General features: G+C 44.8%; 1 protein-coding gene across 1 annotated transcript; it reads right to left on the bottom strand.

Annotated features, from left to right (window-relative positions):
• Positions 1-53,965: 53,965 nt before the first annotated feature.
• LOC138259834 (cytochrome P450 2C18-like) lies at positions 53,966-263,675 on the bottom strand. The gene is made up of 9 exons (XM_069207730.1): positions 263,433-263,675; positions 224,757-224,919; positions 148,117-148,266; positions 112,621-112,781; positions 110,136-110,312; positions 107,764-107,905; positions 99,624-99,811; positions 94,699-94,840; positions 53,966-54,363 (listed from the first exon to the last, which is right to left on the bottom strand). The coding sequence occupies exons 1-9, from the start codon at positions 263,628-263,630 to the stop codon at positions 54,179-54,181; spliced, it is 1,506 nt and encodes a 501-aa protein (XP_069063831.1). The 5' UTR covers positions 263,631-263,675; the 3' UTR covers positions 53,966-54,178.
• Between the last annotated feature and the right edge of the window lie 22,882 nt (positions 263,676-286,557).

Below are 286,557 nucleotides of genomic sequence, written 5' to 3'. Positions count from 1 at the left end.
CCAACTTCCCACACAGCATTCTGTGCATGGATTTCAGTCCTTGTTCTGCCAACTTCACCTCTCAAGGGCCCAGGGACTGGATGGGGATTGGCAGGGCAGGAATCTCAGCAGAGTCTCCAGGTGCTGGCAGAGGAAGTCTTTGATGGCCCTGAGACTTCAAAATATGAGCCAATCTCACTTCAAGCCCTTGGAGATTATTCTCAAGCAGGAATGCACAACAAAGTCCAGTCTTTGACCCCTTTCACGGGCAGAAGCAGCAGCTGCAGGATAGCCCAACAAAGCACCGTCACAGGCAGGGGCAGCACTTCTCCTCAGCTCTTCTCCTTGGCAGAGGTTCCTCTTGGTTCTAGAAGTAATAAAAAAATCTGGGGTTTTTGCTAAGCATTTCTCTTGTGCTCAGGAGGAGGGGGCAGGCAGAGACATCAAAAGAAAGGAAAAGCTTTTCCTTTCTTTTGATGTCATTCTGAGCATTTCCGCAGCCCCGATCACAGAAATGCCCACTAGACACCAGGGATTTTTTTTTTTTGGGTGGTGGGGAGGGCAAATAAGTACTAGGCATTTTCTGCACCCCTGGGGGCAGATTGGCCTATATTGATTAGGCCGATCTGCCCCCCGGGAGGGTGCAAAACCTGCCAGACACCAGGCATTGTTTTTTTTGTTTGTTTTGTGTTATAAGGGGAGCGACCCCTTAAGCAAAGGTCACTCCCCGGGGGCAATACTTTTATTAGGCATATTCTGTCCCCCCCCGGTGGCAGATCAGCCTATATTAGCAATTTTTTTTATTAGACCTTTTCTGTCCAATCCCCCCGAGGGGAAGATCGGCCTATATTGATTAGCCACTAGACACCAGGGATTTCTTTAAATTTTTTGTTAACATTGATAAACAGCTTTACTTACAGATGTATTTTTAAATTGTGAGTTCAGAGAACCCAAACTCCTTATTTCTATCTGCTCTCAAAGGGCTACTGCACTTTTAACCCCTTGGGTGCTTTGGACGAGCCGGACCATGGGGGACCGTTCAGGGATGGAAGGGAAATCTCTTCCCCTTTCACCCCCAATTTCCCCCGCACCCCCCCCCTCCCCCCACTCCACCCCCCTGGTGACGTCTGATGGCAATCACGTGCTGACCTCATTAGAGGTTAACTCCCATCGCACAGGAAGCATGCTTCCAGCGCGATGTGGAAGAGAAATGTTAAGCATTTCTATTCTGCTTGGGAGGAGGGGGCAGGCAGAGACCTCAAAAGAAAGGAAAGGCTTTTCCTTTCTTTTGATGTCATTGATGTCATTATGAGCATTGCCATTGGGCTGCAGAAATGCCCACTAGACACCAGGGATTTTTTGTGTATGTGTGTAACTACATAAGGGGAGCGGCCCCTTGGGCAAGGGGCGCTCCCAAGGGGGGCAAATAATTATTAGGCCTTTTCGACCTATTTTGATTAGGCCGATCTGGCCCCCAGGGGAAGCAGAAGCCACTAGACACAAGGGATTTTTTTTTCTTTAATGAAATTGGCATAAGGCGAGGGACCCCTTAGGTAAGGATTGCTCCCCTGGGGGGATGGGGGAATTGTTTTTAGGCCATTTCTGCCCCCCTTGGAGGCAGCTCGGCCTTTTTTTATTAGGCCAAGCTGTCCCCAAGGGGGTCAGAAACCACTAGACACTAGGGATTTATTATTATTTTTGCGCCAATTTCCCGCAAGGGGGTGACCCCATAGGCAAGGGTCGCTCCTTTGGGGCAAATTTATTTTAGGCCATTTCAGCCCCCCTTGGGCAGATTGGCCTATTTTTGTAAGGCTCATCTTCCCCCGAGGGGGGCAGAAAATTCACCAGACACAAGAGAATATTTTTTTTCAAAAAAAGACGATGGGGGTATGGCCATACCCCCACCCCAAATAAATGGGGACAAAGTTGTTCTGCCTACCGGTAGGCAGATGGGGAATTACCCCCGATCCACTCCCCGGGGCGGGGGGGAGGTGGGCAGAAAGCCTCCTAAATGCCAGGGAATAAAAAATAAAAAACATAGGGGGTTATTCTAACTTTGGAGGAGTGTTAATCCGTCCCAAAAGTGACGGTAAAGTGACGGATATACCACCAGCCGTATTACGAGTTCCATAGGATATAATGGACTCGTAATACGGCTGGTGGTAAATCCGTCACTTTTGGGACGGATTAACACCTCCTCCAAAGTTAGAATAACCCCCATAGTGTGCTGGTGGCTACCAAGCAGTATGGGCATGGTTATGCCCCCCACCCCAACTGAAGGGGGTAACAGCCTTTCAGCTCTCCCCTGTACACTAAAAACATGTTATCCCACAGCAAGCAAGAGGACATTTGATTATTTTGGGTTTGGGTTTTACATGTGGGCCATGAGAGCTTGGCTATCTCAAAATCATCCCACTTGGAATGGAGAGGGCTGCACTTTTTGGACTTTGGGATGCTGCCATGTAGGAAAATCCACAAGACCTAGACACATCTAAAACTAAACATCTGGGTGAGTCCAGGGTGGTGTGCTTCCCATGCACCGCGCACCATTTTCTTTCCCACAATGACCTGCAAACCTCCAATGTTGCTGGAAATCACTAATTTGTACCACATTTTTGTAATGGAACCTTCCGGAATCTGCATAAATCCACAAAATTCCTACCACCCAGCATTGTCACATCTATACCGATAAAAATTCTGCCCCACTTGTCAGGCTAAAAATATTTTTTTTCAAACTGCTCTTTTGGATCCGTTTTGGTTCCCCCTCAATTTCAACATGTTTTTGGCTCTTACCCATCACAGGCACTTGGCCCACCTACACAAGTGATGTATCGTTTTTACCAGGAGACGGGGGGGAACGTTAGGTGGTAGGAAATTTGTCTCAGTGCAGTGATCGCACACAGAAATGTGGGAGAAATGTGATTTGTTTTCCTAAATTTGAGCTTTGCTCAGGATTCTGGGTAAGAAAACACTGGGGGATCCACGCAAGTCACACCTCCCTGAACTCCTTCGGTGTCTAGTTTTCAGAAATGTTTGGGATTGGTAGGTTTCCCTAAATGGCTGCTGAGCCCAGGACCAAAAACACAGGTGCCCCCCCCCCCCCCCCCCCCCCACGCAAAAACAGGTATTTTTGTACTTGATAATTTTGATGTGTCCAGATAGTGTTTTGTGTCATTTCCTTTTGGGGGCACTAGGCCTACCCACAAAAGTGAGGTACCATTTTTATTGGGAGACTTTGGGGGGTGGGGACGCTGGGTGGAAGCAAATTTGTGGCTCCTCTCAGATTCCAGATCTTTCTGTCACCGAAATTTGAGGAAAAAGCATTTTTTTGGGCCAAATTTTGAGGTTTGCAAAGGTTTCTGGGTAACAGAACTGTGAGAGCCCCACAAGTCACCCCATCTTGGGTTCCCTTTGGTGTCTAGTTTTAAAAAATGCACAGGTTTGGTAGGTTTCCCTAGGTGCCGGCTGAGATAGAGGCCAAAATCCACAGCTAGGCACTTTGCAAAAAAACAGCTCTTTTCTTTGGGAAAATATGATGTGTCCACGTTGTGTTTTGGGGCATTTCCTGTCATGGACACTAGTCCTACCCACACAAGTGAGGTACCATTTTTATCTGGGGACTTGGAGGAACCATGAGTGGAAGGAAATTTGTGGCTCCTCTCAGATTCCAGAACTTTCTGTCACCGAAATGTGAGGAAAAAGCATTTTTTTGGCCAAATTATGAGGTTTGCAAAGGTTTCTGGGTAACAGAACCTGGTGAGAGCCCCACAGGTCACACCATTTTGGGTTCCCCTAGGTGTCTAGTTTTAAAAAATGCACAGGTTTGGTAGGTTTCCCTAGGTGCCGGCTGAGCTAGAGATCAAAATCCACAGCTAGGAAATTTCCAAAAAACATGTCCTTTTTCAATGTAAAAATGTGATGTGTCCATGTTGCATTTCCTGTCGCGGGCATTAGGCCTACCCACGCAGGTGAGGTACCATTTTTTTGGGAGACTTGGGGGAACAAAAAATAGCAAAACAAGTGTTATTGCCCCTTGTCTTTCTCTACATTTTTTCCTTCCAAATGTAAGACAGTGTGTAAAAAAAGACATCTATTTGAGAAATGCCCTGTAATTCAGTTTAAAAGTGCACACACAGACACTGCAGTAGCAGGTCTGAGCCATGGTTTCAGGGCTACTAATGTGAGTGGCACAACCAGTGCTGCAGGCCCACTAGTAGCATTTTATTTACAGGCCTTGGGCACCTCTAGTGACTAGGGACTTACTAGTACATCAGATATGTCAATAGTGGACAAGCCAATTACACATACACTGTACACACGAGCACTTGCACTTTAGCACTGGTCAGCAGTGGTAAAGTGCCCATAGTACCAAAAACAGCAAAAGCTGAGTCCAGCACTCAGTTAAAACATGGGAAGCAGATGCAAAAAAGACAAGAGGGGCCATGCCAAGGATGTCCCATCTAACAAACGCAATATAACTCAGTCCTTATACCTGCCAGTCAACCTAAGCACACAAGACAGATTACCATTTTTACATCTCCCCACTGCTCTTCTACACTTCATGTTGATATACCCCAGCAGTATTGACCCATTGCAGACCCCAGGATGCTCTGATTAGGAGTGGGAGGTTGTTTCACATGTTAAGAGCGTTGAAAGAGAACACTCGTCCTCTGAGCTGGTTCTTTGTATGCTTGGTGTTTGTGCAAGTAGGAGTCCGGCATAGCAGAGGTATCTGTGTGGTTGGTGGAAGGAAGTGTGACTGTTCAGATATGTGGTGCATAAGTTGTGCAGTGCCTTGATTGTGTGTGTGTGAGGAGTTTGAAATGAGCCTGTTGTGTATTGGTAGCTAGTGGATCTCCTTTAGGTGTGGTGTGGTGTGATGTGAGTCCTGTGTGGTAGGTTGAGGATGAGTCTGACTGACAAGTTCTGGATGGGTGCTTGGGCATCCCGGCATAGAGAGTGTTCCTGTAGTCCAGCTTGCTAGTGATGGTTTTACGAGTGTTGTTTGGGAGCCATTCGAAGATCTTAAGTAGCATGTTCAAGGTGTGGAAGCAGAGTGCAGTGATAGCTTTGACTTGTGCGGTCATGTCCAGTTTGCTGTTGAGAATGATTTCAAGGTCCAATGTTGAGGTATTATTGCTGAACATTACTACTTCTGTTTTGTCAGTGTTGAGCTTGAGACAGTTTGCTTTCGTCCAGTTAGCAGCTTCCTTCATGCAGGGAGTGAATGTGTTTTTTGTGCTGGGATTCTTGTTTAAATGCGAGAATATGAATTGGCTGGTGTATGCATAGTAGAGGGTGTTGATGTGGGCATGGGTGACATTGACCAGAGGGATCAGGTATGCGTTGAAGAGGTTGGGGCTGAGCGTTGAACCTTGAGGTACTCTACAGCTTGTTTTCTATACACTAAAAAGGAGCAAATCCAGCGGAGAGTGAGTCTTTGGATGCCAATCTTGTGCAGGACCCCTATGAGGATGGAGTGAGAGACTGTCAGTGGCTGCAAAGTGGACCAGGAGAATTAGGGCTGTTGTTTCTTCTCTGTCAAGGATCATGCATATGTCATCTGTGGTAGCAATTAGTGTTTTTTCTGTATTGTGGTTGTGCTTGAATCTGGACTATGTGGAATTGGTGGTTGTTGAGATGGTCAGTGAGGCGTCAGTTAATTAGTTTCTCTTAAGATCTTTGCTGGGTATAGTAGGAGGCACTAAATCTATAGCTGGAAAGCTTGGCTGGGTCAGAGGATGTTTTATTGATAGTTCTTTGGTGAAAGGATGGGGGGGCAAGGGTTAGATGGGGCCCCTGTGTAGGAAAGTACCATCTTGCCTGGCATGTTACCCCCAATTCCACTGTATGTATGTTTATTTTAGCCCTTGTGTCACTGGGATCCTGCTAGGCAGGACCCCAGTGCTCATAATATGTGTCCCCTGTGTGGTGCCTAACTGTATCACTGAGGCTCTGCTAACCAGAACCTCAGTGTTTATGCTGTCTCTGCTTTCTACATTTGTCACGGCAGGTTAGTGACTACATTTACCAATTCTCATTGGCACACTGGTACACCCATATAATTCCCTTGTAAATGGTACTTAGGTACCCAGGGTATTGGGGTTCCAGGAGATTCCTATGGCTGCAGCATTTCTTTTGCCACCCATAGGGAGCTCTGACAATTCTCACACAGGCCTGCCACTGCAGCCTGAGTGAAATAACGTCCACGTTATTTCACAGCCATTTTTCACTGCCATAAGTAACTTATAAGTCACCTATATGTCTAACCCTCACTTGGTGAAGGTTGGGTGCCAAGGTATAGTGTGTGGGCACCCTGGCACTAGCCAAGGTGCCCTCACATAGTTCAGGGCAATTTCCCCGGACTTTGTGAGTGCGGGGACACCATTACACGCGTGAACTATACGTAGGTTACTACCGATGTATAGCGTCACAATGGTAACTCCGAACATGGCCATGTAACATGTCTAAGATCATGGAATTGTCACCCCAATACCATTCTGGTATTGGAGTGGCAATTCCATGATCCCCCGGTCTCTAGCACAGAACCCGGGTACTGCCAAACTGCCTTTCCGGGGTTTCCACTGCAGCTGCTGCTGCTGCTGCTGCCAACCCCTCAGACAGGATTCTGCCCTCAGGGGGTCTGGGCAGCCCCGGCCCAGAAAGGCAGAACAAAGGATTTCCTCTGAGAGAGGGTATTACACCCTCTCCCTTTGGAAATAGGTGTGAAGGGCTTGGGAGGAGTAGCCTCCCCCAGCCTCTAGGAATGCTTTGATGGGCACAGATGGTGCCCATCTCTGCATAAGCCAGTCTACACCGGTTCAGGGATCCCCCAGCCCTGCTCTGGTGCGAAACTGGACAAAGGAAAGGGGAGTGACCACTTCCCTGACCGGTACCTCCCAGGGGAGGTGCCCAGAGCTCCTCCAGTGTGTCCCAGACCTCTGCATCTTGGAAACAGAGGTGTTGGGTGCACACTGGACTGCTCTGAACGGCCATTGCCAGCAGGTGACGTCAAAGACCCCCTTTGATAGGCTCTTACCTTTCTTGGTAGCCAATCTTCCTTTCTTGGTAGCCAAACCTTCTTTTCTGGCTATTTAGGGTCTCTCCTCTGGGGTATTCTTCAGATAACGAATGCAAGAGCTCACCAGAGTTCCTCTGCACTTCCCTCTTTGACTTCTGCCAAGGATCGACTGCTGACTGCTCCAGGACGCCTGCAAAACCGCAACAAAGTAGCAAGACGACTACCAGCAACATTCTAGCGCCTAATCCTGCCGGCTTTCTTGACTGCTTCCTGGTGGTGCATGCTCTAAGGGCTGTCTGCCTTCACCCTGCACTGGAAATCTCAAAGAAATCTCCTGTGGGTTGACTGAGTCTTCCCCCTGCTAACGCAGGCACCAAACGTCTGCATCACCAGTCCTCTGGGTCCCCTCTCATCTCGACGAGCATGGTCCCTGGAACACAGGAGCTATATCCAAGTGACTCCCGCAGTCCAGTGATCCTTCAGTCCAAGTTTGGTGGAGGTAAGTCCTTGCCTCCCCACGCTAGACTGCAAACCTGTGTACTGTGTGATTTGCAGCTGCTCTGGCTTCTGTGCACTTCTCCAAGGATTCCTTTGTGCACTGCCTAGCCTTGGTCCCCAGCACTCCGTCCTGCAGTGCTCAACCCTCTGAGTTGGACTCCGACGTTGTGGGATCCTCCTTTGTGACTCTAAGCCAGCTCCGGTTCACAAATCTTCTAAGTGCCTGCTCCGGTACTTCTGCGGGTGCTGCCTGCTTCTGTGGGGGCTCTCTGAGTTACTGAGCGCCCCCTCTGTCTCCTCCTCCAAGGGGTGACATCCTGGTCCCCAGCAGCACCCAAAAACCTCTACCGCGACCCTTGCAGCTAGCAAGGCTTATTTCTGCGTGGAAACACTTCTGCAACCTCCAGCACGCCATGGGACATCTTCTTTCCAAAGGAGAAGCTCCTAGCTCTCTTCATTGTTGCAGAATCCTAGGCTTCTTCCATCCGGAGGCAGCCTTCTTGCACCTTCATCCGGGGTTTCCTGGGCTCCTGCCCCCCCCCCCCCCCCCCCCACCCCTCGCGGCACTATCTCGACTCTTGGACTTGGTCCCCTTCACCTTGCAGGTCGTCAGGTCCAGGAATCCATCTTCAGTGCTTTGCTGGTGTTTGTGGTTCTTGCAGAATCCCCCTATCACGACTATTGTGTCCTATAGAGGTTAGTAGGGGTACTTTACTCCTACTTTTCAGGGTCTTGGGGTGGGGTATCTTGGACACCCTGACTGTTTTCTTACAGTCCCAGCGACCCTCTACAAGCTCCCATAGGTCTGGGGTACATTCGTGATTCGCATTCCACTTTTGGAGTATATGGTTTGTGTTGCCCCTAGACCTATGTTCACCTATTGTAATTCTACACTGTTTGCATTACTTTTCTTACTATTACTTTCCTGTTTTGGGTTGGTGTACATATAACTTGTGTATATTACTTACCTTCTTACTGAGGGTACTCACTGAGCTACTTGTGGCATATTGTCTTAAAAATAAAGTACCTTTTATTTTTAGTAATTCTGAGTATTGTGTTTTCTTATAATATTGTGCTATATGATATAAGTGGTATAGTAGGAGCTTTGCATGTCTCCTAGTTCAGCCTAAGCTGCTTTGCCATAGCTACCTTCTATCAGCGTAAGCTGCTAGAAACACCTCTATTCTACTAATAAGGGATAACTGGACCTGGCACAGTGTGTAAGTACCACAAGGTACCCACTATAAGCCAGGCCAGCCTCCTACACCCTGAGTGGATGGTCTTCCCAGTAGCAGTAGTTTGGAGGGTGGTGGCAGGGGACCTTGAGGTCAGTGTTCGTTCTTCAGTTAAGTTGCAATAGCAAAGGTGATATCCAGTTGAGGATCAAAGTTGTAGTACATTGATGTTATTTTGAAGAACAGAAATATTCCAAAAGCTTCTTGTATAGGGCTTGCAAAGGGGTAAGCGGCAGAAGGTGTGCTGAAATCTTTAATGATGGTGAAGATTTCCTAGCTACTGTTAGTGCTGGTGTCAATGCGATTTGCAAGAGCTGTGTGCTTGGTCTTCCATAGACTATCTGTGTTTCATGCAGCTTGACCTTTTAAAGTGGTGTTATTTTTAGCTGTGAAAGGGTGCTATTCCCCCTCTAGGTTGTGGCACAAGACTGCATAAAAGCCCTCCCCCCACCCCTCTTTTCTAAGTAAAAAAGCTACATACATCTTTCAGAGTGTGTTTAAGAGACTGCTTAATCTCTGATTGAAATTGTGTTTAGAAACTGTCTGCGTCCCCTGTTTTTTGCCTTAAAAAAGCCACATTTCAGAGAGCGCGACAAGCAGTATTTCAGTGTTTTTTTTTGTTTTTTTTTTTCAAACAATCTCTCTCTTACCTGGAAAGTAGACTCTGCTAGCTTGGAAGTGTGGATTCAGCCTGTCTGTATCCAAGGAGATTCTGAATAGAGCAGCAGCTGCCCCCTCCCTTATCACATGGGCTGGGCTTCAGTTAACTTGCCCCTTATATAAGTTCCTATTGAGTGTTGCATATGGTGTTGTGATAGGTTGTTGGGGGCTGGTCTTTCTATTGGTTTAGGGGTTAGAGTTGGGCTTGTGATTGGTAGTAGGGCTGAGATTCTCATTGGTTCCAGGTTTTTATGGCTGGGGTTGTGATTGGTTGTCAGGATTAGGGGTATGATTGGTGATTAGGGCTGGGTCTCCCATTGGTTGTTGGAATTAGGGTTACAAATCTGATTGGTTGGGGTTAGGACTAGGGTTCTATTGGCCAGTAGGGCTATTTAAGCCTAGCGCTCTGGGCGTTTCAGCCCGGGCGTCGAGACTAAGGGCGGAGAGGACAAGGGCAGTTGCCTGTTTTGGCCTGTTCGGGACTGGTAGGGCCTAGGACCAGAAATGCTGCCCAATTTCCTATTTATCAGATAGGACTTTACATCCTACATATCCATCAACATGCAAACACATTATCTGCTAAGACATCCAACTCCTGCATCACAAACCGACCGCAGACAGATTGAAATGTCCCATCATCCGACAAGATACCCCTTATACAACACATATACACATATCTTCCACAACAGTCAAACACTACTCTGTCCACTCCCACTAACATAACCTGTCATCACCCACACAACAAAAAACCACACTATACTTTCAGCCTTCCAGATACACATTGTTCATACAAACCAACAACACTATCCTCTATTTGCTCCACACAGACCACCTTTCATCATAACAATTCCCAAACCCAGCCTTCCAACACATCATCTCCAAACGCCTTCAGAATGCTAAATCTGCAACCAAATAGTTTTATAAAATTCTCAATGAATTTCGAAAACCTACATGTATGGAAGGAAGTCATTCCACTACTCAAGATTTCACAAACAAACTGGCAACTCAGTACACAACCAAGGCAGACACATTGGACTCCTATTTAAAACAGAAAAAAAACATCAGCACCAACCCCTTTCCTATAATGCCCTCTAAGAATAAAGCAACCCAGCCTCTACAATCCTTCAAACAAATATCCCAAGGTGAATTTATTGATTTGGTCAAAGCAAGCAGACCTTCCGGTTGCCCTTCTGACCCTTGTCCACCACACATCTTCAAGAACATTATTTTCTCTACTTCTGCTTCCACACCTGTAAGAAGAATCAACAACTCTTTAACTACAGGAACTTTTCCTGTAGACCTGAAAAAGGCATGCATACAACCGTTATTAAAGACAACAAACCTAGACCCACAAGACCCCAACAACTACAGACCAATCACAAATGGACCTTTCCTGGGCAAACTGATAGAAAGAGCAGCATTCGCCCAGATGTCACAATTCATTGAAGACATTTCTATACTTTCAGACTTTCAAACTGGATTCTGCCCAGGAGCACGCACTGAATTGGCACTCATAGCAATCTGGGATGATCTTGAAAACACAGTCCACCACAATGCACTACTTCTCTTGGACCTCTCGTATGTCTTTGATACGGTTGACACAACACCCTAATTCAAAGAATCCGTGAAGCCAGCATAGAAGGGACTGCTCTCGACTGGATTACATCCTACCTTAAAAAAAGATCTAATATCATCTATTCTCCCCCCTTCTCATCCAAACCCTACCACACAAAAACCAGGGTCCCCCAAGGATCAATCATCTCGCCCTTGCTTTTCAACATCTACATGATATCATTACCAGAACTGATCAATGATTTTCATCTCCCATGCTGCAACTATGCAGATGACACACAAATAGTACTTAAATGAGAATTCCCCAAAAACATTGAAAACTCACAAATCTTCAGTTGCCTCAGAGCCGTTGATCAGAGGATGACCTGGAGCCATCTCAAACTAAATGCCTCCAAAACAGAAGTACTCATATGTGGTGGCTGGAAAAGGTATGACCCACTGTGCGCCTGGCCTGATGATCACGGACCACCTCCTCAATTATCCAATAAAGTTTAAAAACCCTGGAATCACCATGGACTCCAAGTTAATCTATGAATGCCCAAGTGGACCAATTAGCACTGACAAGCTTCATCACTTTGAAGACTCTACGACGCATCTTCCCCCACCTCGGATTTCCACACAAGGTGCAAGCTACTATCTCGCTTGTACTATCCAAACTGGATTATGCCAATGGCCTCTACCATGGATCATTATCTATCGATTATGAAAAAACTACAACGTATTCAGAACTCCGCAGCCAGGCTACTATTACATGTAAAGTCACAAGCCCACACCTCCCCTGCCTTGAGAGCACTACACTGGTTACCAGTTGCCAGAAGATGCACCTTCAAGCTGCTTTGTATCAACCACAAAGCTATACATGGAACAGGACAGCTTTTTATCAGAAACAAAATAACCAAATACATTCAACAAAGAAACCTCCGCTCAAGATTGGCACCCCGCCTTAGAACACCACCATACAAGAAAAAGACTATAGGTGGTACATCCTTCTCCGTTCAAGCAGCCAAACTATGGAATTCATTACCCCCAACTATAAGAGCCACAGATAACTATCTTGTTTTCAGAAAACTACTAAAAGAGATGGCTCTTTCCTTCATAACCACCATATTCAAACAGCTATGGAATGCATATGCCAATGTTGATAAAACATTTTTATCTGATTATGTGTATATTCTAGTTATAGTTCTTTAGAAAATGTGTGTCGCTACTATGTCATAACAATAAACTACACACACACACTCTTTAAACCTGTTTAATGGATATTTACTCATGGTTTAAATATGTATATGTATGTGCATATATGTGTGCATAAGTGTGTGTATTCATGTGTGTGTGTATATATATATATATGTTCGATGGCATGTGTAGCTGCAGATACACATGCTGTGCACATCCCGCCATCTGGTGTTGGGCTCGGAGTGTTACAAGTTGTTTTTCTTCGAAGAAGTCTTTTCGAGTCACGAGACCGAGGGACTCCTCCCATTTTGACTCCATTGCGCATGGGCGTCGACTCCATCTTAGATTGTTTTATTTTTCCGCCATCGGGTTCGGACGTGTTCCTTTTCGCTCCGGGTTTCGGGTCGGAAAGTTAGTTAGAATCTCAGAAAAATCGTCGGTATTGTTTGCGTTTGGTATCGGGTTAGTTACAACAGATCGACACCGAATTAAGAAGAGCTCCGGTGGCCCTTCGGGTTTTTTGTCGATCCCCGTCGGGGCCTGGTCGGCCCGGCCACGTGTCTCTTCAAGGCTGATGGAACGGACCCCATTCCGCTTCTGTCCAAAATGCCATAACAAGTATCCATATACAGATCAACACCTGGTCTGTAACTTGTGTTTGTCACCAGAACACAAGGAGGATACTTGTGAGGCCTGTCGAGCGTTTTGGTCCAGGAAGACACTCAGGGACCGAAGAGCCAGAAGACTACAGATGGCGTCGGCGCAGACAGGACAAGGGCGTTTCGAAGAGGAGGAAGAAACATTCTCCACCCAGGAATCGGACTCGGAGGAGGTCGATCCCGAGGAAACGCCGAAAACCGTGAGTAAGACGTCGAAGCAGAAAACTCACGAGAAGACCGCTAAAGCCCAGGGGACGCCACCGCCAACAGGCCATGGCTTAACCCGAAAATTAGGTGACCGTCCATCTGCACCGAAAAAGGGCGAGCTGGTGTCTAAGTCATCCGACTCCGGTCGAGATACCGGCACACAGCGCTCTCTGGTCCGAGATAGTTGGTCCGAGAAGATTCGGCATCGAGACAGCGGCACCGAAATGGCTCGGCATCGAGAAGGCACGACGCCGAAAATAAAAAAGGTTTCGTCCGAGCCGAAAAAGACTGTCAAAGGTTTCGGTACCGAAACATCCGGCCTCGGAACCGAAAAGTAGTTCCTATTCAGAGGAACAAGGACTGTCCTCACAAATGAAGACACACCGATTTCAACAAGAATTAGAGATAATAGAGCCAGATCACACACAAAGAAGGCTCTTTATTCAAAAAGATATGGGGAAGATCAGCACTCTTCCTCCGATCAAGATGAAACGTAAACTTGCCTTCCAAGACAAGGGCAAACAGCCACACGCGAAGGTGGCTAAACAAGTGACACCACCACCATCCCCACATCACTCTCCACCACCATCACCTGTAGCCACTCCACCAATGATGCAATCACCAACTCATATGGGAATGAGTCAAGATGACCCTGACGCATGGGACCTTTATGACGCACCACTGTCCGATAATAGCCCTGAATGCTATCCAGCAAGGCCATCGCCACCAGAGGATAGTACAGGCTACGCTCAAGTGGTATCAAGAGCTGCAGCATTTCACAATGTCAGCCTTCATTCAGAACCCATTGAAGACGACTTTCTTTTTAATACACTGTCGTCTACACACAGTCAATATCAAAGTCTTCCGATGTTACCTGGAATGCTCAAACACTCCAAACAAGTGTTTGAAGAACCTGTCAAGGGGAGAGCCATTACTCCAAGAGTAGATAAAAAATATAAAGCGCCACCAACAGACCCAGTGTACGTCACACAACAGCTAACACCAGATTCTGTTGTAGTGGGAGCAGCGCGCAAAAGAGCCAACTCACATTCTTCTGGAGATGCACCGCCTCCAGATAAAGAAAGTAGAAAATTTGATGCAGCAGGCAAAAGGGTGGTGACACAGGCAGCAAACCAGTGGCGCATTGCAAATTCCCAAGCTTTGTTAGCCAGATATGATTGGGCCCATTGGGATTAGATGCAACACTTTATTGAGCATTTACCAAAAGAGTTCCAAAAAAGAGCGCAGCAAGTGGTAGAAGAGGGACAGAGTATCTCTAATAATCAGATACGGTCAGCAATGGATGCTGCAGACACAGCTGCTAGGACTGTCAACACAGCAGTAACAATAAGGAGACATGCATGGCTGCGTACATCAGGATTTAAACCAGAGATACAGCAAGCTGTGCTAAATATGCCATTCAACGGCCAGCAGTTGTTTGGGCCGGAGGTGGACACTGCCATAGAAAAACTTAAAAAAGACACTGAGACGGCCAAAGCCATGGGCGCACTCTACTCCCCGCAGGGCAGAGGCACATTTTGAAAGACACAATTTCGAGGGGGGTTTCGAGGGCAGACCACAGAAGCCACAACCTCACAAACAAAGCCCACTTACCAGAGCCAGTATCAGCGGGGAGGTTTTCGGGGACAATATAGAGGAGGACAATTTCAAAGGAATAGGGGAAAATTCCAAAGTCCCAAAACTCCTCCAAATAAACAGTGACTCCAAGATCACAAAACCCCAACACATAACACCTGTGGGGGGGGAGACTAACCAAGTTTTACACACATTGGGAGGAAATAACAACAGACACTTGGGTCTTAGCAATTATCCAGCATGGTTATTGCATAGAATTTCTCAAATTCCCTCCAAACGTCCCACCGAAAACACACAGTATGTCGAAACAACATATAGAGCTTCTAGGACTAGAAGTTCAAGCATTGCTACAAAAAGAAGCAATAGAATTAGTACCAAAACAAGAATTAAACACAGGAGTTTACTCACTGTACTTTCTGATACCCAAAAAAGACAAAACACTCAGACCTATACTAGATCTCAGAACGTTAAATACCTACATCAAATCAGACCACTTTCACATGGTTACTTTACAAGATGTAATCCCACTGCTCAAACAACAAGACTACATGACAACACTAGACTTAAAGGATGCATATTTCCATATACCAATACATCCTTCACACAGAAAGTACCTAAGGTTTGTATTCCAAGGGATACATTACCAATTCAAAGTGTTGCCATTCGGAATTACAACTGCGCCAAGAGTTTTTACAAAATGCCTGGCAGTAGTAGCTGCACATATCAGAAGGCAGCAAATACATGTGTTCCCGTACCTGGACGATTGGTTAATCAAAACCAACACGTAAAAACGGTGTTCACACCACACAAAATATGTCATAGAAATCCTACACAAACTAGGTTTCTCAATCAACTACGCAAAATCACACCTTCTGCCGTGTCAAACACAGCAATACTTGGGAGCAACAATCAACACAGCAAAAGGGATTGCCACTCCAAGTCCACAAAGAGTTCAAACATTTCACAATGTAATACAAGCCATGTATCCAAAACAAAGGATACAAGTCAAAATAGTAATGAAACTACTAGGCATGATGTCTTCATGCATAGCCATTGTCCCAAATGCAAGGTTGCACATGCGGCCCTTACAACAGTACCTAGCATCACAATGGTCACAAGCACAGGGTCAGCTTCTAGATCTGGTGTTGATAGACCGCCAAACATACATCTCGCTTCAATGGTGGAACAGTATAAATTTAAACCAAGGGTGGCCTTTCCAAGACCCAGTGCCACAATACGTGATAACGACAGATGCTTCCATGACAGGGTGGGGAGCACACCTCAATCAGCACAGCATCCAAGGACAATGGGACATACAGCAAGGACAGTTTCACATAAATCACTTAGAACTGTTAGCGGTATTTCTAGCGCTGAAAGCATTTCAACCCATAATAACCCACAAATACATTCTTGTCAAAACAGACAACATGACAACAATGTATTACCTAAACAAACAGGGCGGGACACACTCGACACAGTTGTGTCTCCTGACACAGAAAATATGGCATTGGGCGATTCACAACCACATTCGCCTAATAGCACAATTTATTCCAGGAATTCAGAATCAGTTAGCAGACAATCTCTCTCGAGATCACCAACAGATCCACGAATGGGAAATTCACCCCCAAATACTGAACACTTACTTTCAAATGTGGGGAACACCACAAATAGATCTATTTGCAACAAAGGAAAACTCAAAATGTCAAAACTTCGCATCCAGGTACCCACAACATCAGTCTCAGGGCAATGCGCTATGGATGAACTGGTCAGGGATATTTGCATACGCTTTTCCCCCTCTCCTTCCATATCTAGTAAACAAGTTGAGTCAAAACAAACTCAAACTCATACTAATAGCACCAACATGGGCAAGACAACCTTGGTACACAACACTACTGGACCTCTCAGTAGTACCTCATGTCAAACTACCAAACAGACCAGATCTGTTAACACAACACAAACAACAAATCAGGCATCCAAATCCAGCATCGATGAATCTAGCAATTTGGCTCCTGAAATCCTAGAATTCGGACACTTACACCTCACACAAGAATGTATGGAGGTCATAAGACAAGCTAGGAGGCCTACCACTAGACACTGCTATGCAAATAAGTGGAAAAGATTTGTTTATTACTGCCATAATAATCAAATTCAACCCTTACACGCATCCGCAAAAGATATAGTAGGATACTTACTACACTTGCAGAAGTCAAAACTAGCTTTCTCTTCCATAGAAATACATCTTACTGCAATTTCAGCTTACCTGCAAATTACGCACTCAACTTAATTATTTAGGATACCAGTCATAAAAGCATTTATGGAAGGCCTAAAGAGAATTATACCACCAAGAACACCACCAGTGCCTTCATGGAACCTCAACATTGTATTAACACGACTCATGGGTCCACCTTTTGAGCCCATGCACTCTTGTGAAATGCAATACTTAACGTGGAAAGTTGCATTTTTAATTGCCATCACATCTCTAAGAAGAGTGAGTGAAATTCAAGCATTTACCATACAAGAACCATTTATTCAAATACATAAAAATAAAGTAGTTCTACGGACAAATCCTAAATTTTTGCCAAAAGTAATATCACCGTTCCACTTGAATCAAACGGTAGAATTACCAGTGTTCTTCCCACAGCCAGATTCTGTAGCTGAAAGAGCACTACATACATTAGACATCAAAAGAGCACTAATGTACTACATTGACAGAACAAAACTAATTAGAAAAACAAAACAACTATTTATTGCCTTTCAAAAACCTCATACAGGAAATCCAATTTCAAAACAAGGCATTGCTAGATGGATAGTTAAGTGCATTCAAACCTGCTATCTTAAAGCTAAAAGAGAGCTGCCTTTTACACCAAAGGCACACTCAACCAGAAAGAAAGGTGCTACCATGGCCTTTCTAGGAAATATTCCAATGAACGAAATATGTAAGGCAGCAACATGGTCTACGCCTCATACATTTACCAAGCACTACTGTGTAGATGTGTTAACTTCACAACAAGCCACAATAGGTCAAGCGGTACTACGAACATTATTTCAAACAACTTCAACTCCTACAGGCTGAACCACCGCTTTTGGGGAGATAACTGCTTACTAGTCTATGCACAGCATGTGTATCTGCAGCTACACATGCCATCGAACGGAAAATGTCACTTACCCAGTGTACATCTGTTCGTGGCATTAGTCGCTGCAGATTCACATGCGCCCACCCACCTCCCCGGGAGCCTGTAGCCGTTTAGAAGTTGATCTTGAACATTTGTAAATTTGTAAATATATTACTTTAAACTTCATTATGTACATACGTATTCACTCCATTGCATGGGCACTATTACTAGCATACACAACTCCTACCTCACCCTCTGCGGGGGAAAACAATCTAAGATGGAGTCGACGCCCATGTGCAATGGAGTCAAAATGGGAGGAGTCCCTCGGTCTCGTGACTCGAAAAGACTTCTTCGAAGAAAAACAACTTGTAACACTCCGAGCCCAACACCAGATGGTGGGATGTGCACAGCATGTGAATCTGCAGCGACTAATGCCACGAACAGATGTACACTAGGTAAGTGACATTTTCCATATATATATATATATATATATGTGTGTGTGTGTGTGTGTATGTTACATGCTCATAGGTCATTGCATAAGTCCTAGATATGTTGTCATACTAGATACTTATGAATCTCTGCTCTCATCTTATATCACACTTGTCTACCCATCACCATATTATTTCTCTATCAATCTATCCTCCATTCCCACTCTGACTCATCCCAAATCTATTCTACTACTTTCATCTCCTAAAAAACCCTGCCTAAGCTCTTCCCTCCTCTTCCACATCTAACTCACCCAAACCTCACTTTACTACCATGATTCTCCCAAAGAACCCTACTATATTCTCCCTCATTTATCTCAACCTGCTACAATGATCTCCCTAACCCTTTCCACAGACTCTTCCCTCCTCCATCCCCCCTTTACTTATCCCAAGCCTAAATCCTATTACCATGAACTCCCAATTAACACTTCCGGATTCTTCCCTCCTCCATTACTCCAGTTAATCTAACTAACAAACTCACATATCCGAGGCTCAAATTAACTCATAATGATATTAGAACTGTACTTATATTTCCCTATACTAATCCACCACTAATTCCTTTTGGTTTCCGGAGTAGCGTGCTACTCGCCGAAAAGCGCTTCGACACCTCGTCAGGGGTAGTAAGTGCTATATAAATACTATTACAATGCAATACAATATCTGCTGGTGGTAGGTCTTGGGGCGGATTTTAAGAAACCTTTATCCATGGTGTCTTGACTTGTTCTTCATTTGCTCTCCACTTGCTTGCTGTGGCATTTCATTAGGCTGCGTTCCTCTGTATACCAGCTGATCTGATGTTGGGCTCTTGCTGTTGAGCTGCACTTGAAGGAAGCCAGGGTGTGTGTGCATGAGGTTCAGCTGCTGAGGTTCTTGCTGGCTTTTGGCAAGATGCTGGTGTGCCTGCGGTGGTGTGCGGAGAGGGCAGAAACTGCTCCCCTTTTGTGAAGCTTTTCCAGCTGCTGTGGGTTGGTCCGATGGTAGTGGTTTTGTGGTGCTGTGGAATGGGTATGCTGAACCTGAGAGGATGTGGTCTGTCCAGGTCATAGTTGTTCGGTTGTCGACTGTGATCTTGTTGATTGAGAAGAAACCAGGGTTCCATATGTGTCTGGTGGTGCGGGTGGGTTTGGTAACATCCATCATTTTTCTAGGAGAACCGTAGAGTTTGGGTCAGTGCAGTCTTCTAGGTGAAAGTTAAGGTGTCTAACAAGAATAAAGGTACTGACGATGATGAGGGGTGAGATGAAGTCCATGATGTTGGTGGTGAAATTGGTGCAGACACCTGCTGTCCTGTATACAAGGGTTCCGCTGAGAGAGAAGTTGGCTGTGATGCATATCTGGAACGTGAGGTGTTCTGTGTATCTGGGGTCAGGGGTGCCCATGTAGATGGTGCCGCTGATGGTCTCTTTGAATATGGTGGCGACTCTGTCTCCGCGATTGTGCTGACTGTCTTTTCTGGTACCTTGTAGCGGTGTGTATCTCTAGTGCATAGGTTGGGTTTAGTCATGTTTCCGTGAGAAAGAACAGGCCCGGAGCATAGTCGTGCAGTAGGTCCCATATCTCTGTGGTGTGTTTGGTGTGCGAGCCGGTGTTAAGTCCTGTTGCCTGGTTTCTACTTTTAAAGACTGTTTTGGTGAGAAAACAGAGATGTCCCCTCCTGTGCAGATGAATGGCATGAAATCACATTCACCTGTAAACTTCATTGGGTGAAGTAAATCATCTTTCACTGATACACCCCCAGGAACAACTTATGTTGTTCACCCTCCCCACCTCTGAATCTATTCACCCATGCTAATTCAGACATTCCTGTATTCGCTATGAAACATTGTTATCCATGCATTATCACATTCTATCAGCTGGGATCGTGTCTAAATTACCTTTAAGCCCATTGGACCTGCATGCCTTGTACTTCTCTGTGTGTGTATTTTAATAAGCTCGCCTCTCGACAAGGCTTGATCTTCAATGGATAGTTTATCTGCCTCTTGGACGCTTCGGAGACGCTTCCTGATGAATTACATCATGTTCTGCCACTTCAGACTGCTCTTTCACCAACATCCATGTTGCTCTCCAGATCATCATAATCAAAACAAGTTACTGCACTCTCGCCTTCACATTTGCCCTCAATCCTTTCTTTTATATCTTCCCATTTAAATTGCAGTAACCCTTTCTCCTCTGCACTAGCAACATTAAACAAATGTGTATCTATTTGTAAATGAAATGTTCTGTCCCTCATATACGCATGGAAATAATCTGCCTCTGTTCCCCAGATATCCGCTTATGCTTTGTGCTCAGTTATATAGTACTTACAGAATTAATGACAATTCCACAAATGTCCTGTATTCTTTGGTGTCTCTGACCTTCAAAAATCACTGTCCCTTTCTGTAGGATCAGCCTTTCTAATTTTCTTCTTGTTTACAGAAGATGTGTTTTGTTTCAGCTTAGCGCACTAAGTGCGCAGTGTTTCACTGTTTCAACATTTTTGCACTGAAATGAATTAATCTTAATTAACATTTTTAAAGAGTCAGTCTTGTATGTAAAAATATGTACAAATTTTGCAAAGTCCTCAACCATGTCCAGGATTGGCCCTAATTTTCCATTGTTTGTGCCAACCATACAGCACTTACTGAATTTGCGTTCGGTTTGAAATCGTGTATCCCAAGCACTGGGTTTCTTTGAGCTCTTACTTGCATTTGCCCCTTCTCAATGTTGTCTGCCCCAATAGTCATCCAAAGCTTTATGTAACACAGCATTATAATATTCTCAAGTGAGACCATAGACTAATATATCGTTCTGAAAGAACCTGTTACTTTGATTGCAGAGTTAATGTATCATACTTTGAAAGACACTTGCCTGAGAAGTCAAACCCGAAAGGTAATTTGGCAAAGTGGAAAATACCTGTCGTGATTAAAACGTTTATTCTTTTGATTTAAGGCGATTAATAATGTTGTGCTACACCAGCCTTCCAATCTGGCACCATTGAACAAAAATATTAATTTTCCTTATATCGGATAATCTTAAACTGTCCAAACCTCATTGTTAGACATGCTAGGTCGATACTAAATCTCAACCTGCTTTTTACCTTGTGAGTAACATCTCCTTTCGAAAAAGTATTTTTTGCACATAACCGCCTAAGAATGCCGACCCTAACTTTGGAAAGCCTCAATGAGCACTCTCAAAACGCCAGCACATCTCATCTAATACAAGTCCTGATGTGCAGCCCTTAGAGACAGATTTTTAAAAATGTTTTTATTGCAATTTTCACATTAGACAACTGAATTCAAGAACATACTCCTTTTCAGTTACACTTAGTCATTGTGATATACAGGGCACTGTCGTATACCACATCTACGTTAGCAGTTCTATTGCTCATTGCATAATGTACTCCTTATATTCCTGTTTCATATGGATCGAACGTTGAATCCAAATGACATATGACAAACACCTGGCTCAAAGGAAGCCACAGTTACTTTAGGATGTTATGGACCTGAAAGACATCCTATTTTAAGGTATTGGATACATTTTATGACACCTCTTTTCTCCATTTTACGGACCAGCGAAAGGGCCTAGGCACAGGTCAGGGCACACTCCCTCCCATTCGTAATACTTACTCATCAAATAAAACATGTTCATACAAGGCCACTGTTTATGGGGATAGGCCAATTATCCTCTAAGGGTTCTGAAGAGTTCCCCTTATTGTTTCATATGTTAAAGACCTGCCAATAATTCACTAAATTCACGATTCTGCACTCCTGATAACTATCTCGTAGGTCATTGTAAATGAGCGGCTAAATAATAGGGCTTAGTTATCTGGCGCTCCTAACCCACACTCGTCAAGGTGTCTCTTCAGTATTCTCAACACAACTCCTCTTCTCAAACTAACATCTTAGCAATCCCTATATTGCCCTTTAGTGATAGATGGGGACTGCACCAGAATGTCATTGATTGCCACGCCCCATTAGGACATGCCCAACATCACCCGACATTAAACACATATTGTCCTGATAGATCCAGACTCCCAGATATTTGAATGTATTCGTCTTCCACCCCAACAGGAAATGTCATGCCTATAACCATGCAGGTCTGGCTGTTGGTACAAGTGGAAATCAGCAGTTCTTATTCCAGTTTATTTAGAGTCCCGTAATTGACCTAAACTCATTTAGCAGTGCAGTCAGGGAGAGAGTGTTCGGGGTTATGCCCACATAATAAGGAATCCTCTGTGTATAAGGGGCTATATATCACCTGTATGGTAGTCTGGTTCCCTAATCGTACTCTTTGGCTTGGGGCAAGAATGGCAACAGCTCAATGGGCAGGGTAAACAACAGCAGGGATAATGGGCACCCATGCCTCATGCCTTGCCAGATAGACCACTGAGCAGCCCGTTCACACCCAAGCCAATGGTAGCATGTAGGGCAACCTAATCCACAAGAATATTTGAGCCCCACCCTATTTATTCCAAAACCGCAAACATATAAGGCCAGAGTAGCATTTTGATCGCCTGCTCAATGTCAGTAGAGAGTGTGACTGGCATCCTGTCAGTCCTAGGAGCTTGATGAAGTATATGAAGCAAGCGCCACACGTTAAAAGCCATATTCCACCCTCTGATGGACCACATTGATCCTTGTGGATAAAATCCTCCATCACACCTTGTACTTGGTTGGACAGAAATTTACCCAAAACATTACCATCTGTATTAATAAGTGAGAGCGCTCTATGTGACTCCCATCTGGACTATTTCGGCCGTGCTTTGGCAGAATCATTATAACACCTTCTCTGATTGACCGAGGCAGGAACTCGTTACTGTATGCATCAGTACACATAGCCATCATTTTCAGCACCAGGCTCAAACCGTATGTAGCACAAAATTCAGAAGGTAGACCATCAGGGTTCAATGCCTTGCATGTCATCATCTGCCTAATCACTGTTTCTACCTCCTCCACCATGATCGGTGTCCATGTCGCTGCCCGGTTATCAGTCAGATGCAGCAGGATTACCCTCTGTAAGAACCTCTTTGTATCACTCCTTCATCTCTGTCCTTGGGAAGCGTATAGAGGTCCGTCTAGTGATCTGCAAACAACTCAGTTATTTCATACTGGAAATGAACGAGGTCCCCTCCCTGATCATGCATATCATTTAAGTTGTAGTTACTTCGTAGCATCGCAGCTACATCAACAGGCACCCAGCTCTATTACCAAGAGGCGTGTCCTTTGACTTATATCGTGGACAAATCTCCACTCGCAATTTCGGACTTGAGGTTCAAAAATCCAAGATCATGTTCTTTGATGTAAAAAAAAAAATGTATGAATCATATTGTTAAGCCCACCCCCTAATTAGTTGGCCTTTCTTTGGCAACATATACTTTTGGTTCAGTACTCTTTCTCTAAAAATATGTCCTGCTCCACAAATTGCTCAAAATATTAACTTTCATAATCTCCTTGGAAAATGTGTAGTTGAAGTAGCTCGTTCAGCCTTTAGTCTATGACCCAGCCATTTTGTAGGTTTGCTCCTGTAGACAACTGACCTTTGTTGCAGTTACCCCCTCCACTTTTTGCCTGAAATTGATGCTGACTTGACTGAGAGGTGTGCTGGGATCCTCCTAACCAGGTCCCAGCACCAGTGTTCTTTTCCTAAAAATGTAACATTGTTTCCACAATTGGCTCACCTCTGGCACACAGATAAGTCCCTTGTAAAAGGTACCAGTGGTACCAAGGGCCCTGTGGCCAGGGAGGGTCCCTAAGGGCTGCAGCATGTGTTGTGCCACCCTAAGGGACTCTTCACGAAGCACATGCAGACTGCCATTGCAAACTGTGTGTGTTGGTAGGAAGAAAAAGGCAAAGTTGACACAGAATCCCCCTCAGGGTGCCATGCCCACAAAACACTGCCTGTAGCATAGTTAAGTCACCCCTCTAGCAGGCCTTACAGCCCTAAGTCAGGGTGCACTATACCACAGGTGAGGGCATAACTGCATGAGCTATGCCCCTACAGTGCCTAAGTCTATTCTTAGATGTAAGTGCAGTGTGGCCTTATTAAGTATATGGTCTGGGAGTTTGACATTTCGAACTCCACAGCTCCATTATGGCTTCACGGAATGCTGGGAAGTTTGATATCAAAATTCCCAGCACAATAAACCCACACTGATGCCAGTGTTAGATTTATTCTAAAAAGCACACACAGGGCATCTTAGAGATGCCCCTTGTATTTTACCCAATCCTCTAGTGGAAGACTGACTGGTCTGTGCCAGTGTGCCACTAGCAGACAAGTTTCTGACCCCATGGAGTGAGGGCCTTTGTGTTCTCTGAGACCAGAAACAAAGCCTGCTTTGGGTGGAAGTGCTTCACACCCCTCCCCCTGCAGGAAATGTAACACCTGGTGGTGAGACAAAAAGGCTCAGGCCTCATGTTACAGTGACCCAGGGCACTCAAGCTAGTGGAGATGCCCACCCCCCCAGACAAAGCCCCGCTTCTTCCACTGATGCAATTTCTTTATCATATTTTTGAACTTTTGAGAAAATCTTCCTTGGATCCTATCATGCCTATTTGGTACAAGACAAATTATATTAACTATTTGGTAAAGAACCAAAAATGGATTCTCAAACTGAAATTGAATTTCTTCAGTTAAGGCAAAGATCAGTCTTATCAAAATGAACATTATCTCAAGAATTATCTACTTAATTTGAAATCTCTATTGATCTTGTAATATGGAAATGAAAGGAGTGCCAAAAAATTGTTTTATCTAGTTTGTTTGTTCTGGGAAAAGATCTCTTGGAAAACTGAAAAATCCTCTTTTCAAAAACAAGGGTTTCAGTCAACAGGCTATGATACAAACAAAACCTAGACTTGTACTTTCAGGATACCAGGGAGAGACGAGAAAGTGGTAGGGCTAAAAAAGCTTGCTTCAGATAGGGGGACTGGCGGTCCCAGACTTTGAAGACTATTACCTGGCTGGCCAGCTTCAATGGCTGGCTAGGTGGGTGGCTGCCCGTACGACACCTGAAAGTGAAATCCTATCCTTCACTCCTGAATTGAACGCAATGGCAGGAGTAATATTGAACCTCGCTGGCCCAAGACCTGGTGGTTTTCGAGCCCTAGAGGTCATTCATAGATGCTGGAGAAGATATCTGCGCAAAGCGCAATGCCCCAGAACCTACTCACCAGAAATGCTGTTACGATGTTTATTAACATTCCCACATAATGGAAACTGGGCAGCAATCAGAAGATGGGGGGACGCGGGGAGCCACTACACTAGGCACACCACTACACTAGGCACACTTTATAAGGCGGACTCCTTACTGTCATTCACAGACTTTCGTGACAAATACCGACTGCCACCAGGAGGTTTCTTAACGCACAGAGCAATCACAAACACAATCAGGAAGCACTGGTGTACGGGAAACATCGTACCCCCCCACATCCACAGTAGTGCAATACCTAGTTAGTACGACAGAAACAACCAGAGCAGTTACAACTCTCTACAGGAAAATTTGCGCAAGCGAGACCAGACCACTATCGGATCTTAAACTAAAGTGGGAGGTAGACCTAGGAGAAACATTAGAAGACAACACGTGGGAACAAATCCCAGCCTGGACCACGAGAGCTTCCAGAAATGCCTGCTTTAAATTGATACACACATGCTTCTTACATCGAGCATATCTTACGCCAGGAAGAATAAAGAGACATTACGGAGCCTTGGAGCCTTGCTGCCCCAGATGCAAAGAGGAAGGGGCCGAATTCATACACATGTTCTGGACTTGCCCAACTGCCCGTGCCTACTGGCACAAAGTAATACGATTGATATCTGACCACATAGAGGCAAGATACCGGACGACCCTGGCTACTGCCTTCTAGGAAACTATAGACGTCAGCCCCAGCATAAATACACTAATCAATTTCAAGACCAGGCCCTCGTATTAGCCAAAAGAGAAATAGCAATCACATCGAAAGCATTATCAGGACCTATATCACAAATATGGGTGAGGGAGGTTCTCAAATGATCCAAAGCTGAGGAAGCGATCAGACATAGAGAGGCTCAAAGGGGCCAAGACCCAATTGCCAGAGCGGAAACCTGGAGCACCCTAGTAGATGAATGGGAGCAGCTCATAAAAGAATGACAGACCATCTGACCTCCAAAAAAGGCCCTCGGCGAATGGACACAGACATCCCCCGGTACATTACATAACCCATAGACTATAATTAAACACATTTCTGGATGTACCTAAGCCACACTTTACAGAATAAATACACCTACCAACCCCCTATGAGGGACCTAGCTCACACACTCATTAATTAATACACTCAATCAGCCTAGTACTAGACCGTTAGTTTGAAAAAGCGGGAGGGAGGAGGGTGGGTAGATCCCCTCGGGTAAAAGTGTACATACTGATAAGCGATCAACAAGTCACTATGTTACTGTGCAACACTTGCCTGTTCACCAAAATAATGAAGAAGCAGAGAATAAATGTAAATGATAACAGTGGACCAGTGCCCAATCAACGCAAAGTCCAAAGTTAGAAAAGTACGACGCATGTTGAAATTATCATACCTACCGAACATCGAATTCTACCACTCTGCTTCAGGGAAGGGTTAGGCAAGTTACAATGTTTGTACTAATATATGTACTCAAACCAATAAAATGTTTAAAAAAAAAAAAAAGCTTTCCTCAGATAATTTTTCTTTATACATAGCCCATATATTAATGTACAGCTGAACGTTAGGTTTGGTTGTTATGGCATCTACTAAAGCTACATGTTTAGTGTTGAAGCAGGTGAAAATTCCTACAAGCTAACTTTGCTGTGCCATCTAGAGAATCACGCAACTATTTAGAGCCTGATTACGACCTTGGTGGATGGGATACTCCATCACAAACGTGACGGATATCCTGCCCGCCATTTTACACATTCCATAGGATAGAATGGAATTTGTAATACGGCGGACGAGATATCAGTCACCTTTCTGATGGAGTGACCCATCCACCAAGGTCGTAATCAGGCCCTTCATTTTAAGAAAGTTTAGACAAGGTCAACTTGAGGATCTCTGACTTTTTCAGTCGTGTGTGGTTATTATTTAGCCATAGGAAAAGAAGAGTTTAGACAGTCATCTGGCGTCTGTGTTGTATAAACATGTCTTAGATGAGAATTGGAGCTTGTGGCAAAAGACATCGATTGGACCCATAAGAGGAACTGAATGATACAATAACAGATGGGAAATGGGAGAAATGTTTTGGAAGAATTTATAACAACTTTGGCAAAGCCAATTCTTCGGGGAAGCAGTGGTAGTAGATGGGCAACTTTATGTGTGCTGCCTCCAGCTGACATAATAATAAAATCACAGAATGAGGCATGTTTTTTTTCTACAGAAATATGGAGCCCTTTTGCTGAATAGACTCAATCAACAGTCTTAAACTGTACCCTCTAGGGAAAGTATTTTAAAAAGATGCAAGCAGAAGAATGTGGTGCATGTAGTGAGCTAAAATATACACAACAAAATAGTGCACTGTTTATGCATTTTACAAAGGACTAGAATTTTTAGCTGCATCTTTAAGAATGCTTTTATCCACACACGTCTGTACGTTGTGAAAAAACAAAGGTCTATATCTAATATCTTATAAATATGCAAGGGCAACTAATGAATGGCACTGTCTTAATGAGAGGGGACGGCATGCAAACAGCAACCACGGCAAAATCCTGCAGCACACATACAAAGCATCAAATGCTAACCTTGTTTGTCCATGTGTAGGAAGGCTTCCATTATGGTATAAAAACAATTGTGACCACAGTGCAGACACACCTGCACCATAGTGCAAGGGTGTCTAGGTTAGCACATGGCAGCCCATTGTGTGCAAGCGCAGGGGAAAAGAACAGAAATGCACCATACCTTAAAGATATGGCGCATTCCTGCCCTTTTCTTTTGATGCGGGGCAGTGTAGCAAGAAGGCTTACGGAGCTGCCCTGTGCCAAAAACTTGGAAATATGCACCATAATTTAGAAGTTTGAGAGAAGTGTCTGCTCTTTGCCTAACTATCAATGGCTCACTACGGTCATGGCATTGGCACCCACAAGTTAGACAAATTAGTAAATTTAACACACAGACCAGTACACTTGTATGTGTATTACAGTGTCAGTCATAACAAAAATGAATGTGTGTGTATGTCAAACAATGTCAATACACCTCCCGTACTGTTTGAAAAGTGATTGAGTCATTCTGGACATGAAACAGTATGTAAAGGAATGTGGGCACAGCAGCCATTATGAGCATTGTCTGATTGTTTCCCTCCTGTCTTTACAGCTGACTAAGGATATGGTCTGCAGCAATGAGTCATGACCAATATATACATCCCCAGATGGAGGAACAGTGCAACTACAATCATGCCCTCAGCAGTACCCGGTGCATTGTTGAGCTGACTTTCGGACTACTCAAATCACGCTTTCACTGCCTTGATTTGTTTGGGGGTCGATTGCTCTACACCCCACTCTACTCCTCCCATGATCTGTAAAATAGTCCTTGTCTGCTGCATTTTGCATATCTGTGCCTGCAACAATGTTTCATGGGATGAGGAAAGTGTGGCCCATGAAGGCCCTGCTGAGGATGCAGAGGAACATGAGGACCAACATCCAAATGTCACAACAATTGCTGGGACATGCTGGAGAGACCAAATAATTAAGCATTTCTTCTCAGGGACACGGTGGAGAGACCAAATAGTTTAACATTTCTTCTTAGATGCATGAGACTATTCAAGCCAATAATAGATGTATGGACTACCAGACAAGAGGGTAATACAACCTCAAATAGTTTGGAACACTAACAATGTGTAAGCAATCTTAATTCCAAGTTACTGTAAACAACAAAAACATCAATTCATTTCTGCTGGTCTTCAGCACACAGCAAAGGTATGTAGCAATGTGTAACAAACAGGGATGGACAACATATTATAATCCAAAATTTGTGTCCATGCTAATGACCTATTGCAAATGGAGGTCTGTTGGGAATATAGGCCACAAACAACGATTGCAATATGCCACAGTTTGTACAGCTGATGTGTTCTGTTGCAGTGTAATTAACTTCAGACAACAAAACACTTTAAAAAAATATGTGTAAACCTAAATATTGTCCATATAGTATGGGACTTATTTACAAGTCCCTCCGTGCTGCCAGAACCTGAATTTTAGTGACAGTCCAGTGGCACACACTGCAGGGCCATATTTACAAGGTCCCGTAAAGCCTTCCTGCGTGGCTTTTCATGGCCTTGTAACTATGGATTGAGGCAACACAGCGTAAGTTGCACCGTTGCTCCCCTGCAACAGGTAGGCGTGCCATGGGCATTATGGTGGGTGTTTCCACATAATACCCATGGCATTTGATACATTCCCAGATTTATGAGATCAACAGGAGAGGCATAAGGGAGGCGCAAAGGAGAAATACCTTTATTCCTCCTCGTTTTCCTTTTTCTATGTGTGCTGCATTCTGTAGCACATGTAGAAAGAGGAAAATACCTCTTGTGATTGTTTTTATGCAGAAAGTTACCTCTTCCTGCACAAAAACAATTATCCCTGCAACACAGACACCCTTCCAACATAGTGCAAGGATTCGTGTGTTGGCGCATGGCAGTCCAGTGTGTGCCTGTGCTAGGGAAAAGGACAGCAATGTCCTGTACCTAATCGATACAATGCATTCCTGCCCTTTTCTTTTGATACAGGGCAGCACAGCAAGAAGGTTTGTGCCCCTGCCCTGCACCACAAACTTGTAAATATGTCCCTATGTGTGTGTTCTTCAGCTACCCCTGATGCACAGCACTATACTTATGAAGGATAGTAAAGTTAACTCAATCTGTGGCCTGTCAGCTGAGGCACATAGTATGTGCATGGGAACCCAGCCCAACCCATATAGACTACATATGCACCATAAATGTGTGCATTAATATATAAAAAACATTGTGACATATCACAGTATGCACATAACTGCAAAATACACAACTCTGGCAGTACAAGATTGACTACCTACTATGAAAGCTGCCACCCTTGGCGCACAAGGCCCATGTGCAAGTAGACCAAGCAGGGACATCTCATACCATGTTCCTGTGTTGCACTCATATATTGTAATTGCAATTGTATTTATATAGTGCTTACTACCCCTAACAAGGTGTCAAATTGTTTTCAGGGAGTAGCACGCTTTCTCGGAGCCCAAAAGGATTACTATAGGGAAATATGAGTTTAGTATTAGTATAGGCAGGTATGAGTTAATTTGAGAGGAGGACATGTTGTTCACTAATCATCTTGCTGTCAACCCCAATTTAGCTCTGTCTTAGTCCTAGCAAAGGCAATAGCAGTACATCTGATCTGAGGGCAGGTCTTTGTGTGGCCGTCTGGGTCCAAGAAGACTGCAATTCATGACACAGGCCTATGTTATGACACTAACTCAATAGCTGTATCCCCTTTTGATGATACAAGATTTGTAATCCCCCCAACTATGCACTTATACTCTCAGGTCAGGGGTACACTATTCTAACCATGAAGAGGTTAGTTCTTATCCAACACCCTCCGTTGCACCATGTTCAATGAGATATTGTTTTTACACATACATTTGTATGTGATTTTCTAGAGGGACACTTCACACTTTTGCCATTTCTGTATTCTTCAGGTGATGTGATGTTTCAAGAACATCCCCGTTGTATTACTTTTCTGGGTAATGCCACACATTGCAAGGTCTTCTGTTCACAGTGTTGTGTTACTGGCCTTTTGTCCTCATAGCATTGCTGAACAATGCATGGAAAATGTGTGAATTGTCAACTCTAGCCTGATGTGGTATAGATGACAATCTGCCCAGGAATGTAGTCAAATGTGTAGTGGTTTGAGGATTGCCACACATGCTTGTATTCCTTCTTTACAAGTGACATGTTTACATGTTCACATGATAATTGGCCTCTGTCCATGACAACTGTCATTCATGGTCTGTGATGGTATCTGCAACACCATTTGTTCCTGCAAGGTGCTGCCATTCTGCATGCTAATGCATTAATCAGACACACAACCATGAGGGGTTTGTCTAAGGTATGGACATATAGAGTGGTTTGTGTTCTGACACTCACCATGTACCATATGAAACACACTTTGCTGCTGCAGTACACAGCACAACTGCTAGCTGTGCAGCATTGCTCTGCTCAAGTGCGTGACAATTTAGATGTGGATATGTGGCAAGCCTGGCTGGTCCCTGCAGCCAGTTCACTGCATCACACTGCAATGCTGCATTGGGGAGTAAATATTTGGAGCCAAGGCCCCATGTTGCTCAAGGTTCTGAATGCATGATTATTACATGTTGAGCCATACTTCTAGCTGAGCAGATGTGAGTGACTAGAAGTTTACAAGGACTGTGACAAAAAACAACATGAGTGAGTTCAAACACTCATTCCGAGGTTGAACATATCAGACAACTGCAGCAAATTTGTCCATCTGGTCAGATAATTTACAAAAAGAAATTTGCCACAATCTGGGTGCACTGGCACCCACCACCCCTTGTGTGGTGGATCTCACCTCCATCATCCTCCCCCTCCATTGGCTCAGTGTCATCAGGCTCGGAGTCCCACAGGACATTGGTTCTCACACATATTTTACAAACCATAGCTGGCGAGTATAACAATCATACCCCTGACATGTCCAGGCATCAGAACATGGACTTTAGTACACCAAATGTCTATTCTAACACATTCCTGGTCTTGATAAGTGCCTGGTTGTACTGTCTTTATTTATAGCTCCGTCTGGGATGAAAAATTGGGGTCATGACCCATTACTGCAAACCACATCCTTGATCAGCTGAAGGTAGAAACATTAATACTGTTAATGATTATGCACATTTTTACAGAGACACACCTGCCCATGTGTGTTATGTGTACCGAGTAACTCATACACATTTCATACAGTATTTAACAAAATATGTTATATATACAGAGGACCATTGGTTTACACATGTATTTTCCATTTCTCTGTATCATTGCAAATGTTGACCCTGCCCTGATAGTTTGGACACTTCAAAATGCTGACTTTCATGTTTAGGCAATAGATTACTGTGATAGGTATTTTGAAATGTTCTTGTGCTCTCTATGTTATGTGCACTCACTGCATGTGCAAAGTGACAAGGTAGTGATCAGATTTTCTGTCATATATTCATCTCTAGGTAGGTTGTGACAGTGCCAACATGTTTGACACTCACACATACATATGTCCTTTTGAAAACTCTGATGTTGCTTGCCTCCATGACATTGACACAACCTTTAAATTATTCACTTACTTTAGCATGGGAATTAGCTGTGTACATGTGGTGCATTTCCAACATGTGACATGGATAGATAGATATACAATTTGTTGTCAGCTTCAACTAAAGCTTTTTGTCAGACATCATGTCACTCTGCACTTAGATTGACACATAAGTATTGCAAAGTGGGCCATCTTTATGTAAAACACACTGTTGTTGTTATAAGTGGCTTTCTACTATGGACTTGCACACAATATTTTAGGTTTTCACATGTATGTGTAAGATTCTAACTTGTAGGAGACTCTATACTTCTGAGCCATGATTCTGTCATCATTGATGTGGCTAGAGAATGTTGAGATTGAGATCCTGAGTATACTGTGATATGTTTTCCACGTTGCACAGTGTATGTAAGTTACTGATATATGACATGTTTGACAGCATGGTGTTTGACTTTGTGAGTTTAACACTGAAGGATTCATATGCAGGAAATTTTGGCCAACTTACACTACAAAATTGGTAATTGATCAGATTGGTTACATATGTCATTGTGGCTTGATACCTATGTGTATGTGTGTACCTAGACTGTTGGTATGGCAGAGGCATGTGCGTGATTTATACTGTCCATATCACATTGTTACCCAAAATTGATATTTACACACAAATGGGGCCTACACTCATATTGTTGACAGAAATTGACTTCACAACTTCTTCTTCCAATGTTTCTCCAGAAACTTTGGTCAACATACAGGTATACTGTTATACATGACGCACTTAGTTTTGAAGATAGGATTTGTTCCTACACCATTGATTGCGTGGAACTTTAACTGATACCGGGACTAGGTATGCCATTGAGAAGACACTCATCTCACACTTAGCTATTATGTACCATTTGTACCACATGTTTGTTTTCTTGAATCCTCAACCAGTGCAGATTATATGGTTCCGTCCATTCACACACAAAACTACACACAGATGTTCAGTTGCTACTGTCATTGCAAGATTAGTGAGGGAATGGCATAATGGGAAATCATTGTCTATATCTTGCAGTAAGTTGCTCCCACTATGTGCACATGATACAAGAGGCCAGATATTTGGCAACGTGGCACAGTGCAACACAGCAAGTCACCTTGCTGTGCTGCACTGTGTCACTGGGAAAGGAAATTAATGCACAGTATTTAAGACATATGGTACATTTTTGTCTTTTCACCCTGCAGTGGCACATAATGGGCTGCCTAGCACAAACACAGGTATCCTTGCATCAGGTGCAAGTGTGCCTGCGTTGAATGCAGGATTATTTTGGTGCAGGAATGGGCACCTTTCTGCACATAAACAATCTTTAGAAGCATATTCCTTTATCTATGTGTGCCACAGAATGCACCACCCATAGGAAGCGGAAGTGACTTGGATGTAATTTGTCCTCGTTATGCATCACCTGGGGAAGAATATTTATTTTGTGCACTCCCAGGTTTACCATGTTTGGTACACATGACGTGCCGTAAACCATGGGAGTTGCAGGGATACACCCACACAATGCCCATGAATCCCCTTCCTTGCCCACAGTAACGATTTTGCGCTGTGTTGCATTACTCCATTTGTTTGATGCTATTCAAAGCCATGCAAAGTGGCTTTGCATGTTCTCCAGTATCTGACTTAGGAGTTTGCTTCAGACATGTACCACAATGCATGGTGCAAGTATGAGGCCCCCCTCTTGTACACATGCCCAAGCGCCATTGACAGACACAGAGATGGCTATTATGTCCTACATTTCTACATTTTTGTTGGAATGTTGTGTACTTCATATTTCCTTATCAACAGGTATACCATTCCCATCTCAGCCATTCTAGAAGCAGTATTTGATGATACTATGCCAAAAGATGTAGGTATCATGCACACCTTCAGGGTATTTGGCCAGCACATTGGTGAACATCCCCAAATGTTCCATGATGGCCTGGACATTGATAAAGTAGGCATGCTTCTGGTTCCTATACAGATAGGATGTTTCGGCAGGGGGAACCAATTGCACATGTGTGCAATCCATGGCACCTAACACATAGAGAAATCCTGCAATGGCATAAAAGCCTTGCTTGGTGTCCAGCTGTTGTTGTTGGGTCTTGGGAAATAGGAGGCACTGGTGTGTGAGCCTGATGATGGCATCCAGGACAGAGGGTAGGAAGGCAGAAAATGATGGCTGTGGTGTTCCTGCCACTCTGGCTGTTGTGACCTGGAAGGAACCAGGTGCCAGCATGTAGAGCACTGCCATCAGTTTGACCTGTGGAGGAATGTTATTGGGCCTGGTAATTGGTGTCTAGAGACTTGGTCCAATCTTATGGAGCAATTCAATGAAGGACTCCATCCTTTGATTACCTCATCCCCCCTGAGGTCAATGAGGGCTATTCGCTGTTGGAAGACACATTCTCTCTTCCTTCACTGCGTTTGTGGTGGTGGTCTCCTTGCAACTCCCAGCTGCAAAATGATGACTGGCTTGTGTAGTTGAGCTTGCCAAATTGTTTAGTTTGGTTTGTGTTTTCATACCACAACCACTGTGTCATTTCCTATGCCTGGTTTGCTGATGTGCTGATTTGTTGGTGTATTTCAGGCTTTGCATGCCTCATACCAGTGATGCATCACTTATTGGCAAACCCATAAATATCACTGCATTAGATTTGCATGTGTTTTGCGGGGGAACACCTACCTTGCATATTTTAATTTGTGCGTGGCGCAGCTGGTTTAGGGACAGCTTTTGCCCGCTGCAAGCCTTCCAAATCGACGTATTTTGACAAATGTGTCTTAAAAATATGGAGTAATGCTGGTGCTGCCATTGCATCAAAATTCATGGTGCAATGCCAGTGCAAGCCTCTTATAAATACGCCCCATAGTGCATTCGGCCTGTCTCTGAATACATGTCAGGGTGGGCAGCAGCTGCTCTCGTGCATTCTCTCCAGACAGCCACACACAAAGGGACCTTAGGTTTGACTGAGTGGCCATCTGCATGTTGATCACCCATCCTTGGCATGATGGGATGGAGGAGCTGACATTTACACCCGCGTGGGCTGGTTCCTGATCTCTCACAAAGCGCTACATAACCCCATGTAGTGTGTCCGGGGCCAGGGTAAGAAGGTCAGGGACTTTGTGCTCTTCAAAGGCCTCTCTTTGAAGTTTTCCTCAACTTCCAAGGCACCACTGGTATAAAAACTGGACTTCGGACCCTACCAAATGGGTACCTTTCTGGACCTGAGAACATTCTGTCAGGAAGAAGGACTGCTGTACTACTAAAGGGACTGTCACTCTGCTGAACTCAGCTGGACTTTGCTGGACTCCTGCTCTGCTGTGCCTGCCCTGCTTCCTACTGCCTCCTTGCCTGGGAGTGAGGATGACTGGACCTTCGTCTCTACATCCCCAGAACCACAGTGACTCCAAGGGCTTGCTGGTTTGCCTCCTGAGGTCTCAGTGACATCAAAGACTTCACTCAACTCTGCTAAGCTTCTGGGCTCTGTCAACTGTGAGTCCTCCCCTGCCAAGTGGTGTCGATCCAGTCCTGGGCCCTTGGAAGTAAGTTCTGCAGCTGTCTCTACAGAAGCTCGCCCATCCTCGACACTGCGCTGATTACAACTGCTGCATCGCTCCTCGAAGCCAGTGCATCGCTGCCGAGGACAAAGATATCCCAGCATCAACTGTGCAGCTCAATGATGACGCACCGCCTTCATCACACAGGGTTCAATGCTGCACCCCTGCTCGAGGACATTGCATCGATGACTGCGTAGCTCGATGCTGACGGATCCCTGACTGCGCGGATTGGAACCAACACATCATCTTTGCATCGTTCCCTCTGCTCCTTGCATCAAGATCTTTTATGTTGACGCAAGCCTCCACACCAGGTACTTTTTCAGTGAGTCAAGGTTGGTCCCTATAGCCGGCCTGTGCTCCATCATGGCCAGCCTGAACTTTTGGACTTACCCTGGTCTAGTGTGACCTGATAGCATCAGTTGGCACTTTAAAGGCCAGATGTAGCAAAGGGTTTTACCCATTCTGTCCTTATGGGAAAATGTGTTCGTACATATGGCCCTAAGATTCTAAGCACTAAATGTGCAGTTATTCTTTAAAAATTAATATCTTGACTTATACTTATTGGATTTTTGTCGTTTAGTCCCTTTTTTGTTCATTAAATTAGGGTCTATTTTTCTAACTTGGAGTGGAATATTTTTGTGTGGTGTTGTCAGTGTTCAACTGTTTCAAGTGTTGCACAAATACTTTACACATTGCCTCCTAAGTTAAGCCTGCCTGCTCTGTACCAAGCTACCAGAGGGTGAGCACAGGTGAATTTATGGTATGTATCTGACTTATCCTGACTAGGATTGTGGATCCTGCTTGAACAGGGTGCATACCTCTGCCAACCAGAAACTCAATTTCCGGCATGAATGTATAGCATAATCTTCGGGAAACTGATCTAGCACTAATCATTACCAAATCTACAAGCTAATAGTGGACTTCACTGTTGAGAGTTTTGCCTGAGAGTGAATAGCAGTTCACAATTATTATTTTTGTACCATGCTTAGTAAATGAAATAACCAAATATCCTATGCAAGAGAGTACCACTAACCCTGTGATACATTCATTTAGTTTATGTGTACAGACTTTACAGATTATTAAGATACACATACTTTAAAAGTGTGCAGTGAGTAACTACTGGGTGCTTGTTTATACCAATTTGTAAATCAGTAAAACACCTCATGGATGCACCAGTGGAGCCTTGGTTCAATGTTCAATTTTTGCCACATGCCCTAATTTGAAATCTTTACATTTCATTTGTGTGCCTGAATGCAGATTTGATACAGGGAGAATCTGTTACTGTAGCTAACTCCTAAAACCTTCCCTGAAGGGTGAAAGAAAATGTGGAGGATGATGTTTCCTGTGTACAGTTCAACTCACACTGACCCCAGCATTGGTGAGTTGATACATTACAAATATGTCAGTTAGTGCAGGGAGCCGTGATTTCATCAGTCACACTAAGATCAAAATTGTGTCATATGAACTGTGAATCAAATTTACTCTTGTTGTCTCAGAACAAATTAAATAATTTTAATTTTGTGTGACATCAACAACATTACAACCAGAAAAAGTCTAGGAAATACATGGTTATTCTTACATCTTTTGATTAGGTGGTCATCCTAGATTGTATACATAAAGGTGCAGTAAACTCACGCCATTTAGGATCATCATGTTCAAGCACTTCACCCACAGCATAATGAATGTTTCTATAAAACAAAGCACAAACTAGCTTATAACTGTTCAATGTAACCAAGATTGTTTTATGCCATGAACAGGTGAACATTGTGTTGCAGCGAAGAGTGGAACAATAAGGTAAATATTAAGCTCAGCAGGAGTTTATTTCCCGATTTATCTTCAGTCATAACAAAGCCACCTTTGTAGTCTTAGCTAGATGCGTTCAACTGACAATCAGTGAAACACCTCCAGAGCGAGCCTCAGCAGTGGAACCAAACCACAGACATTCTACAGAAAAGAGTGTTCTACATGCTCAAAACCTGGATTTAGAACATAACCTAATATCTCCTTTTTTTTTCAAAAGCGAACACAAAGTTAATCCCTGTAGAATTATAATCTAACACAACCTGAAAAATAAAACAGGAAACTAATATATATATATATACTAGTCCTGAAACATTCCAAGAAAAATATTAGCATAATATACTTGAACTTTCTCATGGGTACAACTTTATCCAAATACCATTCTAAGTATCAGCATTACGTACATGAACCTACCCATGAACAAAACATTATCTCAACTTCCATGGTACACATTTTTCATGAGAAGAGCTGCACAATTCTAGGTCAGTGGAATCCCTTTCAGGAACTGATGTAGTGACTTCCATCTCAAACACCTGACCAGATGACATACCTGTCTTCTCCTCCAATCCATCGAGAGCATCATCCTGTATTGTCACAATTTGACCAACATTCCACCAATGTCCACCCTCCACCATCACTACATTGCCACATTTTGTTTTCACCATTACTGGTTCATCATAATTGGCATCCCCTTTCTCAACTCTTAACACACACTACGTCACCAGGTGAAATACTAGCTGTTTGGCTGACTTTTAGACATCATACCTGTCTTTCATTTTACTCTGTTCCTTTTCCACCCTACTAAACATGGCTCTCTCCGATCCACATTTCTTGTAGCTTTATTTTGTACAGCTTTAGATAACCAGGTAGGAAAAAGTATTGAAGTGGATTAGCGTCTCCTAAGCAACACAAATGGGGAAACCTTTGTGAGCGAATGTGGTGTAGTACAATAAAACCACAACAAAGATTACATGGCTTCTTTAGTGCCATAACCATTGCTCTTGGCCCATTTTATACACTCAACCACAACTCTATTTATTCTCTCCACCAAACCATTGGTTTGTGGATGATAAAACAAGCTTCTTAGATGTTTCAAACCAGACTCTTCCAAGAAGCTTTTCCTATATTGATTCACAAATTGTACTTCACTGTCGCAGATGATGGATTCCGGGAAACCCTCCCTCATGAAAATGTATTTTAGAAATCGTACTGCATTACTAGCCGTGGGAGTGGAAACAAAACTAACCCCAGGCTACTTCCCATGGTAGTCCGTCAGCACAAAAGCGTAGTGTAAATGATACGGAACAAAACTGCATAGTCCTACTATATCAATGCTCATTTTCATCCAGCATCTTTCAGGTAAGGATATAGGTGGTAAAGTTGGCGTTGCAACCTTGAACCCTTTTTCAGCTCTGCTACCCACCACGTACTCTTTCACCACCACATCTAGATCCCTGTCCATTAAGGCCCACCAATAATGGGCTCTGACCCTTCTCTTTGTCATGGCTGACCCAAAAAGAACTTCAGCACAATCGGTGTCAGGTGGCACACATTTATCACATCTCATTAGTACACCATTTTCTATGGAAGGTTCTTCCGCAACCTTACAAAATGTATGAATTTCAGAACAAATGCTTCTATCCTTAGGCCATCCTTTTACAATACATTCTTTGACCTTCCTCGAATCTTCATCACTAGCCGTTTACCAGTCAATCTCAGCACATGCTTTAATATCGACTGCATCCATAAGTACAATAACGCAACCATCCCTGTCATCCTCAGGATCTCCTGTATCCTGATCACTGACAGGTAATTTTGGCAGAAAACCTGCTGTGATGTCCTCTTTACCTTGAATATACTTGACTTCAAAGTCATACTGAAGCAATTTGGTGGTGAAATGAGCTTGCAAAAGGTGGTGTATTTGAGTTTGTCACCACTCAAGATGTACATAAATGGCTTGTGATCAGTCTGTATCTAATGCCCTCTACCCCACACATAACTTCTGAATTGTTCAATCACCCAATAGCATGTTGGCAATTCTTTTTCAATTACAACATAATTTAACTCTGGGTCACAAAGTATTCTTGATGCATAGCAAATGGTAACCTCACCCACAATGGTATGTTGGATCAGTACCTTACCCAATCTATACTTACCGGCATCCCAGTGATAGTGCAAGGTATACTCAGATCATATGCACACAATGCTTTGGCATTCGTCATTTCCAACGTAACCATGTTAACCATATCTTGACATACATTATCCCAAATGAATGTAACCTTGGTTTTCAACATGTTAGGGCTTTCATTTTTGTGGTACACCCAGGGATAAACCTGGCATAAAACTTGCAAAGCCCAATGAATGATCGCAGGTACACTCTACAACAGCCTTAGCCAACCCTGCCTTGGACAAAATCCATTACTCAATATACTGTGGTCCGAAACTTTGATGTTTCTCTTCCAAAACTCACATTTCTCTTCTTTTGCCACCACCACATGTTTTCTCAAAAATGTGAAGTACTGATCTAACTATCTTGGCATGATCCTCTAAATGTTTGGCGAAAATCAACACATTGTCCTGAAATACAAGGACGGACTCCCTGAACATTCTCTAAAAGTTATTGTATGATGTGCTGAAAAACTGAGGCGACAGACGGCAGGACAAACAGCATCCTGCAGAATTGGAATATACCAAATGGTTAGCTGAAAGCAGTGTAATGGCAAGACGTATCCTCCAACACCCCATAATGGCACGCAGATGCCAAATCAATCTTGGAGAACCATTCAACACCCCTAAGATCCTCCAAAAGATCACTAATCCTGGGTAGAGGGAGGGAGTAAACCCAGATCTCCTTATCGAGGCTCTTCAAATCAATGCACAAATGCATATCACTATTGCATTTGCAGGTCACACTGAGAAGGGAGAACCATAGACTAGAGTTATTAGTAAGTTACTCAGCTCTCAGTTGAGGTCCTCCCTAAAGCTTTATGATTGAGAGGTGTTTTACTTTAATTTTATGTTTGAAACCAACAATCTTTTCCAAGGTGGTAGAAAAAACATTAGGGTACTCATCTTCAAAACAGAATGATGACGGTAAGTCTTTGATAACCAGGACCTGTCCACTAGCCCCTGGCTTAAGTACCACCCCTCTTGGTGGTGCCACCTCAAAATGTTCAAGCCTCTTACAGCCGCATAGGTTTTTCATTAGATTTTGTGGCCTTTAAAGTCTAAAACATCCTGAACAGAGCCCTCCAACTAAATTTTCCTGCCTTCGTATGACACCAGAACTATATCTGGAGGAAACAATGCTCTGTCACTCCAAGTCTGCGAAACATCTAAGATGTAACCTTTATTATGAATACCCCTGAATCACCCAACAGATGCATATTTGTGCTACCAACCTCAATATCAACATATGGGTCTACAAAATCACTCGGGTCTCCGCTGGCAATGTTGTCCTCAGTGACAACCACAAACATGTCCTTTTTAGGGTTGAGCCTGCGTTGCATGCGCTCGCGCATGCGTATCTCAGCAAGAAGCTTTAGTTACTAGAAAAGGGCTCGGAGCCCTGTCGATGTCACGTCAGTGTGTTTCATTGGTTCGTGGGCTTGCCTAGTAAAATCTGCTTGCTTTCATTAGTGGAAGGCATGCACACGTCATGCCTTTTCCGATGGTTAGCCCTTCTCCAGCGCAGCGACCAAGTACAGAAAACATGCGAGGCTCGCTGTTTTCGGTCGGATCGTGGACTACTTTTTCTCTATTTTCCTAGCGCGATTTCGCTTGGCAGAAGTCGAGCGCTTTACACAGTTAATTTCACTTTTTCGGGTTACGTACATAAAAGCACTTTTGCTGATAGATGAAAAGTTGGGTTAGGAGTTTACAACGCAATCAGCTCTAACATGAGCAAACGCGAGACCCGTTGCATTGCAAATGCTTGTTTCTTTTGTTATGCTTTGGTTTCTAGCTTCATCATCATCCACCACACTGCTACCTTTCGGTGCTCTATTTAGTCTGCCCTTACACACCTTTTCAAACTGTCCAACTTTGCCACACTTTCGACACAACACATTTGTGGTTGAACACCCTTTGCTCTCGCCACTATGTGTGTATTGCCATACCTGCAACGTATATTAGTGCATTTGAAAAAACGTTTTTCCATTCTTCTCAGCTCCAGATTGGCACCTCGCCTCAAAATCCTTCCATACATGAAAAAAAACACATAGGTGGTACATCTTTCTCTGTTCAAGCAGCCAAACTGTGGAATTCATTATCCTCAAACATAAGATCCTCAGATAACTGGTTTATCTACTACTCAAGAGTTGGCTCTTTTCTACATAACCTCCATACACGAACACTCTTCTACGACATATCCCTTTGTATATAAACATTTATAATTTGATTATACGTATTTATCTAGATATGTGTATTTCCTTATATAAATATGTGTAATAATTATGGTTTTTAAAATGTATTGAAAATCTTTAGGTCTGCTTAGCAAATGTATATATTACTTATAGTTAAAATAGATATATGAACAAGGCCAATGTTGTGGCTGAAACATCTCATGGCAGAAAATAGTGTGACATAAAATACACAGTGTGATTCCAGTTACAGTCTGCACCTGCATTCTTTATCGATGGATCAATGGGAATCAAGGTTTTATATAAATATATTTATATGCTGAACATGCACTGGAATCTGGCTTTCAGGAGGCCGAATGTCCTCTCAATAATCATCCTAGGTCGCCCATGTGCCTCATAGTAACGTTCCTCTGCCCTTGTCCTGGGATTCCTCACTGGAGTCAGTAGCCATGGCAGGTTGGGGTAACCAGAGTCACCTGCAAATATCGAGGGACAATTGTGAGACACACCCTAACCCTTAGGGACAACCCCATACCCAGACACCTACTCATACTGTGTGGGGACCTTGGGCTCACCTATTAGCCACACCCGGGGCCTCTGGAGTTGGCACATCACATAGGGGATGCTGCTATTGCACAAGATATAGGCGTCATGCACAGAGCCAGGATACTTGGCATTTACATGGGAGATGTACTGGTCCGCTAAACACACCATTTGCACATTCATCGAATGGTAGCTTTTTCTATTCCTGTACACCTGTTGATTTCTGTGGGGGGGGGACAAATGCCACATGTGTACCATCAATGGCACCAATGATGTTGGGGATATGTCCCAGGGCATAGAAGTCAGCTTTCACTGTGGCCAAATCCTCCACCTGGGGGAACATGATGTAGCTGCGCATATGTTTCAGCAGGGCAGACAACACCCTGCTCAACACGTTTGAGAACATTGGCTGAGACATCCCTGATGCCATGGCCACTGTAGTTTGGAAGGAGCCACTTGCCAGGAAATGGAGCACTGACAGGACCTGCACTATAGGGGGTATCCCTGTGGGCTGGCGGATAGCTGACATCAGGTCTGGCTCCAATTGGGCACACAGTTCTTGGATTGTGGCACGATCAAGTCTGTATGTGATTATAATTTGTCTGTCCTCCATTGTCGAAAGGTCCACCAGGGTTCTCTACACCAGTGGATGCCGCCATCTCATCATCTGCCTCAGCGGTTGTAGCCTATGGAGGAGAACGGTGAGCAGAAGGTCCTTTACCACATTGATAGCACAACTGTGTCTGAATAAATGTTACAGAAGCAGTGTGTGAAATCGTGAGTCAGTATATGTGCCAACATGTGCTGTGACGCAGTTAGGTGCCATGTGCCTCCCTGAAATGATGGCTGCCTAACCTGTGAGGAGGGACAAGGGGAAATGAGGTAACTGCGCTGGCGTTGTGCAGTGTCACGGTAGGCGGTTGAAGACCGCTGCGCAACTCCACATTGGTTATCATTGGGCCCTATGGGTTCCAGGAGCCAATGGCGATGTACGCCAGCGGTGACGGTACGCACCGCCACGGACGTCACCGCCATTTTCCACCCATTCACTCACTTGATACCTGACCATCAACAGGAGAGGATCTGCACTGCAAATGGTCTGTGACCTGAGTCTGGAAGCGACAATGGCTAGAGTGTCTGGGGAGAAGGCCCCTGCCTTTACTGCGGAGCAGTTGGAGAAGCTCGTGGATGGGGTCCTCCCCCAGTACACGCTACTCTACGGTTCTCCAGACAAACAGGTGAGTACACTGTGAGCATCATGCGTGGGCAATGCCTGTTTGGAGTGGTGTGGATGTAAGGCACATGTTGGGGGTGCTAAGGTATCCTGGCCTGAGTGCTGCTTGAGAGGTGGTCAGTGTATGTGCATCAGGGAATGGGTGGGAACTGGTGGGCAATGAGTATGATGGTCTGGAAGGGTGAGTAATTACATATTTCGCTGTCTTTACCCTCTAGCTCAGTGCCAACCAGAAGAAGGATATTTGGCGTGCCATCGCCAGGGAGGTACGGACCCTGGGGGTCTATCACAGGCGGAGCACCCACTGCCGCAAGAGATGGGAGGACCTGCGCTGCTGGACCAAGAAGACGAGGGATGCCCAGCTGGGGCTGGCCTCCCAACGTGGAAGGGGTGCCCGTCACACCATGACCTCCCTGATGTTCCGCATCCTGGCGGTGGCCTATCTGGAGTTGGATGGCGCTTGAGGGCATCACAGCAGCCACAAAGGGATGAGTACAGTTTCAGAAAGCTGACTTTGCGTGCTTTAGGAATTACAAGGCTGGGGGATGTGGGCTGTGGGTGCCCCTAGGCCAGGGCGATCATGACAGGGTAGGTCCCTTGTTTGCAGGCTCTGAAGCACCCCTACCCAAATGGTACAAGTGGGCAACTACTAGTGTGCAGGATCCTGTGGGTGTCAGGTGTGCAGGTGCTGGTGTTAGGCATTGTAACCCATGGGCTGGTGACTACCTTAGTGAGTGGTTGGGCAAGGCCTAGTGCATAGGGCAGCTCAGTGTGTGTTGTGTCCACCAACTGTAGTGGTGTTGCTGGCATTGACCATGTGTGTCCTCTGTCTCCCCCCTTCTTGTTTTGTCACCCTGTCTTTGTGTGCATTAGCATCATCTGGCGGAGGAGCTGAGGCATCGGCGACGGAGGGAGCTGCATCCTGCATGGCCCATGAGGGTGAATCCACAGAGGGTGAAGCCACCAGTGGGACAGAGGGCGAGGGGAGCTCCACGACGGGGACAGAAGGGGATACCAGTGACAGCGACTCCTTCTCTGATTGAAGCTCCCTGGCGGTGGCGGACACCTCTGTGCCCACCCCAACAACAGGAACAGCCGCCACGCCGTCTACCAGCACCGCCCTCCCAGCAGCCCCTCAGCGTGTTTCCTGTGCCCGCTCACCCAGGAGGGTGGGCATCTCCTTTGCCCCAGGCACCTCAGGCCCTGCCCCAGTCAGCCCTGCTGCCCTCAGTGAGGAGGCTGTTGACCTCCTGAGATCCCTCACTATTGGGCAGTCAACCATTCCGAATGCCATCCAGGGTGTCGAGAGGCATTTGCAACAAACAAATGCATACTTGTAGGGCATTCATTCTGGCGTGGAGGCCCAACAGAGAGCATTTCAGGCTCTGGCCTCAGCACTGATGGCAGCCATTGTCCCTGTGTCCAACCTCCCCTACCCCGACCCAATCCCCTCTACCTCAGCCTAGCCCAAGCACACCTTCAGACCAGCATGCACACACATCAACACACAAAAGTGGCTCAGGAAAACTTAAGCACCGTACATCATCACACAGGCACTCACACAAGCACCATCCCCATGCACACATACCAACATCCACTGCCTCCACTGTCTCCCCTCCTCCTCATCCTCCACCTCCCTCCCAGTATTGTCTCCACTCACACCTGCATGCACTACATGATAAGCCACTGCCTCCATCACCAGCACGCCCACCACAACACACCGCTCGTGAGCAATCACCACCCCCACAACCATTCGCACGTCCCCTGTGTCCTCTCCCAGTGTGTCTGTGAGCCCTCCTCCCAAAGTACACAAACGCAGGCACACACCCACTCAACAACCATCCCCCTCACAACAGCCTCCAGCCCATGCACCTTCTCCCAAACTCAGCAGACGTACACCTCCTACAACCACTACCTCTTCCTCCACTCCCACACCCCCTCCATTTTCCCATCCCAGTGTGTTTAAAAAACTTTTCCTAAGTAACATTGATCTCTTCCCTACACCTCCCCCCGTCCTTCCCCTAGGGCCAGGATGTCTAGATCCCAGGCCAGCACCTCAGCCACCAAATCGGCGTCCGCTGTGGTCCCTGCAAGTCCGGGAGGATCAAAGGGGGCACCCATCAGGGCTGCCAGTGTGCCACCTACAGATGGGAAGGACCACCCAATTCCGCCACCTGCTAAGGTTAAGAAAGGGCCGACATGCAGCAGGGGAAAGTCGCACTACCCACCCAGCAAGGCCTCATCCAAACCCAAAGAGGATAGTGCCAAGGTCCCAGCAGCGACTACCAAGGTGGGGAAGGGACACAAGAGCAAGGGCAAGTCACCTCAGGGCATGAAGCATCCTGGTGAGGGGCTGGTGACCACCATTTCCTCAGGCAGGCCAGCAACCTGTACCACGATCAGCAAAGCCGCTACGACTGCCACCTGCACCACCACCTGCACTGCCGCTGCCACAATGTCGGTCACCAGCATCCTCCCAAGTGTTTAGCCGTCTGAGGCTGCCGAAGACGGTCTGGTGTCTCTCTCCACTACTACAGACACCTGCACCACGGGCAGCACCGGCAGCATCTCCGCCGCAGACACCGCTGCAACCACCGCCACCTCCACAGCCATCTGCACCACCACATACCCAGCCGGTGCCACTACATCGGACATCAGCAGCATCCCCAGTGGGCAGCCGTCCGAAGCTGCAGGTGACGTCCTGGACCCTGCACACACCACATGAGGCACTACCACCAGCACTGGCACTACCAGCAGTTTGCAGCCTAAGTCACTGCAGGATGGAGTGTGGCTCTGCCTCCATGGACTATCATGCTACCTGTTCCCTGCACATCTCGTGGCTCAGCCACCCAGGTGGGAGAATGGGAACTGCCACACCCCAGGTGCAGCATCACTGGGCACAATGCCCCCTCCAGAACCAGTGGAGAGATGCATCCAATCCTTGGCAGGATGAAGCACTGGGCACAATGCCCCCTCCAGAACGAGTGGAGATATGCATTCACTCACCCAGTCCTTGGCAGGATGAAGCATACTGGGCACAATGCTCCCTCCAGAACCAGTGGAGAGATGCATCCACTCAACCAATCCTTGGCAGGATGAAGCACACTGGGCACAAAGCCCCCTCCAGAACCAGCAGAGATATGCATCCACTCCCCCAATCCTTGGCAGGATGAAGCACACTGGGCACAAAGTCCCCTCCAGAATCATGGGAGAGATGCATCCACTCACCCAATCCTTGGCAGGATGATGCACACTGGGAACAAAGCCCCCTCCAGAACCAGTGGAACACAACATCCACTAGAGAGACTGTGGCTTTGAACTCCCCAGGAGCAAGCAGTGGGCAAACAACCCACTTGAGAGACTGTGGCTTTGCACTCCCCAGGAGCAAGCAGTGGGCAAACTACCCACTCGAGAGACTGTGGCTTTGCACTCCCCAGGACCAAGCAGTGGGCAAACCACCCACTTGACAGACAGTGGCTTTGCACTCCTCAGGACCAAGCAGTGGGCAAACCACCCACTTGAGAGACTGTGGCTTTGCACTCCCCAGGACCAAGCAGTGGGCATGGAGCGTCCTCGAGGAGCAGTGGCGTAGTAACATCTTCCGGCTGAGGTGCAACCCCTCCCCTTCCCCCTGAGGTGCCTGTGTTTTTTCTACCTGAGGCCCCTGCAGTGTTCTCTCCATTTTGAGGCAGGTTTCATGTGTGGGCTTCGCCCATGATTTTTGGGACCACTGGTCCACGGACATTTATAAGGGACAGTGTACGGCCTTCTGTACATAATGTAAGTATTTGTATATACTGATTTATTTTTATTTGATTGCTATATCTGATTGTTCAAAATATCATTGGTTAAACTCAATTCCTTTTGTCCTTGCGTTCTTCCAGGGGATAACGGGGTGTATCTGTAATGTTGTTGGATGTGTTAGTGTGTATGGTGTTTGGGGAGGGTGGGGGTTAGGGGGGTTGCGTGCCACGTGTGTGTGTAACTGTCTTTTACCTCCCCCCCTCCCCTGTGTGCTAGGTGCAGTACTCACCGTCGTCATCACCGCCACCTTCTTTCTACCCCCTGGTATATTAGTAGATACACCAACATGGGGAGGACCTGCAGTTTGGGCTCCACGGTGTCCTGGTTCTTTGTGGAGTGTCGGAAGGTGAGTGGTTCCCCTTCAGTGTACTGTTTTCGCCGTGCTTTTGATGTTGTTGGTACCGCAGGAACAGCTGGCAGATTGGCCTCTCATGATAGGTTGGGTGGTACATTGTCTTCCGCCTGGCTGTTGGCGGTGTCTGCTGCGGTGTTTGTTGCTACCGCCCTGGCGGTCGGAGTGTTAAAGTGGCTTGTATATGTTGGCGGTTTCCACCATGATCGTAATCCCATTGTTTTTACCGCCGGCCTGTTGCCGGTGTTACCAACGCTTTAACACCGACCGCCAGGGTTGTAATGAGGGCCATAGTCTCCTAAATTATTTTTGTCTTATATTTTGCCCACATGTGTTTGTCACCACACATGCATGTCTTATTTTGGTTACCTGTAGGGACAACCTATGTCAAGACCAAAATTTGCATACTCCGCTTAAATGAATATGATTAATGTTGATACAGCCTAACGCCACATTAGCATACAAAATGACTAATTTGGCGCTAGAACTTCTTAAATCTGGACCTTGATGTGGTATGCATGACACCGATGAGGCTTGTGTGCACGCAGGAATCAACAACATAGATCACGGCCTTAAACAATGCTGTTCCAGCACGTCTTCGCACCAGAGATGAAAATACACTGCATCGCTGACCTATGTTATCCGACATAGGCAAAAGTGCAATAAAATGGCTGCTAGATGTTGAGTCTATTGCTGCAAGATGGCGGCTAGTAGGACGTGTAGTACATTATTCCTAGAGACTAGATGCAAAACAATGGAGCTGTAAGATGGTGGTTTGCATGCCATATTCTGCATGCTTCCTAGAGCCAAGGTGCTGCATAAGTACTAGTAAGATGGTGGCAAGTATTATGCATATTACATTCCAGAATGCTCAGTCTAATGTACAGTGTCCCCTCCAAGAAAGACCCAGCGCTGACAAAATTAAGTCAACTATCCGCCCTACTGTACCAGGAAATCCAACCGTGCCCCAAACTCCCTTCAGGAAACTGCAGCAGTGCTTACCTTGTACGGCTTGTAGCGGACAATAGCCAGACGGATGATAGGAACTTCGGCAGGCAGCATGGGCTCTAAGCAGTGGCTCTTGCTAATCTCAGTGCCAAATTTATGTTGCGGCAAAGAATGGAACAAGAAGGTAAGTATTAAACTCTACATGAATTTACTTCACAATTTATCTTCAGTCATAACGAAGCCACCGCTGTAGTCTCGGCCGGACGCACTCCAACTGACTATTAGTGGAACGCCTCTGTAGTGTTGGGGGCCCTAGGCTCTCATACTACTAAATGCATGACACAAACACATGGTTATACTTTGTACAACTGGCCCAGGGCAAGTGAGCCCGGCCCCTTTTATTAGCACGGTCACCTGACTGGTGACGCCTGTGATGGATGGGTGTGGGGTCAATGTGAGTGTGGAAGCCAGCCCTCAGCAGAGTGGCTAGTGGAAACACTAGAATGTGTCCATAGGACACTACATCCCTCCCAAGCAATATTGAAAATGGACATGTGAGTCAAACTGTAGGAGAGAAATGAGCCAACAAAATGCCACCTAGGCCCATATTTATGGGAAAATTATGGAGCGCGACGCTGTGCCAAAATTGGCAGCACTGCGCTCCCTCATTTTCACAACGCAGGGATGCGCCGTATTTATGTGAATACGGTGAACCCCTGTGTTGTCTCCTGCGCTGGCTCTAGATTTAGCTGCCAGCGCCAATGCAGGCATCCTTGCACCATCGTGCAAGGATATCTGATTTGAGAGGTGTGATTGTTTATGTGCAGGAAGGTGTCCCTTCCAGCACATAAACAATCACTAATGGCACTCTGGCACTTCAGTGTGTGCTGCAGTCTCCACGCTACCACTGGGTGCACGTGCACTGGAGCTGTGGATGGGGACTGAGGGTGGGGCAACTCTTCTCCGCACAGTACTCTTTATGAAGGACGTTGTGGCCCGATGTCCAGTACTTTTGCTTGAGGGGGGGAGGGGTCCGGTATTCAGCACACTGTCAGCGACTGGTTCTTCGGGGGCAGTGCTGGTGCCGTGGGCCCGTCATATGAGGCCGACTGCTCCCCATGTACTTACACGGTGTTGGCAGGGGCATTAGGGGTGGTGTGCTTTCTTTCTGTAACGGCTTCCCCTCTTCCTCACCGATGTCTAGTTTAACAGGGTAAACTCTTCACGGGGTACTTCTCCCACCATTTACTGCCGGGCCCAGATGCAGCATGCAGGGCGGCAGATGGGCTTCTTCACTTCTGGGGGGGCTGCAGTCTCAAGGAGGCAGGACTACCTATGTTTTCTCCCCAAGTGCAGGTGGGGCTGGGGTTGCTCTGGCCAGTGCTTTGGCCTGGCACAGGGGTGGCAGCAGGATGCTCTGTGCCAGCCTTGTTTCAGAGCCTTGCCTCACCTTGAGGGGGTTTGGGATGTATTCCATTCTTGCATCCTCCTTCTCTTTGTCACCACTTGTTGCGCTGGCTGCCGGTTCACACAGTCACTCAGAAGACTGATGGCAGCGGTGGCATCAGACTGTTGCTGGCGGACAGTCTCTTCTCTCCCGTCTTTCCTAGGAAGGAGATGATTCCCCTTCTCTTCATAGGCGACTGTGGGGCGCCTCATGCTCTGAAAACTCTTCCTCCCATGAGGAAAAGCGAAGTAGTGGGAAGCATGCATGTGGGGGTCAGACCCACTCATCGCCACTGTAGTGTTGGGGGCCCTACGCCCTCATGCTACTAAATGCATGACACGGACACATGGTTATGCTTGGTACAACTGGCCCAGGGCATTTGCGCCTTGCCCCTTTTATTAGCAGGGTCACCTGACTGGTGACACCTGTGAAGGATGAGTGTGAGGTGAGTGTGGAAGCCATCCCTCAGCAGAGTGACTGGTGGAAACACTAGAATATGTCCAGCAGGACACTACAGCCTCCAGAGCGAGCCTCAGCAGAGGAACCAAACCACCAACCTTCTACCAAAGAGAGAGTTCTACATTCTCAAGACCTGGCTGTAGAACACAACACAGTACTCATACATTACATAGTGAAAGAAGAGCATCATTTGCCTGCTGTGTAAAGCCTATATGCTATGTACAGTATTTAGGGTTGTTTAAAGAAAGACCATGACAAGTCTATTACGAAAAAACTGCATCACTTTTTGCTGTATTGGAATACCACCTTTCCAAATTATTCTTTAAAGGATAAACAAAAAAATAGTAACTTTTCAAGTAGCCACCATAGGCCATTTTTGCCTTAGCCTTATAGGATGGGAGCGCTAGTATCTTAGAATGATCAGACACAGGAGTATTCTCAAGCAGAGAGCAAATGTGAACACAAAACAACTATAAAACAGTATCTCCAATAAGGTAGAGGAGTTAAAATGCCAGAGTCTACGAATCTACAAAACAGAAAGGTCTGGTGTGTACATTTAGTTTCATGTGCCATCTTTAAAGTCTATGGTACCGCTAATCTCAGAATAGGGATGTGCTCTGGCTTGCGTGACCTCATGTGTTTATTGCTATGTTTTAACTTTTGACAGTGTGAAGTGTGCAGTGCGGCTAGAAGTGTGTTGCTAAACGGTCTAGGTTATGCCTCGCTAGTCGTGCACTTGTACCTTCAATTTAGTATCAGTCAATAAACCATTTTGAACATTTACCCCATTCACAGGTTCCTAGAGATAAAGTTTGCAGAGCAGGTCACATAATTAGATAGATAAATAAATAAATAAATAAATAAGAGAACAAATTATCCCAAACTCTATATTATATTATTCTACACAGACTACTGTGTGAGATTCAACCAGGACTCCGCTAACGCTACTCAATCCCAGGAGAACCTCAATTTGACCTGGGGAGTTTGTCCATTTCTATTCTTTTTTTAGAATTAAGGAAAGCCGATTTGCGTGCACTCAGTAGAAAATACTTATTCCTAATGACTGATATATTATCTGTCATTAAGTCCCAGTCCCCCATTGCCATCCTCTCTAGTGTCTCCAGTACCTCTCTTCTGTGAAGTTACGGCTCCCTAAGAAAGGTTTCCCATGGGACTTTGTGCGATGCAGTATACAATGTGTGCACTGTGTACGGATACATAATACGCTATGGGCCTGAATTAAGAGGAGCAAGCGCCACCTTAGTGCCGCCATAGCATCATTTTGTTTACGCCAAGGCGGAGCTAAAGTGGCTTTTTACACACACCATGTTTACAAAGTGGTCAATGAATGCATTGTGCCACTTTGTAAACCCTTGCACACCCCATTATACCTGCACTGGGCATAATGTATTCAAGGGGGGGCGTTCCCCCGTTAGGTGGGCCGAAAAAATGGCGCAAGGAAATCTAAGACATTTCGTTGAGCCATTATATTCGGCACTTTTAAATAGGGGCGGCTCCTCCGTTAAGGCGGAGGAGTGACCCTGCCAGCAGCAGCCGCTAACAAACTTCTACAATACAACAATCATAACCTATGTTTATTATCGTATTGGAGAAAGTGCGGGGCCATGGGCCATAACAAGCATAGAGGGGGAGTGCTCAGCACTCCCTCCAGTACGCATGTATGTTTGGCTGGTCGTTTCAGGCTGGCCAAACATACATGCGCACTAAGCTCTGTCCAACCTGGCAACGCTGTGCAAGGTTGGAGAGAGAGGGAAGACTACCAGTCTGCCTGGAAGCGCCCTGGCTGGGTGATCTGACCAATCCGAACACTGCTGTCATGCTGCCAGCAGCATGACAACAGGATTCAGATTGGCTGCGGGGCAGGCTAGGTGCCTGTGCCTGCGGCAAAGGAAACAGGAACCGCATGGTGGTGGTGGTGCATTCAGGTAAAAAAAAAAAAATTAATAATTTTTCTTCACCCCCCCTTGCCCCCGCCACGTGCCTCTCCTGCTTTTAACGTAACGCCTGCCTAGAACAGGTGTTAAAAGGGGGCATGCCATCTAATACAATAGGCCCCTACATACTCTGCAGGACTAGTGCTAAAATGGTGGTGCTACTCCTGCTGAGTACATCAATAGCATCTGACGCTATTGCCCCTTACCCTGCGCCATAGTGCGCATATTTTAGAAAAAAAACACCCAGATGGTGGCAGTAGGGGGGTATAGCGGCGCAAGGAAATTGGCGTTGCACTGGTTGCAGCGCCACTTTTCTTAAATCAGACCCTATATGTTATGAATTCTACTTTCCCAGTTCATTTAACAGAAGGACTAGCAGTGGCAATGACCCACTTAGCCAACAAGAATGCTTGCAAAGTTGACCGCTCACTGCTGACATCTGTGTGTGGCCTGCAGTTTATTAGTTATGTTCCCAGACAGGCTAACTCAACCTTTCGTCCTTACAAGGTTCGTAAATTAGTGTATAGCTCGTCTATGCATATCTCTTCGTATTTGTCTTTATTCTTACTTGGAATGCTGGGAGGTTTCATTTCCTTCTGGATAAGCATCCTGCAGGTGACACTTGTCTCTGATCAGTTCCGGGTGAACAGGGTAACTGGTGTGTGAAAGGTCGACACTTTTCTTCTATGGACTAATGTGGGGTCGAGAGAGCAGACAATCCTCTGGGGTGTCAGATATGTAGTACTGGACCCACAATTGGATAGGGATGTGCGAGATATGTGGTAGGTTGCTGATCAGTCTGAAGGAATCCGCATGAGGGATTTGTCTCCTAGAGGATCCAGGAAATGAAAGACTTTGATCACAGTTGAAGAATGGGACGCAAGAAAGGAAATAAGTCAGTCTATTTGGAATAGAGGCATGTTTGTTTGTCGTGGGCTCAGGTTGGCCGTCAAGATCGGTGGTCAATGTGTGTGTGTTGGGGAGATGCTTATGGGGAGAAAATGATAAGAGCATAGCCTATTGTGTCAGGACTCGGAGTCTTATGGAAGAAAACTGATATTGCCCATTTTATAGAAACATGTTTTTAATAAATGCTATTTTATTATAAAATATTTTCAACATCAAAATAGTCTGCTCTGCTTTTCTCACCACCAATTACTATAGGGGATAAAAATGGGGTAGATGATTTTAAAGGGGTATGCAGACAAATGTCACCAGTACGGGTAAATACATCTCTGGCAGCAAACCACAGTGTTTAGCGGAACAATAATCTGGTGTTCTACAGCCGATTGTCGAGGCTTAGCTGGTACAGCGGTGGTAGCTTGGTAAAGGTTTTGAAAACTGGTGTTACGTCTATATCTTTGTGGTCGATGGATGACCGCAGCTTGAAGTTCTGAAGGATTGTGGTGAAAAACAGGAACAGCTCCATTCGAGCTAGCCCTTCTCCAATGCACATCCGTTTCCCTGAAAAGAACATACAATCTGGTAAATATTTTTAAAGAAACATATGCCACTTAATTTTAACAACTAATTCACCAAGCTCATAAATTCTCCTTGCCTTCAAAGTGTGGAAGGAGTTACCCACTTCTAGTCACAATTTTCTGATGGAAAGTGTCAGATCCCTCGTTTCCTGAAACATTCCTTTTCTGAAAGGAAGTAAAATGTGGGTGTGGGCAGAAATGCATTTACATAAGCAGGTTAACACTACCAGTATACCAAGTTTCTTCTCCTCATTGCTCCTACTCTTGGTTTTCTTAAGAATTTCTATGAAATGTGTAGGACACCGGGAGTAGATGACATGCTTCGGCATTGTGTTTGTCCCTGCTGGAGGGATGGTATGTTTCCATGATAGATTTTATTTTGTTATGTGGGTAAAATAAAGATGGATTTATTTTTATATTCCTATTGTGTTTGAAACTGTTTTTGAATACCTCATTAAAAAGAACTGGGACTGTCACTGTAAAAACATGTGATATATTGATTCAAGTATTTTTATAGCGCTGACCTAGCTGCAAGGGCAGCAGAGTGCTTTACATGGCACCTATTAAGAAAACAAACAACATGAATTTAGCAGATTAGGAAGAGAATTGGAATGTTGTAGTCTTCCAGTGCTTCGTGTGTCTTTTAGTTTCAATGCCCTTGTCAAGCCCACCATAACGGCTGCCTCATCTACATGAACAGCAAGATGAACAGCAAGATGAACAGCTTAGGCGTAGCCGATTGGTCTTGGCAATGGGAGTGCTTAATTAGAGCTATGCAAGAAGCACCTTATTATTGACACTACTTGAATTTGTTTGGGGTTTTTAGAGTTCTCACACAGTTTGCGTATGTCTTCTTTCCTGGAAGAGCAGGGTAAGAGACTGCGCGGGACCTGGTGCAGAGGAGCGCACCGAGGAGCCTGGGGAGATGTATGGACAGTGGGCACAGCAATGGGGGTATTCGGAAGGCGTGGTTTGCAGAGAGCCCTTGCTCGGGTTTTAGGCCCGAGGGTTGTGCCTTCTCGGATACAGACACCCGGCCTCCTCCATGGGATGCTGTGTCCATGAGGTCGGAATGGGAAGCACATTTCCTGGGGCTGCTTTAGACGCACACTGAACGGATTGTCAATGAGGCTCTGGGGTTGGTTTCTCTATCCCTAGAGTTGCACGTCGCTGGAGCTTGCAAAAATCTGCATTGCGTAGGTTTTGCACAGGATCTCCATTCTCTGGGGTTTGCAAGAGTTCTCCGTCCTCGGCACGACACATTCCCTGATTTTGCCAGGTAGCTGTATTATTTGGTGCTTGCATGGGAGTTATATCCTTTACATGAGGGTGAGTGCACGGGGCTGGTTATCTAGGGTGGGTACGGGTGCACATACCCTGGGGCATATTTATACTCCGTTTGCGCCGAATTAGCGTCGTTTTTTTCGACGCAAATTCGGCGCAAAACTAACGCCATATTTATACTTTGGCGTTAGACGCGTCTAGCGCCAAAGTATGGGCAAATAGCGTCATTTTTTTGCGTGAACGCCTTCCTTGCGTTAATGAGATGCAAGGAAGGCGTTCCCGTCTAAAAAAATGACGGCGACGCAAATGCGTCGTATTTATACTCCCGGGCAAAAATCACGCCCGGGAGTTGTCGGGTCAAAAAACCCCGCATTTGCGCCACTTTTTAACGCCTGGGTCAGGGTAGGCGTTAAGGGGCCTGTGGGCTCAAAATGAGCCCACAGGTGCCCTCCCATGCCCCCAGGGACCCCCCTGCCACCCTTGCCCACCCTAGGAGGACACCCAAGGCTGGAGGGACCCACCCCAGGGACATTCAGGTAAGTTCAGGTAAGTATAATTTTTTTTTTTTTTATATATTTTTTTTTGGCATAGGGGGGCCTGATTTGTGCCCCCCTACATGCCACAATGCCCAATGACCATGCCCAGGGGACAGAAGTCCCCTGGGCATGGCCATTGGGCAAGGGGGCATGACTCCTGTCTTTACTAAGACAGGAGTCATGTAAATGGCGTCTGGGCGTCGTTAAAAATGGCGCAAATCGGGTTAAGACGATTTTTAGCGTCAACCTGACTTGCGCCATTTTAAGACGCCCTAACGCCATTTTTCCCAACGCCGGCGCTGCCTGGTGTACGTGGTTTTTTTCCACGCACACCAGGCAGCGCCGGTCTGCTTGCGCCGGCTAACGCCATTCAATAAATACGGCGCCCGCATGGTGCTTCAGAATGGCGGTAGCCGGCGCAAAATTTTTTGACGCTAAACTGCGTTAGCGCAATTTAGCGTCAAAAAATATAAATACGGGCACCTGTGTTTTAGCTACGTTGCACGTGGTTGGGTCGGCGAGGTCTGCAACATCTGCACAGTTTTCACGTTGTTCGTGGCGAGCACGACATCAGAGGTCTGTATTGGAGGATGCGTTTATTTGGGTATTTCCGGTCAGAAAACTGAACCATGCGCGGTCCAGCACTCTCTGCCCTTACCCTCAACCTCAACAGCAAACTTTGCTGCCCGCACTTACCTGAAAACAGAAAGCAAATCCCTAGAGCGGCTGGCACAGGAGGAGGAAGCGGTGGCATGTAGCATGATGAAACACTTGAAAGCAATACTCCTGCTGCTCTAAATTCTGCCAATCGTTCCCCACATACTTGCATATGATTTACTAGTCTCCGTTTTGATGTTTGTCAAAACATTGTTAAAAGATTGTTTCACTCATTGGTTTTGTTCTCCTAATCATAGCGAAAAACATGCCACCTCATAAATAAAAACATTATCTACCTGTAAGCATGTATAGCTGATACTCTTTTGAATAACATAAAATACAATGTTGGAACTACCAACTCAACCGTTTCCATGAACAATATATATTTTCTGGCCAGTAATTGGAACATTGTGAAAAACGTCTCTACATCCCACCTCGAGCTGTACATTGCCTTTGGTGGTCTCTTGAGTCTTCTCTTGATTCTAATACTTTTCATTTCTTTGCAATCTCAAAGATCACTGCATGTCAAACTAACTTCCTTCAGTGAATGTAAAACCGCTGATCGGGAACAGATTATTTTTTCCATATGACAAACACTACATAAACCAGTTTACCAATATTAGGCATCAGCTTTCAAGAGCTGTACACTACTTACTAATCACTGATACACTCAAACACCCACACTTCCCATGTACCTTTATTCATTTTCCTAGTACATGGTGTCCAAGTTCTCTAAGCAAACCTGCAGCCCTCTCAAAGGCCTTCAAACTCTCTCGATATATTGATGTCTTCCAAACATGTAGGTTCAACACATTAATTTCCACGAAAGAATGTTCCTTTCTTGTAAATTGTAAAAGTCCATTCTTTGCTGGAATTAAATAGGGCTCCTATATAGCATTTCCAACAATACCTAAAACTAGGATAGGAATTCCCAAATTCTGCTGCATTTCCTTACATATCTTGTCATTCAGCAGTCATTCACTGTATTTCCTTAGATAACAAACTTCAATTTACTGCTTAAGGTTCTTTTCTTTCTAAATACAATGCTGTGTGTCCTATCTTGTACTCTAGACAATCCCCAATAGCCCCCTGGATAGATGTGACAAGGATTTATTGTACTGCACTGGTGTCACTTTGTCTATCCTCTCAACATTAGCGGACAACCTTCTATCTTATTCTGAAAAGTTTGCAATGCTCCAAAACTTGCTTTTAATTTCAATCTATTTTTTATGCATGGCCTTTCCACCCTAAATTCATCTGCCCCATCACCATCTGTCCTAATGTGGCTCCCTGACCAAGACGGCTTGCATGAACTCCGAGATCATTCTGAAAATTGCTTTGCTGTCCCAAACCTCTACATTTGCTATCCACCAAGAAAGTTCCTCTCTTTCATCCTGCATTAACTGAACCTTGTCTGCCTATCACAATCCCAGGCAAAACCCTCTCTCTTTCAAACTTGGCAAAGCCCTGTAATGCGGGACCCCGTAAACACTGTGAAAATTAATGATTACAATAGACCTATCACCTTTGCGAAACTCTTCAAACACACTTCTTTTTCATCAAAAGCGTAATTTCCAAATTTACCTTCTGCACCATCTCAATGGGTAACTTTAACAAAGCACATTCTGTTTGCACATGAAACCCCAAAAACTCTATCTTCTCCAATATTCAAGACCAAAGTCTCCTAATTTATGCAAAACCCCAATTTCGCCAAAGACTCCTCAAATTTTGAACTAGCCTGTCCTGACTCTGGACACAATTAAGATGTCCAGATAAACTATCATGCCCACTCCCCTTGCTCTAAATAAGCCGTTACCAGCCTTAGTATTTTCATAAAAACACCACGGTGCTAAGGATAGTTGAAAAGGCATGCTCACAACTTGGTATAACTGGACCATCCACCCGAAATGCAAATTACTATGTCTCACCTCTACCATAGCAATAGTGAAGTATGTATCTTTCATATCAGTTTCACTAATCAATCTTGCTCCTGTAAAACGTCTAAAGCTATGGAAGTAAACAAACATGTCCTAATAAACTTCAACATACATTCACCATGTGATAAACCTTTTGTTTGAATAGACACTTGTTAGCCATATTTCCTCATCTATGATTTATACCCGCTGATACTGCCTTGTGATACTCTGCCATCAAAGCTACATTGGCATTATCTGGTAAACAAATTGCCTTAGGCTCACACTGCTTTAATGATCTCTCTGACCTTCTAAATGTGAGTAAAAAAGTTATCTCAGGGTCTAGGTTTGCAGTTAAATTTTACACTCAATGTTCAGTCTTCAGCATTCCTGTCTGCTCTTTCCTCTCTGTCCTGAAATCTCCAAATCCTCTGCTTCATATAATTAGCCATTTAATGAAATTAGCCATATGTTCTAATATACACCACTCTGCACCACGTGGAAGGCGAATAGCAGCACTTTTGAATACGTTATTTCCTTTTGATCCCTTATGACCTCCTGTTAAATGCTGTTGTCATCTTCTTCTGGAAACTCATTTTTAATACCAAACTTTTAATCATAAATGTATTCATCAAATGCAACCGTCTTGTTTTCTGTTTACTTCATCATTGACCATTCATCCTCCCCAAAGGGATTATTCCGCTTCTCCTTTTTGCCGCTTTGGGCACCAGGCCTTCTAGTACCAGATGGGGCACATCTTTCTCTCTCACAGGGTGCTTTGACCATTCACCTTCTCAAAGCTATAACTTCCCTTCACAAATTCTTCACCATTCCCCTACATTTGTCTTCCTTATATTCCAAATCATCTTCTTCATCCTCAGATTTTATCCAAAACGTATCCTCTGAGTTGTTTCATCTTTTCCTTTTACCCATGGCTGTTTTCACAGCCCCTCTGTCTCAAAGTCTGCTCTTGCACCTTTTCACCTAATACAATATTGCCTTGACCCTTACACTATACCACCATTCATTTTCTACTTAGTGTCCTTCCACCAAACGTTTCATTATTTTCAAAAGATCCCCTTATCCTTTTTAATATTTCTTCCTCAAACCTTTACTCACACACAAGGCTTACCCTTTTGACTCACAACCATCGACAAGTGTTGTCAAGGCCAACAGCTTTGCCTTGTTTTAAGTATCTGTGTTTGTTGTTCTGTGGCATGCTTGATGCAATAACAGAACATTTAAAAAGGTGCCCAAATACTGGTTATCTGTGTGAAGCACAGGATTTAAATCCACATATTTGAAGACACTTGCTTAATTACATAGGCCACACCTCTAGAAAAAATTCCTGTTAGACCTGGCCCTTTTTGCAGGGTCATGCCCAAACTTTTAGCCTCCTTCCGCCTATTTTCTTCTGACCAGTTTTTGTTGGCTTTATGGCTCTGGGCACTTTACGACTGCTAACCAGTGCTAAAGTGCATATTCTCTCTGTGTAAATTGTATTGGTGATTGATTTATCTCTGAATGGAATGTTTGATTTACTAGTAAGACCCTAGTGAAGTGCACTAGAGGTGCCCACGCCTGTAAATCAAATGCTACTAGTGGGCCTGCAGCACTGATTGTGCCACCCACATGAGTAGCCCTGTAAACATGGCTCAGACCTGCCACTGCAGTGTCTGTGTGTGCAGTTTTAACCTGCCAATTCGACCTGGCAAGTGTACCCACTTGCCAGGCCCAAAGCTTTCCTTTTTTATACATGTAAGGCACCCCTGAGGTAGGCCCTAGGTAGCCCCATGGGCAGGGTGCAGTGTATGTTAAAGGTTGGACATGCACTGATGTGTTTTACATTTCATAACAGTGAAATACCTCCAAATTAGTTTTTCACTCTCTCATAGGTTAACATGGGGTCTGCCTTTAAAATATCTTTTAAAAGGAAAAGTTTGACGCACCACCTGCAAAGCGGATGTAAAACAGATGCCCCACCCGCCTCGCAGCTGAAATCGATGCACTACCAGCATCACAGCTGTGAAATCGATGCATCACCAGCATCACGGCTGGAGAAACAACACAACACATGCTTGCGGCTGCTGAAAACGACACAAACCCCACACAGCGCAGTCTTCCATCACCATGCGGCTAGACTTCTCACACATCATTGCCAGGCGTCCAAAATCATCATGAACCTGCACAGACCCGAGGTGCCCCGTCTAGAAAATGCCACACGGCCTCACTTGTGAGTGTCAAAATGACGCATTGCTGAATTTTTCGGCGCACGCTCGCCCAGGCGGCTTTATTTTTTATGCAAACCAGGTAATTTGTGTAACAACAACGTTTCCATTGTTTTCTATGGAGTAAGACTTTTTTTCTTTGAAAATTCATAACTTTATTTGTGCATGTTGGATTTTTGTCATTTTGGTCTTGTTTGGTTTATATAAATATTGGTTATTTTTCTAAACTGGTGTGGTGTTCATTTTGTACGGTTTTCACTGTATTTCTGTGTGTTTGGGTACAAATACTTTACACATTGCCTTTGAGATAAGCCTGACTGCTTGTGCCAAACTACCAAGGGGGTGAGCAGGGGTTGTCTTAGGAGTATAACTCCCTTGCCCTGACTAGAGTGAGGGTCGCTGCTTGGAGAGAGTGCACACTGACTGCCAACCAGAGACCCCACTTCTAACAATTCCTATCTGTGCCATGCCCCTTTTAGAGACCCTTCACCTTCTCTGTCCAACTTAAAGCACTGCTCCACACAATTGCACCCCCGTAGCTCTTAACTTTCGGAAGACCCTGACAAAATTACTTCCAGGTACACTCTTTACCAACAGCAACAGCGAAGGCTACTCATTTCTCAACATTTGCTTATTGGTTGGAGTTCCCTGTGATCTCTTGATGGTGGCAGTTCTTTGGATAGTTCTGTGATTGAGAAGTCTGGAGCTCTGCTGTGGTTACCCAATGTATATGGGAAAAATTCAGGGATCTGCCCACATAACCCCACCAAAACTGGGCCATAGATACATATGCATATACACCAAAACACATGATAGTGGGGACCAATAATCAAGAATTCATTGCCAAACCAGAGAAGGGCGTAGGGAAAAATGGGGGTTGTGCGTCAAAAAATGGTGCAAGTCAGGTTAGAGTAAAAAATGATGGCTCCAACCGGACTTGCACCATTTTTTGACGCACAACCCCCACTGAAATAACTCCTGTCTTAGCAAAGACAGGAGTCATGCCCCCTTGCCCAATGGCCATGCCCAGGGGACTTCTGTCCCCCTGGGCATGGCCATTGGGCACAGTGGCATGTAAGGGGGCCCAAGTAAGGCCCCCCCATGCCACTATAAAAAAATAAAAAATTATACTTACCTCTACTTACCTGTACTTACCTGTGATGAGTTCCCCCATCCATGGGTGTCCTCCAGGGGTGGGGAGGGTGTCAGGGGGTGTCCCTGGGGGCAGGGAAGGGCACCTCTGGACTGTTTCCATGGTCAGAGACCATGGAAGTGAGCCCACAGGCCCCTTAACGCCTGCTCTCACCCAGGCGTTAAAAAACAACGCACATCAGGCTGTGCGCCATTTTTTTAAGGCCCATCCCCTCCAGTGTGTCAAAATGACCCATGAGTATAAATGAGGCGCACAGGCCTTAAAGTCATTTTTTGGACAGGAACGCCTACCTTGCATGTCATTAACGCAAGGCGGTTTCCCGCATCCAGAAAATGACGCACACAGAGGAATTCTGACATTCGCGGGGTTGGGCGTCATTGTATAAACATATTGTTAGGTTTGCGCCAAATTTGCGTCAACATTTTTCACGCAAATTCGGCACAGACAGAGTCTAAATATGCCCCTCTATTTCTCAGGAATGGGGCACACTCCTCAGACAATTAATTCAACAGAAGACTCCAGACGATCCTTCTTCCTGAGGCCCATACCAACACGCACTGAACCTGCACCCTCTCATGCGCGCACCAGCCCTACACATCGCCGTCACCTGTACCTGCTGCCAAAACGTCTTGTATCTCCTCCCCGCTCTCATTAATAAAAGTGTGCACTGACCTAGATACTCAGACCCGACATCTCTGTTCCTTGAATGCTGCCTGCAGTTTTATACTTACACTGTATTGCGATGTCTACCCCCCCCACCCCACAGCTACCACCTGCACCCCCCTTCTCCCAGTTACAACTGTTTAATATAGCAGTATTAAGGTTGTATGGCTCTCAATGTGGGATCACAGCATATACTACTACTGTACCGATTGCATATCTTGCGTTACCCATGAAATGTTCATGTATCACTGTTATACCAAAGACATCTGATCTGTGAATTCCCTGAACAGGGATTCGTGTGACACCCCATATTGTTTGTATATTGGTAAAAGCCTGCAATAAAAACATTTTTAAAAAAACATAATTAATGCTACCGTAGATAGCATTTCGAAGCATGCCCCGTTGATCACTGATTTGAACTTGATTCCTTCTTAACCTCATTCGAATAGATGGCGATTGCATTATTCTTCATTAAGTGACGTGCACTTTTCCTCTTCCTTTCTTTCATTTCCCTCGGAATTATTTAGGAGTAATGAGGGTCCAGGTATCTCACAACAACTTTTCTGGGATTCTTTTAAAGCAACGGCACGCAGATTTATTATCAATTTTGTATCAAAGAAAAAGAAATACAATGGTAAAACATAAGGCTTTGCCCTTGTCTATTAAAATATTAGAGCATCAATTTCACTCTTCTAAATCGGAGGTTGAGCTCATAAACCGAGTCCATTAACATTTTATGAAACCTCCGCAGATGATGCCTCCACTGCCAAGTCATACTTTCTTTTTTCCCCTTTTTTTGTCATACTTTATTCAGTTGTGTTCACAACCCTAAAAGTGCACATGCAATATATAAGAATAAAACAGTGTGTAATAAAAACAGTTGATATATATACAAAACAGCAGTGAAATCATTACGTTAAAACTAATAAATAATAATGTCAACCTTACGTATCCCCGCTATCAATCTCTTCCTAGTACGCAGACAACATATAATGAAATTTATCACAGCATGACACAACTAAGGAGTACCTAATTGCTGTATGCGAGAAAAAGCCTCCTTATGAGATCTATTAGAATGACAGCATAAAAGGGTTCTAAGAAAAACATTCCTATGGGTTGTATGGAATCCAGAGAAAAGGATAAAGTGCAACATGCTCTGGTTACGTTTACCATCATATGGACATGCGGGGAGAGACAAAAACCATGATCCTTGAGTGGGGAACACCATTAAAAAATGAACAAGATTAAAATGCAGTTGTGTAAGACGAAACCTATGCAATTCTTTTGAGATAATTTGGAAGTAAACCTCTGGGGCAGAGCTCACAGTTGTACTCCAGCAAAGTACTCCTGAATCCCTCTTCTGCAGTTCAGCCCCATGCACATTAAAACGATTTTTTACAAAACAAGCCTTTAGCCAGATCAGGAGCTAGGTGGCAAGAACTCTCGGGTGTGAGTATAGCAATGAAACCCCTAACTCAGTAAAGGACTCAATATAGGTCAACCATGGTATTCTAAGAACATTATCTAAGGCAAGACAACCTAATAAAATTGCTTCAGTGCAGTGGAGTGCAGTGCAGTTTTCCTCCAAGCTCTTAACTGTGTTAGAATGAGTTGCAGTTTAAAGTAATCTTCAACAAAGCCCAACCCCACCTCAGCATGGCAATGGGCGGTGGACGAGGATTGTGGAACTGCCATGAGCCTTCCTATGAATCTATTCTCAGTCTTTTGTATGTGGCTGACATCTGTGTCCCCTCCCCCCAAACTCCTGCAGCAAAAGTACCACCCAATAAACATTTGCTTTTATATATGTGGACTATTTCCTACACTGTTCTGTGCCCAAGCCTCCTACTAAAACAGAAGAACTTAATCAATAGATCTTTGGAATTGAAGTGATCTAATTTTCAACGAAAATCTCCAGTTGAAAGTTGCATCCAGCAGAATTTATAGCAAAATGAAATTAGGGATTTTAGCCACCTCTACACCCGAGATTGTAAATTTCCTGGATTTAAAAAAATGGGACCACATTTCATGATAAAAGATTTGGAGAGGTTTGTCTTCAGACCCAGAGCAACCATAAAAGAGTTGAAAGCATTCATAGGTATCTGCTGCCCGTTAGCAGTTCTAGCCAAAAGGCCAACATTGTTTGCATACAAAAGGAGAGGGGCAAGGTGGGTACCTATTTTAACCAAACCTCTGCCTTTTTAAAAAATACATTTTATTGGGTTTTGACAAAATGAGGGACCCTGGACGGCCCATGATGCAATCATTGAAAGGGGAAGTACCCCAAAACAACAAAGAAACATACATTAAACATTGCACTGTGATTTAATACCCACCCCCCTCCAGTCCATCCCGCACCCCAAAATATTTCCATGTACAAACATGCGAGCACCAATAAATCTCTCCCGCCGTAATATCGTACAGTTGATTTCGTTATCTAGGTGAGTCTCTGCTATACATATCAGAGCCAAAACCATCCCCCGACAGTCAGCCCTGCACTGCCTTATCTTCTGGTGTTTCTGCGGGCAGCCCCGAGCCTGGAATACTGCAATCTCAAGGCCCATACAATGGTCAATCCCCTTTTTCCATGTTCCCACCAATGGTGGAGAGCCAGCTTTCCACAATTTAGCGATATCTTGCTTTGCCACGGTGAGTCTTAGAAACAGCAGTTGATGTTTATAGTGATTTTCCCCAGCCTGTCATGTCTGCCTTTTTTAAACAGGAAGTCTATATATATAAAGTAAAATAAAAAGTGCTAAGACACAGCTTTTCCATACCCCAACAGAAGCATTCAATTTTGGCGGTAAATCTCTTTCTGTACTATATTGAATCTTGGCTGGTGGAGCAGGTCTACAATAGCCCTTATATCCCACAGCATAGGCCACTGCACAGAATTAAAGGTACAGGTGAGGTCCATAAATGCTAGATGCATAGTTTCTATATTGGCACTAACATATTATAGCGTGATAAGGTAGAGGTTAAGACTCTGATCCACTGTGCCAACTCTGTGATGAAACCCGAACTGCACATCAGACAAAACCTTATTCTCATGAGTCCATTCTTCAAGTTTCGACAATACCGCCCTTTCCAAGATTTTAAAAATGCTATCCAGCAGTAAGATATGGCAATACCAATTGGGCTGGGCTTGTTCCCCTTTTTAAAAATGGGGACAACTATTGCTTTCTGCCATGACGGAACCAATTGGCCTACTATAGCTGCTTTAAAGACATTTGTAGTGATAGGGACAATACTATTTTCAATGGCCAGTTTGATATCATTAATATCAATTGACTGACTCACGATGGCAGCAGGTTCATGATCATAAGTAGGTGCCTCATGGGGGCAGAACTCCGATTCTGACTATTGCATGGGTCGAAGATTTTAGAGAAATGCTTGACCCAGGCAGAAACTGGGGTGACATTGCCAATCTGTGGTCTATTGCCACTGCAAATAAAGGATGACTACCCTCCAAAAAGCACTAGAGTCCTTTAACTTTCCTGCAGTCACCAGATCTTCCCATGTCCTGGCCCTTACCTCTGTTATCCTGACCATGATGGCTGCCTAATAGGTCTTCCTAGCTGGATTCACTTTTATCATCGTCGGTGGACTCTTCTCTAAAGCTAATTTAAGACTTTTATGGGCAGAGGAGCATAAGAGATTAAACCAACCTGCTTTATCTGGGCAGGAACGCTTTTTCATTGGGAGTCTTTGCATAATATAAGCACCAAGAGACATGAATGCATCAATAATGGCCCCTGGGTCGCCCTTCTGTGTTAAACTGTGTTGGATTAATGCTTGGTTATTCTCCATGAGTTTCTTCATAACTTGAACCGTATCCACCTGATGCCACTTAATACGGACCCCCTGTTTTTAGTAAAACCTATGGCTCTGCACAAAGTGCAGGTATCTGCGGTGTTAAGAATCAAATACAGATATAAAGTAAGGGTTTATGATCACTAATACAAAAGGTGACTACCTCATAGTTCAGAAAAAGGGGGACCAAGCTAGAGGAAATAAAATATGATCAATAAAAGTGCATTATCTTGAGCCATGGAAAGTCGGAGGAGAATCAGTAGTAGGAGACTTAAAATCCTCAGTGAAAATTAGATCATAAGATAAAATTATTCTATTTGAAGCATACCCGTAAGGAGCGTGTTTAAAGGTGTGTACAGGTTGAATCCTGGTCATCATACAGCCCACAGACTACAGCAGATTCTGGGTTACAGGTACGGATGTTGAACTCCCCCACCCACAAGACCATGGTATTACTTTTCTGCAGGGATTCCACTCTTAACAGATGGTCTTCTAAATCGTCAACATCCTTAGTCACAGTGGTGTCAAAGATGTTGTGCTAAAACTTTATTAAAAATGTCAAAGATTGAGGAAGCTTGAATACCAATATTTGATAATAAGGGGTATACAACAACTCCTTAACAGACAATTTTGTGAGTTTGACAGAAACAATAGTGCAAGACCACCATTAGCAGAAGATGAAATGATTGGGAAATAGAATGCAGAATACCCATTTAAATGCCCTGGTTCACAAGCCTATGTCTTCTGACAGCCGATGATATCATGCAGGTTAATAAATTGCAGTCAGTCTGGATTAGTTAGCTAGACCTGTAAACTTGCCACATTGCAAGAAATTATTTGAAGGCCCAAGGTGACTGCCAGGACTGTTGTGCAAATGGTTAAAGGAACCCTCTCCAGAAAGCAATACCCAACATCATCAGTGGGAATCAAGGCAGAACAAGTGAGTCAATCTGAAGGGATGGCTCCTTCGTAATAGCGAAGGAGCGTCTCCCCCCTGGCTAAGCCAGGAGCTAAAAATAAAACGATATTTCTTTATTGTTTTATCTTCCAGCTGCTGGCTCAGCCAGCAGCATGTGAAGGGAGGAGTGGAGTTCGGCCACGGGAGAAGGGTTGGGGAGGGGGAGGAGGAGCGAGTGCAACTAAGTGTGCATGTGTGTTTGGCCACCCATCTTAGGAAGGCCCAACACACATGCGCACTTAGATTTCTCCAGCCTGGCTATGTTGAACAGCCAGGTTGGAGAAACTACACAGACCCCAGGGCAGTGTCTGAGCGCCATTCCAAGCTGCTCAGATCAATCCTGATGCTGCTCTCATGCTAGCTTTAGCATGAAAGCAGTGCCAGGATTGCTGGGGAACCTGTGTTGGTGTCCCAGTGAATGCTGGGACACTAGAAGAAGAGCAGCGAGGTGGCAGGAGGCAGTGGCAACGGGAAGAGGTACGTTTTTTTAAATTATTTTTTTATTCCCCTCCCCACTGAACCACCCACCCCTCCCCATGAGATTTGCGGCTGCCGCTGCATTCCATCTGAAGCAGAGACGAAAAAGGTGAAAACCTATTGCTCGGCAGCGACAGACTATGGGAATTCACGCTGGGGCCAGTGTTCAATACTAAGAGCCGAAGACCCAGTACATCTAGAGGCATTAGTGGATAGACAATAAAAGAAACCAAGTGGGTGGCTGCCTTTTGAATATATTAATGAGTGAAGACAATGTAACATTGCTCTGGTAAAAGAAGGATTTCATTTTCAAAATGAATTATAATACAGTCCCCTTTAGACATTTTCACCTTTGTCCCTAACCAAGAAACTAATAGTGAGTATCTCGGAAAACAAATTGCTGGTCCACCCAGAATGTTTCCTGGGCCAGTACACACTACCTTCTTCAGGAGAGAAGCAGGAGTTTCTAAACGGTGATTTGCAAGTACAGGAACATTTTCTAAAATAATAATATAAGGACTACATTGTGACGGGAGCTGTGGACAGATGTCAGTACCATCATTCTGAATAAAAGTAGGAACGCTTTGTGAGTACGGAGCCTCACTCTGGGTCCCAAGAACTTCAGCACTGTCCCTTAATACCCCATCCCTCCGTAAATCTTTATGTTACTTCCAATTCAGCTGGCCCTCAACTGAATCATTGCCCCCCCTTGACACCGAATCGGTATGATGATTAGTGGGAATTGGGCGGGCTTGAGGCAAAAACTGTGGCTGGCTGCAGAGTGCACTGAGTTGATTTCTGGCAAATAAAAGCTGGACACTCTCCGGTGCTTTATATAGAGCCTCTAATTTATCATCAATGTCTTTTAGCTTGGTCAGAATTGTAAAACGAGAATTATTAACCAAAACATCCAGTTAATCAAATTTGCCAAGACACCTACCACAATAGTCTTTAGGTTTACTTTCAAGAAAAGTCACAGTCAAGGCTGGTCATGTCTTCCTGCCTGGTGGACTGGAGGGCCTTTTTCTTTGAACTTTTACAAAAGGTGAGCAGGATTGGTGTGAGAGAGAGGTATAACATTCTGACTCTTAGAACTCGAAGTTGCCTTTTTTGTTCTTTTCACAGGCCAGTCTCATCCGGCCGCAGATGGGCCCAGTCTTCACCTGGCACTCACAGGCACGACCACACTGTGGTGCTCCCTTGTGCCTCAAATAGCTCCTGGCTGGCATGAGTTCTGTAGGCCCCCCTCCTGCAAGGAAAGTGACTTATGAGGCTTGACGTCCGTCCGCAAGTCCTGTCTTCACCACGCCACAGTGCTCCCTGGTCCCTCAAATAGTGCCTGGCTGGTGCACGTTCTGTAGGCCCTGCCTCCTGCGGTGAAGGTGCCTTCCGGGACTTGAGGCCTGTCCTCAGGTCCTGTCTTTAGTGCATCCTGCACCACGGTGCTCCATGGTGCCTCAAATAATGCCTGGCTAGCGCACGTTCTGTAGGCCGAGCCTCCTGAATGGAAGGTGCCTTAAGGGGATTGAGGTCTGCCCCCAGGTCCTGTCTTCAGCGTCTTTCGCAAGATTTAACAGTTTGTTTCTCCACCTGGACCACCTTCTCTGCAGCTACTACATTTGTTCGGGGCTCCTTCTTATTATGTCCTGATTTTGTGCAGAGTGAGGAGATGGGATGTACACCTCTGAAGCTCTGTGCATCTAGGTGCAGATTCTTGCCTCTCAGATGCAGCAGTGAGGCTGCAATTTTTTATTTCTTACTTAAAAGTAGAGCTCATTATTATGGAGGACATAATAAAATTGGGAAACTGTTGTCTAATTGTCTCAATGTTAGAAAACAAAGATTAAAATTGATTCCTTGCTTACTCCTCAGGGTGTTTCTATATTTAAGAATAAGGATATACTGGAAGAATCTGACAAAGTAATAGTGATACCCATACAATACAGCAATACAGTACAACACAGCAGTCTCAGATTGATTTCTAATTACAACATATTACTAAACATATTGTGTATAATCTTGACTTCTCTAGAGAGTGATATATCCTTGTCACAAACATCTCATGCACTTGAATTGTTGAAGAAAGGGAAGACGCCCCACCCAGATGGCTTTACTGTCGATTTTTTTTCTTCAGTTTTCTAGCATACGTCTTCCACAACTATTGTGAGTACTTACATTTTTCCCTACCTCTGAGATGACGGAGAGTACATTTCAAGAAGCCACAATTTGCCTTATTAATAAAGAGGGCAAAGATCCCACCCATTGTAGAAAAAAAAGATAGACCCATTCCTCTTGTTTACATTGATTATGAGGTTTTTGCAAAACTTTTAGTGATACAATTAGATTCCTTTTAACTCACATTTGGGAAAGAGAAATGTAGCTTTATCAAAAGGCAGATTAATTTCCGATTATTTTTCTAATGGCTTGCACAAGTCCTCATTCATTAAATAGCCACTTGCAGCTGCTACTATTGATGCTGAAAAAGCTTTTGATCAATTGGGATTTTATGTTGAAATCCCTAGCACAACATGGTTTTGGTTCTAAGATGATTTCTTTAGTTTTGCTCTTATATCACTCTCCAAAGCTTCAGTATGGACGGCAGAATTTCTCTATACTTTAATCTTCATAGAGGTGTTTGTCAGGGATGTCCCTTATCCCCATAATTATTTGTCGGATTACTTATCCCCATAATTATTTGTCGGAGTACTTGAACCTTGTCTGTCTGGTATTCAGAATAATTAATCAATATCCGGTTTCTGTTATGGTGATCATCAACTGAAACTAGCAACTTATGCTGAAGTCATTCATCTCTCTTTTGAGCCCACAAGATTCCCTATTGGCGTTGCCTGACAACCTTTCTTTTTTTTTAGAACCCCTTCCCCGCCAAGGACGTAATGGTTATGTCTGGTGGTGCAGCGCTGAGGCGCCACGGACGTACCCATTACGTCTTGGGACTGGCCCAGGAGGGCTGTTAGCGCTCCCCCCAGTGAAGGGATGGAAGGGGAATTGCTTCCCCTTTCACCCCCAACCTTCCCAAGTGTCGTCTGATGATGTCAGCGTGTGATCGTGTGCTGACCTCATCCGAGGCCACCCCCATCATGCTGGAAGGTGAGCTTCCAGCGAGATCGGAAGAGAAATGAAAGCATTTCTCTTCCGTTCGGGGGGTGGGGGCGGGCAGAGATACATGAAAGGAAAGGAAAGGCCTTTCCCTTCCTTTCATGTCTTTCTGAGCATTTCTGCAGCCTGATCGTAAAGCAATTTTTATGACAATTTCACTGAAGGGGAGCGGGCCCTTAGGCAAGGGTCGCTCTCTGGTGGGCAATTTTACTTTAGGCCATTTCTGTCCACCTTGTGGGCAGGTTGACCTACTTTTCTTAGGCCAATTTTCTCCCAAGAGGGGCAGAAACCACTGGACACCTGGGATTTTTTTTGCGCCAATTTCACGCAAGGGAAGAGACCCCTTAGGCAAGAGTCACTCCCCTGGGGAAGAAATCTATTTTAGGCCTTGGGGGCAGATCAGACTATTTTAATTAGGCCAATCTGGGGCAGAAACCACTAGGCACCAGGATTTTTTTTTTTTACAGAGGGGGAGAAACCCCTTAGGCAAGGGTCGCTCCCCTTGGGGGCAAATTTATTTTAGGCCATTTCTGCCAGATCAGCCTATTTCTATTTGGCCGATCTGCCCCCAGGGGGGGCAGAAGCCACTTAGGCACCAGGGATAGGTGTGCGTTTTGTTTGGGGGGGGGGGGCAGTCCATTGGGTAAGGGTCGCTCACCATGGGGGCACATTACTGTTGGCCATTTCTGCCCCACTTGGGGGCAGATCAGCCTATTTTTGTAAGGCCCATCTGCCCCCAAGGGGAGCAGAAAGCACACCAGACACAAGGGAAGATTGTTTTTAAAAAAAGAGGGTGGGGGTATGGCCATACCCCCACCCCAAATAAATGGGACAAAGTTGTTCTATGGGGCAATTACCCATGATCCAATCCCCGGGGCGGGGGCAGAAAGCCTACTGGTTGGCAGGGAATTAAAATATATATATAGTCAGGTGGTGGCTACCAACCAGTAAGAGCATGGTTATGCCCCCACCCCGACTGAAGGGGGTAACAGTCTTTCAGCTCTCCCCCGCACACTAAAAGATCTTATCCCAACGGCAAGCAAGAGGACATTTGATTATTTTGTGTTTTGGTTTTACATTTGGGCCATGAGAGTTTGTATAACTCTCAAAATCGTCCCACTTGGAATACTGAGGACTGCACTTTTTGGGCTTTGGGTCGCTGCCATGTAGAAAAATCTACGAGACCTAGACACATCTGAAAACTAACCATCTAAGTCAGTCCAGGGTGGTGTGCTTCACATGCACCCTGCACCATTTTCTTACGCACAATGCCCTGCAAACCTCCAACTTTGCTTGAAATCACACACTTTCCCCACATTTTTGTGATGGAACCTTCCAGAATCTGCAGGAATCCACAATATTCCTACCACCCAGATTTGTTGCATCTATACCAATAAAATTCTGCCCCACTTGTCAGCCTAAAAACTTTTTTTTTCAAACTGCCCTTTTGGACCCGCTTTGGTTCCCCTTCAATTTCAACATGTTTTTGTCTCTTCCTTGTCACAGGCACTTGCCCCACCTACACAAGTTAGGTATCATTTTTATCGGCAGACTGAGGGGAACGTTGGGTGGTAGGAAATTTGTGCTGGTGCGATGATCCCACACAAATATGTGGGAAAAATGTGATTTTTATTTTGTAGCTACATTTGAGGTTTGCTGAGGATTCTGGGTAAGAAAACACTGGGGGATAATGCAAGTCACACCTCCCTGGACTCCCTCAGGTGTCTAGTTTTCAGAACTGTCTGGGTTTGGTAGGTTTCCCTAGATGGCTGCCGAGCACAGGACCAAAAACACAGGTGTCCCCCCGCAAAAACAGGTAGTTTTGTAATTGATCATTTTGATATGTCCACATAGTGTTTTGGGGTATTTCCTGTTGTGGGCACTAGGCCTACCCACACAATTGAGGTACCATTTTTATCAGGAGACGTGGCGAACGCTGGGTAGAAGGAAGTTTGTGGCTCCCCTCAGATTCCAGAACTTTGCATTACCGAAATGTGAGGAAAAATAGTTTTTTTTGGCTAATTCTTTAGGTTTGCTAAGGATTCTGGGTAACAGAACCTGGTGAGAGCGCCACAAGTTACCCCATCCTGGGTTCCCCCAAGTGTCTAGTTTTCAGAAATGTCCAAGTTTGCTAGGTTTTCCTAGGTGCCAGATGAGCTAGAGAAGTGGTTCTGACTTCTGTGGACCCACAATTTCTCATTACTGGAACCCGGGGACCCTCACTGAATCAATATTGGTATCCGGAGACCCCCTATTGAGTATTTACTGAAAGCTGAGGACCTAACCTGTTAATATTTTCTAGGCAGTCGCGGACCCCCTGACGAGGCCTCGCAGACCTCTAGGGGTCTCCGGACCACAGGTTAGGAACCACTGAGCTAGAGGCCAAAATACACAGCTAGGCACTTTGCAAAAAACAGGTCATTTTTCTTTGGGAAAATGTGGTGTGTCCATGATGTGTTTTGGGGCATTTCCTGTTGCGGGCACTCGGGCTACTCACAAAAGGGAGGTACTATTTTTATTGGGACACTTGGGGAATGCTGGGTGGAAGGAAATTTGTGGCTCCTCTCAGATTCCAGAACTTTCAATCACCGAAATGGTAGGAAAAGTGTTTTTTTGCCAAATTTTGAGGTTTGCAAAGGATTCTGGGTAACACAGCCTGTCGAGAGCCCCACAAGTTACCCCATCCTGGGTTCCTCTAGGTTTCTAGTTTTAAAATATGCACAGGTTTGGTAGGTTTTCCTAGGTGCCGACTGAGCTAGAGACTAAATCCACAGCTAGGCACTTTCCAAAAAAACACGTCAGTTGTCAATGTAAAAATTTGATGTGTCCAGGTTGTGTTTTGGGGTGTTTCCTGTCGCGGGCACTAGGCCTAACAACACAAGTGAGGTACCACTATTATCGGGAGACTTGAAGGAATGAAGGAAATTTGTGGCTCGTCTCAGATTCCAGAACTTTCTATCACCGAAATGTGAGGAAAAAGTGTTTTTTTGCCAAATTTTGAGGTTTGCTAAGGATTCTGGGTAACATAACCTGGTGAGAGCCCCACACGTCACACCATTCTGAATTCCCCTAGGTGTCTAGGGTTAAAAAATGCACAGGTTTGCTAGGTTTCCCTAGGTGCTGGCTGAGCTAGAGGCCAAAATCCACAGCTAGGCACTTTCCAAAAAAACACGTCAGTTGTCAATGTAAAAATTTGATGTGTCCAGGTTGCGTTTTGGGGCGTTTCCTGTTGTGAGCACTAGGCCTACCAACACAAGTGAGGAACCATTATTATCGGGAGACTTGGGGGATTGAAGGAAATTTGTGGCCCCTCTCAGATTCCAGAACTTTCTATCACCGAAATGTGAGGAAAAAGTGTTTTTTGCCAAATGTTGAGGTTTGCAAAGGATTCTGGGTAACAGAACCTGGTAAGAGCCCCACAAGTCACCCCATTCTGAATTTCCCTAGTTGTCTAGTTTTCAGAAATGCACATGTGTGCTAGGTTTCCCTAGGTGCTGGCTGAGCTAGAGGCCAAAATCCACAGCTAGGCACTTTCCAAAAAACATATCAGATTTCAATGTAAAAATGTGATGTGTCCATGTTGCGCTTCCTGTCGCAGGCATTAGGCCTACCCACAGAAGTGAGATACAATTTTTATTGTTAGACTAGGGGGAACACAGAATAGAAGAACAAGTGTTTTTGCCCCTTGTCTTTCTCTACATTTTCTTCTTCCAGATGTAAGACAGTGTGTAAGAAAGACATGTATTTGAGAAATGCCCTGTAATTCACATGCTAGTATGGGGACCCTGGAAATCAGAGATGTGCAAATAACCACTGCTTCTCAACACCTTATCTTGTGCCTATTTTGGAAATACAAAGGTTTCCTTGATTCCTATTTTTCACTCTTTATATTTCACCAAATAAATTGCTGTATACCTGGGATACAATGAAAACCCATTGCAAGGGGCAGCTTTTTTACTGGCTCTGGTTACCAAGGATTCTTGATGAACCTACAAGCCCTATATAACTCTGCAACCAGAAGAGTCCATCAGACATAACGGTATATTGCTTTAAAAAAACTGTCATAGCTGGAAAAAGTTATAAAAGAAAACGTGGACAGAAATGGCTCTTTTTTCACCTCAATTTCAATATTCTTTTATTTTAGCTGTTACTTTCTGTGGGAAAACCTTGAAGGATCTACACAAATGACCCCTTGCTGAATTTGGAATTGTATCTACTTTTTAGAAATGTTTACCTGTCCAGGATCCAGCATTGGTTTCACACCCATTTCTGTCACTAATTGGAAGGAGGCTGAAAGCACAAAAAAAGTAAAAATAGGGTATGTCCCAGTAAAATGACAAAGTTGTGTTGGAAAATGTGGTTTTCTGATTCAAGTCTGCCTGTTCCGGAAAGCTGGGAAGATGGTGATTTTAGCACTGTAAACTTTTTGTTGATGCCATTTTCAGGGAAAAAAACACAAGCTTTCTTCTGCAGCCCTGTTTTCCCATTTAAAAAAACAAAAAACAAAATTGTAGCTGCGTTTTGGCTAATGTTTTGGTCTCCTCCAAGAGAACCCACAAACTCTGGGTACCTCTAGAATCCCTAGGATGTTGGAAAAAAGGATGCAAATTTGGCGTGGATAGCTTATGTGGACAAAAAGTTATGAGGGACTAAGCACGAACTACCCCATTTAGCCAAAAAATGGCTTGGCACAGGAGGTAGGAAAAGGCCTGGCAGCGAAGAGGTTAATGTTTCAGGTATAAAATAAACGATGACAAAACTGAAATTCTCCCATAAAATAAATTTTGTGTCAAACACTCTTTTGTTTTCTCCGGCTTTTAATGGAATCTGTCTAAAATGAGGTATCTGGGTATGTATTTTACAAATTCAGTGAATCGCGTTTCAACCTAGATGGACCTCATCAGGCATTGTCAACTGTTGAGTCTCATGGTTGGTATCTTGGTGATTTACCAGGTATTCTTATTTGCATACAGGATCATTTTCACCCCATAGGCAGTTACAGGTTGGATCAACCCTTGTGCCACATACTCGCAGAAACTCTTGGACAACAAGGACTAATGAGACTCGATCCTGAAGTAGTTCTCAAGCTGTAATAATAAAGTGTAAAGCAATGCCACTTTTCTCCATTTCATGGTCCTATTTGATTCCCCATACCCTAGCGTGTGCGCACAGGTGATAATCATATCTACCATGATATAAATGTGACTGAATTACTTTAAAGACTAAGGCCCTCATTACAATCCTGACGGTCGGTGATAAAGCGGCGGTAATACCACCAACAGGCCAGCGGTAATAAATGTGAAAATATGACCACGGCGGAACCCACTCAGACAGACTGCCACTTTAACACACCAACCGCCAGGGCGAAATCAACAGGTAACGGCAGTAACCGCCAACAGCCAGGCGGAAGACAATGTTCCGCCCACTGTATTATGAGACACCAATCCGCCACCTTTTCCGGGGCAGTACTAACAACATCAAAAGTCTGGCAGAAACACTGCACAGAAGGTAAATGACTCACCTCTGGACACTCAAGGAAGAACACTCAAGCAAGAACCACGCTGCCATGGAGCCCGAGTTGCATGTGTTCCCCATGCTACCTTCTGCTCCACTACGGACACAAACGCCGGTGAAGACGGCCATGGTGAGTACTGCCACCTAGCACACAGGGGAGGGGGAAGAGAGTGACACACACATGCAACACCCCCACCCCCAACACCATACACACAAGCAGATGCAATAACATTACATATTCAACCTGTACCCGTCAGGAATAATGAAAGGACAACAGGAATTGATTAAAGTGAGTGTAATAAGATAAGATACTATAAATACGTGCATCCAAATCAACAAGTATATACATATTTACAAATGTAGGGGCACTGCCCTGTCCTCAATGTCCGTGGGCCACAGGGCCACATCACATAGTCCAAGGCCCCACCTCACTCCTGCAACAACACAGAGAGAACACTGCAGGGGCATCAGGTCGAAAATAGCCAGGCACCTCAGGGGGATGTGGAATGGGGGGGGCACCTCAGCCGGAAGATGGTATAATGGCACTGGTCCTGGAGAGGGCAACATGCCCTGTGCTTGATCCTGGGGAGTGCAAGGCCACAGTCTCTCAAGTGGGTGACTTGCCCACTGCCTCTGAACAGGGCAACATGCCCTGTGCTTCGCCCTGGGAAGTGCAAGGCCACAGTCTCTCAAGTGGTTGACTTGCCCACTGGTTCTGGAGGTGGCATTGTGCCCAGTGAGCTTCATCCTGTGTAGGATGGGGTGAGTGGATGGCTTCACCACTGGTTCTGGAGGGGGCATTGTGCCCAGTGAGCTTGATCCTGGGGAGGATGGGGTGAGTGGATGGCTTCTCAACTGGTTCTGGAGGGGGCATTGTGCCCAGTGAGCTTCATCCTGGGGAGGATGGAGTGGGTGGATGGCTTCTCCACTGGTTCTGGAGTGGACATTGTGCCCAGTAGGCTTCATCCTGTGGAGAATGGGGTGAGTGGATGGCTTCTCCACTGGTTCTGGAGGGGGTATTGTGCCCAGTGAGCTTCATCCTGTGGAGGATGGGGTGAGTGGATGGCTTCTGCACTGGTTCTGGAGGGGGCATTGTGCCCTGTGATGCAGATCTTTGGGAGTGCAAGATCACAGTCTCCCAGCTGGGTGTCAGACCCACAGGATTTGCTGGGGCCTGGCCGCACCACAGCCCATGGACGCAGGACTACACTCTGTCCACCTGCGGCGACGGCTGCTCAGAGGTGGTAGTGGTGGTGCTGCTGATGGAGCTGGCAGTGGTGGGGGAGGCTCCAGCCCATCCCCTGCAGCATCGGACGGCTGCCCACTGAGGCTGCTGCTGCTGGTGGCGGTGCTGGCAGTGGTAGAGGGAGGCTTCAGCCCATCTTCTGCAGCCTCGGACAGCTGCCCACTGGGGCTGCTGCTGCTGGTGGTGGTGCTGGCAGTGGTGGGGGGAGGCTCCAGCACATCCCCTGCCGCCTCGGACGGCTGCCCACTGGGGCTGCTGCTGCTGGTGGCGATGCTGGCAGTGGTGGGGGGAGGCTCCAGCCCATCTCCTGCGCTTCAGATGGTTGCACCACCGTGGTTGGTGGTGGGGGCTCCGACTGAGTCCCTGCACTAGGCCCCTTGTCTCTACTGCCTGCTGTTTCAGGCCCCTTGCCCTTCCGTCCTGCAGCTGGTGCTGCCTCCTTGCTCTTCCATCCTGCAGCTGGGGCTGCCTCCTTGCCCTTCCTCAACGTACTTGGGGCTGGCACCCTATCCGTCTGCCTGGCTGGTGGCCGGGATCCTTTCCCACCTGGAGTAGTTGGGGACACTACTGTGCCCGTGGACTGGGTGGCTGAGGTGCTTGCCTGGGTTTTGAAAGCCCTGGCCTGACGTTAGGGATGGGGGGAAAGGGGGAGGGAAGAGGTTAATGGTGGAGAGGAAAAGCTTCTTAGGGACATTGGGGCGGGAAGAGGGAGATGGTTTGGGAGTGGAGGAAGAGGGAGTGGTGATAGCAGGTGTCTGTCTGCTGTGTTTGGGTGCAGGTGCATGGGCTGGATGCTGTTGTGAGGTGGATGGCTGTTGGGTGTCTGAGTGCTTGCGTTTGTGTACTTTGGAAGGAGGGGGCACAGACACAGGGGATGTGTGCATGGAAGTGAGGGTGGTGACTGCCAGTGAGTGGTGTGTGATGTTAGGTGTGCTGGTGATGGGGGGAGTGGATGAGGATGTAGTGCATGCAGGTATGAGTGGAAACGAAACTGGGAGGGAGGTGGACGAGGAGGGGGAGGGGGCCACAGTGGATGTTGGTGTGTCTGCTTCTGGATGGTGTTTGTGTGAGTGCCTCTGGGATGCAGTGTGGTGCTTGTGTTTGCCATGCCCACTCTTGTGTGTTGACCTGGGTGCATGCTGGTCTGACTGTGTGCTTGGGATAGGTTGGGGTTGAGGAGAATGGGATTGGGAAGAGGAAGTTGGAGGGGGAGGGTGGAAACAGGGACAATGGCTACCATCAGAAAGGAGGCCAGAGCCTGGATTGATCTATGATGGGCCGACAAGCCAGAGTGAATGCCCTCCAGGAATGCATTTGTCTGTTGCATTTGGGCTGCCAGCCACTGGATGGCATTCACAATGGCTGACTGCCCAACAGTGATGGATCACAGGAGGTCAATAGTCTCCTCACTCAGGGCAGCAGGGCTAACTGGGGCAGGGCCTGAGGTGCCTGGGGCGAAGGAGATGCCCACCCTCCTGGGTGAGCGGGCACGGGAAACTCGCTGAGGGGCTACTGGGAGGGCGGTGCTGGTACGGGTGTGGTGGCTGTACCTGTAGCTGGGGTGGTTCCAGAAGTGTCCGCTACCACCAAGGAGCTCCCATCGGAGGAGGTATCCGTGCCCAAACTGTCCCCTCCTGTCTCTGCCGTGCTGCTCCCCTCGCCCTCCATCCCACTGATGCCAACCGTCTGTGGTTTCAGCCTCCTAGGTACTATGGGATGCAGCTCCCACCGTCGCCGGTGCCTCTGCTCCTTCTCCAGATGATGCTAATGCACATAAGGACAGGGTGACAAAACAAAAAGTGTGAGGGGGAGACACAAAGGATTCACTTTGTCAATGACGCCAACAACACCACTGTTGGCGTACACAACACACTCACACACAGGGAACAGCCCTACGCACTAGGCAATGCACTACCAGTCACAATGCTAGTCAGCTGGCCATAGATAGGGACACCTAACCCCAATTGCAGCATACCTGAGACCCACAGACCCCTGCCCAGTAGTGGATGCCTACTAGCTTGGTTGGAGTACTTTCACATCAGAACCCTGCCCAACATGGGACCTACCCTGCAATGCCAGGCCTCGCCTAGGGGCACCCACAGGGCCCACACGCCCCACCTGGATACCACCCCACCAGGAGCAAGTTGTATATTGGGGCACTGTACTCACCCCCTTGTGGCTGCTGTGATGCCCCCAAGCGCACATCCAGCTCCGGATAGACCACCGCCAGTATGTGGGCCATCAGGGGGGTCAGGATTCGATGGGCACCCCTTCCTCGTTGGGAGGCCATCCCCAGCTGGGCCTCTGCGGTCTTCTGTGACCAGCGTCTCAGGTCCTCCCACCGTTTCCGACAATGGGTGCTCTGCCTGCTGTACACCCCCAGGGTCCACACGTCCTTGGAGATGGCACGCCATATACCCTTCTTTTGATGGGCGCTGACCTGCAGGGAAATAGACACAGAGAAAGGTATTAGTCCGACCGTCCTGCCTGTTACACTCATGGCCTACCATGCCCCTTCCCATCCCCATTAGCACAGACATGACCGACCATACATGCTGAATGCTGCCCAGGGCCCATCCACCCCCACCCCCTATATCAGGCCTTCACACACAGCACTCCATGCATTCACGCACCATGCATCGTACTCACGGTGTACTCACCTGTTGGTCTGGAGGCCCATACAGCATTCGGTACTGGGGTAGGACCCCATCCACCAGTCGCTCCAACTCCGCTGAGGTGAAAGCAGGGGCCCTTTTTCCAGTCACATGAGCCATGGTCAGTTCCAGACACAGGTCACAGCAGCACATGCAGTGTAGGTCCTCTCCTATTGAAGGTCAGGTAGCAAATGAGGAATTAGATAGAAAGTGGCGGTGACGTCTGCGGCGGTGCATACCGTCACCGCCGGTGTACATCACCATTGGCCACTGTACCCCATAGGGCCCAATGTTAATCAATGAGGAATTGCACAGCGGTTCTCAACCGCCTCCCGCAGCGACGCACAAAGTCAGCGGAATTACCTCATTTCCACCTGTTCCTTGATACAGGGCAGGCGGATGCAATTTCAGGGTAGGGGGTCAGGCCATGGATCCTAACTGCATCACAGTACACAAATGCACCATTTGGACATCTCCAACAAAATACTGTTACAATCACAACATGCAATGAACTGTAATGGTTGGAATTAAGAGATAATGAACAGCTGCTCACTCTTTTACCCCATAGTTTGCAACTGCTGCGGATGAATAGGAGATGGAAACATCCCCCGTGTTCAGACCCCGGTGGACTTGACAACAATGGAGGACAGGCACATTATCCTCACCTATAGACTTGACAGGGCCACAATCACGGAGCTGTGTGCCCAATTGGAGCCTGACCTATTCTCTGCTATGCGTCACCCCACTGGGATCCCCCCTCTTGTGCAAGTGCTATCAGCGCTCCATTTCCTGGCAACTGGTTCCTTCCAAGTGACAGTGGGCTTAGCAGCAGGAATGTCTCAGCCAATGTTCTCAATAGTGCTGACCAGAGTGTTGTCTGCCCTGATTAAACACATGAGCAGCTACATAGTTTTCCCCCAGGTGGAGGATTTGGCCACAGTGAAAGCTGATTTCTATGCAATGAGACATATCCCCAAAATTATTGGGGCTATTGGTGGAACACATATTGCATTTGTCCCGCCCCGGCGAAATGAACAGGTGTTCAGAAATTGAAAGAGCTTTCACTCCATGAATGTGCAGATGGTGTGCCAGGCGGACCAGTACATCTCCCATGTCAATGCTAAGTATCCTGGGTCTGTGCATGATGCCTTTATCCTGAGGAATAGCAGCATCCCAAATGTGATGGCTTAACTCCAGAGGCACAGGGTGTGGCTAATAGGTGAGCCCTGGTTCCCACCCAGAATATGTTGGTGTATGGGTATGGTGTGGGCCCTGAGGGTTAGTGTGTGGCTAACAGTTGTCCCTCAATATTTGCAGGTAACTCTGGTTACCCCAACCTATCATGGCTACTGACCCCTGTGAGGAATCCCAGGACAAGGGCAGAGGAACGTTACAATGAGGCACAATGGCGAACAAGAAGATTTATAGAGAGGACCTTTGGCCTCCTGAAGGCCAGGTTTCGTTGCCTCCATATTACAGGTGGATCCCTGTGCTACTCACCCAAGAAAGTCTGCCAACTCATCGTGGCATGCTGTATGTTGCACAACCTTGCCTTGCGTCACCAGGTGCCTTTTCTGCAGGAGGAGGAGGCTGGAAATGGCCTTGTGGCAGCAGTGGACCCTGTGGACAGTGAAGATGAGGAGGCAGAGGATGAGGATGGGGACAACAGAAGTGAAATTATTCGTCAATACTTCCAATGACACACAGGTAAGACAGTGTAACTTCATATTTAATTGACAGTTTTGTGTTTGAGATTGTCACTGCCAGGCTGTTTTACCCACTTCTATGGCCACTCACTGTACCCTTAGGCATCTCTATTTGCAGATATTGGTGCCCCACTATCACTCCTGGTGTGTTGACTGCAGCCAACTACAGGTCTTTCCTATGTATACATTACTGTACAGTTGAATTGCAATGTTTAAACCTTGTTAAACAAATACATACTTAAATCATTTGACATACTCCATATTTTTTCACAGGGTGTTTATTTAAGTGCTAAGAAGTAGAGGGGGTAGTGGAACGGGCTGGGGTGATAGTGGAGGAAAGTCCAGGATAGAGTCCAGTCTATTTGTATCACAGGTACATTGTCCAGGGGGGCACAGAAAGGGGAGCAATGGCAGTTCAAGGTGGACAGGTTGACAGAGTGGGACACAAGGGTGACAATCAGGAGAGTCTTGTTTCCTGGCGGGGGTCTTGGCAATAGTCTCTGGTTTCTGTCTGGATTGCAGGGAACGTTTGCGGGTGGTTCTCCTTCTGCAGGGGGAGGGGTGCTGGTGACCTGTTGGTTCTGTGGCGGGGCCACCTGCCCACTAGAGGCAGCGGAGGTGGAGGGCTGTTCATCGGTTTGGCTAGTGTCATGGGCCTGGTGGTGTGCCACTGCCTCCCTCATAGTGTTGGCCATGTCTGCCAGCACCCCTGCAATGGAGACCCCGGTGATTTTGTTGTCCTTCGAGTCCTCCCTGATTCCCAGGTACTGTCCCTCCTGCAGCCGCATGTTCTCCTGCAACTTGTCCAATATCTGGCCCAGCGTATCTTGGGAATGTTGGTATGCTCCCTAGATCTTGGTGAGTGCCTCCAGGAGAGTCGGTTCCCCGGGCCTGTACTCCCCCTGTTGCACAGCAAGCTTACCTGTTGTCCTGTGCCTCTGTCCCCTGAACTGTGTGCCCACTGCCACTGACCCCAGGTCCCTGATCGTCCTGTGTTTGTGGGGTGGCCTGGGGTCCCAGTAGTGGTGGACACACTGCTGATTGACGTGTCCTGGGGACAGAGGTATGGGCCAGCTGGGTGGGTGCTGCTGTGGTGTTTCCTGAGGGGGAGGCTCTGTGGTGGTGTGAGAGTGTGCCTGGGTAACCAACTGTCCGGAGGTCCCTGATGGGCCAGGTTGGTAATCCAGATCCAGGCGACCAGAGCTGCTGTCATCACTGTGGGCCTGTTCTGTGGGGGGACTGGATGTTGCTGGCACCTCTTCTCCGGTGACATTGGCTGGGATACCTGAGGGGATGTAATTGTGCTGTTATTGTTTCTACGTGGGACATATTGTGCATGGGTGTGTTGCCCTCTATGGTTGTTGTTGCCCTGGCAGATTTGCCTTTGTGTGAGTTGTTATTTGGTGGGCCAGGTGATTCTCTCCAGTGTGCATACAGTAGTGATATGCGTCCATGCAGGTCTGTGTGGGGTGTCCATGCATTGGTGTTGCATGCAGGGCTTGGTATTGGGATGAGTGGGTTGTGATGGTGGGGTGTGTGGGAGGTGGTGGCGTGATGTGAGTGAGGGTGGGGGTTTGTGATGCCATGCAGGTGGGGCTGATAGTAATAGACAGTTGACTTATTAGAGTCCAGTCCTCCTCCTACTCCTGCCAGGCCCTCAGGATGCATGATTGCCAACACTTGCTCCTCCCATGTTGGACGTTGTGGGGGACGTGGGGGGTCCACCGCCAGTCCTCTGTACTGAGAGCTGATGTCTTGCTGCCACGGAACGCACCTTCCCCTGTAGGTCGTTCCACCTCTTCCTGATGTCATCCTTCGTTCTGGGGGGCTGTCCCACAGCACTGACCCTGTCCATGATTCTCCACCATAGCTCCATCTTCCTAGCAATGGATGTCTGCTGCACCTGTGCTCCAAGTAGCTGTGGCTCTACCCAGATGATTTCCTCCAGCATGACCCTTCACTCCTCTTCTGAGAACCTGGGGTGTCATTGTGGTGCCATGGGTGTAGTGTGAGTGGTGTGGGTGTGTGGGGTGATGTGTTGGGGTGTGTGATGTAAGGTGTGTGGATGGTGTATAGGTGAAGGTGTTATGTGGCTCTGGTTGTGTGGGTGCTCTTGCTGTATCTCTCTCTGGTGGCAATGGTTTGTAGTCGTAAAGGGTTGTGGGTAGTGTAGGTGTGTGTTTTATAGTGGTGTGGGTGTGTGGGTGTGGTGTGTGTATGGGTGTCAGGTGTGTGTAGTCCAAATTGTCCAATTTGGTGCTGTTTTGTTAGTGAGTGTGTATTTTGAGCGCGGCAGTATGTACCGCCAATGGTTTACCGCCATTGAATGTCCACCGCGGTGATTCATGGGTCATAATGTGATGGGCGTAATTCTGTTGGTGTAAGGGTGTGGGTTTGGATACCGCCAGTTTATCACTGACCTTTGGGCTGGCAGACTTGTGTGTGTGGCTATATAGTGACAGATTGGTATGTGTGTGTCATAATATGGTTGGCGGTTATCCGCTTCAGTCGTCATGGTGGTAAGTGGGATTTACCGCCAATGTCACAATGAGGGCCCAGTTCTCAAACTACTTCTAAGCATTCCCTCTAAGTTGGAGTTATTATTGCAAGAGGAATGGTTTCTGAGACGTGGAAGCAAGGGGGGTTGAGTGCATTCTAGTCACTTTTGGCTAATAACACTACTGCAGCTGTTTAGGGCCAATGCTGCTCTGCTTTTGGATTCCGTGAATGAAACGGCTGGTTTTAATTGTAACAAATTTTAAAGAAGACACAGGTAAAGTAGAAACTTGACTCGCTTCTCAGAATCCCTTTTTCTGTCTTGGTGGGGTCCCCTGGACTTGATAAAAATGATGATCTCCCCTCTTTTATTATATATAAATTTCATGATTCCAGTAAAAATTCCAACTTGCCTTTTCAAGAAAATTGATTCTAGGTTCTCTACATTTTTATGGGGGAAAAAGAAATCTAGGTTTTCATTGTCTAAACTTCAGAAATCTAAACAAGAAGGAGGGGTTAACTTCAATGATTTTCGTCCATATAAAAAGCATTTTGTTTCCTTCAAGCCTCTTTGTGGTTAAATAAGATTGTTTCTCCCTTTTCACCAAAATGGCTTGATCTTGAGAAAACACTTCTTCAGTCCTTTTTGTCACAAAGAGTTATATTCTGTTCTCTTCTGATTCCTCTTTTACAGCTTCTCCCCTCTTTAAACATACTTGTTCACTATTACAACATTTTCCCCTGGAGGCAATACCTGGTGCGACTTTCTTGAGGATGACTTAATGGTATAAGAAGTGTGTCAAAGTTCATAGTAAACCACAATTTTTGCAAGTCTTGGAAAGAAAGAGGTATTTTTTGGGTTGCGCAATTATTTGAAAAGGATGCTCCCATTTCATTTCTGACAAACATTTAATTGTCCCCAATCATTCCAAACTTGTTTTCTCTTCTTTTAAATATAACTGTGGATGTTCTATATTCAGTAGGGGACTTTTCATCCATGCCTTCTACTACTTCTGACTTATCCCAGACTCTTCTGTTATTCACTCACATGCCAAGTCCAAGGTAGACGTTCTATGGGAAACTGATTTGGGGGTTACCTGGTCTGTTACTCTTTGAAATAAGATATGTTAAAACATTTCACAAAAGCTCTAGAAAGGCCAATACAATTCAAATGTTATTTTTTATTTGTATTTTTTAAAACATAGGTTTTATTAAGCAAACTTTTCCAAAGACAAAAGTATTAAATGTTGGTCATGTGATTTTCCTAAAAGCGAAATTATGCATACGTTATTTTGGTGCCTTTCTAATTTTAGTACTATTTCAAGCTCACCTCCCCTTTAAAATAATAAACCTTTTTTAGGTACATTAACTGGTGAAGATACCTTATTATTTCTTAACAGTAAGTTATTAGATTTATTATTAGGAATAGCTTTTCAGGAAATTACTATTAACTGGAAATGTTCTTCAAATAATTAATATAAAGCTTGGTGGTATAATGTACACCATCATAGACTGGACACTGCTTGTATCTCTCCCTATACCTTCAAAGTAAATAAATACTTACTCTGGTTACCATTAACCACTTTTCTTGATACTAATAGTAAGCATGTATCCTCCACTCTGTGTGCAATGTCTTAGAATTTTCACCTGCCATAAGCGACTTTTCTCTAGCCTTAGTGTATGAAAATGTATTTTCCCACCCCAAACTTCTTTGTTACTGCTTCGTTCCAATATTATGTATTTTTTAAAACGGTCCTTACTTTTCTTTAATTTAGTTGCACCTTCATTTTGTCTTCTTGATATTACCCACTTTTCATCCCCCTTCCTCCTTGTAAATATGCTTATAAAAAGCTTTCTTTATTTTTACCTCAATTGTTTACGTAGTCTATGCCTTATAATTGTATCTACATGTAAAGTGACAGAGACACTGTTTATTATTTTGTTTGTCGACCTTTGAGTGCAACAGTAGCTCTCTAAACCGGAAACAAAGGGAAATCAGGAGCACCTCTGGGAACAGAATCACTGTGCACCATGGCACCCCTGCTGTACGTTCGCTGGTATAGTGAGCATGATCTGCTCCGCCGCCAGCAAAGGAGCTGCTGCCATTCTGCCTTTGAAATATTCACCAACAAAGACGCTGGGCAAGTTATGTATTAAAATTCCCCCAAACAAACGTTTTTCAGTGTACTATGACTGTTCCAAACAAACCATGCAGCTTCCATTCTGGGGGCGCCCATATAAGCTGCCTGGATACATGACCATGTTATATTGCAATAACTGACCAAGAAGCTTCGGTAAAATGACCCAAACTGCATCAAATCAAAAGCGTTCTCTCATCCTCAAATACTAGCTAAAAATGGAAGCTGCTGAGCGGCCACTGCTTGTTTGTGCCTGTCTCTCTGTCGCAGTTTTCCCACTTGTTGCGGAAGCATCGTCGGAGCACTTCCTGTTTCAGGTAAGTATGCGAGCGGTGATATGCGTCGGCACAGGTTCTGGGCGGTTGAAGTTCCTTCTCCTGGCGCTCTTTTCCTACTTTGAATTTCCGAAACAATGCGGAGATCTGGCACTCCTCTTCCAGCTGCCGTTCTATCATCTGGCATACATGCAGGGCTTAGTATGTTTGTTTTAGTTCCAGTGTGCTCTGAATCCCTAGCACTGTAAACAAAGCCACTTACATTCTCAAAGGGTTGCTGGAAGACCTCTCACCTAGATGCCTCTACGTTTGACCAGGTTTAATATTAGTGTCCGGAGGGTCACTGATCAGAGGCTGGCGGGTATGGCCCAGACACTACTGCTCGGCTCCCTCCCCGCGACCAAGCTCCGTAAGAACAAAAAAATTATCCAGGGATTGTTGGCCTTTCCAGGTATGCTTAACGAAGACCATAGGTGGGCTACAAATAGAAAGAATAAAATAATTCCCTTGAGCAATGTTCGTTTTGTGTAAAACAGTAAAAATAAAATACACCTGCAACAGCTCCAGAAAGCAGTCTTTCCAAGGAAGTGCACACCTTCTTCCCAATCTAATTGTGTAAACATTGCTCCTCACCTCCGATTGTCCCCATCACCCTGTGCATGTGCTCTCCATTCTGTCAATATTCTCACCACAGTGCACATCTGCTCAATGTCTTCCCGCCACGCTCTCTGCTTGTCATACTCGGCATGCACCCTCCATATCTGCTCCCACAACCAGCACATTTGCTTTCTGGGACATCCCCTCTCTGCATCCAGTTTCTAAGCTGTTCATACATATTCCAAAGTCCATTTACACTCCCGCCCTCTGTTTGCCATTCTGTACATCTTCTATCTTCTAATATGCCCTACCTAGTAGAGATGCTTTCCCCCGCCATATAAGTTCTGCTTCCTCCTACATAGTGCATATCTGCTCTCTGTAGTACAAACCCACTCTCCCCATCTTTTCCAGACACCACCTCAACATTTCCGCTGTCTACCACATCATCACAATGTACATCCACTCTGCATAACCTCTTAAAACACTACATGCCCTCTCTACTTTCTATTTGTTCTCACCACCGAGCACATCTGCTCCCCACACTGGAAATGTGCTTTCACCCTCTACATGCGCTTTCTGCCTTTATCCCCTGCTTCTGCATCTGTCATCCGTCATCCAATCTCTACAATAACACTTCATGTATGCTCCTCATCATGTACACCCACACTCTACATTGTACATCTACCTTCCACATCCTCTCTCAAAGCTGTGCATGTACTCTCCATCCTCTGTTTTTGCTCTCCAACCTCCAGAGTCTGCATTGTCTCTGCATTCGCCACTCCTCCTGTCCACACTCTACATTTGATTTCCATCCTGCACATGTGCCCTCTCTGCCCACATTGCATACGCTGTGCCTCTTCTCATAACCTCTCGCCGTTTCGCACATACTTCCACACTCCGCCATCCACATTAGTTCTTTGTGTGTGGTCTACGCACTATACCTGTGTGTTCCACAACCAACCTCTACACTGTATATCTGCTCGCTATTGTGTACATGTGCCCGCTATCCCCTCTATGCAAGCTTACCACTGTACGTCCCCTCTCACCCCCTACATCTAATTTTCCCACTGGACATGCAATTTCCACCCTATTTTTCTGGCCTGCACTTGCATTTTGTACCCTTTACATGTGTTCTCCAACCTGTACTTCTGCCATCCATTTTGTACATGGATCATGCATATACACTCTCCACCTTCCATGTGCTTTCTCCGCTTCCGATGTGAACTTTGTCTTCCACATAGGATCTTGACTTTATACCTTCATTCTACACTTCCTCTCTAAGCTCTGCATCCAGTCCAACCTCTACTTGCACCCACTCCCATTTTATCTGCTTGCCATCCTGTGTATGTGGTCGCCTCCAGATACACTCCCTCTTCATCAGATATGCTGTCCTTCGTCTAGGGGCACACCCCATCATCCACATGCTCTTCAATGTATACAAACACTCTCCATGTTCCACACATTCACTCCTTATAAGTTCTCCACACCATCTATCCACATCTTCAGTGTTTGACCTACATCCACGTCTTCACCCTGTACATCCTAAATGCATGGTCTATACTCACTTTCCAAATCCCCTACTACATTATATATCTAATCTTTATCCTGATCATCTACTCTCTGAATCTCCCTTTCCATGCTCCAAATCTGACCTCACATGCCTTCTGTGCCCTTCATTTAATCCCTCTGACCTATATTTGCCACATTAACCCTGTACATCAGCTGTGCTTCCTGTCCCTCTTTTCTTCACCCTGGCCACCCTCTTTCTATGCTATACACATGCCCCTGCAGTAAACTTGCGCTCTCTGCCCTGTCCAATATCCCCATTTGCTCGCAACCCTCTATGGCCACTCTCCATATTCACTCTTGAAAGTGTACTTGTACTCTCCATCCACTGTTGTGCTCTCCATCCTTTATATTTTCATTGCCACCCTGTACGTCAGTTCACCCCCAGATGCACTCTTCACATTCCAGATGTGCTTCCCTCTTCATATTCCAGATACATTTCTACTCTTTACATGTTTCCCACCCTGTACATACACTCTACTCCATGTATGCCAGCACTCTCCACACTACATATGATGTCCAGACACTATTCGTACACTCTCCAAATTCACTCTCCATGATGTACATGCATACTCCACATCTCTTCTTCCATCTGGACATCCACTCTCCAAATCTAGTTTCCACACTCTTCATGTGCTATTCACGAAATACATGCAGTCTACAGGATTCTGCATCAGTTAAACCACTCTTCACAACTGCATCATGTGCATCCAGTCTGCAAATTCACTCTCCACCCTCTACATTCCCACTCCACATCTGTGTTCCAACCAGTACATGTACTGTCTAACCTCCACCTGCCAACTCCATCAGGGACATTCTTTCTCCACAGTCCATATCCAGTTTGCATATGCATTTGACATGCCTCCTTTCCACTCTCTAAATTTGCTTTCCATCCTACACATCTGCAGTGCACACTATACATGTGTTCTCCATGCACCCATTACATCTGCTGTGCCTCTTCACATGACCTCTCCACCATACACATCAGTGGTTTGTGTGTGCACTGCCCACATACAATCTTTACACTTCGTCTGCTCTCCATTGTCTACTTGATCTCCATGCCGTACACAGGCTCTACACTCTATGGGTGCCCTCTACATTTGACTTTACACTTGAGGTACACCTTCCACCCTCTATTTCTGCACTCCTCTTGGCTCTCTACACCCTTGCTATAAACATATGCTCACCAACCTGTACTTCCATGTTCACATTCTGTCCACCTACCACATGCTTTCTCCTCTTTTGACATGAGCTTGAGCTTCTGCGTGTGATCTTCACTTTGTATGTCTACTTTCCTCCTCCTCTCTAATCTGTACATGCACACTCCAACCTCTGCTTATGTTCTCTCCCATTTTATCTGCTTGCCATCCTGTAAATGTGGTCACCTTCAGATACACTGTCTTCACAGGATAAGCTTTTCTTCCTCCTAATGCACACTCTACCATCCACATGCTCTCCAACTTGTATAAACGCTCCCTTTTCAAGTCCTACACTCCATATACATGTTCCCCGCACCACCTATGCACTCTTTACCCAATAAATGTGTTGTCCACATCCACGGCTACTCCATGCACCTTCTACATGTACTCTCCACATTCAACATGCAATTTCCATCCTCTACATCTTCCCTCCACTTGCACCTTTTCACTCTGTTCTTCACATGTGTTCCCCAAACTGCACTACTTGAGTCAACCATCTACGCCCTATGTGGTAAATTGACCTTGCTCATGCGCTTTTCCACCTGCACATATGCTCGCCACTTTACACATCCACTCCCCAGACCCTCTAAAGTAGAACATATACACTTCATTCTCCACTGTTGCTACCACCCTTTACATCTGTGTGTAGTCCAGCAATTTGCTCAACTGTAGATGCATGTTACACACTCTCAATGTGCTCTCTCCCCAACAGCTATTCTGTACTTCCTCCAGATATACTCTTTACCGTCCACATGCTCTCCATTGTGCATATCCACTCGCAATATATTCTCCACACCAACTCACTGCAACTTCAGTGCATGCTCTACATTCACTCTCTTGTTTACTCTAAATATTTACTCGCCGAGTTCTACATCTACTCTACATCCTGTACATCAACACTCCACATCTACTGTTTACACATTCTCTTCACACATGCTGTGCTCCACTCTCAAAATTCCCGCTCTACCAAACATCTACATCTGCAAATCACCCTACCTGCTCTTTCACTTTCAACCCACTACATTGTCTCCACCCTTTTATCCCCCATAACTTAAGCTGCTGACCCTCTCCATCTGCTCTGTTTGATCCATGGCTCATCTTTTCATTCTCCGCATCATCTGTATCCACTCTTCACCTATAATGAGGCTCTCCATACCCACAAACAGCCTCTGGCATTCTACATTTGCCCTCCTCCAGCCTTCACAAACATTCTACTTTTCAACTCCTGTCACAGCTATCCACTTTCTACCTCCCCTCCCAAGATGAGCTCTTCACATGAGCTTTCCATTTCCATTCTCAACATCCACTTGCATTCCCCACATTTACTCCCCATACAACACTTCTTATATTAAATACATAATCTACTGCCCATTGCTGCACTGTTCCACTATCCATAGGCACTACTTGAGTCAGCTCTCTACATTAAGGGCCATATGTAGCAAAGGGTTTTCCCCATTCTGTGTCAATGGGAAAATGTTTTCGTACATAAGGCCCTTAGTCTTAACATACTCTACTGTTCCAAGCTCTTTTGTTACATAGTCCACAACTCCAGGTAATTGCTGCTCCGCCCGGCACCATGTTTTCCGCATACTATTACTACATTTAGTCAGTCTCTCAACATTCAAACTCTACACCACCCACTTGAATTTAAAAACGTTTCTCACAGATTTACAGCATTTATACCATTTACCTGTTGCCACCTGGAACATTGCTTGGCTGGCTAAAGGCCACTTACATAACACTTTCAGCACTTATAGCTGCTCTTTCCATCACTCACAACTCTTACCCACTTACAGTACACATTATTGTGTAGCCACTGAAAACCCAATGCAGCACCACTCACTGAAAACGTCTCATAATATGCCACCCACCAACAGGTGCATACAATGCCCTCTTCCACTGAGAGTACTATTCACTCTCAGTGCTAAAAAAACATGAAGTTCACGCCTAAATCTTACAACATCCTTTCACCCATAACTCCTCAGAATGTTCATCTCCCATAGTTGTTACCACTTAACTATCACCCCTCATACAAGGCCAGCAAGAGCCACAAAGAATGGACGGTTATTGCGAGTAGGGTAAATGGGTTGAGGTCAGGGTGGTAGTTCTCTGTGTCCACTTTACAAATAGTTAAAAGTGCAAATACCCATGATGAATATGCTGTAAGTTGAAATCCGCACAGTTTTCTTATGTAGAAAACTGGCATCACTTCATTAAGAAATGTGGAAATGCCACTTCAAGGCACTGGAAGCTGACACTAATTCTGCACCTTTAAATGGAACACAACATATGAAACAGTTTCCAGACATTCCTTTTTGTGTCTGGATTTGTAGCAATCAAAGTTATTCGTACTGTGACATGCTCTTAATTCAGGGCCTTAACACACACAAAAGACTAACAGACTGGAAGGGAAGTGCATTAACCACTGAAAAATACTTTCATGAAGCCATCACAATGGAATTGTACTGTAGCAACAAATACCTATCCAGAAGTCCTCAAAGTCATTGTGAACAAACACACCCTGACAAAATCATAATGAAGTAATATAAACACATCTGGAAGTCATCCTGAAGTAGTACAATAAATTCTCCCATAATCATAAAGTCATCTGCTTGTATTCCCAAGTTGTCCTGGAGTCATCCTGGAGTAGTTAAAGCTATTCACACATTTTTAAAGGAAGTCATCAGGATACCATCCTGGAGTAGTTTCTGTGATGACTCTGGAGTCATCTCATTTAAATATTTCGCCCTATACACATACTTCAGGATGGTTTCTGATGACTTCTCCAGCTAATTACAGGAATGGCCCAGTTGAAGTCATCAGATTACTTCAGAATGACTCTAGGATGATCTTCCTTTTTGACTTGGGTGGGTGAATCTAAAGGCCCTTTCTCCCGGTGGTGTTCACAATATTGTCTGGTGCCAGCTGCGCTTGCCAAGCCAGACAATAAAAAGCTGTTACTAGTCATTTGAATAGGTGCCCTGTTGGTTCATTGCCTTCTTTATCATATTTGCAATCCTTATTTGTCTTTTCCTCCATAACCTCCACCTCATGCGCAGTGGGATTTCCAGCGAGGGTGATGACATCAAGGACGCTCATCTGCTCTGCTTCCATCTTGTGCCTCTGCCTGTAACGGATTCACTGTCTGCAAGGCAGATAGTGGTGTTGCTCATCTGCACGTAGCGGGTAGGCCTTGTACCCAACTCACAGACCTAGTTAAACCAACCTACTTGTGCCTGGCACCATCTGACAGATCTGTTCAGTTAATGATTCTTTTTAAAAGCTACTCACAATACAACAGTACCCATCTGCTTTCATACAAGAGTAACCAACATCCCTACTACTTTCATGGAGTGGAAAGTTTCTAATATGAAACATCTGTAAGTCCACATATATATTCAACATTAACAACATAACCTAGTTCTGCTATTAGCCTCTCAATGTACAACACAATAAATCTTAGCTCAACCAACTATCAAGCATATAAAGGATAAGAGTAGCACTTAGGTTTCAATGAGCAGCATTCAATAGAGGTAAACAGTTGATGAAATGAAGAATTGATAGATTTGAACATTCTAGAATTAGAAGCTTTGTGTTTGTTTTTTATATTATATGTTATAGAATCTTTAGTCTCGTTCCTTTTGGAGATCAATTACAAATTAGCCCTCTTTTATTTTAGGGTAAGATTGTGGTTAAACCTGCATAGGGAATTTTACCTTATGAACCTCAGATAGGCTACCCATGAGTAATAGGACAGCTGCTCATTAACCATCAGTAGCTAACATTCTGAAGGTTTTAAATAAATATAGTTTGTTGGTAAAGGGGTCCGCACATGTAAAATAGACTGTTTGAGCCTAGATTCCATATCAGGGATGATATCCAATTATAGAGCCCCATTCAAAGGGGGACCCAGCCAAGTGCTAGATGCTTGCTTATGAAGTTGTGGCCTGGAAATTAACCTCTTCGCACCCTCCTTCGAGTACTGGAAAGAAAGCAATTGTAGTTGTGCTTTCTATGTTTGACTAATACACTGAAGGAGCAGTTGGGATTCAATGTCAGTCATACCCAGCTTGGATCCAACGAAGAGATTAAACTAATTTGACCAGTCAAGTGTCTCTGTGTACTTACCTGTAGAAAATGCCAAAAAAGCATCATTCTTCTTGAAAGAGCCATCCTGCTCTAGGAAATGTCCAGGATTAAATGTGGTTGGATGCTTAAAGTGTTCTGGGTCGTGCAGAACAGTGTTCAGAAGAGGCATCACCATGGTGTCCTTAAGAGAAAGATAACCATATAATTAGTGTACAGGTAACTAACTAGCAATGATCCCATTTAAAATGGCTGGCACCAAAGACCCGAAATCTATAGTAAATAACTGACTTTCAGAGAAAAAGAATATCCTCCCAATAAAAAAAGAACTTGTTGGACATTGGTAAATAGTTTCCATTAAATCATGCAGTGCTGGCAAAGATTTTTTAAAGTATTATACACTTTAAGGTTGATGAAGGGCTCCATATTAAATATTAGTAAGCCACCAATGGACTTACAATAAAACATAATACGGTTGTTACAAAGTTTCCTAATAAACATGTTTAGAGTTGATCCTGCACGGACTCCTGACTGCCCTCGCTGCGGCCATACACCAGCCACTTTCATGCACATGACCTGGAATTGCGCAAAACTGGGCGGGTTCTGCACAGCAGTCATCAACACTCTGAAAGCACTTACGACATTAAAGATTGACCTGTCACCCAAGCACTGCCTCTTAGGGCTTCTCCCCCTCCCTAAGAGGGGGAAGAAAATGCATTACAAATTTGCACTCCGAGGTCTAGTACTGACAAAGCGCAGGTTTGCCATACATTGGACCCAGAATACACCGCCCACACAACGCCGTTGGAATGTAGATTGTACAGAATGGGGACTTGCAGAAGAGCAGAGAATGAAAATGGCACCCACAGATGAACACGCCGCGAGGGACATAGCAGTTTGGGGAGACATGCTGGAGGACCTGGCTGACCGGGAACTCCCGGGAGACTCTCTGCTCACGGCTGCCTCTGACCTGGGGGAGCCCCAGGATGAGGCACAGGAACACGCAGCAACCGGACAGGGGGATAAGAGACCTCCCATTGTACCCTCGACTTGAACTAGATCCCTCCACATATCATAATAGGTGTAGGCCCAGAATACCACCTGCACCTTAACTGAGAAGAGTGCCACCACATAGGCAGCACATGCCCCCACATCACTAAGACATGTCAATAGGTGATAAATCGGGAGGGCCATAAGAGGATAATGAGCGGCCAGTGATCTGATAATGAGGAGCACAGTCTAGCCATGAGCTGAGTTGAGTTGAGTTGAATTGTAAATGTTGTTCCGTTACTCATCTGGTCATATTCATTGGTAGCCGTGCCAGCACTGAGTATTAACTATGACAAAATTGCAACAGGACAACGGAGCTGCTGTGGAACCCCTACTCGGAGAGATGTAACCCCATGATGCTATGGCGTTTCACAGGGGTGGATGGACCGACAAGTTATATGATTGCGAAATTTGCTTGTGCTCTGTTGTATTGATCTGCTGCCAGGTTAGCGGGTACCATGTAAAAGTTCATAAAGATAATGTTAAAAAATAAACAAACATGTTTGGTTTGGGCAAGTCAAGGATACTGTTAGTGCTTGTCCCACCGTGTTCCATGGCATGTCCCATTTCATGACCCACAGTCTAGGCTTGTTGACACAGTAACAATAAGTATATAAGAGCAACACATGCACTTAAAGATTTGTGGGTTGTCTTGATCATTTTTACAATAAAGGAACCAGAAAGAGTTGCAATTTTGAAGTGCTTTCGCATCAGCTTCTCAAATACATACTGTTTTTAGAAACCATTAAATACACAGATTTTGGTGCAAAAGAAATAATTTGCCACTAGCTTCCGCCCATAGGCTATTCCTCATCATTCTCTATAAAATGTTTCTCAACCAACCAAGAGAGGAGTTATGCTAGTTATCGGTAATGCCACCTTCAGTTATGAATGCAAAATAGTTTGACAAAGAGATACCAGTTTCCTTCCTACTAGCCTCTTTCTGCTCATTTCACTATCCACAAAATTGTCAGGTAGTCCTTACGCAGTTAGCCCAGGAAGATTTACCCTTTACAACTAAGGTATTTATTTATCTCTTCACCACACTAAACATGTTTGTACTTCTAACTTTCAATTGATTCCTTTACTTAGTTTAATCTATTGTCATTAGGAAAAGTTATAACCAAAATGTGAGGAGTCATTGTGCACACAACAAGTTATGTATGCATACATTTCAGCTATTCTGTAAAAACAAAAAAACAAAGGCAACTTTTCATTGGAGGGCGCTTAAAAAACAAAACAAAGTGCATATAAAAAAGAGTGCATTCTTCCTTCTCCCACTCTCATCTCCTGCCCCTTGACTAACTGAGGGGCTGGGGAGGGTTAGCACTGCAGTGGTGTCTGAACTGCAGACCAATGTTACCTCTGTAATTTATCCCTCATTCATATAAAGAAAATGATGAATTGCTATCTTAACTAAGTTGATAAAATCATGTATTTGAAAGCTTTCATGACTACAGGAATCAACAAGAAACTGCCCGCAAACTACAGAACGCTGCCGCCAGACTGGTCCACGACCTACCCTTACACTGTCAAATCTCCAAGCACCTCCGCACACTACACTGACTCCCCATAGAGAAAAGAATCACCTTCAAGATCCTCATCCATGCACACAAGGCCTTCCACGACACCGGACCAGCCTACCTGAACAGGTGACTCAATTTCCACGTACCCCACAGGCCCCTAAGCTCAGCCCAGCTCTCTCTTGCTGAAGTACCCCGAATCAGAAAAACAAGAACAAGGGGATGCTCATTCTCCTACCTCGCCGCTACAGCCTGGAACGCCCTACCGCCCCACCTCAGACAGACCACACCCCTCCTGAACTTCACGAAAAATCCGAAGACATGCCTATTTGAAGACATGGCTAGTTGAAGAACCACCACACTGATGGATGCTCTACGCCCCCCATGCCTTGAGACCCTCACGAGTGAGTAGTTGCGCTTAACAAACGTTGATTGACTGACTACTGTCACTATATCAGATAGTCTCACATATAAACATATCTGTCCTTGCAACACAACTTACTAGGAAGATTTAGGAAGATTTACTTATCTGAATAATGGTAATATTCCTAATTTAAGTAAGAGACATCTAATGTTGACGTAAAAAAATATGTTATTTTACCATTCCCATATTTCAAGCTTCCTCATACCCAATATAAATTAATGGAAAAAAATAAACTACCACAACTTACTTCTCTAAATCTCCACATACTTTCTGCTTGAAAATGATATTTAGAGACTCATAGTCCTCTCAGTGCTGCCTTGTTTGAGGTTTACTCCTACACTCATGCAGCTCTTGGGAACAAAGAATAAAACAATATGTAACTTCTTCAATTTCAGTTTGATGTTGAAGTAACGTTTGCCACTTCCTTGAAAGATCTACATAAAACTAACCATGAATGAGCGAATGTGGCTGAACCATGAGATTGGAAAGTTCTGTGAACCTTCATCAAATGTTGTAACGTTATTTAAGATTCAAAAATGCATTTCCTACCAAGAATGTGATGTAATCATAACTACAGAGCGTCTATTGTAATGCTATAATACATATATGTCTACGTCTTAGAAATATTAAGCCAAAGTACTTAAAATAAGAGCAAAAATTCTTAAATATGGTACTTGAGCAAGCATCTGTAGCATTACTCATACAAATCGACAGTCCTACACAGGAGTAAAGGAAGCTACCTATAAGTAGCACATTGATGGGCATGAGTTCACACATGTGACATCTTTATGGTATTAACATGATTTCATTGGATAATTATTGAATGCATTAATAGACCTCATACAGTTGTAATAAGGTTTGGCAGACCTGTTGCTAGAGAGTATCTCTGATTTGCATGTTTACAATGTTTTTTATATTTATAGCATTTCTCCTCGTCAAAGGAGACAATGGTTAATTCAGAATTGGCTGGAAATAGCTGGTGACGTACAATATTTAGGTGGTGTTGCTTATGTGCCAGATGTGGAGGAATCCATTCTCATGATCGCAAAGCAGATGTTGGGCAGATCACTGACGACAAGCACTGCAAAGGTACAACACTTGCCATCACTTCCAGTTATCTGAGAAACAGCAAACAATTGATATTGAAATCCAGAAGAAAAAAGCAGAGACTTCTCTTGGGGAGACAAAGAAATAAGCAGTGTTATTGGGATGTGCAGAATTAGATTGTGGCACTATTAAATAATGGGCATACATTCCTGATCTGCATCATTGTACTCCCTTGACTGGTTATGCTGGTGCATAACCTGGACTGTGAACTCCATTACAAACTTTTGGTGTTCCCAATCCTTGCACAAACTCCTATTTCTACTGTGGCCAGCGCAGTAGTGAAAGGTGGACCCAGTGTTTTAAACCACCAGTTCGGTCTTCATTGAGACAATAGACCTCGCCTCTGTTTTAGGTGAGGAAGGGATCCCCCACAGGTGGGTGCAGTGTATGGCTGCACCAGCTTGCTGGGAGTTGCCAGGGATAGGCTACAAGGGTGGATTGATTGTCTGCAATCTGATATGTGGTGCGCAATCAGTGCCTCACACTGAAGGCTGTTAACCCCCACACCAGTTCATTAATACGGCTCAGGAGCAGGGGCAAAGCCTTTCCCATATTTGCATGGGGGAGCCTCTTCCCCATTCAGATGAGGATCTGCCCCCCCCACCAGTGCACAATATGTACTGGTATGTGCCATATTAAAGAAGTGGTGTGCAAAAGTCTTTAACAAGGAAGTGCCCTGGGGGCACAAAAAGCAGGCATTCACTTATTGTGTCCCCCAGGCACTTTGTGTAATAAGGCCCCAGATGTAAGTTAAGAGGAGGGGGTCATATAGATAACAATGTCATAAAGTGATTGGGGACAGTGTTGTACTTAATTGTGAATCTTAATATACCGAAGAAATAAATGTACATTCATAACAGTACCTTAGGGATTGTGTATCCTCGGAACTTGGTGTCCACAGTCACAGAATGAGGAACCCCAAGTGGGAAGATGTCAATGAATCGCTGGATCTCATGAATCGTAGCATCTGTATATGGCATTTTAACCCGGTCCTCCATGCGGGGACTGCGGTTTTTCCCAATCACCAGCTCAATCTCCTCATGAACTTTAGCTGTAAAATAAGTGCATGGAAAAATTGTCAGTCTGTCAAGGCAATGGAGTACATGCTAATTCTTGCATTTTACATAATTACAAGGTTTGGCCTGTTCAAATTAACAAGAAAAGGATATTTAAGTCTGATGCAAAGGCATATTTGAAAAGAGACAAAGCTTTCCTTGGGTGTTTCAAGTGAGCTGCATATTGCCAACAAACAATCTGGAGACCATAGGCTGCCACAGGCTTTATAGGTGCGTTTCACAGGGCAGAACACCATACTATAGCAAAACTGAGACCTTCTCAAAGCACAGTATCTGATCAAAATAGTCTTATTCTCCAGCAAATGTATGTGTTGGAGGCCAAGTAGGAAATGCTTTGATTTAATGCACACCATCTAATACATTGCAATTCCTTTCACTTTACTGTCTGATTATCTATTCATTTGTAACCATAACATTATTTTTTGTAGTCACATCCATGCAAATATTCTGCAGTAGTTTAGGGCATTTAGTATTAATAACGACTTTTCAAATATATTGTGTGGATTTTTGGAGTGTTCTTCCATCGGAAAAAGAGGCTCTACAACTATTAATAAAATAATCCTGTAGTCTCATAGAACTGATTGTGACCCCGTATGCACCATCTTCAAGTACGTCATGGGGCGTCTTTGGGCTACAGTCCCTCCCCCACTTCCTAGTTCATGTTAGTGAGCCGTCCGACGCTTCTGGAGGGTTTTTGATTCATAAACCTGAGTGGTAATTCTGCAAAAATGTAAAACAGTGTATCCCTGTAAAGGTTATGTGGATTTATTGATTAATTTCCTGTACTGGAGCATCTTTCCTATTACAACTATCTTTATTTGTGCCTTCGATAGTTTTGTCACTGGGCATGCATTCTTCAGAGCAACATCATGATGCTTCCAGATTTAGTTGGTTCCAATTGTGCTATTCTTGGTAGAACATTGCAAGCTACTTTCTCGTCTCTTTGTTAAAAGAACCTGCTGCAGCTGTAATTGGAGTACTTAACCTACTTATTTTGACAAGACTGGGTAGAGCACCATTGCAAATGTAAATGCTAGATCTACCTACATATTTTCTACCTGTTTACTAGTTACCTATCATTCATTAACGAGTATGGCCAGTTTATTTTCCTAGCACACCTAGATGTCCAGTTGCCCTAGGCAGGACTTGTTTGAAAATAAAAGAGTCAAGGTTGGTAACTGATGTGTCTCAAAAGGAGAATAGCAGGAACGGGAAGATTTCTTTGGGAAATTGGAGTCCACAGCAATAGGTGGGGGGGGGGTCTGCTGGGGTGATGGAGAATGTGCCATCACCCCCAAAGGCACCCAACTTGCCACATACCTCACCCCACATTTGTTTTGCTTTTTTTTTATTTTTATTTTTTCGCTGTACCATGGTATTCTCTTGGTACCACAGCTGGAATGCTACCTGTGGTACTGTAAGACCATGTAAACTTCACCTATTGATGTTTGTGTGGTCTTGCAGTACCACAGCACCCATAAGAGTCCCGCGGTACAACATCATGACCATGCTGGATACCGCGGGATTTGCCGCATGATTTTTATTTTTATTTTGGCCTGAGTGGGATTCCTCTGGGGCAGAGGGTTCGGTTAAAGCCACCCTGCCCTTATATGTTATTTTTTTCAATGATGGCTGGCGCATTTCTGTTGATGTTGTGACCAGCCAATCAGATTAATAGGTCTCCCCAAATCAGTACCAGTCCCGCTGGACCAAAGGGGCTGATGGGTGAAAGTCCTTTCAGCCAATATCAATGGTTTATTTTTGCAATTTGAAGTACTGCTGGAGTATCACATTACCAACTGTCCAGATATTACTATATATTGACCTTTAAGTACTCACATACAGCTGAACTGATTTACACTGAATCACAACAAGCATTTGCAAAGCCAATAGGTCTCACATATGCAAGCGATATTCACTCTGGCAATTGCTTTAGGCATGTTGTTCACCAGCATGGCTAAAGCTCCACATGTCTAAACATTATGGCACAGAGGAGACTGGTGCAGAGTGGAGGGTCCTAGAGAGGAGTAGAGTAGAGGGTCATAGAGAGAAGTATAGTGTTGTGGAGTGGCACAGAATGTTGCACAGTGGAGTGCCATAGAGTGGAGTGGTGTAGAGTGGAGCAGATTGTCGTAGAGTGGAGTGAAGCAGAGTGGAGTACCACAGAGTAGAGTGGCATAGAATGTTGTAGAGTGGAGTAGAGAGGAGTTTCAGAGTAGAGGGGCATAATATACAGTGGAGTGGAGTAGACTGGAGAGTCATTAAATGGAGTGGCCAGGAGTAAAGTGGAGTAGAGTGTCATACAATCGAGTGGCAAGAAGTTGAGTGGCATAGAGTGAAGTGGCATAGACGGAGTAATGGCACAGAGTGGAGTAGAGTGGCATGAAGTGGAGTAGAGTGTTGTGGAGTGCAGTAGAGCGGAGTGTCGTTGAGTGGAGTGGTGGGCAGAGCAGTGGCGTAGAGTGGAGTGTTGTGGAGTAGTGTGTCATAGAGTGCAGTAGAGTGTCATGGAGTGGAGGGGGTGGTGTAGAGTGTCCTGGATGGCATAGTGGCGTAGAGTGGAGTGGCGTAGAGTGGAGTGCAGTAGCATAGAATGAGTGGCATAGAGTGGAGTAGAGTGTTGTAGTGAGGAGTGGCATAGCGTGGCCTTGGATAGAGTGTCTTAGAGTGCCGTGGCGTAGGGTGAAGTGGCACAGAGTGGAATGGGGTAGAGTAGAGTGTCATAGATTGGAGTGGAGTGGGGTAGAGTGGAGTAAAGTGGCGTGGGGTGGCATTGAGTTGAGTGTCATAAAGTTGAGTGATGTGAGTGCTCCTAGTAAATGTATTTTTCAAGCACAATGTGATCTGCCTGGGGAACAACATCCCAGAAGACATAGGCACAAGCATATTCTGTTATTAGAGGTATAAATATCAGTGCAAATAAGTGCAAATAAAACAACTTTGCCATAAAAGGTCCCCATCACCTCCCCATCCACTGGTGAAGATCTAGCTCTGAAATCAGCCTGTACAGTTAACCACTCTCTAGGAGACAGGGTGAGTGAATGGTGCCGAAAGGACAGTTGGCCAGGAGGAGAGCGTGAAGCGAACAAAGCATGCAGGACCTTGCAGACGATATGGGTGAGGGGTGGACAGAGAGTAGGTGGGGGTGAGAGGGCGCAGAGGAGACAGTGCATGCTAACAATTGCTAGGAGGAGGGTTGGGTGAGAGCAGGCAGAAGCAGCTTGAATCAGGCAGGGGTACAAAGCAGGCCTGAGATAGAGTACAGAAGAAAGTGTGAAATTGAATTGTGAGTGGGAGTAGGAGAGTCACAGGACCGGTGGAAGCGGATAATTAGATTTATTGTTTGTGCCTTTTCTGCATATTTCACTCACATTCTACAATCTAGTGGTTGAGTTAAACAAATAGGTAGGAAATGGAAAATGACAGAATAAACTTATCACGTCTCATACTTTGGAGATGCAATGACAAAACTAAAAGAATAATTTAAGGGGCAAAGCAGTCAATAGGTGCTTGTTTTTAAAAAACAATAAAAAATGCAGTATGTGCGGAAGAAGAGAGACAGCTGTTCTCAGAACAAAAGGTGAGTAAAGAAGATACGCCAGAGCTGTCAACTTGCTCACTAGGGAACCAGTTACCAGCGCTGGCTAAACATCCTGTGGTTCCGGCAAATCACTTAATCTCCCTGTGCCTAACAAAAATAAAAAATGAATGTATCCTTGTGTAACGTAACTGGTGTTCATGTAAAGTGCTCCAGTACCTTCGGGTTGAGCAGAGTTTGCTGTATGTAAATAAAAAAAATAAAAAAATAAAAGTATGTCAATTACAGCTTGAGCTGCAGAGGGAAACTAATTAATACAAATCAATTTGTACTTGGTCCATGCTCCATAGAAAGAAAAGGAAGTGGTGCAAAAAGTGATTCCTCGAAGGCACTACTGATTTAGACGTCTGCAAAAAGAGTGAAAGTGAAAGCAATGAATGGAAAGTAATTTGCAGGCTAAAAGAACCTTTTTTAGGATTTTTTAACACGATAGGCCGCTACGCAACATCGCATGCATGCCTGCAGGCTCAACCTAAAAAGCAGGCTTTCTAGGAGAGCTGTAGCTTTCTGCCAAATTTAGTGTAATTCTCATTTACGATTTTTTCTGTATTGCTTTCCAAAATTCCTAAAGGAATTTGCATGGGAAAGCTACGTTTTGGGATCCCCCTTTTTCTTGCACGACCCTTGACCCAGAAACTTCCGGGAGGGAGCTGAGGTGGATAAAAAATTTTGGGAACGTTTTGTGAAGTTAAGTGGTGCCAAAGTTATAAACAAAACAAAAATGCTCTTTCTATGGAGACCTAACTATTATGGCATAGGCGTGACTGCCACTTTGTAATCTATGTATCTATCTTATTTATCTATCTGTCTGTATATATACACACCCAATCTTTCTATCTAGCTGAAGACCATTTGAAGCTATCAGAGCATTTAGCTTCCATCTCTGCCTTGACAATGGATTTTAGGCAGCTTCTTGATCTCACTGCATCCATTCTTTTCTTTTGTCTCCTCAATTTCCCTCACCAAAGTGCATCATCTCTAAAATTCAAACCGTTCTGAATAATAATGATACTGCTCTTTCATGGAATGATTTCAACCACAGTTTTGCTAATTTGAACTGCTCCAATTAAAGTGTGTTATTGTCAGTGATATTGTTGCTGCTCAATAAACTGACCTTCAGGCTGACTTGGCCCTATTAGAACTGAGACTCAAGACTTGCAGGTGGTACTGGGTGCCAGATGCAATCAAATAGCACACTGAGTCATATTGCCAATAAAACCTTCCAACAGACACTGTAAGCTCTTCCAAGCAGTAAAAATGCATTCAGGTCCTGACAACATTGTTTGTGTACAAAGTTCACAATATTAAGAAAGACCATCCCCAATAGCACGGTGCCGAGAGCAACATCTTAGGTTCCTCTAGCTCTAAACTGAGATCCATATACTATCAAACTCACATTTTAAGACAGATTTACAGTGTCCCTTTCCATGAAATTAAGAACACTTGCTTGTTTATTAGTCATGTGATCCTCGTATTATCAGTCAAGACTGTGCTGACTTAATTGCCAAAGCAGTGGCTGCCACAGCAGGGTCACTCACTTGTATACCGACTGAACAACATACCAGAGAGGTCAGAGTTTTGCTGCTAAAGTAAAGGTCCCTGAAAGCCCTGCTATCAGCAGGCAAGAAAAAGCATAGCACCATTTTGTATGTCACAAGGTAACTTTTTCTCTAGGCGGTCTGTTCCCTATGCCACTTCTATGCAAATAGTAGTGTCCAGAGATTTCCCCCTCTCCTTAAAAAGCTCCTTTGTGCAGGTGCACACACAAAAATGCATAGAAATCATCCCGAGGTTTAGAGTAGCACAGTGGCCCAGGTTAGAGACTGCATTAAGAACAGGGCTGCTGCCCTTTTTCCCCATACGTACCCCAACATCAAGCATACAGATTTTGTTTTATAAAACATTTTTATTGCTTTTCAGAAACTAACAGACAGTACAAAAGAAGCATCTCCATTTTGTTTAACAATAAAGCAATACAGTGCAGCACCTTGACATTTTAAAATTGGTTATACTATGTGGTCAAATTAGGCATCAGAATTATAGAATAAATTGCACCATGGTCCTAATTTTTTTTCCATGTTTACGTGGACAACCTCTAGACTGGTAAATTGGTTCCTTCATTCCCCTGAGCCAGTCCTGCATTAACAGGGCCTTTTCGCATTTCCAATACTTAGCTGTATCTCTTTTTGACCATAGGGATATCAGTCCCACAAGGGTTATTTCCCTTGAGCTACCCTGAGATCTTCCAATATCCCCGGAAGTATAGGCGGCCCTAGAACATTTGAAAGTGTCTAAATAATCGTACGCCAATAATCTCTTATTACACTGAAATTCCAAACCATCTCAAAGAACTTATCTGTTGCTGAGTGACACCTTGTACATGCAGATGAGGGAGTACTATGATGGGTTATAGCCATTGTGGAGTGAAGTATTTCAAGTAAGTAATGTAGCTGGATCAGCTGTAGTTTTTCTGGTATGGCTAACACCTAGGCTATCCTATCATTCCTCCAGACATATTACTCTAATGAGCCCAGAGTCTGTTCAGAGTTCGCCCACAGTAAAATGAAAGGGTTTAGGGCTTTGCCTATTAACAATTCGTTGAATCTTGAGATCCCTGCCCTGCCCAGACAGCCGAGTTTGACATTTGCTGCCACAAGATTATATTAAGGGAGGACAATGACATCTACTCGGTTGGGCCCAAGGGCATGTCTTAATTGCAGATAGTTGTAAAACCGCGACTTGTGCATCCTAAACATCCCCTGCATGGTTGTGAATTATTTCATATGGACTCCCTTCCAAACATCCCCCAACTTCAATATTCTAATGAGACTTCACTTATCCAATCCTTCCAGGTTCCGCGCTATAGCGGCATCTCTTGAGTCAGTCTACCCTGCCAATTAATTCACTAGAGATCATGGAGCCAGGGGTCGAATGCCTCATTTACATAGAGTGGAAGAGCCTTGGGGAAGGGGGCAGCCATACCTGAGAACCAGGAGTCCCTCTCCATCCAACCTGTTTAACTCCAAGTGAAATGTCGGTCTTACCTGTCCTCGAAAACCCAGTTTTTTATATTCACCAGCTGCATGGCCTAGTGACATAGCACCTTCACCTGCGTATTGGGTAGACTTATCAAATGATATTTGTGGGCATTTACCCATCATTACACGCATGCGCATACAACAAAAATAAAGAGGTAAGTATAATATATATATATATATATATATATATATATATATAATATAATTCACACACCTTTCCACCCAAAAACCCTACCCACCCTAAACCTTAAAGATTCCCTTACCACCCAAAAACCCATGCCCACCCTAAACGCCCATTACCACCCCAAAACCATACCTACCTTAAAACCTAAAAATGCCCTTACCACCCAGTAACAATTACCCACCCTAAACCATACATATATGTGTATATATATATATATATATATATATATATATATATATATATATATATATATACACTCAAACAACTTAATACTTACTTGTACGTACCTTTAAAACCTTTACCATGCATAAACTTTCACTTTTACTAATCATGCCTTTACAAAATTTTAAAAAAATACTTACCTTTAAAACCTTTACCATGCATATACCTTTACCGTTCATCCCTTTACAATGAAATTTGTCGTAAGGGCATGCATGGTAAAGGTATATTCTTGGATAAGGCATTGTGGTAAATATACTGCATTGTATTTGCTGCGTGTAAGTAATGTTTCCCCCTATTCATCAGCTATAGTGCTTATAAATGAGTTTAGTGATTATTGCTGGCAATCTCTCAGCAGAAGAAACAGCACAGAAAATTGCTGTAACGGGTTCTTCTTGCAATATGTCTTTTGTTTGTTGATAACTACAGTTAGTAGTACATTGCCAGGTTATTGTATTATCCCAGTTTGTTTCTTTGCTGGGTTGTTTTCTGGTATTACTGATCTTCTACCCTGGTGTACCTATGATAATTTGCTTCCCCACATCCAGTCACCCTATTCCTCTGTTCTATTATAGTCAGAGTCAGAGCTGCCGGAAGGTGGGCATCTGGAGGGTACTGTTCCTGAGGATTCCTAACCTATGACAGAGACCTAGGGAGGAGGAGGTTCATGGAGGTGGGCTCAGGGCCAGACATGTATACCTCCAAATGGGCCAGGACACCTTAATGGAGGGTTGTTGTTCTTTGAGTTGTATAGTACAAATGGTCAAGTAATTTGTTACTGAAGCAGGCAAATGCAGCACCTATTTAACAGAATATCATGTACAGAGTATCCCCAAAATTCTGGTTCACTTCTCACATAAGGCAACGTGGTGATCCACAATAACTCACCTTCCACCTCTGGGTGCTTGAGCAGGAGTAGTAGTCCATACCACAAGGTGATGCTTGTTGACTCTGATCCAGCAAAAAATATGTCCAGGGATGATATTAGCAAATTCTCGTAGTGAAAGATAGAGGTTGGGTCTGCTTTTTCCTGCAGATAAAGGATGAATTACATGTGAATGATCATCTCCTTCCTCTTTTTTTAACAAACCACCCTATACCTGTAAGTGACCTATTTGCTGGGAAGCAATGTCAGTTTCTTTACCTTATTCATTTGACTGTTGCTCTCTCGTGCATTTACTTAAAAAATGTAAAACTAAAGATTAACATTTGTTTTGAATCTTGCATAGAGATAAGTTTAGCTGAATCCACCTTCGTTTTTTCCTAAAAGTTCAAATCAAATATGTATTGAAGAACAAATTCAAATACTTTCAGTAAGCTCTCCTCGTCCATGGGTCTGTTCAAGTGCTTCTTCCATCCACCACAGTATACTGCATAAAGTCAGCCCACTTCATACATTGGCTATCTCGCTCCCAGAATGACTGCATTTTACCTGCTCGAATGTGCACAGCTGCCTGAAAAGCAGTGCATTTCAGAACCAGGACTGGTGTTCCTTGACTTCTGTACCACTCCTTTATTTTAACATTTTTAATACATATTTACAAATGTTTTCTCGGTGTCTTGATTTATTCTCAACATCGACTTTGGGGTTTTGGTTCCCAAGCGACTAGGTTTGGTGCTAGAGGAAAGTCAAGCAGAAGTAAGGCTGAACACATTCCAATGTCAGATCTTCTATGTCACAGATTCCATCCTGTGTTTCTTCTACATGAAGCCCTTTGCATTGTGCTCTGTGGGACTTCATATGGCCATGATTCACAAACGATTGTGGTGGTTTCAGTGGCAACTAATCTATTCGATTTTCAATCTTTACTTGAGTCAAAACTTGACGGCAGATTTGGTATGGCCACACTATAAATGAGAGGTCGTAGTTTTCAGCTTTGAAGTGAAATGAGATGTTGTACCAACACCAACCAATCATGTAATGAATGAAAAATATACAGATGAAACAACCACATAACCAAAAATCTGAAATCCTGTGAACATTATACTTCAAATGTGTCAGTCTGGGATCTCAGTGACAAACAATCACTGCAAGATTCAGAGTGGACTTTCCTTTGGGAAATGTAGCCGATTTCCTGTTAGGGAATAATTAAGTTGTCAACCTGGACTCATGATGACAACAAATCACGATAAGGTCCAGAGTTGACTCTCCTTTAGGAAATTTAGGTGATTACCTGTTAGGGTACTATCTCTAATATGCATGTTAAGCTGTAGCAGTTGTAGTGGCTCGTGTTGGGGGGATGATTCAGGCTCTCTGGACAAAAGGAAGTCTACTTCGAGCTGTAAAGCTAGCCCAAAAAAGCAATCATGACTTTAGTCCTCTGGCATTTCAAGTGTCTTTATTTCCCCTCATATGTGGTATAAATTTCATTTAAAGGGAGGAGGCAGCATTGTCATCTCTTGCGCAAAATCAGAAAACAATTTATAAGTAATCTTTAGTTCTAAACGTTCTGTAGGACACCAGCATAAACATACATTTTTGCAGGTCAAACCATGACAAGTGCCAACCCCAGGATGAGAGACAGCTTCAGTCAGCTAAAGTGGTGTTTTCTGCTTGGCAAACTTTCAACCTTAGATCCTTAGGGGCCAACTACGAGTTTGGTGGACAGGAACACCCATCTGCTAAACTCCTGACAGTGTAGGCGTCGCCCTGCTGGCAACCTCCCTGTCGGCCCCATTATGACTTTCCCACTGGGCTCACTGGCGGAAACCAAGTTTTCTGCCAGTCAGCTCAGTGGGGAAATGGAGGCAGCGTTGTCGCCAGCTTATAATTGAGCTGGTGGCAATGCTGCCGCAAACAGGGGGCACCAGCACCCTCAAAATGTGCACTGTCTGCACAGCAGACAGTGTGCATTTCGAGGTTGCTGAGCAGGGACCCCCCTGTAGCCGCCTGCACCTGTTCTCCGCCAGCCTTTTCATGGCGGTGGTACAACCATGAAAAGGCTGGCAGAGAACAAGGTTGTAATCAGCAGGGTGGCGCTGACTTCATCACCGCCCTGACTTATTACAACCTGCACCCGCCGTTAGCCTGTCGGGATCGAAGATCATGGCTGGGATGGCGGTAGATTGGCGGGTCTTCTGGCCAACCTTGTAATGTGGCAGTCGGACCGCCGCGGCCACCGCAGCATTGGCATAAGGCCCTCAGTAAGTAGGATAAAAAATGGGGCAGTGAGGAGAAGGCAGAATCTTCTGGAAGCCCTGAAACTCTAATGTGTGACAACAAAGTATAGCCAAAGACCAGTGCATGGTTGGACAATCACCTGCTCTATCTTGATGAGGAAAGCATCAATATAGTCTCGTGGGGATGACGGGTCCAAAGATGCCTTGTGTTTCTCCATGATTTCCTCCACAAACCGCATCTGTTCTCTGTAGTTTTCGAAGAGCTTCTGGTGTGGGCCGGGAAAGGGATCCAGGACAGCCGGGAAGAAGTTGTACATCTGTCAAAGGATAAATATTGTCAAATAGGGTAAAAGCAAATTAAGGAGCTGATAAGCACAATCATTGTATAAGTGCTTAGAAGCAAATCAGTCTGTGAGGATTTCTATGTAAATGGTTGTTATTATTCTTAGCATTATTATTAATTTTATACTTACTATTACTGTAACTACTCATATTAACACACTTGCTGTTACAAACAGTATCTGACACCAAAAATTGTGCTCTTATCCCAGGAGCTCTCCAATGCCACACTTTTTAAGCAGACCCATGCCCTGAGCTTTAGGTCCGATGAGGGACAAATGTTGTCAGTGGGCATAAGAAAGAGATAAAACTAGAGCAGGATGTATGATATGTAGTAATAACTTGATAAAATAAATCCTACAAAATTTAAAGAGTATTCCTAAAAATGGAGAATGAAAAAGGATGACATGTATATCTGGGCCGTGTGCTAGGTGACAAGTAGTGCTAGTAGTCCGTAGTTCTGGTTTGCATTCCACTTTTCAAGAGCACGAAAGACCCAAAGCGTCCCATAGCACTTGAAACAGGTCTACATTTTTAACATTTATCTTTTTCCTAAAAACAAGTACCAGTCTGGGGAGAGCTGTGGTTTATTCCAATCTTTTGTTGGCACACCAGTTTCCATAAATGTCATTTGTCTTCGTCTTCCAAGTTCAATACTAATTACAATTCTTCCTGTTTAGTAAAAGCCTAGGACACCATCCTGCTGCCCCCAACCATATATTCCACAAATGCACACGTGCTGTCCACAGGTAGGGACTGCTAAGCCTAGTCTTGTTCCTCCATCATTGTTGTCGCATAAATATTAATCCCATGTTTTTTCTAAGCCTGCTGGGACGGCATTTCCACGAACATATCCGTTTTGTTTTTCTGGAACCAACTTCCTTGTGTTAGGACAGAACGTCCCCAGACAGGTCTTTTGTGTCACAAACCATTAGTCTAGAACCAAACCTCTGGCGGAATCTCTCCTGTTTTATTTAGGCCTTGCAGTGTTTACAAATCTCTAGCATACCCCTACCTTGTTTCATCATGTTATACAGATTTACTTAATTCCATTTTTGTTGCCAACCTTGTCCCATCTCATTAGCTCTCCTGAGGTCTGTCTGTAAACTGACTCTACCATTCATGAGATGTGGCCACCGATCTGCACACAATATTGTAGACAAGGGTTGTTGATGTTTAACATAACCAATTCAAGTACTGAGATATTAGGAAAATAGTTTATATATGCCTGATCGTCTCCTCATCTCCACCCTTAAAGCTTTAAAGCAATTGTGTATCCCTTACTCTGCTTGATCGGCACAACGACGTGCTGAATCACTGGCAAAATACCACAGTGTACTTAATGTGTTCTCTCTTCCCTCATGCACTTTGCCTTGCCCCATGTCTACAACCACCTCACAAAAGCCCTCCGTTTCCCCTGAACGATTTCCTACCCCACATGATCTGCTCCAAGCCACATACTGAAGCACTGGGTGAAAATTATCTTTCTAAACATGTTAATTTCGCTATTTCACAAAATACAGATCGGAAAATTAATCAGAGAAGCATTTTGCATGCGAGAACCAAAATACATTGTGTAAATCCCTACATATTCAGCTTCATATTATCTGGTCCTCATCACTCCCAGTCTCACCTCTGTAGTTCTGGAAGGCAGGGATCTCTACGGTGAACCTAGGACACGCCGGTAAGGTCGGCAGAGACATGGGGAAAATAGCTGAAATGCAAGTCGGGTTCAGTATTGCAAAGAGCAGACAAGGAGGCTGGCTGGATGTGGCAAGCGGTCCTCACCTTTTGTCGAATTCCATGTATACATTTGATCTGTATGACGAACAGTTAATGTGTGTAATTGTTTAAAACTGAGAAATGAGGATAGGACACGGTTGGTACAAATGTGGGCTTAATTCATCTGAAAGTAAAAGTGTGTTGGAAACCCCACAATGGGTGCGAGGAAGCATTTCTGATTGGCAGAGCAAATTCAGGTGGGTGTGAATTTGGCTTGAGATGCGATCATTTGCATATTGTAATAGTCCTCTAAGCCACAAAAATCATTCCTCACCATGAGGCACAAAACATTTCTTCATCACCAAGCCAGAGCGTAGTTCAACATGACGGGGCTCCCCGTGCAGAACGTGAGGAGGGGTCCCAGAATTCCCCATATCTCACAAGTATCCCCTTGCACGGGGATGAATGGGGGCGCACAGAAGGGCTGGTGATTGCACATGCTTTACAGGCAATGTTAACACATCAGTTCCCTTCCCCTCCCTTCCCAAAATTGCTTCATTTTACCTGCACCCAGAAGTTATCTACACGTTGCAGATTTTCAGCAATCAAGTCAAGCAAAACCTGGAACTTCTCGTCTTTATAGTCGAAGCGGTTCCCAAAGACAATGGAGCAGATGACATTAGAGACGGAGCGTCGGATGAAGAAGGTGGGGTCAAAGGACAATCCTGAAGGGCAAAATGTTAAAAAAACATAAGTGAGGAGAGAAGCTGAAATGAACAATCTGTGAAGTTATACCTTCTGCTACAAACGGTAAGACCTGTGCAGACCACATTGGATGTGGATGGAAAGGTTGACAGGCTGATACTGAAGTCTACCTCCAGACGCCTGATCATTAATCATGTGTGTGCCTTTCAACGTGGAGTACATTTGCTAGTTTTGCTGGATGTTATAGCCTACTGAAAATGTGTACAAGACATTTTCGAACAGGGGAGTATCACACTTTCTAACATACCTTATTTTAAACTTTCTGTTTAAGCCACAGGATGTATAAAAACGTTCGACCAAGCACAGAAAACAGATTCCAAAGTGCTTAACATATTTTGATGTGTGCCTCACTGCCTCACACATGGTGTGATTTGAGCTGCTCTTCACTTGTTGCTAGCACAGGTATTTGTTTGTGCTGTTCAAGGCAAGAAATGATAGAGCGGTCCGTAGTAATAATTTTACCTGTTTTCGGACGCTCTTTAGGCCGATGAATCTTTTGACTAAGTGGGAACTCTCTGTACTCTTAATCGGTCAATTTCATCAAATCAATAATCAATAACGAACATAAGCAATACCTTGATCAACATAACACTTGACAATTAATCCAGAATACATTTCGACGGACCCTGACCTTTCAGTCAGGAATAATCACACCAGTTTATTCAAAGTTAGTGAATTTTATTTCCCTATATTAGCAAAGCTAGCACAATATAAATGTGTCTCAACACCAAATGATAAACATATATGAACATTAATAGCTGTCCATAGCGGCGAAATAAGTGTAATCTATGTAGCATTTGAATCACAAGGCATTCGATAATAGCTATGCAAATCACTAATACGATAATCTGTAATGAACTAATGGCATACATTTAGTCAGCATAACAAGATCTCAAATTGCATCGTGCGACATATGGGATCCTCATCTAACCTCAAATTAGCATCAGCATGTGGGACTTCATGCAAAAACGATTTAGCAACATTAATTTAGAAAAACTCCTAACTAGGGATCTTATAAAAAATCAGCAGTTGGTTACCTAAAAGAAACACAATGCAATTTTACAATTTCCTTTCATATTTACCAATTACGATCAGCAATCAAGGAAGTCTTCGTCTCACAGGTACCGTTTCTCGATCAGCATGGGTACCGTTTCGATCAGCATAGGACGGGGCAAAGGGGCAGGGGTGGACGGGGCAACTGCCTCACGGCGGCAAGGTAAAACTACTACTTCATGCAAAGGGACAAATCAAAGTTAAAGTCTCTAGGGCAAGAATCATTTAAAGTCTCTTTCTCTCGATTAGAGAAAGCATCAAAGTCTCTCAAAATGGCGTCGCAGCAAAGTGGGCCATAATAGCTACGAAGTCAAAATGGCGGGATGTCCAATAATGGACGATGATAGCGCAATGGCTACCTTCTTCTCGTGCACCTGGGTTTTATAGACAACAGTTCAAATCCAGTAGGGTCTTCCATTGGAGGGTTCATAGGTTAGCTTCAAATTGTCCAATCAAAAACGACAGTTCTCAAGCTTTTACTTAAGCATACATTATCCTTGGAGATGGGTACGTAAGTTGCAACATTTTATGCCGATTAACTCACTTTCAGAGCTTCCATTGTCCGCACCTGCAAATCGACCTTGGAGTAAAGAGAAAATATGCCAGGCTGGCACGAAACCTTAAGATAAGCATGTGAACGATCTCAGTGGAAAAGTACAGCTTCAAGCAAAAATACAAGTTTATTAGCACAGTGGAAAAATACGAGCATCTAAACCGTGAGACCAGGCAACTAGGCCAAAGCCTCCGCTAAAGTCATGCTAAGCTAAAACATTTCAAACAAGCAAATCGTAGCACACGTTTATGATTATGTCGGATTAGTGCAATTCTAGTACACCACGTTATATAAAGCACGCGTATAAATGTTGGCAAACTACTCTGAGGGCACATTTTGTCCCCGTACAATCTTTATTAGTTCGGTTAAAGTCACACATGATTATTTCACACTACGTTTACGCTCTAATAAATGTAAAACCTTCATTTTCTGCTTCATCAGAAACGTGTGTACACGGAAGACTTGAAAGTGCTCGTCCTGATGCAGAATTTTCCTAAAGGATGGGATGTTTCTTGCTTGGACCGTGAGGAAGCGCCATGGCTCCAAAGGCCAGCTGCGGACATTGAAATTACGGCATTTGGAGCGACGTGTGATACATGCCTGGCAACCGACACGCACATTCAATTATTGAACATGCGCCCTTCTTTGTGGGTGATCTCTCATTGGTAGGGTTCCCCATGTCGCTGTGTGCTGCTCAGGTCGGAGTGACATACTGCTACACTACCAACACAGAGAACTGGGGGGCCAATGCTGTTTAGTTGTAGGGCGCAGAACCTCTCGCTTCTAGAACTATATATCTTAGAATGGTAGTGGTAGGATACCAAACGAAAGGATCCCAAGGACCTTGAGAGTGACAGAGGACTACAGAGCCCATACACTTGTAAGACTTAATGGTCCATGAAGCTGACTAGAGAATACAAAGTCGTCACTTATGGAACCAGGGGTCTTAAGGTATTCTGCTAGTCAAACGGGTACCCTTACTGATTTTTAAGGCTGGAACTTGTGGCAATATTTGACTGGGATACATCTATTTTCACCTTTTGTTCTTGGTTGCTCAAGGAGTTAACTCACTTGCTATTACATTTTGGCTCTAATGCATTCTCAGACAACAGTCATTCCTGCCACCAGTTGTAGACCAGAAGCTGCATGCACATCTTCAGCTTCATTCATCCTGGAAAGTTCATGATGCACACTTCAGTCTTTAAGGTATGCTTGTTTTTCAAATGGCAACCTGAAGTAGCTGACCTTCATAACCTTTGTGTCTCATGATTGGGTGTGTATGCTGTCTGTGCTACCTTCTGTATTTATTCCATCTGGATATGCATGGTTTGCATACGCACAAAGGGTGCACCAATTTCTAAAGAGACGTTGGATTTCACCAGCATTGTCGGGCCAGTTTATCTGAGCTTAACACACTGCCACTGTCCCAGAAACACATGAATCAGTTGCTACAGAAAGTTCACTGAATTTCCAAGAACCTCTTTTTAAGCTTTTTCTTACAGGGTTAGTGGGATTGAACAGTCAAAGTTTGGTCTTGGAAGGTGACGTGATACAACTTTTAGGTTCAGATAAGACTTTGAGTCAAGTAAGGGCTACTTGACTTCAACCATGGGGTTTAGGGACCTTTGCCTCAGGTATCTCAGAGTCTGTCCTACTATGGCCCTATAAACTAGGCAAAGTAGACTCCCACCAGCATTTGACTTTCATTGGTAGCAATTCAAGCGGCTTCTCATAGTGGTAGAGTGGAGATGTTCAAGTTCAGAACTAAACAATCACCCAGCAGTGCCATACCTGATTGTCCAACACAGTGCTTTTCTGCATAAAAGAAAGGTTCTACATACAAAAACTAAATACTACAGAAGTAGTAGTGAACAAGAACAATTTAGTGAACTGGTTTCCAGGGTTACTGCATCAAACTTCTATCCATTCACCTGCAGGTTGCCCTCCTCCTCTAAAATAGTTGGTTTTATCTGTAAGAATGTTTTTATTAGCATGGATCGAGGTTTAGGTGCAGGTTGTCACCTTCTAGTATGCTCATCTTATCATAGATCTTATTAGTCTTTGCTATCTCACCACAATGCAGCTAACTGAACACAGTGCTTTTGGGAGATGGTGCACTTCCCAATCAGATGTGACCTTCTTCAGGGGCAACAGGAACCTGTGGCCAGGAATTTCAGGCAACCTGGGGTTGTGGTGGCCCCTGGGGCAGGTGGTCACAGTATAGGCACTGGCAGTGATGTTAAGGTCCAGGTGTCTTGGTCACAGCGGCCCAGGATGAGCCACTGTTACATTTCTTTGTCACAGCAGCATGACGGCCACAGTTCCGTGGTACCTGTCTGGAACCACTGGTTAGAGGTTGCTGCACACTAAGCACCTGGGGTACGCAGATTTCTGTCCTCTCTCCCTTTTTATCTGGTAATGCCACTGGCACTAGGGACCCCTAGTTCAGGTTTTTCCTTGATAGTCATACCACTTGCAGGGTTTGGCGGCTCATTCTATCTCTCAGAAGGCAGACTAGCTTCTAGGCACCTCTGGTGGGATGAACAGGCCCTTCCAGCAAGGCAGTACTTCAAGTGATGTCTCATCACCCCTAGAAAGTTGTCTGTAAGCTAGCCACCAGGTCTGGTAGCATGGCAGTCCTCTGAGTAGCTTGAGTACCCAGTAGAACACTTACTTGCTTGGTCATAGAAGACTTGGAACTATAACAAGTAAATCAGTGGCTCTGACCTTTATACAATAAGAGCAGACAGGAGATGTAAATCCACTGTCTGCACATTCAGAACTGGTTTAGGGTGGTTCTCCTTTCAAGTGTCCTTTCCAGGCTGCTCAGCAGACACAGCCTTTGTGTAGAGTGATGCTCCTCCAGGCTGAAGCACCCACTATAGAGGTACAAAGAGATACAAGCATTCTCCACCTAGCTGACATCATTCAAACTGAACAGCAATAAGGGATCCCTTTCACCTTGAATTATACAGCTTGTGGTACCCCCTTCCCCCCATTCATCCCCACTACCTACCGAATGGCAGAGCTACTGGAAAACAAATCTGCAACCTCTCTCAGCAAAAGGCTTAAATTACTAAAGAAGCCTTGCCTCCTCCTTACCCACTCCAGTGTTGAGGCTCTTCTATCCACCTTCAGGAATGTCAGCAATACAATTATACTGGCTGGGAAAACATCCTCACAGACATACTGTGCATGCAGCCAGGTAAGTGGCACCCAAAATGGATCCCACAGACCTCCATTACCGTGGGTCACTGAGCACTATCACAGTTGACTAGCCAGAAAAACTCTGCATCAACATCAGCATTAACAGCAGAAAGGAAATCTTTGTCTGCAACCCATCTGCGCCATGTTCACACCCATTCTGAAGACCTCCACCTCTTCGGTGACCTTCCCAGAAGCTTGAAGTATGCAATTGTCCTCCCTTTGCTGAACAAACCCTTAGTGGATCCTTCATCGTTCACCAACTGCAGGTCGATCTCCGTGCTACCATTCCTAGCCAAGGTTTTTCAGTAAATCATCAATAGACGCCTCAATGAATACAATAACGACCACCAATTCCTCAACACCACTCAGTCTAGTTTCATATCCAAACATAGCAACAAAGCTGCCCTTATCACTGCCACAGATGACCACTGCATGACTCAGGATAGAGAACACAGGCTGGCCCTAATCCTCCTGGACCTCTCCGCAGCATTTAACACACGTTCCCACCCTATCCTCATCCAACTCCTACACAACACTGGAATCAAAGGACATGCATTCTGATGGATCTGCTCCTTCTAGACTGGAAGGACTCAGTAAGGCAGCATGGCAGCATACAACTCAGCTGCCGGCGACCTCATCTGCAGAGTTTCACAAGGATCCTCCCTGATCCCAACTATCTTCAACACATACGATTCCCCAAGCCAGCATCATCAGCTCTCATGACATCAACGTCCTCTCCTACACTGATGACACAACTCATTTTCTCCTTCTCAGACAAGTTGCCCAGATAAAGTTCAATGTCTGCATGACTGACAATGGGCACTGGATGAAGACCAACTGTCTAAAGCTGAACACCGATATGACCAAAATCATGTGACCTACAGGAAGAGCACAACACTATGGGACTCCACCTCGTGGCCAACAGAGCTGGAACCGACACCCATCCCCACCACCATGACAAGAACATCAGGATCATCATCGTTCTATATAGGTTCACAATGGGAGATAATTTGTATTATAATTGATATTTGTATATTAAAGTTTCTTTTCTCTTTCTTGAATATTTGCCACATACTAGTTGTACGATTTGTTTATTTCCTTACATTTATATGGACTTTTGCTTTTTCGAATTGACCATAGGTCTTTTGAATCCAGTCATTTAGACAATGAACTATTCGTATAGAGTGTGCTCCACATAATGTTTCTTATACATTTGTATTCTCTGGTATAGGCTTGGTCCCATTCCAGTACACATATTTGGTAACAGATATGTCTATTTGTGTATGAGCACCTTGAACACATTAATGATTAATTACAGGAAGATGCGGCCATCTTGAGGGTCATTGTTGCCATATTTTTATCACATCATGGACACAAGACAGATGTGTGTGTTGCTGCATTCCTATGAGCTGGTTAGGACACACTGGAGGTGGGATTGCGAGGTTCCCTCTGTACACTTCTAAGGGTGCTCTTTGATTCAGTGAGAGATCACAAAGAAGGGGTCTGGACACATCTCTGGAAGGAGATGGGGATGATATGGGTATCATAAAAGGTGGGATCAGGGACCGATATTAACCTTTTGATGCACATATCACTGTGAATGACATCCAGGTGTCAACTCTAGTCACTTTCTTGGCCTGTGTTGTGGGACTATCAGCTCCAGAATCACTCCTGCTGTGAAAGATGGATTTTCAATTGGAAGAGGGATAGAAGAAGTATGTTCTTCAAAAGAAGCAGAACCCCAACATAATACTACAAAGACTTAGACCCTAAATCCTATTTGGTGTCTGAAAATGGACTATAAGAAGAGGAGGTTGAGACCCCAAAAATTGTCATCTCCCAAGCAGCCAGACTGGGTGTGTGAGGAGGAGTAAGACATCTGCCTGTGACCAGGTCTGGGGGCCAAATCCTGCTAGTCTCCCTTCTGGAGACCCTGGGAAACCAAGACCACCTGCTCTGGAGCCTGGAGCACACCATACCTGCCTGCTTGTCAAGACCACTGTGCTCTGAGAGTAAGAAGAGAGTGTTGGTGGGAGTGAGACCCAGTGGGGAGGCTTGTCAAGTGGACTGCCAGTGCGAGGTGTGATGAGATGGCTGGTGCACTGATCGCGTCATTGCACATGTGCAGAACTGAGCCAGTGACCCCCGTATGCCAGGACACAGCCTCTGTGAAGATAGCAGTCTAAAAAGATTGCTGTGCTGCACCATTGCAGCGACCTCATGAGTCGGGATAGGCTGCTGTGGAAAAGACTGCCGTAGGATCAGGGCCAAAGCCTGTGCATCAACGCAGTGGTCCCATTTGCCAAGAGAAACTGCTATGCTAGCTGAATTTTGAGAAAGAGCACTGTTTAAAACTCTTTTACCCATGATTTGTCAATATATTAGATTTACTTGTTTTGGGTTTTAATTGCACTGTTGCACTTAAATTAGCATTTTGTGATTTCAAAAGCCAGTACTAGAGGAGGAATTGGAGCAAAGGGGACAGGACATGTAGTCTCATCTAGCAGGGGTTACTGCTCTAGGTAAGTCAGGCGTGGATAAAAGAATGCTCCCTCCTTGGATGCAACACTAGAAAGCCAAAGGCAAGCCTGTCTGGGCCGTTTCCATGCCAGGCCGGGACCAGGTGCCAGTTACTATGCAGGCACAAGATTTTACTTGTCTGCACAACTACACCGCTGGAATGTGGTTAGCTTAAACCCCCACTCAGATGTCTTAAAAAGACTATCTACTCTGGGAATACGGAAACACCATGATAAAAAGTCTAGCAGTCTAAATGGTCTGGAACTGAAATGAGTCAAGAGAAAATGCTAAGGATTTATTATTTGAATACTGGATCACAAGTAAAGCATAGTTTAGACATATCTAAATCTCTTGGTTGCTTTGCAAGCTGATGTTTCAGTAATATAAGAAACATGGGCCACAGATACGTCGTAACAATTGATTTTGAAAGCATTGCCAGAAGGCTAATCTTTTTTATAATGTTCATCGCGGGCATGCATAATTGGCGGTGGCGTGGCAGCAATTTTAAAGCAATTATTTGAGAGCAAAAAAGCTGCATGGTGAATCACTTGAAGATTCAGAGCTGATGTTATTTAATATAGTGTTTGAAGACCTGAGATTTATGTTTTTTGTAGCTTGTGACCTCGCTTTAACTGATGCAACAGATAAATGAACCTACCTATCAAAAGGGCAACGTTCTTCAATTAGTGTCGACTTTTGACTGTTCGCTGGGAAACTTCAACATTAATCCATGTGTTTGTTCAGACGACCATGTTATACAATTGGATCTTATAATCCCTCATCTAAATAGGGGTCGAATGAAGGAACCAAGGACTGTTTGAGAATGGGTCAGAATGGACAAGAAGAAGATGGTAAACACATTCTAAAAGACTAGACCAAAATTTAGCAATGAAATGAATGAAGCTGTCTAGTCCTTCTGTAACTGGCAGTGTAGGGCCAGGAAGAGGTTTGTTCCCTCTGTGAATAAGTACTGCACCAAGTGAAGGCCATCTGCCCTTTGGTTTTCAAAATATTCAATGGAGGCAAAACCGAAGCAATGACAGAACGAAATTGGCGTATAAATTATGCTGAAGATCATAAGGACATGTATAAGAAAGACTTTTGAGCTATAAAAAAAATGAAAAATGAAAAAAAATAAAAAATCCTTCTATTCACATAGAACCCGTGAAGCTCGCAATTCACTGATAGAATTTATTTAAATTATGTGGGAGTTCTGGACTACAGAAAGAGTCAGTCAACCTGTGGGGGCTCCATAAATTTGCTGTAATTAATTAAATAGATCCTTTATACATGAGATCTGCCTTTATTCAGAATTTATTATAGATAGCCCCAAGGCTGATCTCACAGAATCTGAAGAAAAGTATGATGTTGCAACCATCTTTGATAATTTTACTCCTTTGAGAGAAAACACCCTACAGCGCTTAATGGACAGAATAAAATTGGGCACCCCTAATGATCCATGTAATCCTAGAATTATGCAGGCCATAGCTCCAGCCAAAACAGAACCACTTCATATTTTGTTAAATATTTCTTTATAGACAGGGTTAGTACCAGATGTTTTTAAAAAAGTCGTACTGATTCCTCTGCTGAAAAATCTCAATAATGATCCAGATATGTTGAGAAACGACAGGTCTATATCCCTATTGCCTCACAATGTTTGGACTCTCAACAGTGTTATTATCAGTTATTGATGACTTAAATAAAAATCTGGGTGCCGGGCAAATTATGGCTATAGAATTGCTTGGTTTATTCACTGCATTTGTTGCACTTGACCATAGGATACTGCTTCCCTGTGCAAGGGCCTCGGACATCTGTGAAACGTCCACAAATGGCTGAGTTAATTTCTTAGTAATAGAACCCAAGTGGCAGATTTATCGTCTGTTAGAGATGCCGAAGTTAAAGTTGAATGTGGAGTTACCCAAGAGTCAGGTCATTCACCTGATCTGTTTAATATTTATATGCAGCAGTTGATAAAAGATCTGGCCAAAAGGGTGCTTTTTTAACAATTTGGATGACACATATTTTATTATCCCTGTATAGAAGATGTCTTAGTTTCTTTTTCAAGAATCAATGTGCTTTATCAATACTTGGATAAAGACCAATTTCTTGAAATTAAATGCTAACCAGACATAAATTGTGCTCTTCAATTGTTTACCAGGATACTGAACTGATCAATATTGGCCTAGGGAAATGGGTCCATTCCTGACACCAAAAGTGGCTGTAATAATCCTAGGAATATTAGTCGATCATCAGCTATCCTTGAGACTACAAACTAATAATATAGTATCAAAAGGTGTTTTTGTTCTCCAGACAGTGAGGAAACTCAATCCTTATCTTTTGTCAGGAGCCATGAAAACGATGAAGACGGCAATGATCGGTAGGAGAGTAGTCTTAGCCAATAGTATTTACTTGAACTTGCCGGACTGTGATCTAAGGCCACTCCAACTACTTCAAAATGTTGGTGTTTAAGGCCCCTATGAGAAATTGGGTTGTTGGGTGACTGGGGGCTCATACAACAGCCACAATCCCTTGCAGGGCAAACCAAAAAAGTCACTAGTTAACCTGTGCTGAATCCTGGGTAGCTTGGCACAAAAAACAGTTAGGCTAAACTCAGAGGCAATGTGTTAAGTATGTATGCAACACACAAACAGCAATACAGTGAACACACAACACAATAAAATTCCCAAGACAGTTTAGAAAAATAGAGAAAGTTTAGATACAAAAGTTGACACCAATAACAGGAAACCCTGAGCAGTAGAACCAGAGTTCTGAATTTCTAAAGTTTAAGGTTCAAAATAGCAAGTCCTCAGTTTTGGTAAATGGCCACCTGTGCACCTTTAGCATCACAACTAAGGGTCCAGGAATGGATCGAGACCTCTTTGGGGTTCAAGACTCACTCGCCTGGGTCCAGGTGCAGGTTTAAGATTGAGGGAGCCTGTTATGTTCCTGTGGCTCAGAACAGGAGACCCATTAAACTAGCCCTTGGAGTCACCTCTGAAGTCCTGGGTGTAGGTGGTGATGCAGGCTCTACAGCAGGGCTGGCCTCTGAAAGTTACAAGCATGCTTCAGGCTGCAAAGCAGTCCTTCCAGGTACAGCAGGAGTCTGGCTGAGAGCACAGCAGGTCACAGCAGTAGGCAGTCCTCTGAGAGTCCTTCCGCAGATTCAGTAGTGAACTGAAGAGTGGGTCTGAGAGCCCTATTTGTATACCCTGGTGCCCTGCTCCTAGAAGTTGGGAGAAGATTCCAGAAGGGTTCTCTGAAGTTTGACAAGTCTCCTGCCTCCCCTTCCCTGAATCCTAGCTGGCTGCACTGACAATACAGGGTTGTTAATCCAATTGTGCGTTGTCGGAGCCCAGCCTATTTAGTTGCAAGTGGGGCTGTGCTTAGCTCTGTCTCCCCATCAAGTCACCTAATGGCCCATTCAGGCTCTGCTAATCCCACTATTGTGTGACTATCTGAGGTGAATTCATAAAGTCTCATCTGTCGGTTAAACTCAGTCATGTGACCTAAGGCAGGCTGCAGGTACATAGGAATAAGGGCAGAAAAATTCCAACTTTCTATAAGTGTCATTTTCAAACTTGTAAGGATAAATCTGACTTTACCATTAAAGAAGGTTTATCATTCAGAGATACCAAACATGTTATATATACCACCTCTGGTTTATGAATTACAATGTATTAATTTTAATAAGGGATCCTCAATGTTATCCTATGAGAGGAGTAGGCCTCACAGTAGTGAGAAAACGCATTTGGGAGCATTTTACTACTAGGGCATATAAAACTAGTTCAATTTAATTGCATAGTACCCTGCCCTCTGGGCTACCTAGGGCCAACCTCAGGGGTGACATATGTATTTAAAGGGGAGTTTAAGGCTTGGTAAAGGGCTTCAGACTGCAATGGCAGGCCTGGGACATGTTTTAAAGTGCTACTTAAGTGGCTGGCACAATAGGTGCTACAGGCCCCCTGGTAGCATTTAATTTACAGGCCCTGGGTATATGGCATACCACTCTACAAGCAACGCAAGTGTATATTAAATATACCAATCAGGTATATACCAATCAAGTCATGTTTTAGGGAGAGATCACAAGCACTTTAGCATTGGTAAAGTGCACAGAATCCTAAGGCCAACCAGCAAAAAACAAACAAAAAGTAGGAGGAGGAAGGCAAAATGTTTGGGGGTGACCCTGTAGAGAGGGCCATTTCCAACAGCCCCTGTAGATCACATACTCAACTTCTTTTAAACCAGCTATACTGGCTATTAGTAACACATTGTATTCAATTTAAAAATGTGCATTGAAAACTTGGCTATTTGAGAACGCCTCTGGTTCTAATACATAGAGGTCCTGCGGGAACATTTCAGTTCTCTTTTGATTCTTAGCACCATTATACCTGTGGATGAACGTGCTCTCCATAAGTGTAATGAACCATTACTATATGTGCGATTAACCAGAACCAGGAGGGACTGCCGGGTAAGGACTACCATGCGGTAAGGGCCGAAGACTTTCATGGCAGTGATGTGGCAACCCCGAATGAAAGGCATAACTGTGTAGTGTGGATTTGGTGGGAGTCCGTGAACTGCAAGCAGCAGTGACCCATAGGCCACCAAGAGCAATGAGAACTTCAACTGTTCTGATCCCATGGACCAAGTGAAGATGTCATGGAAGCATCCCCAAATCAGTGAAATTGAATCAGGAGCATCAGAATCAACCCCCCCACCCTTTGGGAGCACGACTGCATAAGTTAAGGAGAGAGCCTGCACTTGGCAAGTGCTGTTGCTAAGTCTGTGTGCAGCCAACTCACCTGAGCAGGACCAGAGCTATTGAGAGTGCCTGTGGATGGGGCAACCTCCAAGACACTGCAAGCTTCCTCTCTGCTGGAGCAGATAGCACTTGTTATGGATAGCGTGCCCTGGGTGACTTGCTGCTGAAAGAGCTGCAGCGCTAAGACACTTTTGACTGTATTTGCAGAGTCAGACTGAATTCTTGAGATAAAGTGAATGTGGAATAACCCCAATCACACTGCGAGAGACAAGTGGGAAAGAGACTTACCGATGAAACTCTACAGCCCCAACCTCAATGTGAAAATGTGTTGTTGTATGTAAATACTGTAACGTTCCTTTGAATGAGCAGAAATAAAATATTTATTTTGCTTATAAAAGTAGAATTTGGCTGGAAATTCTTTTATTGCTACTGCTCGCTTTTTGATTTATGAGCTGTGTTCACTAATCTTTATCCACACCTTCCACCCAAGGGAGCCTTAGACTGCTCGTTCACATCTACTACTGAGAGTCAAATGCAGAAGGGGTATTTGTACCAGTTATTCAGGATCCATAGGAGGTCCCGCCCTGGGACATTAGGAGTAAAAGGCCTCAACCCCCACAGTTGGACCTAGTATCCCCTGCCTTCCTGTGGCTCTGAAAGGTGTTCTGACAGTAGTACACTGTCAATACAATGAAGGCATAATACATGTGCCCCACCAGGTCACAGGACAGTTCCAGGACCTCACTCACATTAAGGAATAGGCCTAGGCGTAAGCAGACACTAGATTAGAGTAAGGCTGGGGCCAAAAGTAAAAAACAAGGGTATCAGGTGCTCTCAATCAGGCACACAGAGCAGGTGAACACAATTGTATATCTTGCAGGGAACATTCTTGTCCCAACAGAACCCACTGTACTGTATATATACAAACTAGTGGCCTCCCCACCAGCCTCATTACAAGTTCCCACTAGGATAGTGTATATATATTTACCGTCACAGTGATCTCATTACACCTAGTGCATAAGCTCTGTCCCACTATCCACCTGTGGGTATCACTGCCATCCATTGGTGGGACAGAGAATTGCTCTCTCTCTCTCTCTCTCTCTCTCTCTCTCTCTCTCTCTCAAACTCCCAAATTCTTTTTCCACTACTATCAGGCCTGCTCCTCTCATAGACTAGCATTACAACTGCCCTCACACCCTTTTAAGTGGTAGTTTCTGATCTGGAATGAGTAGCCCTGCCATGTTTATTATGGCCAGAATGGTAATAGAAAACCCTGCCTACTGGAGTAGTTGGATTTAATATTGCTGTTTTAGAAAGGCCCCTTTTAGAAAGTGGGCATTTCTCTGCACTTACTACCTTCTGTATCTCACAGCCTGTCTACCAATCCACGTCTGGTCTGTGCTGGTTGCCAGCCCCCTTGTGCATTCCACCCTGACAGCCACAAACACAGGCCACTCAGTCACATCTGCATTCATCTGGATACTAAATGGGTTCCCCTGGGCAGGAAGGGTATTTCAAACGCCAGTGGCATGCCCTCACACAAAGGACTGATACCCCCCCACAGGGATTCTGGCAGGCAGGACTGGGCTGAAAGGGGAACTTGTGCACTTCAAAACCACTCTCTGAAGTCTCCCCCACTTCAAAGGCATTGTGGAGTATATAAACTGGGTCTCTGACCCCACCAAATCAGACACTCTGGATCTACACCTGAACTCTGTCAGAGGGACTGCCTGGCTGCCCAAAGGCGTAATCTGGACTGCTTTGCTGAGAAGGACTGCTGCTCTCCTTGTTGCCCTGCTGCCTGCTGGCCTCTGACTTTGCTGGAAGGACTCTGCCTTCCCCAAAAGCGCTCTCCAATGGCTTGGATTGAGCTTGCCTCCTGTTCTGAAGTCTCATGGATAGCAAAGACTTAATCGACTACCTCTAAGCTAGTTTTCTCACTTCAGAGATACCAAGAACTACTTCAGCAATGCCACCACCAACACCGCAGCCTGCTCCTGCCCCATGGACATCGGTGCATGCAAGGACCATGGCCTGAAACGCAAGTCCAACTTGCCACAACGTCGCTGACGACCCACAGTGTTATTGTGACACTGTGAAGACATCACGTCTTGACTGACTGGATCCATTGACCCCGCCGGGTCACAAGGAACAGATGTGTCACCACTGGCACTGCAGCAGCTACCCCCCGGAACGGGATGGAACTGACACCTCGCCTCCCCTTCCTCGAAGTACAGAACTGACGCCTCATCCCCCCAGACACCGTAAGGGACTGACACTGTACTGGCCCCAGGGACGCCTTAACTCCACGGCTCCATGTGACATCTTTGTTTCTTCGTTTTCAAAGGTACTGTACCTGGGGGTCTGTGTCACTCTGTGACTGGCGCTTGTTGTGTCGGAATATTGGGACTGACTCCATCAACAACACTGTGATAGCCCCAGTTGGAGCTATTGTGTTCTAAGCGCTTTAGTGGGATTTAGGTCCTCATTCTGACCCTGGCGGTCCTAAACCGCCAGGGCCACGGGCAATGGAAGCACTGCCAACAGGCTGGCAGTGCTTCAGTGCCCATACTGATCGTGGCGGTAAAGCCGCGGTCAGAAAAGGGGATCCGTCGGTTTCCCGCCGGATTTCCCCTGGGCCAGAGAATCCTCCATGGCGGCGCTGCTTGCAGCGCCACCATGGGGATTCCGACCCCCTTCCCGCCATCCTGTTCCTGGTGGTAAAACCCGCCAGGAACAGGATGGCGGGAACGGGTGTCGTGGGGCCCCTGGGGGCCCCTGCACTGCCCATGCCAATGGCATGGGCAGTGCAGGGGCCCCCTAACAGGGCCCCACAAAGATTTTCACTGTCTGCTATGCAGACAGTGAAAATCGCGATGGGTGCTACTGCACCCGTCGCACCCCTGCAACTCCGCCGGCTCCATTCGGAGCCGGCTTCCTCGTTGCAGGGGCTTTCCCGCTGGGCCGGAGGGCGATCTTCTGGCGATCGCCCGCCGGCCCAGCGGGAAAGTCAAAATGACCCCCGCGGTCTATTGACCGCTGTGCGGTCTTTCGGCGGTTTCCGCCCGGCGGGCTCAGGATGAGCCCCTAAGTCTTTAAAAATTCATAACTTTTCTTATGTACGTTGGAGTTTCATCATTCCAACCTTCTTTTATTCAGATAAATATATATTTTTCTAAATCTGTGTGGTGTATTTTTGTAGTGTTTTCACTGTGTTATTGTATGAGTTCTTTCAGAAACTCTTTACACATTGCCTTCTATGTGAAGCTTGACTACTCAGTGCCAGGTTACCAGAGGGTGGGCACAGTTTAATTTGGATTTTGTTGTGGTTTACCCTGAGAAGGACTGTGGTTCCTACTTGGAAAAGGGTGTTAATCTCTGCCAACTAAAGACCCCATTTCTTACAACGGCCATGCCGGAGACATCCTGAAAGGCTTTCCAGAGTTCTTCCAGGTCCTTGAATGTTTCAAGGCATGCAGGTCAAGCTCCACATTGACCAAACAATCTGCCTAGTGACCTTGCATCACCAACAAGTTCCCTTTCACCTGCAGCCCGTGGTGGAGGAAGAGCTATGGAAACTAGAGCAACTGGACATGATAGAAAAGGTCCCAGGACCTATTTTATGGGTGGCACTGCTGATAGTCACGTTCAAACCACAACAACGTAGAGCCATCCGTCTTTGTGTGGACATTCACTTCTCAAACATGGCCAACAAATAGGAGCTCGCTCTCACCCCCACTATAGATGACGGTCTCGTCTTGAACAGTGCCCCAGGGGTTTTCGAAACTAGACCTCAACACAGGGTACCACCAGCTTGATCTAGACCCCTTCTGCAGATACAGAACTTAATTCTCCAATCACCTTGGCCTGTAGTGGTGTACATACCTAAACCTTGCCATTTTGTCAGCTGCTGAGGTCTTTCAAAACACAATCAGGAAGGTAATCACAGGTCTAGAGGGCATCATCAACATCAGTGATGACATCCTGACATAGTTCCGGACCCTGGACAACTACCACAAAAGCCTTCAGGCAACATTGGTAAACCTAGCTAAAAATGACCTCATGCTGCACAGAGAAATCTACTCATTCTTTGAGCGGGCATTGAATTCTTTAGATACATAGGGGGTCATTCCAATGTTGGCGGGCGGCGGAGGCCGCCCGCCAGAATTCCCCCCTCCGAAATACCGCGCCGCGGTCAAAAGACCGCGGCGGGTATTACAAGTTTTCCCCTGGGCTGGCGGGCGGTTGCTGAAAAAACGCCCGCCAGCCCAGGGGAAAACGACCTTCCCACGAGGATGCCGGCTCGTAATCGAGCCGGCGGAGTGGGAAGGTGCGACGGGTGCAGTGGCACCCGTCGCGTATTTCAGTGTCTGCAAGGCAGACACTGAAATACTTTGCGGGGCCCTCTTACGGCATGGGCACGGCAGGGGCCCCCAGGGGCCCCGCGACCCCCCCTACCGCCATCCTGTTCATGGCGGCTTTCCCGCCATGAACAGGATGGCGGTAGGGGGGGTCGGAATCCTCATGGCTGCGGAGCGCGCTCCGCAGCCATGGAGGATTCACACGAGCAGCGGAAAGTCGGCGGGAGACCGCTGACTTTCCGCTTCTGACCGCGGCTGAACCGCCGCGGTCAGAATGCTCGTTGGAGCACCGCCAGCCTGTTGGCGGTGCTCCCGTGGTCGGTGGCCCTGGCAGTCAGAATGACCCTCATAATTTGCAAAGAGAGTTTGAAGGTCGACCCGGAGAAGGCAGAAGCCATCAGGAACACCCCATTGTCAGCCACCTCAGCAGAGATATGGAGCTCCTTATTCTGAACCTAGGCACCCTTTCAGAAACTCTGGGAGCTAGCACCAAGGTGAATGTTAAGTAAGAGTGTACCAACACGGACGTAAGAAGCGTTCAAGAAAGTGAAGCGTGACCTCATGAGCAAAGTGGCAATGGCATACTGTGATTCCCGCCACAACACAGAACTACTTGTCGATGCCAGCCCCATAGGGCGAGAAGCAGTGTTGCTGCAGGATGAAAGTCATAAGACATGGGCCCCTTCCTATGCCAGCAAGGCTTCCAGTGGGACAGAAGCCAGGTATGCCTAGATCGAGAGGGAAGCTCTTGCCATCGGATGGGGCTGGCATCATTTCCACATTTTCCTATGCAGGTGACAATTCAGAGTGGTTACAGACCACAGGCTGCTGGTCCCTCTATTTGCTGCCACTCCCAGGAACACCTTGCCGAAGACAGAGATATTGGCAGTCCAGCTGCAAATGTATGACTTTGAAGTCTCATATCGGGCGGGAACTCACAATTCTGCTGACTTTCCATCATGCCACCTGCCAATAGGGGACCAGAGGTGCAAGGATGAAGACAAATGGGTTGACGGATTTGTTAATATGTATAGTCCACAGTGCCAGCCCCCAATCAATGACGGTAGAGGAAATCCAGATGGCAACCACATCAGACGCTTGCCTACAAAAGACAATCAAGACAGTGAGAGCCAAGGCCTGGAAGTGATTAATGGAAGCATCTCGTGGGTGGAACCCACATGACAAGACGGTCCTTATACAGCTGTGGAGTGCCAGGCAAAAGCTCAGCAACACCACAGATAGACTACCATTGAGAGGGCACCGCATTGTGATTCCCAGCACCACATGAGAGAAAATGGTCAACCTCGCCCACAGAGGGCACCAGGGCAAAGCCAAGACCAAAGCTCAGCTGAGAAGAAAGGTCTGGTTCCTGGGAATGAACGTGAAGGTGGATGTCATTGTCAGCATATGTGTCACCCAGCAGATCAGTGGGAGGGGAACAGTGCCAGCTCCATCTGCAACAGATCTCACTGATGGTCACACTTGAGTATGGACTTTGCCTGCTTCCTGGATGGGATGTCCATAGTCGAGACCATAGACAACGACTCCAAGTATCCGCTGCTGGAGGTGGTGTAATCCACAGTGTTTATGACAGTGAAGCCAGTAATGGCCAGAATGTTCACCGTCTTTGAACTTCCTGATGAAGCCAAAACAGACAAGGGTTGCCCCTTTTCAAGGCAAGGACTTCGAGGTCCACCTGCACAACCTTAGTGCACTGCAAAGAAATCCCCAGGGGTATGACGAGGCAGAGAGATTTATGAGAACCCTAAACAAAACACTGAGAATTAGAACTGACCGAGGGGAGGATCTGGAAGAGTGCCTGCAAAAGCTTCTCTTGACATACCAGCACACCTTTTAAGAGGGATCCATGGCGAGTTGTTGAAATTCAATTGTCACCACAAGCTGAAGGAGCTAGACTGTAAAATATTTTTCTTCTCTTGACCTCCATTAGGTGTTTGTAAGTTGCAAATTTTATCCACATAATCAGGAAAAGTTGGAAAGCTTCACCCTTCAAGAAGATCAGCAAATTTTTTCACCTTTGACCCAAAACACTCAGTTACACCAGGTTGCACGGAATTGTTTTCAATCAAATTATCTAGTCCTGATTGACACAGGGGGAAAGACAACGTCTGGCAACTAGAGAGTTGCATATTTTTAAGGCTTTCCTCACAGAAGTCCTCATACTTGCAGCATCCTGTAAGGGAACAGCTTGTTGAGAATATTTTAAGTAAAAATCTACAGCAGAGCCGCACACTCATGGACTACCAAATCAGCAGGAATTTCCCTAGTGCAGCACAGAGCCGGCTTTTTTTTACATTTATTTTTAAAACTTTGATGACTTCACTCTCAAAAAATGGTAAGCCGAGCCAAGAGAAGCCAGCTCTCTTCTTCTCCCACACCCTTTTCACCAATTCAATTTCATTCTGCTGCCCATTGTTCATGACCCTCTCAGTTGCGCCTATACAATTAACCCCAGTGGGCTTGAAAGTGAGACAAAGATTTCCAAGGACCTTTAAAAAAAAGCATTGGCAACATCAATAGGTTTCTTCTTTGAGGTCTATTGGCTCTGCCAATGTTTTTGTTCATGCTGTACAGCACTGGCAAAGGTGCCAATGCTGGGAAGCATGAACGAAAGGAAAAAATAAAAAAGGAAATTATTACGAGGACCCTTCATTCATTTCACATGCCCTGAAAAAACATAGCTAAAACAAAACAAACAAAAAAAGGAATAAGGAATATGGGATGGAGGACTGTTATAAATGGGGTCTTTGGTTGACAGTCAGGTTATCCCCTGTTCAAGCAAGGACCCTCACTCTAGTCAGGGTAAAAGAGAATCACCCTCAGCTAACCGCTGCTTACCCCCTTGGTAGCTTGGCAGAGCAGTAGGCTTAACTTCAGAGCGCTAGGTGTAAAGTATTTGTACCAACACACACAGTAACTTCATGAAAACACTACAAAATGACACAACACCGGTTTAGAAAAATAGGAAATATTTATCTAAACAAAACAAGACCAAAACGACAAAAATCTGACATACACAAGTCAAGTTATGAATTTTTAAAGATTAAACTCAAAAATAGCGCTTAGAAACAAAAATGCTTAGATGAGATGTTAACACGGCGTCGTGACGGAGTCGTTCCCAACAAGCCGACACCAGCGGCACCGGACACGGAGTCGTGTAGACCCCCAAGTACAGTACCTTTGGTGAAGAGTGAAAACAAGCCGATGCGCGAAGTCGGGGATCGCGGCGTCTGTGCGAAACGTTGAATCCGTGCACTTCGAGCGGCGTCGGTCACGACGTGGTGCGGCGACTTCCACGGAGTTGCGGACTTCAGCGGGGCTGCTGCGGCGTCGGGCCTGCGAAGAGCGTCGCGTTCCAGCGAAGGTCACGGCATCAGGTGCAGGCGGTGTTACCGGATTCAGCAGCGGCGTCGGTCCGGAGTCGTCTGAAGTCGATTTCCTTGGATTCCACCAGCTTTCCTTTCAAGGGCCCAGGGACTGGATAGGGCACCACTTGTCGGGGCAGGAGTCTCTCCAGAGACTCCAGGTGCTGGCAGAGAGAAGTCTTTGCTGTCCCTAAGAATTCAAACAACAGGAGGCAAGCTCTAACTCAAGCCCTTGGAGATTTATTCACAAGATGGAAGGCACACAAAGTCCAGTCTTTGCCCTCCTACTCTGGCAGAAGCAGCACTGCAGGAAAGCTCCACAAAGCACAGTCACAGGCAGGGCAGCACTTCTTCCTCAGCTATCAGCTCTTCTCCAGGCAGAGGTTTCTCTTGGTTCCAGAAGTGTTTCTAAAGTCTGTAGATTTGGGTGCCCTTCTTATACCCATTTTAGTCTTTGAAGTCACCTTTCTTCAAAGGGGACTCACACCTACTTGTGAAATCCTGCCTTGCCCAGGCAAGGCATCAGACATACAGCAGGGGGTTGGAGCCGGCATTGTCAGAGGCAGGCACAGTCCTTTCAGATGAGAGTGACCACTCTACCCCTCCCTCCTAGCAGAGATGGCTAATCAGGAAATGCATGTTACACCCCAGCCTCCTTTGTGTCACTGTCTAGTGCGAGGTGAAAAACAACCCAACTGTCAAACTGACCCAGACAGGGAATCCACAAACAAGGCAGAGTCACAGAATGGTTTAAGCAAGAAAATGCTCACTTTCTAAAAGTGGCATTTTCAAACGCACAATCTCAAAATCAACTTTACTACAAGATGTATTTTTAAATCGTGAGTTCAGGGACCCCAAACTCCACATGTCCATCTACTCTCTAGGGGAATCTACACTTTAATCATATTTAAAGGTAGCCCCCATGTTATCCTATGAGAGAGACAGGCCTTGCAACAGTGAAAAACGAAATTGGCAGTATTTCACTGTCAGGACATATAAACCACATTACTATATGTCCCACCTTATCCATACACTGCACCCTGCCCTTGGGGCTACCTAGGGCCTACCTTAGGGGTGCCTTACATGTAAGAAAAGGAAAGGTTTAGGCCTGGCAAGTGGGTACACTTGCCAAGTCGAATTTACAGTGTAAAAATACACTTACAAACACTGCAGTGGCAGGTCTGAGACATGATTACAGGGTTACTTGTGTGGGTGGCACAACCAGTGCTGCAGGCCCACTAGTAACATTTGATTTACAGGCCCTGGCACCTCTAGTGCACCTTACTAGGGACTTACTAGTAAATCAAATAGGCCAATCATGGATAAACCAATTACATACAATTTACACGGAGAGCATATGCACTTTAGCACTGGTTAGCAGTGGTAAAGTGCTCAGAGTTGAAAAGCCAACAGCAACAGGTCAGAAAAAAATAGAAGGCAGGAGGCAAAAAGACTGGGGATGACCCTGCATAAGCAAAAGTCCAACACGACCCCCTACCAGCCTAAAGCCAGGGGAGAACAATCAATACCTTGATGTACTTCCCTGATTGGGGCGATAGAACAAGGACCCAGGCCCACAACAGCAGGGGCATGTTCCAGTTCTACGCCTTCCTGACTCCAGTTGGATCCCTCTGTCCATACTCTCAGGGCCCACTAAGCTAACCCATGGGGAACCCTTCTCCACATCTACAGACACCATCTGTGCAGCACCTAACTTTACTTTGCTCACAGATGTATTGCAATGGGCAGATAGTACCACCAGGGCCAACACAGTGGTGTTGCCCACTCCACCCCTGGAGTGTGACTCTCGTCCCACCTCCAGGGGCAACTCTGTCCACCAGGACAGCAAGCCACAGTGACCCCTGATGACTGTCAGGGATGAGAGCCTGACCTCAGGCCTCTCCACCCACTGTGACTGTGGAGAGTGGGGGGTGGTAGCCCCAGGTGCCTGACACCCTTTGACCACTCTCCCTTCCACCAGGTCAGAGAAGATAACCTGACCCTGGTCCTCCCCTCTAGGGCACTGTACCCTCCCTCCAGGAGCGGCACCCCCAGAGTAAACAATTGTCAGGGTGCTTGTAGAAGCAGTTCTGCACAATTGTTCCACCAGTGCAGGGATGTTAACCTGCAACTGATCCTCCAACCTGTGGACTGTACCTTCAGGTTGGACCAGGGCCAGGGGTGAGGCTTCCCTCCCCCTGCACTCTCTGCTGGGGTCCTGAACCACCCAACTAGGAGTGCCCCCCCAGAAGACAACATGGTAGGGGCACTGTTAGCAGTAACCCCTTCCTCCAGGTCAGGGGGGACACCCTGAACCTGGCCTTCCAATCCAGGGTCTGTACCCTTAGATTGCTCTGGGGTCAGAGGTGAGTCTTTCTTTCCCCTTCCCCTACTCTCAGGGTTCTGCACCCACCCCTCAGGGAGAGTACCCCTTGAAATCACACAAGGGGGGGTGGTTGGGCAAACCGCTCCCCCCTTCAGGTCAGGGTTTATCCCCTGCACCTGATCCTCCAGTCCAGGGTCTGTACCCACAGACTGGACCACTGCCTGGCAACGCAGGAATTCCTGGGGGGCATACCTACCCCCCACCAGGTCAGAGTTTACCCTCTGAACCTGGTCATCCAACCCAGGGTCACCACCCTGCGGTAGAACCACTGCCTGGCACACCAGGACTTCCAGGGGGGCACACTTACCCCCTCAAGGGACACACTGTCCCCAAGGGCCACACAAGAGTTTGGCTGGGGCAGGTCTCCTGACCTCTGCCCATCTGACAGAGTCTGGATTCCCCCCAACCCAGAAATGGTCTCACCAAGGTCATTCCTGGGGGGCTCTGCTCTCAGAGCTGACCCCTGACCCTTCAGGTTCTCCACTGGGGTCCGCAACCCCCTCTCAACCCTCTGTCTGTTCTTCTGCACCCCCTCACTAGGAGTAGTACTGCCAGACACCATAACTGGTGGGACGCTGGCTACAGCCGCCCCCCCAAGTTCTCCTGACACTGTGGGATCTCCCTCAAGATGGCCCTATGGTACAGGCTAGGCTCCCCTCCTGGTGTTCCCTCATGGAACCCTCCAGGACCTGGGACTGGATCTCGGGCACCTTGGACCTCAGCCCATCCCCATTCCCTCTTCTCAGAGACTGGACATGGGGTCCCTCACCCATCCCATTACACTGGGACCTACCTGGGACACTACAATCCTTCCCTACCTCACCTGGTTGGGAAATACATAGACCACTCCTCTCAGGAGCCCCCCCCCAAATGCCTCTTCAGACTCTCTGGTACTCACCAAGAGGTCTGCCTCCATTGTAAGCTCCCTGGGGTCAGAGAACTCACACTCCACCTGGTGTTGGCATAGCTCTGGAAAATAAGGACTAGACATATGCTCTCCAGCAATTACGTCACTCAGCCCCTTACATTAATTAACCAAAGTACCCTTCACCAAACCATCCAGTGACTCAGCTTTGGAAAAGCACCCCACATCACCCTCCTGAGACTGGTGAGACAGTACCTGACTGTCCCTGACACTCAACCCACACTCTTCTGGGATGTCTTCACACTCCATAACCAGGACTTCTACCTTAGGGGAACCCCTCTCCCTGTCACTCTCACCTCGAGTCAGTAGAGTGTCCCTCCCACCAGTAGGAATATGACTCCCCATGCCAGTTCCCCAATCCACCTCAGGGACCCTGTGCATCACTGGAGCTACCTCATACCCCTGAACCTCCTGGTGTGTGTTAACTCCCTCCTTCAAGTAGGGCACCACATCTCTGGGCATGTGCACTTCTTCAGCAGCACTAGATATAAAATTGTTGCTGCCACCATTCCAGCTGGATTCAGCCCTCCTGACTTCCAGCTCTTTCAATTTAAGCTCGTAAGCATAAATCATCCTTTTTATCTCTAAGTCCCTTTCCCACTTGTCATACTCCCTTTGCATCCTCAACTTTTCTGCCTCCAACCGGCGAGCCCTTTCTGCCTGCCTGTCCTGCACATCTTTAGGAGTCAGACCCTTAGAGGACCTACCACTACCACTCCTGGAGAACCTCCCCCCAGGTGTAACAGGTACCTCTAATACACCACGGTGTAGACTCTGCACTTTCCCATCCATATCTTCTGTGTGCCCCCCAGCTTCCTTTGATTGTCACCCAGGCCCTCAATGCCTCTTGTAACTCACCCTTCCTGGCAGAGCTCTTAACGTGACAGGCAAGATCTTCACAAAACTGTTTCAATTGAGCAACTGAGTACCTCTTCAGTTTTCCTAATTCAAACACAGCTCCAGCTGTTGCATCTCCAGATTGAGACATGATGGCAACAAGTGCAAAGTTCCAACGGCAGAAAACAAGTTCCCAATGAAGTAAAAAGAATCAGTCAAGGGATCAGCAAAATCATGGAAGTAGAACAAAAAGGAGTCCCAAAGAGAAAAATGAAAGATCACCTAACAAGTAGTATGTGGTCACGTAGTGGTCTGAGATCAAAACAGTAGTGTACACTTAATTACTGTATGTCAAGTACAAATACAAGTCCAAATCCCAACCGCTGATCACCAATGTTAGAAATGGGGTCTTTGGTTGACAGTCAGGTTACCCCCTGTTCAAGCAAGGACCCTCACTCTAGTCAGGGTAAAAGAGAATCACCCTCAGCTAACCCCTGCTTACCCCCTTGGTAGCTTGGCAGAGCAGTAGGCTTAACTTCAGAGCGCTAGGTGTAAAGTATTTGTACCAACACACACAGTAACTTCATGAAAACACTACAAAATGACACAACACCGGTTTAGAAAAATAGGAAATATTTATCTAAACAAAACAAGACCAAAACTACAAAAATCCGACATACACAAGTCAAGTTATGAATTTTTAAAGATTAAACTCAAAAATAGCGCTTAGAAACAAAAATGCTTCGATGAGATGTTAACACGGCGTCGTGACGGAGTCGTTCCCAACAAGCCGACACCAGCGGCGCCGGACACGGAGTCGTGTAGACCCCCAAGTACAGTACCTTTGGTAAAGAGGGAAAACAAGCTGATGCGCGAAGTCGGGGATCGCGGCGTCTGTGCGAAACGTTGAATCCGTGCACTTTGAGCGGCGTCGGTCACGACGTGGTGCGGCGACTTCCACGGAGTCGCGGACTTCAGCGTGGCTGCTGCGGCGTTGGGCCTGCAAAGAGCGTCGCGTTCCAGCGAAGGTCACGGCATCAGGTGCAGGCGGCGTTACCGGATTAAGCAGCGCCGTCGGTCCGGAGTCGTCTGAAGTCGATTTCCTTGGATTCCACCAGCTTTCCTTTCAAGGGCCCAGGGACTGGATAGGGCACCACTTGTCGGGGCAGGAGTCTCTCCAGAGACTCCAGGTGCTGGCAGAGAGAAGTCTTTGCTGTCCCTGAGACTTCAAACAACAGGAGGCAAGCTCTAACTCAAGCCCTTGGAGATTTATTCACAAGATGGAAGGCACACAAAGTCCAGTCTTTGCCCTCTTACTCAGGCAGAAGCAGCACTGCAGGAAAGCTCCACAAAGCACAGTCACAGGCAGGGCAGCACTTCTTCCTCAGCTATCAGCTCTTCTCCAGGCAGAGGTTCCTCTTGGTTCCAGAAGTGTTTCTAAAGTCTGTAGATTTGGGTGCCCTTCTTATACCCATTTTAGTCTTTGAAGTCACCTTTCTTCAAAGGGGACTCACACCTACTTGTGAAATCCTGCCTTGCCCAGGCAAGGCATCAGACATACAGCAGGGGGTTGGAGCCGGCATTGTCAGAGGCAGGCACAGTCCTTTCGGATGAGTGCGACCACTCCACCCCTCCCTCCTAGCAGAGATGGCTAATCCAGAAATGCAGGTTACACCCCAGCCCCCTTTGTTTCACTGTCTAGTGCGAGGTGAAAAACAACCCAACTGTCAAATTGACCCAGACAGGGGATCCACAAACAAGGCAGAGTCACAGAATGGTTTAAGTAAGAAAATGCTTACTTTCTAAAAGTAGCATTTTCAAACGCACAATCTCAAAATCAACTTTACTACAAGATGTATTTTTAAATCGTGAGTTCAGAGACCCCAAACTCCACATGTCCATCTACTCTCTAGGGGAATATACACTTTAATCATATTTAAAGGTAGCCCCCATGTTATCCTATGAGAGAGACAGGCCTTGCAACAGTGAAAAACGAAATTGGCAGTATTTCACTGTCAGGACATATAAACCACATTACTATATGTCCCACCTTATCCATACACTGCACCCCGCCCTTGGGGCTACCTAGGGCCTACCTTATGGGTGCCTTACATGTGAGAAAAGGAAAGGTTTAGGCCTGGCAAGTGGGTACACTTGCCACGTCGAATTTACAGTGTAAAAATACACTTACAGACACTGCAGTGGCAGGTCTGAGACATGATTACAGGGTTACTTGTGTGGGTGGCACAACCAGTGCTGCAGGCCCACTAGTAACATTTGATTTACAGGCCCTGGCACCTCTAGTGCACCTTACTATGGACTTGCTAGTAAATCAAATAGGCCAATCATGGATAAACCAATTACATACAATTTACACGGAGAGCATATGCACTTTAGCACTGGTTAGCAGTGGTAAAGTGCTCAGAGTTGAAAAGCCAACAGCAACAGGTCAGAAAAAAATAGGAGGCAGGAGGCAGGAGGCAAACAGACTGGGGATGACCCTGCATAAGCAAAAGTCCAACAAGGACCAACGGAGGAATGGGTTGGGGTAGTTGGTGAGGAGAGGAACGGAAAAGAAGCACACAGCTAGAAACCCCATGCACTCTCAGTGAGTGCTTAAGCAAAAAGAAAAAGTAGTTTCAGAAAACTAGTGAAGAGGCTACGGTCTACAGGCGCGACAAACACAAGGTGGACTCAGCAAACCATTGATTAAGAATAAAGCAAAGGTATCCATCTGCACAACGTTAGGAGGGGGACTTCAAAGCCCAGAAGCCCTAGGTTTACGGGAGGCAGACCCTGCAATAATCTTACCTGGCTCCTGCAAAGCCTAATAAAGCGCAGTAGCTCATCCCACTGTGTGTATTCTTCTGCACAGCGTCAGAAGGGAGATTTAAAAGCTAAGAAGTCCTAGGGTTACGGGAGGCAAACCGTGCAATAATCTTCACCTGGGTCTTGCAAGGCGCTATAAAGCGCAGCAGCTCAGCCCGCTGTGCAAGCCGCCTGCCGGTTGCGCCAAGGTGAAGCCCAGACCAAAGGCGGGCCCGTCAGCAACAGGAATGAGAAGGGCAGGGAGACCGACCCTGGCCCTTTTAGATTAAATCAGGTGGAGAATGGTATGAATACTCCTTGTCTTAGCCCCTTTTGTGAACTGTTATCTTAAGGAGTTCTCTGGGGTTGGCCGGTGGGAAGAACTTGTTGCACTACAGTTTGTCTACTTTCTTGTATGTTATGGGCCTACAACTTGTGATTTGCAGGGTTTTTACCCATATTAGTTTGGTATAGACTGGAGACGCTTAGACCACTGACTAGCCATTGGCCATACTGACTCACGGATGTGGAGGAGAGGAAAGCAATGGACAAGCCATTAAAGCAGTGGTTTTCAAACTTTTTGCTAGGAAATTCCCTGGACATTCAGCAGAAAACTGCACTCTTACATCAATGAGCTGACAGCGGAGGTAGAAGGCCTCCTAGCGCCTAAGACAAAACAGGAACAACGAGGAAAGAAGGGGAGGGAAGAATGCTCTGAAGGGCATTTGAGTTGTATCTTACCTAGCCAAAGGAGGGGTGCATTGTGGGATTCAATTCAAAGGAGAAGCAGCCCAGAAGCATTAATCCCCCAATATCCCTACAGAATATTATCCAAACTGAACTTGCTTCTGTCCTGATTATCCAGCGGGTGTTATTACTGCCTGTTTCTGTAGTATCATATAATATTATGTCAAGAAACTTGGGCAAATGATCCAGTATTTAGATCGGTCTTGTTGCTATTAACATTAATGCTGTCCCATCCCCTGCTGGTAGGGGATTTTGGTGAGCTACTGATTTGGCTGAGGCAAGACTTGTCCTGTTCAGCCAACGTAATTCCCATGACTAGTAGAGACCTTCTGGGTGTCAAAATTAAATCACCCTTAAGAACTATCTACATTCTTATATTTAACATCTATATTAGGTCTGCCCCAGCTAACAGTGCGTTTGCTATAGTAGACCAGCTTGCTGATATATTGGGTCAAGTTCACCGGAATGCCTATGGAATTGTTGCAGGGGATTGTAATACCTGACTCAGAGATGTTGTTCCGCTGGAATATCAACAGGTGCCACAAAGAGGGGCAAAGGCCAGTACAGGGGATTTTCTGGTTGGAAGGAAAACAATCTTCTAGTATAGCATTACAGCTTGAAGCCTGGTTTGGGGTGATTGGGATGTGTATTGTGAATGGTAACACACTATCAGACTCCCCTCCGTGACCCACTTTTAAAAGGGGCTGGACCACTAGTAGTATAGATTATTTATTTTTGCATCGGGCCTTATGACCACTTTTAGTGGATATGGCTGTGCCAAGAGCTAGTAGCAACCACCAAGCCTTGAGTGTCACATTTTCGATTAATATATTTTGGAATTCAAATCAGGCAATTGTAACAAATGTAGTACCCAGTGAGACATCAAACAATAGTAGGAACGTCAAATGGTCATCGATTGAGCATAATACAGAGGTTCAAGAGCAAATGTATGAGTTATATGGCGAAAAATGATCACCAACTGGATCTATGGTAATGCCCGAGTTAAATTTTGTTGCCAGTTAATGGCTGAATTGAGGTACTTTTTGTTAAAGAGGGATGAAGGGTCTATTTCCTCAAATCAATGCCAAATTGGTTTTTCAAGAATTGTCAGTTGGCTAAAAACACCCTAGTGGGCTGTATCAAGCAGTGTCCGGCAAGATATCATCCTTGCATGGAGAAGGTATAAGGCCATTTTGAGGAAAGCAAAAAGAAGGTAGGAATCTGAACAATGGATGTATGTATTTGGGGTGCCCCAGAATGGAGATTCAAAAGCTTTTTGGAAATTGGTATTTGTAGGTTCACGCACTATTGATAATCATCTTGAAGCAGTGGTATTGCCAGATAAATGGATATCTCACTTTAGTGACTTATATAATGAATGGGATCAGGCCAAAGCCAATTATCAGGAGCAGGACATGGGTATTTTTTCAGAGCCCCTAGAGATAACTTACTCTAAGAGAATGTTAGGAAAAGAGGACTTTGAGGTAACTAGCTTCACTATGGCTGATACCGGTGCTTCCCTTAAACAAATGAAAAAAGGGAAAGCACATGGAATGGATGGCATCCCTGGTGATTTGTACTTACCCAAGCACATCACACTTAATAATGCTGTTTGAAGGGGAGCAGTTATCCCTCCGTTTTGGCAAGGAGCAATTATTATTCCAATTCACAAGAAGGGGAGTAGGAACTTGTCAGCATTTATAGACCAATACGTTTTATAGATATTGTCCCAAAACGTTTTTGTAGGCAAGTCCTGTGATCTTATCTGGATTCTGAGAGTTTTACATACTGATTCATATGCAAGAGCAAGGTAGAATATGGCACAACATCTTTCGAATAGGACCCCCAAAAATCAGGGGTGAGGCAAGGATGTGTACTTCCGCCCAGGACTGTTAGTCTTTATATCAATGGGACGGTTGAGTGGCTAAAAAAACTGTAGACATGATGTGCCTTGGTCTGCTGGAGTTCATATACCTCTCTTATGTTTGCTGATGATTCCCTTCTCATATCTAAGACCCCGATGGGCATTCAAGCTGAATTAGACTCGTTTGCAGCTTTTTTTGCTCATCTCGAGGTTTGAAATTAAATCCACGGAAATCCTAATATATGGCAATTAATCCTCACCTCTCTTTTAGAGAAAGGATGGCTACTGAAGGCACCCAGATAAAACAGGTCAAACATTATGACTATTTGAGAGTCACTCTCAGTGATGATCTATCCTGGAGCCCTCATACAGTCAAAAGTAAAATCTCAAAACAAGGTGCAATGGGTATAGGGAAGAAAGCAAGATCATTGTTGGGTGGCTTGGTGTCTCCTGTACTTAAGGTTTATAGGGCTATGGCCCTATCAGCACTAATTTATAGCGCACAATTATGGGAATACGGTGATGCAGCTACCCTAACAATGGTAGAAAACAAATGTATAAGGAGTCTATTTAACTTGCCAAATATTACTCCTCTCTTACCCTTGAGATTTGATCTTGTACTCAATAGTATTCATTTGTCAATAATATTATAACCATTTCTGTACTGGGTGAGGCTTTGGACAACTATGGAGCTGGGCTCCTAAAGGGAATCCTTAGGGGAATTGACTGCATGTGACAGGGAAAGGCGTGTTTCATGGTTGAAGCATGTCAAAGAACTCAGTGGGCTGGTAAAAATGGAGAAGCTTTCGCCCTCACCCTCCACAATCACTAAAGGAGTAATTCAGAAGCTGAAAAGTAATTATTGGGAGCATGCACTGGGGCAGATATGGAATGAGCAGTCAGAGTGGAGTATAGCTGGTCAGTATCTGCTCAAGAAATGTATGCATTGGTTTGAATCATATATGGACAATATTTCCCCATTTCAAGCGAAACATCTATACGTGCAATTTAGATGTGGCGTGCTACAGTTAACAACTTTGACATCAGAATGGGACAAAACAGAATGTTCTACAAATCACTGTCCATATTGTTCCCATCAAAAAGCAATTTTTTTTCTTATTTTGCCCTAAGTATACTGCACACCGCAGGAAATGGCTGGTTGCATTGTATATAGGTCTCTGGGAGTGAGACATTACTGGGAAGTGCTAAGGATTTTAAAATGTGACACTGAGGAGTTAATTGTATTTGCCATCTCACATTATTTGTAGTGGGCATGGAAGATAACAGCGAAAGTAGCCCATAGCTCCAACCCATAGTTGTATGGTCTAGAGAACAACGCAAAGAGGACCATTGCTGCCTCTAAGTATTTGCTATATAGGTGGGTTAGTAAGGAGTTGATCACCGCCATTAAGAACCTGTTAGAAAGGTGATCCCAAAAATAATAAATTCATTCTTTACCTAAATATTATTTGCCAAAGTCTGACTCTCCATTGATGCTACACACTACGGGTAAAATTATATCTCTAATAGTATTCTTGTTAAATGTGATTGTATTATATTTTAATCCTATTAAATTTTTTAATTTGCACTATTGTATATATTTGTTTTAAGATTTTTATTTAAATTTTATTAATGTTGTATAAGTAATATCTGTTATTTATTGTGTATAGTACTTTTATGGCTTTTAGCCAAAATAAAGTGTTATTGAGCATGAATAAAGCAAATGAGAGTGACAATAAAGCTAACCAATGGTAAGCAATGCTAGGGGTTTAAATCAAGTGTAATTTCTTGGTAAGGCAACAATAGTTTTTTTGCAACCAGACAGCTCGTCCTAACTAACCTCTAAATCCGACCCTTATGATAAGCTTCCTAACTTTGCACTACCCTAATCTGCATTCAGATATATGCAACTGCTTCAAATCTATCAGCCTGATTTAGATTTCAGTGGATGGGTTACTCTGTCACAATAGTGGCAGATATCCCATTCGCCGAAAATTCAATCCTATAGGAAATAATGGGATTTATATTTTGGTGGAGGGCTATCAGTCAATGTTTTGTGTACATAATTGTGTCTAATTCAGCAACCTCACCTTGTCCTATACTAAAATTTCAGATCTTCAAGGATATCCCTAGAATGGTCACCTCTCTGGATGATATCCTTTTTTATAAGTAGGACTTTTCAGAGCACAGCAAAACTCAGGATAATGTTTATGAAATTATTAAAAATCGTTAAAGCATAATAAGTATTTTTTCTCAAGCAAAAGGTGGAATATCTTCAACATATTACACTGAGTGGGTCTCTCTAATTAATATTGGCATTGGTAGATACCATATTAAAGACCTGTCATCTGAGGATCATGACCTGGGAAAGTGTGACCATTTGTGGGTAGTTTAACCACTAATGGCCTGACTGAGAGTCTGGTGGACGAGTTACTCCATCGCAAACATGATAGATATCTCGTCCGTCATATCAGAAGTGCCACTGGATACAACAGAAATGTAATACAGTGGACGGGATATCTGTCACATTTGTGCAAAGTAACCCCATCCACCAAACTCTAAATCAGGCCCTAAAACTAAACACAATGAATAGCTTTGGAAAAGGTTGTAGTGATCATATGAACTGGAATAATTTGATTGTAGCTAAAATGGCTCTGAATACACAATTGCTGGGATCGTAAGGTCACTGTAGTTGTGAACAATAACCACTGAGGACAATGATGACATAGATTTTGCATTAGGATACAGTACATTAAACCCCAGCAGAAAGCAGCTATTTAGTTAGGGAATGAGTCTGAGATACTCTGTTTTGCTTCTGGGCCTTAGAATATTTCAGGACATTTACTGTGCCACAAAGCCATCAATCAATCGGTACAGTGGTGGTAGTACAAGAAATGTGTCAGCACATTAGGCGTGACTTGGGACAAAACTTCAAAAGCATGAGTTTAAAATGAAAATCATTTCTAAAGCCAAGAATGTAAGTTATGATTGTGTGACCATCTACCTGTCATTGAAGAATTCTACTGTTTATCTAATAAGGTGGGAGTGTTAGTGTGTAGATAGAGTTGTGGGATGGGACATGTGCCATAAGGTGGCCTGTCTGAGTATTTGCTGTTGTGTTTGGATGAACCTGACCTTTATCGAGAGGCTGTCCTATGGAGCTGAACTGGAAAAACGTCTTCACAACCTTATTTCAAGGTTGCAGAGGAGTGATCATTGACACCAAAATGTGGGTTAAGGGGAAGAAATGTAATGTACCCTTTGGGGTGAGGAAGAATCTCGTGTAATGTAGCCATAAAGATTACATAGGTAAGACCATAACTAACGGTGGGTTCGAGGCTCTCTGTTAGTTTCCCGGATTGTGTAATTTTTACTAGTGAGGTAAAACACATTTAGGTGAGGACTGATGTGTGCTCTTGATACCTGCTGAGCCCAACCGTTAAAGGATTCATGACCATAGATGGCTTTCACTTTTGATTACCCATTTACCTGGCTACCTAGTCAGTTTTCAGTAATGTTACTGAACTACTTTACTTGGACAGAGAACGTTTGATTCATACATTACCCAGTATTCCAGGGTTATAAACTTTTGAAAGAAAGTTGTTTTGTACGTAAGTTAACCATTAGAAACTGTGAACAAGACAATGATAAAGATGTCTACAGGCACAGAGACGTTTTATTACAAAGTCATGTCAAGCATAAGCGAGAGTTCTTCTCAAGCCAAAAACATAAAACTAATTAGGTTGTCTAGATTAATGGAAGATGTAGTTCATAATGTGGGCTTACCATACTATTTCCCTTATACGTGCCGGTCATTTGAGTTGCTGTGAAGAAGGGTAATGGTTTCCCAAGAGAGGCAAGTATGGATGAAATTGTATGAAAGAAATAGAAAATATGGTTTGCCATATAGTAACTATGAGATTCCAGAAAGAATAAGAGTCAAGCAAGAACACAAGAACACTTACTACAGTTGTAACTAGGTGGTAGGGTTATCCAAATGTTTATCGGCCACATGCTGTGTATGAAAACAAGGGCTCAGTTATCAGGACAGCAATGACTGAGGAGAGAATTCCGAGTGTGTTGGCAGGGTAAGGAAGGGAGTTAGACCAGTAGAAATGATGAATAGTCACAGGGAGCTGTTTCGTTACAGTTCTCAAAAGTAGCGTCTGGTTAGGCTTTGAGCCACTGAGTCACCTAGGTTTAGAGTCATCTGGTGTCAATGGTCATATAGAGACGGAGAACAACGAGTCCTCAGGTTCTACAACGTGAGCTGAAGGAGGAGGAATACATTTTCGATTGCTTTGCTAATTCGGCAGTTTCTAAAACGCTTGTGAGTTAAGATTACCCCACTCATTTAGATGTTTTGACTTTGACTCATTGCTTCAGCTGTGTAAAACAGTGGTTCCAGAGGCTTTAAAAGTGTATGCCAGGCAAGAAGTTTTGTTTTCTCTGTTGAAGCCGGTCTGTTTGTGGCTGCTAGTACGTGGGTGGAATCTTTAAGTAGTGCGGTTTCTGGCATGTAGTGGTGATTGGGGTTGTTGATATGTAGAATCATACCAACGCTGAAGTTGAACCTGAGTGGACTTGCACTTCTAAACCAAATACAGCTGCACTGTTTATTTGTTGAGTTCTAATTCTAGTGGGGACTAGGTCAAACAAAAAACTATTTTCTGCTCTAATATTTGATGCTTGTCTTTTTGGTGTAATGGGTATCTGACCATTGGCACTCATAGATGGTTTCAGCAACACAATAATGCATCATTTATGTGTGAGAGTTATATGCTGGACGATTTAAGTCTTTTGTACTCAAATAGAACTGTGATGTGTACTGGCATAAAATGGTTCTCTCCATCATTTAAGTGTGTTTTCCATTTTACTATTTACTTTTTAGATCGGTTATTCTAGGTACATATTATATCCGCAAGTGTTAAAAGGTACATCTATTTTCAACCCGAACTTGGTGGTTTTTACATGTGGGCACAGCCCTCTAATCGAGTTAGGGTCCCATTGCTTGTAAATTAGGTTATTAGGGCCCTGTCAAATTTCCAAAGATCACATGACTAAATAAAGAACAAGAAACATGTTGATCAGTTACAGAGAATAACAAGGAACATTATGTTCCTATATATTCCATTTAGTTTTTATCCATTAACAAGATATTTCAGAATAAAAAACATATATGGTAGGGTACCGTAGTTAATTTTAATATCACTTTCTCGCCATTCTACACCTTTATAATCTACTTCTCATCTGCAACAATCTTCATTAATGGCCAGACAAAAAAGGAACACCAACAAAGAGCCCCTATTTAGGGGCCCGTTGGACATTGCAGTGCTAGCCCAACGAGGAGCTGCATGACAATGAAGCATGCCACACCCCTGTAGGTGGGTGAGGGCTCTTGCTCCGAAATGTAAACATTTCCACAGACCTGTATTTCACCTAAGTACACTAGTGCCGTTTACCTAGAGTGTGGATAGGAACAACATACTCAGTGTATTTTGTATTTTTAATTGTTGGGTTGACCTAAACACATAACTCACCTGTCACCTTAAATTAGCACCACTAAATAATCAGGTTTTACGGCCATTGCCAAGAGAACGAGTAACTCATTAATTAATTCCTAGATGAATCCCCCAAAAGAGGCAACTTATGAATGTTTGAGTACAAGACCAGATTTATCGCTCATGATTATTGGTGGACTGTCAAGGTAGACCTGTGCTGGTTTATGGGTATGAAGACAGTCCTTCGGTAGAAAAACTCAGAGGAACAAAGTGTTTGTATAGTGTGTCCTGGCAAAGTGATTCTCTTTCCGTAGTTAAAGACCAGAACATTCCATAAACACTATATACGATTTCCAGACAACTGCTGTGTTGAAATAATGGAACTAACCTTTTGTTTTCCTCAGCTCCTCTACTAGGCATTGAATCTCTTCCTGTATCCGCTCTTCAATGCTTCTCTTCCCCATCCCGAAATTCCTCAGCGTTGTGAGCGAAAAGCGCCGGACCTGCTTCCACGGATCCCCAACACTGAAAAAAATGCCTGCACTCCAGAGTGCAAGGGTAGGCATGCCATAGTTAGTAACGTCTGAAACACAGAGTATTTTACAAAGGTGTCTTACTACTTGTCATGATGGCTTAAATAATAATTAAGTCTGGTATTAATTGTTGCTACCATACAAATGGCAATCTAACCTCAGCAAGTACATCCACTTTATTGTGCTGTAAACATTACCCAACTATCAGTCTACAGCGGATACTGCAGGTGTCAAGGGCTCAATTTATGGGCTGTTTCCACAGATGTTGTAGTCACGCGACCCGATTTAATGTGCACATGAAGAGCTGCATGAAGTAATTTTGCATAAAACCGTACAGACATGTACATGTTGGCAATGGGGAAGATGACCTGGTATGAACTGGGCATCTGCCTGTCGGTCCATCCACACTGCACCTGAAAGATGACACATTCGCCACAAGGTAATGAATACATACTCTAAGAGTATTGTTTTTACGTGAAGTTTGGGGTTCAGTAGCTGAAATTGTTTTTGATATTTAGCAAAATAAACACTGTTTTAAGCTACCCAAAAGTAGTATAATATATGATGGAAATGAATATCACTGAGAGAAATGTGGTCCAGCAACAACCATAAACTGGGGCTAATTATAGGAAAGACATGAAGACAGGTGAGACTGTCAGCTGAACATTCATTTTAGTTAAGATCCTGCACACGAGCTGGTTTTGGCTATTCAAATGTGCTTGATAGTCATCATTCTTTCATTCTTGAACAAATGGTCTAAAGCCTCAGTCCCAGGCAACTGCGACCATTCATCTATCAGCTGGTGCCATCAAGCGATTAGATGGTACTGTGTAGCCTTGCTAGTTGCGATCAACCACCACTGCCTGAAGTTCCTCTAGCGGTGTAAGCGTGGGCTTTATGCTTGACCCAGAACAAGCAGCTGCAAACACAATGCACAGTGAGACCTGCATGTTCCACATCACATGATATGAGAGATGCAATACCTAGTGTCATGTATGTATGTGCTATTTGTAGAGCACAGGCCTAGCCAAAGAGGCAACACAGTCCTGTTCAAGGTACAATCAAACATATAGTTAACGAGGCATAGGAGAGGAAGCTGGTTAGTGGATTGTTACTGCATTGTGAGGACGTGCTCTTTAAAAAGATGTATCTTCAACTCCTGTGTAAATAGGAGCAGTGTGGAAGTAGTCCTTATGGATACAGGCACATTGTTCCAGACCTTAAGTGCATAGATGGAACATAAGTTCTGCCTTATTTTTTCCTTTTATTACACTTCTTACTCTCCAGTCTAATGGCGGGCTTGCTGGGGGTTTGCTGAGAGCCAGCAGAGATGGTGAGCTTGTCTGCAAGTTACTTAGGGTGCTGGTCATGGTGGCTTTGTTAATGATGCAGCAAAATTTGAAGTTGGTGCGGTCCAGCAATGGGAGCAATTAGAGTTCCATCAGGAAGAGGGTGATGGAATCATACTTTCACAGGCCCTGGATTTGACATGTCTGCAGGACGTCCTTAAGGGGTGCTAGTGTGGTGTCTGGGAACTCATACAGCAGGGCATTACCACCATCTAAATGACTGAACAGAAATTCTGAAGTCAGTTTTCTGGAAGAAATTTACAAAAGAAATCTTTCACCACACAATCTTTGTTGGCAATATGTTCCTTGAGGTTGAGGTACAAAGTGAATCAATATAAATTGGCATTCAGCGAAAGCTTGGATTTAAAGCTGTAAGGATCATGTCATTGAGCCGGCTACTATTTCTTGCTTGTTTGTCTTGGCAAATAACTGGAATTATATCTTTCTTAGGCTGAGTGTCAGGTAGGTGCTGGAAATCAAGGTATGGATGAGCTTCAAGCAGTGTTTGAGGCATTTTGGAGCAGAGAAGACTTTCAGGTAGAGATGTGTATTGTCAACATATTGGTTAATCCTAATGCTGTTGTCTGTGAGCACAGCCCACAGGGGCTCCAAGTGAGGATGGTGCTGCTTGTGAATGTACCACCTTTGAAGCGACTAACAGACCTGTCTTATGGGGTCTCAATGACCCTCTGGGAAATTATCCTGTGTCCTGGGAGGAATTCAAGGTTAATGATTTGTTTTTGTACATACAACGAACTTTGTGAGGCTTGTGACTTCACAGTACTGAAAATGACACGGGCTTGCATCTGGGTGTGTATAAAGAACATGTATTGGAGCCATTAACACTGGTGCTGGCAAATCTCATAGCTTTACAGTAAATACGTCTTCAGCATGGAAAGCCAAATAGAAGAGACAACAAGATAGAAAAGGGAGTGAAGTTTTAAGTGGAGAGGGGAGATGGTTTTAAAGCAGATAGTGTGTATGGAGGAACAGGAGCAAGAAGCGAGTTCAAGATAAGGGGGAAATTTAGGCTTGGCAGAGGTACCAGTGGTTGCTGAAGAAGAATGTAAGGATGTTCTTAATGGGACAATACAGGGTTAGGGATAACAGACAAGAGAGCAGGTACACACGAAGAAGGTGACTGGCACCCTAGGAAGAGGAGTGGTGCACTGCAGTTATGACAGATCTTGGAAAAGGCTAGGAGAAGCAGATTTAGTTGGAAAGTCGGACTGAAGTTTTGAACACACAAAATCCCTCTAATCCTTGCAGTGGTTATGCTCTGTAAGAAGACTGCAATAAACAGACAAATTAATTAAAAAAACACAGTATTTTGTAAAATAACCAATATTTTTGGGGACCTTAAAATCAAAGATGGAGTGTGTGTATGCATTTTTGTCTGTGTGTTGGGAAAACCCCTGGTGAAATCTGACTGACATGTCACAATACCGGAATGAATGCACCTGTGCCCAACTATTTATCCAAAAATACATTTATTAGGGAGGGTGTAACAGCCCAAAAACCCCAATAAAGATACACCGCTGCCTGTTACATACATTGTGTTCATGCCCTCACATTCAATCTTTCTGGCTTGAGGAGTTCCGTCACATACGGCCGTAATTAATATTACCCTTCTCCATGAACCTCTGTTACTACTACTTGGAAACCCTAGAGATTAGGGATTGTACCCCTTGACCACTTCAATAAGAAAGATGATTTACCACTGGTGCTCGACTAAGTACAGCCCAGATGTAGAAACTCCCAAATACACCGATAATCAACATGTGACAGGGAAAAGTATAGTTTATATTTGCCATGGAGAAGTTGTCAACAATGATTCATGATCCCCAATGTGTTAAGTTTCAGTTATGCAGATATATTTTAAACATCTCTTTTAAAATATACCATTTTTTACTGTACATCATTTTTCAGTAATTACTGCTTTTTTAGACTATTTACCCTTTACATTCTTTACATTATTTAAACATTGATATATTTGAAAACTAGTTCTAATAATTGATTATATAATTTAACAATATTTTTCAAACGGATAATTATTGGTACATTTCTTTAAACACAGGAAGATATACTGACATTTTTTCCTGGTATTTAGGGCCTGATTTAGATTTCGGCGGATAGGTTACTTCGACACAACGGTGACAGATATCCTGTGTGCCAAAATATAATGGGATTTATATTTCAGCGGACGGGATATCCATCACTGTTGTGACAGAGTAACCCATCCACCAAATCTAAATCAGGTCCTGAGGGCCTCATATAGAGTTTGGTGGTCTCACCGCGGAAACCACCAAACTCTTGGTTAGGGCACCATATCCATGGCGTTCCCCGTGCCCTATAACATTGCAATAGAACGTTACCGCAGGTCAGACCGGCAGGAACAGTGCTATGAGATAGCACTCGGCTCCCTTAAAGGAGCCGAGTGCTATCATGTAGCACATAGAGGGCCGACCAGCACCCTCAGAATGCGCACTGTCTGCAAAGCATTTTATAAACATTAATAAATACAATATATATTTTTAATATTGATTTCTAGGAGATAAAAGTCTTCTTTTCATTTGTTTGCCATTTTTTCCAGTTTATTTGATTTTGTAGTCTTCTTCTTCATGTTGGGCTATTCCTGGAGCTTGCGGTTTCAATGTCTCGTTAGTGGTTTCCATTTCAGGTCTGAGTTTTTGTCTTCAGTATTCTGAGATTTTATTTATTCAGATTGGTATTTTGGATTTAATATAATAATATTTTAACATAAACATTCATAAAGTATGAGTACTTGTGTTTTACACAGGTTAAATGGTGTACTGGAGTGTGTTTTTAAAGTAGGATTCTTGCTGTTGAGTCTAACTATTGTAGGCCTGGGTTGTTTGTAAAGAGCTGCACTTTGAATAACAGAATCTCATGCATTTGTATAGTTTGTTTGAAGACTTTTGGGAGTTGGATTAGGGTTGTTCCATTCTTAGCTCCTGACAGATTATTAATTTTTCCAGTATTTCTGGGACTTGCTAGAGGATAGGGTGGCTTCTTCCAAGTGTTACTTGGCGGAATTGTGCTACCCTTTCTCTTTTGTGCTTTCATAGACCTTCCACCACATTATGTGATACTTTGGTTAGTGTCTGTGGCCTAATCAGTATAGGCAACCAGATTCAAAAAGCACGCCATAATGTATAGTGACTTCTGTTACAGGTAAGTATAACTAAAGCTATTCACTTTTTTATTTTATGTGCTTATTCTAGGTTAGGGGCAAATTCCATGCCTAGAATGGATTTTTTGCGGTGCTTCTATGGCTCTGGTTAAAGTGGTAGTAGCACCACTGAACTGTAGTGTGCGGGTAGAATATGGTCGAAATTATTACCTGTTCAAAAACTATAATTATTTTTTTGTGTGTTATAGTTGCTAGTGCGTTGCTTTGTGTGTGTTAGCATTTAATCGTAAGTTGCGCTTTGTTAGGTAAAAGTGTGCACACTGATGAAATGATATATTTTGATATCGACCATGTTTTGTGTTTATTTGCCTGAAACTGTGGAGGGCATGGCTTAAAAGTGCCATCCTTCACCCATTTTTTAAATGAATTAAGGTTTGCAAAGTGTTACTGGTAGCATAAGTAATATTCTTAATATCATTTTGGTTGTCATATAGTAAAAAGGTGTATTTTTTATCTGTGATTACTAAGTAGCATAGTATGACTATGTGAACAACTGGGTTGTTGGTTGACCGGGGTGTAAGCCCTGGTCAAGCAATAGGCACAACCCTTTGCATGGTGAACCACAAAAAGTCACCAAATTAACCTGTGCTTAGCCCTGGGTAGCTTGTAACAAAAAGCAGTCCGGTTTAACTTAGAGACAATACGTAAAGTATTTATGCAGCACACAAACAGTAATGAAGTGAAAAAACAATATAAGAAAAATCCCAAACCTATTTAGAAAACTAGTGTAAATTTTGATAAATGATTGACACCAAAGCAACAACAATCCAACCAGTATAACCAGAGTTATGAGTTGAAGGTTAAAAATAGCATCTAAAAGATCAAAGCGCCAACCACAAATATCTGGTCACACTAGAACTGGGCAAAGTTAAATTTACGGCCAACTGCGATGGAGCACAGTTCGGATACAAGAAGTGGATTGGGCCTAGTCAACACTTACCTTCAGACTTAGAAACATTTTGAAGAGAAAATGTCTGACAAGGTGAAAGTACAGAAGGGCAATCCTAAGACAGGTTCCCAAGGTCAGATACCCCTTTGGCAAAGGGCAGCTGAAAAGGATTTGCTGCTGCGGAGAAGAATGTAGCAAGAGAAGCCGCAAAGTCAACACGATCAGCAATGCACCTTGGGTCAATAGGTGAGCTGGTTGGTCCCAGCCTCCTCCTTCTCAAAGCACTTTTTGGCCAAATTTTGTGCAAGTCCTCAGTTATGGAAAATGGCTATCTGGGCACTTTTAGCAGAAAAACCACGGATCCATGAATGAATTGAGAACTTTTGGGGTTCAGGACTCACTCAGGCTGGGTCCAGGTACGGGTTCAAGATTGTGAGAGCCTGTTATGTCCCTGAGGCTCTGACCAGGAGGCTAGCAAACTAGCCCTTGAGTTACTTCTGAAAATCCTGGGTGCAGGTGTAGATGCAGGGCTCAACAGCGAGGCTTGTGTCTGAGGGCTCAAGACAGGCTCCAGGCAGCACAGCAGTCTTTCCAGGTACAGCAGCAGTCTGGTAGAGTGCACAGCAGGTCACAGCAGCAGGCAGTCCTCTATGAGTCCTTCTCCAGGTCCAGTAGTGAACTGAAGAATGAGTCTGAAAGCTCTATTTTCATTTATACCCCAGTGCTCTTCTCCTACAATGTGAGGAGAAGTATGGAAAGGTTCTTTGAATTTTTGGGAATTTCCTGACTCCCCTGGCCTGGCTCCCAGCTGGATGCAGTGACAGTACAGGTTCATAGGCATGTTGCGAAGAGACAGGGCAAAGCCCATTCAGGTGCATGTGGGACTGTGCTCAGCTGTGCCCCCCATCAAGCCAGTTAATGGACCATTGAGGCACACCTAATCCCGTATTGTGTGATTGTCTGTGAAGAATTCACAAAGTCTGTCAGCTACACCCAGTCATGTGACCCAAGACAGGCTGCAGACTCAAAGGTCAGGAGAATGCCAACTTTCTAAAAGGGGCATTTTCAAACGTATAATGAAAAAATCTGACATTAAAATTAAGAAGGTTTACCGTTACAATTCCATAGGAACCAAACATGACATATAAAGAATCCCCAATGTTAACCTACGGGAGGGGTAGGCCTCACAGTAGTAAAAACGAATTTGGCAGTTTTTACTATCAGGACATGTAAAACTTCAAGGTGCTAGTTAAGTGGAGGGGCACAATAAGTGCTGCAGGTTCACATGTAGCATTTAAGTTACATGCCCTGGGTATATGCTATACCACTCTACAAGGGACTAACAAGTAAATTAAATATGCCAATTTGGGGTAATCCAATTTGATAAGGTTTTAGGGAGAGACCATATACACTTTAGCAATGGTAAAGTGCACAGGGGCCTAAGGCCAACACAAACTAACGCAGTCAAAAGTGAAGGGAGAAAGACAAAAACTTTTGGGGTGACCCTGCAGAGAGGGCCGGGTCCAACAGTATATATTTGTATATTTTTTAGGTCAGACTGGTGGTTCTCTGATAGTTCTGTGTGTTATGGCAATTAATCTCTTTATGGTTGGTATTAAGGGATTGGTCTGTTGCTTGTTCAGGAAAGTTTTGTATAATATTTTTAGGTATTGTTCCTGTTGGTGTTTGTGAGCTCCTACTAGTCTCTTTTAGGCCCTGTAAAATATTTTTGACTTCTGTTTCAGTCATTTCAGGGAGATGGTTAAGTTCCTTAATGCTTTTAACTATTCCATTTATATGATAGCCTTGCCACAGCACGTGCTTAAATGATATTTAGTGCTTATGCTGAGTGTTTTATCACTGGTGGTGCTCTCCTCACTATAGGTATACCCTCTATAATTTATTAGCTAGCTTCCCTTTTTCGAACACAATGAATTTGCTGCTCCTGTTATTTTATCTGTGGGGTTTTAGAGAATAGAAAATATACACTAATTTAATTTAAAAAAACAACTAGATGATGTTCTATTAATTTAATTTTTTTTACATTCCACGTGATTATTTTAATGTACATTCTGGATGTTTTCTTTAGTTTGTTTTAGGTATGGACCTTTGCTTTGCATCTCTGTTTAGTATTGATTTTAGCAGTTTTCCTTTCTGGCAATCTGTGGATGGGGAAAAATGTTTAGCTCTGTTGGATTATTTTTAATCAAAAATGTAGTTTGGGGTTTGTTTGTTCTATTTTACTTTTTTAATTTGTGAAAGCATTATTTTTATTTTGTTACTTTTGTGCTTGTAATGCTATACTTACTTTCAAGGTGGTCTTGTTCGAATTTCAAGCAAGTCAGTGTCTTTTTTTTTCTTTTTTCTATTTTGCCTTATTGTAGAGGATGCACCAGTAATGTTAAACATATAGCATAATTTGTATTTTTTTAAAATACTTTTAGATATTTTTGAAAATTTGTTAGCTTTCATTGATTATTAAACTTACATTCTTTGTAGTCTTTGCGATTTGGTGAAGTGTTGCAGTCTTCTTCTTTTGGAGCTTCGCAATCCAGCAGAGTGACGCTGTCGCTCTGTAATTCTTTTTAGGAAGCATTTTGTTGTATGTTTTCGTGGCCTTTTATACTGTTTGTTTATTGGAAAAGCATTTTTATTTGTTAACTGTTTTTCAGTTTATTTGATTTGTTTGTTGGGGACTAGTATGAATTTTTACTATACCATTTATGGTAAAATCTAATTAGTGTTTCTGTTATTTATTATATATTATATTTTGAGTTATGTTTATATGTGTGCTTTTATTGTTAGACTGTGTGTTTTATTTAGAAAGATGACAATGTTGTGATGTAAAAAAAATTGTTTTCCTGATTGCTGTTATGTTTCATTAGTTTTAATGTGTAGGCAATATATGTTATTACTTTATATTTGTTTACAATATTGTTGTACTTCAGATATTTTTTCCACAATATCTTTGTTGTCAACATGTGTATGATTACTGTTTAAGTATAAGATCACAATATTTATGTTTTTGATATTTTTGGCAATATTTCTATAAGTCAATAATGCTTTTCTCTATATAGTGTCATATAACCAGGACCTTTTCCAACTGCTGCCAGGAATGTAAGCAACCTTAGAATCATCATTGACTCAATCTTTATTGTCTACCTCAGGTAATCCAGGTTACAAAAGGTTCTTTCGTGACGATGTTAATACCCATCGCCCCTTGCCAAAGATCCTCCCACCTAGTTCTGGCTACTGCCACATTAGTTCTCTCCTAGCTTATGGAAATCGTGTACATGTTTTCTATCAACACAGTCTTCACATCCAATTCAAAAGACTGCTCCCAGTCTTCTACACATTCAAAGCCTTCACCACTTCATCTCAGCCAGTCAAGATTTTAATGGCTACCTAGCCAGGTTACATTTCCTTCAGTACACATCAAGTCAGTCATGGTGTTGGGCTCCTTTTTCTTCAATGTATACCCTAACAACCATGAATGATTATTGGGTCATCATTGGTATCACTCATGCCAATCCCTAGGTTAGGAAAGTCCTGCATAGTTGGGATCTAATCTTCTGTACAGGCCACCAAACCCTAGAACACTCTCATAGCTCCCCAATCACCAACAATTCTAAGAATAAGGTCCAGCTGTACCACACCATCTGACCCTCCCTCTCCTCTTTGTTTAATACACTCGATGAATACCCTATTAGTATGCCAACAACTAGTGTACCATCCTACAATCTTTTCAAATGGAGATGATACTACCAGCCAGTCCAACCAATTGATTGCTGGACTCTTGTATCACTAATGTGCTTATGCACTGCACTCAGCACACTTTGTCAAAACTGAAGCATCCCTTAGTCCCTCACATAAAACACCAAAAGTGTCTCTCATTGATCACACTATAAAGCCTAAATTCTCCCGTTTAACCATTGTAGGAAAGGATGCCATATACTGGACAAGTGCCGCAGAGTGCTACGAAGTCACCCTAGGAATCGGAATGCATCACGTGGATGCCACAGAGTCTACTGAATTAGTTGGTAGACTGGCAAAACTGACAGTATTGTTCCAACACATGTTTACATCCTGTCAAGTAGAATAATTGTTTTAAGGTCAGCCACTTCCATCTGCTTTAATGGAGTCATATCTGCTTACTACTGTCTGTGTTCAGTGTTCTGCTGAGTCATATATTTTTCCCAGTATCGCTGTAAGCAGGGTTGAGGGTTGGTAGAGACAGAAGAGGGTAGAGACCATGGCCATCTGTAGTCAGTGACAGTGGTATAGCGAAACTTGAGGGGGCCCCTACAAAGTACATGGAGGTGCCCCCCTCCTGCTGCCCGTTCTCAGTGCACTGTGCTGAGGGGGCCCCCAGGAGCTCACCCTCGCACTGCAGGGGCTATTGTTATGCCAGTGGTTGGTGAGGTTCCTTTGGAGATCTGATCAAACTTATATCCTTCAGAATGGCACCCAAACTTCTCCAGGAAGGATGTATATCCCTCTGGAATCTAAGACAGCTACCTTGATAGCAACAAAGCAGATGGACAGCAAGTGTATTGGTACAGAAGCCAAATTATAAAAAGCCACTTCAACCTATCAAAATACTCTGCATCATCTTGCATTGTTGAAGACGGAAGATCCAATTTGTGTATGTCGCATGTGGGAGGCCTCAGCAACAGAATGCAGTGTCTTTGTGGGTAGCAGTACTATGGGTTCATGAACTTCACTGACTACAATGGAAGAGTGCCAGCACAGCAACAGTGACATGTGTGAAGGGACCATACCTTTCCTGTGTAACCTGATGTCCCACGGATAAGGTTCTGAACAGATGCAGCATGCACGCAAGACAGAAGAGCAGTGTAAAAGTGAAGTGAAAGTTGAAAAAGTGAACCATTGCTTGGTTGTCCCTCATGGGTTGGATGAAACACAAATAGACACAGGTAGCATGACATACATATATATCTTTATCACCTGTCCATATTACAATAGCCTCTTATGAGTAGACATAATCTTTTTTGAAACACACACACATACATCCATTCAATTAAAAAACAAAAGGTTAAACCTTTCTAATAGTTAGGTAAGCTGTATTTATTGATTCTATGCAAACCAAACTTAAACTACACACACATTACAAATTCTACACTTATAGTTAAACCTTGAATTTATAATTTATGCACTGCCTTTACATTACTCGAACTTTATTTATTTTTTATCTACAAACCAAACTAAACAAAGCTTTTACATTCTAAACGTATACCTTCAATATATAATTTACACAACACCTTCAAATTATTACAACTCAGACACCTCCATATATGGTGTATTGAACTAGACAGCCACACTACATTAGCTATAACTCTGGCCTTCTCCATGCACTACATATACCCTTTATATTATATCACCTACACCATATAAAATATCAGTATTTACAATAACACTTATGATATGACACATCACATAATTTGTGAGAACTCAGTGCATGGTACAGTGGCGAGATAGTCGTTCCACACTTTAGGAGCTATTTAGGAGAATGTTCAATGGCCGCATCTGGTTCTCCATACATGTGGTATGTGTGCCAGTAGGATTCCAGCCAAGCGATGTATCTGGATGGCTTGTGGGAGCAAATGCTGCTGTTGAGGTATGGTGGGCCAGTGTTATGTAATTCCTTGAATCTGTGGGTGACATAAATTTTGCATGCCGAGTTTGTACCTTGCCAATACAGGTGACACGTATTCAAGGCCTTTCTGTTTTTCATTTTTTAACCTGGCACTATTATTGCTTGCCATTATTTCGTTCATTACATTATTCAGCATTTTAATTATTCTCCTGCACCTCAGTGTTTAAAAATGAGGTAATTTCTGAAATTACACATGATGGGAACAAAATGATTCTTCTAGAACTATAAATGCTTCTGAAGACGTAAGGTGCTAATACTTTTAGAGCACTTTGGGACTTTGATTTCCTTTATCCTGCCCTTAAATTAGTGTTACAATGGTCAAATTTATTTATCCAAAAATGTGTCACAATTTACCTGAAATCAATGTGTAGCCTACTAATCTTGCCTGCTTCGACGATAACAAATCTCAAACCAGCAGCAATTTTCTTCCAGCAGTGAGATGAGGAATAATGTACATCAAAGTCCCTATCTAATTCAGATTCTTTGTGTATTACATATAACAGAAAACATGGACAATTTTGTGCAAAAATATATGGTCATTTGGTGGTAAGGGCTATGCTAAATCAACTAAACTTGACTTGTATTTTCAAGCTATAACTTTGAAGTTTCACATAACGGCAACCGAGTCATTTTGAAATTAGATGCGTTTGTATGTCCTAGGGAAATGATGTTCATGTAGACTGTATTGATTAACATTATAATTCTGATTCAATGGAAATGCCATCTTTGAACAATGTCCACAAGATTTCTGCTTAATTGGAAAAAAAGAATTGCATCTGGCAGAGTTTTTTTCCTAGGAGTCCTCCCCAAAAACTGCTGGAGTTGCCACATACCAAGGCTACCTAGTTTTGATTTCATCTCATATCTCTCTTTTCCACCACCCTACACTTACTGCCACTTTTTATCATTCTCCCACGATCCCTTTTACCTCTGATTTCTCCCTTTCTTACTGTTTACCTACATTTGTCTTCCTCTTTTTCGACTTTCTCACTCTTTATCCAGGTCAAAATCCAAAGATGAAAAGTAAGTCCTGGTCCCCAAAAAGGAGCCTTGAGCTCATCAGTGGCAACCACAGCACATAGTATGCCCTGGACGTTGAGACATTTTGTTCTTCCCCTCAAAGTTAAGAACTGAAGACTCCAATCCTTGATTACAACAGCTGATCTACCTCCATTTCTTTGTGCCCACTAGCCAGGCATAAACGCTGGACCAAAGTCAATTGGTGTTTGTTTCCTTAGTTTGGTTATATTGCAGAGATACATTTCGTGTCAAATAAATGTTGTGGGCTAAAACAGCAATTGGTTTTAAGCTATCCTCTCTTGACTTCAAAGTGACACCACAAGTTGAATATGAAATCTAGGCCTGTGAAGAGGATGGGCTTGGAACTAAAAGAAGCCTTGAAAATTATTTGTACTATCCCTATATTGTGCTGAGCAAGCACAGGAAGTCGAAAGGTTCTCTATAAGGCTACCATTTTACATTCTCATATTTTATATTACTGAAGCTTGCTAAGATGTCTTCAGTTTGCAAAAACCAAAACCTCCTTCAGTAAAACAGATCGTAGTGAAATGCTTGTTGATAACATCTGATGGGTTCTGGAGGGCACACATTCAAATATTAATAAACCTAACATAGCCACACATTCTTCTGAGGCTGGTAAATTGTAGGCTATCACTTTCGAAAAATCAAATATATGTTTATTAAGACAAACAAGTATTTAAAGCCAGATAAAGATGTAGAAATAAAACATGGTACAAATCTCATAAACACAAGAATGCCTAATAATCAATTTAATTCATCATTTAAATCACAGCATTTATACAACAACCTAAAGTTTTAGTCACATCTATGTAACGGTATTTGGACAAAATATTGAGTTTCAATATAGATACATAGAAATATCGGAAAAAAATATTGAGATACAAAAATACCATGATGCATAAATATCGTTGACAAGAATATTGATTTTTAGGGGGGGGGGTAAGTGATATGGTTTCAAAGAATATCTGTGTTGTTAATATTGTTTGGAATAATATAGTTGTAAAAATATTGTTTTTTTATTATCTTCATGTGTTTTAGTTCATATATTAATTTTATATGTTGAATATTGTTTGTATAATTGTTAATATTTTTAAATGTAGTTTGTAATTTTAAGTCGTTTATAATTTTTAAGTTAATTGCTAATAGTAATTTATAGTGTGGTAGCAGGTTGTGAGGTATGTAGGCGTTCAGGATGGAAAGTTAATTATGTATGATTAATTAACAATTGTTATTTATTATGAATTATTTGATTATCATGTAAATTGTGTACTTATTTTTTTAGTTGTGTATTATGTGTGGGTGGCTGGGTTTGTAGGAGTATAGGATGGGAAAGGAATTAAGTAATAATTAATAATTGAATATTAATTCATAATTGATTTATTATTGATTATTCAATTGTTTTTTTTAATAACCACATTTTATCATAATAAATAATACAAGCATCATCCACCTCGATACAATTATCAGTTACGTAACATTTCTGGGTCACATTATTACGTAGAAGAGTAATCTCATTCAACATATTTCTTATGAAGGTATACCATAGTACTCCCACCACTTCCCCCATATTTTGTAGTGTTTTTAGGACATCCTTGTACCTTGTATATTGGTTTCTCCTGGTGCGTGCACTAGTCAACTCCTTTTCACCAGAGCTGCAGTGAGGGTGGGTTGTTTCCACAAGTGAGCAATGTCTCTTTTTGCCACTAGACCAGCTATCCCCATGAAATGCCTCTCAGCGCGTGGACCCCTCCAGCTTCTCCAAGGGGCCCAGCAGTGCCATCCGTGGGCCCAGATCGATTGAGAAATTCAGCACAACAGAGATTTTGCAGCCCACCCCATCCCAAAAGAAGCACAGAACTGAGCAGTGCCATGCCATGTGATAACAATTGGCTGCGGGGAAGGAGCAACGTGTATATGTAGCCTGTGTGGATCGACTCATGCGTTGTATGCAATGCGGTAAAAGGTCAATTGCATGAAGGTAGTTGGTCAATATCATATGCATCCGTGATGACAGCGCCAGTTCTCTGGGAGCTAGGCATGCATAACAATTGTCACCATCATTTTTGACCCCCCAGCCCTCCCATTTCCGCCCAAGAGAGGGAAAGCCATCTGGGACGTTGATAATGAGTGGTAGATTACAGATATAGCTCCCTTATCCATGCATCCCATGAAGATTTTAGCTTTGAGCAGATTGTATTAGGGGATTTGAGCATCTAGTGGGAGGCGGGCCCTCCATAGAGCATGTCATAGTTGGAGGGAACTAAAAAGTTGTGTGTGGGATAAGGTAAAATGATCCTTAAAATCTTGGAAGGACATCATGGTTCTCTCACAGTAGATGTCCCCAAAGTACATAATTCCAAGCCCATCCCACTGTGCAAAGCCTTCAAGGATCGAGAGCTGGTAAAACCAGATACCTCACCATAAGGGGTCAAATCCGTCAGGTGATGGTCCCATCAGATGAGGCAGAGGGCAGACCTCCAGCAAAGCACTGCCTATCAAGTGTAGGATGGTGCCATTAGGGGCATTCAGGAGCAAGTCAAGAAGCCCTTCAAACCCTAGAAGATGGAGCTCTATGCTATAAGCAAGGTTGCCCCAGCCCCTGTGAACTATTCATTTATGAACACTAATTGGGACGCTAGATAGTAGCTATAGACTTCTGACATGCCAAGGTAGCCATCAAAGGGAGATTTCCATGCTGAATTAAACACTATACAATGTTGCTTACCCACCCATATGAAGAATGTCATCTTTGAGGACAGAGAATCGAACCACCCCTGGGGGACTGGATAAGAAAAAATTATTTAGAATGTTTAAATATCAAGGAAGGCACATCATTTTAAAGAATGCAATACGTCCCATGGGGCTAAGAGGCAGACAGGTCCATTTGTGCAGGTCTCTGTCCAGGGTTGGGGCCAGGAGTCAAAAGTTACAGGACCAAGCGAAATCTGGGAGGCACGCTATATGAATCCCCAAGTATACTAAGGAGCTCTGTCTGAGAGGTATATCAGGGCACCATTGTCGCCTTGTACGATCTCCAGCCACTTCAACCAGCAGGGACTTGTGTGCATTAACTTGCAGACCTGAAGTCTTATCATATAGATGGAGAGTCTCCAGATATCGAGGGGCTGAGCATTGGGGGTCACTGAGGAAAATAAGTATGTTGTCAGAATATAGGGCTATCTGATCCTTGAATTGCCCTTCCCATCGACAGCCCCTAATCTTTGCGTCGCAACATATCAGACGGGGCAGGGGCTCAACAGCACAGGCAAACAGCAGTGGGGATACGGGTCAGCCTTGGCACGTGCCTCCACAGATTGTAAATGGGGGAATAAAACTCCATTGACAAGGACCCGAGCTGTGAGGGCATTGTATAGGAGATATATCATTCTCCACAACATTAGGCCCACCCCTGGTTGCTGGAGTACAGTATCATAGATAGACAAAGAAACTGTATCAAATGCCTTCCAAAGATATACAAGGAGGAGGGCTAGGTTACAACCCAGGAAGTGCGTTTTGGAAAGGGCCAACTGCACTGGGCGAATACAATGGCAGGTACTTCTAACTAGCATAAAGCCACATTTGTCTGGTTGAATGAGGTGGGATAGGGTTGGACCTAATCTCTAAACCTTGGGGGGCTCCACAAAGCCCAATGCAAGATGGCTGCACTTTAATGTTGCTCTGCCGGTCACATACAAAATCTGAAAAAAAGAAAATGCTGCCATCCGACAGCCTGCAGACTGAAAATAGTTCTCCCAGGTGCTTATGCAGAGGTATGGCATGAAATTAATCAATATCGAGTCCCAGCTTTACATCCGAACGGACCTAGTGACCTGCATCAGCTGCTGCGTGGGCCATGCATAGGTCACACTGCATGGCAACCCAGAGCTGCGCTGAGCAATAGAGATGCTGCAGCATCGAGATATTGGTGGTGCTGCACCTGGGAGAGTGCAGGGTGCTTGCTCGGCTGCCACTGGGGAACTAGTAAGAGAATCCGACAGCTGACCAGCAAGAGGTGAAGTTGCATGCAGGCTATATATTAGGAGACTCCCAAGATAACTGATGTGATGATCCGGCCTGCACCCTCGTAGAAATCCATGCATGGGCAGAGACCATTGTGAGATGGTGGCTTTTTAACTTCAGGAGACTACCGCTGCTTCACTGCTGCTGCTCTCACGTCGTTTAGACTCCCTGGGGACACAGTCGCCACATGGACCCAGCATCCTGTTACATATCAGTGAGGCCCAAGGTGAGACAGCAATCCAGCAGTGGCCGTTCCTGCCACTCGGAGCCTGGCCTGACCATGGCATTATATGCAAAACAAGTGCATATTTCCTGGGGCAGAGGCCTGGAGTGTTAACGCCTCACCAGCTGCATTTGCTGAGGGGGTGGCTATGGCGGCCTATTGGTCTTCTGAGGGGAGCTCGAGCCTCCTTTATGAGACAATATCAAGTCCTACTTGATACTGCGGAATGGACAGGCAGATAGAGGCCAGCCACACCTCAATTTTGTAACTAGACATTCCACTAGGCTGGCTCAGACACCACACCAGATCATGGACAAGTATTGGGCTCTCAGAATGTGTCCACTTTGGAAACCACACTTCTGGCGATGCACAGCGCTTACAGTCCATCAATGATAAAACTGATAATCTAAACTTACACATCAATCACATGTCCGCCAAGCAGGATAAACAGAGAGGATCACAGCAGCAGAGCAGAGGATCTCAATGGCTGAAGACGACTAAGTCCATTAATGCAAAATGCCTCAATATGGAAAGGTTGTAGTGGTCATTCAAGCAAAGAATGATGACCTGGGTGTGCACTCGCGCCAGAACAATCTGCGAATCACCTGGCTACCCGAGTCCACCATCACTGGAAAGATGGAAGCGTATGTGGAAACGATGCAGACTAGTGTTTGGCACCAAAAACATGTCTCCGCTACTGACTGTGGAACGGGCGCTTCATTCGCTCATGGTGTGGCGGCCGCCTGGTGCTCCGTCACATCCAATCATAGTGAAACTGTTATCGCGACAAAGGCACGGTTCTTCGGTTGGGAAATGAAAAAGAGGATGTTAATTGTCAAGAAAATAAAATTGCATTCTATTCAGATTTTACAGTAGAATTTCAGACGGCTTGCCACGAGTTCTTGCTTGTTAAAAAGCAGTTACGAAATGCATCTATCTCGTATGCAATGCTCCACCGAGCACTAATTCACATTGATCACAAAAGGAAACAAAGAATTTTTACAACACCTAAGGCAGACAAGGACTTCATCAAGACGCTCTCCCCACGGAAACGCGACCGGCACCTGGAGGCCTCACCTGAAGAAGATACTCCATAGGATATGGATACTTAGACTGCATTATGTCTTGTGCATGTGGTTAGGGCGACACAGTAGTCCCCCTGTGTGTGGGAAGCCATTTTGACTGTCTCCTCTAATTGGACTGGTGTGATGGCATACTGCAGATCAGCCTGGCCACCTCCGTCCATCTTCAGGGGAACTAGGAACCTGACGTCACCTCAAGTGGAAGCAACCCACATGGGTTTGACAAGTAGAGCTGTATTGGTTATGGTTGTTTTATTTGTTGTGTACTTTCAGTCTTTAGCAGGTTGGAAATGCTGAAGTATGGGAGGTTGGTTATTGTTTGGCATGTATGTATATCACCTGAAGTCGCCCACAGTACCTGCCCATGTGTGCAGCATATGATTGCCCGGCTGTATGTATACATTGCACATACATTTACACGATGGCCTGGTTGGAAGAGTAAAGTGAATTTGGTGACCAGGAATGTCTGTAGGTTAAATACCCCCGCAAAACCCATTTGGTCCTTAATTTTTTGGACCAACATGACATTCAAGTCGTACTCTTACAGGAGACCTATCTATCACATTCCACGGACATGACCATTGGTTCTCGTTAGGCAGTCTATTGTCTTTCCTCGTCTTATTCTTTTTATACTAGGGGTGGGGGTTTTTATTAGTGAAACAGGGCATCCCCTAGACAGTTACACACTCCATGCGGGACACCCGGGTCAGTTGGCGATTGCGCAGGGGATTCTCTATGGCACCCACATCACACTGGTTAACACCTACGTCCCTGATATAGAAAATCCTGACTTCTTCACATTCACATGGAGACATATACATTTATTGCCACCATCCCCTATACTATGGGATGAAGGGCTGAACACTTGCTTGGATCCTAGATTAGACTATTGGTTGCTATTTGAAGAGAGTTGCCTGTGGGTAGCAGGGATTGAACATATGCCCAAAACACTTTCAGTCCACTCACCAGTATATTTGAACTTGGTGCTGCCTACCATCACCCCTCCCTCCTTTATGTGGGGGCAGATGCTCCTGGGAGGGGAGAAAGAATGTGTCCCTATTTTTATGGTTTTTTAGGGCATAGCCATGCACATGATGGGCAGCCCCACACTCTTACAATTAAAACAAATAAATAAGAAATTCCTGGTATCTAGTGGGCCTTCTGAACCCCCTGAGGGGAAGATGGGGGTAATTGCCTCATCTGCCCCTCAGGGGGGCAGAAAGTCTGTGTCACCATATTAATGGGGGTGGGGGCATGGAGATGCTCATGCTGGGCTGCCCCGCCCCCACAATTACAAATTAAAGTAATGCCTGGTATATAGTGGGCTTGGGGGGCAGATGGGATAATTGCCCCCATCTGTCCTTGGGGGGGACCCATTTGTGTGGGGTGGGGGCAAGGCCATGCTGGGCAACCCTCATCGCTACAGTTAAAAGAAAAAGCAATCCGTGGTATCTAGTCGACCTCGGGGCAGATGGGGGTAAATATCCGCATCTCCCCCTGGAGGAGCAGCAAGAATGCTTTGCTCTTTTTTATGGACATGGTCCCATCCCTAAAATTTACAAAAAATGTAATCCCTGGTATCTAGTAGGCTTCATGCCCCCAGGGGGGACAGATGGGGGTGTAATTGCTCCAGGTCAGAAAGACTGTTTCTCCTTCTTTAGGGGTGGGGGCATGGCCATGCCCATGCTGAGCAGCCCATAACCTTACACTTAAAAAAATAAAAAGTAATCCCTGGTGTGTAGTGGCATTTCTGCCCCCCTTGGGGGAGATTGGGGTAACTGTCTCCATCTGTCACCGGGGGGCAGAAAGACTATTTAAATGTTTTTGGGGGTGGGGGCATGGCCCCCACCCCTATAAAACAAAACAAAATCCCCTGTGTCTAGTGGGCATTCTGCACCTACTGCATGGGATAATGGCCCCATCTACCCCCTGGGGGGGGGCAGAAAGACTGTAATATTTTTTAAGTGGGAGCAAAAGCCCTAGCCCAAGGGGCTTCTTCACTTCTCTGGTGTCTAGTGGGTGAATTCCTGCTTGGGGTCGCCCTCCTGAGGCAATCCCGAAGCAGCAAACCACTAGGGAAAGGCACTACTGGAAAGGGGAGATTCTCCCCTTCCATTGATATCTCCTCCATCTGAATAGGTGCTCGAGGGCTGAGGTAGCCCCACCGAGCACCAATGCAGTGAAAGTGCATCGGCTTATTTTACTTTCACTGAAATGACATCAGCGCGCCATGTGCACTGATCATCATTTCATTGGAAATGCTGAAATAGCCTCAGGAGCTGGAGAAGCTATACCCTAGTTCCAGAGGCTATTTTCAGTTTGAGGAATTCCCTCTGGTTTACACACCAGAAGGGTTTCCTGCCTCGTGTGCGGGGACGGCTCGGAGCTGTCCTCCGGACACGAGCACCGGTGCAAAGGATGGCTTAGAGCCCACCTCCGCACCGCAGGGGTTAACAGATATCGCAATGCAAATGCAGAGATGAAGGCCTGATATCAAGGAATTGCACTGTCACTGTTTTTGCTGTGGCACCCTGCACCCTGGCCTGTTGAGGGCTGAAGACCAACACAAGGGTAGAAATAGTGTTTGTCTGCACCCACTTGACATTTCAGGGGACCTTCTGCAGAAAAATTTACTGTATCGTCTACAAGTAATAACTTGCAAACAGCATATTTTTCTGTTTATAGGGCTACGGGTGCAAAACTCAGCTTTTTGCTTTTTAACTAGGATGAGATTTTTTTAAAACACTGTTTTTCGATTAAAATCTTATCTTGCTACCAGCCAAGTAATTGATTTTTTTTCTTTCATGCATTCCTCTTTTTGGTTTGAGCTACATTCTATTTCAGATGTAACGCCTGAGATTTCTTTAAAATGAAAAATTTACCAAAAATGGTGGTTTGATGCAGAACGTACATGCTGGCCTTAGGAAAAACATCAATAGTAAATTCTCTATGCACACAAAGAACAAGTACCATAAAACAAGTTTCAAGTTCTCACAGTGTAGAGAGCACTGTTGACAGTACAGCAAGCTTTCCTCATACACAGAGCAGGTAAGTAAAATAATTTCCAGTACAAGCTCTCCCAAGAAATCTAACATGTACAATACAATCATTTACAATGCAAGCATCCGTCAGCAAGAACACCGAACGTGGGCAGCAAGGTAAGCAATGAAAATTGCCATTAAACAGAACATGCATAAAAGGAAAGCAGTGCAAGTTTCCATTACCTAAACAGTCTGAACACAGCACTGGATATAGGAAGATAGGTTTCATTCGCATATGAAATGTAGTATACAGGCATTTGTTATTCAAACCTCCTTCACATACAGATCAGATAAGGTACAGACATCATAGTGCAAACAACCCTAACATACAGCAGGTGCAACAACAAGCTTCTCATTCACAACAGGTGCAGTACAAGCAAAATCAGTTGACGTTTTACTCAGATAGAAAAGCAGCAGAACACAGATGCTTGTTGTGAGTAAAGCATCCATAGGTTAATTTTTCCTCACACACAGAAAAAGTGCCATAGGCAAGCCTCCTTTGCTAACTAGTGTTTTTCACACATCAGGAATATGAAGCATGTAGTGAAGATAGGCCCTTGGCCTAGTTTCAACACTATGTAGGTCCAACAGGCGAGTTTACATTTAACCCATGCACAAACAGGGAGCAGGTGGAGTTCTTTCAAGATGGGGGAGATGTGACTGAATTATTCCTGGTGTGTGCTGCAAGCAGAGCAGCCAAATTAATAAGCGCTTTTAATAGGACCAGTAAGTCATTTGTGCCTCTTTCATGCAGCAATGTACAACGGAACAAAATGTGTTTAGACAAAATATTGGATAAAAAATATTGTCTTACAGAAATATCGTGTCAAGAATATTGGGATTTCAAATATATTGTGGACAGGAATATTGAAGGTAAACATATTGTTATAAGTGTTATCTTTAATATCAATGTAAACAATATTGATGTAGTAAATAGTGTTGGCTAGAACCTAATTTGTTAGTTTGTTATGTATTTTTTATGTGTTTATAATTTAAGATGTTTTCATTTTTTTAAAATGGTTTAAATATTAAATTGTTATAATTTAGAATTTTTTCATTATTTGAATTTTTATTAATTATCAGAAAATAGTTATTTAAATTTTTAACTTTACGTTAAAACATTCTAAGATATGCAGATTTTTTATTAGTTGTAAAATACATTTTTATATTCTTATGTATTAATGTATTGATGTAAAGTGAAATCACATTTACTTTAATGTTTTCAGAAAAAAGATTCAATTTTTTCAAACATTTAAAATGCTTTTGATCATTTTTGAGTATTATATTTGTATTTTAGACATTTGAATTAAAAATATTAAAATTCTATGAACTTATTATAATTGTATAAAAACAGAAATCATGTTTAGAAAGACAAAGATTTTATAAATTGTTATAATGTAAAAATATAGGACAGATTTGTGTAAATTTATTTAGAAAATTTCGCTACTTGAAACAAATGTAATTGCAGTTTTTTAAAACTTAGGAATGGTAGAAAATATTTATTACAATTTTATTACTGAATCAAATTTTTTTTTTTTTTAAACATAGTTTAAATTAGTGCTATATAGAATATTTTTTATTTTATTTTAATTTACTCAAGTGGTATAATGCGTAATATTTATTGTTTATTTTGTATTTTAAAAACATAATAATCTAGGTAAAAAGTTTTATTTTTAATTAGATTTAATACATTTGCATTTTTTACATGTTTTACACCTTACCCAAGTTTGTTTAGATTGGAGTCGGAATAGTCGGAATAGTAAATGTCACCCCTTTAATGCCCAACACCTTGCCTGAGTTAGTTTTATATTGGTGTTGGAATAGTAAATGTCACCCCCTTTAGTGTCCAACTCTTTCTCCAAATTTGTTTAGGTTGGAGTGTGAATAGTGAATGTCACCCCTTGAGTGTCCAACACCTTCCCCATACTTGTTTTTAGATTGCAGTGAGAATAGTAATAGTCACCCCTTCGGTGTCCAACACCTTCGCTGAGTTTGTTTATATTGGAGTGGGGATCATAGATGCAGGGCAACTGGAATTATGTGGTAGGAGATGGCCAAATTATGTGGAAGGGTGAGTAAATTATGCAACAAGAAATGGCTAATTATGTGGCTTAATGCAGCACATTTTGTAATAGTATTACTTCATTATTTTGTCATTTTTATACTTGCCAACACTATCTGGGCATTGGTTGCACCTCATTAGTACCAGATTAACACTCAAATGTAGCAATAAGCAACAGAAAGGTGACCAGTCCAGATTCGCAAAGGGCCTTCCACTGCACAGCAACACGTGCTATCTCTTTTTTAGTAACTTTTGACCGGTTTGAGCTGGAAGCAAAACTTTTTTTGTTAAAATGTGGAAAGTATGCAACAGATGATGGATTACGTGGCAAATGCAGTGATTTTATAATTAGGAGAAATCGCTGCAGGCGCAAAATTGCATATTTCTAGTGGCCCTGAGTATATGTCACCCCTTTAGTGTCCAACACCTTTCCCAAGTTTGTTTAGATTGGAGTCGCAATAATAAATGTCACCCGTTTAGTGTCCATCCCTTTCCCCAAATTGGTGTTAACTGGAATGGAAATAGTAAATGCCACCCTTTAGTGTCTAACACCTTCCTCAAACTGGTTTAGAATGGAATGGGAATAGTGCATGTCACCCATTTAGTGTGCAACACCTTCCCTGAGCTGGTTTAGATTGGAGTGGGAATAGTAAATGTCACCCCTTTAATGTCTAACTCCTTCCACAAATTTGTTTAGATCGGAGTGGGAATAGGAAACGTCACACCTTGAGTGTCCAACATCTTCCCCCAGTTTGTTTGGATTGAAGTGAGAACAGTAAATGTTACCCCTTTAGTGTCGAACACCTTCCCTGAGATGGCTTATTCTGGAGTGGGATTAGTAAATTTCACCCTTTTAGTGTCCAACAACTTCTCCAAGTTGGTTTATATTGAAGTGCAAGAAGTAAATGTCACCCATTTAGTGTCCATCACCTTGCCCGAGATGGTTTAGATTGGAGTGGGAATAATGAATGTCACCCCTTTAGTGTGCAAGATTTTCCCCCAAACTTAATATAATTAAAAGCTGTCACATATATTTAAAATATATATATTTTTTGACATTTTTAATTTATTGTACACTTTTACATTTTGTCAAATGTATTTTTAAAATATAAATAAATATTAGCAATGTTAAAGTGATAGATACGTTTATTGTATAGTTATTTAAAACCGTGACAATTAAAAACAAAAGATAAAAACTTTATTAAAAAACCACACATCAACCTCATCACGTTAATTTAGTTTTGGTGACTGCATAGTCACTGGATCTTCGGTCATTGGTAAATAATCGTATTAAACTACAATTCAGCTACAAAATTCAGTCTACTACATTCCAGGAACACAAATAATCGATTCAATACCTACGTCTACCAGTGCAGGACATTATGAAAAATGAAAAAACATTAGAGGATTAGGTGCATAGTTGAGAAGCATCAGATTGTGTGGTTGTGCATGAGAAAAATTCCAGTGACACCTATCAGGCAGCCCTGTTAACTGTCTGGAGGACTCGGATTCAATAACTTTAGTGAGGGCATCAAAAATGCCATGCATCTAATCGACAGCTGTACATTGGTACCAGACAGACAAGCAATGATGGCCTGATTACACTGGAAAATGCCCAGGGAACAGAAAATTGGCTTTAACCAATAACATCTTGAACTTTTCAAAAAAGGACAAATACAATGTGCATCAAAGATTCCTGCTTAAAATTACACAAATGGCAATCATGATCAGAGGACCCCTTTAGGCGCCCAAATTTGTGTCCTTTTAATGGGATTAGACCGCATCTGAGCCTTATTAACTCTTTTTTAAAGACCATTTACATTTGGCCGGAGAGGTATGAAACTATCCCAGGATTTTGATAAAGGGGCATGCATTGATCCGCGTGAGCCATACATGCAAGTTCTTGTCTATCCTCCTTGTCTGATATCATTTTTGCACTGTTGGCTACAAGTTTTGAGATTGCCTTTGATGGAAAATTGAAATCCATAATGCGTTGTGCTTCCAAACGTTCTAGTGAGTGCCTCACATACATGTTCCATTTCAACATGTGGCCTTGAATGCCTTGCCTGATCAACTCTTTAAGGGAACCTTTGGGGGCTGACTCAAGTTTGGCATAGTAGCCTAGGAACTGTGCTTTCAACATGAGTGATTGTTTGTTCATGCCAAATTCCAGGTGTATTTGGGAAGACCGAGTAGCGTCGGGCAGATGGAACAAACGCCTGTAGTACTGAGTTTGGACTTTGTCCAGCCATACTGCCAAACAGTCGGTGAATATCAGTGTGCCGTAAGTTACAGTTGGCATGAACTTCGCATACACCACCTTGCAGATGTCTGTAGGTCTTTTCTACAAGTTTCCTAAAGCTCAATGTCATGGCCAAAGCACTCGCTTTGAGGTGAAAAAGCTGAGTTACTTGTGAGCCATACTGGTTAAAGTGAACACCCAAGTACTTTAGGTTTGGTACTTGTTCCAACTGTATACCATCCAGAGCAAATTTAAATTTGTTGGAGCTCTTGGTGCGGCCAGTTCCATAGACCATGATTTTGGTTTTGGAGGGGTTGACAAGAAGCTTGTTCGCGTTGCAGTATCATGCAAGAGCATCCAGAGATCGTTGCAGCCCCACTGCTGTGTGATCGCATAGTAGTGTATTGTCTGCATACTGAAGTGTATGTGGGAGCCCGCAAACTTAGGTGGAAAGGCGCGGGTTGCATTGTTTATATTTGCCAAAAAAAGACTCTCTAGGAATGGGTCTAGGATAAATCTCTGTTTTACCCAGTGTTAGTTGAGATCTTGTGGAATGTAACCCAGTTTGATGACAGTTTAACTCGCGCCCAGGTTTATGTGTACAGGCTCATAATAGCTCTCAATAGGCTTTCCGGAAAGCCCCAGTTATGCAGTTTCTGCCATGGTCACATTTTGTACACTTTGTCAAATGCAGTAGTAAGGTCGATAGATGCTATGTATAGAGGAGGAGTGCCTTTGATGGAGAGGGCGCTGATCAGATATGAAAGAATGATCAAGTTGTCTTCAGTTCCATCGCGGTGTCTGAAGCCAGATTGAGTGATGGGAATTAAGGACTAAGCGTTGGCCCAGTTTTCTAGATCACTGTTCAAAACATTTGCAAAACATTTCCCATCAATGTCAGGAGAGCTTTGAGAATGAGATTAGCTGGTTGATCACACACTCCTTATTTTATGAATCGGGTTAAGATGGAGCCTCTCCACCTGTCTGACATGTTATCAATGCAGTGCTTGAAAAAAGGACTTAGTAGGGAGACCTATTCCCCAACTGCTGATTTCAATATTTGAATGGGGAGGCCATTGGGACCCGGAAACCCTGGTGTCCTAAAGGATGCTAGTATGAGTTTGATCTTATCTTCTCTAGCAATGTCTTCACCCCATTGCACAAGGTTTCCGGTGGGCAGGATCACCTGTATCAGACAGCGGTAATTTACGACTGAGCTCAGCCTCCGCTGAGATGTACAAGTTAGAAATGTATTTGGTCCATTTTGTGGCTGAGATGGACAGCATGACCCTCCTAGTAATCTTAGTTGAACTGTTCTGAGCCATTCTACAGAAAGTTGCAGAGTTTTTAGTTATTGTAGCTTCATAAAGTTCTGTCCACAAGGAGTATCCTTTTTGTCTTAACAGTTTCCCAGATATTTGCTCTATATGCCTTTCTGGCTTTCTAAACTGTTTCCGCTGTAGGATGGGTGTGACTGCTGTACTGAGTAGCCTTTAAGAGTTGGTTTAACCCTTGTTTTAGGGCTGTCAGCTCTGGACTGTGATTATTTTCTTACCATTAACCCACAATGCTCTCCTTTCCTGTGAATCTGTCAAGTAGAAGGTTTCAAGAACCCCACCCAATACAGGAGTGATGGTACTTGGTCGCTTATTTGTGCTCTCAACAGCATCAGCAGTTCTTCTATCTTAACATGTGATAAAGCTATGCACCATGTTATTCTAGGCAGGCTACAAATGCCTTCTTCCGTGCTTATTGTATGCATTTGTGGGTGTCTAGTAGATTTCTGGGAGAGAGTGCAGGATAGCCTGGAATGGTCACTGGTCTGACTATGCTGGAATTGAAAGTTCTGCACCAAAGAATAGTCCTGCACAGAGACCCAAATGTAGTCAATTAAAGAAGATCCCATGTTTGAGATGTACGTGCAAGACGACAGTTGATCTGAGGCGCCTCTGAAGTTCAGAGTACTAAAACCTAGTGAGTTGAGGTCGTATGTATCTTATTTTTCAGTAGCAGGAGCAGTCTCCGGAGTGTGCCAGGCTATGTGCCTCATTACAAGTTTGGCAGTCCCAAAAACACCGCCATGTTGCCAGTCTTACAGACCTCTGTATTTTGAGTCAAACAGGTAGTACCACCAACCAAAAAAGATAGACTGTCAGTGGTGCAGAGGCCTGGAAATAGACTGTCCGACCCCCAGCCCCGACAGCACAACGAACAACAACTGACCGTATTGCAAGTCCAAAGTCACAGTGGTGGGCACCCATGAAGGTTTGCCAACGGCAGTCCAAACCACGGCTGTTTGCAGTCATCAAAGTAATACACAACGGCATATTGGATGAATTTGAAAACAACATAGCTGACACATATTGCCACACTCGACACACCTGCAAAGGACACTATAAAACACATCCCGTCACATACCACAATCCTTTGCATTCACACTGCAGGACAACAAAGCCTGAGCACCTTTTTTCGTACAGTACATAAATCAGGCACCCCTTTTATCAACGTCATATTAAACACCCTCTACACGCGTTTGTCCATTCACACCCTATTGCACTTTCCCTCTTCAGTAAGTCACTCTCATCCGTTTTTTTTTTAGTTCCACCATGTCATGTTCCAAAAATCTAGATTTCTCTGAAGATGAGTTGAGTCCTGGTGGATGAGAGTAGACACACAATTGTTTGGCATACTCCTCTCAGTAGGAAAATGGAACTGTGGGATTGTCAACAGAGTGAATTCTGTAGACACCAACCTGCGTACAATGGCAGTCATCAGGAAGAGGTGGAACAACCTCAGGGGCTAGGTCCGTTCCCTCGCCTCCAGGCACTAGCTATAGGCCAAGAAGACTGGCGGTGGCCCTTCAAGTGCCCTATTTCAACTCTCTCCCTGGGAGGAGAAGGTCTTGGCCATCTTGCATCCGCAGGGCTTGACAGGAATACCTGAGGGATTGGAGTCTGGTAAGTCGCAACACAAAAAAAGTCACAAAATTGCTATGTCATGCATGCCCATAGCTCACCTAATTTACTTTTACCCCACTTACCAGCCAAGTGCTCTCCCTTCCAAATACTCCTGTATGTGACCTCCCAATTAAATTGTAGCCATATGGCTTTATCTGTATGTATAAAGTGTGTAGTACATGGGATGACAGGACTGGAAATCCCAGGAGGCACTGTTACTGTAACTCCAAACACCAGTACAGTGTTGTCTTGTCCCAATACCCTTTTGGTAATCTCTCAAATGATGTGTACTCACCTGGGGGAGGTTCACATATGTATAATGTGTGCACTACAGGGACTGACAAGACTGCAACTTCGAGCAGGCCCTTTTCTGTAACTCCAAACACTAGCCCGGTGTTCATTGCTACACATACTCTTGTCTGGCAAGTCTCAAATGAAGTCGACTCAGCTGGGGGAACAACATGTGTATACTGTGTGTACTACAGGGACTGACAGGACTGCAAAGGCCAGGAAGGCCTTGTGTCTGTGAATTCTACCACCAGCCCATTGTACATGGCTTCAAATACCCTCATCTGGCAAGTCTCAAATGAAGTCTGTTCACCTGGAGGGATTGCATATGTATAGTGTGTGCACTACAAGGACTGACAAGATTGGAACTCCCGGCAGGCACGTTTCTGTAACGCCAAACACCAGCACATTGTACCCTTGTCCAAATACCCCTGTCTGTCAACTCACAAATGAAGTGTACTCATCTTGTGGGAGGACATTGGTCAGGTGTGTCAAGTACCTACACTTACCTGACTGCAACTCACAGGAGGCACTGTTAGTCTGACTACAAACACCAGAACAGTGTACATATGATCAAAGAGGGCAGTTTCCCAACTCTCAATATCAAGTTACTCAGATGTGTGGATACCATTGGTATAGCATGTGTAGTAGAGGGAGTGACAGGACTGCTAAGGCCAGGAGCCTATGTAGCTCACACTCCAGACACAAGCTCAAGGTCCATACGCATAAATAGCCATGTCTGTGAAATCCCAATTGATGTGTACTCACCTGGGTCGATGCCATTTGCGAAATGCTGGGAAGTAGTGGGACTGACCGGAAAGCTAAGCCCAATAGGCCTTGTCACACATACTCCAAACCCCAAATCCGTGTTCACTTGCCCAAACCAATCTAGTTGAGTAGACCCAAACAAATTCTACACTCCTTGGATGATGTAAATTGTCATGTGTGTGAAGTGGAGACAGTGACAGGGCTCTGACTCCCAGGAGGAACTGTTTCTCCAAATATTGAAAAACCACACCAGTGGTCACTTGATCAAATACCCTTGCCTGACAAGTCACATTTGAGATTCACTCCACTGGCAGTGAGCAGCATATAGATCATGCCCACCTCTGAGATGTGTCTCGCTACCTAGCTCCATCCTGACCTACTAACTCACGGTGAAACCACTGAGGACAGGAAGGACAGCTTACCCATTGTGTTAAACAATGCTCCCAAAGACTCAAAGAGGCGTAACTAGATTGGTAATGACAGCACACACATTAATACTGCACCAACCAGATGATGAAATCTGTCACATATACTACAAACGCCTCAGTCTACCTGTTTCACATTCAACCAGGCCTCAAAGTGGCCAAATACCTAACTAGCCTAGCCAATGTGGCCCGCACTGGTGGCAAGTTGACCCTCCTAGGCCATCCCCACAAGGGACAATGGATTGCACATCTCAGAAGTGTGACAGTCAATGAGAGCTGACATGCTCCACAAATGTCTTGTCAAAACAACCATTACCATGTGTATCTTTCACAATATGTTTACACGCTAGACAACTATGTACAAGGTCTTTGTGAAATGTCACTGTAAATGATTGGAGGTAGATGTCACAATACAAACCGTAACATGGTATCTTTCATATTAACAGGTCGTGCTGTCACGGGCCATACAGAGGCCACTGAAGAGATGGCCACAACCCCCCAGGATGAAGCTCTCAGGGATGACAACATTCCTGAACATCTGGATGTGAAGGGCGGTTCTGGCCCATCTGGGCAACCTGATCAGACCCCACCAGTGAGTCTCACTGTGGCCACATCAACACCTCCCAGCCCAGTTGTCTCAACATCATGGCATCCATGCACCCCCCACCCCCAACCTGTGCCCCTAGAACACTGACAACCATCTCTTGCCCCAATCCAGGATTGTGCGTGGCAACACAATATCTCTGACAATGAAGGTCCAGGGACCAGTGGGAGAGGGCACACTGAGGCAAGGGCACTGGCTTGTGGGGGTAGGGTGCCTGGGAGGGATGCTGTGGGCCAGTGGGGTGAGGCAGCTGGGGATGCTCCTGGCCAGGACACCATTAGCCACGTCTTGGGGGGTCCTATCAGGAGTCCCAAGGCGTGATGGGCCTGGTACTTACTGAACTCTGTGAAATGAAGCAGCTGCAAAGGGAATTCTCACAGGAAGTGTGTGCACAGTGGGAGGCCCACAATAGCAACATAGCCCCCCCAACAGGGATGCTGATGGACCCAACCCTGAGCAGGGATCAACAACAAGGCTCCACCCTTCCCTTGGCATGTCTATACCTGGCACCTCAACATTGGTGTCAGCTACTGGAAAGGAAGCCCTGGAAGCGGAAGGATCTACCTTAGAAACCCCTGCCTCTGTAGCAGCAGATCACCCCCCACGCAAGCGGGGACATCTAGGGAGGTGCAGATGGCAAGACACCTACCACTGCCAGCAAGTGACCTCCCAAATTACCTCCTTTGTGTGCCACATGCTCACTCTGTTGACTGTTCCTCAACCACCTTCCATTTCCGATGGGAGGAGTACACTGGACTTTGGCCTTACAATGCTGTGGCATCTACTACAACAATTTCTTCCACCATAACTGAACCCTTCACGATTCTGTTCCGTCATATACCTATTTTCTGTTCTGTTCACACATTTAGAATAAATACCACCTATCACAAAGTTTGTGTCTGCTTGCTTCTGTTCCAAAGTTTGCTACATTGAGATGTAAGACAATGTGAAGCAAATGATGAAGACATAAAATACGAGTGCAAGGAGAGATTTGGTATGGGTACAGTGTCCACCTAAGCATTACAGCCAACACACAAACACATTGGTACAAGTGTCTGGTCACACCAAACATTTTATTCCACTGTACATACAGCACATAGGCTGTCGAAATGTGTGGACTGTCATAGCCAAGAATGGATGACTCAGATTGTGTCAAGGTACACAAACCAAGGTACAGCCCCCCAGACCACGGAAGAAAGGGCCTTGTCAGACTCTATCCTGTAGAATAGGCAAACCGAAAAGTGGATGGCGACACCAGCTTGAGCCTTATCACATACTAAACCAAAGCAATACAACATAACATACCGAAGGTACAGACAGAGGGCAGTACAACAGCTCCTGATCACAGGCACATCATGATCCAATCCGTCTGTTGGTATGACACAAACATATGTCAGTTTTCTGGCACAGGCACTGTGGCCTGTAATGATGAAACACATCTACAGCTACATACTGGTCAAACAATAAGAGTGATTAGCCTGTGTGAAGGTTGAACGCCTTGCTTGCACATGATGATAAAAGATTACAGGCCACATGATCACACACATGATGCAATCGGCCCACCAAAGCACACTAAACAAGTACAATCTGCACTTCAGACCTTCCTTCCAAACACTATCCAAGCTGCCTGGCACAGGTCTCATACACCCCGAAATCCGTGACCTACATTACCTTATACAATCCATGTCCACTTCCAATGTCAGAACAACATCAGAAACCTGCCAATGTCACAACTCTGAAATGCCCACTTGAGGATGTAATGATGAAGGTATCTGAACAAAGACAAAACAAGGAGTATAGGCTTTAAAAATTCCTATTACCCAATTAATATGGCAAGCATCTGGAAAGGAACTTACATTGCAATGAGACTGACGCAAATTATGTAGCTACATCAAGATGGGGATTTGTCATAGACTAACCCTTCATGCAACCTTTGGCTGAAAATTGCAAAGTAATAGCTCCCCAGTTCTGGCAAAAACACTTGACTACACACATTCTAACCACTACAGTTCTTCGTACAGTCACAGTCATTATGTCACAAGACATACAGTCAAGAAAAGTAGCTGTTGATGAGAACTTCCCTCAAATCAGCTCCCTCCTCTTCAACACTGTCATCCTCACTCGGCATTTCATGAGTCTCACCCGATGGCACTGCAGGTTGCCCCACCTCTGAGATGTACGGGGTATTCCTCCTCAGGGCGAGAATGTGGAGCATGCCACAGTGATCTTACATTTCTCGGGTGAGTAGAGGAGGACTCCACCAGTCTGCTGCAGTCAGCGAAATCTGGTCTTCAGGAGTCCTAAAAACCGCTCCACTACCCGATTGTTCTTACATGGGCCTCATCGAAGAGGACTTCCCCTGGCATAGTTGGATTCCTTATTGGAAAAAACAACCATGGATGGTTTGGTTATGCAGAGTCTCCTGTTTAGGAATGGGACATCTGTGCAACAATTAGTCCCTCTTATCAGAATTGTGCCACCAGACATTGCACGCACACAAACAGGACAAATGTGACTTACTAACAAACCAGGCCCTCTCTGGGTACAGTCGTGACATCAGTTGGGAGATCGTGCTGTTCCGCATAATGAAAGAATCATGGACTGAACCCGGATACCTGGCACAGACCTGTGAAATATATAGGTCTGCCAAACATACAACTTGGACATTGATAGAATGGAAGTTTTTTTGGTTGCAGTATAGTTGTTCATTGACATGTGGTGGGACCAAGCCAACATGTGTGCCATCAATTGCCCCCACCACATATGGGAGGCGTGCAAAACCATAAAAGTCAGCCTTCGCATAGGCTAAATCCTCACGTTAGAGAAACTGGATGTAGCTGTCAATGTGTTTCAACATTGCTGAGAGGTCATCCTTCAACACTAGACTGAACATACTTTGGAACATGCCACCAGCTAGGGACACTGTATGTTGGGAGAACCCTGTGGCTAGAAAGTGCAATACTGGCATGACTTGTCCAATCGGCATACCACCCATTGTGCAACTAATAGCTGGCATCAGATCTGGCTCCAACTGACAACATAAGTTCACTATTGTTGCCGACTCAGACGATATAGAAGTATGACATGGAGTATTTCCATGTTCTGTAGGTCTAGCAGTGGACAGTAGACAGGTGGTTGACGCATCACAGCTGTTAATGACACAAGGGTCACATGTGACCCCCATTGTTTGCCACTTGTGTACATATCATGTATCTGGACCTATCTCAAAGATGTGCATTACAAATGTCCCTCGAAATGTGACTGGGTGCCCCACTGTAAAATGCCATCTGTGCCCTGCAACATTCTACAATGGTGTTTGAGTAGTAGGACCTACATGACAACACAGGATTAGCATGTTTGTGGGGTAAAAACAACAGATTTGGAGGAGTGAAACAGTTTGTGTTGCCCAATACTGCAGTTCAGGCCTCTAAAATGGTGAATGTCCTACCTACTCCACTGTACATTAGGAACAGCCTACGACTGCTGGTCCGAAGTCGTCAAGGCAGTAGGCGGTTGCAACCACGACAGACACATTGTTGCCAGAGGCAATCGCAGGCCAACGGCTGTGTCCACCGGCGGTGACGACTGTGTACGTAACAGACGTAACCGCCATGTTCTTCCCTCACTTGACTCCTGACACTGCTGCCAGCAAGACCTCCATTACCTGAGCTGCTGTGTATCGCCTCTGGGAGCAATCATGCCACATCCAGTAGGTGATAGGGCCCCTTCCTTTTCTCCAGAGGAACTGGAGAGGCTGGTGACTGAGGTCCTACCCCTGTATGAACAGCTCTATGGTACACCAGAGGAGCAGATAAGTGCCTCATATGCAAATTTTTCTCTCTACTTCACCATCCTTTCCCTCATCACACGCTAGATTGCACCCATGTGAGCCAGATTGACTACCTATTTGCCTGTAGGTGCAGTCTGGATGGCATCCATGGGTTGTACAATGTGCAGGTATTGATGGCCAGTGCCATATGTTGAGTTCATTCACATTGTGGTGTGTGTTTTCGTATCCCTAGATCCACCTTGTGTTGAATGCACATAACTAGGTGCGGTGACATAACAGCCATCCACTGACCCCTCTTTCCTCATGATTGTTGTATATGTGAGACATGTATGTGTATGACAGTATGAGCTGAGAATTCATGTTGTAAGGGTCAGTTGAGGGTAATGTAAGCAATGTGTATGGTGCCACAGAAATTTCTTTACACATCTGCCCTTTCTAAACTGTTGTTTGGAAGGCATATCATGTCTCACTGTGCCATTCAGGTTGCCACACACACCACATGCCAAATTGCTGCTGGCTACATGATGTACTGTCATGCATGGAAGTGATGGGAATGGAATTTCACATAGGTTCTGTTTGCTCATCCTGCAGAGACAAGGGCCAGTATGGGTCCTCATCTAGGCTGAGGTAGAGTAACTGTGGCTAGGCAACTGTGGCACTGGGCCTACTCCCTGTACCCCCAGCAGATCCTGTCATGTGGGAAATATGAGGCTGTGGGGTAAAATCCTGCCCAAAATGCCTCATTCCTTTGATTAGATTAAGAATGGGTATAGAGGTAAGTCGTTAAGCTAGTGCATATGGGCATTTTGACTCATTGTCAATGTGTGTCTGGATCGTGACAGGTCGCTTACTCCCACAGCTCTGTTGTCACCTTCACAGGTCATATGTGTCCAATACAGGCTTATTGCATAAAAGACAGTTCCAAAGTGCAGATAACATGTTGATTCCTGGCAGGCCATGATATGTGACTCAGTAGTCTGGTCAAATAGCAGAAACTGGACAACACATGGTTTTGTTTGTTGGATGCAATTTCTCTGGGGTGGACACATATGTCCAAAGGAGTTTTTCTGTGTTACAACTACATACCACAGAACCTCACCCACTGAAATGACATGAGTATGCATTTGGTAATCCACATGTCTACACATGATCATGGATGACATTTTCTGTACCCACTATTCCAGTCCCTTTATTATTACCCATGTGTGATGTTTGAGTTTGTATTTTGGCAATAGCCTATAGAGACTGTATGCAGAGAGTCATCCTCACAGAGCGTGAATGTGTTGTTCCATTCATGCCTCAGGAGTTTACCCATCAGAAGCCACAGAGGTGTGATATGTCTCATAGTGGCTCACATCTCAGCCAGGTTGCTAGAACATGGGGTGATGATGTCAGTAAGCTTGCTTAGTGATTGTAGGGCCTGAGCAGGGTGGTGGGTTGATCTGCAGATTGGAATATGTATGTCTGTAGTTATGTCCCTGTACTTCTTGGCATGTATGTGTCATACTTGTGGAGTATTGACAAATAAGAAAGTTCTAGCTTGCTGTTTCTGACAGGTATGTGACTGACCCATTGGGCAACATGTTGAGGGCTTGCTACAAGTCCTTGCAAATTTGTGTGTCTCTCCAACATGCAATGGACTAATAGCGTCTACTGAAGCACTCAGAGTATGTCATTGTAACGGGTGGCAGACATTAGTGGTTATAGCCCTGGGGCTTGCTGATTCATTGTGTTGTGTATTTTGGGGATATCTCTCCCTGACATTTTGCACATGATGTCCACAGTGTTCACTTCCATGCCACATGTGTGGCCTATCTCAGCAACACTAATACTACCTCCCTGACTCTACTGGGCCATATATTACTTGTAGAAGTATACACTGTTTATATGATTTCCAGTGTGACAAGGGCATTTCCATGTCACCTTATCCAGGTTGTTGTACTTTTGTCATCAACATGGCATAATTCTGTTTCATCAGTCCTCGTTTTCGGGTCATCATGTATGTGACAAAGATGTGTGCATGACCTTGTATGAGATCTGTGGAAATGCATTTTGTATTGGTCTACTATTTTATGCCAACATGTGACTGTGGTCTGCTCCATGGAGCTTTGAGGGTGAGGGAGTCTCCTGATGGTTGAATGGTCATTGTTACTGCACAACTTCAGCGATGCAATTGTAGTTGTGTGAGATCCTGAATTTCCTGTGGGCAACTGTTGCCAGTTCAGATAGCATGCATGCAAATGGTATTGCACATGTATGGGCCACTTAGGTGGAATTTGTTGCTGGAGCCAACTTGACATCCTGGTAATGTTTGCTAATCAGAGCTGTTATTCAAAGTGTTATCATGGACATTTGAGGACCCCATTTCTCTTTGTATTTGCAGCATCAGCACCAGCAATGGGGGGCACAGCCGAGTGGGGAAGCAACTGGCCACGGGACCTTGGGTCAAGAATCCACTGACACAGTGTACCCAGTGGCCCAGAGGACGATAGGGAGTGCCACGGGGGAGATCACATCATCATCCTCGTCATTATCGGATTCATCCTCCAGTGGACACTCCCTAGTGGTGGCGGACCGATTGGGCATCCCCAGTACCATCCTGGTCTGCCATCCCCATTCTATCACAGCCTTCCCTGTTGCTCCCCACCACGTTGGCCATGCCCACTCACCCAAAAGGATGGGCACCTCCTTTGCCGCAATCCGCTCCGCCTCAGCCTCTGTTACCCCCGCTACCCACAGTGAGGAGGCTACTGACCTCCTGAGAAGTATCTCAGTGGATCAGCCAGCCATTGTGAATGCCATCCAGAGATTGGCCACCCAACTGCAACCAACCAATGTATTCCTGGAAGGCGTTCATGGAGCAATGGCTGGCCTAGAGAGATCTTTTCAGGCTCTGACCTCCACACTGACAGCAGCCAGTCACCCCCCACCTTTTGTTCCCCCCTCCACCTCCCTCTTCCCAATACAAATTAAAAAACTACCTACCCAAAGCACTCAGACATATCTGCACACATCTACATCAACACACGCAATTAGGACACACAAACACAAGCACCACAAAACACACCGGCATGCAAGCAAACAATATCCACCCACAGACAGAACAGTCATGACTTCCCTAGACACCCCTGACACCCCAGCATCACACACACAACATCAGGCCTACCCACAGGCACAACACCAACAGTCACTGACAACACCCATCACACCCCCATCCACCACAGCAACCACACTCACAGGCAAAACTACAGACACACAGACATCCACCAAATCCAGCCAACCCGCAGTCACCACAACAGCCACACATACTTCCACCACTCCATCCCCCGGCACTTCCACCTCCCCATCCCCCAAGACACACAAACACACTCACTCACCCACCCAACAGACACCCACCACACTCAAGCATGCTTCCCAGAAGCATGCACCTACACCAACACAGCAGACAACCACTCCCTCAACCTCCAAATCCCGACCCCCTTCTAATGACCGTCCCTAAGAAATTATTTGTTTGACCTTGACCTTTGTCCTGTTTCCTCCACTCCGTCCTAAAACCAAGAGGCACCCACCCACCACTCAGCCCCTCCGTTCCACCACACAGGCCTCCCCTAACCCCCACAAGCACCCATACCTCTCCCTCAAAAGAAGTAGCTCACCTGTTTTAAAAAAACCACCCCTCCCAAATCTGACCTCACAGCCACCAACCTCTCACCCCTAGATAATCCCTGAAGAGCTGCCTGCCCCATTGATACCCCTTCCTGTAGAGGTTCCATGGGAGTCGATTTTAGGCACAACACTGTGATATTATTGGACTGCTTTTGGACTGGCCAATGGTCTTAGGACTTCAAATAGTTATTGTTTATTAAACCCAAACAGATGTAATTTTTTGGGTATACATTTGTCCTTCAATTCCTTTTCTACCTTACTGTTGTTACTGAGTGACTTGTGTTGTATGGCTACAGTTGTGTGTGTTTGAGCCTGCTTGCTGCTTCATTTGCTATTGTTTGCAGTGTCTTACTTTGTGGGCAGTGCCGGTGTCCACCAAGAGAAGGGTATATGTTGGGTATATGGATATGTGGGTGTAAATGCAATTGTGGTGACATGGCATTGGGTACTGTTTGTTATGGTAAGAATGTTATCTTGTGTTTTCCAATGTGAGAATGTATGGTTAGACTTGTCCCCTGATATGGCTTATGGATTCATCTGATGTGTGTCAGCTTGAGTTTTGTTTGTGCAGACATGGAGTGTTGGGTCTAGCTTTGTTTGCATTTTAGTGTGCTTGTGTCCATTTAGCTATATGTACCTTGCAGCTAGTTCCTGTAGAAGTATGTCCATGCAGCTGGAGTTGTATGTGCTTTGTTGACTTGCACTTCTACTTTGTGCAGAAGGGCCTGACATTTGGGTCTAGTACTACTTGTCCATGAGACACATGTAGGGCCGTTTCCTGTGCACATGTTGTTTTAGGGGCCTGGGCAAAGTGATATGTGCCCAGTGCAGCCTCCTTCTGTGAATGCTCCTGATACCCCTATCACTATTGCAAAGGTACTGTTGGCATGATGCTCTTTGTCTATTTGTCTCTTTGTCTACTCTGTATGCCATTGCCATTCCATTGTGCTGTGATGTGTGTGATGTATGTGTACATTGCAGGGCTGTTTACTGGGACTGTTGTTTGTGTTCCATGCCACATCGATACGTGTGTGTTGTATGTGACAACAGTCCCTGGCCTGGTGTGATTTGTATTGGTAGATGTGATGTTTGTGTGTTAGTGATATGTCACTCAATATTGTGTAGCCTTCACTATCCCTGTGCCTGAGATGTGTGGACATGTGTTTTTGTGTAGTGTTGTTGTGCAGTGTGACTGACCAGTCCAAAGGGGGCGTATTGTGATTGTGAATGTGTCCGTCTTCATGTATGATTTGGACTGTGTATACGTTGAGACCTATAATTGCTGCCTGTAGTGTGACCCCCACATGGTGTGGACGACAGCGCTATGATAGCTGGTAAGGTTGATGACACAGGTAGGTGTGTGTACTTACGGTCAAATGTGCCCATGGCAGTGTTGATTTTATGCTCCTTCGATGATCAACAACAGCGGCAGGAGTGCGTGATGGGTTCCACGGCAGCACTGAATGTGTGAGGCTGTCTGCATGGTGCACTCATTATTGCAAAAAGATACATACGTACCCAAGTTGCTAGTAAGCACCTTAGCCTCAAGATCCAGGGATTTACAAAGCAGAATGGAAAGCCTTTCTAAAGCATGGCCACCTTTGGCGGAGGGTTCAGCTGGTAAAAAAAATTCAACAAAGTCCCTCCATGGGAAATCAACCAGCTTCCATGTTTCTTGCAAACAGATAATGTCCATTTTTATTATTTCATCCAATGCGACACTGTTAGCTGTAAGGTTATTAAGGCCTCGGATGTTCCATGAACAAAGCTGTAAGCCACACTTCAGCACAGGCCAGAACATTGTGGATGAAGTGGTACTTTGTTGTGTTGTTGGATGATGTGTTGGCTTTCATTGTGCGCTAGGGGCAAACCAGCATGCTATTTTGCTAACAGTAGAATGCCACTTGATCCAAATTGACTCCATTCTAAATCTGAGATTTTGGAACCCTTTGGAGCAGCGGAGAATGGAGTCCCTGTAGTGGGCTGACCAGAAGCTAAGGATAGTTTACTTACTTTACTAATGCTGATTCCCCACTCCTCTAAGATCGTGGCATGACCTTCCACTCTTCTTGCTATTTCAGGCTCAGGAAACATCACCTTAGTTGCCTCCTTTGGACAATCTTTTGTCCCTGGAATAAAACCAATATAGACAGTTCTTTGTACTCAAGAGCATCCAGGCTAGTCAAGGAACAGAACAACATGAAAAAATTATTTCTAAAAAGGATATCTTCTTGCCCGTGTGAGGTATATTCTGGATGAAAAATGAGAATCACATCCAAGATTTCTTCCTCCTTGAGGACAAAGTTGCGCTTCCCAGAGGAATATGCAGTGGTGCAATCAGCCCTCCCAGGACAAGTTCCTGAGCTAGTACTAGCTAGACTGGTCAATGATTTCTGTGTGGACATCTTGTTCCTGGTATGCTACTGCAGGCCTGGCGTCGTGATCCTGCTGTCGTTCGTACGATAGCTGGGATTGTATTCCAGACTGTTGGGTCTAGTCATCATTGTATTTGCAGTACGTATTGTGTGACAGGTAGTAGTGCTACCCAGGGCAGGGGTTTCAGTAATTACTGATGAGCCATAGCTGGCGGTGATTTTTACATCCTCAAAACAGGGTTGCGCTTCTCCTTTTAAGATGCTGGTGTTACCTAGTGGCTTTTCCTGTGCAGCAGCTCTGTCCATACTCTTGTTACCCTGGGAAGAATTCTTCAATATGGGATAAGTATTTTGTTTTAGTTTGGTCTGATATGATTGCTTTTGTTTAACTTCCTCAGGTGCTCTCTTTTCTTCGATAACTTAATCGTAGATTGATCACCAGTGTTTGAGCTTGTAGATTCACTGACATTGGAACTGATTTCGTCTTCTTTGGATGGAGTTCCCTGAAGCCCCAATGTATGCATGGGCAGGTCTTCTTGTACCTGAGCTGACGAGGACATGGTGGTTATGAGGGGTGCTCCACTGCCATAAGTATCTTCTGTATCATGAGTGAGTCTCAGCGTAGGGTCTGTCTTCCTTTCCTTGCATTCGGTTACTAGCGCTGACATTATCCCTGGCAGTTCCGCAATTTAAAAAAAATAAAAAAAAAATAGGATGTGGTGGCTGGCTTATCTGCCAGTTGTTGAGCTCTCACAATGAGGGCATTTAAGTTTTCTAGATGAGGGTCAATGGCTTGGACATCATTCGCCAATGCCTGAAGGATTAATATCTGCATATCCAGTTTGTCCGCAAGCATACTGGCTGCCTGGCCCATGGATGTCAGTGTTTTGTCTATGGCAGACCAGAGGCCCAATATGTTAGCCCCTGAAGCCTCATCTGCCCTTGTGACATTGCATATAATAGTCCTGGTCTAACTGTTCTGGATGGCACACCTTGACTGGTAAACTGCTACCAGAAAACAATGATGCAGTGAGGGCTGTAGGGTTAATGGCTTGGCACCCGCCAGTGGCCTTTTGCTCAGTGACGCCTTCAGTTACATCAGACGGGGTTGGTTTTCATTTCGAAGTAGTTGACACAAGGCTCGATTTAAAGCTGGAAGGACCGGCAACTCTGACAGATACATTGCCTTGTGAATCTCCCCATCCCTGATGTAAAGCTCTTTCAGCTTACCATGATAGTTACTGGTTGCGTTCTCAGAAAATGGAGGCATTAATGCAGGTTTTGTGGTATAGGCCAGCACACTGTTATTCTTGTGGGGGAACTAAGAGGGTCCACATCCGACTCTGTCACAATGTGATCATTATTATTATTGTAGGGGCTGCAGAGTGAAAAAGGGTCGGCGGAGCCACTGGCGGGATCTATTTTGGCCACAATAGGCATTCATTGAAGCATGAAGGTTGAGATTGACACTCGTTATTTCAGGGGCTAAAGGTACTGTGGGTTTTGTCAGATCCGTGGCCACTAAGTCCATACCTGTAGGTACCAGGCTTCCTTTTGTGGGGATTCCCTGATTTTTGCTTGTTGCTTGCACTTGAAGCTTTTCCTTTGCCCTGTCCAGGACTGGGGGCTTGCAACAAGCTGTCTCTACTGCCACCCCTGTTTGAGATGTGAGGTTAACACTAGGGGGACTAGGGGCATTATCATCATGACTAGCGGACTGTACATTTGATTGTGCAAATTCTTGGCTGAGGCCAGACTGCTGTGGAATGTCCTCTGTGTCTGAATCCCAGGATGGGTGACAAACATCCATGGTCTAAAGACTGTCTCTTTAATGTTTTGTAATACGTCTGAATCCCTCTGGAGGGGGCACCTGTTTCACCATGGCCTAATTGGTTCCAAAGCAGGGGATCTTTGAAAGGATGCCACATTGCCAAGTTTGTGTATTGGGGGATGCCCCTGTTTTTTCTTGCCCGGGCGTGCTTTGGCCCTTGTTACTGTTTGTTTTCTTGTTGCACAAGTTTTAAAAAGAAGCAAGCTCCTCGTGCCCATTTCAGATACTGGGTTAGTTGTACACAGACTGGTTCAGTTTGAGTTCAGTTTGAGAAAAGTACCCAGAAAATGCCATGTGTCAAAGAGCTTACAGAAAAGCCCGTAGATGACTAACAAGTTATTGTTGGTGCTTCATTGCGCAGGACTGAGTGGTCCAACTGGTGCTAGTTGTTCACTCTGAGCAAGAGTCAAGCACTGTCAAGCGCCGCCACATCCCCCTAAGGTACGTTGGCAGCAAGGGTGCCAAAAAGGGGGCACAGCGGCGGTGTCACGAGCACGCTGGTTGATTGACTTATGGTGCATCTTTGTCTTGGAAGTAGCAGGGGACATAATGAAAAAGGTTCACTGCTGTTTAGTTGAGGAGATGTGCAGGCGAGGCTATGTGCTAGGTGAAGAGTTCAGAAGGCTGTCGCTGGAGGCGGCAACAACACAGTGGGGAACGGCAGGCGCTGTAGAGCTCAACCAGATAGCCGCACCCAGTGAGGCCAGGCACCCTCCATGTTCACAGGAGCTCAACCTGAGCTGTGGAACTAGACCCACTATGCCAACATCAACCTCCAACCACCACCAGCAACTTCAGCTCACTGACCTTGTGATCTGTGTCCTGCCTCCTACATCCTCACGACCACCAATGCCTCATGCAATTTTAGAGTGAAGTAAACTAAATAATTCTTTTTTTTATTTGAAAAAAAAGAATTAAATTACATTTTACACATATTTGTATGATGTACATTTTCACCAGTATTTTATACATACCAGTATTTTACATTCAATATAATTTTTAAACATTTTTTCCAACAGTTTGCATACTTTTTAATATCATTCAACACTTTTTAATATCATTCAACATATATATATATATTATATATTAAATAATTGTATATATTTTTATACTGTTATCTAATTTATACTTTGCAATGTTTTGAACACTTTTTACAACATTGTTTGACATGTTTAACATTTTCTATAATTTTCTTACAATTTTTATAAAATTGATTAAACATTTTTACTATATTTCCCATTGATTTCTATGGGGTGATAGTCTTTTTTAGTTTCATTTGGTAGACATTTTTTTACCGTTAGCTTCTATTTTGAAGTTTATTGGTGTTATTGTGCTTCTTTTTTCCAGGAGCAAATTTGTGGTTATGTGCTGCTGTTAGCTGGAACAGATAAGTCATTTTTAGGGAGTTTTTAAAAAAGGATTTAAAGGTAGGGGGTTAGGAGGATGTTTAATAGTTAGATATAGTGTGGTTTAAGAGTGTTTCGGATGTTTAGATGGGATTTCTTTTTTTAGTGTTTTTCACTATATTGTCCTGTCATTTTTTAATTGTATTATTAAAGTATGATTATGTGATTTTAAAATATGTGCTTAACATATTTTGATGATTAAATGTTATATATGTGCTTATTTGGGACTGCAACTATTGTATGGGTTGGTGTTTAACGTTTCTTTTACAGGCTTTTGTCTACAAACAATTTTGTTGGAAAGTTAGAGTTTAGGATTATTTTTTTTTATGAAATCTGTTTTGGTTTGCTATAGATCAATTGGTTTTACTTAGATTTCGTTTTTTTCTGGTTTCCTGCAGTGGTTATTTGTTTTAAAACATTCTTCCAGGGTTTTTTAATGGACTATACAGACTTTGGATTGCTTCAACGGATTTCAATTGAATTGTTAATATTTTTGCATTGTTTTAGGCTTTTGTGATTGTTTTCTTCATTTTTTGATGGAATACTATTTTTTGTTATGTGGCAATGGTGAGAGATCTGGAGCTACAAAACAGCATGTGTTATATTGATGTTTTGATGTGGGCGCGAAATGCAATATTGTATTGGTTATGTTATGTTTATTTTATGATCATTTGGAATTGCTTGGATGATAGGCATAGTTATGAGTTTGGCGGACTGGATACCCTGTCTTCCAAACTCCCACCAGGGTAGCTGTCACAGCAGTGGCGACCACTCCACTGGGTCTATTAGGAGTTTCCTTCTAGGCTGACGGACGTAAACCGAGATTTCCTCCTGTCAGCCTAGCGGGAAAAAGGCGGCAGCATAGTCTCCGGCTAGAAATCAAGCCAGCAGCAAGGCTATCACCTGCAGACAGTGAATATTGCAGGAATGCTGGGCAGGGGGAATCCAGCACTGCCCAAGCCAAGTGCGTGGGCACCCTGTGGCCCCCCCTGCAACTGTTCTCTGCCAGCCTTTTCATGGCAGTAAAACCGCCAAGGAAAGGCTGGCAAAGAACGAGGTCATAACCAGCAGGGCTACGCTGCATGCTGCTCAGCTCTGGCGGATTGCAACCTCTACCCGTCGTCAACCCATCGGGATCCTGTCAGAGACGGCGGAACCCTGGCAGACCACCAGGGTCTGAATGTTGCAGTCGCACCTCCACAGCAGTGGCGGTCCTGACTGCCACAGCGAGGCTGGCGGTCTTCAAGACCATCAGCCACGTAGTGAGGCCCTATGTGTTGTATTTATTTGATGTGCTGGATTGAATTTGTTTTTAAATTGGTTAGTATTTTATATTTTTTTAAATATATTAATATTTATATTGTTAATATATCAGTGATTAATAATTTAAAAATTTTATATAGTATTTTCACTGATGTAATAAAATATTTATATCATTAGCAAATAATATATTTGGCTTGTTGTGTTAGAGTATGTTGTAGATGAATAGCTTTTTTGTAGGTTAATATGTATTTTAGAGGGAAAATGTGGCCATTATTTCTAGGTAGTCTAGTCCTTTGTTATTTATGAAGATTTTGAGTTTACATTGTAGCATGCCTGACTTTTTTAGTTTATTTGCTTAGTTTAGGGCCAATTTGGGTAAGAGATTATTCTATTTCTCAGTTCTTGGTAGCTTTGTTCTTGTTTTTAATGCTTCGATAAATCCATATAAAGTAGATTGAGTTCTGCCATGTGTGGATTGGAAGGCATTGTGCCTTCCTTCTACTGTATTGTTTGTTTTGGCTTCCTGTGCCAAGGGGCTGTCATAGACCTTCGACCATGGTATCTGGAATTTGGCTTGGCATCTGTATCCTTATCGATGCAGTCTGCCAGCCCAAATGTCTTCGGAACAGTCCATTAGGGGACTCAATTTGTCTTCATTTTGTTGGCAGAAAGGGATCTCTATTACTAAGTTTTAGTGGTTGACTACCTCTGTGGCATGGATGAAGGCTGGTGCCATCATTGTTTTTAATTCAAAGGTGAATTGGCTGTTAGTGGAACATTCTAAGTTTAAAGTTTTGCAGGTGTTGCCATATACTTTGATTAAAGTGATAGTAACAGGCTTGTATGGTTGTGTGGGGGTATATTTTTAGTGTTGTTCAAAGTCTATTATTATTTTGGGTGTTGTAGTTATGTGTTGTTTTATTTAGTTTAGGAGTTCATAATAGGTACTGCTTTGCTAATTTGGGAGTAAAGCATATCAGAAAGTGACATAAGTGTTTTGATATCCACCATGAACGCTGTATATCTGAGTGAATAGTTTTGGACATATTTTGAAGGTCCCATCCATCATCGAGGTTTGGCATTGGGTACGTTTCATTAAGTTGTTTGCAGTGGAGAATATTAGAATTAATTTTTCATTAATTTGCTTGTCATGTAAAAGGAAGGGTTCCTCATAATGTGTATTTGTTAAATGGTATGGTATGTCTATATTGTGGTATCTTCCAGGACAGGTGCGGTATCGCTGGTGTTTTTTTCAGTGCATGTAATTAGACATATTAAAGTTATTAAAGTGGGGATAGATGGAAGTTAACCTGTTATATGTTCTGGGACTTTAGGTAGTGTGGCCCATATTCATACATTTTTACCGCCGCATTTGCATCACTTTTTGATGCAAAATCGGCGCAAACTTACAAAATACAATTGTATTTTGTAAGTTTGCGCTGATTTTGCATAAAAAAATTACGCAAATGCGGCGCTAAAAAAGTATAAATATGGGCCTATGTCTTTAAGAATTTGCTTATGGGTTCCTGAGAACTAGAGATTGGTTCTCTTATATCTGGTAAAATGTTTCTAACGTCTATTGCTGTAATGTTTGGGGGAGGGGGGTGTTGTGCTGTTTTACATTAATTACAACATTTTCTTTTGTAGTTGCCCTTCAATAGCATGCATTCAAATAATATTTAGTAAATTTCAGTTTTTTTAGTTTCTGTTAATGCACTTTCTTGACTCCAGGGGTAGCCCATGTCTCTTAATGATTGCATACCTTTTTGGGAAGTGATACATGTTCCTCCTTCTATCATTTTATCTGTAAGACGTTTAATAATATAAATATATATTACAGATTAACTTTTGAATGTTAGTTATTAATTTATTTAAAATGCAGTTACTTTTTTAGTCTCATACTAGCATGTTTTGTCGAGATGTTTTGCACTGTTTTGTAGCTTTTCCTTTATGCTTGTTTTTAAGTGGAGCAGGTGTTTGTTTTTTGTTGAAAGAGTAAAAAAAGTTATAGTAACTTAAAAAGGTATTATTTGCTAGTTTGTCGAGGTTTAGGGAGTTTGGTATATTTTTGGTTGCTGTTAGGGTGAGTTTCTACGTTATTTTTTATGTATGCTTACTTTATGATATATTCTTGGTGCTTTGCTATGGTTGAGATTTTCTTGCAGTTTGTTGGTTTAGAAGTCCTTTTTTTCTTTTAAGTAGCCTGTGCACCATGATAAAAGTTACACAGTAACTTAATGTAATGTTACCATTTACTTGTTAATTGTTATTTTCTATAGTTTAGTAACTTTTAAGTGTTAGTTTAAATATGAGTATCATTTATTTGAATATGTAGCTGTAGAAATGTAAATTTTCATTTTTAATCATTTGTTGCAAGACTATGGCAGAGTTTCCTCCTCTTGCAGCATTTGTCCTTTTTGGAGTATTTATTTGCTTCAATTAGTGTGTCTTTTATATTTTTTAATTGTTTGAGTCATTTCAAAGGTTAAACTTGTGTATAATGTTAATTTATTGGTTAGTTTATTATAACTTGATATTTTTTTATCCGTTAAATCCTTGTTTGGTAAACGCTAATTCATGTTTTCTTTATATAGTATTATATATAATTGTTTTTATTTAAATATGTATGTATTTGTTTTTATATAATATTGTGTATGGTTGTTTGCTTTTAAATGTTTATAGTTAATACTGTTTTTGATATATTTATTATATATTCTTTAGGTGTACTTTTTTGGGGGGTGAATGTTTAATTTTTGGGTGATGTAATATATTTTAAGTTAATTTTAGTATTAAATTTTACATCTAGGGTTTATTTCAAGTAATTTGTTCATGGTAAATGTGGTGTTTTGGTATATTTGTTATGGATTTATTAGTTGCTATGAAGATAATTCTGTAGATGATATTGTGGTAAATGATATTTTTGAGCAGTTGTATGTTTATTTATCGGTGACAATATTTGTCTTTTCAATATTTTTGTTATTAATATATGTAAAAATCTGCATTTTTGTCAACACTATTTGTGTGCTCCAAAAGTTACCCCACGGAGCGCGGCTACCTATAGGGCTTTGGTATTCGGAAGAGGGGTTCAAGTACTTGGGAATATTCATGATACTATGGAGGGAACTGTGTCTTCACAGAATTATTGGTTGGGTAGTGCTGAAATTCCAAGCAGATGCCACACAATAGAGAGGTCTCTCATTATTCATAGCGGGGCGAACAGCCATGTTCAGAATGATCACGCTGTCTAAATTAATTTATCTTCTCCAAAATACTTGTTACCCGATTACCCCAGGGGATATTCATTAAAATTAATAAAGAACTGACAATATTACTATGTGATGGGAAACATCCATGCATCTCCCTGCAGACTTTGCAGAGAGACCATTATAACAGGGGCCTGGCTCTACCAGATGTGGAGGGTTACTACTGGGCAACACACCTGCTTAACATAAACAGCTGGATTTATTCTCCCAGTGATCATCCCAAATTTTGGCTTGAACAAGACCTTTTGACACATAGAACACATCTACACTACCTTCACAGGGGCGGGGGGATCCAATGGCTCCCACCCGCAAGACAGGTGACAATAAGGGCGTGGAACAATGCAACCAAAACACTAGGTTGAGCCAGTAAAACAACAAAAGAGGTGTCAGGAAAACTATTGTCAGTGTTGTTAAGTTCTTCCCTTAGCAAAAACGATTCCCCTTTTCCTTGTACCCACGTTGGTTGAAGCGGCGTCCTCACTCCCGGTGGCTCTTGCGGAGGCTGTTCTAAGAACTAGCTTCTTCAGGTTTAACTGCCATTCAAGATGGTGGCCACAAATCTTTGTGAGGTCTGTGCTTTAGTGTTTCTACCTTAGTCTTGTGCTGAAGCTTCCCTCCAGTTGTTTCTCTCTGGGAGCTGTGCACTTTAACTGTCGTCCTGAGGAAAATGAGCAGTGTTCCTGAGACGCTTTGTTTCATAGAGAATTCTTCCAGTTTTGAGTAATTAATTATTTTTCTTGTTACGGTGTGCACACCAGCTACTTTTTCCCTTCTGGAGAAGCTGAATTTCTTCCTTCTTCCAACAACTGGTTGTCATCTTTCTGAGAAGAATTTCTTCCACTGGTGGTGGTGGTGTCATCCTGCCAGCCTCTGCTGGAGGTGAGGCCTGCACTGTGTCAGCATGTGAAGATGCCTCCTTGGCAGTCTCTGCTGGAGGTGAGGGCTCCGTGACCACTGGTGGTGGTGCTGGTGGTGGTATCATCGTGCCAGCCTCTGCTGGAGTCGAGGGCTTCTTCCCCTTCATGGCAGACATTGAGGGCTTCTTCCACTTCATGGCGCAGTCAAGGGCTTTTTCCCATTCATGGCAGTGGTGTGGGATCCTTACCCGTCCTGGCTGCTTGAGTGAGAACCATCACTGTCTTGCCTCCATGACTAGGATGTGCCTCCACTGTCCCCGTGGACTGTTTTGCTGAGGTGCTGGGTTAGGTTGTTGGGACCCTGCTCTTACTACAATACAGGGGGAGGGAAGAGGTCAAGTTGGGCAAGGAAAAGCTTTTTAGGGACGGTGGGGCGGGAAGAGGGAGGGGGATGGGAGTGGAGGTTGAGGGAGTGATTGTTGGAGGAGTACCTCTGCTGGACTTGGGTACTGGTGCATGGGGAGTGTGCTGATGTGAGGTGGATGGCTGTTGGGTTTCTGAGTGCTTGCGTTTGTGTCCTTTAGTGTGGGGGAGCAGAAAGGGTTGGAGAGGACACAGGGGACGCGTGCATGGATGTTGTGGAGGTGTCTGCTAGCAAGGTGTGTGTGCTGCTTGGTGTGGTGATGCTGGTGGTGGCTGTTGAAGCAGTGCAGGCAGGTGTGAGTGTGGATGTGACTGTGAAGGAGGTGGAGGAGGAGACAGTGGAGGCAGTGGATGTGGTTGTGTCTGCAAATGTCTCATGTTTGCATGAGTGCTTGTGTGTTGAAGTGTGGTGCCTGTGTTTGACTGTGCTACTCCTTTGTGTTGTCTTGTGTGCACTCTCGTCTGTATGTGTGCATGGGATGGGGTTCAGGAGACTGGGACTGGGAAGTGGTAGTTGGAGGGGGGACAGTAGGGACAGGGACAATGGCTGCCATCAGAGAGGAGGCCAGAGCCTGAATCGATCTCTGTTGGGCTGCCAATCCACCCTGGATGCCCTCCAGGAATGCACTGCATTGCTGCATCTGGGATGCCAGCCCCTGGATGGCATTCACACTGGTTGACTGCCCTACCGAGGTTGATCTCAGGAGGTCAATGGACTCCTCACTCAGGGCAGCAGGGCTCACTGGGGCAGGGCCTGAGGTGCCTTGGGTGAAGGAGATGCCCCCCCTCCTGGGTGAGCGGGCACAGGCAACTCGCTGAGGGGCAACTGGGAGGGCGGTGCTGGTACGGGGTGGCAGCTGTACCTGCAGCTGGGGTGGTCAAAGAGGTGTGCGCCACCACCAGGGAGCTTCCATTGGAGGAGGTATCTAAGTCTGTGTTGTCACTTCCTGTCTCCGCCGTGGTGCTCCCCTCGCCCTCCGTCCCACTGGTTACCTCGGTGTCCGTGGACTCTGCCTCCTGGGTCCTGTGGGATGCAGCTTCCTCTGTCGCCGGTGCCCCTGGTCCTCTGTCAGATGATGCTAATGCACACATGAACAGGATGACAGAAGATAAAGGGGGGGAGAGAGAAAGAGAACAAAGGGTCAATTACTGCATCAACACCACTGTTGGCATACACAGCACCGTCATGCACAGGGATCAGGATTGAGCACTATGCATTGCACTGCCACTAATATGGCTAGATGCCACACCAAGATGAGGGCCAAAGACTGCCACCTGCACGCCTCCTGGGACCCACTAAGCCCTGTCTGACATGGAATGCAACCTAGCTAGGTTACCTTCTTTTCCCTTTCAACCATTAGCCTTGAGCTGGATCACGCGGCAATGTTGGCATTAAGGGGCACCCACTGAATGACACCCACCACCCGGATCCCATGCCACCTACCAATTATTGTAGTAATGCCCACTGTACTCACCCCCTTGTGGCTGCTGTGATGCCCACAAGCGCCCATCCAGCTCTGGGTAGGCCACCGGCAGTATGCGGGCCATCAGGGGGGTCAAGTTCCGACACGCACCCCTTCCTCGTTGGGCGGCCATCTCCAGCTGGGCCTCCGCAGTCTCCTGTGCCCAGCGTCTCAGGTCCTGCCACTGTTTCCGACAGTGGGTGCTCTGCCTGCCATAGACCCCCAGGGTCCACACGTCCTTGGCGATGGCACACCATAATCCCCTCTTTTGATGGGTGCTGACCTGCAGAGGCGATACAGACGGGAGGACACCATTAAACACCAAATAAACCAGCCTGTCACACATATGGCCCACCAATCCCGTTTCCGTCACCAATGGTACACACATCGCCCAGTGCACACCATGTACACCACCACATTGCACCCCCATGACAGGATGCTTGCACACACATCTCCACGCATCCTTCCCACATGCATTGTGCCCAGGTGTGGACGCCCATACAGCAGTCTGTACTGGGGTAGGACCCCATCCACCAATCTCTCCAACTCCTTTGCAGTGAAGGCAGAGGCCCTTTCCCCAGTCACATTGTCCATAGTAGGTTCCAGACACAGGCCACAGCAGCACACGCGGTGTAGGTGTTCACCTGTTGAAGGTCAGGAAACAAGTGAGGATTCAGATAGAAAATGGCAGTCATGTCCGCGGCGGTGTACACCGTCACCGCCGGCACTGATCCCCACTGGTTACTGTACTCCATAGAGACCCATATTAGCCAATGAGGAATTGCACGTCGGTGCATGACCACCTTTCACCCAACATCAGCGGAGTACAGGACAGGCGGTCGCCATGTCATGGAGATGGACAACCATCAGATTAACCTTGACTGCATCACTGCCTAGATTTGCACATACCTGTCATTACCACTGTCCCATCAATAAATGCAACATGTACACTGAGTTTGTGGTTCCATCATTCACATTGTGACAGCCTACTCACTCTTGTGACCCTTAGATACCTTCCTCTGCGAAAGAATGGGAGGAGAAGACTTATCCCTGTGTATAGACTCCTTGTGGACTTGGGTACACTGGAGGACAGGCACATTATACTCACCTATAGACTGAAAAGGGCCACAATCACAGAGCTGTGTGCCCAATTGGAGCCTGACCTCATATCAGCTCTCCGTCATCCTACTGTGATTCCTCTCTTGTGCAAGTGCTATCAGTGCTCCATTTCCTAGCAACTGGTTATTTCCAAGTGGTGTTTTCTATTGTGCTGGCAAGGGTCTTGTCTGCCCTGGTGAAACACATGTGCAGCTACATTGCTTTCCCCAAGGTGGAAGATTTGGCCACTGCAAAGGCAGGATTCTATGCAATGGGCCATATCCCCAATATAATTGATGCTATTGATGGTACACATATTGCGTAAGTCCCCCCCACCAGAATGAACAGGTGTTCACGAATCGTAAGAGTTTCCAGTCACTGAATGTGCAAATGGTTTGCCTGGCAGACCAGTACATCTCCCGCGTCACTGCCAAGTATCCTGGGTCGGTGCATGACGCCTTCATCCTGAGGAATAGCAGCATCCCAAATGTAATGGCCCACCTACAGAGGCACAGGGTGTGGCTAATAGGTGAGCCAGATCCCCCACCCACTGTATGTCAGTGTGTGTATGCCTTGAGGTGTTCTCCCCATAGGATTGTGTAAGGCTAAATGTTGTCCCTCAATACCTGCAGGTGACTCTGGCTACCCAAACCTATTGTGGCTGCTGACCCCTGTGAGGAATGCCAGGACAGGGGCTGAGGACCATTATAATGAGGCACATGGGCGAACCAGAAGAATAATCAAGCGTACCTTTGACCTCCTAAAGGCCAGGTTCAGGTGCCTCCATCTGACAGGTGGATCCCTGCGCAACTCACCCGGAAAGATCTGCCAGATAGTAGTGGCATGCTGCATGTTGCACAACCTAGCCCTCAGACGACATGTGCCTTTTTAGCAGGAAGAGAGGACTGGAGATGACCCTGTGGCAGCAGTGGTCCCTGAGGCCAGTGAGGATGAGGAGGCAGAGGATGAGGATGAGGACAACAGAACATCAGTTATACAACAATACTTCCAATGACAGACAGTGGAACTGACCAATACTCTGACTACTGATTTATCTGTGTGCCTGTGGCATGATGGCATTCACTTCCTTTGCATCTTAACTTACTTAACACCTATGGCTTCTCATGATGTGTTGGGCGTTGTTCTGTTGGCTAACAGTATGTGTGGTGGGACCGCCACTTTAGCACTGACCTTTGGGCTGGCGGATTTGTGTATGTGACTGTATTCTGTCGGTTTGGTGTGTGTGTGTGTCGTAATATGCAGAACAGTTATCTGCCATCACGGCTGTATGTTAGTGGCTGTTAGAGTGGCGATAAGCGGGATTTACCGCCAATGTCATGATGAGGGACTATGGGGGTTATTCCAACTTTGGAGGAAGTGGTAATCCGTCCCAAAAGTGGTGTTTTATATTGTGCTGGCAAGGGTCTTGTCTGCCCTGGTGAAACACATGTGCAGCTACATTGCTTTCCCCCAGGTGGAAGATTTGGCCACTGCAAAGGCAGGATTCTATGCAATGGGCCATATCCCCAATATAATTGATGCTATTGATGGTACACATATTGCGTAAGTCCCCCCCACCAGAATGAACAGGTGTTCACGAATCGTAAGAGTTTCCAGTCACTGAATGTGCAAATGGTTTGCCTGGCAGACCAGTACATCTCCCGCGTCACTGCCAAGTATCCTGGGTCGTGCATGACGCCTTCATCCTGAGGAATAGCAGCATCCCAAATGTAATGGCCCACCTACAGAGGCACAGGGTGTGGCTAATAGGTGAGCCAGATCCCCCACCCACTGTATGTCAGTGTGTGTATGCCTTGAGGTGTTCTCCCCATAGGATTGTGTAAGGCTAAATGTTGTCCCTCAATACCTGCAGGTGACTCTGGCTACCCAAACCTATTGTGGCTGCTGACCCCTGTGAGGAATGCCAGGACAGGGGCTGAGGACCATTATAATGAGGCACATGGGCGAACCAGAAGAATAATCAAGCGTACCTTTGACCTCCTAAAGGCCAGGTTCAGGTGCCTCCATCTGACAGGTGGATCCCTGCGCAACTCACCCTGCGCAACAGTTATCTGCCATCACGGCTGTATGTTAGTGGCTGTTAGAGTGGCGATAAGCGGGATTTACCGCCAATGTCATGATGAGGGACTATGGGGGTTATTCCAACTTTGGAGGAAGTGGTAATCCGTCCCAAAAGTGACAGTAAAGTGACGGATATACCACCAGCCGTATTACGAGTCCATTATATCCTATGGAACTCGTAATACGGCTGGTGGTAAATCCGTCACATTTAGGACGGATTATCACCTCCTCCAAAGTTGGAATAACCCCCTATGTGTCTATTGTGGGTTGTCTGGGCATTTTGTAAGAGAATGCCCAAAGAAGCCTAAACAAGATAATTCAGGAAAAGAGAAAACTCATTCTACTAAGAGAGTAACTCTGGTTGACTCACAACACCAACCAGCCCCTGAATCCTAATTAGTGGCAAACACCTTACAGTCTGCTTCCCCTCAACTAACCTTCTCCTTTGACCTCATCTTCAGAGAAAGGAAGCTGCAGGAGGTTTCAGTGATGATTGACTCAGGAGCTAAGAGAAATTTCTGCGACATCCAGTATGCCACAAAAATGGGAATACATTTTGTCAAAAAAAGAACTGCAGAGCCTGTTCGTGCAGTGGATAGAACAAGCCTGTCTTCAGGTCCTATCACCGATGAAACTAAACTATAGTTCAGAAAGATCATCTAGGACATCAAGAAAATATATCTTTCAATCTCATAGATGCTCCTCAATTTCAGCTAATCTTGGGCTTACAGTGGCTTACAGAGTACAACCCTGAAATTATTTGGGAAAAGAGGACTGTCCAATTAAATTCAAGCTACTGTCAGAAACATTGTTATGGTCCTCAAGAGATAAGTAGTGCACCATCTCCCGCTCAAGTTCTAGCTACTAAATCCAATGTGGTTTGTGCTCTGGAAAAGGTTGTCATTCCCCAGAATATAAAGAATTGTCTGTAGTGTTTGAAACAAGCAGAGGCAGAGAAGCTACCTCCCCACAGATCTTATGATTTCAGGATTGAACTTGAGCCAGGTGCGAATCTACCTTGCAGTAGAATCTATGCCCTTACTGAAAAGGAGAACACATTTCTAAAAGAATATTTGGAAAAATATTTGGCAAACGGTTTTATTCGTCCCTCGCAATCCCCAGTCTCTTCCCCCCTTTATTTCGTCCCAAAGAAGAAGACTTGTATTGATTATAGAGTGTTAAATCAAGTTATGGTGTAGAATCGATATCCCCTGCCCTTGATTTCAGTACTGCTAAATCAGGTAAAAGACGCAAAAATCTACACCAAACTAGATCTTCCCGGAGGATACCATTTAATTCGAGTTGCTAAGGGAGATGAGTGAAAAACGGCCTTCTGCACCCAGTTTGGTCTATACGAGTACTAAGTGATGCCTTACGGGCTATGTAACACACTGGCTGCTTTCCAGCACTTTGTGAACAATGTTCTGAGAGAGTTTTTAGATCAATTCAATTTGTAGTAGTCTACATTGATGATATTTTAATCTTCTCCCAGAATTTGCCATGTAGATCACATGAGAGCAGTTCTAAAGAAATTGTTGGAAAATAACCTATATGTGAAGTTAAAAAAGTGTGCCTTTCATGCGAAGGAAGTAGAATTTTTGGGATTCATCTTATTGGAAAATGGAGTTTCCATGGATCCTGCTAAAATTCAAACAATCCTGGATTGGCCTTCTCCTCAAATGGTGAAGGAGGTCCAAAATTGTATTGCCTTTGCCAATTTTTACCACTGGTTTATAAGAGTTTTCTAAAAAGTTGGTCCCCATTATAAAACCTTTGAGAAAAGGAGTACCCTTCCATTGGTCAACTGATGCTGAAGAATCTTTTGAGTTCCTCAAAAGAGCCTTTATGACAGCCCCGATCCTTCTCCATCCTAACCCTGAGGAGCCATTTTTTTGTGGAAGCTGACGCCTCAACCAAGCAATTGGTGGTGTGTTGCCTCAGGGGCACAAGGAAACTGGTCCACTTCACCCAGTGGCATTTCGATCCAGGAAATTAACTCCTCCTGAAAGAAATTATCCAATTGCTGACAAAGAGCTTTTGGCAGCGAAGGATGCCTTTTAGGAATGGCTGCATTATTTATTAGGGGCTCGTCATGTGGCCACTGTGTTCACACTGCTAAGATATTAACTCCAAGGCAATTGAGATGGTCCTTGTACCTTGCAGATTTTAATTTTACCATAACCCATCGACCTGGTGCTGACAATGGTAAGGCAGATGCGTTATCGAGAATTAATAATATACCTGGAGCCGGAGAAGCTGAAAAGATTCCAATTATTCCAGCAGACAAGTTTGTTTGTACCTTACAATTTTACGAAATAAAAAGGAAGGTTCCAGAATCCATGTCTGACCAAGAAATTTCAAATTGGGCCAACAAAAAGGAAGGAAGAAAGGTTCTAGAAAATCTCCCTTTCGTTGAAAATGCTTTATATTTGCCAACTCTTGAGTAGCAAGAACTAGCGCTACAAGCGTGTCATGATGATCCTTTAGCTGGCCATAAACAAATTTTGAAGACTACTGAATTAATTAAGAGGTATTTCTGGTGGCCTGCCATGAACCCTCAAGTAAGACAATACATTCAAACCTGTGATAGATGCATTTCAGGAAAGACAACACGACTAGCTCCTGAGTTGAGCTTCACCTCTTTCCATTGCACCATATCCATGGCACACCATTACTATGGATTTGATTGTAGATTTACCTTCAAGTCAAGGTTTTGACACAATCTTAGTTTTTGTGGACACCTTTTCTAAAATGAGTAATTTCATCCCTCTAAAGAAGGTTCCTAGAGTCTCTCAGTTAGCACAATTATTTTCACAGCACATAGTGAGAGCTCATGGTATTCCGGTGGTTATAATCTCAGATTGAGGTCCCCAATTTGTTTCCCAATTCTGGAGGGCCTTTATGAAACAACTTGGAATAGACTCACATTATTATACTAGTTATCATCCGGAAACGGATGGACGGACAGAAAGAGTTAACCAGGAGATAGAGCAGTACCTACGCTTATATCTTCTGGATCAGAATTTGCTTACAACAATGCTATTTATGCCTCCACGGGTTATTCTCCTTTCTATTAGAACTCTGGTAGGCACCCAAACATTATCTTAGGAAGGTCGGGAGGCTCGGTCCCAGTTGCGAATGAGTTCAGTAAGAAAATTCAAAAGACCTACCAATCCGCTAGAGAACATTTGACCAAGGCGAGGGTCTCTTACAAGAAGCATGCTGACAAAAAGAGGAGAGTCAATCTTGGTTATTGCGAGGGTGAGGAGGACTGGCTATCCACTCGACATTTACATTTAAGAGGGAACAAAAAATTCCAGCCTAAATATATAGGACCCTTTAAAATAAAGAAAATTGTAAATCCAGTAACAGTCAAACTCGCCTTGCCTCCTCAGATTAAGGTTCATCCAGTATTCCATGTCTCGCTAATTAAAAGAAGCCCTCCTAATGTTAGGACAACCACCCTTCCAGATCCTATCCAAGTAGATTCACATTTAGAATATGAAGTGAACAGAATTTTAGACATTATGGGGGTTATTCCAACTTTGGAGGAGGTGTTAATCCATCCCAAAAGTGACGGAAAAGTGACGGATTTACCACCAGCCGTATTACGAGTCCATTATATCCTATGGAACTCGTAATACGGCTGGTGGTATATCCGTCACTTTAGGGACGGATTAACACTCCTCCAAAGTTGGAATAACCCCCTATATGACCTCATTGACTGGAAAGGTTTTGGCCCCGAAGAAAGGTCTTGGGAAGCCTCCAAAATGTGTATGCTCTAAGGTTGATAAAGCAATTTCACAACACTTTCTCTAACAAACCTTCTGTGGGAGGGAGTTCTTTGGAGGGGGGTACTGACAGGAAAACTATTGCCAGTGTTGTTAAGATCTTACCTCAGCAAAAACGATTCCCCTTTTCCTTGTACCCACGTTGGTTGCAGCGACGTCCTCACTCCCGGTGGCTCTTGCGGAGGCTGTAATTAGAACTAGCTTCTTCAGGTTTAACTGCCACTCAAGATGGTGGCCGCAAATCTTTGTGAGGTCAGCGCTCTGGTGTTCCTACCTTAGTCTCGAGCTGAAGCTTCCCTCCAGCTGTTTCTCTCTATGTGCTGTGCCCTTCAACTGTTTTCCTGAGGAGAATGAGCAGTGTTCCTGAGATGCTTCATTTCATAGAGAATTCATCCCGTTTTGAGTAATTCATTCTTTTACTTGTTACGGTGTGCACACCAGCTACTTTTTCCCTTCTGGAGAAGCGGAATTTCTTCCTTCTTCCAACAACTGGCTATCGGCTTTCTGAGGAGAATTCATTTTGGCTTAACAGAACTTCAAGCAGCTGCAGTAAGGAATCCTTTTGTATGATTTCCAGACTTGACAATATACATATGTATATATGTACATATATTCAAAAACTCTTCGCCTGGCAGACTTGCCAGTCTTAGAGATAAACCTTAGTGCTCAGACTAATTCATAGAGACTGTGATTGAGAAAACTAAACCTTGAGAAGGAGTTTTCGTTTCCTGTAACAAACATTAGTAGATTGTATATTTGTGAACCTTTGAACTGTTCTCCAGAGAAACCTGGATACCTCTGACTCTGGAGAAAAAAAGATTTTAAGTTAACATTGTTCTCTTAGAGCGAGGCTAGTCTCTCAGAAGATACAGGTTAGGAGAACGATAAAATTGGGTGAATGTGAAAGGCTGAACAGTTGAATGTGTAGTAGGAATGTACTTATCTATGCTCTTATCACCCGACTGCAGGTCCTTCCTTTAAAGAAATCCCAGTAAGAAGAAAGGTGCAGGTTACAGAGACACACATTGAAAATCCTATCTTCAAGTGGGAAACACAGGCTGGAACTGGACCTTGAGGCAGTCTCTCTTTTTCTATCCCCATTCCCTTTTCCCACTAGCGGATGCAGGGTTCAGATAATCAGTAAAGTCTGAGCACGCATCTGTTGGAGGGGGTTGGGTAAAGGGCATCTTCTCCTGTGGAAGTCTGATTTAATGGGTAATCTCCTGACAAGAGGTGCCCTTGTGGTAAGGGAAATGGCTCTAAGACATTAAGGCATTACAGGGCTTTGGAACCTGGGATACCATTGGCATCTCAAAGGTGGGGGGTGTTATCAAAGCTGGGAAGCTCATGTCTTTTCCTCTAATACAAAAGGAGTACCAACTACACACATCACAGTTCCTACATTGCGCACAACTTAAACATGCAGGGAAGGCTGCAGAGCTAGATGAGCTAGACATACCAGATTATGCCTGTGGATAGATGAATTGGACAAAGGGGCAATTTCAACCATTTACAAGACCATAAATACCAACATGCCTGACACATTAGGCACACTGCAAGAGAGCTGGCAAAGAGATGTGGGCGACATGGAAGACACAGACTGGGAAGCAGCACCAATGCACCTCAGAGAAGTAGCCATTAAGAGGTGGCTGAGCCTGATACAATTTAAAACCCTCCACAGAATATATTTTGACGACTGAAAACTGCATCTTATGGGAAGGGTTCAATCTTACACATGTCTCCACTGTGTGAACGCTCCAGGCAGCTTTAGTCACACCCTATAGGAGTGCCCCAAAGTCAGGACATACTGGACTGCGATCATAGGAGAGCTCTCTGACATATTAGGTACATCACTTCAGCTAGATCCACGGTTTGTGGTGCTGGGGATCCCCAGTGAAGTCAATCTCCCCTGTCCACAACTCATTTTCAGTATGTTGGGTCTAGTGGCGACTAAGCAAGATGTGGCCGGATACTGGGGGGCGCAGAAGCCACCAACCATGCGGGAGTAGAGAAGGGGAATGGATTTATATATGGCAGCTGACAAAGTTACTTACCAAAGCAGAGAATGTCCCCATAAGTACGAGAAGATCTGGAGGGTATGGAGGTCATATTACGGATTGGGAGTCCGGGTAGATAACTTAATAGCCTTTACGGGGGCAATACAGCTGAGGCAGATACTCTATGATTTTAGGACTGTATGCAGTGTAATGATGTTAAGGAATCGAAAAATAATACTGTTGGTAATTCGCCCTAGGGTTTCTGTTCTTAGCCACGGAATGCTGGAAATATCTATACATGATTGCCATGCCCTTGATTGTTTTGTTTTATGTTTCATCAACATAAAATCATTAGGATGGGGCATTCCTCTAGAATTACTAGACACAATTATTCTCCTATGTACGATCACCAGGGTCCAGGTTAAACAAGGGTATGGGCTCTGTCTGACTCAACAAATCAGAACTTATAATGGGCTACAACAAGGATGTGTACTTGCTCCGTGTTTCTCCAATCTCTTCATGGCAGGTTTGTATCAGAATTTGGAAAATATCAATGATCACCCACCCAAATTGGCAAATTGTCAAATAAAATACTTACAGTACGCGGACAATACGATCCTTCTCAGTCAGACCCCCATAGGTTTATAGTGTCTAATCAATTCTTTTGAACATTATACATCTGTGAATTACCTTGAGTTAAATACCAAGAAAACTAAGATAATGTCAACGGGGGTGACCTTTGCTTAAACTTGTGCATGGTATGCTAGAGAAAAGAAAATGTAAGTGGTTAGGAGCTATACGTACTTGGGAATCCTAATCGACGACAATCTCCTTTAAAAGTCATTTTAATTTTATAATAGCCAAGACATCATCTTCTATCTTTGCTTTTAAATTATTACAACGCAAATTTAGCTGTCAATCGTATGATAATCTTGTGTAAATTATGGGAGGCAAGTTGATTCCAGCCTTAGTTTACGGATTAGTTAAATTTAAAGGGAAGCATGCCAAATTACTGGAATTACTTCAGATCAAGGCATCCAAAGGACAATTGACAAGCTGAAGTTTGTCTGTAGTTTGGTTCCCAAAAGTCAGGTTTTTGCAAGGAAGGTAGCTTTTCTGAAATGTATGCATTACTTATACCTATCTAAGCCAGCTCTTCAGACAATTGTGTTGGAAAGAAATAAACTATTCGATTTATGTCAGTGCCTGGAGATCGTATTTGTCCGTCTGTCTCCAGAGTCATGAACTGCAGCCTGTGATTCAAGAAATGACTGCAGCCTCCCAACTTTTACTGAACTGGAAGACCAAAGTACTTTCCCTTATAGTTGATAAGGATTCTTTGGCAACTAAAAGCATGCTTGATCTGTGATTAGCTTGTTTGATAAACTAGAAATTCAGCCTTACATGTCGGCATGTTTTATATCACGCATGAGGGATACCTTTTCAAAATTACGACAGTGTCCCAAAATGGATCCAACAATGGACATCTAATTGCTGCAGACTTTGTGGAAATACACAAGAAACTTTATTGCACATTCTTTGTGTTTGTCCTTATCTCCTTGAGGCCCGTCATATTTTTCTAAAGGCACTGTTTTTAAAAGCAGGGGTGAGAATATGCTGACAAGTTATTATGCTCTTCTTATTGGGCAAATCAATCCCAATGATTTGCTGGTTTGTTAAATTTCTGCATTTGGCAGAAAGAATGTTTACATCTCTATCCTAATCTGTTTGCACTGTTATATCTCCTCCTTGTTTTTCTATTTTTAATGATACTTATGAAAGCCTGATAGGATACCTTATACTGATACCAAAACAATGACCTTGCACACTATTGGCACTGAAGCGCTTTAGTATACGTATGTACAGGTCTCCTTAATGCAATAGGCACAATATAGGCAATGAAGCATTTTGGTATTCATATGCATAGTTTGTCTTAATGTTTCCTTTTGTAGTTGGTAGGATCCAGAGTATGCAGGACCATCACTCCAAAAATGGGTTAAGTGCAACCTCTCTGGCAGTAAAGTGCATAGTCTTTTAATCACTGTGATTATATGAAGTTTCTGTTTCTAATCCTAATTAGCATAACTATGTTTCGAAGTTTTTAGTTTCATACAATTCATTACTTTGTTATGTTTTTAATGAGAATAAGCTGATGGTTTTCCTATCTTAAATGTGGTCGACGCCTGCACCTAATAGGTTAATAAGTGCCGGCGTTGACAATTAAGTGCAGGTGCTGAGCACCGGTAACCACCAGCTCAAATTAGGCACTGATACTGTACATCCACAAAGTCAAAAACGGACTAAGGTATTTCCTTAATTCGGTCAGACGATAATTTGGATCTCTGTACTGGAACCATGGACCCTTTGGTGTATAAGCAAATGGAAATTCGAGAAGCCAGTTTAAATCTTCTTGCGCCTTCATTAAAAAAGAGCCCTCATCATTTTTCATCCCCTTGATTCAAATAAATAAGTAAATATATAGAGTTACATGGTTCTAAGAAGGAGGCTACCTGCAAAACAACCAAATGTCCTAGATTCCCTCCATCTAATAGTTATATCAGCTTATTAGTAGATCAGACAAAAAAAACTATGATAATCCACTAGGGCAGTGTTTCTTTTTTTAAAGGTTTTATTGTGAACACTGCAATACAGTACAAAACCCAGGTGGGATCGAGGTCCCGGCATCTGTGAACAATTGTACATCAAAGAATAAGGAAAGCGGGTAAAACAATGGGATATTGTCATTCGTGGTTTGAAAACATATTGTACTGATCAAGTCAAAGGGGAAAGAAGGAAAGGGACAGAAGAAAAGGTATAGGTAGAGACAAGAGATAAGAGATGGGGAGTAGACAAAATGTCGTGTCATAGGACACGCTGGGCAAGGGCGAGAAAGGGTAGGGAGAATAAGCAAATAAGCAAGCTAGTCGGGTGGCGAGGGCATGAATACAGAGTCATCTGGCCCCCTGGGGGTAAAGGATAGGCTCCTCGCTGTGTCGACAGGACGGATGTCTTTGCCTTGAAGGTCATAGCATCAAGACGGTAGTATACCCTAGAGCTGTGCATTGTCAAGGTAGTTGCACAGTCAGGATATTGGGACTTAGATCTTCTGTCTTCACTCTGCCAGTTCAAGCTTAGTACTAAGTGTCCTTCCAATGGCTCGGCAAGATGAATCTGCGAGAAGAGTCTGCTAAAGGAGATAGGAGGGACCAGTATCTAGTCTCTGGTGGAATTAAGGAAGTGAAGAAAGAAAGAGAAGAGAAGAAAAGGGGGGACTGGTGAGGAGAAAAAGAGGGAGAAAAGAAAAGAAGGGGGAAATAGGAAAAGGAGAGGAAGGAGAAGGGGAGGGAATTGGGGGGGGGGGCAGGTGGTTTCGGGTGATCTACGATCGTCTCTCAGTGAGGAAGGGAGCCCACACCTGGGAAAATATTTTAGAGTGGTCTTGCAGGTTACAGATGATTCTTTCATGCGTGGCCGTGCGGGTCATGGCTATGATCCATTCTTCTGGGGTTGGAGAGGCCTCTGACCGCCAGTGATGGAGTATGCAGATTTTTGTGGTGGCTAATGCAGTGTGCAGCAGTCTTTTGTGCAGTCTAGAGAGGTCTGGGATTGAGGTTGTTTCTTGTAAAAGTATGAGAGAGGGGGGGAGTGGTGACGGGAGTAACATAGATTCGGCCAAGTTGGAACTCACAACGTCCCAGAGTTGTCGGACCTTTGGGCAGTCAGTTAAGATATGTTTTAAGTCACAGTATGTCTCTGGGCATCGCCAACACTTCACATGAGCCCTGTCCTGTGCAGTTTTGCTAAGGACCAGTGCCAGTCGTGCAAGACCTTAAAGAGGCAAAACTTTAAACGTGCCTCCCGGGTAACTCTGTCCAAGGCTTCTAGGATGTCTTCCCAGTCGTCTGGGTCTAGGGTCTGTTGCAATCGGGTTTGCCATTGTAAACGTAGCTTATCTAGGAGAGGTTGGGAGTAGAGCTGTCGGGTGATTAGGTCATAAAGACATGCCATAACTCCCCTTTGTTGCCCCACTGCTGCAGTTAGGCCACTATGGGTGAGGACTGGGACCCCCGGCGGGTAGTATCGGTCCCCTGGGAGATACACTGCTTGAGTTGTAAGTATCTCCACTCTTGACTGGGCTGAATATCGAATTCTTCCCATAGCCTGGGGAAGGATTTGAGCGTGTCGTTTTCCAGGATCCACTGCGGCCAATTGAGCACTTCACCGCCAATCTGAAGTCCACTGTTGCGCCACAGAGGCGCCTGGGCGCGGCGGGCTAGGAGCTTGGCAGGCGATAGTCGTGGTCGCATTGGGCCCCATACAAATGATCTGATGAGTGCATCTATGCTTTGTAGCGTGTGAAGGGACACCTGTAGGGGAAGGATTCCCAGAATATAGGTGAAGCGGGGGACCGCATGTACTCGACCCCACATAGAAAGGCCCAGTTGGGTAAATTTTGCTAAATCAAGTTTTGTCCGTGCAATGAGGGGATCGATATTGTCCGCCACCATATGCACCAAGCCCGGATTGACTAGCACTCCCAGGTATTTAAGGTGTTTAGGTGTCCAGCGAAATGGAAAACCTAGGAGTGCTGCTTTTGTGGTTACCCGCGAGAGCGCCTCGCTCTTATTCCAGTTAATGGGGTTACCATGGAGGGTTGCGAATCCCTCGATGACCTCCAGCAGAGCTGGTATAGAGCGTTCTAGGCCTGTGAGAGTTAATAGGACGTCATCGGCATAGAGGTAGATTTTGGAAATACCTTCAGGTAGTAGAAGGCCAGTTATGAGGGGGAGGATTGGATAGCTGCGGCCAGGGGCTCCATTGCCAGCAGAAACAAGAGGGGCGAAAGGGGGCAACCCTGTCGTGTACCTCTACGGATAGGGAAGGGGTCTGAGAGGAAGCCTCCTCAATTGACTCTTGCCGCGGGCTGGTCATAGAGTAGCCGCACCATTGAAAATAAATTTGTCTCCCAGACCAAGGGCCATATGTACCAAAGGATTTTACCCATGCTGTGTCTATGCTTTAGTACATATGGCCCCAAATCTCTTCAAGGCCATAAACAGGTAGGGCCATTCTATGCAATCAACGCCTTTTTGGCGTCTAAGGACAAGGCCAGTGCCGTCTCCGGTGAGTCCTTCGAGGTCCATAGGGTATGGCATAAGGTGCGCAGATGGTTCCTAGAGGTGTGGCCCGGTACAAACCCCACTTGTGTATGGAGGATTAAGGACGGTATAACTTTGCGTAATCTATTTGCCAGGACACTTGCTAGGATTTTGATATCACCGTTTAGAAGAGATATGGGCCAATAACTGACACACAGCAGGGGGTCTCTCCCAGGTTTTGGTATGATGGCTATCGTGGCATTATTGGATATGACCCCCAGTGTCTGTGATGAACAGGCTTCGTTTAGGGCCTCATGTAGGATAACAATCGCCTCTTTCCCTACCCATTTGAAAATTCCACCGGGAATCCATCCTCCCTGGGCGATTTGTGGTAGGGGAGGTCGGAGATTACACTTTCTATTTCCTGTCTGCTTATTTCCCCTTCTAAGAGACTGCGACCCTCATCTGACAGGGAGGGTAGGTCAAGGCCTTCTAAGAAGGCTATAGTCTGCGCCAGACTGGATGTTGTTTCTGGTGTGTAAAGGCGCCTATAGAACAACGCAAATTTGTTTGCAATAGCTTGCGGGTGTGTTAGTATTTCCCCGGAGGAAGCACGAATAGCCGGGATGGCAAGAGTGGCTGTTCTTTGGCGAAGCTGGGCTGCCAGCATGCTCCCCGCCTTCTCGCCTGTTCGTAGTGTCTCCCTTGTAGCCTCTGTAGGGCATATTCAGCCTTGGTAGTTTATAGCTCAGTAAGGGCCATTTGGGCTCGCTCTAAATTTCGGTGCCCTGAGAGGGAGGGGCGTGCGGTATATTGTCTAGTGAGTTGGCGAATGTCGAGTTCCAGTGGCGCCTGTTGTTCTTTTCTGTCTCTGTTCGCCAGCGCAGCATCCCGCATGAGTTGTCCCCGTATTGAAGCCTTGGCTGCGGCCCACATGATTCGGCCCGAATCAACAGTGCCTTGATTATCTTGGACGAAGGTGGCTGCATGGTCCTGCAATTGTAACTTACCTTGGGGGGATCGATAGCGATGGACTGCAGATCTCCAGGGTTTGCGTCCTGGGGATACTAGGCCCAACTGGATGGCTACACTGATTGGAGAATGGTCTGAGAGGCCGCCTTCTAATATGCTGTCATCGAAGGTGCGGGCCACAAGGTTGTGGGATAGAAGAAAATAATTGAGTCGGGATTGGGTGCCGTGTACCGGTGAGAGAAAAGTAAATTCCCTTTCTGTCGGGTGGGTCAGCCTCCAGTGATCCACTAGGCCGTTGTCTAAAAGTATGTCGGTCTGTAGGGCTCTGTCTGCATTATTACTTACATCCAGGGGTCCCGTTCTGTCCAGTATGGCGTCTCTGGCTATGTTCCAGTCACCCCCTATTGCATAGCGAGATGCCCCTATCTCAGTCAGAAGTCGATTGATTTGTAGGAAGAAGAGGCGTTTGGGGCCTGTTGGCGCGTAGACGGAGCTCACGCACAGTGAAGAGTTGCCTATCTTTAGTTTGGCAAATACGTAGCTGCCCTCGGGGTCAGTCCATGATTTGATGACCGTATGGGAGAGGGTTTTACGCAGCAACAGCGCCACCCCGCATTTTCTCCGTACTGGGTGAGGGTGGGTTGCAGCTAAACAGGATGGTGCCAACCCAGTCACGTCGTAATTTATTGGATTCTAGTCTGTCCAAGTGTGTCTCTTGTAAGAGGGCAATGTCAGCCTGTTTGGAGTTCAGATAGGATAGAACTTTTTTCCGCTTTATTAAATGGGTGAGGCCATTGATATGATCCGTAGAGGTACTGCTGGTGCCTTTTTCGTGTTGGACATCCCAGCTCCTTATGGAAACCTACCTGGGGGTGTGGGCACTAAGGTTAGGGCAGAGGAGGGAGGGAAGGGGTTAGAGAGGGAGGGGGGGAATAGGGACTTGGCTCGGACTCTAGAGGCGGGGAAGGAGGATGGGGGGAGGAGGAGACAATAAGTATGTAGGGTGATAAGAAGAGGAGAGGGAAAAGAAAGGAGTCAGCAGAGAAAAGGAACAAGTAAGCAAGACTAGAGGATTAAAGAAAAATTAGGAGAGAGTGAAGGAAATCAGGACTAAAGCCCCGGTGTTCTCGAACTGTAACCTGCAGGTCTAAAATCCAGGCCTATTGAGCTCCGGTGCCCGGCCAACGGGCCCCGTGCCGGGGGGCGGCGCACGCGCAGCACCCAGGCCTCCCCTGTACTGATTCTTCCATTTGCGCGTGGATCTGGGCTACACGGAAGGGAAGTGAGAGGCATGAGGGGGGGGGGTGGGGTTATGCAGAGGGCATGTGTAGCTCCCATGATAGCTTAGATCCAGAGGTGGGATGATGCTGTACCTTTAGAAGAGGAGGGGGGAGGGAAGGAGAGGTGAGGGGAGGGAGCGGAGAGCAGGGGAAAAGCGCTGCGTGGATCTGCAGAGTTTTTGGGAGATAGAATAAGTACCTTGGTCGTATCTAGAGGGATTTAGCCGTAAGGACCATGTATATTAATTTTATCTAAAGCGCTACACTGCTCCTGTACGCTAGGCAGTTGCAACTATACTCTACTCTACTCTACCGCCCACAGTGGGCCCTCCAAAGCACTCATTGAAAAACAAACCAAACCAGGACGAATTAGTAGTAAATGGGAACAGTATAACAGTTCTAACAGTTCCAAGGAGGTGCGTAAAATCGTTTTACCAGATGAGATGGGGTCATGCTACTGAAGGGAGGGGTGTTTCTGGGTCTCTAAGGGAAGAGAGAGCAGAGAAGGATATACAGAAACAGGTGGTAATAAGCAAGGACAATCAAGAACAATCAAAAACAGTTGAGGCCGATCAGAGGCAATGGCTCTCAGTAATAGAATGTCTTATGAGTGCCCAAAATCAAGTACTCATCTCTCCGTTTGGTCTTCTCTGCCGCAGGATCCCTTTGGCACATCCGTGATAGCCCATAGTTTTCGATGGCGAAGGCCCCGAAGGGCGCAGTGCCCGTTCGACCTCAGGTGGGGGCCACTGTGGGTTTCAAAGGGGATCGGGATTTGTCTTTGTCCGACAGCTGTGTGTACATCACCACCGCCTGGAGTACTTGGCCCCTGTCATCGTAGCTTTTTGTGAGTCTCTCTAGGTTTGGGGATCTATGGATGATCTTCCGTCAGGATCAGGTGCGGTTTCTGGATGGCCGGCTCCCGAGGGTAGGCCCCGTATGATCTGAGCTGTTGTTTCCATGGATTGTGTCTGGTCATGAAGTCCCTCTAGGAATGTTCTCTGGTTCTCCGGGTCGTAGAAGGTCCGTGATTCCCCGTTCTTAGTGATCCACATCCTGGCCAGCTCGAATAGGCCGAATTTCACATCTAAGTGGCGGAGGCGAGGGCTGAGAGAAAGGAAATCTCTCCTTCGTTCTGCAGTCTCTTAAGAAAAGTCAGCTGAGAGTCAGATTTCCAGGGTGCCCAAACGAAGTGGACCTTGTATTCGGGCTGTCTGTAACAGTTGGCGAGCCTGCCCATGGCGCAGCATACAGGCTATAATTGGGCGAGGACGGCCCTTTCCGTTTTGTCTTGGGGACCAAGTCTGTGCACCCTTTGAAATTCCAAAGGAGGATCAAATGTTGTATCCGTTAGCTTGGGGAGTGTGTCCCGTAGATAGGAGAGTATGTCCGCGCCCTCAATGCCTTCCGGAAATCCAAGAAGGCAAATATTGTTCCTTTGGCTTCTATCCTCCAAGTCAGTTAGTTTGCTAAGAAGGTGCAGGAGTTCTTGGTCTCTGTCTGTCCAGGAGGCTACTTGGGTTTCCACTGTTGTCACTCGTTGGTCTAGCCCGGAGATTTGCGACTGGAAGCCCGCTATCTCCAGGCGCATAGATCTTGTTTCTGCCGTCAGCGCCACCATGGTGCTGTCCATACCCTCCAGTTCGCGACCCACCGCCGATATCTCCTGTAATATACGGTCCATTGACGCACCTTGCGTGTCATCTGCCATGTTGATACGGGGGTAGAGGGTCCTCTGCAGGAGGATGTTTCTGTTGACGCAGGACTTCGGAGAAGAGTAGTTGGCGGGCTGGTTTACCCAATGTTTTGCCCGTCGTCTTGCCCCTGGGCATTGCACGTTCCCCCGTGCAGGTAGAGATCCAAAGGGTACCTGTCCTTCTCGCAGCAGATGCAGAGAATGTAGAAAATGTAGAACGAGGGGGAAGTGGGGGGATAGGGGGTGCCAGGTAATCAGCAATTTTGGATGGGTACTTTTTTGTCTAGCAGGACGACCTCAGAGAGCAGACATCCGGGTGCTTGGGCAGAGTGTGATTCCGGGTGCAGGTGCAGTCTCAGGCAATCTCTCACTCTTCCAAAGGAGGGAAGAGGTCAGTGTGGCAGTGCGTCCGGGCAGGCATTAATTGGAGACGAGAGGGCCCCAATATGAGCACTGGTGATGCCCCCACAAGCCCGGAGGTTGTGGCGTCCAGGTTCTCCAAAAAAGGGGGGAGGGCGGGGTTCTGCAGCTCCCCGCTCCAAATCGGACTAGATGGGAGGTCCACGGTGTCGTCGCTGTCCTCTATTGGCCGTCCGAGTTGCACCCACACGCCCGTCTGGGCGGGGGCCCTCCAGGCTCCGGGCTGGGGGGGGAGCGGGGGTGAAAGAGGAGGCCCCCTTCCGCTCACCGACCCCTGTGTCGGCGAGGAAGTCCGCAAAGAAGAAGAAGGAGTAGGAGTGAGGATGAGGTGCGCCCCCTAGATCGGGCCTCCTGGGTGCTCGAGGGTACAGCTGTTGTTGTCCTTGTTCTTCTTTCTTTCTTTCTTCCCTTCTTCCTTTCTTTCTTTTTTTTGTTTTTTCTTCTTCTTTTTCTTCTTCTTTCTTTCCCTCCCCTTACAGGCCTCCGTTATGGCGTAGGATGGAGGTGGAGGGGTAAGTATAGCAAGGGCCACAACGTAGGCCCCGGCTACGTCCCCACCCGTCCAGTTACAACAGCGTGTCCGGGGCCCCTGGAAAGGGGGCTCCGTGACCCCCAGATGCAAGTCCAGGTTGAATTGGGGGGCCTCCGTGGCTCTAGCTTCGCTTCCCGCAAGCTGCCCGAGCCCCATTGGTGCTCCAGTGAGTATAGGGCTCTCCAGGTCCCCAGCTAGGTTGTGGGGGCAGGCAGGGAAGTTCCTGGGTGCCCACCGCCCCCGAGGTTCACGAAAGAGGGAGGCGCGCCTCCTGGGCCGGGCCTCCCATCTATGCGAGGCCACGGCTTTCCGTCATGCCGCGGGCCTCTGGCTCGTCCTACGCTCTCCCCAGGCGCTCAGGGGAGAGGGAGTGTCAGTGGCTCTCCAGCGCCACAATCTTCGGCGCTCGGTTCGGCGTTGGTTCTGGGGGTTAGGCGGAGAGGTTCCTGGGTGCCTGCCGCCCCCAGAGTCCACGGTAGAGGGATGTGCGCCTCCTGGGTCGGGCCACCCTCCTACTCGAGGTTGCGGCTTTCCATCCCGCCGCGGGCCTCAGTCTCGTCCTCCGCTCTCCCCGATCGCTCAGAGGAGAGCGCGTGTCCTCCGCTCGAGCTAACGGCTCCCCCGCGCTGCCGATCCCCCGCGCTTGGTCCAGGGATGGTTGGAGGGCCTCGGTGTGCCCCCGGCGCCGCCCCCCTCGTCCCACGGCCCACCGCCTAGCGGAGCTCGGCTCCTAGGCAGCCATCACTGATCGTGGCCAGACCACGCCCCCTAGGGCAGTGTTTCTTAACCTTTTAACTTCTGTGGACATTTAATCATTACTTATATCCTGGAACCCCACTGAGTCATTACTGGAAGCCGAGGACTCCGACCTAAACAATTTTGATGATTTAAAAAGCAAAACAATACACACAAATACAGACACAATCATTCATCAAACAAGTACACGAATGATTAAATATTTCATTTAATTCACAGCAAATATAAAAAAAAACTTTTAATGGGAATGTTGGAGCTCTTCTAAATTCAAATGAAGCCACCCATAATCCATATCATATTCTGTCTGATGTACTTGCACTGCTCCCACAAATCAATTGGAGGGCACCATCTTAATTTTTAGCCTCCAATTTCAGAAACCTTCACATTAACAGGACCGTTAACAAGTTTCAAGTTTGCTTTGTTAATCTGTTAATATTATTTAATTTTCCAAAGCAGCCATGGACCGCTAAGTAGGCATAGCAGACCACTAGGGACCTGCCAACAACATGCTAAGAACTATTGTACTAGAGGATCGTGTATGAAGCCCCATTTGTTATCAATGACACTTTTGAAATGCAATTCCCTCTTCAGCACTATCAACGGTTGCTTTGCCTTTGTTAATGCATAGCATCCTAAAAAGCATACTGGAACCCTAGGTTAAAAGCAAATTAAAAAAATCAACAAATCAAAACAGCTCAACAGAAAGAAATGAGTTGTGAACTGCAGACTGTTAATGTTTGCCTGCCTACTTTGGTATGGTTGTATTCAGAGCTAGAAACAGCAAGCGAAACCAAACCTGATGAAGGACAACTGGGTACAGCAGGAACCATCACATTTTAGCTAGCTCCCAAATCAATGTTTTCTCTTGTCAACCCATGTTATTTATAAGAAAAGCAGAACAATATGGACGTCTTCCAGAGCACTGTTCCTTTTTAAAGCATTGCCTAAATTATAGCAAAAAATGGCAACAAATATCAGTAGTTTTGTAAAAGAAAAAAGACAAAGGTGGTAAATCTCTAAGTAAGCAACAATAACACTGGGTACTAATCAGGCTACCATGGGCAGCTTCTCCAATAGAAGTTATGGGTGAAGGAAAACGTGTTTATCAAAAACATTCAATTAGGAGTGGCTCAATTTCCCCCGTACAGAATAATAAGTAGGCTAATAAAACACCCAGTGTTACATGGGAGTAAAAAGGTGAAGCACACTCAAAACAAGAAACATAATACAAAACACCTTAACACCACTTAAAGACATACAGTCTGAATAATAGGTGCGATACCCAGATTGTGCATCTGAGTAAAGCTCTTTTTCCAAGTGCTAGCACAGATAGATCGCTGGCTTAATTGAAATCAAATTTATGTCCTATAGAAACTGTGGATAACATTTTGGGAAAAGAACATGAACAATACTTTAAAACCAGTAAGCGAGGAAAGAAAGCATGGAACCCCATCATCTGAATTGCAGTAGAATGTAGTCATTAATCAAATAAATTCTGCAACTTTATGAATTAGAATCAGTGGGCTTAAAATTGATCAGGTTTGTAAAGAATTTATCTATAAGAGAAGTCCCCAAAGGCCTCATTATGAGGCTGACGGTCTTAACTGCCGCTGCTGTGGCAGTCTGACTGCCACATTAAGACCCTAGCGGTCAGACCACCAGGATTCTGCCATTTCTGCCAAGATCGGTGATCCGAACGGGTTGACGGTGGGTGGAGATCGTAATCCGGAAAGGCAGCACTGCATGCAGTGCTGCCCTGCGGATTACAACCTCGTTCTGCAGGGGGCCACCAGGGGGGCCTGCACTGCCCATGCACCTGGCAGGGGTCCCCATCCCCAGCACCATTGCAATGTTCCATGTCTGCTGTGCCATGAGGTCAAAAGGGACTAGGTGTTCCAGTAGAGAATCCTTGAAGACTGTCCACTAGACTCAAAAGGCTGGTGTACGCGGCAGGTGACAGCATCGCCACCTGCTCAATTTAGTGCCAGAGACAATGCTGCTGCCTGTTTACTGCTAGGCAGATGGGTGAAAAACAAGGTTTCCACCGGTCGGCCTGGTGGGAAACACCTAATAGGTCCGGCGGGGTGGTCACCACTAAGGCGGCGGCCACCCTGTTGGGAGTTGGATGGATGGGATTTCCTTTCCGTCAAACTCGTAACGAGGGCCTAAGTTTCTTTTCTCTCATCCATGACTAAACCAATAGTACTATGATGCATTTCTGTACCTGTTTTAATAATATCAAGAGAGGAGATACCTCGGCAAGAATCATCTAATGCACAATTCCTACAGCATCACTCAGGCTTAATGCCCTTCCAAGTACATCTTAACAATTGTCCACGTTTTAACCAATCTTACAAGAAGTATCACACATGGAATGTAATACAAAAGCCTCTGAACTGGGAAAACTTGAGAGTTGCCATTACAAGCAATTACGTTCCAAACTCTTGTCTCTATAGACAATGTGACATACAGAAGAAATTATGCTGTGTTATCTCATAATCACCAACATCAAGATAATGATTTCTTTCTTAGTGATGTTTTATAAAATGGTGTGGGAGCGCTTGTCACTTAAGCAGCAAGTAGCCTTAATTGGAACATTCAAGTTTGTTTTAATCATATGATAGTCAGTGGGTAATGCTGAATAATGGGGCCACCCTGAAGAATGTGATCAGGGGCCCAGGGGACTCGCAGATCGCACAGATATTCATTAGTCTTGGGCTCACCGGGGGTCCCCTGAAGGACTAGCCCCCCCCAACCTCCCTTGGACTCATCCTAAGCCGCAGGGACCTGTAGTATGCCCCTGCCATGGAGATGAGGACATAGGGAACCTTTTGCTGGGCCTCTGCCTGCCATCGATGTTATATGAACAGTGTTGTTTTTCTGTTAGGGAAAACAGAGTGGCTTCCCCAAGAGTTTAAATGATTCTTATTCCATGCCATTGCACACATTCTGTCAGACATGCAATGGCAAGGCTTAAGGGCTGAGGGCGCCCCCACAAAACAAGGAAGTACTGGGGCCCCTCCCGCACTTCGGGGGCCACAGGGGCCTCTTTTATGACCCTGATGTTAGAGAGAGGTTTGTCAGATTATGTTTTAGTGCAAAATGGGATACTTCGGTGTCAGGAGACTTGGCTATGAACGCTCTAACATTCAATGTGTTGCTTGTGTTGCTAAACATTGTCGTTCACCAAAATGAAACCATCTGTCTGGTGACTTTCTACCTTTATTATCAACAGAAAGTGAGGTGTCTATATAAAAAAGTGCCACTGGATTTTGTTATTTGTCTTTCTAATAAAGGAGACATTACTTCTGAGACCAATGCTATGGTGTCTTTTGAAAATGACACTGCCAGTGTAAGTGTTACTTACCTAAGTGTTTTAGTACTAACAGGTGATTTCAACTTAAAGTTAATGCCTCACAGGTTTGATAATTTAATGGCTGAAGTGTCAGAAATATAGAACATTCAGTCAGCTAATTTCTCACCTTGTAACGCCTCAAAACCCTCAGAAATTATGATTAATATGGTGTCCAGTAACCAGTTGGTTTGTCCTTATTCACATTTACCAGCAGATCAAACTTTCCAGATGGGTCATCAACTCTGGCCCGTAATCATATTTTTGTTCAGATCTGCTACATTTCACTTTTTACCAAGGTTAAATTATTATCAAATGGAAGCAGTGATTACCGCCCCCTCCAAACAAACAGGGAATTGCGGAATCTGATGGAGGTCAAAAGGGACTAGGTGTTCCAGTAGAGAATCCTTGAAGACTGTTCACTAGACTCAAAAGCAATTATCTCAGGCATCTGGCTTCTTTTCAAAATAAATAATATTACTTCCATTGTGTTTATCAATCAGAGGACAAACTAGACTGCTATTTCTGAATGATGAAATAATGAGTTGTTGCATCTTTACAAATCCAAGGTAAGACAATACTGCCCCCCCCCATTGAATCCTAAGCACGCAAAATGGTTAGACAAAGCATGTAGAGCACTGAAAAATAAACTGCAGAAAATGCAATACTTGGAACAATACAATCCCGAAAAGATATTGTCTAAGAAAATTAAAAGAGCCCAAGTCCCGTTATAAATGATTATTTGGAGATTTTTTTTAAATATACATCTACTACAAAAAATAAGAACGAAAGTTTGAGGCTGTGCAATTAGGTGATCTTAAGAAATTCTGGAATTTGGTTTACCATAGCTGCAACCCATACTCTTTCCTTAGCCAACATAATTCCAGACAAGTCCTGGGTCTCACATTCAACTAATCTTTATGGTCATTATGAGTCTTCCAATAATTCCAATTTAACTACAGAGAACACAATTGTTAACTCATTTTTCATTCAAAATATTGGAAATGTTAACACGTCTATGAGGCTTAGTAGAGCAGCAGGCCCACACCACCTTCCAGCAGTGGTTATAAGATCAAATGTTGGCTTGTGGGCATGTCAATTAGCAGGCTTTCTTTCGGTGGGTAACGGAAATAGGCCACTGAAAGCCAGATACAGCTGTCAAGCCTTTTTGAACATTCCTCTTAAAGCATGGATTTGAACAGCCAATACACAGAAGAGCCTCCTCCTCACTTTTTGAATTCTGCAAGAAGCTTAATACCCTGTTTTTCAAGTGGTCCCACTAGGCCCTAGGTGTGGCCACACTCACACTTCGTCAGCGCCAGGATAACCTCCTGTGTGATGATGCTCTCCGCAAATCTGCATAATATAACATTTGCCAAATCCCTGGAAGGGGGCAACTGTTCTGTTGAGCCATAAGAAGCTGATGTCTGCCTTAAACGCCCTCTAATTAGAATTGCTAGGGCATACTCAGAAATTATTTTGCAGCACAGGAAGAAATTCAGAAGAATGACCCAACTGAATTAAAGTGGAAACCTTAAATTGTTGTTTCCTCAACTTCCTAGCAGCATTTGATTTAATGGCTAGAGGGCGCCTTTGGTGAAAACTCGTTCCCCCGAACATCCCACCTTAGCGATTTAATCATCTGTGCTCTCCACCAGTCACACTGGACCCAGGTACAGGTAAATTAACATGGCTTGCAACAGAGATGTGTTTTGTTCCATAAGTTATTTGGTATATATCGTGCAGATCTTCCTATTATTTTAAATCATTCTAAGTGATGTTTTCCACAAATAGGTGGGTTACACATATGTCTTCTATATGCGGATGACCTAGTAGTGAGGGATAACACTGCAGTAGGTGTGCTTGGGCTTTTGCATGATTATTGTGTGGTTAAACACTTAAAAACAAATGTGGATAAATCCAACATGTTGGCATATGGAAGGAAAAGGTAAAGTTCTCCTGACAGTTTGCTTTTTAAAGACTATAGAGGCTAAATTCCTATAAATGTTTTGGGGTATTTTCCAGCAACCTAGCCTAGCCCGGGCATCTGATAACTTGATAATCTGGATCTCAAGCTGTACATAAGTTGGAAAGCCCCAAAAAACTGAAAAATTTTTGCATTTCTTATTTTCGTGTTGAGATAGAATAGAATATAGCAGTTTGGGCTATACCCTTCCTTGAGGGGTATGGCTGGGCCAACCATGATTTGCATGTCTAGCCACGAATTTGCAATTCGCAGGTATGGTTCGGCCACAAGGCAGCAGTTACTGCAAATGCCAACCTTCGGGCAGGTTGGAAGAGCGTATGTGACGGCAAATGGTCTCCGGGCTACAAAAACACTTTCCTAGACTTCATAAAACATTTTAGAGCCATACCCCAGCCCTTATTTGCTGTCAAAGTGCCTGTGTTTTTATCTCTGTCCACACTGTCTTACTTGGCGTGAGTTTCAGCAGTGACTATATTCACAGCAGTATTTGCTTTGTTCCCTGTACAGATCTACTGCTCTGGGACAATACATGCAGCCGCGAGGTGTACACTCTACATGCAGTAAATCAGCGCCTGACCCATGTTTTTAGGTGACAGTGAACTGTTCACAAAAAAATCCTAACACATGCCTAACTGAGTAACTTTTAAAAAAGTCTCTCCTTTGACATGTTCAATGAAACTAACACCTGTCTATCCAAAAAATATATTTACCAATGTCTTTCGGTCTTCTTTCATGTACACCTTTAAAATGAATTTAAGGTCTCATTTTTATTAGAAAAAAAGTTTATCAGACGATTTGTAATCATAGAAGGGATTGTAACTAGAATATGCCGCCCTGTGGCCCCTAGCACTGCCTTTTCCCCAGCCTTTTCATGGCAGAGCAACTGCCATTGAAATGCTGGCGAAAAGGGAGGTGGTGATCAGCACGGCGGTGGCAAACTTGCCACCGCCGTGGCTGACCACGACTTTGACTGCTGCCAACCCGTCAGGATCCCTGATCCTGGCAGAGACGGCGGTCTCCTGGTGGTCTGACCTCTAGGATCCTAATCTGGCTGTCAGACCGCCAGGAGTGCGGCAGTCCGATAGCCACCGCAACTTTGGCAGTCTTCAGACCGCCAAATTCATAATTGGCCCTTAATCCAATGTATACAAAATACTCTAAAAGAATCAAGCTCTCACAATCTATCTGAAGATAGCTCAACCCCAAGTTTTTACCTTGTCTTTTAAAGGTTCGCTTTGAGACTGGAAAGTCTGGTCTACCGCTGAACTCCTCTCCATGATCCACGAGGGCTTCCTTTATAGCCTGGAATCCACAGAGCATCACCACCTTCTGAGATCCGAAGTATAAGGTGTACACAGGGCCATAGGTCTCCTTAAACTGCAAAGAATCAAGACAGTTACTCACGCTCCGGGCTGGAATGAAACAACAACTGTACAATGTCTGGAAGCTGTACAACATACCACACAGTAGAATCACTTTATTGCATACAATAGTAGTAATAATAGTAAAAAAGAATCCTTCAGACATTTCGTGAACGTTTCGTTTATTTCCCAGGATATGAGACTTTGGACCTCATATATAGAATGGATCATGGTTCACTACATCAGAAGAGGCCTTAGACTCAGCTACCATTGCGAACGGCCACCCACCATATGCCTTTGAAGACAGTGCCCCCTCTGGTGTGACGAGTGGTGTCTTCCTATATGTAGGGGCAACTGATAGTTTTTCCTGCCAATGTCCATGATGCCTTGCATGGTATACCTGTGCAGTGAGATCCAGTGACAGTAGCCCTACCCTAAATTGAGTGGAGCAAGTGCCACTCTGACCTTGCGGTTCAGTAGGCATGTAAAGTCAAGGGTGTCATGCGGGACAGCCAGCTAAGGCTCCCCCATCCCTGGAAACCCTGAAGTTGACCTGACTCTAAATGAGGCATGGAAGCACCATCAGTGTATGGCGGTACTCTCAGACCACCAGACTCTAAATAATGCTAAAATTGTGTTTCACGCCTGCATCAATACCTTGTGACAAATGCACCAAACAATATTCTGGGGCTAGTGTTAAGTTGAATTGGCAGGAATCCAATTTCTGACACCAGTGTATTTTTCACCTGCTAGAGGAGAAATATCTGATCCACTGAGATGTTATGTCTTGTGACAACTCTGCCATATGACTACTAGGGAGATTTTAGATAAGTTGGCCAATTTCTAGGGCAGATATACAGCCAATTAAAAATACTAAATAAACGCCACTGTGCGCACACTGCCACTGTCTTTTAATGAGGAGGCATTCTATCCTTACCTATAATCTTCGTCCTATTCATGGATCTGGGTTGAGGATTCTCTGCAAGAGAAGGATCCTTTTTTAACAATGTCCTGCTGTTTATGCAGATATATGTTTTACAAGAAATCCACCAATATAGTGGCTTTTTTCGGCACTCACATGAGCAGCTTTATCATAGGTTATTGGCAGCAACAATGACAACCCTAGAAGGATTAATGTCGATTGGCAAAGCTATAAAGCAGCAAGTATTCTTGCTCGCAATTATTTTGCAAGTTTTCAGTTACCAATCTACTTAAAACTTGGCGTATATTGTCTAATGTACCAAATGTCACTCTATGCAGGGTGTTCTTTAGTCCACTAACTAGCAGTGCACTGAGAATGAACAGACATTACTCAGTCAGTTTGGTGCCCAAACTAGATCCAGGATAGCTGGTCCATTTCAGGACCAAAGGATTTTCATCTGGAGCCCGCTTCCAGCACTGCCAAATTCTAAGGTTGCTAAGAGGCAGCCTATTTCTATTTCATCCTCATGCCTCCTTCTTCCTTCATCCTACAATTGCTGTCTCTTTATCGCACTCTTGCCGGTTTAGTTTAATTACTGCTTCGTCCCTTTCTTGCTGTTTTACTATCTCTTCTTTTTCTTTTCCGTCCTTCCCTCACTTTCTCTGAGTCAATGTCTGTTGATAAACAATAGGTCCTAGATGCCAAACTCGAGTGCCAGTGCCCACCAACTGCAAGAATGAGCATAAAGTAAGCTCGACCAACACATTTACTGACTTACTGAACTCTACTAAATTCATATGTAGTAGTTTGACATCTCTGCACAGGACTCATATACCCCAAGGGTGTTTCTACATTGTCTAGCCAAACTATCTCACCTGAAAATATGGAAATATGGTTAGTCACTTGGTTTCTTCAATGGTGGCTAGCAACGTGACAAAGTGGTGGGCGGTGTAGAACAAAATTAAATAATAATAAAAAAACCTTACCTTGACCCAGCCCCACCTCTGCTCTTCCAATGCACTGCAGGAAGGCACAGGCTCCTACCCTGCCTTGTGGCCAGTCCTGATGCTGCCCTCATGCTGCTGACAGCATTAAACAAGCATCAGGAGTGGCCTTAGCGCCCTGGCTTTGCGTTCCCAGGCAGACTGGAAGCCTGTGCCTGCTTTCTCCCAACTGGCAACACAGTGCCGGGTTCGAGAGAGCTCACTGCGCATGTGTGTTTGGCCACCCTGAGATGGCCGGCCAAGAACACACGTGCACTGAGGGGAGTGCACACCACTCCCATCTATGGCTGTCATGTCCCCATGGGCCTGCCCCTTTAAAAGTAAAACTATAATAAATATCGCTTATTATCTTTTTATTTTTAAAGTTTTGCAGCTGCTGCTGCTGGCGGGGGGATGACACTCATCCGCCTTCTTTATTCAAGGAGTTATGCTGCAGGCCAATGGTTTTAAGGAACGAAAATCATATAGATCCCATCTACTTGAGATGGGCATTCCTCTGCCCTACCAGCACTACCCACATGGCTTGCTGTTCTCTTTCAGCCAGGGCCACTAATAGCTGTACACAGTGGCACATGGATATCTTTGAGAGACAGCCTCCAGTGGAGCATTTGAACCTCCACATAGGTTCATTAAAGGTATATTGGTTTGCATACTTCCTCAGAAAATAAAAAAAGAGCAACCGAATTGTGGAGCAGTATCTCTGTTCTAATGTCCCACCAGTAAATACAAATTGCTATGGCCTCTAGCTTTAGCAATAAACAGGTTGCTCCATTCTTACAATTTCTGATCTTTTGTAGTGCAATAAATCCTCTACCTAAATGCAGTCCGTACAGCAGGAGTTTTTTTTTTTAATCTTTGGGCCCATTATACATGGACGCCTCTCAACCTCCTTCATAGGCTTTGCCAAATACTGGGGAGGGGGTATAACTATGGAGATTACCACAGATGAACAACCACAGAGGATCATGTAGGGAATCCATCTAAAGTGGTTAGAATCCTAAGTGGCTCACTATTCCTGGTACCTTCTTACTACTATTTTTCCCTCAAGTTCATGTTTGCCTCCTGTTGCAGGTGTGTTCTTCATCAGGCCAGTCAAACCTCTAGGTTGCACCCTAGAAACACTCAGCTTCCGTCCTAGTCTGAGTAGAGCAAAGTCAAGACTATACTTGACTTCAGACACAGGGGCATTTTGTTGCAATGCTAGGTTACTTCGTATTGTTAAGGATCAGAGGGCATTTCTATGCATTCCCCAATGATGTGTATGCTTCTAAATGAATATGCCAGTTCCACAAGCAGCTCCTAAAGAAACCACAGCTTAAGGTTGTGAGGAGTGAGTCCTGAAGAGGGGTGTGCCTTTAGGACCTAAGGCACTCTGCATGTCCTAGTGCATTCTGTCCTGTCTACAGGTCCTGTAATCCTAACCACAGTGGTCCTCACTCACACAAGAGTGCCCGATAAAATCACATCTACTTCAAACCTCACCTACATTCAAACTGTGCTCTTAGTGAACCGAGGATAGACATGAGCCTGCTTCTGTAACTGAACCCTACTGAGAATGTCTGAATCCGTAAGTGATGATTTCTCAAAGTCCTGCCTAACAAAAGCACAGTATGTCAGAGCACAGGTGTATTTGCAGTCTTCTCATATTTCAACACGGCTCAGGTTATTGAATCTCTTTTTTAGATTCCTGTGACTTTTAACTTTGTAGAAGTTATGGCCTTACATTTTTGCTCTGCCTCAAACAGAGAATTACTAGTCTTTGAAATATTTTGATCTTGGCCTATGTTTTGCGTGGTTGTGCCAGCTACATTTAGGTAAGGCTGGTCCCTCTGTGTGTTTCTGCTGTGATCGCCTACCCCTAAAGCAGTCGTTCTGATCTTCTTTACAGCACTTTGAACAGCTGTGTAAATGCACCTCTATGCCAGAGAACTCCCTCCTCTCCTCCTGTTCTGACTGTATTTAGTCATGATATCTCCCAGTGGTGGAGAAAGAGAGAGCCATGTACTAATGATAGTTTCCCTGGATCTTTCTTCAGTGGCCGTCCTTGAGACATTTTGCTTGTTTTAGGTTGCCAATTGCAAGCTTGGAAGCTCTGTTTGTCTAACTTGCGGGAGACACAGAGTCATAGAGGTTTTTTGGATAGAAACTTTTAAGACCTTTTTACAAGGTGAGTAGACTCTCAGTACCGCTAATGAAGTCTAGCGATTGGATGTGTTTACATTGTACAGAAGGGTACCTCAGGGTAAGTGTTGGAGGCAGCCTCAAGCAAAGATGGTAAGGACATAATGGCAAACCGAATTCACTCATTTGAAGAATCCTACAGAAACGACATCAGTACCTCTTGAGCACAACTACCAATAACAATTTCAAGAGCTTTACTTGACACCAATACAATACAAATCATAAAGTGGCTTGTTGAACACTGACTTATGACATAGTAATGGAACATGGAAATGGCCAACAGCAGCACAGTGTTGATCTCTGAGAAAGGGGTATGAAGAGAGGCTGGAATTGCAGTATTGGAGGATTGTCATTCTGTTACAGTCTTCTTACTTCTAGATGACAGTCCTTTAGAAATCGGCTACTTTATTAGTATGAATTGAGTACAATGTCAGTCCTCAGGCAGTCAGGATGCTGTTATGAATATCTTCTCAGTATTATTTTAAACAATTTGAACCTATATAAGTTGATAAAGAAAGTGAAATTAATCATAAAGATTTGATATTTGAAACTATTGTTTTGATCACGTCTCTTCTACTGGTCACAGTCTGCCGCAATGGACAACTTGAAAAGGTAAAAGAGAGTACCCTAATTGAATTGTGTTGACTTGAACTGCGCCTATTTAGGACAGTATACCTTTGACTCAACATAAAATATAGCATATCTTCTGCAATCAATGCGGAATTACATTAATAAAAAAAGAACTAACCTTTTATTGGTTAACCCTTCCACTGCTAGGCCTTTCACCTCAATACCCCAACTCCCCTCCAATCCAATCCAATTTCTCCTCCCCCTCAGTGCTAAGCCTTTTTTGGCTATATGAGGTAGTTTGCGCTTAGGCTTCCATAACGTTTTGTCCTCATAAGCTATTCAATCCAAATTTCTGTCCTAACGCTACCCAGGGTTTGTGGATTCCACTGGAGGGGACAAATGAATTGGTCAAAATATAGGTTACTTTTGTTTTTTTTGGGGGGGGGGAGGAATGGGAAACAATGCTGCAGAAGGAAGTGTTTGTTTTCTCCTGCAAATGGCATGAACAAATGGTTTGCAGTGCTAAAATCACCATGTCCTTAGCTTTCAGAAACAAGCAGACTTGTTTCAGAAAACTACATTTTTAAAACAGTTTTGCCATTTTACTGGGAAATAGCCAATTTTCCCAATTTTTTGTGAATTCAACGTCTTTCCAGTTTGTGGTGAAAACTGGTATGATCCTTTAAGGTTTTACCAAAGAAACTAAGCTTTGAAATAAAACAATATTAAAAATCTGTAGGAAAAAATGGCCATTTGTGACAATGTTTTAATTTGTAACTTCTTGTCACGATGACTGATTTACTAAAGCAGTATTGCTAAATCCTTCTGATTGTGGGAATATACAGGGTCTGTGGGTTTTCCAAGAGCGCAAGGTACCCAGAGCTAATAACAGAGCTGGACAGTGCAATGGTTTTTCATTGCGTATCGGGTATATAGCAATTCATATGGTAAAATGTAAAGAGTGAAAAATAGGTATCAAGGAAAACCTATGTATTTCCAAAATGGGCACAAGATATGGAGTTTAGAAGCAGTGGTGATTTGCACATATCCAAATTTGTAGGTACCCATGCTAGCAAGTGAATTAGAAGGTGTTGTGAGGCCCTGCTGAACCCGAATACTCGGCTCCAACCACTCCACATGGGACGACTCCGGGTGGCCAGCCACCTTAGGACCGCCCCTACACCCACCACCCATGCACGCAATCTAAGCTTCGTCTTAGACTCATCGCTCACCATGACCAATAAAGTCAACTCCATTTCATCTTCCTGCTTCAACACCCTCCGCATGCTTCGGAAGATCTTCAGACAGATCCCATCGAAACAAGAAGGACGGTCACCCACGCACTCGTCAGCAGCAGACTGGACTACGGCAACGCGCTCTGTGCACGGACCATAGCCAGGCTCCAGAAAAAACTACAGAGTATACAGAACGCCTCCGCACGCCTCATCCTCAACATCCCATGCTGCAACCACATCTCAGCCCACCTCAGAGACCTACACTGGCTTCTCTTCACCAAGAGGATCACCTTCAAACTCCTCATCCACGCCCACAAAGCTCTTCACAACACGGGCCCTGCCTAACTCAACGCGCGACACACCTTCCATGCTCCCACCTGCCAACTCCGCTCTGCCAACCTTGTCCTCGCCGCCATCCCTCACATCCACCGAACTACAGCCGGTGGCAGATCCTTTTCCCACCTCGCCGCCAAGACCTTGAACACCCTCCCCACCCACCCACGACAGACCCAGGACCTCCTGACCTTCAGGGAACATCTCAAGACCTGGTTATTCAAGCAGTAGCAGTTCCTCCCCACCCTCCCTTTCAGTGCCTTGAGACCCTAGCAGGTGAATACTGCGCTTTACAAATGTTTGATTGATTGATTGATTGATTGATTGATTTGGTGCCCCTGTTTTAGCTTCATTTTATATTTCAGCTGCATCACTTTTTGCATTGTTATTATACAAACTTTCCTTGCATAATATTCTTTTAGGAATATTCTGTACAACATGCTCGTTTAGTTAGCCTTTTCATGAGGTAATCAGTACATTTTGCTCAAGGCTAAGAACACTGTACACAATATACTGTTTCTTGTGTTGCCCGTTCAGGAGACAGCGTCTAAAATCCAGACATAACATTACTTCAGAACCGTGCTTCTAGCACAGTGTGGGTTTAATATGTAAGTGATACACTGACTCGTAAGGGGCAGAGGGGCACTCCAGCCATGACCATCCTGGAACGAACGCTGTATGTTCAACATGCAGCTTTGCTGGTGCTAATCTACCAACTTCCTGAGAGCACTGCTACCAGAGAAGCTCAAAATGGAAGATGGAATACTATAACTCCTATCAAGAGAAACAAACAACAAAACTGAAATAATCTCCTTTTACGTCAGAGCATACAAATCAGCCATTAAAAATTTCAAAGGACAACACTATTCCAGACAGGTTGCCAATGCATAATGTCTTTTAAAAGTACTAAATAGGATGTTGTCAGAATTCTGCAACCCAAAATGCACTGTAACTTATACACCCCTTTTACAATCCTTCTGTGGCACCATTTCTAACATGCCTTTCTTTCTTTAAAACAAAGAACGTGAAAGACTACCTCAGGAACAAAACAACCAACAATCAGACTATAACAAACCAGAATAACATAACAAAAGAAGCATACAGACAGCAAGTACTAACTTCCTACAAAGTCCTATCTGAATTGAATGAACTGGTTAAGGCATGCAAGCCTTCCAGGTCTCCATCAGATCCCACTCCTCCGCAACCTTTCAATAACATCCTACTAAGCACATGTACCACATTTGTGGCACAAAACATACTAAACAACCTCCTAGATCCATGAACTTTCACCTCCAAAATCAAACACCTTAATTAGACCACTCATTAAACAACTATTGGAAAAGCCTGCAAGGGCCATTGGCTTAGCCAATATGATTTAGCCATGTTGTACACCACCTTGCAGCTATTTAGCATGACTAAATATGGTGTGAGGAGAGTGACACGGAGTGTCGCAGAGTGTCACAAAGTAGGGTATTTTGGAGTGGCGTAGAGAGATGTGGAGTGGAATGGAGTGGAGTGGCAGTGTTGCGGAGTGTCTTGGAGCAAGTAGAGTGTCGTAGACTGGAAGGGAGTGAAGTAGAGTGGTGGAGGATTGGGTGGTGCAGAGTGGAGCAGAATGGCAGAGTGTTATTGATTGGTATAGAGCAGAGTGGAGAGGTGTAGAGGGTGTAGCGCAGAGTGGTCTAGAGCAGAGTAGATTGTGGTGGAGTGGAGTAGTGTAGTAGAGTGGAATGGTATAGAGTGACATAGAGAGGAGTAGTGTGCTGTAGAGTGGAGTGGCATAAAGTGGCATGGAGTGGAGTGGCACAGAGAGGAGTAGAGTACAGTGGGGTAGTGTGTTGTAGAATACAGTGGAGTAAAGTGGTATGGACTGGCGTAGATGAAGTTATGTAGAGCGTTACATGAATTTATGTAGAGTGTGGAGTGGCATAGAGTGGAGTAAGTGTCAGAGTGGAGCAGACCTTAATGGAGTAGAGAGTCATGGAGTGGAGTTTTGTAGAGCAGAGTAGAGTGGTGTAAAATACGGTGCTGCAGAGCAGGTTGGCATAATGTACAGTGACTTAGAGTGCACTGGTTTTGAGTAAAGTGGTGTAGAGCGTTACATGAAGTTATGTTGAGAGTGGAGTGGCATAGAGTGGAGTAAGTGTCAGAGTGGAGCAGACTTTAATGGAGTAGAGAGTCATGGAGTGGAGTTTTGTAGAGCAGAGTAGAGTGGTGTAAAGTATGGTGCTGCAGAGCAGGTTGGCATAATGTACAGTGGCTTAGAGTGCATTGGTTTTGAGTAAAGTGGTGTACATTGCAGTGGCGTAGACTGGAATGCGTAAAGTGGATGTGTCGCAGGGTGGAGTGGCACACAGTAAAGTGGAATGTAGCAGGATAGGGTGCAGAGGTGCAGAATAGAGTCACGTATATTGCAAATGTGTGGCAAGGAGTGCAGAGTAGATTACAGTCGCGTAGAGTGCAGTGGCATAAAGTGCACTGGCATAATGATGAGTGGTGCAGAGTAGAGTGCAGTGGTGCAAAGTAGATTAGAGTTCAGTGGAAGAGAGTGCAGTCTTGCAGAGTAGAGTATCTTAGAGTGCAGCGGTGTAAAGTGCATAGTTGTAGACTGCAGTGGCATAGACTATTGTAGAGTAGAGTGCTGAAAAGACCAGTGGCATACAGTACAGCGGTGCAGAGTAGAACAGAGTTGTGTAGAGTACAGTGATGTAGACCGCAATGTCATAGAGTGGCGTAGCTTGCAGTGGCAAAAACTGTTGCAGAGTAGGTTACGGAGGCATAGAGTGCAGTGGTGCAGAATAGTTCGCATAGAGTGCAGCAGCATGCAGTGCACATTTTTTTAGTAAAGTGGTATAGAGTACATTGGGTAGTGTGCAGTGGTTTTAACAAGAATGGAGTAGAGTGGTGTAGAGTAGCACAGCATGCACAGACAGAGTGGCATAGAGTGCAGATTGTATTTTCAGAGTTAATATGTAAAAAAACCTAATTTTACAGTTCTGGGTGATTTTAACATTCATGCAGAGGACTTAGAAAATCCTGCTGCTAAAACCCTTCTTCCAGGTGCGGCTCCTCCATGAGGGCCGAGGAGTGTCAACGCCCCCCCCCTAGCAGCAGCGACAGGTGCAAATCCTTTATAAGGAAACAATAATAAACTGTGTTTATTATCGTTTCCTTGTAAAGGGACGGGGCCACGGGTGTGACAAGTGTGAGGGGGATTGCTGAGCAGTCCCCCTCAGAGCGCATGTTTGTTTGGCCGGCAATCTCGGACCGACCAAAAACACATGCGCAGAGGGCTCTCTCCAGCCCAGCAACATAGTTGCTGGGCTGGATAGAGCCTGCACAGGCTCCCAGTCTGCCTCGGAGCGCCCTGGCTGGGTGCTCCCAGCCAATTCTGACGCTGCTGCATTGAACAGCGCCAGGACTGGCCGCAGGGCAGGCTGGGAGCCTGTACCTGCCTGAAGCCAGCAGAGGAGTGGGACGCTGTGCGGCGCACGCAGTTGTCAGGTAAGTTTATTTGTTTTTAAATTATTTTTATTAATATTTTCTCCCCAACCACCTCCTGCTCTCCCCCTGCAGGAGCCGCCCCACCCCCTTTAACACTGCGAGCCGCTACTGCCTTCTTCATGATTTGGCCGCTTTAGAGTTGACTCAATTAGTTAGGGGCCCCACACATGTTAAGGGCCGCACCATCAATCTAGTCTTTAGCAATACAGTCGGCTTAACCTTCATGCCTCCTCTCCCTCTGGCTTGGTCCGACCATTTTTAATCACACTTAATCTACCATCGGCAGATCTCCCCAGACTATAACTCCACCTTATTGCTGCTGGTATAAGCTCAGAGCTAGCGACTGGATCAATACCCTGGAAAGGCTGAGACCTACCTCTACGGATAACACAGTTTGCCTTCTAGAGTCATTCAGTGGTTGGATTGCTAAAAGCTTAGAGAGTTGGCTCCCCTACTCTACCAAAGCTGGAGGACATCGTAAAATAGGTGCCCCTTGGTTCTCTCCTCATCTCCACCCCCAAAAAAGAAATGCAGGCACCTGGAAAGGAGATGGAGAAAATCATATGAAGTCTCTCTAAAGCAGGAGTATTGGAAAGCCATTAGACATTTCCATTCGGAAAGCAAATCAGCCCAATCCATCTACTATGCCACTAGAATTGTGCAGGCATCAAGCTCCCCAAAATAGATTTTTCAAATCTTTAAAGAAATTTCAGAGCCTCACACCCACTCCTGGACGCTTCCCAAGAACACAGTAATAACTTAGCATTTTTCTTTCAACAAAAGATATCCGATATCTATTCGGCTTTTGTCGGAAATCCCCATCAGCCCTTTGATCCTACAGGTCAGCATATTTCAGATTCTGTTTCCTTTTCTCAATTATCTCCTCTCACCGAGGACTCAGTATTTAAATTACTTGTTACTCTGAAATCGGGCTCTCCACTTGACCCTGCCCTCACCCCCCTCACCCATGTTTTGGCGCTAGGTGCTTCCGTTGTAGTACCAGTCCTCACTGACCTTCTGAACTCCTCTCTTTCTAAAAGTTTTGTCCCAGACCAGTGGAAGCATGCCATTGTCAAACCTCTGCTGAAAAAGCCTAATCTCGATGCAGCTCTGCTTTATAACATTAGGCCTATCTCTCTGCTGCCAACTGTATCAAAAATAATTGAAAAGCATGTTAATTCCCAACTTTCAGGTTTTCTGGAAGATAATAACATCATCCATCCCACTCAAGTGAGCTTCAGACCTCTACACGGCACAGAATCTGTCTTGATTGCGGTCACGGAAGAGGTCAGAAGACATCTCAATCAGGGGGCTGTGACAGCTATCATTTTTCTTGACCTCTGTGCTGCCTTCAACACTGTCGATCATGATACGCTACTTTTTAGAATGATGGAGGTTGGAATTACTGGCAACACACTGGAGTGGCTCTCCTCTTTTTTGAAGGGGAGATCATTTCAGGTACTTGACTGGTCCTTTCCTTCTTATCATGTTACGAGCAACTGTGGGGTGCCTCAGGGCTCTTCTCTTAGTCCTATGCTATTTGACATGTGCATGTCCCCAGTGGCAGAGATAGTGAAGCCCTACGGCCTCTCTCTGGTGTGTTACGCAGACGACACTCAGCTGGTATTTTCATTGTCCACCAACTCCAGCACTAATTGTTCGTCACATGCCCCTTGCCTGCAGGCGGTGTCTGGATGGATGTCTGAATGTAAGCTTAAGCTTAATGGAGAGAAGACCGAAGTAATGATACTAGGACACCGCCCCCAGTTGGGGCTTAAACCTCTTATTCTGGAATCCTTGGGAAACTTGCCTCCCCCCAAGGAAACTATTAAGAGCTTAGGAGTCTGGTTTGGCGCACGGCTTACCATGGATTACCAGGTAAAAATGATATCTGCTACGTGCTTTGGTTTGCTTAGGCTCCCGAGGAAGGTTTTCAAAATCCTTCCATTTGTAGCAAAAAGACTTTATTGTCCAGGCCCTTATCTCTCGGTTGTACTATTGCAACGCATTGTACCTTAGCTCCCCATCAGAAAGCTGCAGGTAGTGCAGAATGTTTCTGCCCGTCTTCTCCTAAATATACCGAGACATGTATCGGCTAAAGCGGCTATCTCTTCTCTCCATTGGCTCCCAGTGAAACAACGTATAAAGTTTAAAACCTTGTGTTGTGTCCACAGGTCCTTCCCTACATAATAGAGGTCCTTCTTTGCTAAGGTCATTATTTTCCTTCCATATGCCTGCTAGACAGCTCAGGTCTTTTTCGGCAGCCTTAGCTTTAATTCCCAGAGTAAAAAAATCCACATGCGGTGGAAGCTCCATGGCTTATCTTGGAACCAAACTCTGAAACTCACTTCCTCTCAGCCTTCGCCTGACCAGCCATGAGCTTTCTTTCCAGCGAGTACTTAAAACATGGCTATTTAGAACGTAACCCCCAGACCATCTTTAGAAGTCCGCTACCAGCGCTGGAAGGTCTTCAGGAAGCCATGCGCTCTATAAAAGCCCTTAACATAACATAACATAACATAACATTGTTTCAGAATAGACTAAAGTGATGCAGAATGAAGTGCTTCAAGGCAGAGTGGAGTGGTGCAGGTTACAGTGGAGTGGCATAGAATAGTGGCATAGAGTGCACTGGCATAGAGTGGAGTGGTGCAGAGTAAAGTGGAGTAGATAAATGGTGTAGTGCGCAGTACTGAAGAGTGCAGTAATGCATAGTAAAGAAGAGAACATTGGCATATAGTAAAGTGGTGCAGAGCAGAGTACAGAGGTGTAGTGTAAAGTGGCGAAGAGTGCAGTGGCATAGAGTAGAGAGGTCCAGGGGCATAGAGTGCAGTGGAGTAGAGTGGCGCAGAGTTCAGTGGCAGAGAGTGCAGTGTTACTGAGTAAAGTGTTGTAGAGTGCAGTGGTGTAGAGTAGAGTGGCTTAGAGTGCACTGGCATAGAGTACAGTGGCACAGGGATAGAGGAAATGGTATCCTTGTGTCCTGTAAAAAATTCAAACAGAAGCAGTATTTTGTTTCAATCCTCCTCGATGCCAGATTATCCTTGTGTCACTGCACCTGTTACATAAATACAAAGAGTGACATATAAGGGTATGTGCAAATGGTAGGGATGGGGGAAAGAAATATATGCCTGCTAAAGTGTTATGTAATAATACTGATGAGGATTAGTTGCATTGAGAGAACACACTGGCATAGGTAAGAGGTGATAAAGAAAATAGGTCAAATCTATTTTAATGGAAAGTGCTCCGCGGTAGACGTAGAGTATCCTGAACTGTAGTGATATTAATTAAGTATGCAACTGTATTTTATGATGTAATAATTTTTTCGTGTATAATGATCTTAATTTTGGCATGAGCTGTAGTTAATGTAGTTAGGATACACGAAATAATGTTGTATAGGTTAGGGCTGAAAAAGTAATAAAAAGTGAGAGGAATGTTTGTGTTGCTTATGTGATTAAATAAGTGAAAGTTTGGGCCTGAAAGAGCATTTATTTTTAATTGTTGACCATGGTGAAAGGGCATGAAGGGTGCAATGTAATTGTTGTTAGAGCTTGTGGAGAAGTGTAAGTAGACACAATGTCGGGAAAACTATTAAAAGAACGCAAAGGCAGATTGAAAAGCTTTGTAGTTGGAAAGGATAAGAGAGAGGGGTTTGGGGGTGCTTGGAATTGTGGGTGGAGAAGGAATTCTCAGAGAGGCTCTAAGACTGTAGCATCTAGCTGTTTACAAGTAGCAGGAAGGTAAATGTTACAACTTGGTCATTTGTGCATAAAAGCACAGAGGAGTGAAATTATCATCCTAGAGCCAGTAGACATGCTGCCTGAATGGAATGTTTATGTTCATTGTGCTTGTGTTGGACATGGTGCCACTGTGCCTGATGTACAAATGTAATGTCCAGTCTGGGAATTGTAGTTCAGAATGACCAATAAAGAGAGACGTGTGTTGTCGATGTGTGTGCCCCAAAAGCAGGATAAGTGGTGGTGTTACTAAACACTAGCCATACTTTGTATTTTACCATGGAGCTAGGGCCAAAATGTATATTCTGGTGTGGGCAGTATGTGGTATCTCTAGTGCATGTACAGGAACTGTGTTCTTTTTGTCTGGTTAAAATGTAAACTGAAGCACTAGTATAGGTTTAATGTTCCATGAGTTCTTATTGTCCTGGTGTCACTGCATTTGCTTTTTTAAAATAAATTAAGCTCCTGGAAGTGCGTGTTCAAAGGATCTGGAAGGAGTAGGTGGTTTGCGGTGCTTGGAAGTGCAGGGATGTGGTGCTCTTTGTGAAGAACAACTTTGCCTTTTTACCTATGTTGAACTTGTCCTGGTGTCATTTTCAGATATCTTGATACGTTTAGCGGCGCCTGCACTGTTGTCTGTTTTCATTCTATGCAGCAACATGCAGGTGGAGAGGGTTTAAAAAAAATGTTGCACCAAATATAAAGGTTGAATTTAAGGGGCCATCTGGCCTCCTTTTGTTGTAACATGATCCTGACTGGGTGCGGTCTGTAGGCTCCCACTTAGATGTGATGGAAAGAAGGGCAAAGAAAGGATCACAGCTTATCACTTCACATGTGCTTAAGAGAGGCATAATTTTGAGTTTGTTCAGTCCCTGTTTATAAGAGAAATGCATGTACTGTAAGAATGTCAAACGTGTTGGTCAGTCCCAGTATTTGCACAAATAATCTAAATACCACTATTTTATTTCTTTCATAGTGCTACTCACCACAGTGCAAAGTGCTTTGCATAACATACTTTTTATATACTAACAATAAATCATGTATGTAAATCAATGTACAAGATGTGTGTTGCATAAAACAGTGAGGGTTACAAGATGTAGCAATCACATACCCTTTACAGTTCTCTGTGCTATATTAGAAGGATTACAATTTACTAACTGCAAGTAACAAAAGGATGTGTGTGTTAAACGCAGTAACCTACTTAACTATTTAACTAAAATACATTTCTGTCATCCGCATGTTACATGCTGTGCTATTTATGGATCATGTTACAGCACCATAAATAGAGCACACGAGGGGCACAAGCAGGCTCCATGGGAAGAGTAATCTGCATTCCTCTTTCCTATCAACGTTCTCACTTTGAAGTCAGCAAAAACAAAGCAAGCGCAAAGCTCCCTCGTAAGATATCACTTGACATTTGACTTCTGTATTTGAATGTACAGCAAATGTGATAAGATAAGAACAAGATTTAAGAGCCAGTTTACAGAAAGTAAGTTTGTGGAAACAAGATTTGGGCAGGAGGGTGGATGAACTCAAGCTGGACAGCCTAAAGCAAATAGAGCAAGCAAATAGAAAGCCAGACAAATTCGAGTTACAAACGACAAACTCAATGGTAAGCAACAGGTGGATTGGATTTCTAGGTCACCTTTCTGAATGTCTCCAAAATGTGATAAGATAAGAACAAGATTTAAGGGCCAGTTTACAGAAAGCAAGTTTGTGGAAACAAGGTTTGGGCAGGAGGGTGGACGAACTCAAGCTGGACAGCCTAAAGCAAATAAAGCCAGCAAATAGAAAGCCAGACAAATGTGAGTTACAAACCACAAACTCAATGGTAAGCAATGTGCGCATTGGATTTCTAGATCAACTTTCTGAATGTCCCCAAAATGTCCTTAGCAAACCAGACAGCTGTGCCATCTGGTTGGCGTCAACCTAAAAACAAACCTCAACACATCTAATCTAGCCAACTACATGCCAATCTCTAATAGACCTTCCTAGAAAAACAAATTGACAGAGTTGCGTTCTCCCAGATTTCCAGCCTTGTTGAAAAGAAAGATCTACTTTTGGACCGGCAAGCTGGTTTCATCAAAGACAGAGGCAGGGACCTCACCCAAATATGCATGCAGGGTGAGTTGAATTAGATAATGGACACACCTATAGAAGCAGCACTGCTACTCTTGGACATATCCATGGCTTTTCATACCGTCCACCACCACACTATTCTACTGTGAATAGAAGAGCTAAATATTTGAGGAAGTATTAACAAAGGATTTCCTCTTTTCACAAAGGTATGCAAAGTATTATATCAATACCACTGCTCAATTTATCTCCTCTCTCGTTGCACTGTTTTGGCCCACAAGCCTCAAACAACTCTCCACTCCTATTCAATCTCCGCATGTCAGCCTTACCATCCCTGATCAACTCATTCAACTAACATGCTACACAGGTGCGGCTCCTGTCAGAGCAAAGCAGGGGGCGAGGGCACAAAACAATGACAACAAAATTTGAAATAAGAAAAAAAAGAAAATGTACCTGACCCACTGCATTGCCGCCGCGCCGCTCTTCTAGCTCCACTCACTGCATGCACAGGCTCTCCGCCTTCCCTCCAGCCAAGTCTAACGCTGCTCTAATGCTGCTGGCAGCATGACAGCAGCGTTAGGATTGGCCTGGGCGCCCTGGCTTTGCACTCCTTGGCAGGCTGGGAGCCTGTGCCTGCTGTCGCCAACCCAGCTACACAGCTCTGGTTGGAGAGAGTTCAGTGCCTATGTGTGTTTGGCAGTCCTTAGGCTATTGCCAGTAATTGACCAAAAATAGCCAGAAAATCTGCCTTCAAGGCTTTCTACATTGACTAAACGTCCATCTTACTGACAGGTATTAGATTATTCAAGCTAAATTCAAACCATAATCCCAAAACAGTACACTCCATTCAAGAAAAGCACCTTCTCTTACCACCCCTATTTGTAGAACATCACACTAAGCAATAGGCAGCAAAATCTTGGAATACAGGCAGCAAAAACCTTGAAATGCTCATTACAATAGAGGGTCAGAAGGAATTTGTCGCCTTCACCTCCAATACCAAGACCCCACTGGTGCAATTCTTTAAATTTGCCTACTCTACTGGAGGCTGAATGCTACAAATGCCTCTTCAAAGCTCATTGATGCAAAAACCTCTCGGTTATAGCTTTCCTAAAATTGCAGTCTTTTATTTCTCGACCTTCACCATAAATTCGAGGGATTTCATAAATGAAATCCCAAACTAACAGCCAATATGTGTTTCGGGGACCACCCCTTTTTGAAGGCTGCAAAGCCAATAGGTCTTGCCTATACAAGAGCTATTGGCTTGGCAATGTGTTTTGCCATGTTATACACCAGTGTAGATGCTATTCAACACGGCTAAACGCTAGTGGTGTGGAATGTCAGAGTGGAGGGGGGGAGTAGTGTTGTAGAGTGGATTTATTAGAGTAGAGTGTCGTAGAGTATGGGGAGTAGAGTGTTGTACAGCTGAATAGAGGGGAGTAGAGATCAGTGGTTCGATGGCAGAGAGTGTTAAAGTGCAGTGCCATAGAGTCGAGTGGTGTAGAGACAAGTGGGGTGGGATAGGGTGGAGTGGATTGAGGTAGTCTGGTGGATTGAACTGGAGTAAAGTGGGGTAGATTGGGGACACAGTGGGTGGATAGGATTGGGGTAGGGTGGGGTGGATTGGCTGGAGTGGGATAGATTGGAGTGGGTGGACTGGATGTGGTCGATTCGAGAGGGTTGGACTGAAATGGGGTGAGGTGGACTGGACTGAGGTGGACTGAAGTGGGATGGATTGGAGTGGTTTAGATTACATTGGACTTTGGGGGAGGATTGAATTGGAGTGATAAAACTGTGGTGGAGTGGACTGGGTGATGTGGATTGGAGTGGGGTGGATTAGATTTCACTGGAGTGCAATAGATTAGGTTGGAATGGCTTGGATTGGAGTGGGATTGATTGGATTGCGGTGGACTGGAATGGACTGGGTTAGACTGGAGTGGAGTGGGGTGGGCTGGGGTAGTTTGGAGTGGATGGGGTGGATTGGATTGGAGTGGGGTAGACTGAAATGTGGTAAATGGACTGGATTGGGGTGGACTGGAGGTGGGTGGATGGATTGTGGTGAGCTCAATTAGGGCGGATGGGGGCGGGATGGATTGCATTGAGGTGGATTGGATTGGGGTAGATTGGATTAGGACAGATAGGGCTGGGTTGGGGTTGACTGGAGTGGGATGGCTTTTTGAATGTGGTGGACTGAGGTGGAATGGGCTGGAACGGGGTGGATTGGATTGGGGTGGACTGGACTGGATTTGAGTGGGGTGGATTGTGATGGACTGGACTCGTGTGGAGTGGGGTGGACTGGAGTGTGGTGGACTGGATTGGTGTAGATGGATTGGATTAGAGTGGGGTAGATTGGATTGGGCTGTATTGGACTGGTGTGAGTCGGACTGGAGTGAAATGGGATGGAGTGGGGTGGATTGGATTGGGGTGAGTGGTGAGGATTGGAGTAGGGAAAACTGTTTTGGATTGGAGTGGCACAGATATTTTGCATTGGAGTCGGGCAGGTTTTTGTTGGGCTGGAGTTGGGCAGACTGTTTTGGATTGGAGTGGAGTGTGGTGGATTGGGGTGGAGTGGAGCTGATTGGGGTAAAGTGGACTGAATTAGATTGGGGTAGATTGGATTGGGGTGAATTGGAGTGTGGAGCACTGAGATGAGGCAGATTGTTTTGGATTGGAGTAGGGCGGATAAGAGTGGGGAAGATAAGAGTGGGGAAGATAGTAGTGGGACCGATTGGGATTGGAGTGGGACGGATTGGGGTGGGGCAGATTGTTTTGGATTGGAGTGAGGTAGATTGTTGTGGATTGAGTGGGGCAGATTGGGGAGGGATAGATTGTTCTGGAGTGGGGCAGACTGTTTTAGATTGGAGTGGGACAGATTTTTTTGAATTGGTGTGGGCAGACTGGAGTGAGGCAGATTGTTTGGGATTGGAGTCAGGCAGATTGTTTTGGATTGGTGTGGGGCAGATTGTTTGGGACTGGAGTGGGACAGACTGGAGTGGGGCAGAATGTTCTAGACTGGAGTGGAGCAGATTGGAGTGGGCAGACTGCTTTTGATGGAAGTGGGCCAGATTGTTTTGGGCTGGAATGGTGTGAGGTAGATGGGGGTGGAGAGGGGTTGACCGGATTGGGGTGAGGTGGACTGAATTGGATTGGGGTAGATTGGATTGGGGTGAATTGGAGTGTGGCCGATAGGAGTGGGGCAGATAGGAGTGGAGGAAAATTGAGTGGGCCAGATTGGAGTGGGGTGGAATAGTGGGGTGGATTGGAATGGGGCAGATTGTTTTGGATTGGAGTGGGGCAGATTGTTTTAGACTGGAGTGGGGCAGGTTGTTTTGAATTGGCCTGGACTGTCTGGAGTTAGGCAGATTGTATGGGACTGGAGTGGGGCAGATTGTTTGGGACTGGCATTGGGTAGATTGGAGTGGGGCAGATTGGAGTGGGACAGACTGTTTGGGATTAGAGTGGGGGAAATTGTTTTGGAATGGAGTGAGAGGTTGGAGTAGGGGAGAGTGCTCTGGATTGGAGTGGGGCAGATTGGAGTACAGCAGATTGTTTTCGATTGGAGTGGTGCAAATTGGCGTGGGGCAGATTGTTTGGGATTGAAGTGAGACAGATCGGAGTGTGGCAGATTGTTATAGAGTGGGATAGACTGATTTAGATTGGAATTGGTTGGCAGCAGATTGTTTGGGAATGGAGCGGGGCATATTGGAGTGGGGAAGATTGTTTTGGATTGGTGAGGGCAGATTGTTTTAGATTGGAGTGGGGCAGATTGTTTTAGATTGGGAAAGGCAGATTGTTTTAGAATGGAGTAGGGCAGATTGTTTGAGACTGGAGTGGGGCAGACCATTTTTAATTTCTGGAGGGGCAGACAGTTTTGGATTGAAGTGGGACAGATTGTTTTGGATTGAAGTGGGGAAGGTTGGAGTGGGTGGATTGCAGTGTGGCGGACTGAAGTGGATTTGAGTGGAGTGGATTGGATTGGTCTGGAGCCAAATGGATTTCGTGAGGTGGATTGTTGTGGGGTGAGGTGAGGTGGATTGGCTTAGATTGAAGTGAACAGATTGAATTGGAGTAGGATGGATTAGGGTGTTCTGCACGATTATCTGTTTAATCGTAATTTTGGAAATTAATTTAAGAAAGAAACAATGTTGCTCTGCAATATTTAAAACAAGATAATCGTCATCTTTTGAGACCAGTGCCCAAAAGCACAAAAAGAAACCTGTGTGTAAAGTGAGAAAAGAAGACTTAGCAAAATAAAAGAAATGAGCTAACTATAGAAAATAAAATTTATCAATTTTGTTTGTCCTGCTGGGTATTTTTTTACCAGTCACATGTCTTCTGTTTGCAGGGCCACAGAAGTTAAAAAGAAGTAACTCAATCACCTCAGGAGCAGCAAATGGCATAGCTGGGACGTTTCCCTGGTCCATGCTTGATGTGCTGCTCCAATCAAGGTTTTTATCTTTGCATTCTGGGAGCTGTAGTCCTATTTTATAATGGAAAAATTGTTCTACAAATCTCAGAATTCATAGTAAAAAACACGGAATGGAGCAGCACATCACACATGGACCTAGGAAACTTAGCAGGGCTGAGCTCAGAACTGATTAAGCTGAATTGATCAGTACTTGGTGCCTGTTCCACAGACAGGATCGTAAATGATGCTTGGCCTACAGTGACAAATTACGAGGCTTTAAAGAAGAGTGCCATACAAACCAACTAATCGCAAACAGTGGGCGGACCCCAATCCCTTTTCGTTCACAATAGGGTCTTGCAAGTGAGATGCGTGCGCTAGCACATGCTATCACAGGCTCAACCATAATGAATATCACCAAATTCACAACTAATGTCATTGTGAATTGTCTACCCCATTGAAGGGTAGTTGTTGTATAAAATGTTGGATACATGTTTTATTGCTGATGCTCATTATGTTTATGTGTGGTATTTCTAAGAATAACTTACAGCAATAGATTCATGTTAAATGTGTGTGCTCCCTCTGACTCTTCTTCCTGTTACTACACTATTAAACACCACAATGTGAGAGGATAATGGCACTGCTTTGGTCTCTCAAGCGTGCATCCAAACACTTACCCATTAGACCACTCTCCAATGGAAAGACCTTTTCAGCCAAGCACTTTATCACATTGTAGCGAGCTATCCGTACAATAATTGACAGCTGGTCCTCTCCAGGGGTAGGAGGCACAGTTCAAAAACAAGCACTGGCAAAGTCAATAGATCTCGCCTTCACAAGAGCTATCAGATTTGGCAATGTGTTTCACAATGTTGTCCTACAGTGTTGCTGCTGTTCAGCATGACTAAAAGTTAGTGGTGTGGAATGTCAGAGTGGAGAGGGGGAGTAGAGTGTCATAGAGTGGGTTTGTTTGAATGACGTAGAGCGGAGCTGGAGGAGTAGAATGTTGTAGAGTTGAGCAGAGTTCAGTAGTTCAGTGGCAGAGAGTGTCGTAGAGTGGAGGGGTGGAATAGGGTGTAGTGGTTTGAGGCAGTGGGTGGACTGGGTTGGAGTGGAATGGATGGACTGGATTGGGGTAGAGTGGGGTGGACTGTTGTGGTGTTGATTGGACTAGAGTGGGGTAGATAGAAATGATGTGTGGTGAATAAGACTGGGTGGATTCGAGTGGGGTGGATTGGGGTGGGAGGTCTGGATTGGAGTGATGGTGTGGGGTGGTTTGGATTGGGTGAAGGGATTGGATTGGAGTGGGGTGGGGTGGGTTAGATTGGAGTGGAGTGGGGTGGCCTGGGGTGGGGTGGATTGGATTGGGTGGGCTGGAAGGATTGGAGTGAAGTGGATTGAACTGGGTTGGGGTGGATTGGGATAGAGTGGGTGGACTGATGTAGTGTGTGGTGGATTGGGGTGAGTGGGATGGATTGGAGCAGGTGGGGTGGACTGGAGTGAAGTGGATTGGAGTGGGTGGATTTAAATGTGGTGCAGTGGATTGGATTGGGGTGTGGTGAGCTGCAGTGGGATGGTTTGGGTTGGAGTGGGGAGGGGTTGATTGCGGTGAGCCACATTGGATTGGGGTGGATTGGAGTGAGGTTTAATGCAAAGAGGTGGGGTGGACTGGTGGGTGGATGGATTGGATTGCAGTGGGGTGGACTGAACTGGGAGGGGGTGGGGTGTGGTGGATTGAATTGGAGTGGGGTGGACTGAACTGGACTGGAGATGCTTGGAGTGGGGTTGATTAATTAGTGTGGGGTAGGTCAGATGAACTGGAATGAAGTATGGTGGACTGAACTGGGATGGGGTAGGGTGGACTGGGATAGAGTGGGATGGTTTGGAGTGGAGTTGGGTGGACTGGAATGGAGTGGGGTGGATTGGAGAGGAGTGGATGGAGAAGACTGAAATGGGATGTGGAGGTCTGGGGTGGGGTTGGCTGGAAGGGGTGGATTGGATTGGGGTGGTGTGAGGTGGGTTGGGTTGGGGTAGGGTGGAATGACTGGAATGGATTAGACTGGGGTGGATTGCATTGAGGTGAGGTGGGATGGACTGGTGTGGGGAGGGGAGAAGTGGACTGCAGGAGGGTGGACTGGAGTAGAATGGATCAGATTGGGGTGTTTCGGACTGGGGTGGTGTGTAGTGTAGTGGATTGGAGTGAGGTGGAATAAGTGAGGTGGATTGAATTGAGTGGGGTGTTTTGGACTGGGGTGGTGTGTAGTGTAGTGGATTGGAGTGAGGTGGTGAAATGAGTCGGGTGGATTGGATTGAGTGGGTAGATTAAGGTGTGGTGGGGTAGATTGGATTGGGTGTGGTGGATTGGATTGGGGGTGAACTGGATTGGGGTGTGGTGGGTGGTCCAGACTGGGGTGGGGTGAATTGGATTAGGTGGATTGGCCAGGAGTGGGCTGGATTGGATTGGAGTAGGGTGGAGTGGAGTGGGGTTAATTGGATTGAAGTGGGGTAGATTAAGGTGGGTTGGAGTGGGGTGGATTGGACTGGAATAGTGTGGATTATCGTGGACTGGAGTGGGTGGGTGAAAGTGGATTGTACTAGTGTGGGGTGGATTGGATTGGAGTGAGGTGGATTGGGTAGCACTGGACTTGATTGGAGTGGGGTTGGTTAGACTGGAGTGGGGTGGGATGGTTTGGAGTGCAGTGGGATGGATTAGAGTGGGGTGGATTGGACTGGAATGGGTTGGATTGGACTGGAGTGGATTGGGGTGAGGGGGATTGGATTGGGTGAGGTATATTGGAATGGAGTGGGGCAGATTGGACTGGGCTGGATTGGTGTGCAGTGGATTGGACTGAAGTGGGGCGGACTGTGGTGGATTGGATTGGGGTGAAATGGGATGGAGTGGGTTGGACTGGGGTGAGGTGAGGTGGATTGGATTGAAGTAGGACAGACTGAAGTGGGGCAGATTGAAATGGACTGAAGTGGGTCAGGTTATTTTGGAATGAAGTGGGGCAGATTGAAGGGCAGATCGTTTTGAACTGAAGTGAGGCAGATCGTTTTGGATTGAAATGGGGCAAATTGTAGTGGGGCAGATTGTTTTTGATTTGAGTGGAGCAGATAGTTTTGGATTGTAGTGGGACAGAATGGTGTGGAGCAGATTGATATGAATTGGAGTGGGGTGCGTTGGATTGTTACGGGGTGTATTGGACGGGAGTGGGGTGGATTAGGGTGGGGTGAATTGGATTGAGGTAAAGTGGATTGGATTGGAGTGGGGTGCATTGTTTTGCATTGGAGTGGGGCGGATTGGAGTGGGACAGACTTTTGGACTGGAGTGGAGCAGACTGGAGTATGGCGGACTGGAGTGAGACAGATTGTCTTAGACTGAAGTGGGGCAGATGGGAGTGGGAAGGAAAGGAGTGGGGCAGATTGTTTTGGATTAAAGCGGGGCAGACTGGAGTGAGGTGGACTGGAGTTGGGCAGATGGTTTTGGATTTCAGTGGGGAAGATTGTTTTGGATTCAAGTGCAGCAGATTGCAGTGGGGCAGACTGTTTAGGATTGGAGCAGATTGGAGTGGGGCGGAGTGTTCTGGATTGGAGTGGAGCATATTGTTTTGGATTGGAGTGGGACAGATTGTTTTGGGTTGGAGTGGGGCAGATTCTTTTTGAGTTGTGCAGATTGTTTTCTATTAGAGTGGGACAAATTGGAGTGGGCAGACTAGATTAGGGTGGGTTGGAAAGACTGGAGTGAGTTGGAGTGGATTGGATTGGGATGAGTGGTTTGGACTGGACTGGGGTGGATTGGTGTGGGATAAAGCGTGGTGGACTGTAGTGGGACGGATTGGAGTGGAGTGTCTTTGGGTGTGCTGCACGATTATGTGTTAAAGCCTCATTTCAGAGATTACACATGCTAAAGAAAGTGTCTCTTTGCAATATTTGGAACAAGTTAATAATTGTCATCTTTTGTGAAGAGCGTTCATGAGCAAAAACAAAAGAAAACATGAGTGGAAAGTGAGAAAAGACAACTTGTCAAAATAAAAGACAGTTAGCTTTAAAAAATAAAACTTTGCAATTTTTTTTTCCTGCTAGGCATGTTTTTGCCAGTCACAAACCTTCTGTTTGCAGGGAACTAGAATTAAAAAAAACACAAAATAGTACCTCGATCACATCCGGAGCAGCAGACGGGCACTAATTAAGTCGAATCAATCAGTGCTTGGTCCCTGCTCCACACAGAGGAACAAAACTTATGCCAGGCCTGCCTTCACAAATGACGAGGCTGTAAAGAGTGCCACACAAACCAACAAAAGATGAGCGACAGGCAGGCTCCAACCCCTTTACTGTACACCACAGAGTCTCGCAAGCGAAACACATGTGCTAGTGCATGCACTTACAGGCTTGACCCTAAAAATGAGAGAGGTTGTGACATGGGAAAAAGAAAATGAACAGCTGGAGCAATGTCACAATACATTAAACTGAAAATATGCTTACTATAAATATGTGATAACAAACATACAGAGTTCTGCTTGACTGTCCCTCACCCGTCATTATATACATCTCCTTTGCAGATGCCCCCACCGCTTTTATTTGTGACTGAATGTGTGCCTACCTCCCCCAAAATTCACTTTAGAGAAGCTTCTACAATAGTGTAAACAAGGTGAGAATGTCCATCTAAAAAACAGACTCTAAGAAAACATTTTTGGCATGTCTATAAGACATCAGAGGAAAGAGTGCATAGACATCAGCTGCGACCCCTGAATTGCTTTTGGACTCCTGCCACTGCCTTCGCGACCCCTGGCCTCAGAGGTGGCAAATTCAGTGTCAGGAACACAGAGACAGCTTGTCCTTATGGATGTAATTTGGGGTTCAACTCTTTTTGTTTTCTGTTAGTTTTTTATTACACTAACAGTGAATAATAATATATTCACTTAGTAATACACTTAATGATACATTATTCACTACTAGTGTAATAAAAAGGAGTACAACTAACTGGAGTGTATGTTTTGTGCGTGCTTGTGAGTGAAAGTATGTATGTCAGAGAGTGTATGCAAGTGTGATTTTGTGTGTATGTGTAAAGTATGTCTGTGTGAGTGAAAGTGGAGATCAAAGGGCATGTGATGCCATTTTCGCTACCCCCGCGTTTCGGTGACTTGATATCCATGAAGGAGCGTGGGAATATGGCATTCAGGGAACAGTTGTGGCAACTCTTTACTAGATGCAAGCATGCAATGCCCATTAGTCTAAGGGCCTCGTCAGTTTCCGTGGGTATGGCTGGGTGTGCTGGTACTGCTGGTCGGAATTTCAACTAACATTCTGTATGTACTGCTAGTTTCTTTTACAGGCTTAATCAAACCTTCAGTCGTTTTCATTGAATTCCTTCAGTAAAGTTGGTCAAATGTTGTCAATGCTCAGTTCCTTTTGTTCAGAAATAATGAGCAGCAACTTAGAATATTTAAAGTGAACGGTGTACAAGTGTAAAATCACACCAGGGTCGAAACCTGCTGTTGTGAAACAACTAATCATTTGCATAAAAACAACAGGGGTGCCCTACAACGCCATTTTTACAACAAAAGACAAATAAAAAGCTCCAAAAATAAAAATCGAAAGGCAGTCAGTGCTACAAGAAGTTGAATAATTTTTGGTTTCCAAATGAAAATTGTATGAAGTTAAAACTGTATATGTTAACATAATATACTGCAGCAGTGGTTTGTTGTATTAGTTTAAATTGTGATGATGTAATTCATAATGCTCAATGTGGATCGCAAGCAATAGTTAATTCTCGCATTGGGTAACACGTAAAATGAAATACTCTACTGATAGCGCTATGTAATACATGATATGTAATTTATTCAGGCACTTATATGTACCACAATGTACCCTCTGCACACATTTTTAAGATGCTCTATTTTTTATTCTCAGCAACGTATTTCTGCCATTCATCCTTCTGAGATCAAAGTATAGATAACATTGAGTTGACAATACTTGCATTTACAGAATTGTAAAACTGCAAATGGTGCTGTGGCAGGTGCTCAGGAAAAAACAAAACTATAGATTTTTTAACCGAATACTCAAAGGTACACACAACGTTCAAGGATAAATAGAATACAGCACAAATTAAAGTACAAAAAGTACAAAAGCACATCAGTTAAGGGAATTGTATTTCAAAAATAAAATCAAAGCATGATAACTCTTCTAAATAATGCAGAGTTGCACTGTATGTTGTGGAGTTTTTGTGTACTAATATGATGTAGTTATTGCAGTGAAATATTTTTAGTATTATTGTCTACACTCAACAGGCACTCAACTGTTGTTCTCTTGTGGGCAAGGCATCTGCAACATCTACTTCTATGGCATTTGCCTCTCACATGTGCAGAAGCACCTACTTCCATATGTTTACCAATGATCCAGGACTATATTATACCAGACTGCATGTATTATCTTTTGTGGGTTACTGTCCTGATGTCTGGATATTAATTTCCATTGCCAGACACTGTACAGGGAGCCATAGGACAAACTGGACCAGATTCAGGTGCAGATTACATCTGCCACAGGCTCAAATATACAATCATTTTGCTTTGTTCAGACCCATGTGATACTTGCAGGGTGAAACAGTCTTACGTCCTCGCTCTCCATCAGCATATTGAAGTTGTTCTAGCCTGTTCCGATGTGGGGGCCAGGCATACTTGCATGTTGCTCCTGTAGACGGCGCAGGGGAGAGCAGTCACAGCCTGTGTCTTCAGCATGTGCGGCCTCCCTGTAACAGACGAGTGGAACTTGATGGGGCCTTTTTGTAGTGGTCTGGCTTCTTAAGCAGTTGTAGTCCCTTTTCTTGGCTGGTGCAGTGTGCTGTGATGACAAGGCAATTGCAACCTACCTACCTGCTAATGTAGGGGGATCCTATGGCAAAGTAGATACAGGCCACCTCTGAGCCAGTGTAGGTGGATTCCAGAGGCAAAGCAATTGTAGCCTGTTGAATCTGTCATGTTTGGCATGGCTTTTTTCCAAATTTTTACCTTTCATTTTCCTGTTCTTGCTGACTTCGGGTTTGCTGGCCCTTGGACTCTGCACACTTTACCATTGCCTACCAGGGCCAAGGTGCTTGTGCTCTCTTCTTTAAAAACTGTAAAATTGGTTTACACACAGTTGGCATATTTAATTTACTGGAAAGTCCCTAGTAAAATGGCACTACATGTACCCAGGGCCGGTAAATTACATGCTGCTGGTGGGCCTGTAGCACTAACTGTGCCACCCACTTAAGTAGGCTTTTTCAGGCCATTGCAGACTGTGAGTGCAGGTGTAAAATGCCATTTCGACCTGGCAAAATGAACCCTTTGTGAGGCCTACACCTTCTTTTTTAATATATATAAATCCATATAAGTCACCCCTAGGGTAGGCCCTAAACAGCCAATATGGCAGGGTGCAGTGAATTTATAAAGTTGGACATGAACCTTTAATGTTTACATGTCCTGGTAGTGAAAAATCCTTGAATTTGTTTTTCATTACTACAAGGCCTGCCTCTCCCACAGGATAACAATTGGTGACCTTATTAATAAGTGGTAACTTTCAATTGGGAGCAACTAGGAATTTCAGACTTGGTGTCTTAAGAATTTTAATTTAAAACCCCCTTTAATGGTAAAGTTGGATTTTAAGTCACAATTTAGAAAATGCCACTTTTAGAAAGTTGGCATTTTCTTGTCCTAACCATTTGGTGCATGCAGCCTGTTTCTCAGTCACATGACTAGTGTAGCTGGCAGTGTGTTGACATAATGGGCCATCTCTCATTTGATTAGATGGAGGATATGTAACCTATCATGCTTACACATCACAAAGGCTCTGCCTGAGCACACTCAGAAAAGGTTTTACACTAGTCTTCTGTGCCCAGAGACAAGACAAGGCCATGGTGGAGAGGAAGGAAACTCCAAAAACTCTGGGGTGGAAACCTTCAGAACCTGCTCCTACTTCAAAACTGGCAACAAGTCTAAATATTGAACCCTCAGACCCAACCATTCAGTACAACTCTGGACCTGTGAAAGACTCAGAACAACAGTAATGCTGCAAGAGGGACTGCTACTCTGCTGTCTTGCAGATATGCTACCTGAGTGAAAAGGACTGGACCTGCATTTTGTACCCAGGACCACCAGGGTGACTCCAAGGGCTAGTTGCCCGGCCACTTGATCAGAGCTTCAGAGACAGAAAAGGCTCCAGATACCTTGAACCCAGCACCTGTACTCTATCAGCTGTGAGCCTTGCCCCTCAAGTGGTGCCATTGCAGTGCTGGAGGCTTAGAAGTGGTCCTGAAAGTGCTCAGCAAGCCCAGCTGTGGTCCTGTGAACAGAACCGATGCGGCGCGAAACATCTCCTCACAGCAACAACGGAACCACCACTGCACAGCACATCCCCGATGCAGGATCGTGCATTGCAGCCGCAGCTTCCTCAGAACCGCCTCTGCACGTTGCATCCTCAAGATAGGATCTCACAACACTCTGCAACCAGTATTTTAGGTACTTTGTTCAGCAGACCAGGCTTGGTCCCTGTACTCAACCCATGCTCCACTGTGGTCAGCCTGAACTTTTGACTTTGTCCTGGTCAAGCACGACCAGATAAATACAATCAGTGCTTTGTGCTTTTAGGTATTATTTCCACGTAAATCTTTATAATTGCATATTTGCAGTTTTGCTTATTGGATTTTTGTTGTTTGGGTCTCAAATAATTTATTATATTTTACTCTCCATTTCTAAATTGGTGTGTGTTTTTTGTGTTGCAGTTTCAGTTTATTGCCATTTGAAATACTGCATACATACTTTACACATTGCCTCTAAGTTAAGTCTGACTGCTTTGTGCCAAGCCACCAGAGAGTTAAGCCCAGGTTAATACAGGATTTGCTTGTGACAGGAATGGTGGTCACTGCTTGTATAGGGTTTCACTGCCCCAACCAGAAACCTAAGTTCCTACACAGCCCACCTCCTAACCAGTGCAGGTATGTCCCATGGCATGGTTGTTGTAGCCCATACCCAGACCAGTGCAGAATGATGTATGTACCTGGATGTTGCAGCCTTCCTAGTCCTATCAGCTTTCCATCAGTGGCATACCAGCTTTGCATGCCACGGGTATAGTGCCAAATTGTGACTCAGAGCAGTGGTGGAAGTGGAAGCTTCAGTAGTCTTTTGGTGCATTTCTCAATGGCAATCATATAGACAGACCAGGAGACCAACTGCAGAAAGGGTCACTCCTGGCTTTACCCTTTTAGGAAGTCCACTTTCTTTGGGTGTTTCTCAGGCCAAGAACATTCTGGGCGTCTTCTCCTTCAGGGCCATAAATATTCCTTCCCTGTCTCAGCTCAAGAGGCAGGCAGACTTCTAGGCATTAGGCTGACTCCCACCACCACCACCAGAAAGTACAGACTTCAGGTAGTATCCTGCACCTCAGGTAGACAGACACCAGTCCTCGTCACAAAGCAGTCCTTTGAGTACTCTGCAATGCTGTTCTCTCCTTTATCATGAAGAACTTGGGACTGGAACAACATGGGGTGGTTTGGTTTCTACCTTTATACACATCTTCTAGACAGGTGATCTGGCTTCACTGACTCAACCTTCTGAATGGGTTTAACATGGTTCTTTTTCAAGGTGTCATTCTATTGCTGCTCTCTAGACACAGCATTTGTGTGAAGTAATGCTTCTCAAAGCAGGTGGCAATAGGGCGGTCTCAAAGCAAAAGCCTCCACAACAAGAACACAGTGACCTGTGAGCAGTGTTGCCAGATTTTAAAAGTCTTTTAAAGCCCAAAGCTGTGGACCGACCAGCCCAAAGTAAGCCCAGAATGAACCAATCCCAGCCCAGAAAGTAGCCCAGACTTTTAACACTGAAATAATGCAATCACAGACTGAAGCAAACATTTTAAAGCATAAATCAAAATTCTATTGTAATCAAATATGTGGAACTCACAGTGCCTAAATTATTCATTGCATTACACACTAAAAATGGAAATAAATATGAAAAAATGGTCACTCACTTCCTATGATGAGCAGCAATTTGGAACAAGTAGTACATCTGGACTTGGTGAGACAAGTACATCTTTGATTATGTGCACAGCAGCCCTTTGGCACACCTTTTCACATTGGAGCCTGTAGCAGCTACTTTATTTTGTTTTGCTTGGAGACAGAAAGCTGAACGTTGCTTTGATCAAGTTCACTGCAGTCCCTTTGCCACCAGTTTTTGCATTGGAGCCCTTTGTAGCAAGCAGATTATGGCCCTCATTCTGACCTTGGCGGGCGGCGGAGGCCGCCCGCCAAAGTCCCGCCGTCAGGTTACCGTTCCGCGGTCGAAAGACCGCGGCGGTAATTCTGACTTTCCCGCTGGGCTGGCGGGCGGTCTCCTTCAGACCGCCAGCCAGCCCAGCGGGAAAGAGGCTTCCACGATGAAGCCGGCTCGGAATCGAGCCGGCGGAGTGGAAGCTGTGCGACGGGTGCAGTTGCACCCGTCGCGTATTTCACTGTCTGCGCAGCAGACAGTGAAATACATTTAGGGGCCCTCTTACGGGGGCCCCTGCAATGCCCATGCCAGTGGCATGGGCACTGCAGGGGCCCCCAGGGGCCCCGCGACCCCCCCTACCGCCATCCGGATCTCGGCGGTCCGACCGCCGGGATCTGGATGGCGGTAGGGGGGGTCAGAATCCCCGCGGCGGTGCAGCAAGCTGCGCCGCCGCGGAGGATTCAATGGGGCCGCGGTACACTGGCGGGACCCCGCCAGTGGTGCCGGTCCGACCGCGGCTTTACCGCCGCGGTCGGAATCCCCATTGAAGCACCGCCGGCTTGTCGGCGGTGCTCCCGCGGTCCTCCGCCCTGGCGGTCAAAGACCGCCAGGGTCAGAATGAGGGCCTATGTTCCTTTGTAGACAGAAAGCAGCAGCAGTAGCCACTTCCTAGGCCACAATATGCTTGTTTCAGAGTGTGAGGCATGCACTGGTAAGTAAACGTGGTTGGTAAAGTAAAACTGCGAAAGGTTCATTCAGTCACATACGGTTTGATCCTTTCTAGGTTTCACAGCTTGTGGCTGAACGTCGCTTTGATCAAGTTCACAGCAGTCCTTTTGACACCAGTTTTGGCATTGGGGCCTTTTGTAGCAGGCAGATTATTTTCCGTTGTTTGTAGACAGAAAGCAAGGGCAGTAGCCACTTCCTAGGCAGCAATAGGCTTCTTTCAGGGTGCGAGGCGTGCACCGGTAAGTAAACATGGCTTGTAAAGTGAAACTGTGAATGGTTCATTCAGTCACATACGGTTTGATCCTTTCTAGGTTTCACATCTTTTGGCTGAACGTCGCTTTGATCAAGTTCACAGCAGTCCTTTTGACACCAGTTTTGGCATTGGGGCCTTTTGTAGCTGGCAGATACTTTTCTGTTGTTTGTAGACAGAAAGCAAGGGCAGTACCCACTTCCTAGGCTGCAATATGCTTGTTTCATAGTGCAAGGCATGCACCTGTTTGTAAACATGGCTGGTAAAGTGAAACTGTGAATGGCTCAATAAATCACTTACACCCTGTTTGTTGCAGGTTGCTTCAAATCATTGGAATGGGCATGCAATTTTATATGGCAGTACTTGAATGCTGCCTTGGTATTATCTCATTTTACAGGGCAATCGGTCCTTTTAATTCAGAAACCATTATTACTCTTTTTATTATATTGTAATATTGAGCCCACTTGCCCATGTTGCAATATTTAAACTACAACTGCTTGGCAGCTGGGGTAACCTGCTCAATAAATAACTGTGTCTTGTTGAGATGACTGGGGACTATCTGAAACTGCAAGAGACCAAGTGACCATCTCTACATCTATAATGCATAACTGCGGTAGTCCTAGAGCTAATACATGGCAATGGCACAGTCTTCATCAAAGTAAGGAAAGATAGGTTTTGCTGTTCTTAATACATTTCGTAGAGCATTCTTCATGCATACAAGTGGTACACATAGGACACCATACAAAAGTGTAACTTTTAAGGCTACGCTGAGCAGAGCATGACAACAAGTGATGTAAATAATTTAGCCACTGACTGAGATCACAAACAGAACCATCCAGCGAGGCTGAGCACTGACCATGTACCTTCATTTCACTTAGCTCAGCCAATGAGACCACATTTGTGCTTGCACTGCCTGAAACTGGAGTGAAATAAATGAATAAATCAGCTGAGCACACAGCTCAAAGTGCATTAAAAAAGTATGGGAGCAGTTATTCTGCATGCAATGGGGCGGGGTTAAACGTGTGGCTAAGAAAAACAAAATATTCTCTTTCAGGTAGCTACATACATAGTAACCCATGCCTTAAACGAAAAAATAGAAAAGTTAAGTTAATCACTGTATATTATGAAACCTCTATTAGTTAAAGCACTGAAAAGTCTCTGTGCACCCAAACAACCACAGACTGAAATCTTGTTTGGTGCAATGGAGAATTGTGGCTTGTGTGTTGCGCAAATGTAAGTCATTAGGTTAAACTTGCATTACAGGCAGTATAAGAAAGACTGCTAACAAGCGTGCAAAAAGGTTTTAGATAGATTGGTTTAAGCAATACCCAAACTGTAGGTAATTATTTATTTTTAACTGTACTGCAAAGCACGCACTGAGCAGCTCAGCTGGTAACCCCCTTGCATTACGAGTCAAAAACAATAACTGTTTGTCATCACCAACCTTCATGTGATTCTATCCAGTGCTTAATTTGCGCTTGTTGTTTCTGGTGCAGAGCACCAGCACTTATTTTTGAGGGCCGGCACTTATTTTTCTGCCTCAAGCATTTACTGCGAGCAAAAGACACATATATGGGAAAGATGGAGGAAGAGAAAAATGAAAGTGCGTCAGAAAGGGGCAATTTAGAGAGCTGCAACAGTGAACTGAAGGTGCAAGGAGTGGCTGTAAATGCATGAAAGAGGTCCGAGATGGCTTCAGGATTACGCAGCCTCAGTATTCCGTGCTTGGACATTTATTAGCAGCAGCCACGTGTTTCAGAGGAGAGCTTTGGGCACCAGCATGTCTTTATTTACAAATTAAGCACTGGGTGGGGGGAGCAGTGGGACACCCAAAGCCTCAACTCTTCCAGAACAGAAGTCTGCCTGGGATTCTGACTGGTGGTTGCTCAATTTGAGCCTCCTGCAAAACACTTCTGCATGGAATTTGTTGGTCATTTTCTATTCCATTTATATATTAATTAACGCTCATATTTGCATTGCTTCTTCAACACCCTTATTTCTCCTGTAAGCAATGAGGTGACGAAGATTCTTGACCTTTTTCCTTTTGATTATCACAGAACTGTTCTTGAGGCTCTTACATATAAGCTGGACTGCTGTAATTCTCTCCTCTTTTGCCTTCCTCAGTACCATGTCTACTATTTACAGATTATACAGTATTCAGCAGTGTGAAACAGCACTCTTCCAATATGAGGGTTCATATATTGGCTTTAAATGGATTTAAGAGGCCCGAGATGGCGCTGCCTCAGCATTAAGTATGACAGAAAGCTGAAAGCTGCAAGAGTGAGCTGAAGGGGCAGGGAGTGGCTTTAAATGGATTTCAGAGGCCAGAGGCAGGTTGTTTGACTTGGTAGTTGGTGCTTGGCCTGGAGCCGTGGCGCCCACACAACAGGAACGGGGGAGTCTCCTAGCCGGGCCTCAGTCTCTCACTCTGGGGCTGGCCACAGGCATACACAAGTCGGGGACGTGGCGTCGGCGAGCACCACCCACAAGAAGAGAGGGCCCACATGCGCACCGCACCATCGCAGCTTTTAAACTGTGCCACGGGCAGGGTCAATAATGTTTGGCAGGGCAGTCAACTGGTAGCACTACTAGATTGACAACCCTCTGCCCCAACACCACAGGCATTAAGGATGGACAGCACACGGTCAGGACGCACCACCAATTAGCAACATGATTACATGATCTTCGTCAGCAGTTGAATCACAGGCACAGACAGCCACACTGCTGCACGTGTTCTACATAAATAATTTGTATCCAACCATTTTCCACAATCCTTTACATTCACTGACTGACAGCCCACACTGTCCAATCAATGCTGCATGCATGCTGCAAATCGCACGCTCACTTGCTGTCACTCAGCAGGGGCAGCCCTGTCCTGCCCACCACCGCAAGCCGTGCACTCAGTCAATCGCTGCAGCATGGATCATGTGACTGAGTCTATTTAATATATTCTCACATGGAGGGGCAGATGGTGGAGGTGACATGGTGGGCTGCGGCCCATTTGGGCATCACTAGGCAACATTTATAGTGTGGCTGAGACCCCTGGCTGCCTGGAGATGAGGCTAGTGAGAACACGTCCGCTGCTGGTGGCCCTGCAAACAATTTTCCACACAACGAGCTAATAAGCGCCCCACAATGAGGCACCCGCAATTGGGGGGAGGGGGGAGGTTTACCGCACAAATGGGAAAAATGTCACTCATTTGAGCGGGAAATCGCCCAATCTGGCAAAACAGCCTGTGAGGATTCTCATTTGGCTGTCAGCAGACTTTCTGATCACTAATCAGGGGTAGACAAAAAGGCAGGCCTGACTTAGAAATGTCTCTATCTTGCACAATGGAAAATTCAGTCCTGCCCTTCAATTCTACCATCACCCAAATGGCAGTGCTCAAGAAGAACTAATCAGCAGTCACTTGCTCACAAAGTATAGGTTGCCTTTTCTCCATCCACCTCACTTAAGTGTCTAGAAGTCCTTCCTGCAGCCATAGGAATGTAGGCAACTGACGTCCACTGTCAAATGGGAGGCATCCAAAATGGAACCCACTGGCTTTTGTACTCAGAGAGAGAGAGACACACACACACAAACAAAAACACACAAACACCCAACCCCTCCCCGCCCACTGCTGTGAATGCATCATATGCTCACTGTACACACTTACTTGCAATGCATAATGGGTGTCAGTGCAAGTTTCTGCATCTCACATAAAAGTGGAACTTTACTTCAGAGTTGACAGTAGACCACGTTCCCCTGACATAGATATAAAGGTCTAGTCATACTATGAATTACAAAACACAGTCTGCATTCACCATAGCCTTCTGTGCTAAACCCATGATGAGAGTATCAGTCCACTCTCTCTATGAGGACTTGATGGTGCATCCCTCCAGGTTACAAGGCAGGTCCAGGATCTCACATTGTTGGGAACAGGCCTAGCCTCTCTGTATATCATTGATTAGTGTAGCACCAGGGCCAAAATAAAAGAATATCTGATTCACACAGGGTCGGGCACCCAGGGCAGAAGAACACACCTGTATGTCATGCAGGGGACATTACTGTTTCAACACACTTCATCTCCATTTCCACTGTCTTCCTGTGGGTATTCAAGTCCAGTACGAAGTGGAGAAGCTTTCTGTGGCTGCATGGAGCTCACTGTATGGATGTCACATGAGTTTGCCTCTTGTGCATCAGGGACTGCAATAGTTTCCCTGTCTTTTAGATACTCTGCCATCTAATTCCATTCCTCTTACACTTGGAAAATCTTGGGTGATGGTACTACTTTGAGGTTTCTATTGCCTTCTTATTGCTGACTCTAAGCCTTTCTATCTTTGAGCCTTGTCTGCCTTTTCCATTTATAAAGTGTACCCTGCTGACATTCCTCCCATGTTTTCAGTTTTAGGTTTCGACCTTTCACCCCACCTTTCATTTGGTGAAAAGAGATGGAGGTATAAGTCCTTGTGAACTTCTATATTCAACTGGTTCATCACACTTGTTTTCTCTTTCTCTGTGGATCTGTGCATCATTTCACTTACCTTTGCTTTCTTTTTTCTTTATTAATACACATTGTCTATCGATTCTGCACAAATTACTTACATACTGCCTTTATGTAATTTTGGAAATGGTGTGGATGAATGTGCTTTAGCAACACAAAAATTATAAATAAATATGTGGATGTGTAGTTTGCTTAAGTTTGATAAGAACATTTTTGAACTATTTGTGCTTTAATGAGTTCTACCAAGGCATCCACATGGTAGTGGTGCTCAAAGAATGAATGAAAAGAACATGTTTAAATGATTAAGTCCTTCATCAATGTTCGCTAAACGTCACATCGGCAAACAAGGCTAAGTATGCCACTATAATATTTACTTGCTTGTATATATGTGTCTAATTGTCCTCTAATGCCAGCAGTGGTTCTATAGGCCTGACCTCGTCCATGAGTTATGCAATGTTACCAGAACACAAGATGGCAGGTCAGAACAAACAGCCCTTTTAAGACAAGAGACTGCCCAGCTGCTCCATGAGCCTACTCCTAGTGCTTACATGTAACTGTTTGCCCACTGTTAAAGAGGGAGGGTGGGCAAGAGAGCTGGGTTAATGGCACGAAAGAGGCAATAAGAGTTTCAATTGTTAGGGCTTTAACAATGTTTTAAGGTGAAGAGAGCTATATTATGTGGAGGGGTATTTACTGTCTTATATTAAGCTTCTTGCTCAGCAGAGAAAATACTCCACCTTTGAAAATCATACAAGTTTGGTGCTGTGTTTGCAACACATATCGATCAAACCAAAGTTAAAGCCTGCTGCAGCACATTAGACAGTAGTATGTATGCAACTCAGCCGTTTTATCACACTAGTCTAGTTTATCAAAAACCTTTTTCAAGTATTCTGATTTAGCCCATCATTCCTGTTAGAAGCCAGCCAATTTTTATACATTTACCGTTGTTTTTGGAAAATCTTTCTTATACTACTACAAAGCATTCCCCCAAGAAATCTTATTACATGACCCCTTGTCCTCAAACAAGAATTCCACTTAAACATACTCAAGAAGCAATCTATGAAAACATGCAGGCAAATTTTGGGTGTTAGTTGTAGTAGTAATACTTCATGTGCAGTAGCTAAATATTAAGGCTTTTTTGAAGTCCTTTTGAACATTATTCTGCTGCTAGTATTCAAAGGTACTGTACATGTTTGAGTATCAGTGCTATTCTGTCATGGATGTCAATTCACAAAAATGCCAGGAGTAGTGGAAATGCTATAACACACACTTTGACCACCAACATTTTTATATGGTTGACCCATGGATTCACCCCTAGCTTCTAAACATATTCCTCCTTACTACTCACTATATAGCAAGAGGAAAATTATGCTTAGAGTAACATTTATTTTATTTTCATGCCTCTGCCTCCATGACCTTGGAGTCCAGGGGACGAAGGGGATTGGCAGGGATACCAAATGTTAAGCTTGATCTAGCAGCTGCTAACACAGCTTACCACTAATTGTGACGTGTCTGTACTGTGGGGACACCATGGATCATCACTCTTTGAGCCCCATTTATGTGCTTCATGATTTATCAGTTCTCCCATCTTTTAAAACGTGAGTGGCACTTCAGGCTGAAGGAGTTCCCAATCATATTAAAATTGTTGATATTTATTGGAAGCAGGAACTCCAGGTCACCATGTAATAACATGGATAGAAGCAGAGCTGGTCCTTGCTTCAATAATGGCCTGGGTAGAAGGAAATATGATGCCCTCGCTACTACTGGTCAGTTGCCTTTGAACACACATTGTTGCGCCTCCGTTAACTCACGGGGATCACCCACAACTTTGCTCCATCTGTCTGGTTCCAAGTTGTTTGTTGGGGAGGAGAGAGGGTGATGATGTGTGGCTTCAGGGGGTGAGAGGTAGATGGGAGAACAAGGTAGGGAGCCCATAGGTTACTAAAAACAGTGAATGCAGCATGTTTGAAAACAATTAGAAGCATTTTAAACTAAATTACTGGAGCCAAGGTAGTGTGAGGTTGCTGTTTGCAGGACCTTCGTGCAGACAGTTCTTTTCAACCCTCTGAAGATTGGTGCCATGGGCCTTGCCCCAGCACGCCCATGCCAATAGCCAGTTCTGGATGAAAACTTCAACATTCTATACGCTATATAGCCTGGACATGACCCACCCTTATTATGTTACCCTTATGTACCCTTAACATATTATGTACTCAGAAATGCAGTAGCAACAGAATATTAAATAAATGTTCCTGATCTGCACAATTTTCTATCAATGTTTGTTAGCATACTTTGGGAGAAGGATGCCCAAATATAATCTAAATGTTTCAAACGTGCAATAAAATGAGACCTAGGCAATCTGCAAAGTGTGATTATGAATGCACCCTGACCCCTGATTCGTTGACCCAGCGTGCTCAATAATGTACCACTGGCTTTGTCCAAATAAGTCTCCAGAGTATGCAGTCTACTACAAAACAAATTTTACCTGGGATTTTCACAATGCCTTTGCCCCCCCCCCCCCCCCCCCCCCCCGCCACCACCACCACCACCACCACCACCGAAGTATGAGTCTAGTGCGCCCCTGACTAGAGAAGCACGGGCGGCAGAGCTATCCTGTAACTCAGTGCCATGAAACACCTTGTCCGCCTGGCTTTTAAACAACGGACGCACTCCTGGGACTTGGGGTTTCTCTGTTTTTCACTGCTCCCAATAGGTATAAGAGTAACCTACGAAGTAAATGTAAACAATACTATAACGTCAATCATGCTACCGGAGTTCCTATAATAGTTGCTCCTTATTCCATGCAAAAGCAGTGAGGTGCTGATACTTGAAACAAATCCTCCCTCCCTTCATCTCTCCCCGCGTCCCACCTTGCTCAGGCACTCCAGGATGGGGACACCTCTCAGCTGCAACAGGTTTCCCAGCAGAGGCAGTGGACGAGGACCCGGAGGCAGGTTGCCCAGCAGGCTGCTTTGAGTTCGCCACCAAAAGAAAACAAATAGAGCAAAGGCAAAGATCAGCAATGGAAGGCTAAAAACCCCTTGCCCCAACCAGGCCAGCGTCTCCATTGTTGCTCTTTGGTCTCAAAGCGCACACACACTTCCTGCTTAAGCAAGTGCCCTAGGCACCGGGGCGGGGCGGGGCGGGTCAATAACAGGAAGCGTTAAGTCTCAGCTTGCTGTATATTCCAAACATTATATTTTCTACAGATCTAGCAAAGCAGGAGAGTTACTCCATGTCATTTAGTACTGTCAGATTTTCAGTCAACAACACTTAGATTTCCTGTTTTTTGTCGTTCTTTTAGGTTAAAAACGAGCATTGGCTGACGATGAGAGACATGACACTGCATCCTAGGAAATATGCAGAGGAATTTGAAATATCCAGTAAATTTCCCCCCCCTCTCTCAATGCCCTGGTAGTTCGCTTAGGCCAGGTGCACATTTTTGTATTCTAGGCAGTGCTTAATTTGTAAATAAAAACGTGCCGGTGCCCAGAGCCCTCCTCTGAAACACGCGGCTGCTTCATTTAAATGTGAGAACACAGAATACTGAGGCGGCGTAATCCTGAAACCCTCTCGGGCCACTTCAATGCACATAAAGCTACTCGTTGCCCCTTCAGCTCACTCTTGCAGCTTTCTACGTTCTCCATTTGTGACGCTTTTCCGTTTTTCCCTTCTTTCCGTCTTTCCCATATGGGGCTTCTGCTCGCATCAAATGCTCGAGACAGAAGAATAAGCCACGGTGTACTGCCTCTTGACGCTCCCCCGTCCGAATCTGCACCCCCTACGTCAGAGGGTGCTTTTTCATTCAGCTCCTTCCTGAATGTTTCAGCTCCTGTGTCCGTCTCCGCTCCCCCAACGCGATGTTGCCCAATGTGCGAGCGCTCACAGCAACACAGATTCAAACGAGTTGTGTAACCCCTTCGCTGCCAGGCCTTTTCCTTCTCAGGTGCCAGGGATGTTTTTGTCTATTTGAGAATCTTCGCTTTTAGGCCCTCATAACTTTTTGTCCACATGAGCTACACAAGCCAAATTTGAGTCATTTTTTCCCCACATCCCAGGGAATCGACAGGTACCCAGACTTTGTGGGTTCCCCTGAAGGACACAAAGAAATTTGCCAAAATGAAGCAATTTTTTTTTTTTCAAATAAGGGAAAAAAGGGCTGCAGAAGAGGGCTCGTGTTTTTTCCTTGAAAATGGCATCAACAAAGGGTTTACGGTTCTAAAATCACCATCTTCTCAGCTTTCAGGAACAGGCAAACATGAATCAGAAAATGCAATTCTTCAACACAATTTTAGCATTTTACTGGGACATACCCCATTTTAATGTAGACAAAATTTATAATTCACCAAGGGGTCATTTGTGTACATCCTACAGTGTTTTCCTACAGAAATAACAACATAAATAAAAAATAATAACATTGACGTCCAAAAAAACAACTGTTTTTCTCCACAATTTACTCTGTAACTTTTTTCAGAGATGTTAGATTTATGAAAGCAATACACTGTTACCTCTGCTGGACTCTTCTGGTTGCGGGGATATATTGGGCTTGTCGGTTCATCAATAACCCTAGGTACCCAGAGCCAATAAATGAGCTGCACTGTGCAATGGGTTTTCATTCTATACCAGGCGTGCATCAATTCATTTGCTGAAATATAAAGATTGAAAGATAGGATTCAAGAAAACCTTTGTATTTCCAAAATGGCCCATGACAAGGTGTAGAGAAGCAGTGGTTATTTGCACATCTCTGAATTCCGGGGTCCCATACTAGCATGTGAATTACAGGTAATTTCTCAAATAGATGTTTTTATTACACACTGTCTTACATTTGAAAAGAAAAAATGTTGAATAAGACAAAGGCCAATAACACTTGTTCTTCTATTCTGTTTTCCCACAAGTCTCCTGATAAAAATGGTACCTTACTTGTGTGGGTAGGCCAAGTGCCTGCGACAGGATACGTAACATGGACACATCACATTTTTACATTGAAATTTGACGTGTTTTTTGCAAAGTGCCTACCTGTGGATTTGGGCCCCTAGCTCATTCAACACCTAAGAAAACCTAGCAAACCAGGACATTTCTGAAAATTAGACACCTAGGGGAATACAGAATGGGTTGGCTTGTGGGGCTCTCACCAAGTTCCTTTACCCAGAATCCTTTGCAAACCTCAACATTTGTCCAAAAAAAACATTTTCCTCTCATTTCAGTGACAGAAAGTTCTGTAATCTGAGAGGAGACACAAATTTCCTTCCACCCAGCGTTTCCCCAAGTGTCCTGATAAAAATGGTATCTCACTTGTGTGGGTAGGCCTAGCGCCGGCAACAGGAAATGCCCCAAAACACAATGTGGACACTTCACATTTCCCTAAAGCAAACAGAGCTGTTTTTAGCAAAGTGCCTAGCTGTGGATTTTGGCTTCAAGCTCAGCCGGCACCTAGGGAAACCTACCAAACCTGTGCATTTCCCCCAAGTCTCCCGATAAAAATGGTACCTCACTTGTGTGGGTACTCCTAGGTCTCGCTACAGAAAATCACCCAAAACACTATCTGGACACATCAAAATTATCAAATACAAAACTACCTGTTTTGGTGGGTGGGGGGACACCTGCGTTTTTGTTCCTGGATTCAGCAGCCATCTAGGAAAACCTACCAAACCCAGAGATTTCTGAAAAATAGACACTAGAGGGAGTGCAGGGAGGTTTGACTTGCGTGGATCCTCCAATGTTTTCTTATCCAGAATCCTCAGCAAACCTCACATTTAGCTAAAAAATCGAAATTTTCCAACATTTCTGTTTGGGATCACCCCACTGGGATGAATTTCCTACCACCCAATGTTCACCTCAGTCTCTCTGTAAAAATTATACCTCACTTGTGTAGGTGGGCCAAATGCCTGTGATAGGGAAGAGCCAAAAACATGTGGAAATCGAGGGTAAACCAAAGCGGGTCCAAAAAGGCAGTTTGAAAAAAAAAAATTTAGTCTGACAAGTGCAGCATTATTTTTATCGATATAGATGAGACAATGTTGAGAAGTAGGAAGTTTGTGTATTCCTGCAGATTCCGGTAGGTTCCATCACAAAAATGTAGTAGAAATGTGTGATTCCCAGCAAAGTTGGAGGTTTGCAAGGCATTGTGGGAAAGAAAATTGTGTGGGGTGTATGTGAAGCACACTATCCTGGAATCAACCAGATGTTTAGTTTTCAGATGTGTCTAGGTGTTGTGGATGTTTCGAAATAGCAGCGTCCCAAAGTCCAAAAAGCGCAGCCCTCAACATTCCAAGTGGCACACTTTTGAGAGTTACAAAGCTCTCATGGCCCAAACGTAAAACCAAGACCCAAAATAATTGGGGGGGGGGGAGGCAGGAATGGCCTAAAAGTAATTAGGCCCCACCGGGAGTGACCCTTGCCTAAGGGGTGGCTCCCCACATATAAAAAATAAAAAATAAACAAAAAAATAAGTTATCCCTGGTGTCTAGGGGTTTTCTGCCCCCCTGTGGGCAGTAATAGCCTAAAATTAATTTGGCCTCCCAGGGGGTGACCTTTGACTAAGGAGTCACTCTCCACATATAAAAAAATAAAAATAAACCACAAAAAAAAAATATCCCTGGTGTCTAGGGGCTTATATTAGGCCGATCTGCCCCCATGGGGTTGGTGGGGCTGGGCAGAAATGGCCTAAAAATATTATGGGTCCCTAGGGAGCGACCCTTGCCCAAGGGGCTGCTCCCCTTATGTGTCAGCATGATAAAAAAATAAAATTCCCTGGTGTCTAGTGGTTTCTGCCCCCAGGTGGGGCAGAATTGGCCTAAAAATAATTTGGCTCCCCCGGGAATGACCCTTGCCTAAGTGGTTGCTCCCCACACATAAAAAAAAAAAAAATATTATCCCTGGTGTCTAGGGGATTTCTGCCCCCAGGGGCAGATCGGCCTAATTATATTAGATGGATCAGCCATCAGGGGTGGCAGAAATGGCCTAAAAATAATATGGACCCCTAGGGAGCGATCTTTGCCCAAGGGGCTGTTCCTCTTATTGACAGTACCTAAAAAAAAAATCCCTGGTGTCTAGTGGTCATTTCGGCTGCCCAATCGCATTGCGATCGAACAGCAGAAATGCTGTGTGAGACAAGAAAGGTAAGGTCTTTCCTTTCCTTTCTTGTCCCTCCCGCCCCACCTCCCCATCGGAAGAGAAATGCAGAAGCATTTCTCTTCCGGTGTTCTAGCTGTCTGTGCATTCCCGTCTATCTGCGCATCCCCGTCTGTCTCAGGAATACCGCTGCTGCCTGTATGTTTGAGCTTGTACGTCTGTCGGTGCCTCCCCAAACGTGATGTTATACAGGCATATCGCTGGATGAAATACTTATCCTTGCAAGGTCAGACAAACTGTCCAATAGTCGCAGAGGACATGGATGCTGCCCTAGCGTGATCTGCTCCAGCACCCGGCCATGCCAAATTGGGCCCAGTAAAGGAAGAACAGGTTGACGCCATCCAAAGATGCTACAATCAGCCGCATGTGGCTCGACCACCGAAACTGGAGGAAAAGGGGTACGGTAGCTGTGGTCTAGAGCACAGGATACCAGGAATATGCCCTACCAAGGGAAAGAACTTCTCCACATGTGATAAGCCCAACGATTTTGCCAACGTTTTCAGAGGGAGGTGGCCCAGATCCGTGACCACGTTGGCCCGGAAGGCGGCAATAAAGCAAGTTACGCCAGACGATGGCACTGGGATGGTGGTGGTGGACGCATACCCAGGCAACAAACCCTACGAGGATGATGAAGATAAGGAGATATTTGTTGTTTCATTTGCTGACAGGTTGGACCAGAGGTGGAGGCAACCACCCATGTGTACCATAACGGTAAATGGCACGACAGTGACTGTGCTCATAGACACTGGGGCGTCGGTAAACGTTATGGATGTGGAACAATAGGACCAAGATATATGCCTATAGGGGCGTGGACCCGTTACCCCGGCGAGGGGCGATAGAGGTTATTGTTGGTAGTGAGCGCCGTTCGACACATGCCAAATGCCATGTGTTGGAAGGCAAGAAAGGAACCCTTCTCCGATGCCACACGGTGGAAGACCTGGAGCTAGTGTTTTTCGCCCGGCAAGTCCACGACTCCCTGGCTGAGGCGGTGCTGGCCCATTTCCCGGAGTTGTTTCAGGGGCTAGGAAAACTTAAAGGAAAGTAGTTCCAGTTATATGTTGATCCTGCAGTACGACCCATTGCCCTAAGGAACCAGCGGGTGACTTTCCGCTTACAACCCCAGGTGGAGAGTGAACTACAGACAATTGAGGAGTGGGGGGTCATAGAGAAGGTGACCGGCCCGACCCCCTGGGTGTCGCCACTCGTCATCGCCCCAAAGCCTAAGCAGCCTGACACCATTCGCCTGTGTGTGGACATGCACCTTCCCAACATTGCCATAAATTGAGAACGCCACATCACACCCACCATGGACGATATTGTTGTGGATCTTAACAGGGCCCAGTGGTTCTCTAAGTTGGACCTATACTCAGGCTACCATCAGCGGGAGCTAACCCCAGAAAGCCGTAACGTCACCACATTCTCAACCCAGGTGGTGCTGCGACGTTACAAGTGCCTTAGCTTTGGGGGCTCTTCGGCCGTGCAGATCTTCCACAATGCCATACGGGAGACACTGTCCGGTTTGACCGGCGTCATTAATCTAAGTGAAGACATCTTAATTTTCTCCAACACGTTAGAGGAACATCAATAACAGCTGAGAGCCACTCTCCAGAGGTTAGCGGAAGCAGGACTAACGTTGCACCGTAAGAAATGTGCCTTGTACCACAACTCCATTGACTTTTTTGGCTACATCTTTTCAAGGGAAGTTCTGAAGGTTGACCCCAAGAAAGCAGAGGCCATCCAAGGAGCAGCCTTACCTCGCAACGCCACTGAAGTCAGAAGCTTCCTCGGTGTGGCAACGTACTATGGGAGGTTCATCCCCAATCTGGCCACACTTGCTGAACCTCTTTGACAGCTCACGAAGGACAACACCCCCTGGGAGTGGGGCATAGAAGTGGACAAGGCGTTCCAAGCAGTCAAAAGTTCACTGTTGGACTCTGTGGTCATGGCATGCTTCCACCCGCACAAGAGAGCGGAAGTCATGGTGGACTACAGCCCCATTGGGCTTGGAGCCGTATTGCTGCAGGACAGAGCCACCAGCAGTGGACGCCAGTGGCCTATGCCAACAGGGCCCTCTCGGCAACGGAGGCCCGGTATGCGCAAATTGAGCGGGAAGCGCTGGTCATACGACGGGCCTGTCAGCATTTCAACTTGTATTTTTGAGGGCACAAATTTATGATGGTTACCAACCACAAACCACTGGTATCCCTCTTTACGGGCACTCCCCGAATTGCCCCGCCAAGAATTGAAAGGTGGGCGGTGCTCCTCCAGCCCTACCGGTTTTACATTGTCTACTGGCCTGTAGTCAACAATCCTGCGGATTACTTATCACTCCATCTGTTGCGGCCACGCTTGCAGGTAGAAGAAGAGGAGGAGGATGGACGGACAGAGAGTTTTGTAAACATGATTGTGAACCTAGCATGTCCCACAGCGCTGATGGTTACAGAGATCACTGACGCCTCAATCCGAGATGCAGTCATCGGCTGAGCCAATCGGTCATGGAAATGTTTCCTTGACAAGAAGCACGATTTTGACTCTGAGGAGCGCAAGACGATGCAGTGGATTTGAAATGTGAGGCCTGGAGCTCTCTGTGAGTCCGGAAGGTCTTCCTCTCCAGGGCCAACGCTTAGTAATACCCCACAGTCTACACCTTAGAGTTGTAGAATTAGCTTACCAGGGTCATCAGTGGACAGCGAAGACTAAGGCCTGTATGTGTGAGAAGGTGTGGTTCCCCAGGATGAACGCCATGGTAGATGACCTGATACCAACAGGTGATCCCTGTGCGATCACCGCTTGAGATCCCGTCCTTGCTCCAGTGATGACCAAACCGCCCAGCACTCGACCATGGCCCCGGGTAAGCCTGGATTTTGGTAGTTTTCCTGATAGCTGGCTGACGGCTGTCATGACTGACTTGTGCGCCCGGTTCCCGACAGTGGAACTGGTGACGTCCACGGCATTTGAGCTCCTCCATCCTGCCTTGGAGAAGGTTTTCGCTCTCCTGGGTCTGCTGGAGGACATAACAATGGACAATGGTCCTCCATTTCACGGCCAGGAGTTTCAGGTTTCGTTCGCAATATCACACTGGTGAATTACCCCTCAATATCCCCAGGCAAATGGGGATGTTGAGCACTTCATGTGGTCCTTGAACCCCGGTTTACGAACTGGAGTAAGTCAACAAGAGAACGCCAAGATATGCCTGCATGCATTCCTGAGGGCATACCGGCAGACACCCCATAGCACGACGGGGTGTGCCCCGGCAGCGTTGAAGTTTCGTTCGCCACCACAGGACTGCAGATACGCTGATGAGCAGTGGCAACCCACTGAATTGGATATACTCAAGACGCAGGAGAAGCGAAAACAGACCAATGTCTAGGCCAGCAAGAGGAGAAGGGCGAAGCATTCTGACCTAAAAGTGGGGGAATCCGTCATTCTGAAGGATCGCCACCCAGGTTGGATGTTCCGTACCCCTTTTGAACCTGACATCTAGCTATTCCAGAATATCGCTGGGACCATCTTTGCTGCCAGAAAAGTGGGGTGTCAGGTGACCCGGAATGTGTCGTGGTTCTGGAGGGTGGAGCCTCGGGATGGCGATTCAGGAGCTAACCTGCTGGAGGAGAGTGGCGAAGAGCTTGAAGGAGGCTACGTTTCACAGCCAAGTTCTCCAGATGAATGTCGACCAGGAAGTGACGGAGGTCCCAGCAGAGATCTCGAAGGGTCCTGTTCCCCATATCGGGAACCCACACGAGGGCTGAAGCAGAGCGGGAGAAGTGAAAGGTAACACCTTCTGCCCAACCCTGAACCCAACCAAAGTCTTAAGAGACTTCATGTGTTTAAAAGAAAGTGACTGGTATCCACGTACAGACAATAACTCCTGCTGTTATCTTCTTTTCCTTTCTCTCTCTTTTCTTTTGTATCCCTGGTTGTTATTGTTATTCATATGCCTTGTTCGAGGGTGAATGTTTTTGTAGTAGTTCACTAAAACATGGGGGGGAAGTAGACAACCACCCGGGCTCTCCCCTACATTGTTGCCTGCTCTGTGACACCATACGTTGTCCGGGGCGGAGGTTATAAAATAAAGAGGTGCCCGGCCTGCGCGGTATTGGCGCACTAGTTAACTGTACAGCTTGCTGCAGCGAGGTTTTGTTCCCCCATTAGGCCGTACAGTCCACAGTCAGCGCGACACACCCAGCCGTGCTACAGTAACTAGAACCTCCGCCCCGCCATGCAGTTATGTCATCGAACATTTTACTACAAATGTTATGGCCACACATCAATTTTGTTACAACAGATGTAATGAGTGCTGTAATATCTGGGTTAATTATCAGCGCACGGCGAGTGCACAAGTTATATTTAACCTCTATCATATTATTTTACTTGTAGCCCTGCGGAAGTGGTGGTCTCCAGGGTGTGGGGGCTAGGCGGAGCCCTTGCATAGTTACTAAGCTTAGCTCTGGGGAGGTGGTGGTCTCTGGGGCTTCTAAAAGCACTAGTAAGGGGGATCCTGTGTGCCCCCATCCTATTTTTAAGCCATAATGCCCTGGGGACCTGGCCAACCCTGGGGCAAAATAACTGTGAAACCTGGGAGACCATTCTTTTAAACCTCTGCAAAATCTACAGATCCAGCTGCAGATTTTGCAGAGATTTAAAATCAAAATACCTTTAAGCCCTGTTGGGGTCCCAGGGGGACCCCTGGACCAAAGCTAGTGTGTTAGACTATACATATCCTGTTACCTTTTCTTTTTATGTTTTTATTGGGACTCTGGGAAGCTGAATTCCACAGGTGCCTGAAAGAACGTATGGGATTTAGGAGCGTACGTACGTCTGATGTCTTAAGGGTCACCTCCTCTCCATTTTTAGGTCTGAACTGCCCACAGTGCATTTACTGCCTCTGCAATATATATAGCTTACCTTTTGGGGTTTGTAGCCTATCCATTGATTGTTGTTGGACCGGACGCAAAACCAACAAGGTGATGGATGGAATGCTTGAATTAATCCCGGCCCATAGATATTGCTCGGGCAGCATCCCATTACAACTTTCTTTTGCCCACCATGCCAACATATCACCCCAGTTTGGAACCTGCCATATGCTAAGCAGTTTTTACCCTACTCCTCAAGGAACAGTCCAGCCTGAAATGCTAGGCCAGATCCTCCCTGGATCATAATCAAGCATTCTGGGACGGTTTTTAGGCTATCACCACCTATGGGCCAGGCTAGCTTGAATTCAGTGGCACAGTGACCACAGGATAAACATCTGGGCATAAGCTTCCTACGTAGGGCAACACCACACCACTCCACTTTACACTACTCCTCCCTGCAACACTCTACATCACTTCACTCTGCAACACTCTGCTCCACTCTATGCCCTTCTACTCCATGCAAGCCTCACTTCATACCATGCTACTCCACTCCAAGACACTCCACTGTAAGACTTTCTATGACACGGCTCGCCACACCGCTACACTCCATTCTACCCCACTCCACTCCAATTCAATCCAACCCAATCTACCCCACTCCACTGCACTACAATCTATGCCACTCCACTCAAACCTTCCATTTCAATCTACCATACTCTAAACTACCCAATCTACTCTGCTCCAGAGTATCAGACTCCACGTTAACCTACCCCCACTCTACTTCAGTCCAATCTACCCCACTGTACTCCACTACAATTTAGCCCACTCCACTCTTATCCCCTTTACCACTCTGTATTTAACCCCAATCTACCCCACTTCACTCCAATCAATCCCACAAAAAATTTACCACATACCACTGCAATCTAACCCACTCAACCCCAATCTACGGCATTATAGTCTAGTGCAGTATACTCCACTACAATCTACTTCACCTCAATCTACTCCACTATACCCCATTCTCTTCCACTCCAACCTACACTATTCCACTATAATCTAACCCACTTCAAACTACTCCACTCCAGTCTACTCCAGTATACCCCAATCCACTCTTCCCCAATTTACCCCATTCCAGTGTATCTCAGTCCACTCTACTGCAATCTACCCTGATATACCTCAATCCTATCTACCGCAATCAACACAGACTTACTCCTTTGAGACGTGCATCAGCTGCAAGGTGCTTCATTTGCATCTATCTTTACTTAAATAGCTGAGCTGTTGTCTGAATGTATCAATGCTCATGCTGTATGACAGTTTATTCACACCGCATGATAGTATATTTCATTAGTGTGTAGCTCACTCTTGCAGGGATGCATTTCTTGCACTTACCTTGTTGGAGTCTCAATGTTAGCCAAGCCTGGTTTGTGTTTATGTAACTTTCTTCACATAGAGAGGTAGGCCTCTTTTTGCCCTTGGTTGTGAGACCTTAGCTGTTCTTGCTAGTCCAGTTGATGCCTTGTTATTTGTTGTTTAGCAGGGCTCCTTCTCTGCCCCACCATCTCCTACCACCGTTTTTTGTCTGCAGTTGCCCTTTTCATTGCTCAACTCGGCCCCTAGGCACTGTCACTCGATGCTTGTTGTCGGTTATGTCTTGGCCGGTGGGTCTGTGTGTTTCTTTTGCACTCTTTGCATTTTATTTTGCCCTTTTATTGTTGTCCTGCTGCTACTGCATTGACTTAATAGTGTCTTATTCAAATTCCAACATGTAGTCCTCTTTTGTACTTGGTGTACTCCTCTGTGTCTATGGCCGGAATATTGCTATTCCTCTTTTTCTCATAAGTCCATATATATCTGTGGGTTCCAGTATGGCTCCACTCCACTCAATGCAACTGCAAGCCACACAGTGCCACTTCACTATACTCAGTGCTTCACCACTTCACACCTCACACCACATAATATGACTACACTCCATGCCACTATACTCCAAGCCACACAATGCCACCCTACACCACACAATTACACCACTCTTAATACCACACCACACGATACCAACTCCACTCCACCAGCACTAAGCCACTCCACCCTACACCCTTGATCTTCAAACTTTTTAACCCCAAGCCCACACAGACACATACACCCACACAGACACACACACCCACACCAATGTTTTCACAATTATTCTATTAAATGAGCAATGTTTAAACGTTTTTAAATATTGTAGATAACTTGTGTTACTGTTATAAAAAATGCAATCAAATACATGATGCCAACCATACTATTCTGGTCTGGCATGTACTGCTCATTTTTGTCAGCTTAAGACACAGCACGGTTCTCAGCATAATGCTTCTCTTGGCCATAGCCTGGCGCCTCACCTCCCTGGGATCATTGTAGGCCCCCCAGGGGAACCCACCACCCAGTTTAAAGGCCCCCTGTTCTACACAATGGCACTGTACTCCACTCCTCTAAGTGCAACTCCACACCACTTAATGCCACTCCAGTACACTCCAAGCCACACAGTGTCACTCCATCCCACAATGTACCACACTACTCTAATCCACAAAATGCTACTCTTTTACATGTTGCACAATGCTACTTCAAACCATGCCAGTCCACTAAATGACAATACACTACACTCCAGGCCACAAAATGACACTTCCCCCAAGCCAAGGCACTCCACTTCAGTCAGTGCACTCTACTTCATGCAACATAATATAACTCCACTTAATAAAATGTCACTCCTCTACACTCCTCTCCACACAGTGCCATGCAATGCAATGCCACTCCACTCCTTCTAAATCAATATAGTTTACATATGTGCAGGAGCAGTGCGTGGCGTGGGCTGCTGCTGCGGGGGTGAATAAAAATTAATAATTGAAGAAAAAAAACTTACCTGAATGCGCTGCCGCCATCACCACCACCAAGCATCACCTCTTTCCTTGGCAACAGGCACAGGCTCCCAGCCTGCCCTGCGGCCAATCTAAACGTTACCATCATGACACAAGTGTTCAGATTTGGGGGAGTGCCAAGCCAGGGTGTTCCTAGGCAGACTGCGAGAGTCTACCTGTTCTCTCCAACCCAGCACTGCATTGCTGGACTGGACAGAGCTTAGTGCGCATGTATGTTTCCCCAGCCTGATACGGCCGGCTAAACATACATGTGTACTGAGGGGGAGTACTGAGTATTCCCCCTCTGTGCTCGTCAGGGCCCGTGGCCCCACCCCTTCTACAATACAACAATAATAAACATAGTTCATTGTTGCTGTATTGTAGAGGTTTGGCAGCTGCTGCTGCTGGCGGGGGCGATGCTCCTCCGACCTAACGGAGGACCCACCCCTGCATATGTGAGATCTATTGATTTTGCCAATGCTTGTTTTGCAACACCTTTGGCGGCCCGTAATCTTTGTGTTCCCTGGAGGTATAATGAGGGCAGATCTTCCAGTCTTTCCCACGGGTGAGTGAGAAGGACCATTAGAGTCCAAGGGGCTGGAATTCTGGTCTGAGGCGGGCGGTCTCCAAACATATTTTCCTTTCATATTTTTAGATACATCTTTGAGTGCAATGGGTTTTTAACCACCCCTCACGCCCCCACCTCCAGAGATCATGACGGTTAGACTGAGGGTAATCCTCCAATATCATTGATAACTGTATTCGCAGCAACTGATGCTGAGACTGTGTGTTAATTTTCATTTATTGGTGAACATGTGTTTGCGTCATATCATTTTAAATGTTTTTATTTGTTCTCTTTTTAAGTTAAATCAGAGTTTAACTTGTTGTGGAGAAAAATATACATGTCAGATTAGAGGCTAACCGTAAACTTTCATACGTCAATACAGATGTTGGAAATATGGCTGAAGGTGGTCCACTGTTTTCAAGGGCAGAAACAGACACACTTGCCACGATTCTTAAGGAAGTTAATTATATATGAAGATCTCAACCTTTACCACTACTCTACAAGACATGGCACCCAATGTAAAATATTTCATATTAGAACTGATTTTTATTCATCAACATGTAGATAACACTAATAAAAGTATAGATTAAATATATCTTGTCTATGGTCAACCGCCTGATTGGGGTACAGATATTGCCAGGTTACAGTCGAAGCTAACCAATTTGAAAGTCCGTGGAGATATACATATTGGGCCATATTTATACTTTTTGACGCAAAACTGCGCTAACGCAGTTTTGCGTCAAAAAAATTAGCGCCGGCTAACGCCATTTTGAAGCGCCGTGCGGGTGTCAAATTTATACTTTGACGTACGGCGGTGCAACCAACAGGTGGGAGTCATTATTTCGTGACGCACACAGCGGCGTTCCGTCGTAAAGGAAACCAACGTTAACGCGACGCACATCACTGTGGGTAGATTTATGACAGCGCTACCCGGAAAGCGTTGTTTTTTTTCACGCTATTGCGTCAAATATTAGCGCGAAAACTGCCCTTTCAGCATAGGCGAGCCAAAATGGATCCCAGATGCCACTACAGACCCCAGGAGGATGACAGCAGACCAGGAACCAGCCAGGAGGATCCATACAGGAACCAGGACATGTTTAGAAAAAAAAGAAAGTGTTGCTTCAGTGAAGAGGAGCAGGAAATCCTGGTGAAAGAGGTGACGGAACACCAGCACCAACTGTTCATCACCTCTAAATTGCCACTCAGTAGGAGAGAGGCCATATGGAAACAAATTGTGGACAAGATCAACAGTGTGGCTGAAGAACGCCGCACAGTCACTGAGGGTAAGAAACGCTGGCATGACTGCAAACGTAGGACAAAAGAGAAAATGGCCAGGAACAGGAAGGCAGCAATGCAGACTGGAGGGGGGAGTCCAGCACAACAGGAGGCCCTGGACCACATGGAGGAGATGGTCGCAGCCGTCATCCCCGAGGAGATCGTCACAGGGATTCAAGGACAGGACAGCGCAGACTACCACGACACAACGCACATGCAGGGTAAGTCGCATGGGGAATTATAATGCAATAATGTTGACTGTAACAGGGGGGGAAATGCCTACTACACTATGCATGTAAGTCTGCACATATATGAAGTGGCATGGGTAAAGGGGCACGGCAGGGGGGCATGGCCAGCACAGACTGAAGCTGGGGCACGACAAAATACAGCACCAACAACAGTCCCATGGGGACATCCTGTAAGTACAACAAGAGAGCCAAGGGAAAGCAGCGACAGGTGGGAAGGCCACTACGTCAAACTCACATCTAGGCACTTGTCTTGCAAAATCTATCCTACCTCAACTAGGTCCCTATCAGTAATCCAGTAGCCAAAACAACAACTGCAATGTAACTGCCACAACAGTTGACAATAACACCTCTCATCTCTGTGCAGCTATAGTACCAAATGGCAGGAACCTCCCCATGGAACATACATACCTAAATTAGGGGGTGAGGCTGACATCCGCAACTATTCATAGAAATAAGACAAAGGCACCAGTACACTCAAATGCTGAATGTCCATACCTGACACATACATAAGCCAAAGTAAACAGCAATAGGAGCCACACAGCACTAAGGACACACACATGCTGCATACGTCAGGGTCCCTCATGTGCCTGGCTAACAAGGCTACATCACTAATGTCATACTGCACAAACAACAACATTGAGGAGGGGACACAGGCAACTGGTCACTGAAACACACCTGCAAAGTCTGACAACCAAATAGAACCTTCATACGATAAACAGGCCAATCCAATTAAACACACATGACCCAACATCATCTTCAAACATCAACAATGTTTACATCCATACCACATCCTAACATTGACATGCATAGGAAATGCCACGTCACATGTACATTTCGGGCAATGTGAATAAAAAGTGTATGGGGCAGGTCCTGAGAGGCAAGTGTGCTGCCAGGGCATTCACAACACCCACAGTCAGTCAAAGTGTAGTGTTGTAAGTGTAACGTATACTTTGCGCATTAGCTTCAGGCTGTAGGCCTTTGTGCACCTTACCCTGAATGTACTTTTACTCATTTGCTCACATCTAAGAGCCTCAGAGCACTTTGCACTAAATGCTTATTATTGGCCTTCCTATCAGTTAATTTAGCAAATAGCCAGTCCTACGGTGTTGTTAATTAGTCAAATCACACTGTTTTGCCTACTTCTGCACTGGAGTTTGCCAGAACATATTCACTCTGTGCCCCAGTCAAGGATACAGTCTGGGACTTTGCCAATAGATGTGGTAGGGGTTAAGATTTGTCATTCCTGCGTAGGGACACTTTGTCATCACGATGACATATGACTTATAAAATCACTTCCTTGTCCCAAGACACGCAAGAGGGAGTTTCCAAACAGAGAACCACAACTAGATGCTGCCTGCCTTGCTGCTGATGCACAACCAGATCACAGGTCATTCCTCTGATATGAGGGATGAAGTCTCCCCAGTGATTCAGACAGGCAAGCTCCAAGCTTAACATGCTGTGCTATAAATAGAACAAGCAGAGGGAGAGTAGAAACTGTTAGGCACCATGATAGCTGTGTACTAATGTATTACTCTCCTGCTGACTATTTCAATTCTAACAGTTTGTATTGTTTGGGTTATTGTGGCTCACACCTAAATATCTACAAGTCAGTTGTACAATGAAACATCATATTAAACAAATACTGTCTTTGTCATTTGTGTATCAGAACATACCGGAAAAGAGAGAATTGTGTAGGATCTGAGTGACCACGACTTCCCTGAGAAGTTCCAAAGATGTCATGCGCTCGGATGTCTAAACATTCCTTTGCTGTGGGAGACCAGAGGCACTGCTAGTTAGCCAGAGCAAAAAGAATGAATCAGGGTGACAGAGTTATTTACAAGTGTGTCAGACTTAGTCCCCCACACCATTAGCTATCCTGCTGCTTAGAAAGCCAGTAATCTCATGTAGGATAATGAGAGCCCACCCAACAAAATGTCCCTCCATAAGAATAGTTAAACACGGAGGGAGGAGTAGGACAAAAACATGCCTATTCCTAAATAATTACAAAGCAACACCTAGAGACAATCAGGCAGACAAGTCTGATAGCTCCATATCATACATGTGACACACAGGTGGGCCATAGGCCTACAACAATGCCCTATGACGGACAGCAGATACCAAGACAAACACAGAGCACAAAGTTAAGGCATCCAAAGGCTTGTATCTTAGTGCAAAATTGTCACAACACAGACACACTAATTGTACCCTGTTTCATTGCAGAGGAACATGGATCTCCTGCCGATATGCCTGTCCCTGAGTTCCCTGATGACATGGATGACGAGCCCATAAACATCCCACAGGAGACCATCCAAATGGTCCTTGAAAGCCTCCAAACCCCACCTTCAGTCACAAGGAGGAGCACAGAAGAAGCAGCCACCACAGGTGAACCACCCGCCACCCCAATTGTAAGACCTGCCAGCTCCAACACAGCTGAGGACTCTGACGACACTGGCACCAGCTTCGAAAGAACCGTCGTTGGGGTACAGCGGGAGCTGGCCAAGGAGGTGCGGGTGGGGATGCAAACTATGGCAGCCAGCCTTGAGGGGGTGCGTTCGTGCATGATGTCTTCTGCTGATCAGGCAGCTGCTATGCAAGGCCGAACATCTCTCTTGCAGGAACTTGTCAAAACACAGAAGGAAATCTGCACAGCTGTCATCCAGTTGACACAACAACTATAACTGCAATCCAGTCAACGTGTGCACGAATGCAACATAGAACCCCTCAGGGCCGACCTGGCTGCCTACCATCGTGATGTGGCTGCCATTCTGAAAAACCAGCAGGCCCTCCTTGCTGCAGTACTGCCCTTCATAACTCCACAGGGAGCAGCCCCAGGGATGTCTGCCTCCATGTCTTCTAACACTGAGGTGTGTGTTGCCCCTTCACAACCAGCAACAACAAGGACACACCAGGCAACACACACATCAGAAGAAGAAGACATGGAACAGATAACATTCACACATAAGAGTACCCGGAAGCACTAGTCCCTGCACCATGGCCTACTTTGACCAAGGTCCTACGTTTTGTCAAATGCCAGTCTCACTACAACTACACTCAATGACTGTTCGGCCATCCACTGTATGACTTGTCCCCATTGCCAGTGAATGTCTCTCTCCTACTATTTTCCAATTCCTGTCCCTCTGCACTGTCTGTGACATCACCCCAGCATGTCAGGAGCATCGTCCACACCCCTTCTGTAGGATCACCATGTAAGAATGCACCAGAACGGACTCAGCAAACATGGTGAATGGACATTTTGCACTACACCACCTATAAATAAATAGCACTTGCACACCTATTGTGTCTCTGTGTCATTTCACACTTCAACTGTGCAGTACCTAACTCCAAAGTGGCTGTGTGGCAACCATGTAGATTATCTATACTACTGTCCTGATTTCATGTATACTGAAACATCTGTGCAGTGGGCAGGATTGCATCATAGCCTTACCATACTGAGGAAAATAACTGATGAAGGGAGTAACCACACACAATGATGCTGTGTTGGACAGAATGACGCACCATCTATAGCTATTCTAGACAACTAATGGTGGCTGAGAAATGTAGGCACCATGCAATACTTAAGTAAGAAATAATGCCGCAAAATGTAAGGAATCATGAACAAATTACACTGCATCAATCACCCTTATGGAGTATACTTCCATGAAGGAAAGTCATGCAGAATCAGTACACACATGATGTAGGTCAGCAATGAAAGCAACAAGACAAGAGTGTGAACAACTCCTCATCTACAAAGATCTCCCTGAACTTCACACTGCTGTCCGACCTATCAATTTACCCACAATAACAAGTCTGGAAGCACTCTTTGTGAAGTAGGATACATACCAACACAAAACCTTGGTGAACAATGCACACTACAAATGGTGGGTCTCCCAAATGGTGGATACTTAACGAGTTAGCACACGGGTAGCTGGCATGTTAAACCTCAATTTCCTGGGGATGGCGAGCATAGGACACAAATGTCATACTAAAACATTCTGGTACACTGATGCCAAGGCCATGATAAAGTAGCACCTAACGCATCATGTAAAGGGTTAACTATATATTTATTTCTATTGAGTAATACAAGAGGCAACTAAGGGAAAGGTAAACCTACACTAATCTAACCTGACTACTACTAACCCACAACTGTCCCTAACTAACCTAAGCTAAGCTTACTCTACACATGTAACAAAACGATCTAAACATCAACCCCCCACCCACCATTATGAGACAGGACACATGCAGGACAACACTTACTAACCTACACACATACTATACTATCCTAAACAAACATATATTTTTTTGTAATTTTTTTATATTTTAAATTTTTCTTTTTTTTTAAATATTTTTTTTTTCATACAGGAATCCCAACATTGCCCCCCACCCACCCACCCACACAAAAAAAAAGATAGAAAGAATAAGGACCCCCCACCCTCTTCCCTAACACTAACTAAGCTAATTACCTATACTTATCCTAATACTAATCCCCAAAACCCAACTAACAGTAGAAAATAGGAAAGAGGAGAGAGGGGAGGGGTAAAAGTTATAGAGGGCAAAAGTGCTACAGGTTCGCCCTCCGTAGTGTGCGCCTGATGGAGCGGACCCTCTTTTTAATGTAGCTCATGTCCTCCCTCAGGTTGTCCACCTTCTTGACCAGCTTGTCCATTTTTCGTGTCAATGCCAGGAAGGCAGCTGGGTCCACAGGAGGGTCTGAGCTGGTTTGTGTGCCGGCGGAGGTTGAGGTTGTGGCAGGAGTTGGTTGGGCACGGGACTGTCCTGCTACCACAACACGGCTGGGTCCAGGTCTGGAGGAAGAGGCAGGGTCCATTGTTCCAGACGTTGCTGGGGCCACTTGGGGAGACCTGGTGGATGTGGTGTTGGTGGTTGTTGGTGGCAATGTAGGGGGAGCCTGTGGTGTGGCCCACCACGCCCCGGAGGCCCGATCGGAATGGTACTTGCGGGCCATCCTCCGGTACCCACACTGCACCTGCAGGATGTGCCTGTATCTCATGGCACGCCGCTCAAAATGGTGGCGATCTGCGGAACTCATGTTTGCAGCTGTGAAGAGAAAAGGCAAATATTTACCTTTGGAATTGCATTGGGTGGAATAGCACAATGGGTTATTTGTACATTACTAGAAATGTATTAGTTGCAGCAATTGTCACAACATAGTTCACGGAAAGGCTCAGAGGAAGTACATGTGAAGCATGCATACATAAGGGCATATCACACCTAGCATATCCATGTCTAGACATGATGGATGACATCACCCTAAACTACTCATACAAATCATACCTAAGGCATCTGACATTATGGCTGCACCTCTTCCGCATACTGACTTCACTACATATGTCTATGTGAAAACTATCACACTCCTCACTCAATGCCATTTGTAATTAGTTGTGTGCTAAGAATGAACCCATGGGCCATAACCAAATGTCTACACTAGGGGCCAGATGTAGGAAGATGGAAAATTGCGACTAGCAATTTGCAATGCAGAATGGTGTCTCCGACACCGTCTGCGAGTCGCTATGGGGTCGCTAAGACCCACCTCATTAACATCAATGAGGTGGGTTCCAAGTTGCGCCCCCTTAGTGACTATGGCGACTCACGGGGATGGAGGCCTGCTGGGAACAGCAGACCTCCATGGCCGTGACTGTTTTTAAATAAAGCAGGTTATTTTTTCCCAAGTGTAGGCCGTTTACCTGAACGGAAAATGAGCTGCACTTAGAAAAAAATACAAAAACTTCAATCTTGGATTATTTCAGGGCAGTTAGTGGTCCCTTGGGCCACTGGCTGTTTTGTACATGATTATTTAGGTCCACTCACAAAGGTGAAGGGTTCCTATGGGGACCCCTTCCAGTTAGCAAGTGGGTTACCATCCACTGCAAGTGGATGATAACTGCGACTCACTTTGCGACCACGTACTCGGTTGCAAATGGAATTGCATACCACTGCGAGTCGCAAATAGGACGGGAAAACCCCTTCCTATTTGGGATTTGGAAAAGCATTTTGCAAATATGTTCCGAATCACTAAATACATTTCTGCATAGGAAACAGACGTTTGCAACTCACAAACAGAAATTTATGACATTTGCAACTTGTAAACAGTTTGCTACATCTGGCCCTAGGTTCTAACTCAAGTCGCAAAAGGTCGCAAGTACATGTAACATACTGGTTGCTACAGTCCTAGGTACCCTGTTTCACATTAACATGGCAGTCTTTGAGGGTGGTGTGGGAAGAACAACCAACAATCCCATGTTCAATGCACACCCAGGAGTGTATAGAAAGTTCAACAAGTATGTGCCTTCACACACAACACCTATGAATGGCTAGCAACACGTTGGAGTCAGCCAAACATTCTCACATCCAAGGTCCACACATGTCAAAATGCTATGACTTAGGCCAACATGACATACTGTCAGTGAGGCATGTTTTACAACACACACAGAGGAGCTAGAACACCCATTCTCATGAGTCGACAGAACACCTAGGCCATTGCACTCAAGTCACACACACTTCTAGTTCACCTTGTGGAAGTACATGCCCCCGGAAGATCCAACCTACAGTGTACACAGTCCATCCTCAACTAGGAAGATGCACTTGTCATCAAAGCCATTTGCCAAAGCTATATGTGAGAATGTCAGTCTGATATGCAGACTCAGTTCATGCCAAGTCCCCGACCAAGTCTTACATTGACCAGTGTATTCCAAATGACTCATCCCATTCCCCATTGCGGCACAACTGGAATGACCTACAGCCCCTAAATCTGAGAGATGGCTAGGTATTGCTCTACAGAAACAGAAGTCCTATTTGATGTCACACTAAAGCAACAATGCCAATGAATGGCCAGCGCATCAAATCAAGAATTCTCTTGAACACACAGTAGTCCATCATGCATCACTAGCAAACAATGAAAATAGCACTCAGGCAACACTCACTGTAGGTATCGGGGTCCTCAAAATGTGCCACCTCTCCCACGGTGTACGGGGCTGGTCCACCTGTAAAGCATGAAAGGAAGAATATACTCAGACTGGGTGAACTGACAAATAATTTCAGTTACAATGACACTGTGTGAATATGACATGGTAATGAAACACTTTCCCACATGCTCATACTGCATGGCTGACTTTGTATTCAACATTAACATTGGATGAGTCTCCTGCTACAGTTACACACCCTACTACACACATGCAGTGGCCAGGACAGTCAGGTGTTGTCAAAGTTACCCCTCCATTAGTATGCCCCAACAATAATGTAATCCATACATCTCAGCATGTGCATCCCAGAGAGACATCCAAAAGCTGGTTCCATGAGGATTGCATGACCACTCACAATCAAACAGGCTAGGTGGACATGTTCAACACACAGCAACCTCACACACATGTGACATATGTGTGGACAACATATCTAACTTCATGTGACGTGACGGCAACACACATTGATAGCATCATCGTGGGTTTCTAATTTTCTGTCTAGCTATGGTGTCTACATATGTAGGTATGTTGTTTCTACATGACTTACTCACTGGCCAATAAGACCTGTAGAGTACAAATAGAGGCATTAACGTGTTGCTTGTCTGACACAAATGCAACACTACATTACATACAGCTACAGGCATCTGGTATGTGTTGCAAAAATGAGCCATCTGACTGCTAGCATTGGTCTTCCTACACATTTTGCAACAAATACACATTAGGGCACATATGTATACCTTTGTAGGGCAGCATTTGCATCATTTGTTGATGCAGAGACGGGTCAAACTAGCAAAATACAAATATATTTTGTAAGTTGCTGCTGTTTTTGCGTGAAAATGTTGCGCAAAATTGGGGATATAAATGTATAAACATGGGCCTAGGTTCCCCTAGCATAACACACAGTCAGCTACTTATCTAGCAGATTGGGTAACAATCATCACATATCCCCACACAGATTTCTATTATTCCCATGTAATTGATTTGTACTCACCAACATGGCCACCAATCTTGATTCCCAGGTGGTCCAGCAGGTCCTGTTCCCTGGTTATCAGATCTGCCCAGCGGTGCTTCAATTGATGGACATTGCGCATGCTCCCATACACCCGGACCAGGTGATGGCGCACCTTCCCCCACCGGACTTTCCTTGCCTCCGTGTGATACACCTGTATCACACGGCCCCCAGCCTCCAGCATCAGTGGGAGGAAATGGCAAACTAGCCAAATGAACCCCCCCCCAATTCATCCTTACCCATCCTGGACAGGCGAGGCCTACCTGACATATTGACAGAAAGTAATATAGACAAATGAAATTATAAAGTAAAAGTGGGAAATGGGGAAAGGTAGAGTTGTGAAGGAAAAAGAAAAAAGAGAGAAATAGCCCAACTAACCCCAAAAACTATGCTACCCACAACAGACTCCCACAGACAATACAAACAAAAACAGGATTAGACAAAACTAGACTAAACAGACTGAGACAATATTATGCAACAAGAATAGAATCACAAAAAGACAAAATACAAGGTACACAGGACACAAAAGCAGTTAAACACAGGACAACACCTTTCACACAACCACACAGTCTAGATAAATCTGAGACTGCAAAGTGAAAGTGAAAGTTAACTCCCAGTACAGATTTAGTTAATAGGATATCCTATTACATCACTTCCTGCATAAAATGGCCGCCGTTTTTATTTTCCCGTTATGCGTCATATTTTCACGCATACACAAATGTGCGTCATTTTTTTTTACGCATAACATTGCACATGATGCTGAGTCAAAAAATATGATATGAATATTAATAATTAAATAATGTACATGAGATGTCCAACATATTGTCCATGTTGCGTCAAATTTACCACGCATACATCATGGGCGTCATATTTTTCCACGTACAGGAGTGCACATGATGCTGAGTAAAAAAATATGATATGAATGTTAATAATTTAATAATGTACATGAGATGTCCAACATATTGTCCATGTTGCGTCAAATTTACCACGCATACATCATGGGCGTCATATTTTTTCCACGTACAGGAGTGCACATGATGCTGAGTCAAAAAATATGATAT

This window comes from Pleurodeles waltl, chromosome 9 (assembly GCF_031143425.1).
Source record: "Pleurodeles waltl isolate 20211129_DDA chromosome 9, aPleWal1.hap1.20221129, whole genome shotgun sequence".
NCBI lineage: Eukaryota > Metazoa > Chordata > Amphibia > Caudata > Salamandridae > Pleurodeles > Pleurodeles waltl.
This window is presented reverse-complemented; position numbering and strand designations above follow the sequence as displayed.

Coding starts and splice junctions, on each gene's coding strand:
- LOC138259834 (XM_069207730.1), bottom strand. CDS start 263,630: ATGGAGACGCTGGCCTGGTTGGGGCAAGGGGTTTTTAGCCTTCCATTG. Junction 107,906..110,135: donor TCCTCATCAAGATAGAGCAG/GTGATTGTCCAA, acceptor CTTTATCTGCAG/GAAAAAGCAGACCCAACCTC. Junction 94,841..99,623: donor GAGGATACACAATCCCTAAG/GTACTGTTATGA, acceptor CTTTCTCTTAAG/GACACCATGGTGATGCCTCT.